A 272483-nucleotide genomic window follows, 5' to 3' on the forward strand; every position below is an offset into this window, starting at 1 on the left:
CTGAAGAGCAGTGAAGCAACATGCGTGCAACATTCTCCGAGGCTGCAAGTTAAAGTAGTGGACACATGCTTATCAGCAACTCACAAAGCACAAGGAAAAAACTTATCAAGAGTTGTTGTTAGCCTCGGGTTGTTAGCGCCTGCGTTTAGTTTTCCTGTTTTTGTCCTCTGTGTGGTTCTGTGCTGTTTTCCATCTTAGAGAAAGAAGCCAATAACTTGAAATGTGTTAAAGAAGAAGCATGGCGAATGGCAACGATAGCAACATGCTAACAGCCATGAAATCACTAGCAAAGCTGTGTCCTAGGTTGACTGGATACGTTTCCTAAGATGGAAACATTATGTAGAAGGGAAAACAGTGCAACCCACGGGACATGAAAAAACACGCTGGCATAACGCGCTGCATGCTATGGGACATTACAGGATACTGAATTTTTCCCCCTTGTCCCTTAAACCTTTCCTCCTGTACGCAAGAATGATCCCACACTACGGGCAGCATGAGCCAAGAATAGCCTAAAGTGCTAATGAAAACAGTGCATTTCGGGACTGAGTTTCTTGCAAAGACCACTGCAGAAAAATTTGTGACAGGACTATGGAAGCACTCTAGTATTATAAATTAGCCGCGGTCAATGCGATATTCTCGTCACGTTATCTAAGTATTTTCACTAGCGCGTTATCGCGCCACAACTTTGTTTCCGCGACACAAAGAAACAGACAACCCGACACCAGCACTGTCAGTAGGGAGCGGCCGAAGCAGCCAAATACGGAGCGTGTAGTACTTACCCCGCCATGCAGGTGCAGTGAGCAGTCTCAACATTCCCGTCATCTTTGACAACACACCACGCTTCGTAAGACTTCGTAAGCGTTTGGCTTGCGTCCACAGTGGCCGCAACGAGAACCACACCGCCGCCACGCTCGCCTGCTCTGAACGACTTCAGCCGCTTCACCTTTCCACTTAGGAATGCGTTGTAAGCTGCACTCATTTTGTGGCTTTTAAACTGTTCCTTTGTGTAGAAACAGACTCCTTCAACGAGGTATACGAAAATGTCTGTCACTGTGACAGGTGGAAGGTTGCGCGAACCTGACGTGAACGCGAACCGCGCGGCATCGTCGAGTGGGTCGGGAAGCTCTTCGCCCTTGAACGTCAGTTTCTCTCGATATCGGTTCTGTGTCTGCGTGTCAAGCTTCTTAAAATACTCACTCGACATCACGGTACACCAAACTGCTGCAGCGTCGCGCACGGAAGAAAATAACAGAGCCGCACGTTGCATCAAGCAGCTAGTCGCGCTGCGAAGGCATGCCGGAAGTACTTGTGCCGGAAGTTTACTCGGGGAAGCCAATCAGCGCCAAGCGCGGTTTGTTTACAAACATTGAAACTGTCTATATCATATTGAGGAATTAGACATTTTACAATAAAATATGCCTGTTGTACTTTAAGCTGCTTTTCTATTTTATTGCCTCGTGGGAGCGAAAAAAGCATGCATGCAGCATATATGCGAATATCCGAGAAAGATACGGGAACGGACGTCCGAAATGGACGTCCATTGGCCAGACAAACATGTCCCTTTGGACACCCATCGGACGGCCGACGGACGTCCATCGGCCATCCGAAACGGATGGCCATTGGCCGTCCGATGGATGTCGGTGGTTGCTTGGGAAACGATTAATCGCTATGTATAAGCAACATTAACTGAAGCAGCAGGTTCGTCGAGACAGCGTAAACAAACTAACAGTATCGCCGTCGCTGCGCCAAGAACGCCAAGCAGGCTTTGTTGAAACATATTGTTTTGCGCGAAGTATTTTTTTTTTGCGGCGCCGCCATTAATCTAACGAAAACTAAAGCACTGGTCTCGTCCATTTTCAGCATGAAAAACAAAACATTGCTTACTATATCGTCGCTATCACCGCGCGGTTGTGAATAATGCACTTTTCATTGTTTCATGGTATCGCCTGATATTTCATCGAAGTACACCTTGTGCCGCCAATTTGCCAGAGCCTCGCTAATTAACTGCCGTCAAAAATTGAAATGGCATCTAAATCGTACATTGATGGTTGACACACATTGTCCAGAAATCGCCAGCTGCGAACACACAACAAATATGGTTGGTTTGTTTAGTTTATGGGGTTTAACATCTCGAAGCGACCAGGACTATGACACACCGTTGTGGAGAGCTCCGGAGATTTCCACCACCTAGGTTTCTTTAACGTGCCTCTAGAAATAACTAATCAATCTGTGCATAAAGCTTTATATGGACGTTTACATTACCAACAAAAATAAAAAAGAAGAGGCGCGCACGGACATCGATCCGCACACGAACACGCGCCCATACGCTTTCATGCACGAGTACTGAAGATAGATGTATCTGCTGCCAGCTGGCTAGATACTTATCTTACTGTGAGGGTAGCTTTTGCAAAAATTCCGCAAGTAAAACGGATACTGCATTGGAAGGTAAAAACATGTTGCGACCAGGCGCACCATGCTCACGTTGAGTATTTCCTACGCTTCTTTCACGGCTAAACGAAAATAAATTGAAACCAATGAACTAGTGTATCAGCACAAGAAGGTGTTCCTTGAGGCACGAATTTTTGCCGGTCGGTTCTGTGAAGCCGGCAAATGCAGATCACTTTTTTCGTTCAGGCACAGAGAACACACCTTTCCTAACTCAGGCCCGGTGCCGCACCCAAAAGCACAACATAATCTCTCACGTGTACACTGCGAGAAACAATCGACAAAAGAGGAACTCCAGCACAAGATACGTATTCCGCGCGCGCGCTTGGAATGTATATGGCGACGTGAGGTCACGTGACACGCATCAGCCAGTAGACGAGCCGGCGGCGCGCGGAAAACGAATGCGGTACTCTGAAATTTTTCAGTGACTCTAGCCGTGCCTACCGACCCCCGCCACCTGACGACTCGACTTGGCAGCCCATCTCTCACAGCTGGTATGACATCACAGTGACGTCATCACATCCGCGGCGCGCTGTGCCTACCGACCGCCGCCACCCGACGACCCGACTTGGTAGCCCATCTCTCGCAGCTGGTATGACGTCACAGCCATCTGAGGTCATTAAAGGTGTACCGACCATGGCTATGCGAAGGGCTGAAAATCGTAGTATTATTGCTTTCGCAATGAAACAGACAAATGTGAAAACAGAAAAGTTCGTTTTTTTTTCGCCGTGCCGACCGTCATCACCAACCAGTGCCACAGGACTCAAGAAATATCAGCGAAGCACCGTGAAGAGCGGTTCCGCCGACTTCGCCGAGCAGACCTCAACACGAATGTCACTCATTATAAAGTGCGCAATGACTCATCTCAGGACAACATAGACCAGGCAATGAAGGATATATCAACAGAACATTTGTATCTTGATGACGAAGTGCCGTTTGGGAACAGTAAAAGCAGAAAAATGCATGAGCAAAATCCAACAAACAAATAAAGAAGCTAAGGGCTAGTAAAATAATATGAAACAATTAGGGAACCTTTCAGCTCTGTTGTTAATAGTATGACGTGTGTTTCACACACATAGAAAATACTTTTCGAAGTTTTAAATGTGTTTCTTTTTCAAAGTTTTTATATAGCAATACTTACCACAAGCAAACATTGCATTTATATTGTAAGGAGTTTTACAGCATTAAGTAATGTTTCGTTTTTCTTCAATTATTTCAAATGAATATCAATTACCGAATAAAATTTCTTAGCATCACCAGAAAGTCACTTAGCTGAGAATTTTTCCAAACCTTTGAACTTCCTTTTTTCATATTTTCATTTCTTTAATTAAACAATTGCAATGATTTCATCAACTCGTTATTTCCTATCACACACCAATCAATTGTCAATCACTAGAACCAAATTACCATGGTATGAATTTGTTTGCACAGCCACGGCCGCTCAATGGAGGCCCACCATTGAGCGGCCGTGGCACAGCCCTCGATTATTTCCTACACACAGTGCTGACTGCTACTATGTCAAATGCTTTTCGGCACCAAACGTGCTGTGTATGTTGTCACTTAAAAATTCTTAAAGGAGTATAGACACCAATTTTCGAAGCATGGGAAGAGATGCGATTGCTTCCCCAGATATACAGAGATGCTAGCCATGCAATCCCAACCTCTTTCGCTGCCGCGAAGATATTTTAATTTGATTTTAAACACAAGCCAGGCAAAGGACCCGTTTTTCAAAATCCATCAACAGCGACATCATTGTGCCGAAAACGTGATCAAACGTAAACAGCCTGACGTCATCAAACAACCGTGACGTCGAGTTGCCAGAGCAAAGAACAGTGACGGCACTAACATCCTGTCTGTTTGATTTGTGCTCGCTCGTGGAGGTACACGCTGCTGCTCGCTTTCCGCACGAGTGCCTCTCAAGCGTTTGAAGCTAAACATGGCTCATAACTGTGTTGTAGACTTCTGCCAGAGTAAAACAGGCGAAGCGATTGTCTTGTACGGCTTTCCCTGCGATGAAGCGCAACGCGAAGCTTGGGTAGACTTTGTTCGCACGTCCGGACGCGCAGATTGGATTCCGAGGAAGGGGAGTAGAATTTGCTCGCTTCACTTTAATGGTGCAGTTCGGCATGACAACTAAACAGTCGCACTTGAAGCCTGACACCGTGTCCAGCATTCTGTACACCACCAGCGCTGAAGTCGACACAAGACCGCCGAAATGTGCGAAACATCAGGTTTGTAGGTCGATCAGCAATTTTCATGCAGCGTGTATGCGGTGTTTGACCACTAATTGGCACAAAAACGCAGGTGAACGTCGACTCGTACAGCAGTACTTCCAGCTTGCAAGTTGACGACTGCAACTTTGTGTCAGAGTTGGCAAGTGCTGGGGCCGAATTACGGGACTCGCTCTATGTTGTTGTTGTTGTTGTTGTTGAAAACTTTTATTGTCCAACAGAGAAGGACCACACCGCCTGGGCCGCTCTGTCTCACCCCCCTGTAAGGGGGAGGGGACTTAGCGGCCCAGCCGCACGGGATGGTCGCATTAGATGCTGGCCGGTTTGGTTTCGCCGGCGGCCTCTGCTGCCAGTTGGACGGCGGTGAGTTGGAGCTCAGGGTCTGAGCTTCGCAATAAGGTTTCCCAGGCTTCCCTACTGCTAATGTTTTGCGCCCTGCCTGGGGAGTAAGCGCACTCCCAAATTATATGGTCGAGGGTTCCTCTCGCCCCACACCTTTTACATTTATCGTCCTCGCAGTCCGATCGGATATGTTTATTTAGTACTGGGTTTGGGTATACTCCAGTCTGCAGGCGTCTCCACGCCATTGCCTGACCTCTATTTAACGCCTTGTTTGGTGGAGGGAAACGCCTCCGGCATTGCCTGTAGTGTTCTGTAATGTCTTGATACGAGATTAATCGCCCTTCTCTATTATGTTCTGCCTGAGCCGAGCCATCCTGTACAGCTCGGAGGTAGAGATATCGAGCTGCACTGTGGGCCGCCTCGTTACCGCTGACAGATTCGTGCGCCGGGGTCCAGATGATGTTGATCGTCCTATCAATCACTCCTTGTGTTAAAATTTTGGTGGTGAGGGGGTTTACCCTCCCCCTACTGAAATTTTGGATTGCAGTTTTACTGTCGCTAATAATATATCTAGCTTTGGTGCCAACGCAAGCGATCGCTATCGCAGCTTCCTCCGCTATCTCGGTTTCTTTCCCTAGTATGGTAGCCGCCGTGATGAGGGTGCCTCCCCCATCTACCGCCGCTATGGTCATGTTTCGACTGCGTCTGTTTCCTGCCGCATCTACGTAGGCAACTTCATTTGGGGGTTTGCTCCGATATATTGTTTCTATCGCTTCCGCCCTTTTCTGTCGCCTTTCCCTATTAAACTCAGGGTGCATGTTTTTGGGTAGGGGAGGGATTCTTAGGTGCGCCCTGATTTTCCTGTCAATGTCAACCCTTTCCTTTTGCCCCCTGTCTGTGGCTATTCCAAGGTTACTTAGCGTAGCTCTTCCCACTCGCGTCGTGCTGAGTCTTTCAAGTTGCGAGGTTTTAACCGCTTCCGTGATTTCTGAAATCGTATTGTGCAGTCCTAGGGCCAGTAGCTGCTCCGTCGATGTACATGTTGGGAGGACTAGGGCCTTTTTAACGCATTTTCTGATGAGCGCGTCTATCTTTCTCCTCTCATCTGCCCTTAGGTTCAGATATGGCGTGGCGTAGCCCACTCTGCTAATGATGAAGGCTTGTACCAATCTCAGGAGGTTTTTTTCCTTGAGGCCGCCTCCGTTACGTGAGACCCTCCTGATGAGGTTTAATGTCTGGGTCGCGTGGTTTTCTAACTTTTTAATGGTGATCGTGTTCCTTCCGTGTGTTTGTAAGTGGAGTCTCAATATTCGTATTGTCTCTACTTTTGGTATCTCCCTTCCTTCCACGTACACCTGTGGGTCAGAGGGAGGTTTATTCCTGAGTGCCTTGTCATTATACACGAAGATTTCTGATTTTTCAGGCGCACATTTAAGTCCTCTGTCCGCCGCGTACTTAGAGATGACATCTGCTGCCGCCTGCAGCGTTTCATTGATCTCTGCGTCGCTCCCTCTGTTGATCCAGAGATTGACGTCGTCCGCGTACAGGCTGTAATTTAAGTTGTAATTCCCAATTTTCCGCAATTCCTTCGGGAGCCCTCTCATGGCCATGTTGAAAAGGGTGGGTGACAGTACCGATCCTTGAGGTGTCCCCCTGTTGCCTAGCCTGATCACCCCAGATTGTATTTCCTGGAAAGTTATAACCGCCGTGCGGTCCGTTAAGAAATTTCTGACATAGCGATAAGTTTTTAGCCCTATTCCTGCCTGCTGGAGCCCTTTCAAGATGGCTTCGTGCTTGACGTTGTCGAAGGCCCTTTTTAGGTCCAGTCCCATAATGACTTTCGCATCTTTGGTTCTGGAATTAATTATGTCTTGCTGCAGCCGCAGCATGACGTCCTGTGTGCTCAGATGGGGCCTGAAGCCATACATCTCGTCTGGCCATTTCTCTTTTTCCTCCATATAATTTGAAATTCTGGTCTGAATGATGTGTTCCATTAACTTTCCTACACATGACGTGAGCGATATAGGCCGGAGATTTTCCAGTTTCGGTTGCTTCCCGGGTTTTGGGATCAGGATCACGGTAGCCTCTTTCCACAGCGGTGGGATCTCCCCTTTTTCCCAGCATTTCTGCATGTAGCTGGTAAGGGCCTCTATCGAGTTGTCATCTAAATTCCTGAGCATCTTATTCGTGACTCCATCTGGCCCTGGAGCTGACTTGGTTTTGAGTTTCGCTATCTCCGCCCTTACTTCAGCTCTCGTGATGGGCGCATCTAACTTCTCATTTGGAATTCCCTGGTAGTCGGGTAGCTCTCTAATTTCGGTGTCCCCTATGTATGTCTCGACGAGTTTCTTCATGAATATGTCATCGTCCTGCTCTTCGCATGCGTGTCTAACCTTAGCCACTTTGACTCGTGCTTGTGTTTTGGACGTTTCAGGGTCTATTAAATGTCTTAGGATATTCCACGTCTGCGGGAGGTTCATATTCCTTTCCATGTCGCCACATTTGTTAGTCCAATTTTGTTCACATAGTTTAAAGGCGTAATCTTCTATTTCTTTGTTATGACGCGCCAGTCTTCTGAGATTTTTGTTGTTTCTGCCTTGCCTTTTAAGTCGACGTTCCATGCCCTGTTTGGCCTCCCACATGTGTAGGAGTCGGGCATCCGCTATTTCCGGAGCTTTTTCCCCTTCTAGCGTCTTAGTTGTTTTCCTGGTGTCTTTCTTTACCGCTTCGCACCAGTCCTCTATATTTCCTATCTCTGTTAGATCTCTGTTCCCTCTAATCTCTCTAAATCGGTCCCAGTCTGTGATTTTCGTCCGGAAGCACTTTTTTCCTTTGACTTTACTCCTGATTTCAACCGTGGTTTCCACTATTGAGTGGTCGCTCCCCAGGTTGAGTTCCGTATTTAGCCATTGCGTTGTTTCTACGTTTTTAATCAGGGTCAGGTCCGGTGAGGTATCGGCTGTAACGCTGTTCCCCGCCCGCGTGGGGTGTAATGGGTCAGTCAGCAATGTTATCCCCAGGTTATGCGTGTCCTCCCACAACTGTCTCCCCTTTGCGTCTTCCTTAGTGTACCCCCACTCCGGATGATGGGCGTTAAAGTCCCACGCTATAATTAGCGGCTGGTTCCCTGCTATCTTAAGTGCCTTGTTCATTATCGCCCTGAAGCGGACCTTCCGTTGTCTCGGTGGGCTGTAGATATTGAGTAGGAAAGTGTTTGATTCCTCCTTTTTTCCTGTTAGAATTTCTACAAAGACGTGTTCTATGACGTTGTCTTGTAATTCGTGTTGGATTGTTGCTATGTTTCTCTGCACCAGTGTTGTAACTCTCGATTTGTCCCCTTTCCCACTGTGGAAGGCGCGATACCCTTGCAATTTGGCCGGGCCGCCGGTCTCCTGCAATGCTATAGCAAGGGGGGCTGATTCGCGGATCGACAGCGTGCTCTGCAATACCGGTCGCTTGCGTCGATACCCGCGACAGTTCCACTGCCAAATTTGGATGTTATTGGGCGGTCTGTCCATTATTCAACTTTGTTTTGTTCTCCTCAAGTATAGTCACTCTCGCATTTAGGTTGGCGGTTTCCCCCTTTAATTGCTGGAGCGCCTCCGTCATGAGGTGAAAGTGATTTTGCATCTGTATCTGCATATGTTGAATCTGCTTGGCTAAGTCCTCAAGCTTACTGTCTCTTTCCTTAGCGAAATTCTTAAGACTTCTGTCCAGTTTCACATTTACTTTCTCTAGCTTTTCATCCACTGTTAGGTCTGAGCTGTTATCCTCCCTAACTTTGCGTTTAGATGGGGGTGGAGAGGTATCCTCGACCAGCATATTATTCTCCGCTCCCTTGTTGTCGACTTGAGCTGTAAGATGTTGGCCTTCGATTTTGTTGGGCGCCCCTATTTCAGATCCGCCTGCTTTTGTTTGAGATTTAGTCGCCACTGTATTGCGCTCTGTTTTTAAATTTTGTATTTCCTCCTTTAAACTAAGGATCGTTGCATTCATGCTCTTAATAATGCTTGTTAATTTTTCTATTTCCTCGTCTTTTTTGTCCTTCTTAATATTTCGGCCCTGGGTAACCTTGCCTGCGAAGCTCACGCCTTTGCTCTCACCATTCTCGGTTGTTGGTTCGTCTCGGTCTCGACTGGGGGTCGTGGCTCTCGAGCTTGACAGTCCCCTGGATTGGCTCCTCCGCCTGGAAGAGCTTCGTCCCCTGGAGGCTGTCCGCTGCTCCTCTCCTAGTCTAGGGAAAGAGCTCGTCCTGGGCTTGTACCCTTCCTTCTCCCCTTCTTGTCTGGCTCTAGGGCGGCTTTGGTGTTCTTGGGTTTTTGCGATTTGGTTGGTTGCTCCCTCCGATTCCGCTTCTTCGGCGAGACGTCAACGCGTGGCGAAAATAGGAATCAACAAATGATCACCAGGGTGCCGCCCCAAGCCGCTTATTTTCATGGCAAGAAATTTATGTGCACGTCAAGGGGCCGTATACTACTTTTTTACATATATACGCAGTGAATAAAATATATAATGTTTGTGTTTTTCAGGAAACAGTATTCAAAGTTTAATTATATCAAATAAAGAAAGGAACAATTACACTTAGTTAAATGTTAAACTTTTTTATTGGTAACGTTTGTCGCCGTAAAGGCGCGCTTGCAGAGGTAAACAATAAACATGGCGGCCTCCTAGAAAACAGCTGATTCCACGGCTCTGAATGCAAGGTTCTGTGAGGTTGTCCTAAGTGCGCGGAAAATTGTGATCAAAGCCAGTGAAGTTCACGGACCGGAAAATCGATGAAGACAACCTGCTGAGGTAAGTTTTGTGTTATCTGCCAGCGTTTACATGGATGTAAAAAGTCTACGGGTGATATGCGCCAAGTACATTATTGTGGTTCCGTTTCTTTTTTAGGAGATACGAGATGGGACCACGAGACACGGTTATTTGGAAAAAATGAACTATCATGGCTGCATGAACGTCCAACACAGAAGTCATTCATTTAAGAACGAGCAAACACGGACGGTTGAGCGCGTTCTACCAACCGTACTAGTTATCGTTCGTTCTTATCCTGCGGCGCAAGTTCCTTCAGCGCTGCGCCTGCATACGTAACCGTAAAATAACTACTCTTTGCTGTTGCTATTTCGTTTTGAAAGACAAATCGTACGTTATGGCTCCTGCTTTTCCAGTCGCAACCCTAGCTGTAGCACGCCAATGGCTGTTTGATGTTGCTACGTCATCGAAACCGCAACAAGAAACTATGCACCCTTTTTTCGCCGCTAGTTGCTGCCTGAAAGTTTTGACGCGTTACTCGAAATGGCGCCGAAACGAAGGATGTCACGCGAGGAGGAGCTGCTGCTAGTATAGTTCATATAAACTATGCACCCTTTTTTCGCCGCTAGTTGCTGCCTGAAAGTTTTGACGCGTTACTCGAAATGGCGCCGAAACGAAGGATGTCACGCGAGGAGGAGCTGCTGCTAGTATAGTTCATAGAAACTCATCCTCTGCTAGCACGCAGCTCCGTGGACCTGGCAAATTCGTACACGGCCGTGGAAAAGCATGCGCTATGGAAGGAGCTGGCGGCTCTTTTAAACAATGAGGGCCCGGTCGTAAAGACCGCCGACGGTTGGCGGCATTTATGGCACGTGCTGTGCTGCCGCAAGCGGGCGGAAGCAGCCCGCATAAAGCAAGAGTGCCGGTAAGTCCGTGAACATCAGTTTGTAAAATGTCATTTCAACGTGCCTCGCCGCATTCTCTTGCAGCGAAACCGGAGGTGGCGAGCTTGGCGGACTGGGAGGCCGCGTTCTCAACCTAATTGGCACGGCAAGTGCTACTGGAGTCGGGCCTCCACTGTTCGCATGTACGGTAAAGGTCTATTCACACTTGCGACTAGATGAGGACGCGCGACTACCAGTCGCGCGACCAGAGGAGAGGAGCTCGCCACTACCGATGTTCACACTTGCGACAGTCGCCTTCTCGTTCCGAACGAGTTAGGAGAGCTGCTGGGCGATGACAGCAAACGTCGGTAGCAGCCGCTTGCCAGACGCTTCAGCTTTTTCAGGCGAGCCGGTGCGCATGCCACACTCTCGTGTTTCCAGGAGAACGCCGATGATGAATAGACGGTGTCAATATAAAATGTTGCGCCTGCGTGAAAAACCCATTTCTCAAAAGTTCATGGTACTTACCGGATAGTCTGAATATCTTTCCAATCTCCTCCCAGGCCATATATCCCTTCTCCCTGCCTTTGAATTCCGGGTGCCGTTTGTTGAAAATGTAGGGGTATCTTTAATCGCATTGCGAAGGTGCTCAATCGAGTACTCCGGGACCTCGCTGATTGGTGAAATGGTTTGCGACTAGTAGTCGCGCGACTGGAAATTCCAGCAGTGCCCGATCGGCCCGCGACAGTCGCTTTTCGACCGATGCGACCATTTGCGACTGTCGCTTTTCGACCAAAACGGTCGCGCGACCGCTGCTAGTCGTAAGTGTGAATGGGCCTTAAGTGTCCGTCGTGGTTTGACGCATACTTTGCTTGCATGAGCATACAGGCAGTTGTGTGCGAACGTGTGGCGTTATGGTTTTTTTAACAGGCGTACCAGCCCGCCGCCAGCCGCCGCCAGCAGCCGAGGGTGTCTTCGGGGGAAAGGCCGGGGACGAGTGGAGGCAGCAGGGTGTCCGTAGGAGACAGGGCGGGGACGAGTGGCAGCGTGGGCAGCAGGTGGGAGAACTCTTTCAATGTATGATTTGTATACGTTACGACTTGTGCACTCTGCTTATCTCACCCTAACTTTGACAGTATGTCTTTTGCTGCTACAAATTACGTCTTTATTGCACCCCAGTGCGAGTACTTCGAAGGGTGCGGCGCAGCCTGTGGAAGCCTGCGCAGAGGAAGAGGATCTGCCTGGCCCTACAGCTTTGAGTTGGCCTGGCATTACGCATACTCCACACTACACTTTGTTGTAAATGCATGAGGAGTAATAGTATTTGTAGCACTAGCAGTAAAAGTGCGGTGATAATGCATCATTATAACTGTCTGTCTCTGGCATTGTCACACTATACAATGAGGTTGTGATGGGCCATAACAATCTGTCGAATGTTGATATGAAATATGCTGCAACAGCATTGCCTATTGGCCACCAATTATGCCTTCTGTTGCTGGTGTTCAGTGCATTCGCATCAGCAGTAACGTAAGAAATTGCTCCACATTCCACTGCATAGAGCATTGCATCATGAGGACATTTCTTTCTCCAACAGACACACCGCAGTACTCGCCTCACCCATCACCACAGCCTTCTCCTGCAGCAGAACCCTCGCCGCAGCCTTCCCCGCAGTCCTTGCCGCAGCCCAGGAGGAGGCGCAACTGGCTTGACAGCGGCGAGGATTTGATGCGGCAGGCGCTGCTCGAAACTCGGCGTCTGGCGGATTTGGTCGAGGCTCGGAATGCCCCAGATGCTGCATTCCAGCACGTGCTAGAGGGGTGTATTCACAGTACCGACCACATTTTGGGAAGTAGAAACCATTACTTTGAACATAATGTACCAGCACTTATTTTTGAATTCCTCTACTTCTTGGAAATTGGTTGTGACAACTCGGCTTATAGCACTGGCATGAGTAATCTACAACCATATCCTGTCCAAGATGCCTGAATACCTAACATTTCACACAAAAAACTATGGGTAGTTATTCAACAGTATAAATTTCTAATTGGAGCTTTTTTTATGTGCAGACCATGCGGAATCTGATGGCTGCTGTGCAAGCATCCGGGGCACAACAAGAACTGCTAGTGCAAACTGTTGTTATGCTAACTCTAATTTTAAGAAATCAAATTCAACCTCCAGTATATTTTTAGGTTCATGTTTTTATCTTTGTTTTCTTCTGGTGCAGACACAGCATGCAGTCTTTTTGTTTTTCAGTTAAATTTTATTTACCTCTGCTATGTGCAGACGCAGCATATAGTTTTTCACAATCACTTATTGTTAGCTCTGCCAGGCGCAGACGCAGCATGCAGTTTTCTCACAGTTACTTATATTTAAAGCTCTGCAATGTGCAGACACAGCATATAGTCACTCGCATTTATTTATTGTTAGCTCTGCTGTGTGCAGATGCAGCATAGTGTTTTACAATTATTTATTAGCTTTGCCAGGTGCAGACGCATACTTTATGGTTTTTGTTTTCCTTGTCAATTCAGCTGTGTCAGGAGGGCAAGATTTTTGGAGAATATTTTTTTCCTAACTTCTTTTACATTATTGGTTTTCAAGGACTGCAGAAATTTGAGAAACTCTCATTTTTCTAATACTTCAAATTTTCACGCGCACTGCAGTTGCAAGGTACCGCCTTATGTGAAAGACAGCTTGACTTAAGCTTGTTTTAACCAAGTTGTATGAACGTACTTGTGTGGCCGAGCAGTACCATGTTTGACTGACCAAGAGCCTCGGAAGGTTTCATTCCAATCTCAAAAGGGGCTGCTCGAGTTGACAGCTCCTTTCTACATGTGATGAATGCAGCACGCAATCAGGCTGCAATATTGCGCTTAGAACTGCTAGACCACCTGATACTGTTCATCCCTCAGACATAGCCATGTTGGCGTCATCTGTGATATTCATGTACTAGTGACATGGTTTTCTAGTTTTGTAATATCCATGCACAGCAATGTTCAATGAAATACTTTATACATTCCACTGCCTATGTAACTAATTTCAGTGCAGTTATGTGCAAAACTGAGGCTTCTATATGTGCATACCATTATGAACATCTTAATTTACTAGCATTCAAGCTTTCAGTCAAAAATGCGAGTGTTTTTGTGTAATCTCTGCATAGACGGCTTTCTATTCTGTTGGTATTTATGGCACTCAGGGTTAAGCTGTTCCTGCTAAAAATTTTAAGTCAGAGTTTGTTGCAGAACTTTCCAGGGCATATGCTACTATGTTTTATTTCCTTGGTGTGTTTTGCATTACGAACAGTGGTATAAAATGCTACGGCCAAATCAGTTTATTTTTGCACAAATAAAGTAGGTGCAAAAAAAATGTTTTCGTGTTGCTTGCAATCACACACATACACACACAGTGACCACACACAATTGTAAACATGAACAGGCTAGTCGACACCAGGAATGGCGAAGGACAGTGTACGGGAATGCATTCAACTTGCTGGATGAGCTGTTGCAGCACCTATTTCGACTTGAGAAGGACAAAGTGCAATGACGGAGCGGCAAACTTGGTGACGAACTGAGAGGCATACTGGAGAACACCATTTTCTATGAAGAGGCAACTGCTAAGTGCATTTCATTCCTTGCTACCGCTGGCTTTCAAGCACACATAGGAAAATTATAATTTGAATACTAGGACGCAGCTGCTCTGTGCCAAGCGCACATCACACAGGTCTTCACACACCAACACTAGGGATGTCCTCCACTGCTGTGACACAGTGGTTAGGGCGCTCCACTGCTGTACGAAAGATGCGTGGCTGAATCCTGGCTATGACAGCTGCTTTTCCATTGAGATGAAAACCAAGGCGTCCAGGTACTGTGCGATGTCAGTGCTTGTCAAAGAACCCTCAGGTGGTATGTAGCTCACTGCCGTTGACGTCACTGTTGCCGCTGAAGCTGCCGTCGCACCATCCGTAGGTGTGCCTGCCTCTGTGGACGCATTGTGCCAAGAGGCCAATGATGTCCCGTATGGCTCTACCACGCAGGTAAGTCATTCGAGACCCTGTCCCTGTCAGGTACCCGGCAGGCAGAGGTGGCCCGTTGCTGTCACCTTCAGCATCGTCTACATCGTCGGCAGCTGCGGACTCCCTCAGGCAGATATTGTGCAATGCAGCACATGCTCCAATGATAAAAACCGCTCTCTCCGGTTTGTAGTGGAGAGCCCGGTACCTCTGAAGGCACCGGAAGCGGCTTTTGAGAACGCCAATGTAGCATTCGACGACACTTCGCATTGAAGCATGTGCTGCGTTGTACTGCCCCTCTGCTGAGTGAGGTGCAGGATGTCCCGGCACTGGTGTCAGGAGCCAAGGCTCTAAGGGGTATCCACTGTCTCCTGCACAGACAAAATATGACATGCAGTTAAGGATGTTGTTTGTTGTCATATATCTTTCAGTTATTTAGTATATTGTAACATCTAGCCCGACTCATCTTGAAGCTATATGAGTCACTGCGCAGCACTGTGGCTTAATATATGCACGGCCGGTCTCGAGGGAGAGCGCGCGCTCTTTCTAACGGCCTTCTCAATCGCCGCGGGAACAATGGGAACTTTTCTCCTTGAGTTACGCTCTTCGCCGCCGCAAGGGGCGCGACCTTCTCACTGTTCGCTCTGCGCCTGCTTCAGGGGCAGCGGGGGCTTTCGCCTGGTTTCGCGCTGTCGCTCGCGGGTTTCGTGATCAGTACAGCCCCGAAATGAAAGGACACAAAAGGTAGATGCTGCAGCGGCATGTCGTCATTTACTACACATATGAACGGAGTCTTTATTATATTTACACTGTCGCTTAGCAAACGTTCGACAAGCATATGACATACATTGCGGCATATGGTAGCTACTGTTGTCCATTTTAGTCCGAATTTTCCCCAAGGTTGTACAAGAATCGGAATAAAAAAAAAACAACTAAATGAGCAGTGAAGCTTCTTGAAGGCTAACATGACAGCAACTCGTCTGCAACAGCAAAACCGTCTTTCAGCACTTGATGCGAAACCATCCATGTAACACCGAAGATGAAAATAATTTCATAAAAATGTAATGTAAATTGCAAAATGCTTGCATGATATAAAGTATTAGTATAACAGTCAAAGTAAATGCTGTAGGGTTGAGTGTTAAATGTTATTACAATTAATATATTAGCCAATGTGTTGTATTATAAGCATTATTTTAATTTTGCAAATAAACCTTGTTTTACTGAAATTTTTCATGATATTAGGCTTATTATGAAAACAATCAAAAATGGTTTGATATTCATGACACCACTTGGGCTGGAAGTGGTAAACAGAGGCCAATAAATGATGAAGGTGATTGCAGTGACTTACGAATGAGTCCACCTGCTATATCGAAAGTATGCAAGAAACTTCTAAAGCGTTAGAGAAGGACATTCTCACTGAAGACACATTTCAAGCCGTATATAGCGACCCATTGAAGCTCTCTTCGGGACAGTAAGACTAATGTGCGGAAGGGAACGACATTCTAGATGCGAGGTATATAACAGCTAGCGGCACTTGACTACATTGTCAAGACGGACGTTTCATCTGAGAGCAAAATCAAGGCACCTTGCGTCGATGCCAAAAAAAAAAGTCATTTCTGCTGTGCAGCAATCAGTAACCAAGGAATTGAAGGAAGTGATGGCATCTCCTGGCATCCCATTTCCCACAGTCACATATTCCGGTTTAGCTTACATCGGTTGATATATTGTTAAGTTAATCCACTTTGGGTGTGACGCTTGCGCTGTTCTTCTTGAAACTAGCGAAAGAAGCAGCCCCATGTACTCAGTTTCAGCTCAGTCGTGTCCGACTCCTCGTGACCCTATGGACCATGTCACGCCATGCTTTCTGGTCTCTCACTATCTTCCTAACATCACATAACTTCATCTGCAGTGCCTCGAGGATGCCATCTAACCATCGCGTTCGCTGCCTACCCCTTCTCCGGCGACCCTCAACCTTTCCCAACATCAAATCTTTCTCCAGCAACTCCTCTCTTCTCATCAGATGACCAAAGTAGCTGAGCTTTAACTTAGAATTTGACCCTCCAATGAGCAGTCAGGGTTTATGGTCGACAATATCGACTGAATTGATCTTCTGGCAGTCCAAAAAACTCTTAAGAGTTCCTGAATTTCCTGGAGGCCATTGGCGGCGATGAACTGCAGCCAAAGCGTTGCAAGGCAATTCTGCTAAACTCGCTCAGGGTTGAAGGCCAGCGAATATTCTACAGCATCCTTGCACAAGGAGCAGACGCGACTGCGGACGCCAAGGCCGAGGACAAGGTGGCTGTGGACGCTAAGGCTGAGGAAAAGATGGACGAGTTCAAGGACGCGCTTGCTGCTCTAGATATGCATTTTGCGAGCGCTACGAATGATTTGATGGAGCGGCGCCGGTTTCGCCAAAGACGACAACTAGCTGATGAGACATTTCAAGCATTTACAAACAGTCTTCGGGACCGTGCGTCTACTTGCAATTTTGGCAGTGCTACCGATAGCATGATTCAAGACCAATTACTGGAAGGCACTTCGTCACGAACAACTCGTGAACGCATGCTTTATGAAGGGTTTTTGCATACTGCGCTTGCGTGGTCCCGTGTCATGCGTCTGGTCTGAATCAGACACCACATATTGGCTTCAGTAAGGGAGTGAAGGTCATCTTCAATTACAAAAGAAGCCGAGAGGTCTGCCTGGTTGATTTCCTTGTACAAAGGCAGGCACCGGTCAAATTCTGTGGACTCCGAAAACTCAATGTTCAGTGGTTCTCTCTGCGCAGAGCTCATGCTTGCTCAGACGTTGACAAGGATGCGTGATGCACTTGTGCTTAATTAATATTCCATACGGCTAAAAATTTTAGCACCGACGGCGTGACAATCATAGCTCCCGCGTCAAGCTCGAATGTAAACGGCTACAACACCGCTGCAGCCGCCCGCCGCCCGACCCCATGTACTAGTGCCCACAAAATAAAGTGGAGCGCAAGTTTGGGGAAAAAGCGGTCTCCTTCGTCCGGGCTGGTGATAAAGCGAACACCAAATGTGTTAAGCTGAACATCCGGGTGACCCACACGTATCCAAGCTATACACATGCGCATCCGCTTGCAGGGCGCGCCATGAAATGAAATTTTGGTCGTATGTCTGCTCAGTTTTATTTTGGGGGCACTAGTACACTCTTCTACGCGAACAATATTCTAGTGGACTGCATTATCCGAAACCAGAGCTTGTTGCCCTGTTAGACAAGCTTTGTTTTTTTTATATAGCTTATATAAAGCTGCCGTACACCTACTACACACAAAGACTTCGAAGTACTTAAGATCCTGATTCAATCAGCACTTGAGAATTCAACACTGAGCTGCCCGAAAGAAATTTACAACAGCCATGCTATTAGGTCCGCTTCTTTGATATCTGAAATTATACCAAGAAAGTGACGGAGAAGAACGAGAGACCAATTAACTCCTTTTTTGCACAAGCCGCGCAGACAGATTTTGAGACTGAATTTTCTAAATGCAGGTACCATTTTGATGAATTGATGAATATGTAGTGTAATTTGTAGCTTTGAAGGACAATTTTTTATTGTTTGCTGCTCTTTTCAATTCTGCTAAACTGTTTATGCCCATTTCCTTGATTAAAAGTAGTCGCGAGACTGCATATACATCTTTTGTCTTTCAACATTTGTTTTGAACGAAGCTAGAACAGCTCACTCCACTAGACAAATAAAATTTTAACTATATGGGTAAATTTTTGTTTTTTACTCTTAATCTAAGACGCGCCATGAATTTTCGCCAGTGCCTCTTTTGATCTAAACGGAAACGGTAGCGGTTGACAGAATCTCCACCAGCAGTTCACCATGCACTCACGTCAGGTCGCGCTACACCCGCTTACAACATTCAAAGGCACATTGCATAGCCTGGTAAATTTATTTTTGCACAAAACTTAGGGACAAAAAATGTTGAAGTGTACCCAAAGCTTCATTCGACCGTGCGCGGCCGCACTGACGAAGACGCGCGCGCGCGTGAGCGGATTGTTGACTGTATATTATTCCTCGTATACGATAAATGCTCGATGATGATTACGGTCTTTCTATAAACCATAAGGGGCGAAATTTCAGGACCTGCCGGTTGCAACTGATGCGGGCAAAGCTGAGCGAGCGCGCATTTCCCTTGCACGTGAACGGCTCTAGCGGAGAAGCAGCAGTGGGGCGATGTAGGCTACTCACGACCATAGTGTTCATGGCGTAGAAGCCCTTGCGGCTCCAAAATGCTGCCCGATTTCCAGCGTCACCCTTCGGCGCCTTAATTGCAATCAGCGTGCCGTCCACGCAGCCGACGACGCCGGGTATGCTGCCTCGTTGAAAGGTCGATTTGGCCACCGCCTTTTCCTCCGGGTGCGCTGGGAACTGCACCCACCCTTTCTGCGCGCCGACTTTGCAGATGGCTTCGGAAACACGGCGCACGCATTTGCTTACTGTAGGCTGTGCGAGGCCGACGGTCTGCTCGTTCCCTACGCACACTTGAAAACCCCCGGAAGCAAAAAAACGGAGCGTGCACAACACTTGCCGCTGCACTGACAATGTGTTCGCCCGCTCGCCTCGCAGTTCGTCCGCTAGTTCACCGCACAGCCACTCCACTGTGTCCTTCTCAAGTCGAAATAGCCGCCGGAAAAGCTCGTCCGGCAAGTTGAACGCATCCACGTACACTGTCCTTCGTCGTTGCTGGCGCCGACGTTGCTGCCTCCGCCTCGACCACCAATACATCACGGCCACCGCCGCCATTTTCGCTCTATAACGTCGCTCCAAAACGTTTTGGACCGTCTCATCGTGCTCTACAAAAATAGTCTAAAACCTCGGGCATAATTAGCTGCGCGACGTCAACGGTTTTTTTGGCCTACGCGACGCAACTTTTCAAGATGGCGACGGTGACCAATAGGAGCGGGCGTTTTAGAGCGCTTCGTAATACGGCCCCTGGTATGTCATTCGCTTTCACGCGAGCATTGGCGGCCCCCTTCTACGCATTCAGTATAAGCTATATCGCGATAGCGCTTGCCTGGGCGCTCGCGCGGTGTAACACATCACAACAGTAGCTGCGCGCGGATTTTGTTGAAGTTGGCATGCATTTCTAGTGACCTGCAGTGTTTACAGCGGTATAAAGAGGCGTCGTAAAAGAATAAAAAAAAAAAGAAAAAGCCCCGCCTTATGACGTGATTGTGTTTTACACACATGAACGTTTTTGTAATTCACCGTACTTTTTAGCGTCAGCAAGCGCGGGTTTTTGCAATCTGAGCAATTTGACACCTTTGTACGCATTTTGTACCTTATTTATTGAACCTAAATTTGTATAAGGCAGCTCATGGAGTCACAATGCCAGGCAGATGTCTGTCACGTCACCTCACGCGAAGAGCTGAACATGAGTGTTTTTTTCCATATATGATGGTAAGGGGCAATTATGACCTGTGTTAAAAAAGGATACTAACAAGGTGACATGCAGTATGTGTGTGGACTGTAGTGAAATTTGCATTTCGTGTCGCGTGATCAGAGGGTAACTGTTAACCTGAATTCAAAGAGCTTGGGAGCAGATTTTTTTTAATGGTTGCATATGTGTTGATATTGCCTTACTATGCAGGCACGACTACACAATGCCCAAGCAGCTCTGTGTCAAAAAGAAAGCATAGCGGCACAAGTTCAGGCACAAGTGGCCATGAAGTGAACTCAAGCAGAGATTAAACCTAGGACGAGATCCTTTGGAACGCAGACTGACAACTCAAGGAATGAAGTTGGTGTGTATGCATTCACTACCTATATTCTGATATAAAGCGTGCAGTCTTGTGCTCAGTTGCATAGTTCCTTAGCAAGCTAAGTCATCTGAGGAAGTGAATTTTGATCACATAGGTGCTCATGCGATGCTTTTACACAATGTCAGATAGAACTTGATGCTGACGACTTTTTGCCATTCACAAATGGAGACAGACTGTGCTCCACGCCTCTAGTCTCGGAGCCTTCACTTGATTTTGTTGATGACCCTAATGACAAATCATACCGGCCTTCACTGGACAACACAGCAGCGTAAGTGCTGGGGTTGCTTACCCTGAACTACCTGCCATGGCAGTAGTAACCTTTTCTGCAAGTGGAGCAGAGATGATGCTGCAACTTGATTCTGCAAATTGAGATAGGAAATTATTTGCCTGCACTACACATATCATATTGTAGCCTTTATGAGATCATGCCCACAACTTCACTGTCACAAACCCCCGCCTTTACGGTCAAAAGAGGTGCGGGATCCCCTTTACGATTACCCGTCGTTCCCCTATGAGGGTTGTGAACACATTTAAAAGTTAGGCCGGTCAACCCGTAAAGCACGTGTGTCGGTGTGTGATTGAGGAATAAGTACAAATAGGTCACTTTCTTTTACAAACAATTGAAGGTTTATAAATAGCAGACCAAAATTACACTGATAATAATAGAGTACAATGAAAGAGAATACAACGCCACGACAAGATATTGATAAAGACGAAGAAATAAATGATAAGAGAAAAAAAAAATAACCCGACAATGAACAAAACACTGTGATAAAAAATATGAAGACTATAAAGATAATAAAGCAGGTATTTCAGATATTATAAGTATGAGCAAAAGTTACATAAGAACACAGCGTAAAATACTACTAAGTCAGGTCAAAAGTTAACAAAGCGAAAATAATGTTCGATTGAACAACAGTCCGTGGCGAATGAAATTCTCACGTCTTTCTTGTTTGCTGAGGCGTCGAAGGCTGTGTTGCTCGGTAGCGACACCCCGTACTTTCAGGGACGACTTCTCGCTAAGTGTATGGAGAATCCCTTGTACGATTTGGTGCTGGGAAATGTGGAAGGTGCTAGGACAGCAGACGACCCCGATCCGAACTGGCACAAGACAACAGAAAGCGAGACTACGAAGTCCACTGCAGTAAAAGTTGAAGAGCTAGCGCCTGACACCGAGAGCCCCGCACCCATTTCGGATGCCGCTAAAGCTTGTCCGGTAGTGACTAGAGCGCAGGCGTGCAAGGATAAAACGCTGAAAAAGCTTAAAGTCCTGCAAGGCCTCCCTAGTGTATGCCGCGAAGAGTTGGTTCAAGAGCAAGAGAATGACGCGACCCTACGCTCGTGTTTCGATCGCGTAGGCCCGCCGCAAGCGAAGAAAGGAAAGGGTAGCCACCAGTTTTTCATTGCTAACGGCGTCCTTCAAAGGAAATACGTCGCCGAGTCGGGCGGGGAGTACACTCAAGTTGTTGTGCCCTAAAAGTACAGATCAGCTATTCTCAAGCTGGCACATGATGGGTTGATGGGAGGCCACCAAGGCGCGAAGAAAACCCTACTGAAGCTTCAGACATAATTCTTCTGGCCAGCAATGCAGGCTGACGCTAAGCGGTTCGTTGCCTCTTGCAATCTGTGCCAACGCACAACTCCGAAGGGTCACACCACACGAGCGCCTTTGGTTCGAGTGCCCGTCATTGAGACACCGTTTCAGAGGGTGGCGATCGACATCGTTGGTCCACTCAACCCGAAGTCCGCTCAAGGCAATCGGTACATCCTGACCATGGTGGACTATGCCACTCGGTACCCTGATGCAGTCGCACTTCCTAGCGTCGAGACCGAAAGGGTAGCCGAAGCACTTGTTGAAATGTTTTCCCGTGTAGGAGTGCCCAGAGAGGTCCTCAGTGACAGGGGCACGAATTTTACGTCCGAAGTAATGAAGGAGGTTAGCCGTCTGTTGTCAGTAAAACAGCTGCATACCTCTCCCTACCACCCGGTAGCGAACGGCCTAGTCGAACAGTTTAACGGCACGCTTAAACAAATGCTCAAGCGCATGTGTCAAGAGAGACCAACCGATTGGGATTGCTACCTGGCTCCACTTTTGTTTGCATACAGGGAAGTGCCCCAAGAAAGCCTCGGCTTTTCCCCATTCGAACTGTTATATGGGCGAAATGTGCGTGGACCCCTGGCTGTACTTAGAGAGCTTTGGACGAATGCAACCATCCCTAACGAGTTGCGAACGACGTACGAGTATGTGCTTGCTCTACGGGACAGACTGGAAAATACCTGTAAACTTGCCCACGAAGAGCTAGAGCGCGCAGGAGAGCGTTACAGCCGCTACTACAACATCAAGAGTTGCAAACGCTCACTCAAACCGGGAGAGAAGGTTCATATTCTTCTTCCCACAGAGCACAATAAGCTGCTCATGCAATGGAAGGGTCCCTTTTCGGTCATCAGCCGCAGGGGCGATGTCGACTATGAAGTGGATTTGGGCCATGCCACAAAAATATTCCACACCAATATGCTGAAGAGATACCAGCAAAGACGACACCATTGTTGCAGCTGTCGGTGCAGTAATATCGGCAGAAGAAGACACAGACGCTGGAGAGATTGAGCTTCCTAAGCCCTCCCAGACACAGTCTATCGGGGATGTACACATTTCCGAGAGATTGAGCCACGTACAGCAGAATGAAGCCAAGAAACTTCAGCAACAGTATGAGGGTATATTTTCGGACCTTCCGGGAAAGACCACGCTAATCGAGTGCCAACTGAAGTTACAGAGTGACCGGCCGATAAATGTAAAACAATATCCGCTACCGTACGCTTTGAGACAGGCAATTGCATCAGAAGTGGACGACTTGCTCCGATTAGACATCATTGAGCCATCGGAGTCGCCCTACAATTCCCCTGTGATCGCCGTACGCAAGCCCGACGGGACGCATCGGCTATGCATTGACTTTCGGAAGTTAAACGAAGTCATCGCAGACGACGCCGAGCCCTTACCACGTGCGGACGACCTTATCGCCTCGGTAGGCCGCAAGAAATTCTTTTCCAAGCTGGACTTATCCAAGGGATATTGGCAAGTACCGTTGTCACCCGATTCAAAGGCGATGACTGCTTTCACGGTTGGCACGGGGCGCTTTCAATTCCGATATATGCCCTTCGGTATTAAGACGGCACCAGCCATTTTTACGAAGCTGATGCGGAACATCTTGACCGATATTCCCGACGTGGCGTACTACTTCGACGATGTTCTCATTGCCAGTGCGACATGGGAACATCATCTCCAAACATTGTACGAGGTCTTTGCTCGAATTGAAGCGGCTGGTCTCACCATCAAACCGCTGAAATGCGAGATCGGAATGGAAACCGTCGCATTCCTGGGCCACCAAATTGCGTCCGGAGAATTGTCACCCCTCACCAAGACCCTACAGAAGACACACGTGCTTCACGGGTTGACCGGCCTAACTTTTAAATGTGTTCACAACCCTCATAGGGGAACGACGGGTAATCGTAAAGGGGATCCCGCACCTCTTTTGACCGTAAAGGCGGGGGTTTGTGACATTCACACTGTCTTATTTTCACTTGTATAGATCATGGTTCCACATCATCTTGTGTCATAACTTCAGTTGCAGACTTGCATGTGTTATAACTAGTTCTTTCGTCGTCCTTTCTGTTTTTGTTTATACAAGAATTTATTCCAGTTAGTGAAAAGCCAATTTAAGAAACAAACATTTTCGTAGAACAAGCACTGCAGTCATCCATCTTGTAGCAGAAACATTGTTGCATCAAGCATGATGGCACCCCAACCATAATAAATTAACTGTCAGCAGAGAATGAGCCTGAGAGAGGAAAAGTTATCCAATAGTGAACTGAAAAAGCACATTGGCTTACAGGTCAATGCATGAAGCCTGTCTGAACAGGAAATTCATTGTATATGAGGGATGCCTCCTGGAGTTGTTCAGGTTCTGGAGCATGTGTCATCTTCCTGCTGAACCTATGTTGGAGGTAAGCAAGCTTTCATAGCGAAATTCATGCCCAGCTGTGCTTTCATTACTTGTCATTCCTGGCTGTACAAAAAGCATAGTGAGTGTAAGTCCGGAGAAGTAGGAAGCTACTGTTGTGGGACGCTGTGCCCGCCTAGAGATAGACACAGAAGAACGGAGGACACCAGGCAAACACCACTTGCCCCGGCGCTCTTCTTTTGTTCTCTAACCCTCGCGCTAGTGCCGCGCGCTCGTCTCGCGCCTCTTCTTTTTCTGGCGCAGCGCTCCTCGGCGCGCGCCGTAACGTCTTTCCACCGGGAGGAGGGGGGGGAGGGTGAAAGTGTAGGTGAGCTGCTGCAGGCGCTCCACTTATGGGGCGGCATTTCGTGGGGAAGGCAATGAGGCAGCAGGCAACGACAATAGTGGTGATGACCCGGTATCTAAATCGGAGTCAATGCTGGCACCATTGACATATCGCTTCATGTTTGACACATGCTCCGGAATATGTGGTGCACACCGCATGGTCGATGCTCGGGGAGGTCTTCGAGGCGGTATGTCACGGGGCCGAGCCGTTCAACGACACGGTAAGGGCCGCGGTATCGGGGCATGAGCTTCGTGGCACGGCCAGTCGCGCGGATGGTGCGGCGAACGAGGACCAAGTCACTGGACCGGTAGGAGGGATGTGGTGGTGCTGCCGCATTGGCCACTTGCACACGCGCATGAGCCGTAAAGGCCCAACTCCAAACACACACGCGTCATGCGCTGCCGCGCGCCGACGTCGCACGCGTCAGCCAAACTCAGTCTGCGCATGCGGGCGGGCCCTAACGCGAGCAACGCGAGCGACGACACTCCGATCTGTCCTTGCCAGATATTTGGCGCGCGCGACGCACGCGTCGTTTCCGGCGCGCAGGCGTCATGACCGGCGTAGACCAATCGGACAACGCACTGGTAGTTCCACATCCGGAATGAGGCTTCGAGCGGCCTGAATGCACATACTGCTTTTTTCCTCGTCAACTAGGAAACAGCGCGATGGAGATCTTGTGGGCTAAAGAAGCTGATAATGAGTTGTTAATTGCAGAGATGGAAAGGAGGCCATCATTGTGGCTGGCGAGCCACCGGCTGCATAAAAACAAATCGGTGAAATGAGCTGTTGTTGTGTTGGGTTTTTTGGCGCATAAGCAACTAAGGCTATCATGCGCCACGAGCAAGGTGAAAGTTTAGTTTTGCAAGAAATGGGAAAATGAGTGTGTTAAAAACTAATCTGTTTCAGTTTCTCTTAGTGAAGTATGTTTCATTTTTTCCTACAGTTTGCGTAAAACATTTGCTTCCCTTATGAAACTGAAAACACAAGATAAATCAACAAGTCCATCACCATCTAAAATCAGTTTAGGGTGAAAAGGAATGTTTTCTTTGGACTTGCGCATGTGAATAAAATGTGGTTAATAGTTAGTTTCTCTCCGCATTTTTCGCATCGTGGTTTCTCTTCTTTTTTCAACAAAAAATTGTGTGTCAGGTGTGTGTGTCCAATGCGGAGACGGCATAGGATCACTTCTATAAAACGCTCCTGATGCCGGCACGACATCCATTCTCCCAAAATGGGCTTTACTAAGTGTAGTTTATTTCCCACTTCACTGTCCCAGGCAGACTGCCATTGTTCTTTTAATTTGAGATGTACAAGTTTCGTACAGTCTTTGTAAGGTATGCTTATACTCTTTATTTGCTAGTCGCGGGCTTCAGCAGCACATGTGTCTGCTCTGTCATTGCCTTTAATGCCCACGTGACTCGGGACCCAGCAGACTTTTACGTTGTATCCTCGAGCTATGGCTGTTGTTATATTGTGTATTATGTTTCCGAGTAAAGGAGCGGCTGCATTTCTGGAATTTAGAGCTGTGAGAACACTTAGGGAGTCTGTAAATATAATGCTGTTTATAACATTCTCTTTTAATATTTTCTTTACGGCAACAGAAATGGCATAGGATTCAGCAGTGAAAATAGATGCACAGTGTGGAAGTCTTATGATTTCCACAGAATCTCCTTGCACAACTGCACTTCCAGTGTACACAGCAGTTTTAGATCCATTGGTATAAAAGTCTGTGAAGTTTTTGTACTTTTCCTGCAAATTTAGGAATTCCTGAATAATGTGCTCTTGTGGGGTTTTAGTTTTTGGAAACTGTGCGAGAGTGAGGTCACAGATTTCAGGAAGACTGTACCATGGAGGTAGAGGGCTGTTGTTTTGTGCGACATCAGGCAAGGTGTCCAGGATCTGCAGCTCACTGCACATGCACTGCACTGCACTCAAAAGAGCTCTCTGGGAAGAAATACTGGGAGTAATTCTTCCGGGAGCACCACGAGTAGGTAAGCCAACCTGACATTTATGACATGCATGTGCATAAAGAATAATTTGTCACTGTGTTTCAATCACGCAGAAGGAATAAACTTCCTCCAGAGGCGGTGGAAGTCGCTCCGCGATAAATTTTGCCGAATCCTAAGGGCAGAAAAAAGACTCCAAGAAAAGTGGCGCCGGCACAGAAGACACAGAGGCCAGCGAATTCGAAGTTGCGTGGCCTTACTACACGCAACTTTTGTTCCTGCGAGACACGATGGAGTGTAGGCCGTAAGTGTAGCTTTTTTTTTTCTTTGCTACGATTGAAAACTTTTGATCAAAATGAAAACGTGTAGTGCCGTGCTTTCGTCGGTCACGTCTATGCTGGCGAAAAATTATGGGCGAGTTGGCAGCGAGTATTATAAAGAAATGAGCAGACTTGTCTTGGACGTTGGGGCGATATGCGTCGCAGTGAATGAAGTGAAATTAAAGCTAGTTGCTGTGCTTAGGTGTGGGAGAGGCTGATTCGTCATTTCCAGTCTCAGTTCTGCTCCCCTTTTGTAAAAAGTTACATTAGCTTCACCTCAATGCATTACGCCAATTATTTTTTTTGAACGGTACATTATAGCCGTGTTTTATGTACTTTTCGCAGCGTAATATGTTCAAACGGTTCCCTTCACTGCACTGCATGCAGCTGTGCAGTAAAATGCAAATTCAGCACTGTGGGAAAGCCAACTTCTGTAGCAGGTTTATTGGCACTGCACTCCTTCTGTAATTTTGGTAACTATGATCGTCCTTTTGAGCATAAGAATTATGCATGAAACACAGTGACCAATTTTAAAATTTCATTGCTTGAACTGCAGGCGACTGCTTCAGCTCTGTACACAAGCACGTATGCATATACATCCCAGTTCGACGCGATCGACTGTATTACCCCTTTTGATGACACTAGCAGTGTATCGTTCAAAAAGGATATTGTAACCAGCATAGGCAACTGGCGAAGGCACTTCACTATAATTCAATTAGTAACATGTCGCCTGTTCCCATTAATCGCAGAATTGGATTTGCTTTTTTCAATCTGCCCCTTGCAAGCGCATTACCGCTGCATGCTCTTCTGACGCATTTCCCCCATGCAATACTCTAAACCTATGATAAACTGCTGCCGTATACAAGCGGCCTAAGCTCTGTCATTTGCCACTAAAAAAAAAGTGACTTTTCTCAAAAAGGGTCCTTTAGTTAATGTTGCTGCTTGGTTCATGCACACTCATTAAGCACCCATTAGAAAACCAATGAAACACTTCTCATTTGTGTGGCTAGTTTCAGCATTCTATATCGCCTGGGAGTAAGAAAGCCTTGATATCTTTCGTGCTTTCTTATTCAATGCTGTGAGTATTTTCGGTCTTCATGCCCCAAAAATGGTATACGTGCTCAATAACTTGCATGATTGTTTTTTCTGTTTTTAATTCCGTTTATTTTCATTAGCATATATCATTGTCATCTGTCGCTTGCGCTTCTCAAACTGTACGGGTAACAAGGTCCTCATCAGGCAGAGACCACCTGGCTTTAGCTTGGTTATCCAAGACCACTGTCTGAAATAATGCTCGAAATAAAAAAAAAATTGCACACACACTTTTTAAAGAAAGCACGGCTTGCTTTTTGTGTGCTAGACTGCCTGCTGCTGCATGGAGATCTGCGTTTCCAACTGCATTAGAAAACTTAGGTGCAGTTCCGGGCCTGGTCTGAAGGTAGCTTTCATACCTATACAGCACATAAAATGAAAGCAGGGTGAATGAACAATTTATTAACTGCTTAGGAGTAGTTAGTTATATGGAGTTTTATGGCGCATAAGCAACTGTGGCTATCATGCGCCAACCGCAAGGTTAGACGATCAAGTGGCTACAGTAATGATGCTCAGATTTGGTTTAAAACATTGGCTTCCTTTAAAAATCCGTAAATAAGTGAAAAATCAACAAGTGCTTCTTGGCCTAAAAGCAATGCAGGATGAAATGGGATGTGTTCTTTGTAAAATACAGTAAAATATTTTTTCCTGTGCTCCTCGAGTTGTGAGCATGAGATTAAAATATGATTTACTGTTAGCTCATGTCCACACACTTCACATACAGGTTTGCCTTTTTTCGTTGGTAGGAAGTTATGTGTTATGTGTGTATGGCCTATGCGCAGACGACATAAAATTACCTCAATGAAACGTTTCTGATGTTCACGATTGCCATTCTCCTAATATGGGCTTTATGGAGTTCTCTGCTTCGTTTTCCCAATCAGCCTGCCATTTAGCTCGTAATTTCGTACGTACTAACTTCATTCCGTCTCTGTGTGGCATGTTGATTTGCTTTATTTGTAAATTTTTCGCACTTGCTGCGCATATATCTGCTCGTTCATTACCCTTTATCCCAACATGACTGGGTACCCAGCAGAATTTGATAGTATGTTTTCTTCTTGTGATATTTACTATGTTGTGTATAATGTTTCCTATCAGTGGTTGAACAGCATTTTTGGAGTTTATTGCACTGATGACGCTTAATGAATCTGTGTATATGATGCTGTTTTTGATGTTCTTATCCAATATTTTCTCCACAGCAACACAGACAGCGTAGCATTCGGCTGTAAAAACTGATGCAGACTGGGGTAGTCGTGTTATTTTCTCTGTGTTATTTTGTACTATTGCACTGCCAACATAGTCTTTAGTTTTTGAGCCGTCTGTAAAAAAAGCAATGCAATTTTTATATTTTTTTTTTATTGCAAGGTATTCTTGTGATATATGCTCATGTGGTGTGCGTGTTTTTTGAAACTGCGTTAGTGTGAGGTCGAAAACTGCTGGGAGGGTGTACCATGGTGGGAGTGGTTTATTTCTTGGGACAATACTTGGCAATTCACTAATGTCTAAATCTTGGCACATTTGTTCGAAGCGCATGAGAAGCGGCTTAATCAACCGGGGCTTGTTGTTGAAGACTGTCCTAGAGGGACATTCCGTGACTACTGAATGACATAGATGTTTTGGTTGAGAACGAAGTTTCAGGATGTATGCACATGTTAGGGCGCATCGTCTGTCCTTTAATGCAGGTTCATCTGTTTCTACATAGAGGCTGGTTATTGGGGATGTTCTGCACGCGCCAACTGCTAACCGTAATCCAAGATTGTGTATTGGGTCTAGTCATTTTAAATAGGATGTCCTAGCTGAACCATATACTATACAACCGTAACCTAACTTAGAGCGCACCACGGAGCGGTAGATTTGCAGAAGGCATGCTCGGTCGGACCCTCACCGTTTTCGCGACAGCACCTTTAGGACGTTAAGTGATTGGGCTGCTTTCTTTTTCAGATTGTTTATATGGGGAAGAAACGAAAGTTTCTTGTCGAATGTGATACCCAAAAATTTGTTCATGTTTCACTGGTAGTATTGTTTGGTTGAGGTATAACGTGGGATAATTCTGTAAGCCTCGTCTCAATGAAAACACAACGGCCACTGTCTTTTGAGGAGAGAACTTAAATCCATTGCTGTCTGCCCAGGTAGCTAGTTTATTTAGTGTCAGTTGTAGTTGTCTCTCACAGGTGGATATGTTGGAGGAAGTGCATGCTACTTGCAGGTCATCTACGTAGACGGAGTACATTATGGACTTTGGGATTATTGCAGATAACGAGTTCATTTTCACTATAAAGAGAGTTGTGCTTAGAATACACCACTGCGGCACGCCGTTTTCTTGTGCAAAAGTCGTGGAGAATACTGTGCCTAAACGGACTTGAAATGTACGGTTCGTCAGGAAGTCATTCAGGCAGCTCAGCATCCTGCCACGGATACCTAGATCTGCTAGGTCGCGGAGGATACCGAACCTCCACGTGGTGTCGTAGGCCTTCTCCAGGTCGAAGAAGACCCCCACACAGTGCTGCCTGTGGCTGAACGCCTCCCGGATTGTGTTCTCGAGGCGGACAAGGTGATCGGTTGTTGATGATGCCTTTTTGAAGCCGCATTGATGTATATCGAGAAGATGCCGGGATTCAAGAAAAAAGGTTAGTCTGATGTTTACGATGCTTTCAAGATTTCGCAATGCAGCTGGTTAGGGCTATTGGTCTGTAACTGCTAGGACATGTGGGGGGCTTGCCTGATTTCAAAAAGGTACTATTATGGCTTTTTTCCAAGCTTCTGGTATCTTGCCAGTCGTCCATATTTTATTAAAAAAATTCAGCAATGCTTCTACAGCGGCTTGTGAGAGATGGGCGAGCATTTGATAGTGTACATTGTCAAGTCCCGGTGCTGATTTTTTGCCAGAAGATAAGACTGTTTAATTCATGTATTGTTATAAGTGCATTGTAGTCGTCATTTACACCTGTCCGAAGGGGAAGCTTTTGCTTTTCTGCTGTTGTTTTATGCTTTTGAAATGTGCGAGTGTAGTTAGATGAGCTTGACACATTGGCAAAGTGTTCGGCTAAAATGTTCGCTTGTTCTTCTAATGTTGTTTGTGTTCCGGGTGGTGTCAGCATAGCATATGTATAAGGGGTGAAATCTCCTGTAAATGTTTGGACCTGTTCCCACATTTTTTTGGAGGGCAACGAGCTGTTTATCGAGGACACATATTTTTGCCACGAAGTTTTCTCCGCGTTTCTCCAGACATACCGCGCTCTGGCTTTCTTGTAGTTAATCAGGTTCTCATGCGTCGGATATCTGCAGAGGATGCCCCATGCTTTGTTTTGTTTTTTTGGCTAATTTGCATGCCTCCGTCCACCATACTTTGTGTTTTTTTCTTGCGTGTTGTGACGTTTGTGGAATGGATAATAGTGCTGCTGAAATTATGCACGCGATAAACCTTTCATTTATTTCTTCTACGCTCAAATCTTCAAAATATACTTTTTCTAGCGCAGCGTTAGTTCTAAAAACCGACCAATCGGCGAGGTGGAGTTTCCAGCGCCGTGGCCTCGATGGGATGATGGGTGTGGATGATGATAACTTTAAAACTGTCGGTAAGTGATCGCTTCCCAGAGGGTCATTTAAAACATCCCAATTAAAATCATTAAAAAGTGATGGAGATGTGAAGGCTAAATCAATGCAGCTCATTTTTCCAGAGCTGGGGCAACAATACGTCGGCTTCCCGGTGTTTAAAAGGCATATATTATTTGAAAGTATAAAGTCTTCTAAGATCTGTCCTCTGGTATCAGTATGGTCACTCCCCTAGTAGTGGGAGTGCCCATTTAAATCCCCAACAATCAAGAATGGTTCTGTCAACTGCTCAGTCAAGTCTTCTAATTCATGTAGTGTAATTGAGAGTTGTGGTGGTATATAGAGGGAACATATTGTTATCGTTTTGTGGCTTATGATGGTTAGGGCCACTGCTTCAAGGTTTGTTTTGAGTGGTATTTGTCTGGCAGGGACATCAGGTTGTATTATTATGGCAACACCTCCTGAGAGCCTACCAGCATGTGTTCGATCTTTTCGGAAAGTTTTGAACTTTTTAAAGATATTTGTGTGCTGAGGCCCAAGGTTTTTTTCTTGGACACACAGCTGTGGGCGTCATGGTTGTGAGGATATCTGTAATGTCTGCGTAATTTCTCAATAAACCTCTACAATTCCACTGTACTATGTAAGCCATTATATGTTGGGGATTAAGAAAAGTTACTTTACTTCAGGATGGGTTATACGTGGTTTTCCCTTTTTTTCAAGTGAGTGCCTCCTCCCCTGCAGCCCAGAAGTGCCCCGCCGGGGTGGTGCAGTGGTAAGACGACCGACTACTGTGCCGGAGTTCCCGGGATCGAATCCCGGCCTCGGCGGCTGCGTTTCGATGGAGGCGAAACGAAGAGGCGTCCGTGTGCTGTGCGATGTCAGAGCACGTTAAAGATCCCCAGGTGGTCGAAATTACTCCGTAGCCCTCCACTACGGCTCCCCTTTCTCTCTATCCACTTTCACTCCCACCTTCATCCCTTCCCTTACGGCGCGGTTCAGGTGTCCACAGAGCAAGTGTGACAGATACTGCGCCTTTCCCTTCCTATGAACCAACCAACCTTAAGTCCATCGCCTCACTCGAGGCGCTGGAGGTCCGTGGTCAAGGCACGGACGACCGATTCTTAGGTCTCCCCCTGGTAGGGGAAACCTTGCGGGCTCCCGACTCCATGGTCGGCAAGCCCTCTTTTGAAACTGGCAGAGCAACCTTTGCTGCTTCTGCCTGGGGCGAGCAGGATGGCCCTGCCTCAGGTTCCGAAGACACCTTGGCAGACGCCTGATTGCGGTGTAGTGCCTCGCCCTTGGACGCTACAACCGCATAGTCTGGTTTTCCAGTGAATAGAAAAAGATTAGTTTGTGCAAGTCGTTTTCTGGCCTCTGTAAATGAAATGTTCTCTTTTGTTTTGATAGTGATGATCTCTTTTTCTTTCTTCCAACTTGGGCATGATCTAGAATAGGCAGGATGATCCCCCTCGCAGTTCACGCATTGTGGCGATGAGGCATCACAGTTTTCAGACTGGTGTTGTTTCGAAGCACATTTTGCACATGTTTTGCGACTGCGACAACTTTGTGATCCGTGGCCGTATCGTTGGCAGTTAAAACATCTTCAGGGGTTCGGTATATAATGTCGGACTTCAACTTTCAGGTATCCTACTTCGATCTTTTCTGGCAGTACGCTTGAGCTGAATGTGAGAATGAGATGTTTAGTAGGTATCTCTTTATCATCTCTTCGGATTGTTATCCTGTGCACATTTACAACATTTTGTTCTGCAAGATCTTCTAGCATTTCTTGCTCGCTTATGTGGAGGAAGTCATTATCGGAGATTACACCACGCACGGTGTTCAAAGATCTATGGGCGGTGATGGTCACATTGACATCCCCAATGCAGTGGAGGTTTGGAAGCTTTGCATACTGTGTTTCGTCGTTTAATTCAAGCAGTAGGTCTCCGTTTGCTATTTTCGTGACTTTGCATTTCGGACCAAGGACAGCTGAGAAACATTTTGACACTAGAAATGGGGACAAAGTTCGGGCCGGCTTTCCTTCAACTTCGGAGTGCACGACGTGATATTTGGGGAAGCTTTTCTTAGGTTTTTGCAGGAATTCTGCAATTTCTTCGGTGCGCCTTTTTTTGTTTAGGCGATCAGTTTTTACAGTAGAAGAAGCCATGTAATATGTGTGTTGTTCGGCCAAGGTGCCAGCCGCCCACCATGGAGCCCAACAAGGGGGCAGGACAGGAACTTGCAACCAAGTCCAGTCCATGCCAGCTGTACACCCCAGCTATAACCAAATATGGCGGTACTCAGGGTGGTACGCCACACAAGGTTAACCCTAGCCGCCTGGAAAAAGAAAAACCAAGAAGAGAGGAGAGGACAGTTGTAGGAAAGGAGACAGGAAAGTGAAAGATGGAGGGGAGGACAGGAAACTGCTTAGGAGTACTTCATTTTTAAGAGGAAGGCACAAAACTACTGTAGGGGATAAGGGGGAAAGGCTGGTACAGCAATCACCTGCTACGGCACATTCGAAACACACGACTAGTGTTCACTGTCCAATAATGTGTGGAACACTGAAACTTAGCATTTAACATCTGCAAGTGCTTTTCGACATGTCGGCAAGACTCGACATTTGAATCTATGAAGTCGAAATAGGCAAACACTTTAGGTCAGACTAGGTGTTCAGTTATGAAGCACACCAGCAATCATTCCGTTTGCTGCTAGTCTGTTTCATGTTGTTGCTAAGGTAAGTCTGTGTTAGTTATCTTACATGCTTTGGTCATTTGCCTTTTAAGAACTTGACAAAAGATAAAGCGCACAGGAAGACACTCAAGAGAAGAAGACACAGGACACGCGCTAACTCTCATCCGATTTATTTGCAGCAATAGCAGCAAATATATGCTGAAAAGGAGTCATGCGCAGGACATATCAATAACATAAAGACAAAGTCAAAACAAGGAATATTACAAAGCACGATCATGAAAACTGATCTCTGCCTTCCGGAGCCGCACCGACGTAACGCTGACACACCTATCTCCCCTTTTCCCGATATGAAATGCCTCCAATAGCTCACACGCTGTCTTATCGCGGCCTCTGCCCAGAACCTTAATGTCATCCAGTCGCGGCTCGCATGCAGTGCAGTTCACGCAGTGTGCTGCCAAATTTGTCCCTCCACTCCTTAAAGCCCGCAATGTGTCAGCGATATGTCGGTGCAGCTCTGGAAGGCAGAGATCAGTTTTCTTGATCGTGTTTTGTAATATTCCTTGCTTTGACTTTGTCTTTATGTTACTGATATGTACTGCACGACTGCTTTTCAGCATATATTTGCTGCTATTGCTGCAAATAAATCAGATGAGAGTTAGCGCTTGTCCTGTGTCTTCTTCTCTTGAGTGTATCTTCCTGTGCACTTTATCTTTAGTCAAGTTGCAATGCGCCATCTATTCCAACTTCAAGTTTTGTTAAACTGTCTTCTAAGAGATGAGTGTGAAGTCGGAAAGACATTGAACTTACGTAAAAAGGAATCAGATGGGAGGTTTTGTATTTCAGAAAGAGAAAACTGCAATTATCAAATATGAAAGGGGTTTGACCAATGCCCAAAAATGACGTTATCACTGCTCCCAAAAGTGCTCTGAAATGCTCGAGTCTGCTTTCACCCCTGCCCATTTTATTGAAATGCATGTGCTGTTGCTACTGTCCCTGTTGATAGGTGATGTTTCGATGCAGTTTTCCTGAGCCCCACCACACCTGCATATTTTATACCACTTTTACTCACAAATGCATGTGGCAGTATATCTGAGAGAAACAGTGCACTAGACTCTGTACAAATGCATGTGTGATCATCTTTGACCACAAGATTAGGAAAGGCTACCCTGCAGGCATCATGTCAGTGCTTCTGAAAGAGATACAAATAATGATGTGCCATATGAGAGTACCTCAACAATGCTAACAATGTGACTTCAAGATCCAACCTCATAATATGTATATTTTTTCTCATTACATAAAGGCGCCAACTCGGCATAACTCGGCCGTTGAGCAAGGCCACATCAATGTGGCAGGGCCAAGCGGGCTGCAGCCCCATGTGCTGCACGTCGACATCGACTGCGGTGTAGATTTCGACGAATTGCCGGCGTCATTTGAAGTTATTCTGGAGGCTCCTCCATCATTGGCTGAGACTCTTCTGTCGGAAACACAGACTTCAGCCGAGCCGCAGGTATCTGCAGCATCGCAGGTGTCGGCCGGAGCAGCTGGAAAAAGAAAAAAAAAAGACGCAGAGGCAAATGATCTGCTACTTGATCAGGTCGGGCGGCTGACGGTTGTGCTGACTACCCCCCCCCCCCCCCACACACACACAAGACCACATAGACTTGTTCGCAATGTCTCTAGCAGGGACGATGCGACAAGTGCCGCCGGAGCGCCAAGTGAGCCTACGAATTAGGCTGCTCCAAGTACTCGAAGAGTTTATTGTGTGATTAAAAATCTATGTTCTTCTATATCACTTGTTTCACTCTAAAATACCTTAAACATGGCATGAAATTAAATCATAATTTTCTAAGCATTACCTATCCACACCAAGTGTTCATTTGGTTGTAACGTCTTCACATCTTTTTGTGAAGGTATTGAACAGGGTTTCAGTCATTTAGCTGAGCACATTTTGTAAGATTGCTACCGGTGAGCTTACAAAAGTACTGATGACTGCTTTCAGACACCCACAAATGCTGATTGGAAGAAGACTGCTGAAGGTTTCAGCATGAAATGGCAATTTCCCAACTGCTTAGGGGCAGTCGACGGCAAACATGTTGCAATTTTCTGCCTTCCCAATTCCGGAAGCACATACTTCAATTACAAGGTAAAGTTTGTTACCTGAGATGGGCTCTGCTCAGATAGGGATTGCATAAAAATTTTTTCCACGCCCCTTTCATTGTAAATAGAGATCAATGAGCAAGCACAAGATTGTGACAGATGTTTGAAGATGCACGCTTCCCAGAGTTTTGCACTTGCTCGGATAACAATTGAGAAGAGCGTATTGCCGGGCTAGTTGGTGATCCATTGGGTAGCGCTTGTCACACGTCTTATGTGTTCTTCTTTGTCCTTTGTGTTTTTTTGCGCAATTTTTTACCCAATCGGATAACAATTTGTCCAGTCTCTGACACAAAGGGACACTAATCAATGCCATGTCTGTGTGTACGTACTTGCATCTTTGCTGTGCGTATGCAAGGTCCTCTGAATTCAAGGATGACAGATGACTACCTCACAGCTACCACACGAACCATTTCTGCACAACACCTTGTTCCAGATATTGCTTCCCTTGTTGCTGACAAGCATTGTTAAACCACAAGCCAGCAGAATGCTTAGAACTTGGCCTGCATAGTGTCACTAATCCATCTCAGTGCAATTACTGCACGCTAGGCATGCCCTGATGCGAAACCGCAAGGTTGTGGATGCAAGGTTATAGGTTTATCATGTTCACATACAGATGTACTCCCTTAAAGAAATACTCCAAGTACTAATATTTGTGTGAATATGTGTTGTGTCTCACTTCTGATTGGCCTGCCAGATAGGGACGTCATAGTATACGTGTCTGGTGCAGGTGATTCAAACAGCGTTATTTAGCCACCTTGGCCTTCGACCTTTCACTGCGCCATTTTCAGTGCAAAAGCACTACTTCAGACCGTCAAAGCTAACCTAACATGTTCTGGCTCACACCTGCTGTGCTCGGGTGGAAAAAAAGGCAGAGCAGATTAGAACCCTTGAATTTCTCGTGGGGAAGTGAGTACAGAAAGTCACAGCTATCGCTGCAGCCAACCACCCCGTGTGCAGGCTACAATATACTCTCACGCTGTGAATTGCACATTACTGTCTCCATCAACTTTTATCTGTGTGCAAAAGCTTTCAGACATCCTACACCAATTAACATTAAACTCTACTACGTTTAGAAGGACTGCATTAATTTTTCCATTGCAGGTGTTTTATATGAAGCTGTCTTATCAGCACAGAAATAATGTGGGAAAATCAGAATATTAACATGCAATAAAAAGAAGCACCAAAAGAAAGGAACCCTTTACTAAGCATAGTGGAAGAAAGTGCCAGCAAGCCGGGTAGTGCCAGCAAGCCGAAGTCGTCCTTAATTATACCACAACAGAACCACGGGCGAGCCGAACTCTGCGTGGGCCGGGTTGGCTTAGCTGGATTTCCAGTCTCGGTGTCGCCCTGTGGCAGTCCCTGGTTTGTGCGACCAAGCGTGCCTCAGAATGTCTGCATTACCTCGCAACGAAGTGGGCACGTCGAGTCAAGCCGATCGACGTCACTATCGTGACTGTAGCGTCCACCGTAACATCTGAATTAAGGACGACTGTTATATAGTACAAACAGGACGATGTATTAACAAAACAAGAGACTACTGGAACACCAGAACAACTTGGAAAGTGGCAAGAACAAAACATTTCTGGTTTCACATTGCCAATCATGTGAAACAATGAAGGAGAAGTGAACTCCTATGTTTGACCAGGTTAGGATTTTGTATAGCCAAAAAGAAAAGATGACGATAGAGATGGTTGAATCATATTTTCTTTCAACGGACAATAAGTGTGTCAGCAAGACTTCTCTTGCTCTTTCAAGCAGAGGTGTCTTTTTTGAGTGACGTTTTGTGCAGCAGGTGAACCCAGGGGTTGTTTCATGTGATTGTTTCGCTTTCGTCAGTTTGTTTTTATCTAAGCATGCTATGCTTGACTGATTAGTAACTGGAAGTGAATGATTTTGTCATTGCTGCTGCTGTAGTTAACAGTGTGCTCAAAAGAACTGGCAGTGAAAGCAGCTGTAAAGTAGTGCGCACTATATTTTTTTTGGTATTGATTTAAAAGAGATGGCCATTGAAATACACAGTTAAGAACTCAGACGAAAAAGTTGAAGACATTGCGATTTCAAATATGTATGTTATAACCTTATAGGGATGTGCTGATGTTGAGACTTAGTTATTAATTACTTATTTATTTCCTTCTTTAGCCTGACCAAATGAAGTGAAATTGCCAAACACACCACGATGTCAGGGCACTCTGCAACTACTAGCCCTAAAATTCACCATGTGAAACTGCAGGAATGACACTAAATGTTAATGTTACTTATTCAAAGTGGCACTAACTGTACCCTTGTCACAGGAAGATTACATTGATCTAAATGTCTCCGAAATTGTTTTCTTCCACTTCCTGTTATCAAGCATCATTTTAATAATATTTTTGAAATCAGAGCAGTGCTAGTCATAGCGTGTGCATTTGAAGGAGCCACAGGCTTGCATTGGTTCATTACTGCAAGCTTTTTTTAATTTTCAGGTGTCTAGCTCAATGGCCGTCATCACAACATGTGAGGAGGGTCACTGCTGTATTTGGTTCAGCCAGCCAAGGCAAAAAAACTTTCCATGCGGAAATGTTGCGATTGCCGCAGCAATTCTGTTTGCAGGGTGCAGCCCTACTCAGGTCCTCCATTTGTTCAACCATGCTGGAGTGGTTTGCTTTAGCAGGCGAACATATGACTGCATACAGAGCCGCCTCTTATTTCCAGCAGTGCAGAAGGTGTGTAGATTTTGTGAGCTGAACTGTGGTGAACTTTTGCATGCACTGCTCAGAAAACGTGTATTTCTGACCAAACAAAAGGCAGAAACAGAAAATTTTCATTTCTATTGCAAGCATGTCACAAAGCATATGGTGTTGTTTTGTTACCCAAGGTGAGGCAAGAGGAGCGGGAGGCATTGTTCGACACACTGAAAGTGAGAAGCAATGGGCAAAACTTGTTGGGGACAGCCGAGCAGACTCCCCAGGCTATAGTGCTAAATATGGCACATATTCTTTGCTCGAAACATCTGACAATAAAATCATTGATGTCCAACTTGTGGAGGTGACAGCAAACTCTCCTAAGTACCTAACCATTAGTCATACCCATTGTTTTTCTTACATTTTAAGATAACTCATCACCTTTACTGGTGTGTGTTCAGCCTAGCAGGCACGTAAGCAAATAAATGTAGAGAAATGAGAGGCTCATTATGGAATGCACACTAAGGGAGGCAACAGCCACTCATGCTTTGATTAATTTGAATTTGCTGTGTGAAGTAATCATACAAAGAATTGATGAAAGTATGAGAAAGAACAGCCAGCAGTATGATTGAAAAATCACGTGTATTGCATTTATTATTTTAGGAAATGTGGTGTAAGTATGGCATATACATGCTAGTATGTTTGTGGCCTATGTTTCTAGTAACATCTGGAATCAGGCTAGTAATGATGATGATGATTGATTTTATTGGCACAAGGGCGAATCAAGCCAAAGAGCGCCAGACTCAAGGTTAACGGTGTACTCAAGTTTATATAATGGAATAGTTGTGATTTTTCATGAAGGAATAAAAAACAGTGGTGTATAGGGCCTAAAAATGTATTCGCTCTGTAAAATTGCTAAAACAATGGTGTATAGGGCCTAAAATTCATTTGCGATATATAATGGATGTGCAATGTATAAGTAGATGTTTTAAAGGATCTCATCCATCCTCTCAAGGAGGAGCGGGCTGAGACCCACGTCGATAAGAAATTTTATGTAAAAAGCCTACTTGTGATAAAAATTTAAGCACCTGTTTTAAAGGAAAGATTGGGTTGTCGCCAATAAAAATGGATGGGTGTGCAGGTATTTGATAAGTGAACAAGGAGGGAAAATGACGTCTTCTTTCTTGTTCCAGTTGTACACATATGATTAAAACATGAATGACAGTGAGCCGATCACCACATCTCGAGCAGTGCGGTGCAGGAGAGTTGGTTAAAAGATATGTATGGGTTATGTATGTGTGACCAATTCTCAGCCTGCACAGGGCTACTTCTTTAAATCTGTCTTGTTTTTCTGTGGTGTATCTGCCTATCCTTGGCTTTATTGTGTGTAGTTTATTTTCTGTTGCTGTGTCCCATTCCTCTTGCCATTGTTGCCGAATCATGCTTTTTATGTGTGGTTTGAGGTCATGATAAGTTATCTTATCAATGTCTGTGTCATTTCGAAGGGCAGCTGAAGCAGCAAGCCTATCAGCTGCCTCGTTACCCGGTATACAGCGGTGGCCTGGCACCCAACAGTGTAATTTTAATTTCTAGTTTATGGGCAAACATAAGGGTGTTATAAAGAGAGTTCAGGACTGGGTTCTTATTATGCCATTTCCAAAAGGATAGGGACGTTAAAACACTGAGGGAGTCTGTGTAGATGATCGACGTCTGTATTTTATTTTCTATAATGTGTCTCACAGCTAAAAGGATACCATGGCATTCAGCGGTAAATATACTAGTATGTCTGTTCAGGGTTTTTGACTGTGAAAACTGTGGTCCATGTGCTGCACAGGAGACTTGAGCAGACATCACAAGTGTACTTCTCCTGAAGTGACATGAAGTGCTGCTGTATGGCAATAGGGGATGCATGTTTGCGCACTTCAAGAAACGACAGGTCACAATTAACAGTGTGCATTTCCCAAGGAGGAATTAAGTTTTTTATGGTAGTTGTATGAAGACTGGTAACTGGAACGTCCAGATGTTCAATATGAGTGGCAACTCTGATTGGGTATGGTGGTGTCAGAGATAGTTTTCTTGAGACAAGTGCAGTGCTAGTTTTGTCAAGCAGGAGCCGGCGACATGGATGATCTAGTTCGCATAGAACCTTCATAGCATAAATAACACAAGTAAATTCTCTTCGTTGCAGTGACCATCGGTTCGCCTCGACATAAAGGCTAGCAATTGGGCTAGTTCGAAAAGCACCCGTGGCGAGGCGAAGGCCGAGGTGGTGCACGGGATCAAGCAATTTTAGAGCAGAGGATGATGCGAACCCATAGACCATCGAGCCATAGTCAATGTGTGATAGAACTACACTATTCAGAAGGCTCAGAAGGCAGTCGCGGTCTGTGCCCCATGAAAGGTGAGAGAGGATTTTTAGCAGATTCATTGCTTTGAGACACTTCAGTCGCAACTGTTTTATGTGGGCATTGAAGGAAAGTTTTTCATCAACAACTACGCCAAGAAATTTATGTTCCTTTGTAAGGGCTAGGCTCTGACCATTTAATGTAATGTTGGGGTCGGGTCTGACGCCACGCTGCTTAGAGAAAAGTACACAAACACTTTTTTCAGAGTTAAATTTAAACCCATTGTCATCGGCCCACCTGGACAATTTGTTAACACCTAGCTGAATCTGTCTTTCACAGATGGCCAAGTTGCAAGATTTGAAGCTTATTTGGATGTCGTCAACATATACAGAGCAAGAAATGGTTTTTGGCAACACACTTTTTAAAGAGTTCATTTTGACTAAGAAAAGTGTGCAACTGAGAACACCACCTTGAGAGACACCATTTTCCTGTATCTACTGCTTTGAGTATGCATTGCCAACAAAAACTTTGAAGGATCGTTCAGACAAGTAACTTCGTATTGTATTCAACATGTTCCCTGTGATACCAAGAAAGGAGAGGTCGCGGATGATACAATAGCGCCAAGTGGTATCATATGCTTTTTCAAGATAGAAAAAGACAGATAAACAATGTTGTTTGTGTGCAAAAGCATCCCTTGCATATGACTCAAATGCAATGAGCTGATCAGCTGTTGACCGCCCAGCTCTAAAACCAGCTTGGTTTTGATGAAGAAGACCATTGTATTCAAGGAAATGTAGAAGGCGGTGATTACCATTTTTTCAAAAAGCTTGCATAAGCAGCTGGTTAGAGCAATAGGCCGATAACTGGCAGCAAGAGTGGGTTCTTTTCCGGGTTTTAATATCGGGATAATGATCGCTTCCTTCCATGCTTTAGGAAGGCGTCCTGTGGCCCATATTTTATTATACAGGCAGAGTAGGGTGTCAAGCGTGTCCGTATGCAGGTGTTTGAGCATTCCATATGTGATCCTGTCAGGACCTGGTGCTGTGTTCCCACATGTGCCAAGTGCAATCTTCAGCTCCTCTATGGTGAAAGGGCTATTGTACCCTCCTGTGCACGGTCTTTTATTACATATAGGCTTCCTCTCCTCAGTAACCTTGTGCCGCAAAAACGAATCTGTATAGTGCGCTGAGCTGAATACATATTCGAAGTGTTGCCCTAGTGTGTTTGCTTGGTGTTTAAAAGAGTCACCACTGGTGCTGACAAGGGGCGTTGGGATTGTGCTATATCCTTTGAGTGCTGTTATTCTGTTGTATACTTTGTGAGCATCAGAATAAGAGTTCACAGAAGGAATGATGACCAGCTTTCTCACTTGGAGATGCGTCGAACACGTTTGCCATTTGCCTTTGCACGCTTAAATCCTATTAGGTTTTCAGCCGTGGGGTATCGGCATAACTTCGAACCATGCCTTGTTTTGTATTTCACGGGCAGTCTTACATTCTGCATTCCACCACGGCCTTCGTTTGTTTCGTGGCTTACTTGATGTTTGTGGGATGTGTTTTTCTGCAGCATCTATAATGTGCAGCGTGATCAAGAGTTGAGATTCGTCAACGCCTAAGGCAGTAACTGATGAACAGGGCAGAGCTGAGTGTTCCCTGAAAATATCCCAGTTGGCCGCATATTCTTTAAATTTCCTGGGACTAGACGCATTTACATTTTTATTGTCTGTGTACTTCACAGAGATGGGAAAATGGTCACTTCCATATAGATTGTCAATAACAATCCACTCTGTAGCTGCCAAGAGCATCGGAGAGCCAATGGCTAAATCAATGGCTGTGTACGTTTTATGAGCTGAGCTGTAGTATGTTGGCTGTTTTGAGCTGAGTAAACATGATCCTGAGGACAACAAAAACTTTTCAATTAGTGCACCTCGGAAGTCCGTTCTTGTACATCCCCATAATGGGTGGTGGGCATTAAAGTCTCCGACCAGCAGCCATGGTTCTGGGAGTTGGTCAATCAACTTTTCAAAATTTTTGTTGCATAGTCTATGATCTGACGGAATACACAGTGAACATACCGTTGTTATTTTACCGAATATTAAGGCTTGTATTGCCACTGCCTCTGTTAAGCGAGATGTTTCGACAAGGGATTGACTTTTGTGTTACAATGGCAACGCCACCTGAGTACTGCCTTGCCTATCTTTCCTGAATACGCGATACTTCTTGAGAAAACTTGTGTCTGTTGGTTTCAGATGCGTTCCTTGCAGACAAACTATGTTTGGTTGGTGTTCGGCGAGGATTTCATATACGTCATCCAGATTTTTTAGAAGTCCTCTACAGTTCCAATAAATGATGCTCTCAGTAGCCATTTTGGTAGGCGTGGAAAGAATAAAGAGTAGGGTCAAGACTCGCCGCCCTTATCAGGGGGCTTAACTGGTGTAAGTTTTTTTGATTTGAGGCGGTCTAGCAGGCCCCGCCTCTCATTGGCAGACTCCCTAGGCGCCGCTGACGCTGCGGAGTCCATGCTCGCCTCCATCGCCTCTGGTGAAGGCATGGAGGCAGGAGGTGTTTCAAGAGGAACCAAGTCCCTCTCAGATGTCTTTGGTGTCCCGGACGTCTGGGGGAAGTGACCTCCGGGATTGCAGATTGGTACAGCCGGTGGCTGCTTAGTGAGGAGCCGTGGTGGGAGCACGTCAGCAGCATTGCACTGCGTGCCCACCGTTACTAGACGCGGCCTGGCCCCTCTGCGGGCTGCGTCAGCATAGGGAGCAGAGGAAAGCATTCTGTGCTTTTTTCGCGCCTCTCCGTATGTTATCTTCTCAGTTACCTTTATATTGATTACTTCCTTTTCGGCCTGAAAGGCTGCACAGGACCATGAGTATGCAAGGTGGGTACCCTCACAGTTCACACATTTGTTGTCAGTTGCATTTATCGGTTGCATGGTCATGTGTGCTGCATTTTGCACGTCTGGCTACCATGCCCGTACCGCTGACACTTGAAGCACCTGCGCGGGCTTAGTATGTACGGGCTAACTTTGCATCGGATGAATTCCACATTGATAAATTCAGGAAGTGTGCTCCGGTTGAAGGTGAGAACAATATGTTTCGTTTTTATTTCTTCATTCTTTCGCCTGATTGTTATTCTTCATACTGCTGTTACACCTTGGTTCTGTAGGCCCTCGAGGAGATCTGATTCTGTTTCATTTAGGAGGCCTCGCTCAGAAACCACTCCCTGGCAGCTGTTAAGACTGCAGTGGGGCGATACTTGAACGTCAAGGTAAGCAAATGCTTTTGTTGTGAGGAGGTTGTCAGACTGACTTTTGTCTGATACCTCTATTAGCAGGTCACCAGATCCTAGCTTTTCGCTTTATAGTTTGCCCCAATGATGGCCTTCAGAGAGTTGGCAATCAGAAAGACTGACAGTTCATTTACTGGTTTAGATTCGGTCATAGAGTGCAAGACAAATTTTGGAAAGTTCTCAGTTGATGTCGTGATTTTTTGCGTCACTTCGGTGCAACTTCTTTTCAGGGGTCGATCAGGTTTTTTTAAAGGTAGTTTTTCCATGCAGGGGGTCCTAATATATGTCGCCTCTGGTTCACCCTTATACGCAGAGGAAGGTCCCGGAGCCCCTCGCCTGGTGGACAGGCGAGGAGCCCATCGGCCGAGGCTTGACCATGGCCTCAACCGTCACCGTTCAAGGTTTCTTCCCTCCAACTCTCAATCTATCGCCACGGTACGGATTACAGTTTCGGTATGGGGGCTCAGGGTCTATGGTGGCACCAAGCACCAACACCAAGTTTACACAAGGTGCCCCTGCGGGTGTAGTAGTATGGAAGGAAACGTCAGTGTTAAAAAAATGTACAGCATACCATGCTTCACGAGTAAAAGTTTGTTTTTTCATGGTGGCTTTCAAAGCAGATAATAAAAAATTGTCTGCCACGAATTATTTGCCGAAAAATTTGTTTTCTGGTGGGCTAGCTGCCACAGCAGTATGTTTATTGGAACAGGAATCATTTTGTACTAGTCTTGACTAAGTTTTCTTTCCAGCAGTCTAGCTCATTATTTAAATATACAATTTCTTACAGTCTACTGAAGTCACTTGCAGTGGCAACATGGAGTTGGAGGGCCTAAAGAGGGCCTTGACCTCTTTGGATAGCCATGACATTACAATCAATGAAATAGTAACAGAACGTCATCCTCAGGTACGAAAGTACCTTCGGACCAACCGTGCAAAGACGACTCATCTCTTTGATATGTGGCACGTGAGCAAAGGTAAGTTGGAGAAGAATGCACTTAACACAAAGACAACATGCTTTGTCACACTTTCACTGATACCCATGTTCTCTTTCCAGGGCTGAGGAAAAAGCTTCTTGCCACCTCAAATTCCGCAGATTGTGAACTGATTGGGCTGTGGACCAAGTCCATAATCAATCGCCATTATTTTGCGGCTAGTGCTGGTGCTGGCAGTGCAGACCTGGCTGTCCATGTGTGGCTGAGTCTGCTGAACCACGTGCAGAATAAGCACCATGGCCACGGTGGCCTTTATGACAGGTGCCAGCATGGCCAACTGCAACCACGAAAGTGTTTTTATCCAGGTGCTCTAAGTATATCATCATTGAATTTAGAATTATATTGAACAGCTAAATTGCTTGTTATAAATTAAATAGATGCCTAGTTATGTGTTGGATACCACTCAGTTATGAAAACAGACATTTGTGTGTTGTGTTGGGTTTAGTGGTGCATAAGCAACTTAGGCTATCATGTGCCAATTTCATGGTTAAGAGTGTTGTATTTATGTAATTTAATCTTACATTCTGTTTAGGACGTTTGCTTCTATTAAAAACCTGAAAACACAGGGCAAATCAACAAGCGCATTTTCACCTAAAAGCAAAGCTGGATGAAGAGGAATGTGTTGTTTGTAAAACTGTGTAAAATGTTTTTTCCTCAGTTGTTCAAGTTGTCTGCATGAGATTAAAATGTGGATGACTGTTAGCTCGTGTCCGCATGAATCACACAGGGGCTTATCCTGTTTAGTTAAAATGAAACTATGTGTTAAATGTGTGTGTCCTATGCGAAGACGGCATAGAGCCACTTCTTTGGAACGTTCAAGATGGGTGCTCGATTTCCACTCTTCTATTACAGGCTTTATGAGGTGTAGCTTGTTATTTGTTTCAGTGTTCCAAGTGGACTGCCATTTTTGTATCAGTCTACTCTGTACCAATTTCATGCAGTCTTGAGATGGTATCTGCACTTGTTTTATTTTCTTGTCTCGAGCTTTGGCAGCGCACATATCTGCTTTTTCATTACCTCGGATTCCTACATGACTGGGTACCCAGCAAATTTTTATGCTTCGTCCTTCATCTGTAAGTGTTGCTATGCTGTGTATGATGTTTCCAAGTATTGGTATAACTGCATTTCTTGTGTGAAGGGCTGTGACTACACTTAGGGAATCTGTGTAAATAATACTTCTCCTGAGGTTTTCTTTCATTATTTTCTCTATGGCAACAGAGACAGCATAGCATTCAGCAGTAAAGATGGACGCGCACTGTGGAAGTCTCATTATTTCCTCCCATTCGCCTTGAACAACTGCGCTTCCGACATAATGATCTGTTTTCGAGCCATCCGTGTAAAAGTCTGTAAAGTTACTGTATTTTTCTTTCAGCTGAAGGAATTCTTGTATGAAGTGCTCTTGTGGGGTTATTGTTTTTTGGAACTGTGTAAGAGAGAGGTCGCAAACTTCAGGGACCAGGTACCAAGGAGGCAGAGGGTTAGGTCTTTTGGCAATGCTAGGTAAACAATCCGGTAGCTCAACCTCTTGACACATTTGCTCAAATCTTAGGAGCAGTGGTCTCACTGCATTGGGTTTGTTGGTGAATAGTGTTCTAGAAGGGCATTTAGTTACTAGAGAATAGCAGATATGCTTTGGCAGAGATCTGATTTTAAATATATAGGCACATGTAAGTGAAGTTCTTCTGATTTCAAGGAGGTTCATTTGTTTCCACAAGCAGACTGGATATAGGAGAAGTTCGGTATGCTCCACATGAGAGTCGAAGTCCTGTGTTATGTACCGGGTCTAGTTTTTTTAAATATGATGGTCTAGCTGACCCATACACTATGCAGCCATAGTCTAAGGTGGAGCGTACGACAGATCTGTAAATGTGTTTAAGGCACGTCCTGTCAGCGCCCCAGTGTTTACGGGAAAGAACTTTTAGTATGTGTTGTGTTGTGTTGGGTTTAGTGGCGCATAAGCAACTTAGGCTATCATGCGCCAATTTCATGGTTAAGGGTGTTGTATTTATGTAATTTAATCTTACATTCTGTTTAGGACGTTTGCTTCTATTAAAAACCTGAAAACACAGGGCAAATCAACAAGCGCATTTTCACCTAAAAGCAAAGCTGGATGAAGAGGAATGTGTTGTTTGTAAAACTGTGTAAAATGTTTTTTCCTCAGTTGTTCAAGTTGTCTGCATGAGATTAAAATGTGGATGACTGTTAGCTCGTGTCCGCATGAATCACACAGGGGCTTATCCTGTTTAGTTAAAATGAAACTATGTGTTAAATGTGTGTGTCCTATGCGAAGACGGCATAGAGCCACTTCTTTGGAACGTTCAAGATGGGTGCTCGATTTCCACTCTTCTATTACAGGCTTTATGAGGTGTAGCTTGTTATTTGTTTCAGTGTTCCAAGTGGACTGCCATTTTTGTATCAGTCTACTCTGTACCAATTTCATGCAGTCTTGAGATGGTATCTGCACTTGTTTTATTTTCTTGTCTCGAGCTTTGGCAGCGCACATATCTGCTTTTTCATTACCTTGGATTCCTACATGACTGGGTACCCAGCAAATTTTTATGCTTCGTCCTTCATCTGTAAGTGTTGCTATGCTGTGTATGATGTTTCCAAGTATTGGTATAACTGCATTTCTTGTGTGAAGGGCTGTGACTACACTTAGGGAATCTGTGTAAATAATACTTCTCCTGAGGTTTTCTTTCATTATTTTCTCTATGGCAACAGAGACAGCATAGCATTCAGCAGTAAAGATGGACGCGCACTGTGGAAGTCTCATTATTTCCTCCCATTCGCCTTGAACAACTGCGCTTCCGACATAATGATCTGTTTTCGAGCCATCCGTGTAAAAGTCTGTGAAGTTACTGTATTTTTCTTTCAGCTGAAGGAATTCTTGTATGAAGTGCTCTTGTGGGGTTATTGTTTTTTGGAACTGTGTAAGAGAGAGGTCGCAAACTTCAGGGACCAGGTACCAAGGAGGCAGAGGGTTAGGTCTTTTGGCAATGCTAGGTAAACAATCCGGTAGCTCAACCTCTTGACACATTTGCTCAAATCTTAGGAGCAGTGGTCTCACTGCATTGGGTTTGTTGGTGAATAGTGTTCTAGAAGGGCATTTAGTTACTAGAGAATAGCAGATATGCTTTGGCAGAGATCTGATTTTAAATATATAGGCACATGTAAGTGAAGTTCTTCTGATTTCAAGAGGAGGTTCATTTGTTTCCACAAGCAGACTGGATATAGGAGAAGTTCGGTATGCTCCACATGAGAGTCGAAGTCCTGTGTTATGTACCGGGTCTAGTTTTTTTAAATATGATGGTCTAGCTGACCCATACACTATGCAGCCATAGTCTAAGGTGGAGCGTACGACAGATCTGCAAATGTGTTTAAGGCATGTCCTGTCAGCGCCCCAGTGTTTACGGGAAAGAACTTTTAGTATGTTTAGAGATTTGGAAGCCTTTTTCTTCAGGACATTTATATGAGGAAGAAAGGTGAGTTTTTTGTCAAAAGTTACGCCTAGAAATTTGTGTTCGTTTTTCACCGGTAATTTCGTTTTGTTCAGGTGTAGTGTAGGATCTGTTTGTAAGCCTCGTTTGAGAGAGAATAGGAGAGCCACTGTTTTTTGAGGAGAAAACTGAAATCCGTTTGTGTCTGCCCATGCTGCTAGTTTATTTATGGTCAACTGCACCTGTCTTTCACATGTAGATACGTTAGAGGATGTGTATGCAATCTGTAGATCGTCAACATAAGCTGAATACATTACGGATTTCGGGATAACTGTGCTTATGGAATTCATTTTTACTATAAAGAGAGTTGTGCTTAAGACGCATCCCTGTGGTACGCCATTCTCCTGTACAAAGTTCTTTGAAAAAGTTGAGCCCAAACGCACACGGAATGAGCGATTTGACAAGAAGTCCTTTAGACAGTTTAACATCCTACCACGTATGCCTAAATATGCTAGGTCACGGAGGATGCCAAACCTCCATGTAGTATCATACGCCTTTTCCATATCAAAGAAGACGGCAAGGCAGTGCTGTTTGTGAATAAATGCTTCACGAACAGTGTTTTCAAGGCGGACTAGATGGTCCGTGGTAGAACATGCTGTTTTGAACCCACATTGGTGTATGTCTAGAAGTTCTTGGGAATGAAGGACAAAGGCTAATCTGGTATTAAGAACACTTTCAAAAGACTTTGCTAGGCAACTTGTGAGAGCTATGGGTCTATAACTGCTGGGGGCCGTTGGTGGCTTTCCTGGTTTCAGGAAAGGCACAATAATAGCTTTTTTCCAGGCCTCAGGAATACTCCCGGATACCCATACTTTGTTGAAAAATTTCAGAAGTGCTTCTAATGCAGGTGTAGAAAGATGTGCTAGCATCTGATAGTGAATTTGATCTGGGCCAGGTGCAGTCTTCTTGCCGGCAGATAGAACAGTGTTTATTTCTTGTAGTGTTATTAACTTGTTATATGTTTCATTAGTACTTCCACTTGTTGGCAGTTTTTGTTTTTCGGCCTTGTTTTTGTATGTTATAAAAGATTTTGGGTAGTGTAGTGAGCTTGAAATTGCAGAAAAATGATCGCCTAGAATATCTGCCTGTTCCTGTAAGTTTGTTTGGGTGCCAGGAGATGTTAGAAAGGGGACTGTGTACGGGGAGAAGTTGCCATCCAGTTTGTGAACAAGCTCCCACATTTTTTTTGATGTGATTGAGCTATTTATTGATGATATGTATTTTTGCCAAGAAGCCTTCTCAGCGTTTCGGCGGATGTACCGTGCCCTAGCTTTCGCCTGTTTGAATTTTACGAGGTTTTCGTTTGTAGGGTACCTGCGAAAGGTTCCCCAAGCTTTGTTTTGTTTCTTCTTTGCATCTCTGCACTCCTGAGAATACCAGACTTTGCGATTTTTCAGTACCACTCCTGAAGACTGTGGTATAGCTACAAGTGCTGCGTCAATGATGCAGGCCGTAAATTTTTCATTTATCTCGTCAACACTGAGTTTTTCGGAAAAGACCTTTTCCAGGCTGGCTTCAGACTGGAATAGAGCCCAGTTCGCAAGGTGCAGCTTCCACCGCTTGGGTTTGTTTAGAGTGATGGAGGGTGAGGGTGTTAGGCTGATAATGACAGGCAAATGATCACTTCCTAGAGGATTGTCAAAGACGTCCCATTTAAAATCAGTAAAAATTGATGGGGAGCTAAATGATAAATCTAAAATGCTCATTTTCCCCGTGCTTGGGGAGCAGTATGTATGCTTTCCTGTATTTAGCAGGCAGACATCATTGTATAATATAAAATCCTCTAATATACGACCTCTAGTGTCTGTCTGATCGCTTCTCCAAAAAGTGGAGTGCGCATTAAAATCTCCAACAACCAGATATGGTTCTGGCAGTTGTTCTAAAAGCTCTTCCAGATCATGAAGGGTTACAGTTAGGTGCGGTTGGAGATACAGTGAGCATATAGTTATTGTTTTATAATGAATGATAGAAACAGCAACAGCTTCGAACTTGGTTTTGAGGCTAATTTCACGTGTTGCTACTCCATTCTGCACTACAATAGCGACACCTCCAGATAACCTATTTGCTTCTTTTCGGTCGCAGCGAAAAACGTTGTGTCCTTTTAAAATGTTTTGGTGTGGTCCTAAGTTAGTTTCCTGTAGGCAAAGGGCTACAGGAGAAAATGAATGTAAAATGTCTTTTATATCGTTGTAGTTGTTTATGAGACCTCGGCAGTTCCAGTGTATGAGGAACGCCATTTTTTTTTTTTTTTGGAATGTACCTGAATTTAGGTTTCAGGTTTTTCTGGTCCTGTTATACGAGGTTTTTCTCTCCGTTTTCTTTCTAGAGAGTTATGCCGCCGCTGCAGCGTGGACGAGGAAGGGGTTGTGTCCATTGCCTCAGGGGCTTTGGACGTTTGGGGAGAGTTAGGAGTGTTGGTTGCAGGCTTCCCTTCTGGGGGAGAAGCCTTTTGGGCTGTTGGCTCTGGGGCCAGTGTGCCCTGTTTCTGCGATGGCAGGGCAGCTTTCGCTGCTTCTGCCTGGGGCAAGGATGGCCCTGCCTGAGGCTTACCCTCGGTGGAGACCAAATCCTGTTGTGGTGTGCTGCCCCCATGCTCCACCACATTGGAATAGTTCGGTTTGGCTGTGAACAAAAAAGTGCCCTGTTTAACAAGATATCGCTGTCGTGCCTCTTTAAACGTTATGTTTTCCTTGACTTTTATGGTAATGATGTCTTTCTCCTTCTTCCAAGAAGGACATGACCGTGAGTACGCGGCGTGTTCACCTGCACAGTTTGCGCAGTGTGGCGCAGCTTCACACTCGTCAGATTTGTGTTCATTTGAGGCACATTTTGCACATGTTTGTCGGCCACGGCAGCTCTGGGAGCCATGACCGAATCTTTGGCAGTTGAAACAACGTCTAGGGTTTGGAATGTAGGGCCGGATGTCTACTTTGATGTAACCGACTTCAATGGATTCAGGGAGTTTGCTGGAGTTGAAAGTCAGAACTATGTGCTTTGTTGGTATTTCTTGGTTGTTCTTCCGGATTTTGATCCTGTGTACACCGATCACATTTTGCTCAGAAAGACCTTCAAGAAGTTCTTCTTCGGTAAGTGACAGGAAGTCATTCTCTGATATCACGCCTTGGACTGTGTTCAAGGATCTGTGAGCACTGACCGTTATTGGGATATCCCCAAATGTTGTAAGTTGCTGAAGGTTGCTGTACTGGAGTTTGCTTTGCAGCTCAAGCAGGAGATCCCCGCTAGCCAGTTTACTAACTTTGTATCCTGGGCCTAGTATGGTTGTGAGAGACCTAGATACTGCAAAGGGGGATATTAGCCGAGCTTGTTTGGCAGGGCTTTCACTGTGGATCACATGATATTTAGGGAAAGTGTCATGCTTTGCTGAAAAGAACTGGGCTGATACATCGGTCCGCCTTTTCTTGGAAAGGCGATCAGTTTGTTTGGAGGAAGAAGCCATAAATAATGTATGATGTTCGGCCGCGGCGCCAGCCACCCACCATGGAGCCCAACGAGGGGACGGGGCAGGAATTGGCAGGCAAGTCCTGTCCACGTCAGCTGTACACCGTAACTATAACCTAATATGGCGTAACTCAGGGTAGTCAGCCACACAAGGTTAACCCTCGCCACCTGGAAGTAAGGAAAAACCGGAAGAGAGTAGAGGACAGGAGAGTTGTAGGATAGAAGATAGGAACGTGAAAGATGAAGGGGAGGATAGGAAAAGGCGACTGCCGATTTCCCCCGGGTGGGTCAGCCCGAAGGTGCCGTCTATGGGAAGCGTGGGCCAAAGTGGTGTGTTGCCTCCACCGAGGGGCCTTAAGGGTCCAAACACTCGGCATCGGCTCAACCACCAGGATCCCCTTTTCCCCAGACACGACGATGCCACGCACGGCTAAGCGTGGGTGCTCGGGGTCCGTGGTGTCGCACAAAACACACAAACACCTGCTTTAACAGGTGCCCCCTGCGGGGGAAAACAGACATTTAGCTTGCTTTTTGTGGTAATGCAAGCTTCCTGGCAGTTTCTGGCAGTTTCTTGGTACTCAGATCTGTCTTGTTCTTATTGCATGTATTGTTTCAGACTAAGATGGATTCAACAAACTTTGCCGCCTCTTGAACTGCAAGCGTCTCTTGAATGACATTCGGCAGTTGTCACCCCACTAGCAAACATTTGGTGTGGAAGATTCAATCACTAATCTTTGAATTTGTTAGTGATAGATTTAACATTCAGAAAGTTTAACAAGGCCGAGAGAAAAGATTGTTGTTGTTGTGGTGTTGGGTTTTATGGCGCATAGGCAACTAAGGCTATCATGCGCCAAGAGCAAGGTTAATGTATGTTTTGGTTGCAAAAGAGGAAATGGATATGTTAAATCTATAGTTTGTTTAAAAAGTTTCCTTCTTCTAGGAAACTGAGAACAGATGCTAGGTTTACAAGTGCTCTTTCTCCTAAAAGCAAGGTGGGATGGAATGGGATGGTATGATTGTAAAATATAGTAAAATGTTTTCTCCATAGTGCCTCAAGTTTTGAGCATGTAATTAGAATATGGTTTACAGTGAGTATCGCGTCGCATTCTTCACAGGTCGGTTTGTTATGTTTCATTAGCAGAAAGTTATGTGTAAGATGTGTATGTCCAATACGAAGACGGCACACTATCACTTCCATAAAACGTTGTTGATGTGTGCTCGATTTCCATTCTCCTAGTACAGGCTTTATGAGGCGAACCTTGAAATATAGACTAATTTCAAACATTATTACTTGTCATGGTGTTGGTCTTAATATGCATTGAGCATTTCTTATATTTTATCTGAGCAAAAGTGTACCCTTTCAATCATAAATGAACCTATGAAGAGGCATACCACTCAGTTATAAAAACAGACATTTAGCTTGTTTTTTGTGGTAATGCAAGCTTCCTGGCAGTTTCTTGGTACTCAGATCTATCTTGTTCTTATTGCATGTATTGTTTCAGACTAAGATGCATTCAACAAACTTTGCTGCCTCTTGAACTGCAAGCGTCTCCTGAATGACATTCGGCAGTTGTCACCCCACCAGCAAACATTTGGTGTGGAATCGTTTCATGCAGTCATCAACCGGTTTGCACCAAAGGCGTATGTATGCCTTTTCATATCATGGAATGCAAGCAAGGTGGGTCTGCTCAATCAAGGTCCAGCTGCCTTTTAAGCCTTGGCTAACATGAATTCTTTCTAATTATTACAGTTCCAAATGTGGCTTCATGATGTCTAGCAAAAGAATGCTCTCTGCACTATTTCCAACCTGCCACACCAATTAGCAGTGCTAAGAAAGTGGGCCACATATGTCCCCTTAATGCAGTAGGCACTCTGAAAAAGTTGGACAAAAATAACTGCTGGCTCTCTTAAAGGGAAAAGCATTTATTGCAGTGAAATGAAAGAGGCTGTCCTGTAACCAATAGTTTTCTTAGTGTTTAAACCATTAGTTTCCTTTTTGAAAAATGTTTTGTTTCTTTCTGCATCTTGTCTTTGTCACCTGTAACACTCACGGTTGGTGTATGCTGCAAGTTCAGCTTCCTTACACATCACTTTATTTTTCAGGCAAGTGTTTAGTATTATTAGGTTCTGTTAGTGCCATATTGATGGGGAGGGTCTAACGCAGTTCTCAGCCATGAATGTGTTGGGAACCTCTTGAACAAAATGAGGCCGCCCCCTCATGTCATTCAAGAGGTGCAGAGTGCTGCTACAGTTCCACGAGCAGGCTGCGGAATTCCGATTGAGCCAAAGCTAAACAAACCTGTAGAAAGCCCTAAGAAATTTAATTTTACTGTGAATCGGATGCCTCTGTTTACAGTGCATCGTGATTTCTACCCTGCACTTTATGGTCTGCATGAGTTGCTTTAATGCAGTTTTCATTGTGCATGTTGTCAGGTTTGGGTGTTGTGGCTCCATCAAGCAACCTTGCCAAAATGGCCTTAGCAGTGTCATAGTTCTAAGAAGCTTGTGCCTAAAAACTTAGCTGATGACAATTTTCATGCCACAGCAATAACAATAAAACAAGCAGCTTGCTCAAAATAACAGGATGAAAAATATGCATGTTTTTGCTTATATTTTCTTCCTTTTGTTTTTTTTACTCTCAATGTTACCATTTCATTTGTAATTATATATTGTTGCCCTGTCTCCGCTTGGAACTTAGACAACGGTGCATTATATGACACATTATAGGACTACCACCGGCAACAGTCACTCGGTGACAAGAAGTGGAGAGCAGCGATGGCAGCGGAGGTATCCAAAAGCGAGGAAAGGGGAGGTCACTGTGTGCCCCATTACAGAAGCACCTACTTATGGTTTGTAGAGTATTTCTTCTCAGTTTGCCATGCTTGAATAAGATAACGTTTTTATAAAAGTATTACATATTACACTTCTTTTCATTGTACACATTACTGTGCACTAGCAGAAAATTGGAAAATTAGCAGATAGTGAGTACAATTGTTTTGTCTACTGGGCCTGAGACTGAAGGATTAAATCGCGTTGAAGACAGCTGCACTTCAAAAAAAAAATTAAAATGCCTCTCTGCTGTGCAATATCAGTTCAGTGCGCATTAAATGCACCAGATTATTTTTTTGTGATTGAAAAATAATCTGAAGCCTTCCTCAATGGCATCACTCATGGTCTATATATAGCCTCAACACAACCCGAAGCAGTTGGTGAGAGCTATGGGCCTGTAGCTACCGGGGGAGGTTGGTGGTTTTCCGGCTTTCAGGAAAGGCACAATAAGAGCCTTTTTCCAGGCTTCTGGCATTTTGCCATTTACCCATATCTTGTTGAACTTTAAAAGTGCGTGCACTGAGGAATCATAGATGTGCAAGCATTTTGAAGTGTATTTCATCCTTGCCAGGTGCAGTCTGTGCCAGCATCTAAGACTTTCTGTAACTCCTGAAGTGTGATTAATCTATTGTATGGTTCATTTTTACCTCTCTCTGTTGGAAACCTTTGTTTTTCAGCTGTGCTTTTGTACCTTAAAAAAGATTCTGGGTAGTTAGATTTTTACCTCTTTCTGTTGGAAGCCTTTGTTTTTCAGCTGTGCTTTTGTACCTTAAAAAAGATTCTGGGTAGTTAGAACAGGAAATATTGTAGGAGTGCTCGCCTAGTATATCCGCCTGTTCTTCTATACTTGATACTCCCGGAGGTGTTAAAACCGGAATTGTGAAGGGAGATTAAGTACCATTTAGTTTGTGTACCTGTTCCCACATTTTTTTTTGGATGTGATTGAGCTATTTACAGAGGATATGTAGTTCTTCCAGGATGTTTTTTCCGCTCTCTGCTCACGTGTCATGCGTGACGACAGAAGGCCTGCCTGTGGTGTGAGGCAGGAAAAACAAATTGTGGAGTGCCGCACGGGGGCTGTGTATGAGATCCCGTTTACTTGCAGGAAGGCTTACATAGGCCAGACAGGCAAATGTGTTAACGACTGTGCGGCTCCACACTTGCGCTCCTGTCCACAAGGGCACTAGGCTCCCCTGAGCACTGTGCTCGGTGCAGTGGGTGTGAAGCGCGGCTGAACGAGATACGGATTCTGGGCAGAAGCATTGATAAAAAGCACGCGAACTGCTTGAAGCATTTCATATAAGAGGGGGGAGGGGTGCTAGTGACAGGTCTGTCGCTCTGTTGGGGGCAGAAATGCGATTTCTTGAGCAGTTTCAGTGAAGGGGGCATGTTTGGTTGGTCTGCACATGTGTGGTCATTGCTATATATTGTAGGTCTTTCGTGTGCGTGTTTTTAGCGCTAAGAATGCCGTCTGAAGATAAAACCATTTAGCCCGTCTACAAGTTCTTTTAGATCAATTCCTTCCACATATCAATCCATCATGCAATGTGTTGTACAGGTTGGATTAGTTGTCAACCCCAAGCAGTGTTGGCTCTGTGCAAGTCCTGATGGGCTCTTCGAAACAAGTGAGGGCATCCTGCTGGAAATAAAGTGTTCATACACAAGAAAAGACGAAAACATCATTGATAATGAAGTTTGCCAGAGCTTTGTGAAGTATCTCAAGTTCGAAGCAGGCCATCTGAAGTTGTGCCACAGCCATCAATAACTCCTGTCAGGTACAGGTGGCCATGTGTCACCAATACTACAGAATGCATTTTTGTGTACAGTAGGAAGCAAAGTGTAACAGTTGTCGTGGAAAGAGATGAAACCTTCCTTTCAAAATGCATTCCTAAACTGGAAGACTTACTGTTGCTTCTTCATTGAAGACATTGTACAGTGAGCCAATGCTCACACAAGATGTCTTGCTCAATATGTGCTCAGTGGATGCCGCTTTGCAACCATGTTCCTCTTGCATACAGCACACATATCCTACCACTAGGGCCTTTCCAAATGCAAGTGCTGTACAAGCTTCGACAACAATTCCGGAATTACACTGTTCCGAGCGTGAGCATGGCTCTGTTAAGAAAATTTATAACGTGCTCGTCAAAAATCTATGCAATGGTTAGATCGTTGCAATGGATTGTATTGAATCGTGTAGATATATTTCAGGGCCGCAGGGTCGATCTTGACGTCTTCACAATCTCCCATTTGGTACAAATCTTCCAAGCGTCTCAAGCAAAGTGTCGTAAAATATTTAACTTGGTTTTAAATTGTAGTGTATATTAAAGTTAAATTAGAAAACAAAATTCAACCTTTCTGTAACTGAATCGTTTCGCTTCAGTGTAAAATCACTATGGAAATGAACTCATGGCGGCCCCGAGCTTGAGCACAAGCTGTGGTATTGTTCTACAGGGTCGACTTCTCATGTGCACATTATCGTCTCATACTACCCGGTGGCATTAAATAGCCGTAGTAGTGCATCGGGAAGCTCATTCTGATCCTGTGTCACGAATAAGAGTTAAGTTTGGTAGCTGTATTCCTTCGTGTCTGCTTCGGCATTGTAGCGGGTCAGACAAGATGAACGATAAACCATCTTCATCAACGCTAGAACGTCACAGCTGGTGTCATCACAGCAGCCAGCACCCACGAGGCACGCCCAGAGTAGCAGACATCTTGAAAGTTAAGATTTAATCTGGGAAAGTGACTGCCAGTTATGGCGCAAGTATTTTCTTGGGAATTCTCGGAGGATGCTTGTAAACAGCTTATCCAAGTTTTTGAAAACAGCATGCATGATTGCCTGTCTGCTTTGCTTTAGGTGTCTTCAGGACAATGAACACCTGTCGCATACATCTAGGGATGAATGTGCGCAAAGTTCCCTTTCGGACAGCAAGTGTAGAAGTGAAGAGGTGTGTAGCGGCAAACTTGGCCAAAGTTCAGGCTTCAATTACTGTAACTCTAAACAAGTTTCTTAGGTGATTTAACCTGCAATGACATTTCCTTGTTCTTTTGCTCTATTTACGCCAGGTGTCCCAAGAAGAGCAAGCATTCACTGTACACGTTAGCAAAGATCCACAAATTTCGAACATGAGCTGTGACAGTGACTACCAATGCCATCTTAAGTATCAGCAAGGCAATAAAAAGGACACGGCTCGGGGAGTCGTCATTCGTTGCGCAGTGGAGCGCGGTGCATCATTGTCCGTTTCTTGAAGCCTAGCCATTGACGGCGACCGCCGAGCCGGTCTGCCTCTCGGCATTGCTCGGTCCACCAACTCATAACAGAAGCATCTAGTTTTGTTCATTTCATTTCGACGGAGGGCCGTAAAGAAAAAACAATTTCTTTTGAGCATGCCCTTACGTAACATAGCTAACATTCTGATTGGTTTGGTTTTGTTTTAGAACAAAATGTCACTTGCCTTGCATAGTTGTGAACATGATTTGCAATGCCCTGAAAGGACAAAGTTCAAAGCTCATGCTGAATTTTTGCCCCTGCTATATTTGAAGGTAATATATTATTTTTAAAATAAAATACTGTATAGCAGTGAAGCTATCACTTTTGCAGGACTCGTACACTGAAAACAAGACACTCGATGAAAATGAGTGTACACCAAGGCAAGAAGAACATACGACAACCTGGGAAGACCCTTTGTATGCTTATTTGAAGAGGTAATCCAGGATCATGCTGTTTATCAAGGGAGAATTGCTGCTAATGGCACTCAAGTTTTCCATAAGAAGCAACCTGAGCTTTACAGGCTTTTCAAACCTTATCAAAATGTTAAACTGTACTTTCAGTCGACCAATTTTGCCTGAGTCGCGCTACATGATTAGTTTGGCATTGAAAGATGCAAACAGTAGCATGACTTTTCATTTTTACTGCGTACATTGATTTTATTAGATTGGCCTTCTGGAGAGTAAACTTTTGAGATATGCCCTCAGTTACAAAATATTTTGAAGTCCGGAGACTTCTTAGATTTAACGCAGCCCCTTCTGCCGACAGACGCTCTCACGGACATACAGAAACTTTGTTGAGGCTACTGCTGACTGTGGCCATAGAGTGAGCATGACATGCAACACTGATGGTGCTCCAGTGTTTTCCTCATCATCGACTGCCATCTAGACTACCGAACTGTGAATGAACTTCCTCCCACAGTTCGAATGAAGGTTGTATTGGCAGCATTGTGGTTTGGGAAGTCAAAACCAAGAAGATATATTGCAGAATATTTTCATTCAGCAGATCAATGATTTGTCAGTGCAGGGGTTCAAATTACTACATAAGGGGGTGTCACACATGCTTTATAAGCATAAGGGAATACTGCAGTTTATTGGCTATTAAAGATGTGGAAGAAGTCCTTGAAACTGGGAGTAGTTAGAGGTGTTAAAACTGCATCACCTTTAATCGACATTGACCATTTTGACCTAGTTGAGGGTTTGTTCCAGACTATATGCATTAAGTGCTCCTGGGAGTTGGATGTCAGTTTCTAGGATGCCAGGTTGTTGAAGGTACGAAGGAAGAGTTCTACATTGGAAACAAGCTAGCAGAGGTAGACAAAAATTTCTGAGAATGAGGCCACCTAAGGATGTTGGGATATTGGCAAGGTGTATGAAAGAAAGTTTTGGAAAGCGAAGGAACTAGAGTTGGATTCTCTACTACAGCATGCCTGTCTTGGAGGACTTATTGGGTGCCCGTTACCTTGGCCACTTTTGGTTGAATCTGTGCATGTGATGTTACAGAAGATGCTTATCTGACATTTATGTACTAGTGCTAGAATTTTCATGGTCAAGGCAGAACGGAAGTAGCATGACCTACAATGCCCATCAATTGGGTCATCTTGTGAAGAGCGCGCATCCGTGGGGGCTTTTATGGGCCCATTCTGCATTTCCTTTTGAATCTGGACATGGGTATCTTAAAGCTTGTACAAATGCAGCTAAAAGCATTCCTCAACAAATTTGTCGAGCTATGGCATTGCAAACTGCAGTGCCCAAACTCAGTGACCTCACAGACAATACACAGGTCATGCAGTACTGTACCTCATTGGATAACCATACACACAAGAAAGAGGCTGTAGCAGTTTGTGGAGGGAGTGCAGCTTATGGTAGGATAGAGATGATTATCCATGATGGCTGAGTCTTCCTTATCTTGACGCTGCTAAAATGCTTGTCAGAGATTTATTTGCTAAGAACTCGACAAAACCATTTTTATCAGGTATCAGAGGATCAGCAATATGCACATGTTACTTCGGTTTCTCAATTTCCAAATTTTTGCACATTCATAGCACCTCGGAAAAAGTTTGTTATGGCTGTCCCTAGTGCTCTCTAAAGTATTGAAAGACAAGACTAGATGTCGTTTCTTTCAGAGTGCCTCTATCCTATCACGCAAAGTACCAGTTGATTTAATGAGGTGTTTAGATATTGGTTCATTTCACTTCATCTTACATGTGCTGAGCTTTCGAGCCCCATGGTCAGAAACCCATTCTGCCATAGTCATCAGCACATTCAAAGCTCGTGAAAAGAGCAATTTTTGTACATTGTTTTTAATAATGCAGCACAAAGCTTCCAAAGTAGGTCACCAAACGCAGGCTGTTACCCTTCGGAAGTTGTGGTTTATGTGGCAAAAAAACTGCAGAAAAAGTTGACAGCAGTGAGTGCAAAAAATGACCAAAAGAAAAGAAAGGTTGCTATCTTGCCACAATAGAGGCAAAATAAGTTTGGCAACCGCGAACGCCATGCTGATCTCGCGCTGGCCGCCATATTTTGATCGCTTCATCCGTCAGCTTCGCTCCATGTCCGTTCATCAGTGATCGCCATTCTCTCCGCACTTGTCATACTGAAAACTAGTTGCTGTGCTTGGACCGACCTTTCCATGTCAAGAGAAGACACTGCCTCGTCGAGAAACCTCTCCACTGTACCTGGAGGTTTCGTCAGCGACGCCTAGATGCGTATTTTTACAGCCGAGGCGTGGCCCACCGGCCAGGCATGCTGAGCGCAGTTACAAACTGCTCTGCAAGTCGTGCACGGACCCCTCGATAATATGCGTAGCGTCATCCCTATCACGGTACAGTATCCAAAGCTTTATTATGTGGAGAACTTTTGCTTCTTTTTCTGTGCGCCGCTGCTATTTACTTGGAAGCCTGAGAGACTCCATGTTTGCTTGGTTTGCGCATCACCGTCGCTTCGGAGAAGCGAAACTTTGCATGTCTGTTGGCTTTCCGGGCCAGTTTGACGCTCTTTGACTGCCCGTGTTAAACTAGAATGTGTTCAAAGGTGTCCAATGGCTCAAAATGGAAAGGCAATGTTTGCTGATGGTGAGCATTGGTGTATAAAAATGTAAAATAATAAATAAAATAAAATTTTACGAATACAGCCAGTTGTACCAGTATCAGTAATGTGAGTTGACTGTTCAAAATTGTTTTATCGAGCGCGCAAGCAGGTTTACTTGAAGGCACAGAATAAAAACCTCAGCTGCACGCTCTGGACACAAACCGGATTTCATATGCATCATCACGCTATAACACTTTTCGAAACGGGCTGGACGTGAGGATATTACGGCACACTAGTGTGACGGCCTCTTTTCCTGTTTTACAAGATGCTGTGGGTTTGGCAGCTGTTTTTGCAACGTGAAACACGCACCTCGGGCACCCTAGACAACCGTTTTGCTTTCTGCACCAAGCACTACCACTTCATATGACGGTGAAAAGTAGCTTAAGTAATCATGCCCTTGTCATAAGTTGTTTTCGGGTTGGGTTTTTTGGTGCATAAGCAACTAAGGCTATCATGCGCCATGAGCAAGGTGGAAATCGTTTTGCAAAAAAAGGGAAAAACGAGTTAAAAACCAATTTTTTTAAAAAGGCCTCTTCTTTTAGAAAACCTGGGTTCTGTTAGATTCTATGGCACTTAAGCTGAAAACACCATGATGTGCCAAGCACAAGGTTTCAGTTTGTTAGTGAAGTGTGTTTCATTTTTTCTACAGTTTGTGTGAAGCATTCGCTTCCCTAATAAAACTGAAAACACGAGATAAATCAATAAGTTCATCATATTCTAAAATCAGTTTTGGGTGAAAAGGAATGCGTTCTGTTTAAAATCTGGCAAAATATTTTTTCCTTATCCTTTCAAGACTTGTGCATGTGGTTAATAGTTTGTTTCCGCATTTTTCGCAGAGGTTTCTCTTCTTTTCCTAACAGAAAATTGTGTCAGGTGCATGTGTCCAATGCGGAGACGGCATAAGGTTACTTCTATGAAACGCTCTCGATGCCGGCACGACTTCCATTATCCCAAAATCGGCTTTACTACGTGTAGTTCGTTTCCCACTTCACTGTCCCAGGCAAGTGATGCTGGGATACGGCAGAGCACTCCTCTCCACAAGGCCATCGATAACTAATCAGCAAGACTTCCAAAAGTAGTCAAGATTTCTGACCAGCCAGAGCTCAACATTGTAGAAAATGGAGGATACACGTGTCGAAAACGCTGCCCATAGGGGGGCACCTAAAGAGCGCAGGAAGAAGTAACGAGAACACGAACGGCTTCCAAGAATTGGTCCGCACTTCGAACGCGCAAGCGAAACCTGAGCCAAAGCGGCAGATGGCCCACTCTGCCCCGCGAAGACCAGCATGCCGAAGCCACAGCAGATAGCTCTCTCCCTCTCCCCCTTTCATGTTTCTCTCCTCTCCAGTGCTATCCGACTCTTGTAAAATAAATCTAGTCTCGTAACCGTTACCAAACGTGTGTGTGTCATTCTTTTGAGGCTCCTGCGTGCGCGGCCCTGCCGCCCGAACGAGTAATGCGCAGAAAAGGAGAATCGTGGCGCGACCTTGCTAGCATCGCTCCGTGGTGCTCGCTGTACAGTGAGACTAACCTAACAAAGAAAAACTAGGAACTCTACAAACGTTCCACCAGTCATTGATGATGCTTTTCCCCTGGCGGAAAACCTTATGAAGCCGTTCGGCGGAAACTGCTTATCACAGCACCAAAGAATCTTCAACTACAGGTGTTAAATTTCATTTCAAGAAGTTCTTGTCGTTAATTTGTCCTCTGGTGAAATGCTGACACTTTCACCTATTACTCTGCACTGGTTTCTAGGGACTGTGAAGGTGTAACTGAATGCCACCTGTGTTTAGATTATCCAGCGCCCGCCGCATTGTCGAAAATGTCTTCGGGATTTTGTCAAACCCCTTCCGGTTTATACATACCGTAATGCAAGCGGAGCCAGAGAGCATCTCTGTATGTTGGAGCCGCATGTGTGCTCCGCAACTTTTTGGCTGATGAGCCCGTACAGCCAGCCGAAGCAGCTCCCGAGAGAAGAGTGGACACTTTCCTGTGCAGCCATCCTGAGGCCGATCTAGGGCTATGGCATGTTCTGTACGTGATCTTTGCAGTTATTTCAGTGGTCAAGTAGTGCCATGGCGTACGCTGACCGAGTAGCAGAAGAGACTGCACGGAGATTTTCCGATATGGCAACTGGGGTGACATATCCGCTTAACTGTACACTGACTAGCTATTATTTTCATGGTTTATTTACAATGTGTGTCTTTTATGCTTTTGTTACTTAAATATGCATTGTTTCATGTAAGTGTTCTGCTTTCTTCTCTTTTTTGTTTGATTTTTTCTTAGAGACACTGTAGTGAGGGCTACAGGAATTTAGATCACCCGGGGTTCTTTAAGTTGCACTGACATTAACCGCACAGAACAGACTTGTGTCCCCCGGTGAAGATGAGCAATGTTCTCATGTATTTGCTCTTTTTACCTAGCCATTTTACCGCTGAGAGCGTCGAGAACTACAAAGCTTTGGAGGCGTACAAATACTTTCAGTCAGGTAAGTGGACAGTATCAGCCTATGTGTCTTCTCGCTGGTAAACAACACAGCACGCAGGCCACGCCAGAGCGGGATGCCTTCAGCTTCCGAGCAGCGGTGGTAACGAACACATCGCGTGTTGTGCAATACAAAGGTATGTTAAAAAAATGTATAGGGTTTTAGCGTAGTAAGAAATGAGCAGGACGTGCGAAGGCTTTTGCGAACAGATTGAAGTTGTTGGAAGTGACGACGTGCAGTGGCAGTCCATACGCCAGCCGGTCAGTCTGTACTCGCTTCCCAAGAGAAATAGTGGGTTGAAATCTGCTCCGACAGTTTTTTTTTTATTAATATGAAAGCTCTACAAATGACATGCACGCGTTAAAGTTTTGCTAGGCTCTGAACCTCAGGATGTGTTTTTGCACTAAAACAGAGTGTGTTTGAAATTATATGGGAGCCTGGCACGGTAGTTTTCGTTCTATAGGTGCACACCTTGTAGGCACTAAACTCTGCTGGCCAAGCTGTTATCAAATATTTCCTTATCTGATGTAGGTTATCGAGCTCCTTAAATGCTGGATATTTTAAGCATTTTATTGTCTCTTCCTCACTGGGCCTTTGAACAGGAAACGTTGGGGTTACAAGCATATTTCTTAATGTTCGGGTGTTCACTGTCCTCTGTCCACAGGACTGGTCCGAAAATGTTGGCTGTGGAGGCCAGGTGGCGTCAAAATAAGTTTTCTGCGGGTTGAGGTCATGCCTTCGCAAAGTGTGGCTGCAAAAGGCCACGGTACATGAATGTTTGTTGATGACACATCAGGACACATACTGGCAGGCCACTGCCAGTGCAAAGCTGGGTGAGTTGACTTCTTCCACTAAGTCCTTCATGTCCGAGTGACCATAGAATGCATTGATAGGCAGGCTAGGAGAAGTGTGTAGCCATGTTGCTGCACTACTGTTCACACTTGAGGCAGCAGCTCGTGAGAATGCAGATGTGTTGCGCACCACACAGCCATGTGCTTGGCGTGCAGCTGTGTCCAAAAAAATCTATAACCATTTAATATTGACATGAGATTTTTTTGCATTGGGTAACGGCTGCACGAAATTATTATTGCACCTAATTGTGTTATATTCTAGGCTGCCATGGTCCCGATTGACAAGCTCAACTTGGGAAAGCTAGGCAAGCCACAGAACCTTGCTGTGGAAGCCAGCCACACTTCTATAAGTATAACGCCATAAAAGTATAACGCCAGAAATATTTGAGCGCTTAAAAAAGGCAAGCTCGAGGGTGGTAGAAGCATTCCAAAAATGGATCCATGGTGTGCAGCATTGCACAAGCCAGTTCCAGACAGCCCTGGGCTTGCAGCCCTCTACAGCGATGTGGCAAAGACCTCTAGTTCCACTGCCTCAACTGTTCCGCAGGCACTTTTGCCAAATGCCAGGATCATGCTGGAGCATCTGTGGCTCTGCTACCCAGTGCGTGCAATGCTACGTGATCCATGTGCCAGTCTGATATTATCAGCTGCCATCTGGAAGATCTGCAGGCACCTTTGCCAATGCTAGGACCATGTACCTCTGCTATCCAGTGCGTCCAATGCTGCACTATGCATGCACAAGTCTCATATTGTGTCCCGTTTGCATGTCACATACTGGGGCTTTGACTTCAAAGCGACAGGAAGGCTACCCACACACTACTTCGACTAAAGGCCACGTCTCAGCAAATCGCACGGATGATGAAGTGCGTCACCAGAAATAAGAAAGGGATGAAGGAAGAGGACACCACACGCCTAGTGCGAGCACTGGTCATTACTCGCCTTGCGTACGGCCTCCCGTACCAGTCTCTCCTTCGCGTGGAACAAGAACAGGCTGACGTCATCATTCGAACAGCTTACAACAGGCCCTCGGTCTCCCGCTATCTACTAGCACAGACAAACTCCTTGCACTAGGCCTAATCAACACCTTTTTCGAAATTCAAGAAGCCACCCTCATCTCACAGAAAGAACGCCTCTTCACTACCCGTGCGGGCAGATATATACTGCAGCGCATAGGCAGCCCGGCGGACGTCACCAGGATAAATGACACCACGGACATCCCAAAGGCAATCCGTGACCGCCTACACGTGGCCCCCCTCCCCAAGAACATGCAGGGCGGCATTCATGACGGCAGGCGACAGGCTCGAATTGACAGCTTGCGACGAAGCCTTCGGCTCACTAAAAACGTCATTTATACAGACGCCTCCACGTACCTGCAATCCAGACACGCAATAGCCGTCATCACCAACGCCACGCACCAGGAACTTAACAGCATCAGTATCCAGCATGTCAAACCGGTAATCGCAGAGGCGGCGGCAATTGCCTTGGCCATCACTCACGCGGACTTTACACACCGGAGCACTACAATAGTTACCGGCTCACAAGAAGCCTGTCGCCTTTTCCTCGCCGGCCGCATTTCGTTCCGCATTGCACACCTTCTACCATCAGCAAAACCAACAAGCAATCACCCTAAGCACAGAATAACCTGGACTTCGGGGCACGCGGGATTAGAGGGAAATGAAGTAGCTGGCAGGTTAGCTCGAGGACACACCAACCGAGCGACCGGGACTTGCTCATTCTCCCCCATAACTCCCACGTATGGTGAAAGGCTCGCTACATTGCGACTGCAGCGGAGACAATTCCCTCCATCACATCGCCTACTTAATGCCGAGGAGGCTAGAGACTGGCGTCGCCTCCAGACCAACACGTACACTAACCTACATCACCTGCACCTCATATTCCCGACCAAGTATTTAGACTCGTGTCCGTGGTGTGACGACACCCCTACTACTTACCACGTGGGGTGTAAGGGACACAGACCCCCCGCACATCACAACACACATCTCTGAGGACGAGTGGGAGAACAATCTGCTCAGCTCCGACCTGGCGGTTCAGCGAGAACTGATTCGCCACGCCGGCACCACGGCAACCTTCCTTGGCATCCTGTACAGAGGAAGCCACCCATGATTTACTCATCTCATTTTCTGCACCTCAATAAAAAGTTTTTCAATCAATAAATCCCATTTGCATTTTCGCTGTCTTATAAAAAAAGTTACTGCGCAGGGCAGAGCAGCGACTCTGTGTAGCAGATGTACGTCCACGCATTTACCAGGGGGTGCAGTACCACGTTTCTTTCTACAGCCAGTGTTGGTACAGCAGAATAATTTGCGTTGTGTTGTTTTATGGCACATAAGCAACTCAGGCTATCATGCGCCAAGCACAAGGTATATTATTTTCTTGAGAGGAGTGAAGTGTTCAGATATCATAGCTTGTTAGAAAAATGTTTCTTCGAAGAAACTAAATATACAACTCAGGCTATCATGCGCCAAGCACAAGGTATATTGTTTTGTTGAGAGGAATGAAGTGTTCAGATATCATAGCTTGTTAGAAAAATGTTTCTTCGAAGAAACTAAATATACATGAAATGTCTACAATTGCATTTTCTCCTAGCAGAAGTGATGGATGGAATGTTATCTGTTCGGAGTAAAATTGAGTCAAATGCTTCTTTTGTTGCTTTTCGAGTTTTTTACATGAAATTGTCAGTCTGTCTAGTCTTCACATATCGGTTCATCTTTCTTGAAATGAAACTATGAGGTGACACAATATTACCTCCATGAAGTGTTTCTGGTGACTGCATGACTTCCATTCAACTGGCTTCATGACGTGCAGTTATTTCATTTCTCCATGAGGCTTGCCATTTTTCTCCGAGTTTTCTTTGTATGAATTTCAAAACATCTTTGCGTGGTACATTTATTTTTCCCATTTTTGCTTTTCAGGCAGCTGCTGCACATTCATCAGCTGTCTCGTTATCTAGGATTCCGGCATGGCTAGGCACCCGGCAGAATTTAATTTTGTAACCTCGTGTTTTGGCTGTTATGCAATGTATTATTTTTCCCACTAAGGGTTTCGTTGCATTTTTAGTGTAATGCTGTGATTAAGCTAAGGGAGTCAGTGTAGATTATACTCTTTTCAATATTGCATTTTGTTGTTTTTTCTACAGCTATGAATATGGCTTAACTTTCCGCAATGAACACTGATGCACAATTGGGCTACATAACCGTTTTCTGGCGATTGTTTTCTATGACACCACTACCAACATATGAGGTCGTTTTGGAACCGTCGATATAAAATGTGTTGTGGTCGTTATATTTTTCCTCTAAGGTCAGGAGTTCTTGTAATGTGTTCGTGTGCAGTTCGCTGTTTGTCAAATTGTTGAAGTAAGGTCACATACCAGAGGGAAATTTAATTTGCACTCTTTCAAAAAGGGGAAAGAAGGAGGGAGGGGGCACACACCTCATCTTTCCCGAAATGGCACAAAAGAAGGCACCCCTTTTCTCCCTCTGCTTTATGCTGGCAGACATCCTGCAGCTCGCAATCTTCATCAGTTAACGATCCATGGTGAGTGGATAGCATCGAATCAAAGATTTTAATAAGCATTGTGCAGGCAAACCCGATATTATATGGCTTGACTCACTTCGGCAAGGAGTTGGGCATCGACAGTAAGTGCACTTTTTTGTCCTCCTATTCTTGCTTCTCTGTGATACATAACATTCACAATGCCTTGGGTCCAGATGCAAACCGGTATCCATTACACATGCATTTTCTTGAATAATGTGGCATAAATGTATGGAAAGGGACAAAAACGCAAACAGGTGGTTTGAAGTACACATCTCCTTTGCATGCCATGCTGCATTCCCACTAAGCTTTTACGCCCGCACCTATAATTTACGCCATGCTAGCAACTGTAGCAACCACAGAGAACCGCGCATCTCTCCGAATCACCGTGCGCCATGGAGGATGAAGGGAATAAAAGTATTCTAATGGGCTGCTCGATAGTGTCGTATTTCCCTCTCCCCTCGCCGGGCGCAGGAGCGCACGCTAGGCATCGCAAACGCGACGCTCATTGGCCAACAAAGGACAAAGGGGCAAGATGCGCCGAGATTGGCAGGAACCGGCTAGCGACGAGGAGAGACGACAGCAAGACGCAAGGTAAATACATCTTGCCCTTCGACTATCAGGTTCTATCTAAACGGATAGGGTCAGCAAGATCATCACCAGCATTTTTGGGAAGACCCAACAAATATCCCGGGCAAAAGTCCTGTTTTGTGTTGTGTCGTATTTCGCATTACCACTTTGTGGCCATGAGAACGGCTGCCCGTGGTGTGCGATCGCGGGAGCTCAGTTTGATGCCTAGACCTCAGATGAGACTCGATGGCCTAGTAAGAACCCCCACAACTGGTGCCCACCATGGGGCCCGAACCCACAACCCTAAGAGTCTCATGCTCTACCGATGAGCCAGGAGGGCGCCGAGCAGCTACAACCGTATGTAAAGCACGGCGGTGTGGTCGGATCAGCTCCAGGTGGTGGCAGACCTCACCCTGGATCGGGTGCCATGGGTCTTCGGCGGCCGCACAGTGCGGAAGAGCCTGGTGGAGCGCCCGAATTTGGGGATGGGCTCCGATCTGGGAGAGCCTAATGTGGCACATGAGGCGTGTCGGTGGTCCATGAGACAGTCCACACGCCGTCGGCCATCCACCGGGACGCCTCGGGCTGCTGCGGCACGAGGCAGGAGATGGAGGCAGTCCTTATCCTTCGGCTGACCAGAACCCCTCACTTCCTTCCATTTGTGGTGCCCTATTGTGTCAATGCATGAAATCTTGCCAACGTTTGTGTGGCTTGGGACACGGGGTACCAGTACACTACCAGTCAACCTCACTTCAATTGCCATGCTTTCTTTTTTGGCCACTAATTCAGAGGAATTCTGCTGGAAGTCGAGGTATCTAAGGGATAATTTTTGTATGTATGAAAGCAGTGTGCAGTGCTCCTCTTCCAGTTTGGATCCTGCATTAGGTGTACAGATGGCAGAGAGCAACGGAGGTAAATGTGCTATTTACTACTACCAAGTAGAAGCATTGTCACAGCATATGCTCACTTTCCCCTTGTACTGTTATCGCAGTTTGAATGTTTGTGATTTGCTGCAGTTATCTTCAAAGAACTGTTGCTGCAGGAGAACCTTGTTGCTCGGCGCTGATCCCAGAAAGAGCAGAGGAGGAACCAGAAAATGGGTACCTCATGATCTCTCAGTGGAGGCCATCATTGAGGATGACAGCACTGCAAAGGCCAACTTGGAACACAGTAGGAATAAGTCATTGTCCTCTTCGTGAAGTGTAAGATTTCATTATGCTTATACAAATATTTGCCTCTATGTAGAGCTACAAAACAGTAATATGTTATGCTCAAGTTGCTGACATTCTAGTGGAAATCAAGAAGAAATGGGCATGGGCAGGACATGTAGTGCGAAGAGAGGATAAACGATGGTCGTTTAGGGTAACAAACTGGATTCCAAGGGAAGGAAAGTGTAGCAGGGGGCGGCAGAAAGTTAGGTAGGCAGATGAGGTTAAGTTTGCAGGGGTCAAGTGGATACAGCTAGCACAGAACCGGGTTAATTGGAGAAATATGGGAGAGGCCTTCACACTGCAGTGGGTATAGTCAGGCTGATGATGATGCTGATGAATATGTTATGCAGTTGTACTGCCATAGAAATGCAAACACAAGAAAAACTAAGCAGAATGTTTGCATAAGGCTGTGGTACTATCCATTTAACAACCAAAACGTCATTATTCTTACCCAAATATTCTTGTTTTCCCATCTCAGGAACCCAAATATGTGACTCAACAGGACCCTGTGCGACCTGTAGGGGGTCCCTCTCGCTGCTCATAACAACATGGAGACGACCGGAATCAGCGAGGAAACTGCTGTGCAACATATGATTCAGAGGAAGAGAAAGCGTGCAGAGTCTAGCCACGCTGAAGTTCTTGCGATATGTGCAAAACAAATGTTGCAGGAAACCTCTCAGAAGTGTACGCGGTGGCATTTGTCAGACCTTAGTCGCTTGAAGAATATGTTGCAGGCAGGCCACCTTTTCAAAACTGTTCCTAAAAGGCATCACATTGCCTGTTTGGTTCGGTTCTTTTCGGACATTGTTAACCACCAGTCAAAACCGAATGAAACGCTTCACAAGTGACAGGCAGCAAAAGTTGCGCGTGTTCGGGATTGGAGTGTCCAGCCTGGCCCTGCCCGTCCACTATGCCCTGCCGGACTTTGCCCGAGAACCGCGAAGTCAATGTCCACCTCTTATCTCGAACAGTGAAGAGAAAGTTAGGTTGATTCTTTCTCTTCCGCATCTCTTCAAGAGGTGTTCGTCAATTTGGCGGGCGACGTGTAGTTCACACACACGAGAGATGAACTTGCAGTGACAAGATGAAACTTCACTTTATGCAGCAAAAACACGAGGTACGGAAAACTTCTTTGCACAAGACAGGAAGGAGACTACACTTGAATCAGACTGACCGCCGGATTTACTCTGCTTGACTCCGTGGAGTATACGAACCCTCCTCCTTGCAGGAGCCATTACATTTCATGAAGCGCACTCCGTGTTTCCTCCACGAAGTTTTCGACAATCTTTCCTCGACTCGAAATTCATCAAGGCCGCCAAACCGACATCTGGGCACTAGAGTATGACATAATTTCTGCCTCATAAACACTATGCAACTGTGCAGTATAAACACGTGATCGGCTAGCATAATCGTTAATAGTGAGCAAGCTTTTAAACACAGAAGTGTATTCTTGTTCTTTTTTCCACAAGGGTAACTGTGGGACAACTGAAGCCAGTCAGCGAGCCGGCCAGAGTTGCTCAGCTAGATCGGCTGCAGTGTATCCCTGCACGTTTGGATCACCACAAGCTGATTTTGTTCTATCCAGTGGGCTGGACTAGGCACGTAAACTTCTTTTTCCTGCTGTGAAGCGCGTGCTAAATGCAACACGCAGGACAGCATAAACGAGTTGGCCGCAGACGGCAGGTCCTGTGTTGTATTCAGCCCGGAAGAGAGGGATGTACTCATGGGGTTCGTTCGGAAATATGAGCACATTATAGTGTGCCGAAAGACCAACAGTGTCTCCCTGGATGCGAAAACTAAGGCCTGAGAGAAACTGTGCTGAATATGTAGCACCCAAAGAAGCGCGATCGCTTGGGAAAAGGCGACGCTGTTGTCGTGACTCACGCGCGGGCTGGTTCCGCTGCTGTTGTGCTGCTCTGTGCTGTTGCCCTGTTGACCCGAGGTCTCTGCTGCCCTTGTGTCTCAGTGTGTGAGGACGTGACATTGAAGGAGGTGCTGGGTAACATTGCTCTGAAGCAGAAAAAACCCTCTTGAGCTCTTCTCACACGACTGCGGATGATACTGCAAATATTGGCGATGCCAAAACCCCCTAGGCTAGGCGAGGTAAGGCTCGATACGTTCGGGAAGCTGTTGCTCAATCGCTGATAGTGGGTGTTACTTGTGGCCAATGCCCGCTCAATAGTAGTAGTTTTGGTGACAAAACTCGCTACTGTAGTCAGTGGATTTCTTATAAGTCCACCAAAAATCTCATTTTGTACGCCTCGCATCAATGCGCATACCTTTTTCTCTTCTGTAGTCCTAGTGTCAACACAAGAGCTTAAGTGCAGAATGTCCTGAACGAAACTTCTCACGCTCTCCGCTGGGCCCTGAATACAAGTTTGCAGTAGCTCCTCTGCATGTTGTCGTCGGTATTGGTTCACGAACATCTGTAACAGTTCGCTCTTGCACGTCTCCCAAGATGTCAACGAAGATTCGGGGTTCTCGAACCAGTACTTCGCCGGTGGCTCCAGCAAGAAGTAAATGTTCTGCAGGCATTGATCCGGTGTCCACCCATTGCGGCGAGCAACTCGTTTATTGGTTCACCCAGTCTTCAATGTCATCCAGGCCATCACCACGGAAAGGGGAGACAGTCCTTGGTAGACTATCGGTGTCGCAGTCGCATTGTCGGGCTGTTGCCACTGGGAGGCCATGGTGACGTTAGCCCGAGACATGTTTCGCTCGGCAAGGAGTCCAAATTCCGGCATGGCAAGCACTGATCTCAGGTGCAGCTGCGAACTCCAAGAAAATCCTGCGGCCAGGACTTAATACTGGGCTCGAATTTCGTGTTGGGGTGCACTGCATGAAAATCCTCACCCAGCACCTCCACCAATGTCACGTCCTGACACACAGGGACACAACGGCACCACAGACCTCGGGTCAACAGGGCAAAGGCACAGTGCAGTACGACAGCAGCGGAACCAGCCTGCGCGAGTCATGGCAACAGCGTCGTCTTTTCCCAAGTGATCGCGCTTCTTCGGGCGCTACAATATACAGTAAACTCTCGTTACTACGAACGTCACATTAACGATTTTTTCAAATTTACGAATATTTAAAAAATTCCAGCCAAAACGCCTGTATTTCCTATGTAAATATATTTCACTACTACGAATTTCAGTATTCCGAATATTTCAAAATTACGTACGTAATTTATTTGCTCTCTCATAGAAACGCACCTCGTTATTACGAACTTTCTCAAAATTAAATTTCTCAAAAACTTTCTTTGGGACTGCAAACGAGACATCGGCCATTTTGTTTTGTTGTGTTTGAATAGTGACGCGGACGAGGCCTCGCTAGCTGCCACGTTTTTGTGCGAGCTTCTCGAAGACGCGGAGTAGCTTTTACGTGGTGTTAAGTCAAAGTGCTTGACTATGAGTTCTGCTGGCGCCAGAGTTAAAAAAGGGCGACGAGTTTTTGTTAAAGGAAAAGGTCGAAATTCTTCACTAACTGGACGCCGGCAAAAAGCAGGTCAACGTATGCAAGTAGCGCGGCATTGCGTCATCAACCGTCGCGACCATTTTGAAGGATCGGAAGAAGATCACCAAGCTTCATCGTCAGTCCCATCTTGATCCCGCAAGGAAACATTTGGGACGGGAATTATGAAAAAGTGGACGAAGCTGTCCTCACTTGGTTCAAGGAGGCAAGGCTTCAGAACATTCCGGTGACTGGCCCGGTGCTTCAGGAAAAAGCTCGTCCATTTATGCCTTTGCCTTCGAAATCACTGGATTTGAAGCAAGTTCCGGCTGGCTGTTTCGTTTTCACCAACAATCTGGAATTACATGGCAAGTGATTTCCGGCGAGGAAGCAGCTGCACAAAGACTGCGCGATCTGGCGCGACGACTGCTTTTGAGGAGATCGCGGAGTCTTACTCCGAGGAGGACATTTTTAACGCCGACGAAACGGCCTGTTTCTACCAGCTTCTGCCCGATAAAACAATGAACTTCAAAGGCGAAAAGTACAGGGGCGGGAGATATCCCATGTCCGGGTGTCCGTCTTGTTTTGCTGGAACGGACTGGGCACAAAAAAACTGAAGCCCCTAGTCATAGGGAAGTACGCCAGTCCTCGCTGCCTGAAGAATGTCACATCCTTGCCATGTGAGTACAGGGCGAATAAGCGAGCTTGGTTGACGCGAGAGGTGTTTTCAGATTGGCTTATCAAACTGGACGACCAGATGAGGAGGGATGGCAAGAAAATACTTTTGATCGTGGACAATTGTTCCGCACACATCGTCAACGTGCGCCTGACAAATGTGCGCTTGGAGTTCTTGCCCCCCAACAACACTGCATTGCTCCAACCCTTAGATCAAGGGATTATTAAAAGTGCGAAGGGAGAATTTCGCAAGCACTTGGTGCAGCGGCTGCTTATTAATATTTGGCTCGAGCATCCGACTACAGTTAACACTCGCCAAGCCGCAGAAATGCTCACTGGAGCGTGGTGGAATCTTAAGGTGTCAACTATTCAAAACTGCTGGCGGAAAGCAGGGCTAGTCAAATCGGCACGCGCAGAAGACTGCGAAGAAAGTGATGACCTGCTAGACGATAGCAGTGCCTTGTGGAACGAGGTCACCGAGAAGCTGTCCGTCAACCGATTGGTAACGTTCGAAGACTATGTGGAGTGTGACAGCGAAGCTTTGACATCAGCCGAGCTCACAGTAGACGACATCATCACCAGCATACGCGAAAATGATGATGAAGAAGACCTGGACGACGACACAGAATCGTCGCGTACGGACGAACCTGTATCCACTTCAGATGTATTGGCCTCAATCGGCAAGCTTCGCGCTTTCATCGCACGCTGCAACGAAGTGCCCGAAGCTGTCCACAAGAAAGTCGACGACGTCGAAGCGTTTGTCCTGGGAAGCATGTGCCATAGTCGCCAGAAGAGATTACCGATTTCTTTAAATAAACAAGCAAGAAAACTGCTCATTGTGTTATTGTTTGATGATTGCCTGGGCCGCCACGCGAGAACCCTTTTTAAAGGTATGAAAGATTTCTGTGGCGCATTTATTACCTTTGATTTCCGATTATTTGTTTATTACGATATTTCAATATAACGACCTATTTTTGAGGGTCCCGCGAAGTTCGTTGTATCGAGATTTCACTGTAATAGCTGAACATAACACCTCGCACAGTCAAGGAACTAAAAGAGAGGTGGGACAACGAAAAGGCCCGCTGGAAGTCAAGACAAGACCTCTATACAACAGGTAATATATTTTCAATCACGTTCATTGCCTATATGCATAAAAGAATATGTAAAAAAATAAAACGGTATTAAATGAAGGAAGAAAGGTTGACTGTTCTAATAATGTTCAAGAAAGAATGATGAAGTCCCTGTGTCCAAGAAATGTTGTTTGTCGCAAGGCCCACTACTCTCAGGTGCCGAATTCTTGTTGGCTTCAGTGCAGGACAAACCTGCAACAAATGGTCAATAGCTGCCTCATTTTTTTGTAGGTTGTAGACAGGACACCCTGTGCATGGATATGATTATCAGTACCGAGACCATATGTTTTGATATGTTAAAGTACAACTACAAGCAAAAGTTCATTTATATGTGTAAATGCTCTAACAATCTCTCAGTACTTGACTGAAACATGTGGATTCAAACCTGGGCCGCGGCGGCCGCTTTTCGATACAGGCGAAAACGAAGGCACTCGTTCGATGTAGGTGCATGTTGAAGAGCCGTTGGTGGTCAGAATATCCAGAGCCCTACACCACGGTGTTTCGCATAGCCCAAATCGCCTAGTGACTTTAAATACTGTGAAAAAGACTTATTGCAGGTGCAGCATTTTTAGGCTCTTATGCTAAAGGTTACCATGAGTGAACGGTTATGACTGATATACTGCTTTTCTGTAAAAAAAAAAATTCAGGACGCTAGCTATCATCGGAGTAACGTCGGTTCACATATGACACATTATTATGAAAACAAAGGTGGCGTTGGTGCCGGTTGAGGCAGTGGTGCCACTGGATTGGATGTGAACAGGGGTCGCTACTGAGGCACAGAGGCGCCGTCGGCCACAAGTTGAACTACAGGCACACAGATGATGTTGGTTGGCGTCTTGGGAAAGCCCTGCTGGCCACACTGATCTTCACTGGCACAGATGACTAAGGCTCAGAAAATGCGGAGCAGGTCAAAAATGGTGCTACGCTTCCAGTGTAGTACTTATCATGGACAGTGCAGTAGACACAGGATGGCTGTTCGCTTTACAAGTCGCTGTTTCCAGGGGCATGAGCTGCTTCGAGCTACTGCACTTATGTGCACACTTGTATGGAAGCTTGGTGCATGCCTTATAAGTTACCGATGACATATTTTTACGACGGCTGAATGGCATCGCTTCACTCCAATACAAATGGTTATTGTGTGTGTTGTGCCGAGTTTTATGGCACAAAGGCGACTCAGGCCATCATGCCCCAAGAGCAAAGTTTGAAAAAACAGTTAGAAACTTTACAGATGGTTTAAAAGTTTTGCTTATTTAAGGAATGAAAGAATGTGGGAAATATCAATGAGTGACTTTTCTCCTATTAGTAAGCATGGGTGCAGTGGGGTGTGCTTTTTATAAATTAGTAGGAAGTGTTTCTGCCTTAGTTGTTCAAGTTTTGTACATGTAATTAAAATGTGGTTAGTGGTGACAACTTCACCGCAGAGTTCGCATGTAGGTACATCTCGTTTTGTGAGTATGGAAGTTGTGTGTTAAATGAGTGTGACTGATTCGGAGGCGATACAAATGGGATGGAAGAAACACAGGCACCACTTGCATTGCAGCTAAGGGTGCCTGACCATTGCACGGACGCACCTGAGGATGCCTGGCTGACAGGACACTGTCGCCTCCCTGGATAGACTGGAATGACGAGAGCTGTCATCCACAAGTTTCTGCTGGGCATTGACTCAGTTCCCTCAACTGGATCATCCCCAAGGAGGTCATCTTCAATGGCATCTACCGCTGATTGCCCTAAGCAACTGTGCCTTGTATTCAAGACCTGGTACACCTGCCTTGCAGCCACATGTTCCCAAGAATCCACACACACTTTCGAAGTGGCAAGAACTCGATCAGTATCGGCTGCTGCCTTTTCCACCACCTCAATGTGGTCCCTCTTGAGCTCAAGCCTCAAAACGTCTTTCACAGAAACAACAGGCTGCTTCACAGAGGGCAGAGCTATGCAATCCTCCTCTGCACCAGGTTTCAGATAGGACGCATTTTTCTCCGAGGGATCTGCTGCTGGTTCTCCTTGGTCCCCACACTGTTCCCAGAAAACAGATCACCCATCAATAACCACTGGAGTTCTGGGCCGCAGGCAGCTCTGAAGCTGGAAATGGATCCTTCTCCCTGAAATCCAAACGCCAGCGTCGAAGCGCCATAGCGGGTTTGTCCCGGTTGTAGGTCCAAGGGATGCGACAGGCAGGACATTTATTAGAGCCACGATGAAGACGAATGTAGCTAGCTGCCAATTTGAACGATCACTGGTGTCGTACAAATGGCATGCCACAGCAGCCACAAAATGGCTAGCGTGTCTTCCGCCGCCTACTGCAGGCATCCCCATGACTGCTTGGCCTCCTCAGACACTGAAGGTGATGTCAGTGCTTCTGGCAATGCTGGCTCTGCTACTGGTGACGTCAGTAAGGCTGGTACAGATGATGCCGACAATGCTCTCTTAGCTGATGCCCGGGTTACTCGACTAGTCCGCCGCTTACCCTCGTTTGTAACTACACTGTAATAAATAACTACTCTCTCTGCAAAGCTAGTTCTGATATGCTTCCACAATGCACTTATTATTACAGTACATTTACCAGATATCAATACAAATATGGCCTTGCTATTCGTCATGAGGTTGTAACTGTTACGTAGTTGTATTCCAATGCACCAGCTCAATACCAAATAGCAACGCAGCAGTTGATAATCTATTTTTGCAAATTGATTTCAGTATATGGGCACTGTATATGTCAGCTTTGGCAATTGCTCGGTTTCTGCCATCCCATTCATCGCTTCGGAGAAAACATAACCGCCTGATATTCATTCAGGAGAAACATGTACGAAAAGAGTGCAGAGCTCCTCCTCCAGTTTGGACCCAGCGTTACGTGTGGAGATGGCTGAGAGCAAAGGAGGTAAATGTGCTATTTGCTAACGCCAAATACATATGGTTATATTCCTTTTGTACTGTTATTGAGGTCTGAATGTTTGTTCAATTGCTGCAGGTATCTTCCAAGGAACTGTTGTTGCAGGAGAACCTTGGTGCTCGGTCCTGATCCCAGAAAGAGCAGAGGAGGAACTAGAAAATGGGCTACCTCATGACCACTCAGAGGAGGCCACCATTGAGGATGACAGCGCTGGACACGCCAACTTGGAAAACAGTAAGGATGAGTCACCATTGACCTCTTGGTTAAGTATAAGAATTGCTCGTGCTTATCCAAATATTTTCCTCTATGTAGAACTACAAAACAGCAATATGTTGCACAGTTGTACTGCCATAGTACAGCGTCTTGCGACGTGCCACGGTATCCCACAGAGATGATGGAAGGATCTCCCGTGCCGGCTTTAAGGGGGGACACGGGTCTTTGGGAGCAAAAATGACAAAATAATTGAGTTTCTAAAAAGGGCATTTTCGGATTCTGCAGCTATTATTCTCCAAGTTCACAAATTTTCTTCTAAAATCAGTATTTTTGGCGCAATATTGACTTTTGATCATTGCGCGCGATTAATATGCACAAGAGCAGACGACAAAACGGCACATTTTCTGTTTGGCGGTACCGCCGTTCCGAGGCACCGCTTTCGGCCATGTTGGGCTCGTTTGAAAGCACGATCTTTGGGCTTCAATTTTCCGCCACTGCTGCTTGCCTTCTCTAATGGCCACCAAGAAAACGAACCACAAAGAAAATGAAAATATGGGGTGTGATTCACTGCTGCGTGCACGTGACTGTAATCGAGCTATTTGATTGGCGGACTCCGTCATGCGTCGTCTGCTGGGCCCGCTGGCGACTGATGAAGATTGCTATTTTGTCGAAGAGCCAGCGCTGGCGTGCAACGATGCCTCTCACGAAGTTTCACTTGCGCCACAAATTTGGCAAAAAGAAAGAGTGCTTGTGGTGTCAACTTGCGAAAAAGTCCAGCATCAGCCGAAAGCCCCGAGGATGTCTAGGAGCCAGCGGCCACTGAAGTAGGAGATCGGCGGCGTCGACACACAGCCAGCACAGCCGCATCTGCCACGACACGACGATGATGCAGCCTTCAGACGTCGTCGAAAATGAAAGAAAAGCGGAAGGAATGCTACAGGAGTTGGAATCAACCGCAGCAACAAAGAGAAAAGCAGACATCATCGGCAACTGCGACGCCCGTCCCTTTGACGGTACGGACAACAGGTGCGTAGAAGATACATTCAGTATTGTGTGTTCGGAGACCTTTAACGAACTGATGTCCGCAGTGCTGTGCAAAATGTGCGGTGGGGACGTGCGGATGTCAAAAAGAGATCGTGAGTACGGTCTAGCCGTAAAACTCTCTTTTGTGTGCGAGAATTGCGGAGATTTCGTCGGCGTGGAGCTCGCCGTGCGTGCAAGGCAACCAAAGGATAAACCCGTTTGCCGTGAACGTTCGTGCTGCACGCACGATGCAAAGTACAGGAAATCGGCAAACTGCGCTGAATGATGTGTTTGCAGCGATGAACATATCGCACCGTGGCCTGCACACGAAAACATGGCAAGGCTACGTGAAACGCAAGCTGACGCCGGCAGCGACGCGCGCAGCCGAGGAAGTTTGCAAGGAGAGCGCTAATTCAGTTCGGCAGCTCTACCGCGAACTGAACCTGGACAACCCCGAGAACATTTGCGTATCATTCGATAGTTCTTGGATAACGCGTGGTCATTCATCGCGCATCGGTGTTGGCGCCGTAATCGAGCTCTTCACTGGACTCGTGCTGGACTACGTTGTGCTCAGCAACTTCTGTGCCGGGTGCGAGCGTAGGCCTAAAGACCCATCCTATGAGGCATGGAAAGAGAGCCATTTGTGCCAGAAGAACACGGACAAAAAGTCCGGTGAAATGGAAGTGCAGGCTGGGCTTGTTCTGTTTGAAAGATCGTGCGAAAAACATGGCCTCAGGTACGCTACTTTACTTTCAGATGGCGATAGTCGCACATTTCTGGCATTGCAAGAAGCAGATGTGTATGGCTATGTAAAGATTGAGAAAGACTGCATAAACCATGTGCAGAAGCGAATGGGCATGGCCCTGCGCAATGCAATTGCCAAGCACAAAGACAATGCACAGGAGAGTCTTAGTGGAAAAGGCAAACTAACGGGCGACCTTGTCACTAAGTTGACATCATAATACAGCTGGGCTTTGAAGTCCCATACTGGAGATGTTGGGGCCATGCACAAGGCTGTGATGGCTACCTACCATCACATAACTTCAAACGACAGCATGGCAAACCACACTCTGTGCCCAACAGGCCCAAACTCGTGGTGCCACTAAAATGCTGCTGCAGCCAAGGGAGAACCAGCTCCCAAGCACAAGTATAATTTGCCACCCCATGTGCGCCAAGCAGTTCTGCCCATCTGTGAACGCTTGGCAGACCCAAAGCTGCTGGAGCGGTGCCTCCGTGGAAAAACACAAAATAATAATGAGTGCTTACACTCTCTCATATGGTCATTCGCTCCCAAGGAGCGCCATGCTTCACTGTTTTCTGTTCAGGCAGCCGTTGCAGAGGCTCTGGCCCGCTTCAATGCAGGAAATCAGAAGACATCAGCACTTATACTGAGACAGCTCAGTATAAACCCAGGCCTGCATAGTATCAAGAGGATGGCTGAGAAGGACAGGTGCCGAACAGCCGAGTCGGTACGGAAGCGTGCTGCTGCTGAAAGCATGCATGAGACCCTCAGGAAGCGGCATTCCACTCGAGCTAAGCAATTGGACTACATGCCTGGTGCCTATTAACTCTCAAGGAGTCTAAACATGCCCACATCTTGTGGCCATTTCAAATAAAATGCACCTCATCTGTTTTTCCTCATTTTCTAAAAATGCAAATTTTCGACTCTTGGCTGTTTTGGTTCAATATCTTTGCTTCTACGACAGCTAGAGATGTACTATTTTTTTGCTAAAGGAAGCTGGAAGGTGCACACAGTGCAATGATCAAAACAGAATTCTCTAATTGAGCTTCAGAAATTTTTTATTTTGCTATGTTCATTGGTGCATGACAGGCACGAATTGAACACTGATGTTCAAAGTGCTGTAATATTGCTAATAAGGGTAAAATTGAAAAACTGCTTTGATCATTGCACTCTTTGGTCATTGTACTAAGCTCCCATGCATTAAAAATTATTTTTCAACATGCCAGTTTTACTGCATCGAGGCACTAATTAATCACTAATTAATATCATATATCTTTGGTACTAATTGACTAAAAAAAAACAACTTGCATATTTGAAATGTGTATAAAAAAACTGAACAAGTTTCTGCTGTTTCACAAGGATTGGACTTCAAGTAAATAAAATAGTTTTAAGACCAGTGTCCCCCCTTAAGTTACACTGCGGGGTTGGTGAGGAAGTTCCACGGATGTACGCATACGTGTGAAGACCAACACCGGGAGCTTGATGCTGTTGGAGAATCGCTTTATGGAAGACGTCGTCGAATGCCTTAGCAACATCGAGGCCGACGACGACATTCCCGTCTAGTGTACGTCTCATGACTACCTGATAATGGAGAAGCATAATGTCTGGGGCCGCTAAGTGAGGGCGGAAGCCGAACATTGTGGCTGGTAGAAGATGGTTGTCTTCAAGGTATCGCGATAGTCTGGTTTGGATAACGTGTTCCATCAGCTTCCTAACGCAGGACGTGAGAGAGATGGGACGGAGATTGACCAAGGATGGTGGTTTGCCCTTTGTTTTTTTTGGCATAGTTGACCCAGTGTTGCTTCTGTATTAAGCGTTATACTGTGGGCATTATGTTACAGCTTCTTGTTTCTGTCATTGTTTTGGGCATACATAGGAAAAGTATCACTGACTTTTGCAAATATGTTTGTAAATACATATATATTTTAGAGTTTAGGATGTCACTAGCAGGGCTTTATCTCTTCAGTGATGTTTTGTGTCATGCAGTTTAGCCAGCTCATGGTGCGCTTTGTTTTTTTTTTTTTGTCATAGTTAACCCAGTGTTGCTCCTGTATTAAGCAGTTATACTGTCGGCATTATATTACAGCTTCTAGTTTCTGTCACTGTTTTGGGCATACATAGGAAAAGTATCACCGTTTTTTGCAAACATGTTTGTAAATACATATATATTTTAAATTACAGTTTAGGATGTCACTAGCAGGGTTTTATCTCTTCAGTGATGTTTTGTGTCATGCAGTTTAGCCATCTCATGGTGCCCTTGGCACAGCTCAGCCACAGTATGTCAGAAGGAAGGCAATGCACATTGACTTGTGCAAGAGTTGAGCAACATGTGAAAGTGGGTGACTGCTTTTTAATAGACAGTGCCTTTGTCATTGTTGAGATCTGTGAAGAGAATGTTAAGGTTGGCATCTTGCCAAATATCAGAGATTACTTCATTACACCGATCGAAAGCTCACAGCTACACATAAGGCATAGAGCTCTTGGTCAAGAAGCCAAGATGTGGCCTCTCTCATACATGAAGCTCCCAAAAGATGCAAGAATTGTAATGCGGACATAAAGGAGAGCACAGCTGGAGCACAATTACACCATTGTACATTTCCGCCTTGCAAAAGGCATCCAGCAAGCAACTGGGCAAGGACCTTCACCCCAGAACATTGGGCTGCATGCCAACACAGATGACCTGCCTATGCATAAAAGCAGCCAGACTGTTTTGTGGCCAATACTCTGCTGCATAATAAACCTTAAGAGCTCTGCACCATTTATTGTCATTGTGAAAATCTGGTGCAGGAAAATCACCTCGAATAGAGAAATTTCTCGACCCGTTTCTAGAAGTGTACAGTTTGAGCAGCAGTGGTTTAATTCTGAAAAGGACTTCTGTCACTGCGACATTAACAGCTGTGATCTGCGATGCCCCAGCAAGGAGCTTTGTAAAGGCAATTACAGGACACGGAGGCTACCATGCCTATGAAAGGTGCAGCCAAAAGGGCCACTATGTGGAGAACAGGCTGAGAATTCCAGACCTCCATACACCATAGCGAAGTGATGCCCCATTTTGTTCGCAGGAAGATAAGCAGCACCACACTAGTGTTTTCCCTTTCACTAAGTTGGACATTGACATGGTGGCATGTTCTCCTACACAATACATGCACCTTGTCTGTCTGGGGTTAATGAGGTGGCTGCTAAGAAATTGGGTCTTCCAAGGGCACGCTGCCCAATTGAGCAGAAATGAGCGGAAGGAGCTGAACAACAGGTTGCGAGAAACGACTAAAGCTTTCCCAAGTTTCTTCCAGCGAAACACCAGAGGAACAAAGGCCTGTTCTAAAATCTGTCATGCCCAAGAAAAGTATGAACCTTTCCTACAGCTGCATGTGGCTTTGCAAAAACTTGCTGCACCTGACTATGATGTTTTTCTGAACAGCTTAGCCCAGGACCTGCTGAGGTATTCTGTTCAGCAGCCTGGTACGGTTTGTAGAATGAAGCAGCTGGTGAACAACGTACACAGTTTGATGAACAAACATTATGGTGAACGGACTTATGGTGAACAAACTTATTTGAGATAGCTCATTCAGAAAAATGACTCAAAGAATAATGTGTTCAACATAATGGGCTTTGCAGCTCTGCACAGCTCGAAAGTGCAATCTTTTTTTTTCGCAGCCTAAAGTATCACTGACTTTGGCAAACATGTTTGTAAATACATATATATTTTAAATTAGAGTTTAGGGTGTCACTAGCAGGGCTTTATCTCTTCAGTGATGTTTTGTGTCATGCAGTTTAGTGGCATAGTTGACCCAGTGTTGCTTCTGTATTAAGCGTTATACTTTCGGCATTATGTTACAGCTTCTTGTTTCTGTCATTGTTTTGGGCATACATAGGAAAAGAATCACTGACTTTTGCAAATATGTTTGTAAATACATATATATTTTAGAGTTTAGGATGTCACTAGCAGGGCTTTATCTCTTCAGTGATGTTTTGTGTCATGCAGTTTAGCCATCCCATGGTGCGCTTTCCTTTCTTTTTTTTGTCATAGTTAACCTAGTGTTGCTTTTGTATTAAGCAGTTATACGGTCGGCATACATAGGAAAAGTATCACCGTTTTCTGCAAGCATGTTTGTAAATACATATATATCTTAAATTACAGTTTAGGATGTCATTAGCAGGGCTTTATCTCTTCAGTGATGTCTTGTGTCATGCAGTTTAGCCATCTCATGGTGCCCTTGGCACAGCTCAGCCACAGTATGTCAGAAGGAAGGCAATGCATATTGACTTGTGCAAGAGTTGAGATACATGTGAAAGTGGGTGACTGCTTTTTACTGGACAGTGCCTTTGTCATTGTAGAGATCTGTGAAGAGAATGTCAAGGTTGGCATCTTGCCAAATATCAGAGATTACATCACTATGCCGATCGAAAGCTCACAGCTACACATAGGGCATAGAGCTCTTGGTCAAGAAGCCAAGATGTGGCCTCTCTCATACATGCAGCTCCCAAAAGATGCAAGAACCGTGATGCGGACATAAAGGAGAGCACAGCTGGAGCACAATGACACCTTTGTACATTTCTGCCTTGTAAAAGGCGTCCAGCAAGCAACTGGGCAAGGACCTGCACCCCAGAGCATTGGGCTGCATGCCAACACAGATGACCTGCCTATGCATAAGAGCAGCCAGACTGTTTTGTGGCCAATACTCTGCTGCATAACAAACCTTAAGAACTCTGCACCATTTATTGTCAGTGTTTACTCTGGTGCAGGAAAATCACCTCGAATGGAGCAATTTCTCGACCCATTTCTAGAAGCGTACAGTTTGAGCAGCAGTGGTTTAATTCTGAAAGGGACTTCTGTCACTGTGACATTAACAGCTGTGATCTGCGATGCCCCTGCAAGGAGCTTTGTAAAGGCAATTACAGGACACGGAGGCTACCATGCCTATGAAAGGTGCAGCCAAAAGGGCCACTATGTGGAGAACAGGCGAACATTTCCAGACCTCCATGCACCGTAGCGAAGTGATGCCCCATTTTGTTCGCAGGAAGATAAGCGGCACAACACTGGTGTTTTCCCTTTCACTAAGTTGGACATTGACATGGTGGCATGTTCTCCTACACAATACATGCACCTTGTCTGTCTGGGGTTAATGAGGTGGCTGCTAAGAAATTGGGTCTTCCAAGGGCACGCTGCCAATTGAGCAGAGATGAGCGGAATGAGCTGAACAATAGGTTGCGAGAAACGGCTAAAGCTTTCCCAAGTTTCTTCCAGCGAAACACCAGAGGAACAAAGGCCTGTTCTCAAATCTGTCATGCCCAAGAAAAGTATGAACCTTTCCTACAGCTGCATGTGGCTTTGCAAAAACTTGCTGCACCTGACTATAATGTTTTTCTGAACAGCTTTGCCCAGGACCTCCTGAGGTATTCTGTTCAGAAGCCTGGTGTGGTTTATAGAATGCAGCAGCTGGTGAACAACGTACACAGTTTGATGAACAAACATTATGGTGAACGAACTTATGGTGAACAAACTTATTTGAGCCAGCTCATTCAGAAAAATGACTCAAAGAATAATGTGTTCAACATAATGGGCTTTGCAGCTGCGCACAGCTCGAAAGTGCAATCTTTTTTTTTTCGAAGCCTAAAGTATCACTAACTTTCGCAAACATGTTTGCAAATACATATATATTTTAAATTAGAGTTTAGGATGTCACTAGCAGGGCTTTATCTCTTCAGTGATGTTTTGTGTCATGCAGTTTAGCCATCTCATGGTGCCCTTTGTTTTTTTTGGCATAGTAGACCCAGTGTTGCTTCTGTATTAAGCGTTATACTGTGGGCATTATGTTACAGCTTCTTGTTTCTGTCATTGTTTTGGGCATACATAGGAAAAGTATCACTGACTTTTGCAAATATGTTTGTAAATACATATATATTTTAGAGTTTAGGATGTCACTAGCAGGGCTTTATCTCTTCAGTGATGTTTTGTGTCATGCAGTTTAGCCAGCTCATGGTGCGCTTTGTTTTTTTTTTTTGTCATAGTTAACCCAGTGTTGCTCCTGTATTAAGCAGTTATACTGTCGGCATTATGTTACAGCTTCTAGTTTCTGTCATTGTTTTGGGCATACATAGGAAAAGTATCACCGTTTTTTGCAAACATGTTTGTAAATACATATATATTTTAAATTACAGTTTAGGATGTCACTAGCAGGGTTTTATCTCTTCAGTGATGTTTTGTGTCATGCAGTTTAGCCATCTCATGGTGCCCTTGGCACAGCTCAGCCACAGTATGTCAGAAGGAAGGCAATGCACATTGACTTGTGCAAGAGTTGAGCAACATGTGAAAGTGGGTGACTGCTTTTTAATAGACAGTGCCTTTGTCATTGTTGAGATCTGTGAAGAGAATGTTAAGGTTGGCATCTTGCCAAATATCAGAGATTACTTCATTACACCGATCGAAGGCTCACAGCTACACATAGGGCATAGAGCTCTTGGTCAAGAAGCCAAGATGTGGCCTCTCATACATGCAGCTCCCAAAAGATGCAAGAACCGTGATGCGGACATAAACGAGAGCACAGCTGGAGCACAATGACACCTTTGTACATTTCTGCCTTGTAAAAGGCATCCAGCAAGCAACTGGGCAAGGACCTGCGCCCCAGAACATTTGGCTGTATGCCAACATAGATGACCTGCCTTTGCATAAAAGCAGCAAGACAGTTTTGTGGCCAATACTTTGCTGCATAAAAAACCTTAAGAACTCTGCACCATTTATGGTCAGTGTTTACTCTGGTGCAGGGAAATCACCTTGAATGGAGCAATTTCTCGCCCCATTTCTAGAGGTGTACAGTTTGAGCAGCAGTGATTTAATTCTGAAAGGGACTTCTGTCACTGTGACATTGACAGCTGTGATCTGAGATGCCCCAGCAAGAAGCTTTGTAAAGGCAGTTACAGGACACGAAGGCTACCATGCCTACGAAAGGCGCAGCCAAAAGGGCCACTATGTGGAGAACAGGCTATCATTTCCAGACCTCCATGCACCGTAGCGAAGTGATGCCCCATTTCGCTCGCAGAAAGGTAAGCGGCGCCACACTAGTGTTATCCATTTCACTAAGTTGGACACTGCCATGGCGGCACGTTCACCTACAGAATACATGCACCTTGTCTGAGGTGGCTGCTAAGAAATTGGGTCTTCCAAGGACACGTGCCCGATTGAGCAGAGATGAGCGGAATGAGCTGAACAACAGGTTGCGAGAAACGGCTAAAGCTTTTCCCAGTTTCTTCCAGCGAAACACCAGAGAAACAAAGGAACTGGACCATTGAAAGCAACCGATTTTGGAGCATTTCTGCTCTTCCTAGGGCCTGTTCTCAAATCTGTCATGCCCAAGAAAAGTATGAACATTTCCTACAGCTGATGTGGCTTTGCAAAAACTTGCTGCACCTGACTATCATGTTTTTCTGAACAGCTTTACCCAAGACCTGCGGAGGCATTCTGTTCAGTAGCCTTGTGTGGTTTATGGAATGAAGCAGCTGGTGTACAACGTACGCAGTTTGGTGCACTTGGCAGAGCAATGTCTTGAGCGTGGGCCTGTAGACTAATTCAGTGCCAATCCTTTTGAAACTTATCTAGGAATGGTTAGAAAGATGCCCAGAACTACCAACAAGCCACTAGCACAGCTCAGCCGCAGGATGACGAAAGCAAGGCAGTGCACACAGACTTGTGCAAGAGGTGAGCAATATATGAAAGTGGGTGACTGCTTTTTAATAAGCAATTGTGCCACTTTCATTGTTGAGATGTGAGAAGAGAATTTCAAGGCTGCCATCTTGCCAAATGTCAGAGATCAAGAGGGAACAGCGTGGCACGCTTCCATGTCTTTCGCCTTCATCGAAATGCTGCTGTGAATCAGACTTCCAGCCTCATATTCAGATGCAGGCTACAGTTATTGGTGCCAAGGACAGCAGCTTGTAGATCATTATTTTTTACAACCTCGCATAGAAAAGCTTGGATTTTGAAGATAACAGCTCTTTTCAGAGCCACTCAAACTTGCTGGCAGGGCTGCAGTTGCACCTTCGAACAACCCATTTCCACCAGAATTTCTCCATCTACTTATTGAACACACATACAGAATAAAACAATGAGGGATTGAGAACAGAAGGCTGTATTAATGTGAGTTGATGTTTTGGGTGAGAAAAATTGGTATATGCAGCATAACTGCAGCAAGTGAAGATGAATTAATGTTGCGAGCGCTGTTTTCCTTTTATAAACCCGCAATGCGCAGGGGTGCGAACTTCTGCTGTGTTGTGGGGTACGCTAACACCACAAAGAAAAAGCTCGATGTTTCGTTTCATGCATTCTTGTCCGAGCTAAAGTCCGAGGAACTTGATCTGCTTGGCCCATTTCACTTCCGAATGCTTTAAAAACAGCATGCGCCTAAAGGAAATGTTTGGGCTTGTGAAGCCAGGCAACAGGAGGCATCTAAATCCTGATGCCGTGTATACTGCATTCTCTAACAACAAGCCAGCTAAACCTCCTATATATCAAGGAGCTGCAGTAAAAAAAGAAATGTAGAAGTCCCCATATTATGTTTTAGTTCTTACTTGATTGAGGGCGCAAAAAAATTCCCTCTTTTAAACTTGCTACTTTGTACCGAGTGTCTACAACTGTAAATCCGAATGGTTTCAGTGCATGAGTAGCGCGCAAACGAAGTCACCATTGCTGTTGCTAGTGGTGTGTCTGGCATATACGTGAATTTTTTGCGTCAAGTAACTTAAAAGCATATACAACAGTGCATGCCTTGTATGTAAACGTGCGTATTTATACTTGCACGATACGGCATGGAATAAAATACTGATTTGGTAGTGGTACGCTTAGCAACTTCTGTGGGGCACCAGTGCATACGGTGAGCACTTTGCGCGAGTTGGATGCCCGCCAGTGGCCCACACGCCTGGCGCGTTGGCACCAATCAGCACCCAGCAGACCTAGTAGCAGATTGCGTTATGCTATAAACTCCCAACTATCGGCGCATAAGCGAAACAGGTGACTTTATCGATAAAGTTCACAGACATTTCGGACAGTCCAATTATCCAGACCATTTTCCAGTTTCTGCAGGGCCTGAAAAAATGGCTTGCGAATAAATTTAGTAATAAAATGGTAGTCAACTGGATTGCTGATCAGAATCAAAATGAAGAGGCTGGTTAACCTAAACTGTACAAGAGTACAGGGGATGTTTATCCACTGCTTCCTTCAGAAGCGATGCTAAACAAGGGCTCTAAAATGAAGCACCAATCTCTGAAGCTGGCATCCACAGCATGAAAGCTCTAGGCACTCTGCGAGCGCACCCGTTGTTGGGTGACCGGTCTAGAAGCTTTGCACCAGGATGTCGCATTGATGAGCATTCATTAGCTGTTAAAGCACTAATAACAAATTGTAATCATCAAAAGGTAAATATCACCAATGAGTTACAATTGCCAAGCCTGATGCTGCTGCACGCACCAGAAAGGTGAGTTACTCTCTGCAGTAGAACTTATTGAAAATCTCAACACTAGAGACAGCAGCTGTCAGCACAAGTGGACCATCAATGCATGCGAGATATTCAAACAACAAGAAAGGGGCACAGGTGACACTCAGAACATGAGTCTTCCATAGATGGGAAAGCTGTGTAGCTCCAAATCCAAGACAAAATGGCTGACCTGACAATGTACGATTTCAGACATCTACTGAAGGAAAATCTGTGATCTGCATATTAAGCCACAAAGTCATGTTCCGTACAGTCCCTGTGATGTGGAATAAAGCCTAAAAGGATCATAAATGTGGCAATCCAGCAAGGAGTTGTGAACAGTGTTGCAAAATACCATGGTGAGAGCTGTTAGCCACATTAGCATTCGCACACTGCATACCCATGGGAGTATAATTAGCATTAGGGACCTTCAGAGCAACTATTTGAGAATCCCATGGGAGTATAATTAGCATTAGGGACCTCCAGAGCAACTATTTGAGAATCAGAAAATCAATTACATGCTTCCAGGGGAAGCAGTATCAAGAGATCAGCTTTGAGGTCATCACTGTGCCAATATGAGGAGATACAAGCCTACTTTGCCCCTACGAAACGAGCAGCTGAGCTGGGGCTAACCGAGGCTAATCAGCAACTGATTGATCTCTATAGTGGCTTCAGAATTTGGTGATCCACAAGGCAATGGCAATGTCACGGAAGTACAAATTCTAGCTCTAGCTAATGATGCCTCTCACCGTGCATTTGTGCTGCCAGTGAAAGGACGCAGAGGATACAGAAGTTGTACAAAGTGTACAACAGAGGGCAGGTTTGTTCATGGCAGAATTTGTCATCTGACTGAGCACCAAAACGGCTTTCGTCACGACAGTCGCCTGGAGGATAATGTGTTAGTCCTAAGTCAATGCATCAAAATTTCTCGAAAAGAGGCTCAGGGATTGGGCAGCTGTTTTATAGATGTTGCGAAGGCATACGGCAGTGTACCACACGAGCTGTTGATGCAGCAACTGGAGTCCTTGGGGACAGCCCCGCCTGGATCAGCCTGGTCTGTCGACTGCACGCCAACTGTACAGTGGTGGGCACTATGTGTGGCATCAACTCACAGGCAGTGACGGTAAGGACAGGGTTGAGACAAGTAGGCCCGTTATCCCTTCTTACATGTTTTATGTTGCACGGGTGGAGCACTGCCTTTTGGACACTCAGGTTTCACACTTCAACTACATCTGTGACGGTGTGAGAGTGCTGACCTTGCAGCCTTGTACCTGCCGACAACATTGTAGATCTACTTGCTTTGGCACCACTTTCTGCAATAGTTCTGGCAAGATACAAGGAAGCGCAAAAGAGAGTGGACTTGCAGCAAAAATGAATATGTGCGATTCTGCCTGTCAGTGCATGTAATTGGACTATGTGGCTGTGTTTTCTTGACATCAGTGAACAAGTTTGAGATACTGTTTTCTGTTGTAACATTGTGCATGCGCGGTTTCGAAGAGATAAGTGCCAAATATGGCCTGCATGTCCAGGCTGCAATGGAGCTTAATAGAGATGGACAGCGACGATGACGATGTGCACGTGACTGTAACTCGCACACTTTCTAGAGAACAGCAAATGCGTGTCCTATTCTACTGCAAGAGTGACAAGGTACTACAGCCAAAATTTCAAGACATTTCCACCCTTCATGGGGAAAGTTTTCAAGACCTGTGCGCAGAGTTTAAAGCGTCAGCTTTTTCTCATGTGCAATGTGAGAAAGGCCACAAATCTCTGTACATAAGACTTGTCTCACAGCGTTGGCCTACCTTAGTTCTCAGAACTCAATGTATTCTGTTTTGGACAGGTTTGGCATGACAGACTCATCAGTGAATGCATGCGTGCTATCTGCATTCCATCAGCGAGGAAGATATTCGCTTGGCTTCTTAGCCAAAAGTGGCGAAAAAGAACCACTCAGTACAGTGGCATGCACTGATGGTTCCCACATAAAAATTTTGAGGCCAGATGACTCGACACACTCATACTATGTATAACAGAAATAAATGGAATTATATAATTCTGCAAGGCATTTGTGACTATCGAAACAATTTCTCGATGTTTTCATCGGACTTCCGAGATCTGTGCATGATACTCATGTTTAAGGGAAAGCCGATTTTATAGAAATATAATGTGTCTCTCTCTTCTACATCGTGTTGTGGAGTTATAGCCATCCCATGGACTGCTTTCCCAGCTAAATGTTGAAACCTTAGAGGATTAATTACGTATGGAAATGGCATTTGGTCTGCAGTAATTTACTGTATCAAGCCTGCTTCATTCGATTAGAAGTCTGACATTGGCATCGTCATTCTACTGGCAATTAAGAAGAAAAAATGGACATGGGCAGGACATGTTGTTCGAAGAGAGGATAACCGATGGTCGCTGAGGGTAACAAACTGGATTCCAAGGGAAGGAAAGCGTAGCAGGGGCGGCAGAAAGTTAGGTGGGCGGATGAGATTAAGAAGTTCGCAGGGGTCAAGTGGATGCAGCTAGCACAGAACCGGGTTAAGTGGAGATATATGGGAGAGGCCTTTGCCCTGCAGTGGGTATAATCAGGCTGATCATGATGATGATTGGCGTCTGCGGCAAAGCTGAAGCAAGACAAGCTGTCGTCACTGCTGTGAGACTGGTGGCACAAGTAAAACGCTCACGACAGCATCACAAAACAGCAGTTTCATGCATGTTATCAGCGTTTGCGAATGCGCTCCTATCTAACCAGACCATTATTGCCCACTTGCAGTGACTGCTATTTGGGACGCTTTTATCGGAGCCCATCACTGCCCCAGCTATTTAGCTCGTTGCCGGCAGCCATCAAATCTAGGTACCACCCCATCAAGTTCTTTTTTTCTGTGCCTGTATGGCCTCGCCGGACCACTCCAAACCATTAAACGACGTTCCCGAGGAAATGAACTTGCAGGTTCCACAAACCTCCGCTGCCACATCAATGCTATAGACTCCTATGGGCTATGCGGCCAGCGCCAGCATGCCGCCTAGGGTGCTGTTCCTGCCGTGCACCAGTCCCTTCTTTCCGCTCGCTAATCTTGAGGAACATAACGACACTGAAGGCATGTGTGAGAATGCTTTTCTACACCCTCGCTTCATTTCTGCCGCACCAAATGCACTGAAACGAGCGCAAGGCTCCTTCCCGGTCACGACCGACCAGCCATAAACTACTCGCAACATGTTCAACTATCCCCAGACGACCGGTGCGAATTAAGCGCTGCCCAGTCTTGTTATTTCTAAGATAAAAGGGGGCATCTGGAAAAATTAGCTATCAGCTGCAACAGCATAAGTGCACGAAAGACGTGGCAACACAGACCGACAGGGCCCCACAAATACCAACACACCATCATCCTTCGTCCTAAGTAACCATGCCGCTTCATGGATGAAGACTTTGTAAGGATAGACATATATTATGGTGAGGCTACCAAAAACAAAATATAAAATAATATGCCTCTGCCTGCGCCATGTATGGATAGACAGTCATAATATGTCACATTTTGGCTCATCTCAGTCTCTCTGAGGAAGATTGATTACTGGAGTTTTCAGTCCGCTATAAGCCAGAGTGACCAGCTCGATGTCGTCGCGGTGGATCCCGAGGTGCAAAATGCACTTCTCGCTATATTCCCTGCCAATCAATGGGAAGGACATGCCGCTTCAAGCTTATGAAACTGCTGGTCATAATCAAATAAGAGGAATTATTAAAGTGCTAGTGATATGACTACTGAGGTACTAATGAGCTCTTCGCATTGTCACAAATGCAAAATCCTGCAGGCATGCCCACTTGGTAACAAATGCACTGCTATGTTCATTTTTAAACGCAACAGCCTACCCTAAAAATTTGGAATGCAATTTTTACGGTCCGTGTTTTCCCGTATCGTCCGCGATGTGCGGTTTGTGATGTCACAAGATTGGGCATCTCGAGAAGCATGCCCCAACGAGGGGGCAGCAAGATGCTCCACTTGAGGCTTGTGGAGACACGAGCACACACCATGCCCTAATGCAGTCCCGAAATCACAGGGACATATGGTAGTGACTTAAAGTCATGTGCCAAATCTTCTTTCCCATGCAGATGAAAGCTCTACCTCCAGCTGAACACCATAGCTGGCTTTGAAGTAATCAACCTTCACATTATGAAGTATGATTTCATTAATAAACCGAACTTTCAACAGTAGCATAGCCACAGAGTAGAAGAGGAATGCCATTCACCTTGCAAACAGATCCCGAAACATATTTCTTGCTTCATGTCAGAACTATATTGCTTTCGTATTGTGCCTCGTATTTTGCTTCATGTCAGAACTATATTGCTTTCGTATTGTACCTCGTATTTCTTGCTTCATGTCAGAACTATACTGCTTTCGTATTGTGCCTCGTAGGCAGGAATACAGTCGAGCTCACTTATAACGGCCCCACTTAAGGGGAGACCCGGCTCTTTGAGGCCGAAGAAACACCAAAAATTCGGGTTTCTGAACTATTTTACTTTGAAATCTGGAGGTTCTGAAGAACTCATTCCTGAAATTATAATTATAGTCCTCTGACTATTATTTATTGCATTATGAGATTTTAAGGTCAGTAATATGACAATTTTCGCTCATAAAAAAGCTTCAAGACTAGACGAATTCAAACTCGCGCCCCGCACCAACGGCGCAGCGCAATGCGGCTATCTTGGTATCGTTTGAAAGCTGCTCCTAACGATAAACAGCACTCTGCCTGTTAACTGTGGAACTAGACCGCTGAAAAAATACTAAAATTTCGCACGCCACTGGTGTCCATGCATCATGTGGGATAGATCCTGCTTTCCGATTGGACGCCAGAAGCATCGTCTGCTACACAAAGGAGTGTCATTCACCACCTTGCATTTCACCAGATTTCGACCACATTTCTCCGTTGCGATAACTGGTAGAAAATGAAAATTTCGAACGGCGCACACTTTCGGCAAAAAAGAAGAGGGCGGCTTGGGCGTGTGAGGAGCCATCGAAACCACCAGCAGCAGCAGTGGGGACCACCTCAGCGAGGCAGTGCAGTGCGTCTACAGAAGGACTGGTGGCATGCGCAGCAGCGACGCCCATCGCGGTGCCACAAACAGCGCGTCGATACACCACTTCTTTCCGATGCAAAAAAAGCAGCAATCGATCTTCAAGCACAAGAATAACAGCGAAGGCTTTCTTTAATGTCTGCGACCGCAAACGCCTTCTGGTGGACTTTGTAGAAATAAACATAAACACTAGCCAAAATGTTTCGAAAAAAAAAAAAAAGGAAAACACGACGTTTCGGGGCCATACGGGTCCCTTGATCACATAGAGCTCTGCATGGAAAGACGACTGCTTAAATACTTCGACGAAAAGCTAGAAGACGGGACACCATTCACCGTTCCAAGCCTCATAGCCGTGAACGAACTCCTCCAGCATGCGGAGTGTAAAGAGTGCTAAAGAGTGCCTGTGATGCTTTCGAAGACGGACCGGGAGTATGGAATAGTGGTCAAGCACGTTCGAACCTGCGATTCTTGCGGTGAATTCAATGCGCAATGGAGCTCACCGAGAAGGAGGGAATGAGATCTGCAACAAGTGAATGTGCTCACTACAAGTGCCGTGATGAGCACAGGGAACGGGCAGAGAATTTTGAATGACATTTTTCATCAGCTGAACATCACAAGGCGTAGTATGCACCCAATATTCTTTCGGAAATACGTGAAAAAGAAACTGAACCCTGCCGTGTATGTGATCGGCGAGTACGCCCATGCTGTGAAATCGGTGTACAGCAACTTAAACTATGGAAACCCAAACAAAGAAAATTGTGGTTTCTTATGATGGAACACGGCTGACAAGGGGCCGCTTCTCGCACATTTGTGTAGGTACAGTAACTGAGCTGTTCACCGGGTATGTGCTCGATTTAGTGGTGCTTTCCAACTTTTGTTTGGGATGCCAGCTGGGCCCGAAAGCAGATGACCCTCAGTATCAGCAGTGGCGAGATGGTCACCAGTGCCAAAAAAACAAACAAAATGGCAGCGGCCAGAAAAGCAAAATATTACCGGCATTGTTTGCGTCTGTTTCCAGTAGCTCTTGAGTCGCGAAGCAAAAGAAAAAGTCCAGAAAATTGAATGAGAAGGATTTCAAATGTCCAAAATTTTGGTCAGTGTTACACATTGACTTTGGAGTGCGTGGCGGAGCCATGGCAAGGTCCGGAATTTCACTAATTCGACTTGTAAACTGTGCACACAGCTTCATTTTCAAAATGTTTGGCTTATTTAGTGTTTGAGGCCAGCTATTTTTACGAACCTAGGTTACCTATTGTCGGGTGCAACTCAAGAATGCCACAAAAATACCATTCAAAGGAGGCCCTCAATCAGCGGTGTAGAGCCCAAGTGCTTCCATAGCTTAAAATCTCAGCTGAATGGCAGATGTGCAATCAAAGGGGATTAACCGCAACATCACAAGGATCGATCATTACCATTAACAAGATCTTTTATCTTTGAGGGGTGCTTGTCAATATGTTCTAGAGCTGCATTTGGCTGCAGTTTGCTACAAAGCCAATTGTAGCTCATATGGTGCGGGGAGGGCAATAATTTTTTCCGGAGACAAAATATTAAGTAGTGATGAGTGATGAATTGATGGAAAACTTTGTGGACTGATTTCAAAGGATTTGGCTTGCTTGCTTTGTACAATGTAAGGAAAGTCCTGTTGCAGCAGTGAACAAACTTATTTGAGCCAGCTCAATCAGAAAAATGATTCAAAGTATAATGTGTTGAACACAATGGGCTATGACACCGTGCAAAGCTTGAACATGCAGTATCTTTTTTTTTCTTATTCTGGCAGGATGATCTTCAACATGGCGTGGAAATGCCAACATAATCCACTTGACAAAACATCACGCCGCAACATTGCATGCCCAGCAAGCTGGATATTAAAATTTAAAAAGTGGACAGCCACACGAAAAAGAATGACCCATTATTGTGCAGAGAAACACCTCTACAGTCTGTTGTAGAAGTGTCACATCACAATCACAGCCACAATCAGCTCCCTCTATTTGACTTCAACCAAGCAAAGAAACTAGGACTGTTCTTGAAGGATATTCTGATGAAGGAATGAGAACTGCTAAAGCAATAACCCATTCCGAGAACATTATTGCTGGAAAGCCAAATGAGCCTTACATGGTGCAACACCTGGCTGAAGCACTGACGTTTCCTGTGTAGTCCTTATCAAGGACAGTGAAGTAGCAACAGGATTGTTGTTCGCTTTACAAGCCGCTGTTTACAAGGACATGAGCTACTTCAAGCCACTGGACTTCTGTGCAGACTTGTATGGAAGCTTGGTGCATTCCTCATATATGACATCCTTTCACGCCAGCTGGATGGCATCTCTTCACTCTAATGTAAATGGGATAGAACACAGGCACCGCTTGCATTGCAGCTTGGGTCCTTGTCCCATTGCACTGGCGCACCTGAGGGTGCATGGCTGATAGGACACTGTCGCCTGCCTGGATCGAGTGGAATGAGGAGAGCTGCCATCCACAAGTTTCTGTTGGGCCAATGGCTCAGTTCTCTCGTTGAATATAACTGGATCATCAAGGAGGTCACCTTCTGTGGCAGCCACCGATTGCCCTGAACCACTGTGCCTTATCTTCAAAACCTGGTACAGCTGCCTTGCAGCCGCAAGTTCTCAAGAATCCGCACACACTTTCGGAGTGGCAAGAACTCGATCAGTATCGGTTGCTGCCTCTTTCACCACCTCAGCATGGTCCCTCCCAAGCTCTGGCCTCAAAATGTCTTTCACAAAAACAACAGGCTGCTCCACAAAGGGCAGAACTATGCAATCCTCTTTCCACCAGGTTTCAGATGAGACGAATTTTTCTCTGAGGTATCTGCTGCTGGTTCTCCTTGGTATCCCCACACTGTTCTCAGGTAACACAAGTGATCCATCATCACTGGAGTCCTGAGCCGCAGACAGCTCTGAAGCTGGAAATGGATCCTTCTCTCTGAAATCCAAATGCTGGCGTCGAAGCACTCACATTGACAACTGCTTCCACCGAGCTGGCACCCATGCCATGGAACCGGAGTCCGATTTTGTTGTCAGTATTATCGGTAGCATGGCGTTCTCCACCGTGCAAGCACTAAGGCTTAGCACAGTGTGTGTATGAAATAGGCTTGCATTTTTGTGCGGCAGACTAATAGAAAAGTAGTATTTCATATCACGCCAAGAATGTATTCACCAGTAAACTGCTATTCACTTTCCTCATTTATATACTTTGCTGTTCCAGAAGTACTCAAATGAATACACATTTTATTGTTTTCCTTATAACCTCGTTATATTCTGAACTAACAGCGGTTATGGAAATCAACTGTTTATTTGTGGAATGCTTCTGCAATCAAAATCAATAGCTTGTATGAAGCTATTGCCTTCTAGTAATTTCTCAAGGATAATGCGTTTGTCCTAAGTCAATACATCAAAATCACTCTAAAGCCTGGTTCACATGCAAGCGAAAACGCTAGCGATTTCTGCCGCGGCGACGCAAAAACCTGTTTGAGTTGTCGCGGTGGCTCGAGCGACGTAGTTCCAACTCGTTAGAAATTTTTTGCTCTTGTCGCTGCCACTCGCCGCTCAGTTCGCTCAATCGCTTGCATGTGAACCAGCCTTAAAGAAGACTCGGGGATTATGCTGCTGTTTTATGGATGCCGCAAAGCTGCATGACAGTGTACTTCATGAGCCGCTGATGCATCAACTGGAGCCCTTAGGGATGGCATCCACCTGGATCAGCCTGGTCTGTCGCCTATATGCCAAATGCACAGTGGTAGGTACAATGTGTGGCATCAACTCACAGGCAGAGACGGTAAGGACAGGGTTGAGACAATACCAGTTATTCCATCTTTTGTACATGCTTTATGTCATGCAGGTGGAGTGCCAGCTTTTGGACTCTCAGGTTTCACACAAAACTACATCCGCGACGGCATGAAAAAGTGCTGGATCTTCCCATGCCTTATATTTGCCGACAATATAGTAGATCTACTTGATTTGGCTGCATATTCTGCGCTAGCTGTGCACGTTTGCTGCTAAAATGAATATGTGCTGTACACACCTTGTCGTCAGCCTGCGTGCGATTGTGCCTGTCAGCATGCGTAGTTGGAGTATGTGGCAGTTTCTTTGTCCTCAGTGAACTAGTTTGCGATACTTTTTCCTGTCGTAAAATATATCCACGATGCCGAAGAGAACGGCATAAGCGCCGAATATGACCCTGCATTTCCAGGCTGCAGTGGAGCTGAAAGAGACATACAGCAACGACAACTATGTGTACGTACCTGTAGCTCTCGCACTTTCTAGAGATCAGAGAAATCATGTGCCATTCTACTGCGAGAGATGTGACAAGGTGCTACAGCCAAAAATTCTAAGACATTCCCAGCTTTCATGGGGAAATCTTTGAAGACGTGCGCGCAGTTTAAACCGTCAACTTTCTATTATGTGATATGTGAGAAAGGCCACAAATCTCTGTACACAAGACGTGTCTCACTGCGTTGGCCTACCTTGGTTCTCAGAACTCAATGTATTCTATTTTGGACAGGTTTGGCATGACAGACTCATCAGTGAATGCGTGCGTGCTATCTGCCTTCCATCAGCGTAGAAGATATTCACATGGCTTCTTAGCTAGAAGTGACGATAAAGGACCACTTAGTACAGTGGCATGCACGGATGGCTCCCACATAGAAATTTTGAGGCCAGATGAGCCGACACACTCATACTAGGTATAACAGAAATAAATGGAATTATATAATTCTGCAAGGAATTTGTGATTATCGAAACAATTTCTTGATGTTCTCATTGGACTTCCTGGATCTGTGCATGCTACTCATGTTTAGAGGGAAAGCCCATTTTATAGAAGTATAATGTGTGTCTCTTCTACATCGTGTTGTGGAATTATATCCATCCCATGGAATGCTTTCCCAGATAAATGTTGAATTATTAGAGGATTAATTACGCACGGAAATGGCATTTGGTCTGCAGTAATTTACTGTATCAAGCTAGCTTGATTCGATTAGAAGTCTGACATTCGCATCGTCTGCGGCAAAGCTGAAGCAAGACAAGCTGTCGTCACTGCTGTGAGGATGGTGGCACAAGTAAAATGCTTAGGACAGCATCACAAAGCAGCAGTTTCACGCTTGTTATCAGTGTTTGCAAATGCGCTTCTACCTAACCAAAACATTATTGCCCACTTGCAGTGACTGCTATCTGGGACGCTTTTATCTGAGCCCGTCACGGCCCCAGATAATGCTCGTTGTTAGCAGCCATGAAATCTAGGTAGCACCCCATCAAAGTTCTTTTGTTCTGTGCCTGTATGGCCTCGCCGGACCACTCCAAACCACCAAACGACGTTCCCGAGGAAATCGACCTGCAGGTTCCACAAACCTCCGCTGCCACATCAACTCCGTAGACTCCTATGGACAATGCGGCCAGCGCTAGCATGCCGCCTACGGTGCTGTTCCTGCCGTGCACCAATCCCTTCTTTCTGCTCGCTGATCTCGAGGAACACAACGACACTGAAGGCAGGTGTGAGAATGCTTTTCTAGACCCTTGCTTCATTCCTACCACACCAAATGGACTGAAACGAGCGCGAGGCTCCTTCCCGGTGACGACCGACCAGCCATACACTACCCGCAACACGTTCAACTACCCCCAGACAACCGGTGCGAATCAAGCGCTGCCTAGTCTCATTATTTCTAAGATAAAAGGGGGCGTCTGGAAAAAATTATTTATCAGCTTCAAAAGCATAAATGCACGAAAGACGTGGCAACGCAGACTGACAGGGCCCCGCGCAAATACCAACGCACCATCATCCTTTGTCCTAAGTAACCATGCCGCATCATGGATGACCACTTTGTATGGATAGACAGTCATAACGCGTCGCAATTCGGCTCATCTCAGTCTCTCTGGAGTTTTCAGTCCGCTATATGCCATAGCGATCAGCTCGCTGTGGACGCGGTGGATCCCTAGGTGCAAAATGCACTTCTCGCTATAGTCCCTGCCAATCAATAGGAAGGACATGCCGCGTCAAGCTTATGAAACCGCTGAGCATAATCAAATGAGAGGAATTATTCAAGTGCTAGTGATATGACCTCTGAGGAACTAATGAGCTCTTTGCATTGTCACAAATGCAAAATCCTGCAGGCGTGCCCACTTGGTAACAAATGCTCTGCTATGTTCATTTTTAAACGCAACAGCCTACCCTAAAAATTCGGAATGCAATTTTTACGGTCCGTGTTTTCCCATATCGTCCGCGAGTTGCGGTTAGTGATGTCCCAAGATTGGGCATCTCAAGAAGCAATGCCCCAACGTGGGGGCAGCAAGATGCTCCACTTGTGGCTTGTGGAGACATGAGCACCCACCATGCCCTAATGCAGAATCAAAATGACAGGGACATGTGGCAGTGGCTTAAAGCCGTATGCCAAATCTTCTTCCCCACGTAGCTGAAAGCTCTACCTCCAGCTGAACACAGTAGCTGGCTTTGCAGTAATCAACATTCACATTATGAAGTATCAATTTCATTAATAAACAGAACTTTCAACAGTAGCATAGCCACAGAGCAGAAGAAGAATGTCATTTACCTTGCAAACAGAGCCCGAAACATGTTTCTTGCTTCATGTCAGAACTATATTGCTTTGGTATTGTGCCTCGTAGGCACGAATACAGTCGAGCCTACTTACAGCGGCCCCACTTAACCCATTGGCTTCCGTGGCCGGCGATATGCCGGCCGGGAGAGACGTAGCCAATGTTGCTCTGACCAGCGATTCGCCGGCCGCTGGGAAAAATGTTTTTGGCAATGTTTCACAGATGGAAGCACAAACAATTTTTTAACATTTCCTTCATAAATTTGCCACCAGATGGATATAGTTGTCCACAATCCGAGGGCGTTGGCATTTTTCTAGGCGGCAAAAAGCTTGCTGTCCCGTCTTGCGATCAACATGGCCTCCCACAGAGGTCGCAGTTTGACTGAAGCGGAGATATTTGAACTTGTGTTCGACAGTGATGCGGAAAGTGATGCCTGCGAAGATGAATACGTTCCGCTAGATGATGGAGATTCCAATTCTGGCACTGACAGTGTTTTGATGAGGATATGTGTTCAGAAGAAGCTGTGTTGAACTCGTCACTGCCATCCGCCAAGGCGTGAAAACTAGAAGAATGGGAGTGGGAAGAAAATGACAGAAACGAACCCGTTGCCAAGCTTCCGTTCACCGGCCAACCAGGCATCAAGAGATCCATACAACTTCAAGTAGGTGAAACTCCCACTGCTTTGGGAATGTTCGACGCTCTCCTCGGAGATGACATTTGGAACATGATCGCCTTGCAGACAAACGCGTTTGCTTGTGAAAGGCAGCTTTTGCAACCTGATCCCGCTTTACAGGAAACGACTGCCGATGAAATGAAGGCCTATTTTGCCATGTGTCTATTGATGAGTCAGGTGAAAAAGAGCACTCTACATTCCTACTGGTCAGCAAGGCGTGTTATAAGTACGGCGTTCTTTGCTACAGTTATGCCGAGACAGCGTTTTTGGGCATTATCGCGCTATCTTCATTTCTGTGATAACACCCTGCCTCTAAATGACGATAAGCTGTGGAAGATACGGCCTGCGCTCGATTACATTCTAAAGTCTATCGGCACAGCGTATAACCTAGAAGAGAACCTCACAGTGGACGAAAGCCTGATGAAGTTTCGTGGTCGGTTGTCATATGTGTAATTCAACCCCTCAAAATGTGCAAGATTTGGCTCAAATTTTATGAACTCTGTGAATCGTCAAGCGGATACTGCTTCAAATTTGCCGTCTACACGGGAAAAAGTGAAAAAACACCTGCTACCACTTAGTTATGCAGTAAAGCAGTTGTCATTGACCTCGTCGATAAGCATCTTTCTGATGGCCACACGGTCTACATGGATAATTGGTACTCTTCACCAGTGCTGTTTCGTCACCTGAAAGAAGCTGGGTCGAATGCTATAGGCACAGTTCGTATCCACCGGAAGAATATGCCCACAGAATTCAAAGTGCAAATTGCAGAAAGGTGAATGCAAAGCTGTTTTTTCACGAGGGATCATGGCCCTTACATGGCAAGATAAGAAGCAGGTAACAATGCTTTCAACGTGGCACAATGAAGCTGCTGTTACTGACACAGGAAAGAAGTGCCGAAAGGATACCTTGCCTATTTTGAAGCCGAAGGTTGTACTCGACTACAACCGTGGTATGGGAGAAGTGGACCGCGAAGACCAGCAACTGGCTTCGTTTTCAATTATAAGGAGGTACGCAAAAGGGTACAAAAAAAATCTTTTTTTACATCATGGACATTGCTGTTTACAACAGCTACGTCTTGTGGATGAAGTCAACTGGCAATCGGATCCACTACACCGACTGGAAAGTGAATCTGGCAGAGGAGATGTTTGAAGCAGCCGTTCTTCCGCAGTACCGTGGTCGAAGAAACCCACCTGCTGCTGCTACGCCAATGCAACTACAAGCCTCAGAGTGGGCTCATTTCCCTCGACAGATACCACCCAACAAGATAAAGCAGAACCCTTCGAGCCTGTGCATAGTTTGCAAGGTACACGGCAAAAAATCTGAGAGCCGCTGGGAGTGTGAAAGATGTGAAGTTGCACTTCCCATGTCTTTATGTCTTAAGGCATTCCATACACGAAAGTCATATTGAGCATTCTTGTGCAGTGATTAATTGAGAAGACAATAAAACAAACTGTGTCTTTCTACGACGTGTTTAGCAAACTTTATTGCAAATTTTGTGGAGCGCCGCATGCGTTCACGCGGCGCGAAAATTTCGACAAGTCCCAGGCAGGAACGGCCACGGAAGGCGCGGAAGCCAATGGGTTAAGGGGAGACCCAGCTCTTTGAGGCCAAAGAATCACCAAAAATTAGGTTTTCTGAACTATTTTATTCTCAAATTTGATGGTTCTGAAGAACCCACTCCTCAAGTATTATAGTCCTCTGACTAGTATTTATTGCATTATTAGATTTTAAGATCAGTAATATGACAATTTTCGCTCATAAAAAAGCTCGAAATTAGATGAATCCAACCTCGCGCCCGGCGGCAATGGCGCAGCGCAATGCCGCCATCTTAGTATCGTTCGAAAGCTGCTCCTAGCTAAATTCCCACTCCTAGCGGGAACCAGCACTCTGCCTGTTAACTGTGGAACTAGACCGCTGCAAAAAAATACTAAAATATCGCACGCCAATGGTGTTCTTGCATCACGTGGGACGAATAATGCTTTCCGATTGGACGCCAGAAGCATCGTCTGCTACACAAAGGAGTGTCATTCACCACCTTGCATTTCACCAGATTTCGACCACATTTCTCCGTCGCGATAACTGGTAGAAAATGGAAATTTCGAACGGCGCACACTTTCGGCAAAAAAGAAGACGGCGGCTTGGGCGTGTGAGGAGCCATCGAAACCACCAGCAGCAGCAGCGGGGACCACCTCGGCGAGGCAGTGCAGTGCGTCTACAAAAGGACTGGTGGCATGCGCAGCAGCGACGCCCATCGCGGTGCCACAAACAACGCGTCGATACACCACTTCTTTCCGATGCAGAAAAAGCAGCAATCAATCTCCAAGCACAAGAATAACAGCGAAGGCTTTCTTTTATGTCTGCGACCCGCCGCAAACGCCTTCTGGTGGACTTCGTAGAAATAAAAATAAACACTCGCCAAAATGTTTTGAAAAAAAAAAAAGGAATACACGATGTTTCGGGGCCGTACGGGTCCCTTGATCACATAGAGCTCTGCATGGAAAGACGACTGCTTAAATACTTCGACGAAAAGCTGGGAGACGGGACACCATTCACCGTTCCAAGCCTCATAGCCATGAACGAACTCCTTCCAGCATGCGGAGTGTAAAGAGTGCAGTCCCCCTGTGATGCTTTCAAAGACGGACCGAGAGTATGGAATAGCTGTCAAGCACGTTCGAACCTGCAATTCTTGCGGTGAACTCAATGTGCAATGGAGCTCGCCGAGAGAAGGGGGGAATGAGATCTGCAACCCTTTGAAAGTGAATGTGCTCATCACTCATGCCATGATGAGCACAGGGAACGGGCAGACAGTTCTAAATCACATTTTTTCTTCGCTGAACATTACACAGTGTAGTTTGCACCCAAAAATCTTTCAGAAATACGTGAAAAAGAAACTGGACCCTGCCATGCATGTGATGAGCGAGTACGCCCATGCCGTGAAAATCTGTGTACAGCAACTTAAACTTTGGAAACCCAAGCAATACTGCGATTTCTTACGATGGAACGTGGCTGACAAGGGGCCACTTCTCGCACATCTGTGTAGGTACAGTAACTGAGCTGTTCACAGAGTATGTGCTCGATTTTGTGGTACTTTCCAACTTTTGTTTGGGATGCCAACTGGGCCCGAAAGTAGATGACCCACAGTATCAGCAGTGGCGAGATGGTCACCAGTGCAAAAAAAGAAATTTAAAAAATGGCAACGGCCATAAAAGCAAAATGGCACCGGCGTTGTTCGCGCGCATTTTCGGTAGCTCTTGAGTCGCGAAGAGAAAGAAAAAGTCCGGAAAATCACTTGACTCTAGAGTGCGTGGCGGTGCCATGGAAAGGTCCAGATTTTCAGGCATGTCTGGAAAATTGGGCATCCGAAATATTGTTCGGAGACTGAATATGGTTTTATGCCAGTCAAAAAAGAAGACTGCATAAATCACGTACAGAAGTGAATGGGGAGTGCCTTGCGGAACCTTGTACAAAAGAACAAAGCAGAGCACGGTGAAAACTTGAGTGGTAAAGGTCAACTCACCTTAGACCTTATAACCAAACTGAGCAGTTATTAAGGCTGGGCTTTAAAACCAAATGCAGGGGGTGTTGAAAAATGCATCAAGAAGCCATGGCCACACATTACCGTCTGACACTGACAGACAAGCTCCTGGATTATGGCCTGTGCCCGCACGGCACCAACTCTTGGTGCAATGCTGCCATTGCAAGGGGAAAGCAGCCAGCCAAACACCGGTACAACCTGCCCGACTTCGTCAGCCAGGCACTGCTACCAGTGTACAAACGCCTTGCTGACAAGGATCTACTCAGCAGATGCCAGCGAGGGCAGACACAGAATGCGAATGAGGCATTGCATTCAGTGATTTGGTAGCCGATTCCCAAGACGAAGCATGCCTCGTTCACTTCTGCTGAAGCAGCTGTCGCTGAAGAAGTCATGCGATTTAATTCTGACACACAAGAGGCGGCATCACAAATTCTTCAAGGGCTCCAAATGAAGCCAAACCACATAACCAGACAGAGCACGGGAGAAGGACTTTCGCCGAGTTAGAGACTCGGAGCGGAAATCGCAGCCTAGGCCTGCTTTCTTTCTGCTAACAGTGGCGCCATCAAGTAAAAGAAGATGCAGATTACTTGCCAGGGGCATTCTAAAACTGCAGTCTGCTTTTTTTTTTACATAATCCTGCACGAAGAATGCAATAAAAATATTGTATTTTGTTTTTGCATGTTTCTCAGCTTGGCTATATTCTTTGCATAGCAACCTAATGACAGGCCTATCTCTGCCTCTGCTCATCAGATTTTGATCACTTTTGTGTCATTTAGTAACTAAACAGCTGATAATTGCAATAGGTGTTTCAGATAGTGTCCAGGAGTACACACTAATTCAAGCTTGCAGTTCTTCAACCCTAATTTTGGATCACCCTAATTTTTTAATCACAAGAGCCAGAAGCATGCTGTTACTCTTGTTGCACTCCTTGATGCTTCTACAATCAAGAGCTATGCAGATAATGGGTATCCATGCAGCAGTTTTCTCCAAAACCCTGTCAAAAACAAATCTCATAAAAAACTGCATATGACTGAAAAAACATTGTTTTTTTTTTTTTTTTGTAAAAGCTAACTTCATATTTCAGATCAGCATGCTGAAATACAAGTGACTACTAATTTTCACCTTGCTAGCTTCAATATTCAAAATTCTTTCTTAAAGACCCATGTCCCCTTTTAAACCTACTACCGTAATGAAAAACTGAAAAGGCACAACCATTACTGCGGTCAATCTAAGCGAAGAGAACAGATAGGAATTATGTGAGGAACAGCTGTAGGGAAAGAAAATGCTTCCGAAACAAGATGCACTGTGTTGTCTCTCGCTGCCTCCTTGTGGACTGAGTCGACTTGTAAAGTGTGCACACAGCTTCATTTTCAAAATGCTTGGATTATTTAGTGTTTGAAGCCAGCCATTCCTCAAGAGCTTAGGTTACCTATTGTCGAATAAAATTCAAGAATGCCACTAAAATGCCATTCAAAGGAGGCCCTCAATAAGTGGCGTAGAGCGCGAGTGCTTCGATAGCTTAAAATCGCAGCTGAATGGCACATGTGCAATCAAATGAGATTAACCGCAACATCACAAGGATTGGTCATTACCAATAACAAGGGCTTTCTTCTTTGAGCGGTGCCTGTCAATATGTTCTTGAGCTATACTTGGCTGCAGTTTGCTACAAAGCCAATTGTGGCTTAGATGGTGCGGGTAGGGCATTATTTTTTTCCGAGATAAAATATTAAGTAACGATGAGTGATGAATTGATCAGAAACTTTGTGAACTGATATCAAAAGATATGGCTTGCTTGCTTTGTACAATGTAAGGCAAGTCCTGTTGCAGCAGTGAACAAGCTTATTTGAGCCTGCTCATTCAGAAAAATGATTCAAAGAATAATGTTCAACATAATAGGGCTATGAAACCATGCACACCTCGAACGTGCAATCTTTTTTTTCGAATTCTGGCAGGATGATCTTCAACATGGTCTGGAAATGCCAACATAACCCATGTGACACAACATCACGCTGCAACATTTCGTGCCCGGCGCAGCAGGATTCTAAAATTTAAAAAATGGACAGCCACACGAAAAACAATTATAGTGCACAGAAACACCCCCACAGTCTGTTGTAGAGGTGTCATATCACAATCACAGCCACAATCAGCTTGACTTCTTCAACCAAGCAAAGAAACAAGGACTGTTCTTGAAGGATATTTTGATGAAGGAATGAGAACTGCTGAAGCCATAAGCCATCTCGAGAACATTCTTGTTGGAAAGCCAAATGAGCCTTACATGGTGCAACACCTGGCTGAAGCACTGACACTTCCTGTGTAGTACTTATCATGGACAGTGAAGGAGCAACAGGATTGATTGCTGTTCGCTTTACAAATCGCTATTTCCAAGGGCATGAGCTGTTTTGAGCTGCTGGACTTCTTTGCAGACTTGTATGGAAGCTTGGTGCATGCCTTACATATTGCACATCCTTTTACGATGGCTGGATGGCTTCTGTTCATTCTGATACAAATGGGATGGAAGAAACACAGGCACTGCTTGTATTGCAGCTTGGGTGAATATCCCATTGCACGGGCCCACCTGAGGGTGCATGGCTGATAGGACACTGTCGCCTGCGTGGATCGACTTGAATAAGAACAGCTGCCATCCACAAGTTTCTGTTGGGCTAATGGCTCAGTTCTCTCATTTATTATAACTGGATCACTAAGGAGGTCATCTTCTGTGGCAGCTACCGCCGCAGCCACTGTGCCTTATCTTCAAGACCTTGTACAGCTGCCTTGCAGCCGCATGTTCCGAAGAATCTGCACACACATTCGGAATGGCAAGAATTCGATCAGTATCGGCTGCTGCCTTTTCCCCCACCTCAACGTGGTCCCTCCCGAGCGCCAGCCTCAAAACATCTTTCACAAAAACAGCAGGCTGCCTCAGAGAGGAGACAGGCAACCCTCCTCTCCACCAGGTTTCATATAGGACGCATCTTTCTCCGAGGGATCTGCTGATGGTTCTCCTTGGTCCCCACACTGTTCCCAGATAACATGTGACCCATCATCACTACAGTTCTGGGCCGCAGGCAGCTCTGAAGCTGGAAATGGATCCTTCTCCCTAAAATCCAAACGCCGGCGTCGAAGCACCATAGTGGGTTTGTCCCTGGTGTAGGTCCAAGGGATGCGACAAGCAGGACATTTATTGGAGCCACGATAAAGACAAATGTAGCTAGCTGCAAATTTGAGCGATCACTGATGTCGTACAAGTGGCACGTCACAGCCGCCATGAAATGGCTTGCGTGCCTTCCGCCGCCTGATGCAGGCATCCCCACAGGACCGCATGGCCTCCTCAGACACTGAAGGTGATGTCAGTGCTTCTGGCAATGCTGGTCCTGTTACTGGTGAGCGACGCTGCAGATTGATGCCGACAATGCTCCCTTTGCTGATGCCCGGGTTACTCGACCAGCCCGCTGCTTGCCCTCGTTTGTAATTACACTGTAACAGATGACTACTCTTCCCGCAAAGCTAGTTCCGATATGCTTCGACAATGCATCAGCCACATATCTATATAAATGTGGCCTCGCTACTCGTCATGACGTTGTAATTGTTACATAGTTGCATTGCAATGGACCAGCTCAATACCTAACAGCAATGCAGCAGTCGATAACCTATTTCTGCAAATTGATTGCAGCGAATGGGCACTGTATACGTCAGCTTTGGTAATTGCTCGGTTTAAGCCAGCCCATTCACAGCTTAAGAGATAACATAATCACCTGATATACATTCAAGAGAGACATGTATGAAAGCAGTGTGCAGCGCTCTTTTTCAAGTATGGATCCTGCATTACGTTGGCCAAGAGCAAAGGCGGTAAATGTGCTATTTGTTACCGCCAAGTAGCATTCTCCCAGCATATGTTCACTTTCCCTTTGTACTGTTATTCAGGTTTGAAAGTTTGTGCAATTGCTGCAGGTATCCTCCAAGCAATTGTTGCTGCAGGAGAACCTTGGTGCTCGGTCCTGACCCCAGAAAGAGCAGAGGAGGAACTAGAAAATGGGCTACCCTATGACCTCTCAGTGGAGGCCATCATTGAGGATGACAGCACTGCACACGCCAACTTGAACAACAGTAGGATTGAGTCACCATTGCCCTCTTGGTCAAGTGTAAGAAGATTTGCTTGTGCTTATCCAAATATTTTCATCTATGTAGAGCTACAAACCAGTAATAAGTGATGCAGTTGTACTGCCATAGGCATGCAAACACGAGAAAAACTAAGCAGAACATTTGCATTATGTTCACGATAACAAAACAACCGTTCAAACCCTCCCGTCAGTGTAAATGTGTTAGTTGAAGGCTGAGCTTCTGTTCATTTCCCAACTCAAAAGTCATCATACTTGCCCAAATATTCTTATCGATTCCCAAGTGAGGAACCCAAATACATTAATGTGACTTTCAACAGGACCCTGTGCAATCTGCAGCTGGTCCCTTTGGCTGCTCACAGCAACCTGGAGACAGGACCGGATTCAGCAAGAAAACTGTTGTGCAACATACGATTCAGAGGAAGAGAAAACGTACAAAGTAGTCCAGCCAAGTTGAAGTTTTTGTGACCCTAAAGCTGAAGCTGATGCAAAACATATACAGTTTGTTGCACATAGCAGAGCAATGTCATGAGTATGGGCCTGCAGATAAATTCAGTGCCATTCCTTTTGAAAGTTACCTAGGAAAGGTTAGAAAGATGCTCAGAATTACCAACAAGCCACTGGCATAGCTCAGCCACAGGATGTCGGAAGGAAGGCAATGCACATAGAATTGTGCAAGAGTTGAGCAACATGTGAAAGTGGGTGACTCCTTTTTAATAGACAGTGCCTTTGTCTTTGCTGAGATGTGTAAAGAGAATGTCAAGGTTGGCATCTTGCCAAATATCAGAGATTACTTCATTACACCGATCGAAAGCTCACAGCTACACATAAGGCATAGAGCTCTTGGTCAAGAAGCCAAGATGTGGCCTCTCTCATACATGAAGCTCCCAAAAGATGCAAGAATTGTAATGCGGACATAAAGGAGAGCACAGCTGGAGCACAATTACACCATTGTACATTTCCGCCTTGCAAAAGGCATCCAGCAAGCAACTGGGCAAGGACCTTCACCCCAGAACATTGGGCTGCATGCCAACACAGATGACCTGCCTATGCATAAAAGCAGCCAGACTGTTTTGTGGCCAATACTCTGCTGCATAATAAACCTTAAGAACTCTGCACCATTTATTGTCATTGTGAAAATCTGGTGCAGGAAAATCACCTCGAATAGAGAAATTTCTCGACCCATTTCTAGAAGTGTACAGTTTGAGCAGCAGTGGTTTAATTCTGAAAAGGACTTCTGTCACTGCGACATTAACAGCTGTGATCTGCGATGCCCCAGCAAGGAGGTTTGTAAAGGCAATTACAGGACACGGAGGCTACCATGCCTATGAAAGGTGCAGCCAAAAGGGCCACTATGTGGAGAACAGGCTGAGAATTCCAGACCTCCATACACCATAGCGAAGTGATGCCCCATTTTGTTCGCAGGAAGATAAGCAGCACCACACCGGTGTTTTCCCTTTCACTAAGTTGGACATTGACATGGTGGCATGTTCTCCTACACAATACATGCACCTTGTCTGTCTGGGGTTAATGAGGTGGCTGCTAAGAAATTGGGTCTTCCAAGGGCACGCTGCCCAATTGAGCAGAAATGAGCGGAAGGAGCTGAACAACAGGTTGCGAGAAACGACTACAGCTTTCCCAAGTTTCTTCCAGCGAAACACCAGAGGAACAAAGGCCTGTTCTAAAATCTGTCATGCCCAAGAAAAGTATGAACCTTTCCTACAGCTGCATGTGGCTTTGCAAAAACTTGCTGCACCTGACTATGATGTTTTTTCTGAACAGCTTTGCCCAGGACCTGCTGAGGTATTCTGTTCAGCAGCCTGGTGTAGTTTATAGAATGAAGAAACTGGTGAACAACGTACACAGTTTGATGAACAAACATTATGGTGAACGAGCTTATGGTGAACAAACTTATTTGAGCCAGCTCATTCAGAAAAATGATTCAAAGAATAATGTGTTCAACATAATGGGCTATGCAGCTGTGCACAGCTCGAAAGCGGAATCTTTTTTTTTTCGAAGTCTAAAGTGTCACTGACTTTCGCAAACATGTTTGTAAATACATACATATTTTAAATTAGAGTTTAGGATGTCACTAGCAGGGCTTTATCGCTTCAGTGATGTTTTGTGTCATGCAGTTTAGCCATCTCATGGTGCCCTTTGTTTTGTTTTTTTTTGTCATAGTTAACCCAGTGTTGCTTCTGTATTAAGCAGTTATACTGTCGGCAATATGTTACAGCTTCTTGTTTCTGTCATTGTTTTGGGCATACATAGGAAAAGTATCGCTGACTTTTGCAAACATGTTTGTAAATACATATATATTTCAAATTAGAGTTTAGGATGTCACTAGCAGGGCTTTATCTCTTCAGTGATGTTTTGTGTCATGCAGTTTAGCCATCTCATGGTGCCCTTCGTTTTTTTTTTTGTCATAGTTAAGCCAGTGTTGCTTCTGTATTAAGCAGTTACACTGTCGGCATTATGTTACAGCTTCTAGTTTCTGTCATTGTTTTGGGCATACATAGGAAAAGTATCACCGTTTTTTGCAAACATGTTTGTAAATACATATATATTTTAAATTAGAGCTTAGGATGTCACTAGCAGGGCTTTATCTCTTCAGTGATGTTTTGTGTCATGCAGTTTAGCCATCTCATGGTGCCCTTTTTTTTTTGTCATAGTTAACCCAGTGTTGCTTCTGTATTAAGCAGTTATACTGTCGGCATTATGTTACAGCTTCTTGTTTCTGTCATTGTTTTGGCATACATAGGAAAAGTATCACTGACTTTTGCAAACATGTTTGTAAATACATATATATTTTAAATTAGAACTTAGGATGTCACTAGCAGGGCTTTATCTGTTCAGTGATGTTTTGTGTCATGCAGTTTAGCCATCTCATGGTGCCCTTTGTTTTTTTTTTTTTTGTCATAGTTAACCCAGTGTTGCTTCTGTATTAAGCAGTTATACTGTCGGCAATATGTTACAGCTTCTTGTTTCTGTCATTGTTTTGGGCATACATAGGAAAAGTATCGCTGACTTTTGCAAACATGTTTGTAAATACATATATATTTTAAATTAGAGCTTAGGATGTCACTAGCAGGGCTTTATCTCTTCAGTGATGTTTTGTGTCATGCAGTTTAGCCATCTCATGGTGCCCTTTGTTTTTTGCCATAGTTAACCCAGTGTTGCTTCTGTATTAAGCAGTTATACTGTCGGCATTATGTTACAGCTTCTTGTTTCTGTCATTGTTTTGGCATACATAGGAAAAGTATCACTGACTTTTGCAAACATGTTTGTAAATACATATATATTTTAAATTAGAGCTTAGGATGTCACTAGCAGGGCTTTATCTGTTCAGTGATGTTTTGTGTCATGCAGTTTAGCCATCTCATGGTGCCCTTTGTTTTGTTTTTTTTTGTCATAGTTAACCCAGTGTTGCTTCTGTATTAAGCAGTTATACTGTCGGCAATATGTTACAGCTTCTTGTTTCTGTCATTGTTTTGGGCATACATAGGAAAAGTATCGCTGACTTTTGCAAACATGTTTGTAAATACATATATATTTTAAATTAGAGCTTAGGATGTCACTAGCAGGGCTTTATCTCTTCAGTGATGTTTTGTGTCATGCAGTTTAGCCATCTCATGGTGCCCTTTGTTTTTTGTCATAGTTAACCCAGTGTTGCTTCTGTATTAAGCAGTTATACTGTCGGCATTATGTTACAGCTTCTTGTTTCTGTCATTGTTTTGGCATACATAGGAAAAGTATCACTGACTTTTGCAAACATGTTTGTAAATACATATATATTTTAAATTAGAGCTTAGGATGTCACTAGCAGGGCTTTATCTCTTCAGTGATGTTTTGTGTCATGCAGTTTAGCCATCTCATGGTGCCCTTTGTTTTTTGTCATAGTTAACCCAGTGTTGCTTCTGTATTAAGCAGTTACACTGTCGGCATTATGTTACAGCTTCTTGTTTCTGTCATTGTTTTGGGCATACATAGGAAAAGTATCGCTGACTTTTGCAAACATGTTTGTAAATACATATATATTTTAAATTAGAGCTTAGGATGTCACTAGCAGGGCTTTATCTCTTCAGTGATGTTTTGTGTCATGCAGTTTAGCCATCTCATGGTGCCCTTTGTTTTTTGTCATAGTTAACCCAGTGTTGCTTCTGTATTAAGCAGTTATACTGTCGGCATTATGTTACAGCTTCTTGTTTCTGTCATTGTTTTGGCATACATAGGAAAAGTATCACTGACTTTTGCAAACATGTTTGTAAATACATATATATTTTAAATTAGAGCTTAGGATGTCACTAGCAGGGCTTTATCTGTTCAGTGATGTTTTGTGTCATGCAGTTTAGCCATCTCATGGTGCCCTTTGTTTTGTTTTTTTTTTGTCATAGTTAACCCAGTGTTGCTTCTGTATTAAGCAGTTATACTGTCGGCAATATGTTACAGCTTCTTGTTTCTGTCATTGTTTTGGGCATACATAGGAAAAGTATCGCTGACTTTTGCAAACATGTTTGTAAATACATATATATTTTAAATTAGAGCTTAGGATGTCACTAGCAGGGCTTTATCTCTTCAGTGATGTTTTGTGTCATGCAGTTTAGCCATCTCATGGTGCCCTTTGTTTTTTGTCATAGTTAACCCAGTGTTGCTTCTGTATTAAGCAGTTATACTGTCGGCATTATGTTACAGCTTCTTGTTTCTGTCATTGTTTTGGCATACATAGGAAAAGTATCACTGACTTTTGCAAACATGTTTGTAAATACATATATATTTTAAATTAGAGCTTAGGATGTCACTAGCAGGGCTTTATCTGTTCAGTGATGTTTTGTGTCATGCAGTTTAGCCATCTCATGGTGCCCTTTGTTTTGTTTTTTTTTGTCATAGTTAACCCAGTGTTGCTTCTGTATTAAGCAGTTATACTGTCGGCAATATGTTACAGCTTCTTGTTTCTGTCATTGTTTTGGGCATACATAGGAAAAGTATCGCTGACTTTTGCAAACATGTTTGTAAATACATATATATTTTAAATTAGAGCTTAGGATGTCACTAGCAGGGCTTTATCTCTTCAGTGATGTTTTGTGTCATGCAGTTTAGCCATCTCATGGTGCCCTTTTTTTTTTGTCATAGTTAACCCAGTGTTGCTTCTGTATTAAGCAGTTATACTGTCGGCATTATGTTACAGCTTCTTGTTTCTGTCATTGTTTTGGCATACATAGGAAAAGTGTCACTGACTTTTGCAAACATGTTTGTAAATACATATATATTTTAAATTAGAGCTTAGGATGTCACTAGCAGGGCTTTATCTCTTCAGTGATGTTTTGTGTCATGCAGTTTAGCCATCTCATGGTGCCCTTTTTTTTTTGTCATAGTTAACCCAGTGTTGCTTCTGTATTAAGCAGTTATACTGTCGGCATTATGTTACAGCTTCTAGTTTCTGTCATTGTTTTGGGCATACATAGGAAAAGTATCACCGTTTTTTGCAAACATGTTTGTAAATACATATATATTTTAAATTAGAGCTTAGGATGTCACTAGCAGGGCTTTATCTCTTCAGTGATGTTTTGTGTCATGCAGTTTAGCCATCTCATGGTGCCCTTTTTTTTTTGTCATAGTTAACCCAGTGTTGCTTCTGTATTAAGCAGTTATACTGTCGGCATTATGTTACAGCTTCTTGTTTCTGTCATTGTTTTGGGCATACATAGGAAAAGTATCACTGACTTTTGCAAACATGTTTGTAAATACATATATATTTTAAATTAGAGTTTAGGATGTCACTAGCAGGGCTTTAGGGGGCTTTAGGGGTGCAGCGGTGGCGTAGCGGTAGAACATCCGCCTCGCATGCAAGAAGACCGGGGCTCAAATCCCGGTGCCGCGCAATTCTCCACCGGATTAAAAAAAAAAAAAGTCCGCGTGTCGATGGAATTGCATAAACAGGTTTGGGGTGCGACCTGACGCCGGTGAACACCTCCGGCAACGCACTCCCTCACCAGAACAGGAGTTGGCCACCCTAGTGCAGTAATTGGCCCCAACCTCTCATGATAAGCTTCACAAAACCCCGGCCCTCAGTCACCAGCGACTGCGGAACAACTGACCACGGCGGCGGTCAGACCTGTGACGCAGCAGGGGGTGCTAAGAATGGCTGGCTCCGCTGGACAGGCCGCCATTGGAAACTGACACTGGGAACATTTAACGCTAGAACCCTAGCTAGTGAAGCTAGTTTAGCAGTGCTGTTAGAGGAACTAGAGGGTATGAAATGGGATGTCATAGGGCTTAGTGAGGTTAGGAGGATGAATGAGGCATATAATGTACTGAAGGATGGGCATGTACTGTGTTATCGAGGTTTACCAGAGAGGCGACAACTAGGAGTAGGTTTCCTTGTCTATAAGTATATAGCGGGTAATATAGATGAATTCTATAGTATTAACGAGAGGGTGGCAGGCATCGTAATTAGGCTTAATAAGCGGTATAAACTGAAGGTTGTACAGGCCTATGCACCTACATGTAGTTATGATGACCAGGCAGTTGAAAGCTACTACGAAGATGTAGAATGGGCAATGCGAAAAGTAAAGATGCGGTATACTGTACTGATGGGCGACTTCTATGCCAAGGTAAGGAAAAAGCAGGCAGGAGACAAGGCAGTAGGTGACTATGGCATTGGCTCTAGGAATAGCAGTGGGGAGTTACCAGTTGAGTTTGCAGAACGCAATAACTTACGAATCATGAATACCTTCTTCAGCAAACGGAAGAAGCGGAAATGGACATGGAAAAGTCCCAACGGGGAAACTAAAAATGAAATAGACTTCATAATGTGTTCAACCCCTGCCATTATGGAAGATGTAGAGGTAATCGGGAAAGTGCGATGCAGTGACCACAGGATGGTGAGGTGCCGAATTAGCCTAAATCTGAAGAAGGAACGCAACAGATTAGTAAGAAAGAAACCCATCAACGAATCAGCGGTGAGGGGGAGGGCAGAAGAGTTCAGGATCTCGCTACAGAATAGGTATTCAGCTCTAACCGAGGATGGCGACACTACCCTAGAAGCAAGGAACAATAATTTCAGAGATATCATTACTGAGTGCGCGGTAGAAGCAGGAGGTAGGATAGTTAGAGAGGATACCGGTAAGCTGTCTAAGGAGACGAAAGATTTAATTAAGAAACGCCAGAGTATGAAAGCTTCCAATCCATCAGACCAGATCGAATTGGCCCGACATATCAAAGCTAATCAATAAGTGCAAGGTGGCCGATATAAGAAAGTATAACATGGAGAAAAGTGAGCATGCTGTAAAGAATGGGGAAGCCTTAAAGCGGTAAAGAAGAAATTGGGCATAGGCAAAAACCAGATGTATGCGATAAGAGACAAGGCGGGCAACATTATCACGAATATGGACAAGATAGTCAAAGTAAGTACAGTGGCTAGAATTGGGAAGTGTGATGAGCGGCATGCAGCGCCTACGGGGCGCGTTGAAGCCTTCGGAGAGGAGCCGCGAGGGGGCGTGCGCTGTCGCTTATACGTTAACCGATCCGAGTCGCGCCGGCTTTTTTGCAAGCCGTCCGCCGCTGACCGCTGTCAGAAGTCGCGCTTGTTTCTTTCTGTGTTACAGCAACAGAGAAGTCTGTATGCGTACTCATGCCTCGTAAACAGAGTCATTGTTTTGTGCCAGGATGTACTACAGGCTACAAGTCGTGTAAAAAGAAACTGTCTTTGTTCGGGGTTCCGAAGGACCAGGCTGTGTTGGCGCAGTAGCGGCGAGCAATTCCACGTGCTGACAAGGAACTCGAAGAAAACTCCGCCGTGTGCGAGCTACACTTCGACGAGAGGTATATATCCCGCCACTTTGAACACACCGTGAACGGTGAAATTGTCCGGATTGACAGGGGTAGGCCTCTCTTGCTACCGGGAGCTGTGCCTACACAGTTTCCTAATCTCCCGCATTGCCTGTCAAAGAAGTTGCCTACAAGCAGGAAACGCCCAGCGAGGACTCCACTTTCAGCTCCACCTAGCAAGAAGAGTGCAGGAGACGAGCTTTCAGCAGTGAGTGTTGAGACCGAAAGCCTCTCCAGCTCAGTTTTATTTGAGGACTTGGCCCTGCCGTCAGCTGCATGGGGAAAGCATACGTTAAGTGTTTCACCTCTGACTGTGGCTTACAGCGTGTGTCGGACTGCAGTGGATAAGCGCATCTTGTTTGCAGAAAAGTTAGTTTTGTTTTCACGACAAGGGGACAGTGTGACGCATGACGTTTTTGTCAAAGGAGTGCAGCAAAAGAATGTAGCGTGTGACGACCCTGCATCGCTCCTCGAAAGAGTGGACGCTATGAGCATTTGTCCGGGTGCAGGCACTATACACGAATTTCCATTCGCGCTTGGCAATAAGAAGATTGTTCTTTCAGATACGGCCATATCGAGCCAGAAATGCCAGGGCATCACCACTGAAGGCAAATCATGCATTCAGTGCAAGCATTTACGGAAAGCTCTTCTTAACCAAAGATCAAGGAAACGGTGCAGTCCGACTGGAGTAGCCCGAACTTCAAAGCGTAGAAGAGCACAAGCCCAAGCCACCCGTCGATTAAAAATCAAGGTAGCACTTTGCACTCAAACTATTGAGAAGCTGAAGAGCCAAAGTGCAGAACTCGAAGAGGGCGTCCTCGCAGACCGGTTGAAAACGCTTCCACCAAAGCAAAGACTTGCTGTTATGCAATGTTATCAAGCCGCTCGCCGCAAGTCAACAAAAGGCATGCACTACAACCAGGACTGGTTGCTAGAACATCATAATGAGAATGAAAAGCCCGAGGCTCTATGAGCATATCAGGCGGGAAGGCATACTCATTCTCCCAAGCAGAAGCTGCTTAAAGGTCCACATGCGCAAGTACAGAAGTGGGTTCGGATTTAACCCTGCTATAATCATGGGGATCGCAAAGAGAACTAAATCTATGGATGCATTCAAGTGTCACGGTGGCCTCATCGTGGACGAAATGAAGCTGACAGAATGCTTGAACGGTTGTAGAGGAGGGAAAGTGGAAGGTCTGGTCGACTTGGGAAAATTCACTTTGGAAAACGACAGACATCTTCTCTGCGATCACGGTCTCGTTATTATGTTTCAGCCTGTCACTGGTTCCTGGCACCAAATACTAGGAGTCTTTGCTTCCCGGGACAACGTAAAGGCTCCGCTTTTGTCAAAAATTTTGATAGAAGCGGTTTTACTTGCTGAAAAGGCTGGGTTGAAGGTGGATTATATCACGGCGGATGGAGCATCATGGAACCGTTCAATGTGGCGTCTTTTTGGGATTTCCGGCTCCTCGACGTTCATCAAGCCATCTACACCACACCCTGTTGACGCAGCAAGACGCCTCTTCTTCATTTCCGATTTTCCGCATTTGGTAAAATGCGTTCGAAACGGCCTTCTCAAAGCAAGGTATAAAACACCTGAAGGTTCCGTATATATTGAACATATCAGAGCAGCACACAATGAGGATAAGTGTGCGCTTACTCTCAAAGTGATGCCAAAAATCACTGCTGCTCACGTGAACCCAAACAACTTTGAGAAGATGAAAGTGAACTTTGCTTTTCATCTTTTCAGTCCACAAGTGCTTCGTGGCCTGTTCTTCTACCAGAAGCAAATTAAGGAGCAATGGGGTGATCCCGCACCAACGGAAGCCTTTGTTTTGCTGATGTGGAAGCTTATAAAGGCCATGACAGCACGCATACCATCTGAAGGATTAAAACCTGACTCTACAGCTGAGAAGCACATCAAGGATGTACTAAACTATTTAAACAGGTGGGAGGTTCATGCAAAAACTTCACCAGCAGGATTCCTTTCAGCAAGCACTTCCGAGGGGCTAAGAGTCCCCCTTCAAGGCACACTTGATCTAATAAGGTATCTTCATGAGAAACTTGGCTTTAAGTACCTGCTGACGTGCCGACTGAGCCAAGACTGCCTAGAGAAATTGTTTGGAATAATAAGACAATTTTCTGGCTGCAACGACCATCCCACTGCTGCGCAGTTCTTGCTCACCGTGAACTGTCTAAGTTTTTACGATTTGATTAAAGCGCCGAGCAGCGGAAACTGTGAAGGGGGAGATCTGAAGTTTCTCCTTAGTAGTGAAGATCCTAATCAAGAACTGGACGCATTGCTGCAAGGTGGGAAGATTGAAAAAGCTTCTGAGATTGTAAAGAAGTCCTTAAAGCGTTCTGACCATGAGTACCCTGAGAAGATGAGCGACTCACGGCTGGTATTTTTCATGGCAGGGTATGTTGCCCGCAAGACAATTCTAAAAACTGGGTGCAAGGAATACAGTGATAAGCTGCTTGTTTCCGCTGACGACGCCAATGAACAGCTGGCCATGTTCACCAAGTTCTGTGACAATGGGGGCCTCATTTACCCTTCGGAAGAGCTATTGGCATTTGTCGATGCCCTCGAGACCACTTTTACAATGTGGTTCAGTTATAACGAGCTCCGCAGTGACAGCTTCGACGAGCTCGTTTCCTGCCTCCAAAACAACAATGTCACACTGGGCTGTGCACAACACGGCCCCAGCCTCAGCAACCAGATCAAAAAGTTCTTTCTAGTCACTCGTCTGCACTTTTACACGAAAGCCCTCAACAAGGAGAGAGTGTCTTCTCGTGAAAAGAAAAAGCACTTGAAGCTTAGGCACGTCACTTAGCGAGCATCGAAGCCTGAAAATTGTATTGTGTACCGTTTGTGAGAAACTTTTCAAAGTTAACTTGCATTTCTGAAAAGCGCTCAATAAATAAAATGCTTACTTCAGAGAAACCACCGAAGAATTTTCTGTTTTGCGTTCAGTAACGCGTGAGCGGGAGAAAATCGGGCAAAGCAAGCTTCTGCCAACCTTCAAAGCGCGCTCAGTTCGGTTAACTTGGCACCTTGGAATTGCCAGTGGGTTAGCGTGATTACTCTATTGCTGTTTCCCGCCATGTTCCAAAGAAAATATCTGTTACGACGCATTCTTTTTGTGTTATCGCGTTTTGGACTGCGCATGCAGGGCTGGCGGCTGCGGCTGCTGGAGCTGACGTGTGAACGACCGTCAGCGCCATCTGGTGGTTTCCTCTTAAGGTGCCACGCGCGAACGGGCGCGGTCGTCACTCTTCCCAATTCTAGCCACTGTAGTCAAAGTAGCCGAGGAGTTCTATACAGATCTCTACAGTAGCCAAAGTAGTCAGGACCGTAATGAGATTGGCGGTAGGGAAAAACAGTCAGACGTTCCACCAGTGACGAAGGACGAGGTCAAGAAAGCACTAGAAACTATGAAAAGGGGGAAATCAGCTGGAGAGGATCAGATAACTACAGATTTGCTGAAGGACGGGAAGGATATCGTGCTAGAAAAACTGGCCACCCTGTATACCAACGTTAATAGAACTAAGATCAGTTGCCAAACTGAGAGCTGTTTCGCGGCGTTGCCACCGCTGACTGCTTTGAGTGGCGCTGCAGTTCTACCAGGCTCTCGTCGGCCCGAACGTGGGTTGAACACGTGCAGTGCGGGCAGCATGAGTACAGTGCGTTCCCAACTCGGCTGCTGCAGTGATCGTTTTTTGTGCTACCTGTGCTAGCATGCAAAGGTGAAGGGGCTACAGTAACCATACCGACATGCTGCGTGCCAGGCTGTGCGAGTGGTTACAAGAGCGACAACACTGAAAAACAGCGAGGTGTTTTTTCTCGACTCCGCGTGACGCGGATCTCCGTGCGGCATGGGGCTGCGCGATTCCACGTGTTGACAGGAAACTTTCTGACAAATCACGTGTGTGCGATCTTCATTTCTATGATGAAGACATACTGAAGACGTGCAGTCATATCATTAATGGCAAGAAAGCATCTGGAGGGGCATAAAAACAAGAACCTTTCCAAATCCAGCTGCCCTTAGCCAGTGGTACACTCGGAGCAATTCTCAAATAGATGCAAACTATGTCAGAATAAGGCGCATCTGGTACATATGGTACATATGGGGCTGAAACGTGGAGGGTAACCAAGAGAGTTCTACTTAAGTTGAGGACAACCCAGAAGGCTATGGAACGAAAAATGGTAGGCGTAACATTAAGAGATAGGAAGCGTGCAGAGTGGGTCAGAGAAATAACTCAAGTTACCGACATTCTAGTGGAAATTAATAAGAAGAAATGGATGTGGGCAGGACATGTAGTGCGAAGAGAGGATAAGCGATGGTCGCTTAGGGTAACAAACTGGATTCCAAGAGAAGGAAAGCGTAGCAGGGGGCGGCAGAAAGTTAGGTGGGCGGATGAGATTAATAAGTTCGCAGGGGTCAAGTGGAAGCAGCTATCACAGAACCGGGCTAAGGCCACCGCCCTGCAGTGGGTATAGTCAAGCTGATGATGTTGATGATGATGATGGCAGGATGATTTTCAACATGTGGAAATGGTAACATAACACACGTGACAAAACATCACTCCGCAACATTTCATGCCTGGCAAAGCTGAATAATAACATTAAAAAAGTGGACAGCCACACAAAAAAGAATGACCCATTATTGCACACAGAAACACCTCTACAGTCTGTTGTAGAGGTGTCACATCACAATCACGGCCACAATCAGCTGCCTCTGACTTCTTTGACCAAGCAAAGAAACTAGGACAGTTTTGAAGGATATTTTGATGAAGCAATGAGAACTGCTGAAGACATAAGCCATCACGAGAACATTCTTGCTGGAAAGCCAAATGAGCCTTACATGGTGCAACACCTGGCTGAAGCACATTTCCTGTGTAGTGATTATCATGGAGAGTGAAGTGGCAACAGGATTGCTGTTCGCTTTACAAGTCTCTGTTTCCAAGGGCATAAGCTGCTTCAAGCCACTGCACTTCTATGGACACTTGTATGGAAGCTTGGTGCATGCCTTAGATATGACACGTCCTTTCACGATGGCTGGGTGGCTTTTCTTCACTCCTATGCAAATGGCATGGAAGAAACACAGGCACCGCTTGCATTGCACGGGCGCACCTGAGGGTGCATGGCTAATAGGACACTGTCGTCTCCCTGGATCGACTAGAATGAGGAGAGCTGCCATCCGCAAGTTTCTGTTGGGCCAATGGCTCAGATCCCTTGTTCAATATAGCTGGATCACCAAGGAGGTCATTTTCTGTGGCAGCTACCGCCGCAGCACAGTAGCTTATCTTCAAGACCTGGTAGCTGCCCTGCAGCCGCATGTTTCCAGGAATCCCCACACACTTTCACAGTGGCAAGAACACAATCAGTATCAGTTGCTGCTTTTTTCCCTACCCGAGCGTGGTCCCTCCAGAGCTCCGGCCTCAAAACGTCTTTCACAACAAGAACAGGCTACTTTACAGAGGGCAGAGCTATGCAATCCTCCTCTCCACCAGGTTTCAGACAGGATGCATTTTTCTCTGAGGTACCTGCTGCTGGTTCTCCTTGGTCCCCACACTGTCCCCAGCAAATAGGTAACCCATCGTAACTGGATTTCTGGGCCGCAGACAGCTCTGAAGCTGGAAATGGATCCATCTCTCTGAAATCCAAATGCCGGCGTCGAAGCGCCATAGTAGATTTGACCCGGGTGTAGGTGTGTGGGATGCCACGAGCAGGACATTTATTGAAGCCACGATTAGGACGATGGTAGCTAGCTGCAACGTTGGAACCAATTTCCCCAATGTGAGACCAAGGTTAGTGCAATGTTGATGTGTTGGCTTTTATGCCTAAGAAAAACTTGTCATCACGTTTCTCTACCATGGGATAAATTTACGAGTGGAAAGCTAACTGCAGATTCTTTAATTCCAGCATGGCTGACCTGATGAAGTGACACGAAGCCAATAAAGCCCCTACATGACCAAGTGACCAAGATAAGCAAGGCGTGAATAGTGTGACTTTGTGGCTGCAGGCAGTCGATCACTGCTTTTTGCCTCCAATAAAACCGACACAATTCGATTTATGCTTTTGCCTACAATAAACCGACACATTACTCGATTGCCGTTTTCGCTTTCGCCGCGCCCTCGCATGCACAGAAGCAGTAAGCGAGGTTGTTTTAGCATCTTCATTTCTCGATTTGCCATATCTCCGTCGTGCGAGCCAGTGAAAGTGTACCCTCCGTGAGCGTTACTTTAGGATGGCTGACCGCGCGGGACCTTCGACTGCGGACTGGAGCGATAGCTCTTCCGACTGAATATGAGCAGAGCTCGAATTCGGACTCTGACAGCAACTCATCCGACTAAGAGGTGAGTTCAGCATCAGCAGATTCTGATGCTGAAACGGTCGGGCCGTTATCCCAGAAGTGTGCGCAGCAAGCAGAATCTATGTGGAAGAAAGGCAATTTCTCACCGATGTTGTTTCCTTTCGACTCATCACATTCTGGATCGTCCGCGAGCACAACTCTTCCACCGGATGCGCAAGAAGCTGATTATTTCAAGCTTTTTTTGATCAGGCAATCGTTTCACGGATCGTGAGCGAAACTAACCGGTTTACACGAGTGAAGACAGGTGAACGAGTTTCGCGCATGTCGTGGCTGAAAGCTCGGATGGATCCCCACAGATGTGGCAGAAATGTACTGTTTTCTTTTTTGCTTGTTCTGCTGATGGGATTGATCAGAAAGAATTCCTTTCAAGACTACTGGAGCACGAATCCTATGTTGCGTACACCATTTTTTCTTACAATTTTTTCGTTGAACCGCTTCCTGCTCCTCCTACGGCTCCTGCATTTGAGCGACTCCACAGATGTCGCAGAGTGGCTCAGGACGGTGCGGCCATTTATGGAAGCAATTCAGAGCAAGCTTTGTAGTTTACTGATTTCCCACCAAGACCTGTGTATAGATCAGTCTATAATGCCATGAAAAGGGTGGCTGTCATTAGGCAATACATTCGTTCCAAGAGGCACTGCTTTGGAGTCAAGTTGTTTGTTCTTTGCAATGTCGAAACCGGCTACATACTGAAATTTGTTGTGTATACTGGAGCCACAACTAACTTAACCATGGTAAAAAATTTGGGATTTTCTTGCTCTGTCATTCTGGAGCTCCTTGAAGACTACTACCTTGAAAAAGGACATTCACTTTTTGTAGATAATTGGTATACTATTTGTCCAGCATTGTTCATTTTCCTTCAACATAAAAAAACCAAGGCATGCGGAAATGTTCGAACCAGCAGGAAAACGCTTCCAAATGTCACAAAAAATATGAAAAAAGGGGAAGTTGACTCCCAGGTGCGGACACAGGAGCAGAAGACATGGAGGCGAAACCAACGCTGGAATTGTGTCACTCGTGCAAGCAGGATATCCACCTTGAGAGCTTTAATGACAACAGCGTTGGTAGTCGCCTGCTGATCAAGGCACATGCAGGTACTATGCAGACGCTTCCGTTTAGCAAGCGCTTTGATCCTTAAGTCAAATGCATTCTGTGTAGAGCATGTGCTACAGGGGAGGAGATAGAACATATCGTTCAGTGCTACAGAAAGTTGCTGATGCTACCGCAGGCAAGAGGCACGTTTCTGGAGACGCTTGGATTCTCTCCACACGAGGACGGGCAACAAACAAGCTCAGCAGTGCCGACAGTGCCGAAGCACCGCTTGACGTAGTTGTAGCCACTGGTTCGATACTAACCTTTAATTTTTTTTTATCTCCGCTACTCCTTCCCCCGTGCACTGCTTATGAGTGTGAGTGTACGTGTCACATTTACCGGCTAGGGTTTCATTTTATTTCTTGACTCCCACCTGATTCAAAGAGACAACCACATCGTCATAATCATCGATGTGCTTCCCAGAGCGGGCCATAGAGAACCACCATCTTGACACAACTGTACTTGAGCACCTTGAGATTGCATTGGCGAAGAAGCTGCCTCTTGCACTTCACGTGCATAGGATTTGTGTACAAGCTGTTGAGGCGTTCGTTTCAGGCACATTATTCAATTAGAATGGCCTCTCAAGTAAGAGATCAGCCTTCTGCGAGAACTGTGTATTCCATGCATGTTTTTTCACACGTAGATCGGTCAATGAGCTAGACAGACAGAAGGCAACAGAGTTTGTTTGGGTGGGTGCCACTTATTTTTCATCAAGGCACATAGCTATGAGCACATAGTATCATTCCATACGAGCGCACGCGATCCAAAGGATGCAAAAGTGCAATAGCACGGTTCACAAGCTCGCCATCTCATCTCTCGTTCGAAGAGCTAGAGTAATTTAAAATAGAGGAGGCTATGACCATATGAACTGTGTACTAGATTTGAACTTGTGACATTTAAGCCCCGTTCAACTCCAGCTGGCTAAATAAATACAAACATCTTATCAAGGACATTAGGGCCGTTGGCAAGGATAAAGTTGCAAACATATGCACCAAACTTGCATAAACGACCTATATTTAAGCATCACAAAACTTTAGTTCACTTTGAAAGCCAAGTAGCCAATGAAAACTAGCATTGTTCGAAAAGTGTACAAGCAAACCCTGACCCCTTCCCAATAGCCCAGCATCTATCGCATGCCCAAACGAAGCGAAAAAAACATGGGCAGGCCTCTAAAAGGGGACATGAAAGAAGGCAACGCCTAAAGATAACTTAATGGTCCAATGTGGCAGCTGTGACAGCTGGTACTATTAGAGGACTCCCTATTTGCCTCCCCAGAGGAAGCAAACGGTAATGCCTTCATATGCAATTTTTGCCCATAAATTAAAGCAGCCCATAAGCAGCCCATTTCAATCAGACCCAAACAAACAAGTAGCTACTTGTCAGGACAGCAAACAAACTGCAGTTGACCTCAACAATGCCACCTGACAGTAGCTCTCGATGACTCATATGCTCACCGCTTGAAAGAGCACCTATATGAAAAAGTAAACGACATGAGACGCCACATCACCACCATGTGAAAAGCAACTCTGCAAGAAACACTCCTCCGAGCAAGATACATCCCGACCGCAAGCTCCACAAACACAAGATTACAACTAGTAATCAATGTAGGTGTCGTCAATGTCATCAATGGCACAGACGCTGAACAGTCAGTGCAGCATCTCAAACACAAACTGACATCCAGGAGCCCAAATGCACCACAACATCAATATGTCATCAGTGCCACACCATACCAGAGCTACAGTCACGTGGCCATCAAGTAAAAGAAGTCTTTCTGAATATGGAACCATCAAAACACCACAATATGTGCTTCGCTCCGTCTCAATGTAAATTCCTAGCCACAACGGAAGAGACCTTGCCAAGGACAGCCCAAGGACAGCTTCAATGACATCCGCTACACAGAATCAGCAGAACAGCACCCAACTAGCCCAACAATTAACCCCTATCAAGAGAGGAAAATTGACAGCACATAACCACAGCACAAAACCGAAGACTTTTAATGGGTACAGACCAGCGAGCAGTGAAGGCAGTGCTGGAAGCACTGCCACAAGTTGAACTACAAGGAACATATATGGTATTGGTTGGGCTCTTAGGAAAGGCACTGCTGGCCGTACTGAGCTTCATTGCAGCAGATGACGAAGGCCCCGAAAATGCAGAGCAGGTTAAAAATGGCGCAACCCATGGCTTAAGCACTGACGCTTCCTGTGTAGTACTTATCATGGACAGTGAAGTAGCAACAGGATCACTGTTCGCTTTATAAGTTGCTGTTTCTAAGGGCATGAGCTCCTTCAAGCTACTGCACTTCTGTGCACACTTGTATGGAACTTTGTGCACGCCTAACATGACACATCCGTTCCCGCCGGCTGGATAGCTTCTCTTCACTCTGATGCAAATGAGATGGAAGAAACACAGGCAACCAATCACTTGCATTGCAGCTCAGGTACCTGTCCCATTGCACGGCCACACCTGAGGGTGCATGGCTGATGGGACACTGTCGCCTGCCTGAATCGACTAGAATGAGGAGAGCTGCCATCCACAAGTTTCTGTCTGACCAATGGCTCAGCTCCCTCGTTTAATATAACTGGATCACCAAGGAGGTCATCTTCTGTGGCAGCTACCACCGATTGGCCTCAGCCACTGTGCCTTGTCTTAGAGACCTCGTACAGCTGCCTTGCAGCCGCATGATCCCAAGAATCCACACACACTTTCGAAGTGGCAAGAACTCGATCAGTATTGGCTGCTGCCTTTTCCCCCACCTCAACGTGGTCCGTCCCGAGCTCCGGCCTCAAAACGTCTTTCACAAAAACAACAGGCTGCCTCACAGAGGGCAGAGCTATGCAATGCTCCTCTCCACCAGGTTTCAGACAGGATGCATTTTTCTCTGAGGGATCTGCTGCTGGTTCTCCTTGGTCCCCCCACTGTTCCCAGCTAACAGGTGACCCATCATCACTGGAGGTCTTGGCCGCAGATAGCTCTGAAGCTGTAAATGGATCCTTCTCTCTGAAATCCAAATGCCGGCGTCTAAGCGCCATAGCGGGTTTGTCCCGGGTTTAGCTCCGTGGGATGCCATGAGCAGGACATTTACCGTATAAACTCCTGTAAGGGTTGCACCCCCGTTTTTGAGTAGATAAAACTGCTAAAATATATACTAGAATTTATTCGTGTAGGAGTCGCACCCCCCTTTTTCAAAGCGCATGCCAAATGGGCCCGCACTCGCCGGGTCGTGTTTACGCGGCAGTCCGAAATGTGGCACGCATCGGAACAGCGGCTGCACGCCATCCGCTTTCTCTCTTTTTTTATTTTGTTAAGCGTCAGCCCCAGCGATGCCTCGTCAGGCGTCGTCTCGTATTCCTCATGTTTATCTTGCCCCTTTGGAGGTTGCTTGGTGGCTCAAGCCTACGCAGACGCTGGCTGGTCTACTTGCGTGTGTGCATAGCCATCCTACCTGGCCAGGATGGGCAAGTACTTGAACAGTTATACAGCAGCGTTTAATCTAAAAGTCGCAGACTATGCCCTGGATGACAGTAAGCGTGCAGCAGCTAGGCACTTTGACGTCGACGAGAAAAATGTGCCACGCTGGTGCAACCAGACAGATTAGTCGGCGAGCACTTCCGGCAGCGTAATTCCGTCTGCTCAACAGTAGGGTCCCGCAACTTCTTTCTCGTCACTGGCTGCGTCTGAGCGGGTTAAACGGCGATTGTTAATGAGAGGTGTGTCTGAACTACACCGTGGTTTGAACGCAACCTAAAGGTAACATACACTCACTAAAGGCAGGAAATGATTACGTTGAAAATTATTAAATAGTGTAAGCGTTGGCATTGTGTTGTCTTGCGGCTGTGTTCACGGCAGGTTTTGTGACTATTAAGAATTAAAAACATCATATGATGCAACTTAAAGGGGAACACCCTCCAGAAAGATATTAGTAGCTTATCTTAATATTGCAATTTAAAAACAAATTTGGGAAAAAATTTACAAATGCGGGATTCGAATATATATTTTATTCGCTAAGTGCTCAGGTAAGTAATGTTAATCCACTGCGTCACTAAGGCAACGAGTATGGCAGGCTTTAAAAATGCTCTTAATAATGTTTACAATATTTCCGCTATCTGTCGCCAGGTGACGCTGCTCAGAGGAACCTACCGTTGAGAGAACGGAATCACGCCTTCCGGCACTAGATGCGCCTTCCGGGGTAAGCCCTGCAAATTCCCGGACCTTGAAGTTGATCTCGCAAGCTATGTTTCGAAGCTGCGAAACAACAGGTATGCTCTGTCGACCAACATGCTGTGGTTCAAGGCACTAGAGCTGGCATGTGCAAAGAGTATACCTCGCAAAGATTTTAAGGCAAGTGCTGGTTGGACTCGAAGGTTTATGATGCGAACAATTTGTCCATTTGGCGAAGGACAACAATGAAAATAACTCTTCAGGTTCCCATAAGTATTCAATGCAACAACAGTTTTGTTGTGTGTTCTATGTCCTAGCATCCTGCCCATTTAAACCTTCTGCCGTAATGACAAACTGTAAAGGCGAAACTATTACTGCAGCGAACCTAAGAGAAGAGAACAGACAGGAATTATGTGTGGAAGCAGCTGTAGGGAAAAAAACATGCTTCCGAAACAAAATGCACAGTGTTCTCTCTCACTGCCTCCCTGTGGACTGAGTCGACTTGTAAGGTGTGCCCTGCTTCGTTTTCAAAATGTTTATTTAGTGTTTGACGCCAGCTATCCTTTATGACCCTAGGTTACCTATTGTTGGGTGCAACTCAAGAATGCCACAAAACTGCCATTCAAAGGAGGTCCTCAATCAGCGGTGTAGAGCGCAAGCGCTTCCATAGCTTAAAATCGCAGATGAATGGCAGATGTGCAATCAAAGGGGATTAACCACAACATCACAAGAATCGGTCATTACCATTGACAAGGGCTTTCTTCTTCGAGGGGTGCTTGTCAATATGTTCTTGAGCTGTATTTGGCTGCAGTTTGCTACAAAGCCAATTGTGGCTTAGAGGGTGCGGGGAGAGCAATATTTTTTTTTCGAGACAAAATATTAAGTAGTGATGAGTGATGAATTGACGTGAAACTTTGTGAACTGATATCAAAGGATATGGCTTGCTTGATTTGTACAACGTAAGGCAAGTCCTGTTGCGGCAGTGAACAAGCTTATTTGAGCCACCATGCACATTTCGAACGTGCAATATTGTTTTTTTCTTATTCTGGCAGGATGACCTTCAACATGGTGTGGAAATTCCATAATTCACGTGACAAAACATCAGGCTGCAACAATTCTTGCCCGGCGAAGCTGCATATTAAAATTTAAAAAGTGGACAGCCACACGAAAAAGAATGACCCATTATTGTGTAGAAAAAGCCCTCTAGTCTGTTTATAATATTTTGATGAAGGAATGAGAACTGCTGAAGCCATAAGCCGCCCCGAGAACATTCTTGCTGGAAAGCCAAATGAGCCTTACATTACTGGCAAATGCAACAGTGAAAGCACCACCCAGGAATGTGTACAGGTGGCACCAAGAATGTCAAGGCAGAAAATATTGCCCACAAGGCAACCAGTCTTTAAAGCTGCAAGAAAACAAGTCCAAGTACACAGCCGAGAGTAAGCAGGATTATTTGACAAACCCGAGTATCACTCTGAAATTTTCATGCTTTTTCCTGCCAACAGTCTTAATGAGTGTTCACATCGTCACATATCAAATTTGTAGCCACTGAACACAGTATCAGAAAGGGGTAGGACTTTTGCTTTCCACCTGATCTGTTTTCTGGGGGGTAGGTGGGGAGTATTCTTTTCTATGGAAACATTTGCAGTTTCTATCAGTAAAATATATTGACACGTGCATTAGAGGAACTGTTACAATATATACCACCCATAACATAAAATATCAGTAAAATATATATTCCACCTAAGCCCATTGTGGCTTAGGTGATGTGGGCAGGGCAATATTATTTATGCTTTTTTTATTGCTGACACAAAATTTATGCGGCTAGTTACATGTGGTGCCATCAATTAAATTTCTTGAAAATTTGTTCACAATTCAAAATGATGCAGGCCTAGAAAACCTTCTATGGTGATTGACTCTAAGCATTAAGAGCGTCCACTTGGCAGAAAATTGCTTGTACGATAAAACTGCTTGTCCTATAAGTCAAGCCCTGACTGGGATAAAGTGTCTAATTCACAAGTGAGTTCATCATGCACTCTTTGTGTTCTAGTTTCAGCTTCTTTACAACAAAACAGCAAATGAGATGAAGAAAACAAAAGAAAAACTCCGCTGTTTCAAGCATAAAGCCTTTGTAAACAGGGCAAATACCTTTCTCCATCATAAACATGACTGGGTGCTCCTTTACTCTGCAGACACAACTAGGACGCACGACATAAACAACTAACTATTCCGAGGCGTTTTTTTGTTCTCGTGATTTTCTCATTTTTGGGTCAGATTCGTCGGGTGATAGCCTGTTAAAATGGGTACGGCCACATCGCCATCACCTATTAAAATCCTGAATGACATTCTGCTATGCTGCACAAAGGCATACAATGCCTGGCGGACTTCATCATTACAACATGGGAGAGATACTTTGAGGAACGGCTGTTAAGGCATGCATACAATCAAGATGCCTCTCACCATGTTGAATTCCAGCACATGTTGCAGAAGCTGCCTAGTAATTTTGCCCAGTCCATCGTCCAGCTGAATGGCACTTTGCAGTGTGCCATGGCATTCTGGCACAAGGTGTTGTGGAGTGGATGCCGACATTGGCACCTGCAGCTGCTGTGGCAGAAAGCCTTCACTGGCTCTTTCCCGAATGGCCTGGAGATGACTCCTGAAGACCACCGACAGCTTGGGCACCTCGCACTGGGAGACTGCTGCCCGCAGATCAAATTTTTCCTTCCCATTCTGTTGGCTAGCAATGTGCATGCGACTCTAGAAGCTTGCATACCCACATGCACACACACTCCTTAGGATTCAGTCGTGACCTATCAAATTATACAGAAGACCAACCAGCACAGACATAGTGACCTCGAAGGTAGCATGACTGACTCTGAATGCAAGGGTCATGAACGGTCAGGTTTCCCTCACCCTCCCATCGGAAATGAGAACCACGAGACACGGCAGCTCCTGCCAAATCAGCCATGTCATGTGGTCATATGACATCGCAAAACACTATGACCAGTCACTTTCCAACAGCATCAGCTGACAGAGCCACAAGGACGACTTTCTGCTCGCATTGCCTATACTGGATTTTCTGGACAACAGAGCCTTTAAAGCTATCGCAGCAAAAAATAAAATAACAAAAGCCACTGCAGTTTTCGCAGAAAATGCGACCATGACGAGTAGTTGAAAGGTGGCCAAAAGGCATACATTCACACTCCATTTTTGTTCATGAATTCCACACGACAATGCCAAATATTCGGCTGAAAAAAATGTTCCTTACTGGGAAGATAGCGACATGAGAACTTGTTTGATGCTCCATACAGAAATGAGTACAGGACATGCAATCGATATGTCACAAACTTTGAGATGACAAGGTTCATTCATAAACTTTAGTGACTGTGCTCAGCTAAGGCTAGGACAGGAATTAGTGATATTAAAATGAAGAATATACAAACCAAATGTGTGAAGTGCATTTTCTCTGGTTCCAGGCAAATGTTGTTACCCCGCACTATCCAGCAAGGCTGATAGTCATTCCAAAGTTCCCTAAGAACAGGAAGAATATTACAGAGCTGTTCAGACATCCTCAAAGAGTAATCAGGGAAATGGCCGGCAGGCAAACTTCACTTACGCAAGGTAAATAAAAATTCACCTCAGGACACAAATAAGATGGAAAATTTGCCTCATATGAGGAATGTCTAATCAGCTACCAAGTGAAGCTCTACTTAGGGCGGAAGAGTTTGACTGTTATGTTAAACCTGCCTTCCCTGCTGACATATGGGACCCTGTCCTTATCACTTGGCATTGATATTAAAAAGCAAGTGGCCCTCACAATATTCCTAATCGTTTGCTTACAAGCTGTGCATCATGGGTGAGCAAACACCTCAGGTTTGCCTATGAGAAATCTCTAGAAACTAGTGAATCGCCGTGCATTTTGAAAATAAATGAAATATTCCTATTCCTAAATCTGGCAGTTTTGATAACCCTTCTAGTAACTGTAACTCCATTTCAATAAATTCTGCACCTTGCAAAATTCTTGTGCATGTTATTCTGAAACATATCACAACTTGCGTGGGGAAGAACAATGTGTTTTAGAAAACAGAATTCTGCAAAGTTTTGTCAACTGCAAAGCAACTAGTTGACATTACCATCCCCTCACCAGGTGACAATTATTTACTTATTTATGCGTATACCCAAATTGCCCATAGGACATTAGTGTAGGGGGATTACAAACAGCACACTATACATAATATGGAAAAGTCAAGGACAAAAAGAAAAAAAAAAAAAAACCCAAAAACAATTAATCAAAATAATGTGACTAATATACAATGAAATTCACAATGAATACGGTGAAAACTGACAGAAAACAGACTTCATGCAGGGCTGAAGAAAACAAGGCAGATGGAACGCTGACTACACTCTCAGGAATATGAAAGGGAAAAATGAATGGGCAAAGGGATTTGTGCGGCAAGTAATCTTTCAAACTTTTTTGGGATCCTCAGTTCTAAGGAAATATAGTGTGGGGCCCTCAGGTAACCACTTTTGTCTTTTCCAGTGTCACCAATATATACACCGTGGAAAAATTTCACTCGAGAATTGTTTCCTTGGTACAGGGGCTGCTACCAGAGCTCAGTTTTAATGCTTGTTTTTCTGGAGGCAAAGTTATAATTAGCTTGTGCACATGTGGGTCCCAGAGTGGGCAGGCATATTCTAGAACAGGGTGTATATTAGTGAGACAGAACATTCCTTGAGCATCAGGGGAGCAGTTTTAAAGTTTCATTTAAAGAAATTACAGTGCTAGCTTTGTTAGCCAAGTAGTCTATATGCTTGCTCCATGAACACTCATACGACAAGTATATGCTTAAATACTCGAAATTACCAACATTTTTAATGAAGTCGCCATTAATATGGTAATGGGAGGGGAAGGGCAAACATACATAAATGTTTCACAAACTAGAGACACGTACTATTAGGCTGTGGGAATGTGGCGCAATGGCTACTAACTTATAATCAGCTCCAGTTGTTGAATATGAATGGCAATGTTCACATATGTGGAAGTAGCGTATGGTGTGCCGCAAGGCATAATACTACCTCCTTTCCTTTTTCCCATCTATATAAACAGCGCAGACAACATCGACTATACAGTCCGTATGTTCACACACGGCTATCATTTACAAAGAAGTTATTAGTGACCACAAAAGTTCATCCTTAACAACTACATGACTAGTGCATGTTTTCGAATGCTGCCAATACTGGCAGACGACACTTAACTCAATAAAGTCACCAACGAAATTGGCCATTAAAAACAAAATGGATGAACATAAGCATTTAAGAAATCTATGTTCATAGGACTTGAAGTGAAATTTCCTTTGACTAATCACTACATTGGCCGAATATAGAGCGTTTAGTAAAAGGCTATCAGGTTCATTTGCAACGAGTACTCCTGCTGTGATCACCGCAAAACTTTTTTAGCAAAGGCTAGTCTTCCAAAAATGCGAAATCAGGCCCAATTATAGCGGCTGAAGGTTCTTCTCCCCCTTTTAAACAATGCATTCGAGACCGACAAAAATAAGTACTTCGCATTTTCTACCTTAGTAACAAAAACAAAGCATACTCTTGAGAACAGAGATCTCACAGCGACGCACCTCACTTTAGCACATGCGTATGCGTATGCTTGCTACAAGTGCATGATGACATTCTCGACAAAGGTATAACAATAAAGCTCCCGCGCGGGCGCCGTAACGTCATTTTTCTTTTGGTCGGTGCGGTGCAGATAATTTTACGGCAACGCACATAGCTGAACACGTGCGATCATTGCGTGGCGCGCGCACGTGTACTTACGTCAGACGCAAAAGTACGGTGGCAGCAAAAGTATAGTGGCAAAAGTGCGGGTAGCAAGGTTGACAAGATCGCTCACCTTTCTGCTGGGGACCTCGCGTTCGACGAGCTAGAATCACTTAAAATAGAAGAGGCTATGATCATATGAACCGCGTTCTAGACTTGAACATGAAACGTTTGAACCACATGGTTTGAACCATTATTTTGAACCATGGAGGATTTTGAACCCCGTTCGACTCGGCTACAGTGGCTGGCTAAATGCCAACATCTCAGTAGCGCCGTTCGAGAGGAAAAGGTAGCAAACTTTTTCGACAACCACAAAACTGTAGATTTTGCAAATTTTAGTCAAAAAAATAAATTTTGGTTTCAGCTACCTTTTGTGCCTCTTTATGCTTTCTGCCTACCAATAAATAGCTTCAATGCGCTTTGAGGCTTTGAGCCCTTGCCACTGAGTAGCTTGGGCCAAGGCTTGGATGTAGGGGGCCACAGGGCACCGCCAAGTTCGGTATCTCGCCAGCTGGATGCACGGATTAAAAATAAAAAAAAGTGGCACGCACTTTCTGAGGAGAATTAAGAAAATTTGCGGCAGCAGTTTAAGTGTTTAATTATGTGCTACATGCGTACATGACGTAATGGGTGCCGCCTGCAGACAGCGAACGCATTTCCAGTGGACCGAAGTTCCGCGCGCCGGGTGATTTTCTGTGCGGGTAGGTTTCTTTCTATTCTGCCTACCGAAAGTTGACATGAGACCGGTGTCTATCAAGACTTGGTTTTAGACCAATCGGCCCAGGTAAGCAAGGCTTTTATTATACCCTCGTCTTATGCGGAACAACGCGCATTTAGTTGTAAATTCCGCGCTGCAGGGGAAGGTTTCTGCCAGGACCGTAAACTTGCGTCTTCCGCGTGTTATACGTGACCTAGCGATCAGAGTATTATATACAGTGATTGAAAACGTGAAAACCGCTAATTGATCTTGATACTGAAGCGACTGGAAATCCAAGCTTCACTTACACATTGACGGAATTGGTGCTGGAAATTGCACCAGAGACCAGCATGTGCCTAGGTAGGATTTTGGTGAGTTGCTATTTCTCTCACGATAGCATGGAATGGCGACACTTCATTGGATCAGACCTAAAGCGCTGCCATGCCCATTCCACGACCTCCTCTAAGTTTATAGAGGAATATACCTTGGAGGAGGTCGTGGCCCATTCATGCATGTGCTGTCTGCAGTGACTTAGCAGGAGTAGAAGGTAAGGGCAGAGCGAGCTTTTAGAAAGCAGGTTGTCACGTAATCACGAGAAGTGGACTCGGGAGGGGAAGCATGGTCACTGTAGTTGTATTTTTGTATTGAATAGACTAAACATGCTACTAGAACCTAATGGTTGATATACACGGATACATCCTTTCAAGTGCCATGCGAGCTTATTTGTTCAGCGAAGATGGAGAAAGAACATGCTTATAGGTAATTGGTTTGGTTTGTGGGGTTTAGCGTCTCGAAGCGACTCAGGCTACGAGAGACGCCGTAGTGGAGGACTCTGGAAATTTCGACCACGTGGGGTTCTTTAACGTGCACTGACATCGCACAGCACACGGGCGCCTTGCTTTTCGCCTCCATCGAAAAGCGGCCGCCGGGGCCGGGATTCGATCCCGCATCCTTGGGAACAGTAGTCGAGCTCCGTAACCACTTAGCCACCCCGGTGGGGTGCTTAGGTAATTGACTCGGGATCGTAGACATGTGCCGCATAACATGAAATTGAGTGCATGTTGTGTTCAAGGATGGCAGGAAGCATGTCAAAATGTAAGACTGCAGTGGCAAACTAAATTAAATTTCAAGAAATTAAAGAACAGCCCATGCTGTTGCTATGCGAGCATGCACATGCCACAGCTTTTCATTTAAATCTTGATTTTCACGAAAAATAAGTATGTGTGTGATCCCTGTGAAGCTGTTTTAGTGGTAAACCATGTATTAATTTTGTGCAGAGGGCTTGAGCACTTTAGAAAATGGAGTACCGCTCTGTTTTTGTAAAAAAAAAAAAAAAAAAAATTATTTTATGCCCATTCATTCCCCTTGTTGTAGAGATACTTGAAAGGCCGTGTGTAGTTTATAGATTTTTGGAAATAAGTGCTAAGTTTTGGAAATAAGTACTAAGTTCTTGCATATCATCACCACTGAGCACGGTCACAGATGAATAGATATTGTGAATCATTTCATTGTTACTAATGGACTTCACTGGTTCTGCGGTCAGTCATCTTTGTTTCAAAGTCATTTGCAACTCCACTACAAAGCAGCCGATTTCTGTGCACTGAATAAGGCACTGCACAACTTTCAGGCAAAACCCCTGACATCCAGATTGTTTGGCAACCATTTAGAATTAATCATTTTGTTTCCGTGGCAATAATCTTTTATATGCTAGCAGTAGGACAGTAACTTAGAATGACGTAAGATTGTCTGGATTTCATTATCACAATACTAAGGAAGTGCAGCTCAAAATACCAACTGCTGTTCATTAGGGAGCATTTTTTTCTGCCTACTACTGCTATGCTGAAAGAACATTAATGTTATTAGGTGTAATTCCTCTTTCCGGCATACTTCCTCTTTCTGACGTGTTCCAGTTGAAGCATTTGAAGAAGCAGATTTTCACTACCCTTCATTATGCTGGTGGCTTTCGGTTTGCCTTGGTCGCATTAGCCATGTGAACGCGTCATCGATGTCTTGGAGTTGGCTGTTCAAAGGACAACAAGAAGGGACAGGGTTTGAAGGAGAGGGGTAAACAGTTGAGGATCCATACCACATATTTACGAGAGTATGCAAGAGTTATGTAAGAAGGACAAGAAAGTCGGAAGACACATCACTCATTCTGTGTAGCTGCTTAAATGCAGTTCGGAATCCCCAGTTTCCTAACTGAAAAAATGCAATTAAATAGTTTAATGTCATATCAATGGAGAGCATGTGATCACTTGGGGGCCTGACACCTTGCTAGAGGTGTTCCCTAAGCTCCCAGGGAGCTTTTTCGGTGACAAAGGTCACCCCCTGCTGCTGCCGATGGAGACTTCTTGCTTCTCATTGGTGGTAGAGCTTGTGTGCTGGGCAAAGTAATCCAAGTATTAGCCAATTGTTAGCCAACGTCAACCAGTAGCACCATCCCTAGGAGTTCAACAACTTGACAGGCACGCTTCATGTGAAAAAGGATTTTTGCTTTCATTACTCAGTTCAGGAAAGAGGGAAGCTTTGCTTGCACCATGTAAGCCGAGTTTTGTCTTCGGTATTTTAGGCGTAATTCTTCTTAGGTTTGATGAATATTTTTATTTGTTTATATTTGGGTAGGTATGTGTTGTTTCTTTTTATTTATTTTTTTTGTGTACATATTTTGTTTTCTAATGTGTACTTTCCTTCCTGGATTTGAGAAGTTGATGTGAGTGCTTGTTATGTCCCTTTTCCCTCAGTTGTCCGTGTTTCTGCGCCATTGTAAGCCATGTATTCCTACAAACTTGCCCATATATCTGTGTTGAAGCATTTCACGGCATCTGTCTCCGCCGTGTTGGTACTGACGGTAGGTGGGCCCCCTCCTCTCGCAGGCAATGGGGAGACTGCTCTCCTGCCGTTTACGTGTCTGCACGGCATGATTAGTCACGAGTGGTTAAGCCCTTTGGTTCACCCACTGATGATTAATGTTGATAGCTTGTTTCTCAACTATAAAATGCAAAAACTCTAGTGCTGTCATTGCTTCATCAGTGTATCAGGTGCCACTAGCCTGACGACGCTTCCTGATGAGTTTCTGCTGTCAAATCACGGAAAGCCCGTGTGAATATCAGTTGAGCCTCCAATCGTAACAGCTGTCTGCTGCCACGAATGTGAAGGGGTTGATGCTGATTACTACACCACGAATATACATCAGTCCCGGTCTTTCTTGTGGGCATATCAGCCCAGATGAACTACTGCAGTGTGCAATGGTCGCTAACGGAACATTAGAGATCAGATCTGTGCTGTCTTTCCCACTAATAATGTAGCACACGCCCAACCTCCAACGAAATTGCTAGTGTTAGGGTGAGAAGCGCAAAGGCTGTATATTTGGAATCCCCACACAGTCCTCACTTTGACTTGTTCATTGATCGTATACACTAGAGCCTAACACTGAATGACTTTATATGCAGACAATATATATCATTAACGGTGTTTTCCATGAAATGTTTAGTAAACCAACTGCAGGGTTTAGATAAATGTTATCTGAATTGCCTTAGTGGCTTGGCTTGCATGTTTTGCCTTGGGATATTTGTGTGTGCAATAAGCTAAATTTTGCACATACTTGAAAAGGGCTTTATTGTTCCTTACATGCTATCCTCTCTGAGATGTGAGAGCTCCTTTATATTTGGTAGTGTTTTCCCTTACTCATTCTAAATTTATCTGTACATTTCTGTTGCGTCTTCCTGCAACTGTTGCTTTTCGTATCTCGTGCAACACTGCGTGACCTGTTGATCGCTGTTTCCTTCCGGTGACATTTCTTCTCATTTCTGAAACTCTGTGCTGTCTTTGGTAGGTTTCACCCTTTGACCAGCTTCCTTTGATTAGATGTGATGCGACTTGTGGCATTGTGCAAGCAAAGATCGCACTTTAACAGATAACAAGGGAATGGTTTGGCGACATTAATTACTAACTTTCCTGATGTCTTTTTCTTCCTTGCTGCAGTAGTTGCAGCTTATTACTGTTGACACATTTTGTTGTCTGTTTTTTGCGTAACGTTGCTCTTGCCCTGCAGGCTGAGAGCAGTTGACCTGCCATGATGTCCCTCGATCATGATTGCCAGGCCGTAAACAGTGCACCCTCCTCCATTCCCCCTGGAGACACCCATATGTATGACCTACAGGCCGTAAACAGTGCACCCTCCTCCATTCCCCCTGGAGACACCCATATGTATGACCTACTTCGAGTAAGGCATCTTCAGACTGGCAGCCGGACTTGCACCAAACCGAGTATGTTCACAGAGTTTCCTTTGGTATCAGGTCTTCGCTTTTATTCTTAAAGAACGAAAGAAGGGATACACCCACAGCAACGGGACAGGTGTGTTGTACGCTAAGCTCATGTTTGCAGGTTCATACCTATACTCCATTTTATACATAGTAGTTAGCCGCCAAAGGTATGGAAGTAGTATACACAGAAAAAAAAAGAAAAAGAAATTTATCGCTCTGCTTCGTGTCGCAGCTCAGTGATACCAAACGAGGCCATATTTGTTCGTTTTGTGACGGGCCAAGGTTTGACTCTCAGCTTAGCTTTGTTTTTTTCTTTTTTTTAAAGCTGCTTTTTTTTTTTTTTTTTTCTTTCAAGAATTGCCGGGTCGAAAGCTGAAATGCGAAACTGGAATGACTGCTTTGAAAAACATAGGAGTGTTTTTTGTTTAAGGTACAGATTTGGCATTCGCCATACAACGATGTGGGTTGGATGGCGTGAGGTGTGTAGCTGTCATACTTCACACTATGAAAACTGGATATTCTCACTTTGCTAGGTCTTTTTTTGTGACATTTTATTCCATCAGAAACAGCTTCTTTCAAGAACCCCGCAGATATCTGAGCTCTCATGCCAAACATCTTGCCCGAAACCTTCAGGAATTTCACGCCGAGGTTTCTCAGGGAAACGCTCCCTAATGCTAACGCAGACATTGACAATCGCCCACTTGCAGTCTTTCAAAATTTTGTAGACTTCAGCTTGGAACAAAGAGGAGCAGGAGTTGTTCTTGAAGTCGCGAGGGGCAAAAGAAAACAATCGAATAGGAGACAGCGACGCCATTTGCTATTTTTATTCTCGGCACACTACATTATGAAGCAGACAAGGAGCACAAACAGGCGCCTCTGCTTCGGCTGTGTTGACTGCTATAAAACTGAGTACAACTTCAATGATGACATTTTGAGGAAACAAAATAAAAAACATAGGATTAGGCAGACTTTGATGCGTTTTAAATATTGAAATAAAAGTGCGACAGTATTGGGGTTGGCCTTTCAATTGAATAAAAATTCGAAAAACATTGAATATTTTTGAAGTTCATGAATGCAGGAAAATAAGCTCCTTGGAGCAGCAGGCCAAGGCCTTGCATAAGCTTTGAAGCTTACGCATAGCATCACCACTCTGGATGTCAGCACACGTTGGGCTTTCGATGCCTCCTCAGTTCACCATGTCTCTGATGAGCACATGTGATGGGGTGCAGCTCAGGTGGGAAAGTGAACATGCCCCAGCGATAAATTTGCCGCCCTGCGTCCGCCGCGTAGGAGGCCCCGAGGATAAGTTGGCCACAGAAGTACCGTATTTACCCGCATAATGCTCACACTTTTTTTCGCGGAAAATTGATGCTAAGTTGGGGGGTGCGGTAATTGTGCGGGAAAAATTTTCGAGCAAATGTTTTGGAGCGCTAAAAGCAAACTTAAATAGGTGTGAATCATGATTCTTAGGCGAACTGTTGTAAATATAACCAAAACATTATTTTCAAGCAGGACTTACCCTTGTTATAAAAGTACAGGGTCACCAAAAGCACAAATTGCTAAAGCACTTTATTTGCCGCACGCAGCCTTATCATCACATCCCGTGTTTCGTCGTATAATGCTCACAGCGACCATACAGTTCTACTCTTGATCAGAGACTTGACCCCAGTCCGTGTCGACTCTGCAGTATCCGTTTCCAGTAGCATACTACGCAGAACTTGTTGACGCCGAAGTGCCTGCTGGTGGCGCAGTTGCTATGCTGTAGCGCATACTCGAAATTCGTACCGCCTCATCGCGATGTGGCACCAAGAGCCCAGTAGACGGTGGAACAAAGCAAGTAACACGGATGGAACGAAGAAACAATGACAACGAGACGCGGAGACATCACCTCGCAAAATGGTGACAACTACGAGCATCATGGAGGTAAAAAAAAAAAAGAGCATAACCTATGACGATGATAATCTACTCGAGCATACTATCGTCGCGGTAGCACGTGCACAAAACAAGGCCAGCTAGGTTCAGTAGCGCTCCAAAGATTGCGCTTGTTACTACTAACAGACGACTATCGCGGTGGTAATATTGGTGGTGTGATGATTACGCGAGAAAAAAAAATCCACTTTTTGATGCCCAGTGCTGGGGGTGCGAGCATTATGCGAGTAAATACGGTAGTACCAGTGTGCCTGACGCAAGCACTCACTCAGTGTTGGCTTTCATAACCACAGCTTCACTGGAAAGCTGCTTCGAAGCTGGTGCCCTTCGATGGGTGATGTCAGACAGGAGGGAAGTTCCAGTTATTTCAGTTGCCATGATGACAAGCCCAGCACTGCAGAGTGTTGGGATGCAGGTGCATGATGTTCACTTTGGTTTTGTCATCCAATCAACTATATAAACAATTCATCATCCTCTGAATGACGTGGTGCGGGAATGGAACTTTGCACGAGTTGGTGGCATTCTGGGCATGTGGCTGCAACCACAACACCAGGTAGATGACACACTGCTGCATATGTAGTGGTGCATCACGTAGCCTCACGTGGAGTTATCAAACTCCCACGAAACATCTGTACTGCTTTGACGCTGAATTAGAGCAGTTTGGAAATTCGTGAAGGTAGCTGCTACTGTCCAAATTTGATTAATAACTGGAGGCAGAGTAGGTAGAATCGATCAGTCAAAAATATGGTACCCTTTGATCCGCTGTATTCTTCGCTCCACGTGTATCCTGAGTGAAGCAGTCCCTTTCATTTCTTGCACCTGGCCTTTTGAGAATGTTCCACCTCTTAGAAATGGGGGGTATGTTTAGTTTCTCTTGTTTTCCAAGAGATCCTCAATAAAAATCTCTTGTCTGCCATCACACTATCATTCTCTTCAAAGTCCAGCTCTAGAAAGCCACTCCTTACGACACAGTCCCTGTCTGAAGTGGACACTGTGAACAGCTCAAAAGCAAATGTTGCAAGTCCATTAGGAGAAACGCCTATCAGACCTTTAAGGTATGTCATCACCTTTTTGAAAATTTTTTTAAATTTTGACCTTTAAATTTTTATTTCACACTGACCTTATAAAGCATCGTTTTATATGATATTCAAAAGCAAAAAAAAGTTTCAAAAATTATGCTAGAATTTGTTATTGACAAAAAATGGTCCAAACATGGCTGTTACGCAAACATTCATAACTAGCCAATGGAGTGCAGAAATTCTAAACTTTTTGGCACAGAGTTAGCCAAATAACCAGGCTGTGCAACTAACTAGGATCTTTGCCATCCGATAATTGGGAATCATGTTATACAAAAAATTCCAAATGTGTCATTTTTGTTTGCATTCCTTGGCATAAAACATGATTACATCAAAACTTACCATTCGATTTCATTCATCCTAGTTCATTGCACAGGTTAGTAATAGAAAAACGAGCGTGCAAAGTTTCATTGAAAAATGTTCCTTCAGTTCAAAGTTACAACTGTTTGCACAAGAAAGTGCAAGAAATCAAGTTTTGTGAAAAACACTATTAAAGTTTTTCAATCCTTGTAGAAACAAGATCACCAAGCGCAAGAAAGTTAGAATCCACCAGGTTCATAGCTAAGGTCCTCCTTAGCTGCCACGAGCTCTCTTTTGGCTTTTGTTGCTGCCCGTCTTTTCTCGCGGAGATGTTTCACCTCACCCGTTGATTGACGCTGGGCTTTCTTCACACGGTACTTGTCACTGGTGCAACATGCTGCGAGAGTGTGGTGGCCAGGTTCGATGCCTGCTTCCCTCAAAATATCTGCTGTACTTCTGTTACCATCATTGAAGTGGCACACAGCATCATATAAACCAAAAAGTAGGATGGGCAGGCTCACGTGGACGTCTTCGGGAACCCGTTGCCAAATCATACCGTTGAAACTCGTTGGCATTTTGGGTTTTTCCATGGAGGCACTTCTTTAAGAGATCATCCTTACAAAGGTCAGCATACACCGGCTTCACTTTGTTGAGTACCTCATTGGAAAGGCCTCCCTTGTACTTGTAGGGTCCACCACCAAGTGCGTTCTTTCGGTTAAACCCACACCAACTCTCAGTGCCAAGAGGGCACAGACCATGCCTTGGTGTTCCATCTGTTGAACTACAGTGAAACAGGCTCGCTAATGCAGCTTGCTTCATGGCTTGCAGGTCTCCCACATTCGCTCTGATGGCAATACCATAATAGTTCTGCAGCCGGTCGATGAGGACATCCGTTAACTTTCCTTTGCCTCCAAGCCCAGGAACACTTTTTTTTCAACTTTCGTAGTCGACATCCTACACGCTTCTGTACGTGCTCAATGCACTCCAGTTTGCGCACGCTATTTGCGCCAAATATGTCCTTCATAGCCGCGTGGCTCTTGGAGTCGCCATCTCCATAGAAGTCTACATATTTTAAACCACGACTTCTTTCTGACCGCTCGAACATACGATAGAGCCCTACTGCCTCCATACCACCAGCACTACCGGTGTAGTTTGCTTGACACTGGGTATGATTTGCCTTCCACTCCAGATATTCAATGCTTGAGGGATTCAACTTGCTCTTCGAACAGCATGCCCTACATTTACTTGACATGCCTTCTATGTCAATAACTTTCCCAGTATCAATGGATATCAAGGACACACAGCCATTCAATGATGAATGTCCACGCCTTTGCCATGTGCCATCACCTGACACACCACACTCAGTACTTTGCACAACACAACGCAATTCAGCAGCGGCATTCATCATTGAGTTAGATGCAACAGCCTCTGCCACTTTACAGAGCTTAGCAGATGTCTTTTGGTAGGCACAATGCCAAGGCGGCGGTGGCATGTTCATCACTTTTGTCAGCGTTACAGCTCCAGAATATCCCTTGCCCAGCTGACGCATTGCGTAGACAAGACGCAGGTTGTTCTCGATAGCACTTCCAGCCTTTTTCGACGATTGAAATGAATATGCATATCCGCACGCGCCACACAGAACAGCATATGCACATGATATTCCAAGCCGCAAGCATTCTTCCAATGTGAGCGACGTCTTGTTGCATTCCGGGCAGGCCAGTTTTGCAAAAACAGATGATAGGATCTCCATATCTATAATCCTATTACCTTGCAGTAGAGGTTCTTGCAGCGGCACTTCACAATTGTTCTCTAAGTTCCCAAGCTTTGCAGCACTCGCCGATACATTCACGTCCGCATGGTCTTCGGTCGGAGCATTCTTTGTGTGTCGATTGCCAAGAAACTTCCGTTTCAATCGCCTTTTTGCCCTGAACTTTGCCATGCCTTCTTATAAAAACGTCCAGCCTATGTTATTACTGTTGCTACTAAAAATTATGACTATAAAAAGGATGAATCCAGCAGCAATCAAAGCGGTTGCACAAAGCACACGCAAAGTAAACAACAGAGACGTTAGTAGCGTCATGCACCCCCCTTGCGGAAATTTAAAGAAATATTAAAAAAAAAAGCCTTACAAATTGCCTTTAAAAATCTTTTACATATGAGACTGAAACATAACAGAAAAGTTTCAATATGTGCCGTAGATTATCGTTGAGTTATCAGTTTCTGTTACCAAACCACATCAGTTTCGGTTTCGGAACTGTTCATCATCTGTTGGAAAGTTAGCTATAACTTTTGAACTAAATAAGATACGAACATGATTCTTGCTGCAAAACATTCTTGAATGTTTGGGGACTCTCTAAATCTAAAAAAAGAAAAAATGTCGTTTTTACAAAAAAATGCCTTTTCAAAGGTGGTGACATACCTTAAATGTTTTTGAGGGCTTGTATGAGGAGCAGGTGCTTGACTGAAGTGAGAGATATGACGGCACTTCACAACGGATCTCACTAGCATCCAAGATTACCCTTGTTGATGCATAATCCCCAACAAATACAATTGGCATGTAGTCATATACCACTTTCCTAGCTGCCCACAATGGCAAAGTGCAAAGGAGATGTTCTTTCTTTTTCTACATTGAGCTGTTGAGTCACGCTATCTTTTTCTGATCGTAGCTCTTGAATTTCAGCCCTTGCTGATAGCAGCTGCTCTCTCAGATGGCTACATTCATTACGAAGTTCCTTGTCTTGCCTTTCAATTACAACGACCAGGCTTTTAACTTTTTCATGGTGCGCATGATCTGCACCAGCATGCTCAGACATATCTTCAGTCTGTACCGCCATGTTGCCATCACTAGAATCAAGTGGGTGTCTGTTGTGCTGCATTCGGCGTTAAATCGTGCACCGGCAGCAGTTTATTCTGCGACTTGGCGACCTGCCTGGCTGGCAGGGCTGCACGCTGCTTCAGGGGCTTCGGGGGCTTCCGCTGCTTGCACTGTTTGGCGAAGTTAAACACTGAAGGTACTGCTGTGTCTCTGAGGATGTTGTGACTACTAGTCACTGCAGGAATGTAGTCACACACTCGAAAGTGTTTCGGGCATACTTTCATATACTCAGACACTTAAAATTCGGGCCTTCATCTCTCTTGATCACGATGATCCACTTCTTGTAAAGTGCGATATCCTTAGGGAAACGGTGATAAGACACCTATAAAAAAAAGCACAAACAACTTTTACTTAACCTAAATCTTGAGATATCATGATGACCTATAGACCCTTTAGCTACAGTGAATAACAACGAAATGGTTAGAAGCTGCTTTGATTCCAGTCACCACATAAAACTTGCCTATTTTGAAAAAGTCGGGGAGCCACTGTGAACATCTATGTATTGATGCTAACATGGACACGCACTCCCGGCCGATGGCAGAGTCTCTGGTGACTGCGGCGCGAGTGATATCAACTCGCCATTGATATAAAGCCATGAGCAGACTTGTCTAAAGCCCTGTAGTTCCCAACAAAGTTAAATCATAGCATAGCTGCAGTGTTAAAGGCACTGTGTTTGTGCCTTTCTTGCCTGTCTCTATATGGCCTCGTTCGAGCAGAGCCCGAGCTTTAAAACTAGTAGCCTTTGCTTCTCAGTGGACCGCTTGAACGCTATAAACAAGCCTGCTCACGCCGCTTAGGCAATATTCGTTGCACGATTTCTAATGTTGTCTGCACCTGTGCAGAATGTACACAAATGAATGTAAACTTATTTCCGCGTGTTACCAGCTTTCGCAACGGAATAATGCTGGAAGTACTTAGCGCGATTGCGGGCACACTGCAGTTCGAAGCAGCCCACAACCTTCAACGCAACAGGGTGCAGAAATAATCGAGCGCTAGCATTTGGTTCCATGTACGGCTCAATGCAGCTGTTTCTACAGCCAGAGGTGCTGCTACAGCTAATCAGTGGAGCGCTCGAACGCTCTAGACAAGCCTGCATATTCATGTCTCTTAGGCAAGATTTGTTGCACGATTATTTTCGATCATGTCCACACTTGTGCAGAACATACACAAATAAACGTAAGCTTTTATTTACTCGTGTTACCAGCTTTCGCCAAAGAAGATTGCTGTGCGTATGAAGTTCATTCGCGGCCACATTGCGTATTGAAGCCGCCCACAATCTTCGACGCGACTGGGTGCAGAAATAATCGCTAGTGTTTGGTTTTGCGTGCGGCACCAAGTAGCCATTTCTACAGCTAAGCCCTACTAAGCTGCTTGCTGCATCAAGCCTGAGAACTATCGCGGCACCGTGGGAAACTGACGAGACGGACGTATTCTGTCTGTGCGATAACCAAGTGCCGAGGAGCTTATCAAACGGCACAGTCATTCATTTTCGCTACAAACACCGGTTAAAATAAAACTAGCCTAGTTTACACATCTTGGCTCATGCGCCAAGAACAAGTGTGGTAGCTCTTCAGATGCGGCCATTTCATAACAGAGCAACAAACGCAACATCGAGCAGCACATACCTTTTTTTCCATCGGTATCGGTGATTCCTCGCTGTTTACATAGTGGAAGGCAGCAGTGCGATGGCATCGTCAAGCGAGCAGAGAGAATTAAAAATGGTGTAGAACACGAATACAAGCCACACAAGCTGCATGCCGTACCAAGGTACACTGCGTCGACGGCGACTGCTGGCTTCATTCCTTGACCCACCAAACATGGCTGACATAGTTACTTTCGTTCTCACTAGATGACGCTACCTATTTTGCATATCTCCTATTGGTAGTAGTTCAGCACTTCCAGCATCTTGGTCCTGTTACCACCTGTGCCTTCTGCTGCCTTGGTGGTCTCTTCCACAGGTGCATGCAGTTCGTAGCAAGATACTTGGTTAGCTTGCCTGCTTGTTTAGAGTTTGTGATAAAATGCTCCCCAACCATAAAAAAAATGTAGCTAAGATCATTATGTTGTTGCAGCTGCCCACAAATGGCAGTATCTGACATATTTTTACCCCTCCCCTCTGAAATGTATATGTATATATACCCTGAGGGCGAAATAAATGGATAGTCACAGATGAACCTAAACTACCAGTGACTTGCCATTTGATAAGGGGCAGACAGTCATAGGAGACTATGGGGATAACTTTGGAAACACACTGCTCCCAGCTGCCAAAAGAACAGCCACTACCAGAAGGGCTACGGGGAGCAAAATGTGAATTCTGGCACAGCTATGTCTAGGTTCAGTCGAAGCCTCCTGCGTAAACCTCTATGATACATTGCTTTCATGTTCAAGCACGCAGTCGCACCTATGTCCATTGGCTACGAGCCTGCATTCATGTTTAGAGGAACGTGGAAAAAATGTTCCACATGCAACAGCTTTCAAGCCATTTCTTGTATGGTGCATGATGATGATATTGATGTTGGATTACTGGCCATATTCTTTAAAGCAGGTAGGCACCTTCATGAGATGTCGAGCTGGAGTAATATGGAAAAAGGAAACACTGACGAAAGTCGCATACACACATACACTAAGGTATTTGTCACAACGGTAGCCCTCACTCCACTAGGCCATATGGTAGCGGGGCTGGCTGCTAGAAATGCAGACGTTACTCAGATAGAGGAGAGTGATCACATGAGCAGCGACACACACCAAATTCATATACAGTCACCGACAGATTTTTCGGATCCTCAAGGGCCGAAAAAGCGTCAGGAAAGCCATCCAGGCAGTCCGGAAAAACTAATTTATTTATAATTACGGCAGTCGTATAGGGGATTTTGTTAGGGTGGGATACCGGTATGATTCGTAGTAGTATAGGCAACAAGAAAACAATATAACAAGGATACAAAGCTCATTAAAAAGAAGAAACTGAAACGAAATAAATTATGGCAAACAGTAACATTGTAATGTTAGTACAAACATCACAGATTGAGGTGTGAGTAAAACAGTCTCATTGTCTAGCTTATTCCGTTGAGTAATACAGTTGACCCTCAATATAACGAACCTCAGTGTAATGAAATTTGCGATGTAGTGCATTTCTTTGATTTTTCGATTTCTGTCCTATTGAAAATCATGTATTTTTTCTCGATTTAATGAAGTCATTTTATACCGCACTTTCAATTTAACGAAGTCCTCGCTCATTGCATACTGGTGCCAGCAGTCACCTTTACAATTAGATGAGAGCCAAGAGTGTAGCTGAGAAAGAATAAATTTTGTATTTGCACTTTTACGTGTCAATCTTGCTGGCAATCTGGAATCTGCGAGTGAAACAAAATGATGATGATAGGGCCGAACTGCCGCATCATCTGTCGTGTGCATACAAATCCCGTGGTGCAGAAGTTTCAGAATGTGCCATGCCATTCATCAAAGAAAACATGCGCGCAACAGCGATCATGACGCCGGCTTTTAGCACCATTCACTTCAAAAGGCGGTTGCTGTTATCACATGTTTTTAGCAATTTTTAGCAGAACAGCATGCGCACCTTATCCCTTGAACACCGACTTTCTATTTCTTGAGATATTTTGAAATTTTCATAGTATACTCACAGTACAAACATTTGAAGAACTACTAAGTTTCATGGAGCTGGGCTCATTGGTTCTCAAATTAGATGAGTATAGTATAACCTCACTATAACAGACCTTGAAAGTGAAGATTTTGGTGTGTTGTAAAAAAAGTATGTAGTAGTAAGTGTAATACTGTTACAAGAGACTTTTGTGTAAACACTAAATAGGTCTGTTATAACTAGAGTGAATTACAAGTCACAAACATAGTCAAATAATGGAAGAAGCCTTCTGAAAGAAGCTTTTCAGCTTTGACTGCACTGTACGGTGAACAGCTTCGGACACTATGTGTATCTCCATAATTACAGGGCTGTTCACTTCATCTGCTACCATACTATATTGCTTAAAATAGTTCTTTAGGCGTTGGATTTATTCCAAGGCTTGAAAAGTTATTTTCTCAGCTTCAACCACTCTGCTACCTTCCTCCTCTTCCTCTTCTATGTCTTGACCTGCAGTAGGCACTCTGCGGACTTGAGCTACAATTTCTTGATCTGTCAACTGTTCTGTGTTGACAGCTGTGTGTAATATGCTTCGGTATATGAATATATACTTTATTGGATGGACAGTAGCAGTGGCTATTCATAATTTGTTTTTAAAAACGGAGTAATGGAGGATTTGTTCGCATATGCAGTGCATAAAATAAATGAAATAAAAATTTTGCATAAAATAAAAATTAGGAGATTGTTCCAAGTGAGCAAAAGAATATGAAATGGTGCTGACACTGAGTACTAGGATATTTAAATAAGTACAAAAAATGTAAGCACAATTAACTTCCACACTGTTACAGCAGTACAGAAAAGACCATGTATCTTGCACATAGCCTCTGTACCAGACATTCCAAACTTAGAGCAGAGGCATTGAGCGGAGAGAGGGGAGGAGCACTACCTATTGTTGTTTGCAGCAACATGCATTCCAATGCTTCGACCACCGCATTTTTGTGAGCTTTGAACTTTTTCCAAAAGCAGATGATTTTTTTTTTCTCACAAGAATTGAGATCCTGGTTTTCAAAAATATAGTAAGGAATGTGTCTGAAATGCAGTGGCATTTGGAGAAGCAATTATCTAAATGCAGTGAACTTTGAATGGTGCTGTGAAGCTTGGATAAAGAGACCGTGTTTGCTATCAGGCGATCCTCATTTAAGCGCACATAAATTTCAGCAGTCTCGATCAAATGCAAGACAGCTGGTGATGCAACAGTTAGTGCCGGCTTATTCTTGTTGTAGCACTTCAGCATTGTGAGCTCGTTGCCCTCTGAGCTTCTAATAGCTTCATGACAAGCTTGCCAGGAGTTTGTCTTTTCCACTTGTGCGACTATATAGCCGGTAAGGTACTCCAGAGATTCATGCTCCGAATTTTCAATATCGAGAAGGTCAGACGGGTGAATAACATACATTTTGCTTTCATCCGGCTTGCTCTTAGCCATGCCAGTTAAGAGAAAGCAGTCTTCTTCGGCGAAGCTTCCGTCCCTACTTGGCCGCAGAAACTGGGCCATCGTAGCAGCACGAAGCGTGCACTTAAATTCAAGTACACGGGGCACAGGGTTTTTGCATCTGAGTGTTGAGAAAAGGTTCTTTAAGGCATCTTGCCCAAACCTGCTCAAAAGCAGGAACTTGAAGTCATACTTTTCCAAAAACAGTGCCTGCAAAAGCAACACGGATTTTGTCGCTAGTATCACACCGGCTTGCACTGGCTTCCAAAGAGCTCTTTTCTCATCTCCAGTAGAAATTTTCTCAAAAAGTATGATCGTTTCTTCAAAAAACTGAATAGCCTTTCCATACTCAACATCATCAAAATGGCTCAAAGCCAGTTTTGTTGTTCTAGAAATCATGCAGTCATTAATGCTGACTTGTCTAGAGTTCCATTATCTACAAACAAGCATAACGCAGCAGCAGTATCGCTGTTGATTAGGCTGAACGCAGGCCCCACTTTCATTTTATCGTATAATGGTCGGGGCCAACTGAAGAAGGCTTGAGGTAGGGTGCTAGCTTTAGCTCCGCATTGCTGTCGATCTCAACTAGCTTCTTGATGGGCTCGGTGGATACTTCTTTTCCCGGAATGTTGTGTTTCTTCACTACTTCTTCTGGCACATATATCATCTGGTCCTTGGTTAAGTGGCTCCTCTGGTTCTTAAGGAGATGAGGAAAGTCAGCCATGAAGAAAAGCTGCCTGGATTCATCACATGGATGTGGACAACACGTTTTCGGTTTGTTGTTTTTGCCTACAACTATACCAAACAGTTTCCACACAGCTTGGTTCCGCCTCCCATGTCTGTCACTACGACGTCTACTTTCAGGGAAATTGCCTCACAAGCTTTCATAATGAGAATGATTATATACTTAACTGTTTTGACATGGAATGAGTTATCAGTTAAATGATAAGCAACCGTTTGCTTCCAGTGAGTTGTTATGCCACCAACCATAAATACCAGTCCCTGAGTGGCCAAATAGTCAGGTGGCAGTGTTCCATCGGCAAGAAGAATAGTTGGGGCTCCAAGCACTGTGCCTGAAGATGGATTGTACACCGAGCCTGATGTAAGCTACATCTCGTCAAGCATTAAAGTAGCGTGCCGTTCTTCAGGTGACATGAGGCTGACCTGTGCAGAGGAAAGGTTTAGTTGGTGGATTACTAACAGTGCTGCTGTATTAACAATGTAAGTGAATGCTCATGGACATCTACCTATGTACTTACCTTTAGTGTTAGAGACTCCATGATGTCCTGCAGCAAACCTGGTGCAAACTTGTACCCTTCCAAGTGATGGTGTAGGGTTCGTTCTGTTGGGCAGAGGTTGTCCAAGCTCTCTGACCGCATCATAACCACGTGCTCCACAGGAAAGTCTCACTTTCAGAGCCGTTAGAATGGTTTTTTTGGTCCATCCAGTTCCCTTCATAGTTGCCATCTTCAGGCATTTAACTTGATATTCGTTTAAATACTTCTTCAGGCTTGCGACAAGGTGCTTATTCGCATTTAGTGCCTGCATCCACTGCTTCTGGGCCAGTCAAAGCTTCCTTTGCGTTGCCTGTAGTTCAGTTTCAAGCTGCGCTATCTTCTTCTTTAGAGCTGCTTGTATCAATTGGGCTGCAACAGCAAACAGGAATTTTATTCAGATGAGTTATAAATATCCTTTTAAGCAAAGCATTGTTGGCAGCAAATGAATGGCATGAAAAAAGGGGATCAACAGAAAAACATATTGTGCAAACACACATATTTATTAATAATGCATGTTTCCTCGCCTCGATTATTTTCATGCAGTTCATTTCTTATGCACCAATATTCTGTAGATCACCACTATTAACATGTTTTGCTTCTTGCAGAAGACTGGAGTTGCAGCATAAAAACTTGCCATTTAAATGAAGGTTGTGCCAGCTTGCATAGTTAAGTGCAGAAGAAGCATTCGATGGTGTCACACCATGAAAAGCAAAAAAAAAAAAAAAAAAAAAAATTCACTCTCCAACTTTCGTACCTTCCAGCTGGAATGTGGCGGCCATCTCCGTGTCTGGTTGCATGTCAGGAATGTCTGTGTGGAGTAGATGAAAACATAACAACCCACCATGTAGAGAGGCATTAATATCTCACATGGGGAAAATACACACACAAGGTGCTACATGCTTTGGCACACGCAAAATATTTGCCTCGGTGCGTGGGCTATAAACACAGCTTCAATGAGGCATAGACGCAAGTTTGCGGCATAGATTAGAACAAAATAACTATTGACAAGTACAGAATATAAAACTTACTTATCTCTCGGCTGTCTGTACATGTGGTGTCTGCATGTAAATACATGGACAGCATGAAGGCACAAAATACAGGCAGGCGGAAAAACAAGAGTGCATAGACGGGAGAAGTTTGCCATTTTCAGTGCCCACTGGCTGAGATTTGACGTCCATCTGCATGTTTTTCTTGGCTATGGGACATCTGTGCAGGACGCATCACAAATGATAACCGTAGCAGAGTTTTCATTGTTGTTATCAATTTGGCTTGAAGGCTGGAAATCTCATTCAAAAATATTGGTCGTAATGAAAACCATGTACTTACCAGTGCTGCCCACTCCTGTTCTTTTAGGGGGTGGCTTTCGTGGCTTAACAGCTGGCCTGTGCAAAAGAATGCTTGGCGTCGCAAATGGTCTCAGCTTTTTTTCACCAGCGTTTTTCAGAATAATTGGCTCGAATTGGTCTTCCGTGAAGTGGTCCTGTAACAGAGATGGCAAGGGCTTATTGGATGTGTTGTGAAGCACAGATAAAAATCTGGAGAAAAACACAGGAGGCAGGAAAATGTAAAAGTGGCACTTATTGCTGCCTAAATTTATGAATTTCATTTAAGCAGCCAAGCACTGGGCACTAGTGTGTCAGACTACGTTACTTACCCATAGTATATATTCTGTCTTCATCGTCTTCTCCTCCTTCGCTCCTGCACTGTTCACTTCGTCGTCGCCTAGCACATTACACTCGGCCACGACTGTGCTCGTCCTTCAATGGAGCACCACCATATCGCTGACATCGCATCTGCTGCACATGGCGTTTTTCTTTTTTCGGGCTGTCCTCCTGCGTAGCCATGATGGTATTCGCACCAATAATATTTGCCTATTGTCTGGTTCAGCGACTGGCGCGTTGCTCTCTGTGTGGGACTCATTGCGGGAACCTTGTGAAGTAGCCGCAGTGGTGACAAAAATTAAAGCTTTGCCGCAATACCTGTTGCTGCTGCCACCGTTTTCATCGGAAGCATCGTGCCGTGCACAGCTTGTCTGAATATGCCGGTCGGTGTGGGCTCGTTCCTTCCCAGCGAACTCGAGACATTTCTGCGCGCTCTTCACATCGAGCACACTGAAATTGGCCGCAGTGAAGCCTTTTTCTCCTGAAATTACTTCGTATTCAACTTCCTTCCCTTTCTGGATGCGGCGAAGTTTACGGTAGTGCTGTAACGCGATGCGGTGGACAAAAATGTCCTCGCCAGTGCCGGTGCGGTTGATGAAGCCGTAGCCGCCAATCACGTTAAACCACTTCACTGTTCCTCTCAACCGCTCTAGGGAAACATAGCCTTTCTTCAGGTGATGTACTGCTTCCTGTTGGTGTTGCATGGGGTTAGCCTCACCTTCAGGATGCTCGTCCATGGGCGGGCTAGGGACGGTACGGCACGAGCGGAGCTGCACTTCGCCGTTTTCAGAGCCACGTCCCCGGACATGAGGTAGTCTGCGTTCAAGATGAGGTCAGCAGACAAGTCCACAAACACCGGGACGCCCACCAGGACCTTGCTGCCAGCCTCAGTCCGGATGCAGCTATCGACTGCACTGACGGGAACTGCGCTTCCCCCCAAGCCTTGCAGGAGGAGACGAGGTCCATTGACTCATCGAGCCTGGTGCATGACTTTGAAGCAATGCCGTTCGCTGAGCGCCGGTGTCAACCAGTGCAGTCAACTCGCCGATGCCATCAACATGAACCGGCAGGAAGGGAAGAGGGTGGTTCTGGAATTGTATGCGTGGGCGGGCAGCATGAGGACAATCCTTGTACATGTGGCCATGTTGTCCGCACGAAAAGCAACCGCAGCGTTGCTGTGGTGCTGCGGCAGACGTGCCAGCGGCAGCAAGGGTGCCACGACGACAGGAGGTGTCATGCAATGCAAGGAGGCCGCTCGGTAGACAAAGATTGAGAGGCTGTCAGTGTCCAGTGTGGACATAATTGATGCGTGGGTGGCATCGTGAAGCCCGTCGACAATGTACTGTTTGGCTGCAGATGCGGGCCACTCGATGTTGCAGGCCTGAAGAAGGCGCACCTTATCATAAATGTAAAGTGCGACATCTTCATCTGGAGCCTGGCGCCGTGCTCTCATCGTCGTGAGTTTGGTGTCGTGCGCACTGGCCAGGGGTGTAAACATGGCAAGAAGGGCGGAGGTCCAGGCCGTCCAAGTGATGTAGCGGCAGCCTTCGTACTGGTGCCAGGCGCGGGCGGTACCACGGAGATGGTCCTCCGCAACGGTGAGCGTCATGGCTGGAGACCAGGCGGAATGCCGGGCAGCAGCGTCGACCACTTGAATCCACGCCTCGGTGTCGTCAGAAAATCCACGGACCTCCGGAAGTTGTACCGGCGGTACTGTGTATCCAGAGGACAGCGAAGCGCGGCCAAGCACTGCAGTAAGAGAAGCAGATAACTCCCGGACGGTAGAGAGGGCTTCGGGAATAAGGGCTAAGGCCGAATCTGCCGAGGAGGCACGGACGCCGGTTCTTGGGTGGAATAGGGGTCCTAGGCACCGAGTGAGCCGGCCGTGTGACTGCCTGGCAGCTTCGAAGGAGGAGCGGCGGGTCGTGGAGGTCCGGGTCAGGCCCGACGTTCGTCGACTGTGCCATTCTAAAGGAGAAGCAGAGACACGGCCGTTCTTTCGAATGCCCTGCTTTATTCTGTCTTCATCATCTTCTCCTCCTTCGCTCCTGCACTGTTCACTTCGTCGTCGCCTAGTACATTACAATATATATATTTTTTACCTACCCTGTCCTTTCTCTCTATCGCTCATTTCTTTGACTTTGTCTACCGCTTCCTCACTATCCCTTTATTTCCGCCGCCCCATTTCTGGTGCTTGAGATATCAGATAGCAGATACTAGGGCTGGCAAACACCTTTTCCTTCCTTTTGAATATATATTAAAATAACCACATACAGTGAAACTTCAGTTGAACAAACTTCGAGGGACCCCGGGAAAAACTTTGTTGAAGTGAAAGTTCACTCAACTGAAATAAGTATGTTGGAGCTTGTTATCTTGCGCTAAAGGAAGAACAGGGTGTTCGAATGATATCAACCCTTTTATTTCCAAGTTGATATTCACTACTTAGGTCCTTGTGAAGAATGCAGTAATCTTTTTCTGCACTTGTCCACTTGAGACTGCAGCGGTTGTGAACTGGGCCACTATTTTCTTCACGCCACGTGCTTCAATTTTCTTCAATTTTTCTTCACACCACGTGCTTGCAGCAGCGGTGTCCGCGCTCCTTGCTTCACCGGAGACTTGCTTCCAACCGATTCCGTAGCGCGCCCGAAAGCGATGCAGCCATCCACTGCTTGCTTCAAAGCCGGTAACACTAAAAAGCGCCGCGAATTCCACGGCCTTCTCTTGTATCATGGGTCCAGAAACTGGAATGTTCCTGGATCTTAAATCCTTGAGCCATGTGGCGACAGCGTCATCGACTTTGCTAAAATACCCAGCGCACAGTCGTTTGCGCGCGGGACCGAGCTGCGCTCTTTCCGATGCGGCCGCAATCGCTTGGCGCTGGCTCTTGATGGTAGACAGCGATGATGCTGGAATTTCAAAAGCTTTCGTAACGTCGACTTGACGCTTCCCGGAGTCCAGTCGACGTAAAACTTCTTGTTTTTCGTCAAGAGACAAGCGTTTTCTTTTGGCACTCATTATTAGTACGAAGCACGCGCAGCCTATTCACAGTAGGGCTAGTAGAGCTGAGGCTGTAGCTACGGCTATGGCTTTGGCTGCTAATAGCTGTGGAGCCATCAAAATGTGCAAAGCCAGCTATGGCTTGTGCTGGCTACGAGCCTATCTAGGTAGCCTATTTTGTTAAAGCATGGCCGCGCCGTTCTCGGAATAAAAATATGCAGTAAAAAGGGGCGTGTTATACTCGTTGAAGCGATCAGTGTGACCTTTGAGACGTACGTGGCGCCGCGGAATACGTTCGTAAAACTGAAATGCGCACTGCACTGAATTTCGTTAAACTGAAGGGCGTTTGCATTGGGTTCAATGACGATTTGGAGGGGGATTTGAAAAAAGTTCGTACAACTGAATAGTTCGTTGAAGCGGTATTTTACTGTGCTACTACTACTTAACTCGCATAGTCATGCCGTTGGCGAAGGGTCAAAGTCTTTCCTTCCGATTCTATGCAGCCACACTTTTCTTCTGGTCAGGTTCTGTTTCCCGCGAGGGATGCAAAATAGCTTCTTGCCGTCCTCCGTCCCGTTTCGGCACCCAACCGCACAACAACAAGCATTTCAGTCCTTCCGGAACGAGATTACCAAAACACTGTGCATGTGCTGATATCACTCAGAGTTAAAGAGGGAAAAATGAAATGAATTCGATGAAAATGAAAAGGTTGCGGCACGTAAGCAGGCAGGCGAAGCAGCGACAGCCGTCCGCTTTGTCCTGGCGCGCGGGAACTTTCATGGCGGCATAGGGTCACGTGTCACGGATGAGCCAATCGCTGGCGTCGTTGGCTGGATCAAAGCCTTTCCATACTTTAAAATTGTTGAGGAAGTTTACTCCATATGACTTGCTTTTTTCTGGTCAGTGTTTCATGGGGTGGTAAGAATGTTCTTCTTATTGCTTTGTAATGTGCAGTGAGTTCGTGGTATGATATTACTGGCTCACTGAAGGGTTCCGGTTCCTGATTTTGCACCACCTCTCGGCCAGATAATTTTCGAGCTATTGGTAGGCAGCCTCATTTCTCGTATCCCCCGCATGAGCTGGGGTCTTTATTAGTTCGATGTCTCTAAAGAGAGGAGATTCTCTTCTCTTACTTCAGTGAGTAGGTGTGAGGCGGGATTAGAAACTCTACCGCTATCAAAGTTATTGATCACCAACTTAGAGTAGCTTACTATAGGTCTGTTCGATTCAGAACTGGTTCTCTGCACCAATTCTGAAAAAGTTCCGCTGGTGCCGGCGTGGTGCAATTCCAGTTTTTTGGTGCAGGTGCAGCGCGTCAGCAGCGCCACATGTCACTGGTGCGGAGATTTTCAATCGAGCACGTGCACGCACAGGCCTTGTCGTCTGCTAGCCGCTTCTCGTGGCTTGGCTATAGCGTGGCTAGCGTGGCCGCGTGGCGCGATTACCTCGGCGTTGTCGGTCTGTCATTGTGTGTGGTGTTGTGGTACGTTGCGTCTGTTTTTCGTGCCTCGTGAAGTCATGGACATGGACGACGACATCGCCGAATCCGTTTTTATGGAATTTTTGGAGTCGTCCGACAGCGAAGATGAGGAAGCCGACGCGGTGCTTCGTTTTGCAGCGACACAGTTAGTTTGGACGGACCGCAACCCCCAACTACTACGAAAACGTAGTAGCTAGGTATTTCAACTTCGAATTCAAGAGGCTGTTCAGGCTGTCGCGACAAACGTTTGAAGAACTGTCAGCACGCTTCAAAGCATCTGTGTACTTTCCGACACCTCGAAGAGGGCGCCCACAAATCCCTGCCGAGAAGACGTGCCTTATTGCCCTCAGCTACCTGGGCACGCAGAACAGTATGTACAGGATCGCCGACACATTCGATGTGTCTGAGTCGTCGGTTTCTCTGTGTTTGAAAAGAATTCTGGACTTCCTCTTTGAGATCAGTGAGGACGTTATCGTGTGGCCCACGGAGCAATAACGAGAGAAAATAAAACAGGGATTTCTCTAGAGAAGCAACGGCAAGGAGCCAAGAAACACGATTGGGTGCATTGACGGCAGCCACTTTGAAATTCAAAGACCCAGCGAGTCGGCGAGGTCATATTACAACAGGAAGAAATACCCTTCCCTAATTATCCAGGGTATCTGTGATGATTAGAGTCGTTTTCTCGACGTATTTGTTGGGTTCCCCGGATCAGCGCATGACGCACGTGTGCTAAAGAAGAGCACCTTTTTTAGCAACGCCGAGCAGAAGTGCGGTGCCGATTACATTCTAGGAGATTTGGCCTACCCACTCCTGCCTTGGCTGATGGCACCATACAAAGACAACGGAGGCTCGTTTCCGAATTACAAAGAGCAGTTCAACCGCAGGCACAGCCAGCAACGCGTGGCTATCGAACATGCATTCGGCCTTCTTGAGCAAAGATTCCGAACGCTGTATTTTGTGGATGCGGAGACCATTAATAGGTCATGTTTAATTATCCTGGGGGCATGTGTGCTGCACAATCTGTGCTGCCAAAAGCGGGACATTCTAGACGATTCCACTGACCGTTCCAGACATGATGACATGGAAGAGACTGAAGACACAAGTGAACCTCAAAGCAATGCAGCCATCCGTGCAGCATGCGAGCAGCGAAGGAAGTCAATCGCAGAAAATCAGTGCTAAGTTCAGACCGAGTATGTGAATCTGAACGGCTGGATTTGTTGCTTGTCAAAAATTTCTTATTGTGCCATGAAGATACATTGTTATCAATAAGCATCCATTTTCTGTTGTGTATGCCAATTTATGTCATTGTCCTTCATAAGTGTGTGATATTTTCAGTGCCAAACAGTTTGCTTTTTTCTTCTTGGAAGAAGGCTGTAGAGCAGGAAACGAAACAGAAGCACACACAAACACAAGCAGCATTGTCCTTGTGTTTGTGTGTGCTTCTTCTGTTTTGTTTCCTGCTCTGCTGCCTTCTTCCAAGATGTGTGACGAACTAGCTCAACGTTCAACTCTATTATTGTTCAAACAGTATCTGACAAGTTCTTTTCTTGCAGTATATGTAGCATATAATCAGTTATATTTCTGTATTGTGATAGTTCCTTTTCTACAATGCATTAGCATTCTGTTAAGTTCAGTAATCCACATTTCAGTTAGAGAACAAATATTGTGTGTTCTCATATTCTGTATTTGCAGTGTATTTTCGATGCTTTTTGTAATATAGCTTGAAGTGCTGCTGTTTTTTTTTATTCCATGCTCAAAACCAACCCTTGTTCATGTTGTAGAACCATTTGTATCTTTTTTCCACATTTATATGCTCCCAGCCAAGACGCAAAATAAAAGTGCTAAATGATGCTGTACACATTTTGCATACCTGTCACACTGCTACTCCGGACTGTGGTCCCCGTCAGCCATTTACACTGGCTGTCATTATTCTGCATGCACAGTGGGTAATGCAAAGTTCAAGTTCAACGGGTAGAATCAGTTTTATTCCTAGACTCATATGCGGCTACAAATCTTTCTAGGAGTTCCATCTTCCGCTCATGTCGGCCAGCCCTCTTTCTATCAAGCTCATCGAGCTTTTCCAGCAGTGTGCCTACTGGTGTCTTTTCACTTTTTTTTTGCGGCCCGCTTGGCTCTCAGCTGCAGACGGAGGCAGCGCCTCGGTTTCCAGGGGCTCATTTTCTTGTGATCTGGAAAAAAAAAATTTGCAATACTCAACCCATGATTTTTGGTACTTATTAATGTCCATTACAGCTTACAAATGCAACACACATGACAAACTATGCAACTTGCATATTTCAAAATACTGGAACATTTTCAATTAGCTTTACACCAAATGCTTATAAGGACATATAATTGTATTTTTCAGTTCTGAGCATATCTATGTTAAAGATTAGGCCATAGACATTTGAAAATAGTGCTTTTGCGTGCCTGCCTACCACAAGACATCTGACAATACCATGTTTGCGACTATTGTGGTCACAAAATACAACTCACGGCTCTTCGCAGTCTTCTTGAGCAATCCTTCGCCCAGGGGCATATAGCACTGTTGGGGAGACATGGTGCTCTTTCTCAAGCACTTCTGCAAGCATGAAGCTGCCAATTATGCTAGTTTATGTATTGTGTGCCTTCTGAAGTTGTGCAACTCAGAACACCTATGAAAACATACAAAATGGAACAGCAGCTCCTTTATGTAAATTGGCTTAATAATGCTTGAGTAAACAGAGCTAGACACAGTGACGGTACCTAAATCTATGATAAGGTATGAACGAGAAAAGTGATATGTGACAAATTTAGGGTTTCTGAAAGGTCAATATCAAATAAGAAAAAATAACTGCTGCATATGCCCCATTTTAAGACCAAATGAAGAAAGCAAGAATGTCCCCAGTTGTTAAGTTTAAACATTAGAATTCTCAATTTCTTCAGAGCTACACTACAACACGCCAAGCATGCATGTTTAAAATAGTTTGCGATAGCAGAATGCAGCCTCAAAACGAGTACAGCCAAACTGAAAAACAAAGTACCAGGAAAACGTCGATAGTAGCTCTCATTCAGGCTAGCGCTTATTTTTGCATTTCTGAAGAGCGTGAATGAGGTAAAAAAAGAAAAAACGAACTTACTCTTCGAACTCGCACTTCGCCGACCCCCGCCCAGACTTCTCGTTGTTGCCCTTCGCTCTCTTGTATCCTCGCTCAAGCGACTTCCATTTATTCTGTATTTGCAGAACAGTCAGCTGGCAGCCAAATTCTTTGTTGAGGGCCTCTTTCAAATGCTCCCACAGCTCTTTCCTGAACCTACGAAAGAAAACACACTGTTATACATGCGCATACAAATTGAGCGTTATTTTATCGTACCTAAACCCTTGGTTCAGCTCTTTGTACGTTGAGATTAGAAAAAGAGCCCTCCGGCAGCTCCACAAAGGCTCTTTGCTGCCTTGCGCTTGTCTCTGCAGTAGGGCTGGACGGGCTAGAAAGCTGCGAACCTGCAGCATTTGCTTGCGTACTTATCGCAGGGTGCGAATCGCCCTCCTCGCTGTCTGGTCTCACACAGACAGTTGTTACGCCATCTGAAAAACAAAAAAGAAAGAAAAAAAGTTCATGTGATCTCACGCATGCACATGGGCACCCGGTCACAACTAGGCTTTGCTGATACAGTAAAACAAAAATTACCTGCTGTAGAGTAAATTTCTCCCCCGTTTTGGCACAGAATGACGCCGGAGGTTCCGTCGACCACGGGGAAAACTTCCAGCAGTTTGCCATTGATGTTAACGAACATTTCGTCGGCTGTGCCCGTCGTCTGCTTGCGTCGTCACACACGTGCACCACTTTCCCGCACCTCCGACTCTGAGGGTGCCGTGGTTCCTTGCACTAAAGCGGCACCACGACAGCACCAAAATAAATTGCGGACGGTGGTGCAGGGGGTGCTGTGAATCGCACGCTTTGGTGCAGCGCACCGTGAACCGGTTCCGGCGGTGCAGAGAACCACGGCTGAATCGAACGCAGCTTATGGTAGTTGCATTAGTAAAGGCGGTAGCCGCAGTGATGGCAGCCTCCTCCGCGATTAGCGCTCTGGTTTATGGAAACAGTTTCCATCTAACCAGTCTGGCTGGGTTAATACAGGGGTGTGTAACTCCACATATTGAATATTTATTAGGGTCTTCCGCGTCATCTGCGGCATTGATGTATAGAGAAGTGCACCTTGTGAAAGGCGCTCATATATAGGCATAGGAAGCGGTGGCTTTGTGGTAGAGCATCCGCCTCGCATTCGGAAGGTACCGGGTTCGATCCCTGGTGCCGCCGGGTACCCACCGGTTATAAAGTGGGTACAAGCTATCCCCCGGCCTGGTGCTCGGCTCTTCTGGGGTGAAATGCTTGGGAAAAGGGCCACATAATGGGCTGTTGCCGCGCAAGGCGGACTTATTGTTGTCCGATGGCGGAACGAATCACTGCCACATCGGCGCAACTATTTTGGCTTTTTTTGCCTAAATAGTTGCGCCGATGTGGCAGTGATCAGTTCCGCCATCGGACAACAATAAGCCCGCCTCGCGCGGCAAAAGCCCAGTATGTGGCCCTTTTCCCAAGCATTTCACCCCAGAAGAGCCGAGCACCAGGCCGGGGGAAAGCTTGTACCCATTGAAAAACCGGTGGGTAACCGGCGGCACCAGGGATCGAACCCGGCACCTCCCGAATTCGAGGCGGATGCTCATATATAGGCATCATAGCCTCAGCAGCATAGCCTGGGAGATTGTACTTGTGCTTTGGCTGCGCTGCTTCTTTTGCCTTAGCAGCCTTGTGACGACACCACAAGTCGGCACCCTCAGGGCAAAATTCATGGTGAGGCTCCTTGTCTGTTGAAGGGACGTAGTGGTATGATGCTATCACAGCACACTGCATTGCAGCCATATCCTTACAATTGTTTTTATTTATTCAATACTGGATGCCTTTGCGGCCCAAGCAGGAGGGGCATACAAGTGACATCAGTGTACAGAATGAAGATAGCAAGTTTTGCTGGGCCCAGCCATAATATTCTGTGAGCTTGTCAATGAGGGCCTTTGACAGCCTGCCTTCCTTCCTAATGGCTCGTCACTTTTCTGTACAAGATTGTGTAGTGCAGTCTCCATTCAGGGCGGAGAAGGTGGCACTGTCACCGTCGGACACAAGTGTTGTGTAGTGCGGGTTGTGTTTGGTCACAGAACGCCCAAAGAGAGTTAGTGCTGCCTCCACCTCCATCCTTCCAGACTTGGCATCGGTGTTTTTTTGGCACACATGATGCTCATACCAACTTGCGTATTCCAAGTCACCTGGTTTTAGTCCTATCTGACAACCAAGGCACTGTTTAGATTAAACTAGTGCATCCAGGAGGAGGCCGGTAAGGTATTCAATGACTGCCCTAACTCCAATGTGGGACGAGTGCTCTGCTTGTGCCAGGCCCCATCATAAATGGGTCCATGTTTGTACACCTCCTTTACTGCATTAGCTGATTCAGCGTAGAACTTTTCCACCGACTGGGCCTCTGGGTCCCTGATGGTGAAGACCTCTGTGAGGCTTGTTCATAGCAGTCCAAAAGTCATAGAGAGCTATTTGGCCCTTTCTATTTGCTTCATTGCCTTTGTGGCTCACATCACATCAAATGCCATCCCTTCATTCAGGCATGCAGCGTTCCAGGCACTTGAAATAATACCACAATGCGGGCACATCAAGTGAAGTTTAGTTGCCAGTCCAAGTTCGGTGCCTCCTTGACCTGTCAGCTCAGTCGCGAGGCAATTTTTCATGTTTGAAAGCAGGGCGCCTAGGGCATCCATCTGCATGAGGCATAATCTAACACCTTCGGTTGTAACGGTGGCAGGTCCGGGATCTAGTGTCATCGCTTGAAACTTGTGCTGCGTCGCTGGCACTGTGACGCGGAGGTCTACGGATGTTGACTCCGTAAAAAAAATGCCTTTTGAAATTTGCCCTCAGGATACTGCTCTCCCATGTGTCTAACCACATTATATAAATGGAATGCAGAGTGTCAGTGTCATGGCTGCTGTATTTTATACCTTCGGCTGAGTGCATCGAAGAGGTCATTGAAGGTGAGTGAACTTTACTGTCCATTTCACATTCCCTAGTCCAAGGACACTACGCTTGGAATAATACTCAAGTCCATCCGCGACACACCTGCTGAAGAGATGCATTGTGAGCTATATCCGCATCCTCTCTGAAGTAGTCGGGTTCAGGGGAAAGTGCGAAAGCTTGGGGCATGCTCAGGCACCTTGGGTCCTTGGAGAAAAAAAAAACAGCTCACGAGCGCAGGACAAATCAAGGCAGCGATGCATTTCGATAAGATTGCATGTGATAGGCCTTGGGTGAGCAAGCTAAATGAAATGAGAAGCACAAACAGAAGGCTGTGGCTGGAAGTGGCTCTGGCTATTCTTGGCTATTCTTGACATGTGCTGCATTTTATTTTTGCACCCCACCTGGCGGCAGTAACTAAAACGCTCTGGATTTCTTGCACCGCACAGTAGATGGCACTGCCCAACTTCCTGATATCCTTGGTGCGGCTTTTGCTCAAGTAGTTCTTACAGAGCAGACAAGATGATCTGTAGCAACCATTACCTGCCCAAGATCACTGTTAGTGTTAACCTGGCCTGTATTAAACCTGTTCCATCTGTTCTGTTCACAGAGGGCTAGGAAACGTGGGCCCAGCGCACACTTTGGGCTCAAAAACAACGCGTCTTCATAATAAGTTACACCTGCTTCAGTTCAAAGTTCCATTGGCTGTTATCTGGGTGCGAGGCTTCCGAACTGGTGGCCCAACAACGGGTGCGCTCGTAGAGTGCCTGAGAGTCTCGACACTCTGGATACCAGCCACAATCTGGATTGGGGGCCATCTTGCCCTGTCCTTGTAGTGTCCTTGTTTGGTGTAAGTTTTGGAAGAATGGGACAAACATGCTGGTATTCTCGTCACTTCACATCAATTGTCCTTTTCACTCTGGGCAATAATCCAGTCAGGTGCCAGCTTCCTTACCCAAAGTTTCAAGTAAAATTTACTGATGCGGCAGTTCAGTTGGGGGCACTGTCTTTGATGTCTCCCAGTGCTATAAAAAGGTGTACTCTGAAGCATTGAGGCCCTGGGATTAAACTTCAGAGATTCAACTTGAATAATGTCACCACTACAGAGGAAGCAACCTGCAGCTAACATTCACATGCCTTAAATACTCCTGCATAGTTGACGGGTGCAAACCAGAAAACATACTAACTTGGCTATACAAACGTGTGGCAGTTGGCAAGTATGGTTGCCATCTTGTACATTTGAGGCACATTTTGAAGTAGCAGCTTTTGATTCTTCTTGTAATCTAAGAATGCAAACAGATTGGTAGTTTTCCCAAACCCCAACTCAACAGCTTGACGAACAGTGCTCATGGCACTGTTAACAGCTGTTGTTATTGGCTGAGTGCAGCACCTGCATATGGCTGCATAAGGAGGGGACGCTGGGTCCCCATAGATCGTGAAGATGCTTGGACCAGATCCAACAACTTTTCATAGAGCCCACTGTTACGCAGGATGCCTGCAAAATACAAAAGTACTGAGTAATCACAGTGTTTGAACAACAAATGTGAGAAATGTTAAAACGAAGAGCACAGATTTGATTTTTATTGTTCGAGCTCGAAATATACCACAAGAAAAAATATTCTGCTAGGATATTTGTTTCCTGTCACCAACTAGTTTGTGTAGTGTTATTCAACTAGTTTGGTAGCTGTGTTGGGCTTAATCCATTCCATCAAACAGTTTTCACTTGTGATCTCGCTCCAGAAAACTAGAATATTCTCGGATGAAGAAGAGTAGTCTTTCACGCACCTCCAGCTGAAACTTTTGACTACATGCCAGATATCGAAGGTATAAGAAGGTTAAAAAGTTGTTTAATGATTACTGAGATGCAGGCTTTGCGACAGAAGCCACACATGACTTTTGGCACTTCATCTTGTCACTGTAAATGGTTCAACTAGTGTTGGTAGCTGTGTTGGCTGCTATCTAGGGCTTAAGCTATTCTGGCAAACAGATTTCACTTGTGATTTTGCTCCAGAAAACTAGAATGTCCTCGGATGAAGCAGTGCTGTCTCTCATGCGAAGGTATGAGAAGGATGTACAGTGGAACCTCGATTATACGACTTTGAAGGGACCACGCAAAACCGTTGTATAATCGAAAAATGTCAACAATTATTTTTAAAATGTCAACACTCGAGCATTTGTTTGGAGGAACTGTGTGCAACCTTTTATTCTCACCTTTAAAAGAAATCCGTTATTTTTTTCTGGACATTTGCCCAGCCACGACGCATTAGTTTTCAAGATTTGCGACATCTGACGGCAGATCGCCGTCTTCGTCGTGAGCGCAAACAAACCGCCAAATGTTGTCGACGCTGCGCAACACATCTGCGTAGGTTGGAACAGACACGCTGGCTTCTGTGGAGCCGTCCGCGCCCTCCTCGTCGGAGGTACCTGCAGCATCAGCACACACACTGTCGACGATTTCATTCAGCGACTCTGCGCTACACACAGCGACATCGTCGTCGGCACCAACATAATCAGCAAAGGTCACTGGCAGCTGTAGAGCGCCAAACTCGGGCTCTTCATCGACCGACACGGCAGCTTCAATGGTAGAGGAGGCATCACATCTCTTAAAGTGCCGAAAGGAATTCGCGATCATGTCTGAGGAGATTGCGTCCCAAGCACTAGCTATGTAGTGCATAGCATTCAGGACAGATAGCTTCCTGTCTGCATGGCCCCGTTCCATGCCCGCCAGCCGGCGCTGCACCAAAAACTTGCGGTACGTCTGCTTCACACATTTGATGATTCCGGCATCAAGTGGCTGCAGCTGGCTGGTGCAATTTGGCGGCAAGAACATTACTTCTACATTCCACAACTGCGCAGTGTCCAATGGATGGCACGACTCATTGTCCAGCACAAGAAGAATTTCCCTGTTCCTGGCGCCCATCCTTGAATTGAGCTGCTGCAGAAATGAAGAGAATATAGCAGAAGTCATCCAAGCCTTTCGGTTGAAATTGTATTGGCACAGCAGCCTCTTCAAAATCTTGAAGCACCGCGGCTTCTCAAATTTTCTAATTACAAGGGGAGCGAGTTTTTCCGAACCGTCTTCATTGCCGCAGAACAGCACGGTGAGGCGCTCTTTCCTCTGCTTGCCGCCGTGGCAGCTCTCTCCTTTAAATGTCAATGTCTGCACGGGCTGCAGGTTACAGAAAATCCCGTTTCGTCCACGTTAAATACGTCGGACGGCTTGTGCCTTCATATCGATTCCGGCATCGATGCAGTCCACTCTGCAACGGTGGAGGGGCTGACAGAAGCGCTTTCTCCACAGCAGCGGCTGTAAACAATCCCATTACGTTTCTTAAAACGTTCTAACCAGCCATTCGACGCGTTGAAATCATCCATGTTGAAGCGCAACGCAACTGCCAACGCCTTTTCTTTCAAGATTGCGCCATCCACGGCAATCCCGGAACTGCGTGCCTGGCGCAGTCACTCCACGAGGGCGTTCTCCATGGCAACAAACTTTCCGGCCTTCGCAGCTTTTTTCTTGAGGCCGAACTTGCTTGCGTTGTGCAGAATGGTGTCCTTCTTGGCAAGGATGGTTTTCAAAGACGACTTGGGAATATTGAGATCACGGGCAGTGCCGGCTTTCGTAGCTCCCTTCCGCTTCTCGGCTTCGTCTATTATTCGAAGTTTTTCTTCCAAGTTTAGGAGCTTTCGACTCCGCAACATCGTGAGCCACGCCAAATATACCACGCAGACCAAGGAAAACACGTTACCGGAACACTGTGCAGCACAACAAAAGAGAAGCAGCGGCCCACGCCGGATAAAGCAAGCGATGGCGCATTCAGTGCATATGTCAGTTTCGTACCTGATAATAAAGTCTGTTTCGCATTTAATTTTAACTATTTGTAATATAATTTACTAAGGCGGTGATAAATGTCCTTGCATGATACATTTTTGACATCACAGATTTTATCCCACTTTTTTTCGTAGCTGAAATGCAGTAGTACAACATTCTTGCCGCCAGAGGTCTTGCCCTGGAAAAAAAACAAAACAAATTGGGCACGGTGCCGCTGTGGTTGACGGAAGCCGCCTCAGGCCGTCTTTCCGAGCACCTTTGCTTCCTTTGGGAGATTACATACTTCCCATTCATTATCAGCCGGCTACAATGTGCCTACGGAACAGCCTGCGTCTGCTTAGCTTTTTTTTCTTTCTGCGCTGTACCAGGGCCGTCGTACGAAGTGAGGTCGGCATAAAATTGCGTCGTATAATCGAGGATTTTAATACATTGTCTCTATGGGAGTTTTGCCAGGACCAAACCGATTCGGCGTAAAATGCGGGTCATCGCATAACAGAGGGACGTATAATCGAGGTTCCACTGTATAATTATAACTGTAATGCATGCTTTAAGATAGAATCTGTCTTTACCCATGTCGAGATTGACACTCAGGTACTTGTCAGTTTTGTCGGTTTATTCTAATCCAAAGAGTTGGCAGAGCTTCCTACTCCATTCTCCCAGCCAGGTGCCTTGCGATTTTCCAAAATTTAGCTCGGCTCCGGAAAACTAACAGAAGCGGCTTGCCAACCGAATCACCTCCCCCATTTATTGCTGAGATGTGCAAATGAAGGCTGCTTCGTCCGCGTATGTGAAGACGCGCAGTTCTTGGCTGCTGAGTTCTAAACCTTTGATGGTTTTAGATGCAAATACTATGCGACACAGGGGCTCCAGATACAAGGTGAAAAGAATAGGCGATATTGGACACCCATGTCATATAGATTTATTCACTTGTATCAGCGTGCTTGGTATACTGTTAAGGACGATTGAAGTACTGATATCAGTGTAACAAATTTTGAGCCATCGCCCACTTCGCTTTGCTGATAGAGAGAAAATAGGAAAGCTCGGTCTGCCTGATTAAACGCCTTCCTCAAATCAATCTGGAGGACAGCTAAAGGAAGGAGCTCTATCTCCGCTGCCTCGAGGACAGTCCTCATGCGATTTAAGTTAATGTTTATAGGGTGCTCTTTGAAGCCACATGTGGGGTGATCTCCCACCATTGTGTGTAGGGCGATTCCGAGTCTACGAACAACAGTTCTAGCCAGAATTTTATAATCCAGGGAAAGAAGACTGATTGGCCTGAAATCAGCTACTTCTTAAGAATTAAGACAAAACTGCTGCACCACAGTTGAGGGAGTGTTTGTTTTCTTATATCCTAGAAAACCTGCTGGTATCAGGCCAAGCTCATTCCTAAAGCATTGGTAAAATTTTGTTTTTATGTCGTCCAGTCCGCATGATTTGCTCTTAGGAAGCTTTGGGATTACGCGCTCTATTTCATCGGCTGCCAGTGAGGAGTTTGTTGCCTCCCTAATCGCCTGAGGAACTTTGGGTAGTTCGCTCAGGACTTTGGATGGCATGGGATCCAACGGTTTACCGGCCCGGTAAAGGCTCGGATAGTATTCATTGAATGCCTGCACCACCTCACCATGCCCTCGTGCAGCGTTTCCGCTGTGAGCGACCTTCCGTATTAACCTGTGCAGCATGCTCCCATTCGAAGGTGCAAGAGTTGATGGCTGCTGCAGCGTTTCCGCTGTGAGGGATCTCCCATATATTGACCCGCGCAGCATGCTCCCATCCGAAGGTGCAAAGGAGTTGATGGCTGCACTTCATACTGTACTCTTTGCTCCCGACTGCAGATGAGTATGCCCCGATAACGTCATTTCAGTTCAGTTTGTAGTTCCTCTTTCACCTTCCGAATGTCCTCACAAAATTTCCGAGCATCTCTTCGTTGGCCTCGACAAAGCCCTGAAGGGTGGGTGTGAGGTGCCAAAGTTTAGCTTTAGCAAACGCGACAATTTTCTTTTCAATCTCTGGGGCAATGCTTCTGACTTGTCTTGAACAACTCCTACTCCACTGCATTAACCATCCAGACTTAAGCCTATCCTAGCAATAAAAAATCCAATAGAAAAGCAATAGCCTATAAGATTATTGGCATTGGTTTCATAGGCTGTAGGTCATATGGGTATCCTAGCCTATTTTACAGGTCTGCTGGAGGGTTGGTTTTATAGGTCTCGTTGCTTATTGATTGTATAGGTTATGGTTTTATCGATCCTATGGCAGGCCTGTAATGCCAGTATGCCCATAGCTGTTAATAATTTCATTGACATGCAAAAACATTAGGCTTCCTACTGGTCTTGTAGGCCCTGTGGAATATTGGTCTTATCAAGTACCTGCGTGTGTTTACCTCTCCAGACACCTGAAGGGAGAGCTCAGTCATGTTTCATTTTCTGGGGATGAGTTACACAGCAGGTGCATGTATACACATTTTAATCTATAATGACAGCAGTAACGCATACTGGCACATAATCCAAACTTTGATTGTATCCAGGTAGCCCTCAATTCCAAGATTGCGGACTTCGGCCCGATGATGTACCCTCCAATTTTAAGGCACCTGAAAGAAATGAAAATTCGCATTACAGTTTGTCAAAATAAGCAATTTCTAGAGCGCGACACCACTATGACTTCAATAAAGTGGGGCAAGTGCGTACTGGCAACCATCATTGCGCACGTGTTCATGTGGAGGCAGTTAGGGGAAGCATGACGCTGCCATTGAACTCCGAGGAAGCTGCTGAACCAACGTCTTGTCTTGGGCCTCCCCACAGGTCCTGCCACTTGAACACAGTGCGCACGACATTCAAAAACAGAATAATGCTACAAAGTTCTATCAATACTTTCAAGGAATCATCCTGACAACTTTCAAACTTGGAACTGCATCATATCACACCGCGCGATTCAAAATTCCTTTTTGGCATGCAGGCAATGGCCATCTTCAACGCAAAGCCACATCATACAAAGTATAAACCTCAGTGCGAAGTGATGCACACTTACCTGATAAAAGCTGAACATGCACTGAAATGTTGATATCCTCGAGAAGTACTGCGAAAAAATGCTGAGAACTTGTAAACACAGGGCACCAAAGTGACCAAACTGCCACGGCCCTATACGCAGCCCGATCACGCCGATGCCTCTGCGGAGCTGCGCATGTACGCCCTGAGGAGAGGTGGAAGGGAATATGGGAGAGGTCAGCACGAGGACAATCATAGGTGGACATTTTTCTTTCTTGTTCACTTAAAAGATCAGGAGTAAGGGAGAAAGGAAACATACCTCTCCGCTGCAAAGCATCCAGGAGGAAAGAAAGCATTGCCGGCACCATGTGACCATGCCGGCAGCCGTTCGAGCTGTACTCGTCGCGTGCTCGGCGTCGACTCTTTTCGCTTCAGTGGGTGCAGTTGCTTGGATGCGCTCCTCACACATCCATTCAACCTACTTCTCTGCACATGGCGGTGAATGTGACTCAGCTGGACGCCGACAGAACCGCGCTTTCCCCTCTTCATTCAGTGATCCAGTCGCAACAGCAGCTTCGCACGTCTTGCGGCACCAACCGTACATAGTTTTTTGTGACCATGCAGAATTAAGTGACAGTATTTTTTTATTGCGGCGTTCTCAGTTATTGCGGTTAATATTGTATGTTACGGCAACGTTCAATAAAGGGGATGAATGCATGAGGTTTGGGGATCCATGTCTGAGATGGAAAGGAAGCAATGAAAAAGTCCTAAAATCTTCAACTGATCTTGCGTGTAAGGCCCATTAACAAAGGCATACTGGTGTATCAGACCCATGAACCAATATGTACTGGTTTACAAGACAAGTATGTACCAGCCTATAAGATGTATGGCTTCTGTACTGGTTTGATAGTTTTCTTATACAACCCGCTGAGGAACCTATGAAACCAATGCTAGCGCCTATACAGTCGACCGATTTTTCGGACCCTCTAGGGAATGCAAAAACGTCCGAAAATTCAGGCAGCCCGAAAAAAAAGACACCTATGGGGCCAATGCACTGCAGTGTTTTCATCACCTTTGCAACCTATTGCAGGGTGGGAGCAGTGGCATTGCACCCTTTTACACCCTTTGAAAAAAAAATCAATGTGGATAACCTGCATATATTGCATTCCCTAATTAAGAATTACTTTTGGCACTACACATTCTTTAATGCTTCTCCTATGTGCACATTTGCAATCAAGCTTAATGGTATACCTGGTAACCACCTGTAATGCCAAACGAGCATGTAAAGACATGCCGTTATTTAGACATCTCGAATGGCCCATACCAGTATGATTGTGTTCTAAAATTCACAGAGCATGTTATGAAAAAAATGTCAACTTCACACACAGAAGGAAACTGGAAGTCTTATTCGGCATAGAAGGGTCAGGGTTCGGGCTAGTGGGTGCTCGAGTGCTAGTGGGTAGTTGGGGTCAGGGTGGGCGCTTGTGTTCTGTGCCTTCTTTGATGTGTGCTATGGAACCTCATTTATTTTACAATACTGCTGCTCCCAACTGAGAGCCACAGTTGCTGCACCACAGTTGAGGGAGTTTTTGTTTTCTTATATCCTAGAAAACCTGCTAGTATCGGGCCAAGCTCATTCCTAAATCATTGGTAAAATTTGGTTTTTATGCCGTCCAGTCCGCGTGATTTGCTCTTAGGAAGCTTTGGGATTACGCGCTCTATTTCATCGGCTGCCAGTGAGGAGTTTGTTGCCTCCCTAATCTCCTGAGGAACTTTGGTTAGTTCGCTCAGGACTTCGAATGGCATGGGATCCAACGGTTTACTGGCCCAGTAAAGGCTTCCCCCCAATCAAACAAGGGTGGAGGAGGTATCTCTGAAATGGCTGAGAGTCGGAGTGGCCCTTACACCCGCCGTTCGACACCAGTGGCAAAGTCCTACTATTCCAGTTCCCGACAAACGCCCACACTGCGAAGAACCTGTTGCGACACCACTGTCCGGCATCTAATATGGACATGCCCAAGAACTTCGCATATACACAAGACCATTTTACAAAAAGCTGGACTTTCATCGACTAATGGCTCTCATTTCCACTTATAGATAACAAACAACATTTATGCACGCAGTTTATGTGACTTCTTGCACATGGCTGCACTCCACACATTTCTGTGACTCTACCACCACCTTTAATGCTGTGTGGCAAACTCAGCGCCATAAATAAATAAATAACTGAGCGCCTAGCAGACGGGCAAAAACATACATGTTATGTAAGTAAATATATAAAAAATGAAGGAAGCTAAACAGTTCCAACAAATGCAGACAACAAAGTACACAATTTTTGTGAAAAACAGAACCGAACAATGTGCACAGCAGCATGGTGACATTTTTTCAAAAAACAACAATACTTTTAGTAGCATGCAACAATAATCTGAGCACACAATATTAGTCCTACGCTTTGTCACTGTCAGCGCGTGGACTTGCGCAAGATTCCACCTTGTGCGATGAAATAAAGCGCCGTGCAGCGCATCTTGGCTTCGACACGCAGATGCCCTAAAAGAGGTGCTCTATAAAGCAGCACAACTTATCAGACCCCTTGTCATATGCAAGAATTAAAAGCCAAAATTCCCCCATGATGGCAACACTGCCCTCAGTAGAATCGATAACTCGAAGAAGCTTCCGCTGTTCAACGAAAAGAAAAAGCTCTTCTGCTTCTTCGATGCTGGGGCCAGTGTATCCGATGCACGGCGTGGCAGGCTTTTCTTCCTGTTCCTTGATAAAATTGCTAAAGAAGTGCATAAGAGAGCAGCTATATAAATATGCACTGCGCATGTCAAAAGGCAAATTCAACATATTTTTCTACTCTATAATTAGGCTACACCAATGCCTCTTAAGTGTACAGCAGTGTGCTGAAAAAAGGCCCCATCGGAAACCACTGGTGGTTAAGCACAATTAACAATGTGGAGTATATTGTCATGGTTCAGGAGGCACAAAGTTGGCAATCCTTGATCAAATCATAAATGATAGCACGTAAGATGAACCTATTTTGACTCGTGCAGCATGCTCATTACCTCATTTTTGCGCACGCCGGTGTAAAGCCGGAACGGCACACGACTGTGCTCGAGGGGAATTCGGATTCGTGCAGGCCATTCGACCTCTTCTTCGTACATTGGAATGAGGGGCGTGTCTGGTATGGTGTGAAGAGGTTATCGCGGGCCCTCACCTCGGACTGGATGACAGGGGGTCGCCTGACCAGAAGTGCTCCTCCTCCACAGCCACACGAGATAGGGAGCTGCCTGGTATATCTCGTAACTGTAGTCGTCTGTCTCCCACTTGGGGATGGTCCTGGCATTGAAAGCAAACCTTGCAAAGGGGGTCATTGTCGTCCACAACTGGGGAACCGCCTGGGTTGTCTGCCATGGCTGCGGATGTGCGCCTTGGCCAAAAAGGCCAGGGAAATCACAGAGAAGAACTAGACAGCAGGCCTAGGCTCCGAAGAAAATATCGCAGGTGGGCCAGCCACCGGAAAGAGGAGATAAAGGACTGGGAGACAGAAAAGTATCGTATCCTCACGCTCCTGTGGCTCGGAGAAAAACTGGGAAAGAGCCCGGAGAAGAAGGGGGGGTCTTCCCTCATTATCTCTTCACAGGTAATGAGGGAATGGTATTTTGCTTGGTATTTTTAGCACAACCCATGTACATTGTTCATAACAAATTTCGAGTGCAAAAGTGTAATGGTATATTTTTACAAATTATTTACGGACACCAAGTTTTTCCACTAGTCGGGAAAATTCAAAGTACCGTCACATGATAGAACATTCTTTGTTCCAAATGGTGATAATAAAACAAATTGCTTTTGACAATTCAACAAAAAGCCACAAACTTCCTTGTTTTAGAACCTTGAGTGGATTGAGTACATAATATGATGCTTGGCATGGAATGAGCAAGCAATTCAATTCTCAGAAACATCTGCTCACTTACCTGTTCTGGGGCTGCCAAGATTTCTTGGCACAGCTGATGGAACTTTCCACTGTGGCAGGATGCTTTCACCTTCCTCATTTTCTAAGGCACATCCTGATATGCAGGCATCTTAAGAGAAGTCGAAAACGGGGATAAAAGAAGTATATCAGTTTTCAGGAAAAGTGCAGTGTCCGAGTGACCATTTTTCTCATCGATCGATTTTGCTGGAGTTTTTTAGTGTTTTGTACAATGATTTCATCAACTTAGTCTGATGTATAATGTCCATTTTTCTTCATCTTAATTTCTTGCCCATGGTTTGTTTGATATTCTGCATATTCAAGAGTTCAATGGATTTGGACCATGCATTGCAGTGACGAAATGCTGTTACAAATTCCGTCGTAGTTGTTTGGCTGACATGTATGTGAGTGTTTACAAGTGATTTTGACCTTACCTGAGATGCACTCCACCAAAAGGTTCTCATCAAGTGAATTGGATCAAATTACCACTTAATAAGCCACATTCAGAATGTGTATATACTTTTAATGTTCAGAGAATGACAATGATGCGTAAAAATGTGTACATGCATAGTATACACATGAGGTGTGTCAAGTCTGTTAGAGGCCCCTCAGTGGATAAATTGCAGATCTACAACAAAAAAACTGAGAACATAAGTTAGTATACAGAACAGTGCATGAATAACAGAATGAACCATGATACAGTGTTCACAGTAGAGTAATATTACTATGAAACCAGAAAATGTGTTGTCACAAGAAAATCATTCTTTCTCTGGTAATAAGGGTACAAATGCAAGCAGCACAGAAATGCAGTACAATGCCTATGAGATACTAATTTTTTCAGCATACTCTACAATTTCAGTCAGTGTTAAAACACTCCAGGTGGGCAAAATTACTGCACACAGCATGAAGGGCTTTATGGCTTTAAATACATCAAACAGGCATGATAAACAATCTCCAGGTAACCTAAATTCATATAATGCCTTCCACTGAGGAATTCCTCATAACACGTTATGTCATTTGAAAAGGCATCAGACAGCACATTTTGCTATTTTTTACATAACATATTTCATGTACCATGCATTAAAACAAGTAATATTCAAACCAAAATGGCCTAATCTTAAAATGCACAATGATATGTAGTAATTGCTCTGCATTAACAGTAAAACAGCAAAGGTATAGGCAATCTTCTCTTTATACATCAAGTCGCCAAGGGGCTACATGTTGAACATGTTGATGCCATTCATTGAAAATACTGTGCAATGATCCTGTCCCTGGTTCTAAAACCACTCGTATCTATCAGTGGCAGTACGGGCAGCGGTGGGGCTCCTACAGAGGCAGGATCAGGCAGAGTATAGTCACGAGTGGCATCATACTGAGCAGCAGGTGGGACAGGGTCCTTGAGAATGCGGCTGAGGTTGTGAAGTGCCGCACATGTCGTTATGACAATGGGCACTGTGGACGCTTTAATCTGAAGGGTCATGTCGAGGCACGGAAACCGTCGCTTCCACACCCCGAACGTTCTTTCAGTGGTGCAGCGAGTCCTTGTCTGTGATTTATTGTATCTGCAGAAAATAAAGTTTTTTTTGCATGAGTGCTGCATTTGTGAACATTGCAGCGTCTGCTTACTTGTGCTGCAGGCTTCCTGATGGCACATCATCTCTCAGAGGTGTCATCAAGTAGGGCGTACATGCGTAGCCCATGTCACCAAGTAGGAAACCGGGAATGATTCCTTGCTCATATTGGACCATGGCTCGACTATTATCAAAAATGCGGCTATCATGAACCGAACCAGGTCCTCGCAGCTTTTCAGAGGAGTGGTGAGGGTCAGCACCGCTGGTGGCAATGTCGATGTTGTGTGGAAACCAGGTCCAGGAATTGGAGGTTGGACCCCGTGATTGCCTGCAAGAATAATAAATTAGGCGTAGTAAAACGGACGATCTGCATTGCTGCAAGTAATGTTCTTGGCATTTGAAAGTAAATATTGTTTGACAGATCAATAATTGCACTGACTACTGTCAACATACATTTGCTCATCGCACAAAATTATTGCAACAATTAAATATACATCTGTCTCACTTTCATTTTTTTTATACCTATGTTGACAATATAACTGAACAGCCTATCATATTGTTTAAGGGACGTGGTATGCATGTAAGGTCAGGATTACAACAATTGTAGTTTGACGAACGAAAACAACGATATTATTGCGAAGAAACAGGCCAGGGAATTGTAAATCCTGGCTCTGCCTTAAAGAATTATGTTTGAGTAGGACACAAAAGGACTACTAGGGTATATAGTTTTCTTGTGCTTTGAAGCAAATTAACAGATTTGAGTATCTGATTACTAGTAACATTTCTGTTTGCTTCCTATGTTATGGGCATCGGCAGTTACTGCAGAAAGTTGGGAAAGGGACTGATTTATCTTATTTCCGTAAATACACCGAAAAAAAGATGCTCTTAAGAGATCAGAAGAATTTTAAAGCAAACACTACAATCATTGCAATCAAACTACATTGGTTGCCTTCCGACTAGTTATTGCTCGGTAGATAGCCGATGCTTCTCCTAAAAATAAAATGCAAAAATATGAATGCGCCTCTACTCTTCCAGAGCTAGGTGCCACTTCACTTGCGCGCTCCAGAACCAATCGAAGAAAAGCTTTCGAAATGTAATGCTCGCAGCCATCGCCGCAACCAACCTCTAATCTCGATGTTTAAAACTGTGCAGCACTACACCAGTTTGTTATTGCTTTCCTTATCTACTTCTTTAAAAATTCTTGTGTTTCTCGATCAGCAGCACGCACCGCATTTTTCTCGTATTCATTGAAGGTGTATGCTTTTGCTCGCCGCTTGTTTTGACCCAAGCTGATTGCAAAGCTGGCTTCTCCAAGAGGCTTGCACTATATTCTGAAACCATTTTATTATGTTCCACGCAATGTATTCAAGGTCCTTGGCTCACATTTTGCGGAATAGCAAATTTTCCGCGGCGCAGACGTACCTGAACGTTGATGGAGATGTATCCTCTCCTACAGCGGAAAACTTCTGTGTCCGCACCTCCTGGGCTGGGTATGTGCGTGCAATCGATGCAGCCGGTAATGGCAGGAAAGTTCACTATTTCATAAAAGTCTCGCATCACAGCCGGCGCATCGCCGGCGCTTGGGATGTTGACGAGCGCCGGGAACAACGCCGCGGCTATCATACTTGAAATTCGCGCAATAATGCGCGGCACAGTAGTCTGTGAAACATTTACCAGGTCACTGGTCACAACCTGGAAAATGCCCATGCCATAGAATGCCACAAACAGCTGAAGCAGCGACGGCACAGGATGTCTACGTACATCAGTGTTGGCATGCAGTGAAAGCCTTGCAAGCAGTTCCACAACAGCCTGCTTGGAGAAGCGGTACCGGCCTAAGAATTCGGCGTCATTATAAATCTCCATCGGATTCTGACAATCCCTCAGCACAGGCCTAGGTGCACGAGCGTACTTGTAAGCTCTATCCTCGGCGATCTCAGCCACGCGAGCACAGAAATTCACGAAGTCTGCAAGGCTGCGGTATAAGTCGGCCATTTTGAATGTGAAAAAGCTGCACTTAAGCTAGATAGGGAGCTACTTTTGGAAAGTGGTTGATAAGTGCGCTTTTAAGTGCGGTGTAAGTGCAAGTGTGTTCATGAAACGCGTTAAGTGCCGATGAGTCACTTAAGTTGTAAGTTTAGTTTAAGTTGCGTTCTTGAATACGGCGGTTAATGCCTTACTTTAAGTGAAAAGACAGCCTCATTCTATGCCACATGGCAATTCTTCGAATGAAAAGAAATAGGGCATGAAAACTATAACATGTGGGCATTTTGTTACCGAAAGGGTGCCAGACAGATATAGCAAAACAGCTGTTATGCCTATTGTGCCTTGAGCCTATATAGTTGTGCAAATGTACGGTCATAAGCACAAGTGAGCCAGCGGCAGAGCTTGAGAAAACTTCATGCCAACTTTGCCTAACAGCTATCCGAGATCTAGTGGCAGTGCCCCATTTGAACCACATTCACGTGTCACTGTCGTAGTTCCTTACACTGTCTCCAGATGGCATTTCAATGCAGTTTTCTCTAAGTCTCCTCCATTTTTTTAAAGGTAGTGACAACTACACGTGCGCCCTCTCGAGGAGTCCATGGGGCAGCGCTAGCAGACGACGCGCCCCACTCTTTCGTGCATACCGCGCACTCGTGAAGCCGTGCTCGGTGCACACATAAACTGTTTAATTCAACAGATCTGTGTCCTATCCTGCTCAAAAAACATCAAAAGACAGGAATAATAACTTAGACATGCGTGTGCAACATAAACATAAAAAAAAACGCGTGCATTAAACGAGCCAGCTCATTCTTCTGAACCGTTTACCTCAGTACATCGGTTAGGAAGCTGTTGATTAATTATGCATTGAAATTAGTAGCGAACTTAAAGTAGAAACAATATCTCACTAAACATATTGAGCTCGGTTCCTTACTAAAAAAAATTAGTAGACTGCGAGTTTTCTGAACTTTTGGGAACGTCGTTGCGCATAGAGCTCTAATGCAATATGGGCATCATTGCGTTTGTAACCGTTCGGGTATACTTTGTTTTACACACTTTTTTGGCTTGAATTTATTTCATCTACACAGTATTTCAATAACCTTATTTTGGAGAAAACATCAGTTCCTCTGCACCTGTGCATTGCCAATGCATGTGTATCTTCTAGCAACTACAAAAAACGAATCGGGTATGATGCGATACAAACCTCACGGATGATGTTTTCTCACTTTTCTATTCCTTATTTGCTTTATATTGTTTCCCTTATAGCCTACCGGGCAATAATATCACTAGTAATCTTGGATGCCGCCTCTTGAAGCTTGATGAGTCCCTGTGCGCGTTCAGTGTTTGCATTCGGTGCAATGCAGCGAGACTCCTTTGTTAAAAGAATAACTCAGTAGCGTTTCACACACACGGGTGTTTTTACACATTTTTGTTTTGTTGTTTCTTTTTACTTTATGCACCAAGATTTAGCATAGGCAAATATTAACTTTCCATTTCGATCATTTTGACACATTTGCACCCTCCTCTTTTTCCAATGTTTCATTTTCTATTTATATCAGTTAACTTATCAATTGTTCTGTATAAATTATCATAATAAGCATTATCAAGCTTTTGCTTTTCATTCTGAGCATTTTGACACCATTGATTCCACGCTGTTTTGCAGTTTTGATCTGTTCGGGGAAAATAAGGGGGCGCAAAACGGCAGTGAGTTTTCGCTAGACATCCACAGTACAATTAATGGCTACATAGTCATAGTGTCCTTGATATTTTGCTGATGAAATAGCATATGCCCAAACAAAGGCCATCCCGGGCAAGCGAACGGCTTTTAAGGCAGACAGAAATCGCTTCTCATAGTCGGGTGTTTTCTCCGGCCATGAAAATCTTACGCCCGATACTATGAAGCCATAGCTTCCTTCTGTTGCTATTATCATCATGACGAGGAACTGATTTATAAATAAATCAGTTCCTCGTCATGACGATAATAGCAACAGAAGGAAGCTATGGAAAATGACTTTTTCGCATCGTTTTACACGGTTTTGGCAGCCGAAAGCACAGCAGCCCTGTGCAGCCGCATGTCACGCGTGCGCTTGAAAATTTGAGTTGTGTACCCGGGTTCGAACCCGACCTCGGCGGCTGCGTTTTGATGGAGGCGAAACGAAGAGGCGTCCGTGTTCTGTGCGATGTCAGCGCACGTTAAAAATCCCCAGGTGGTCGAAATTACTCCGTAGCCCTCCACTACGGCTCCTCTTTATCTCTTTCCACTTTCACTCCCACCTTACTCCTTTCCCTTATGGTGCGGTTGAGGTGTCCACAGAAAACAAGTGAGACAGTTACTGCGCCTTTCCTTTCCTATAAAAAAAAATCAAGATAAAAATGTAATTCTTGCGTTAGCTTAAGCATGAAGAACAGCATATACACTCGTAAAAATGCAATAGAGGTGTGTGAAGTACTTTTTGCCCAACTAATCGTCCAATGTCGTGCTGACAAGCGCAGATCGCAGTGGATTTTAGCGGCGCAGTGAGCACCGCTGTACCCTTTGGGCGGAGCTTGGCGGCAAAGAGGTCACGTGCAGCCAACCGGCCTATCGGAGGGAGGGGTGGCTGGATCAAGACCTGTCGCTACCTTTAAAAAATAGAGGAGCCTTAGTTTTCTCTGGGTGTCACTGCCCGAGTGTTGTATACCACTTTGGATCATGACTGTACCTTGAGGAGGGTATGCAATATAAAAATACCTAAATAAAACAATGTTTACTCACTAAAGAAGACTGCTTGGAGGGGAAGAGCATCAAATCTCTTTTCCCTTTCAGCCGTGAATAGAAAATTGTTCGGCCACCTGGTTTCTCCCTTCAAGAGTAAGGTCTGCACCGAAGGCCTTCAGTTCCTTAACTGAGACGAAAGGCTCAAAAACAACACGCTCACAATTTCTCGGTCACTTGATTTCTCGGACCCCATTATGCCAGAAAGCAGCTCCGAAATTTCCGCTTGTGTGTGCCTTATTGAAAAATTGGAGAGGAAGTGTCTTTGGAAACCTGCAGACAAAAAGACCAGTTACAGTGCTATCAAAAAGTGCAGCAAGCAACAAAAACTCGCCAGCATAACCGAGGCATAAGAAAAATGGCATTAACTTAAAAACAATGAGCACTACTACACTTGCTGTTACTAAATTAACAATAAAAATTAGTCTTCATTATAGGTCACGCCTGGTCCGTTGTGTGGAGGTTCTACTTAGTTAATAGCTATTGAGTTTTATGGCGCAAAAGTGACTAAGGCCCCAGGCAGCACACCGGCGATGGGCCGCCAGCGGTCCAATATTGGGAAATAATGGTGTTTCATTAGCGCGCACATCAAGCGAATATATATGCCCGTGAATTCCATTGGTCATCCATTCACCAGCCATTAATGGCTTCCAAGCTTAATGGCAGCCAGCCGCATTTCATGGCTGCCCAATATTTCCCGTCCAAGCTTCCCCATGATTGTCACCACAAGGATACAATCATGCTCACTGGCAGTCCAATATTTCCTGCCCAATCTTGCCAACTGGTTGTTCACCACATGTATGCATTTCTTGTATTTCTTATCCAAGATTGCCCACTGGCTGTATAACACAAGTATCTAGCGACACTCACTGGCTACACAATATTTCACATCCACAATTGCCCGCTGGTTGTTCACCGTACGCATCCAGCCACACTCATTGGATGTCCGATATTTTAAGCCGAGCTTTCCCACTAGTCGTTCATCATGGCATTAAGCCACGCTCATTGGCCTAACAATATTTCCCACCCAAGCTCAACCACTGGTTTTGCATCATAGGTTTTCAGCCTTTTAACTGGTTGTCAATACCTCCAAACCAGGATTGTTCACTGGTTTACCGTAAGAGTGGGACACCTTATTTAAGTATTTCTTTCTCTGGGTTTTTAATTAATATTTGCAATCAGTTATTGGCATTGCCGTGGTAATGTTTGCCAAATATTTAAATTTTGAAAGGAAATTGCTAGGAGCAATATTCTGTTTAACATGTAGCAGATGTGGCCACAGAGTGGGGCAGTATGCAATTTGTATGCTCGATTTAAGTCCGGTTGCCCTCTGGGCTTGGGTCCCTTGTCGCTTCCGCTGGTGCTGGTCCAGAGGGGAGGGCAGGAGCTGCACTTGGATGAGGTGCGGATGCAATTGATGCCAGCAACTCTGCCATACGCCTTTTGCGGCCACTTCCCCTGTCGCAAGCTCCGGGCAGCCATTTGGCAATGTAGGCCTGCGCACCCTTGATATCAATATTTTGCTTTTCGCAGGTAGCATCTGCACATACAAATCAGAATAAGGCACCATTATTTTTAAAATTATTATGACCTGTAGCGGTACATCTACTACACATGCGCCAAGGATTAGAAATAAGCCATCACCTGTAGCCACTTTGCAGTGCTTGGTCAGTATTGAAGCTCTCTTGCTTTTCTTCCCGTCTATGTTGAACTTCAGCTGCACAGCAAGGCCCATGACTGATTTCATAACAAGGGCCGCCACTTCTGGCAGCGTACGGCCCCCAAGCTGGACCAACCTCCGACGCTGAAACGCGGCAAATAATGGGGAATTGCAATTTGAAAATCACAAAAACAAAAGTCTGGTTGAAATGACGGTCATGCGATTGACTGTTGTAGCCCTTAAAAGGCATGCGACACTTTTAAGGGAGGACAAAGTACTCAGGACTGTAAACTAGATATTCGAAAAATACTCACACAGTGTAGTCCTGAATGAACACAGCAGCTGTGTCAGTGCCGGTCAAGACTTGAAGAGGCAAGAAAAGCTATCAGTGATGAAAGCAGAATTTTACTTTTTGGAGCAGTAGAAATTCCAGTTTGGAGCAGCGATTAGTGTTTTCGGAGCAGTAAAAATGCCATTTTGGAGCAGCCATTAGTGTTTTTGGAGCAGAAAAAAAATGCCAGTTTGGAGCAACCATTGTTTTTTGAGCGGATGGCAAAGAAATTACACACAATGCCTCCCGACTTAAAACTGAAAAGCACACTTAAGCAAGAACACTGATAATTACAGTAATTTATTATGAAAATACTGCACATTTCACACATACAACAATCAACATGAATATCAAATGAACTATTATGAGTGTGGCTGGTTATAGAATGGTGCTAAAATAGTTAAATATTTAAAGCACCAGTTCTTGTGGCAGAAATATGATGAAAGCCAATGAAGGTGAGCATCACAATGTGGACTAGAAGTAATCATGGTAGCATATCACACTTGTCACACAAGAAGTAGAAGTTCACAATCAATTCAAGATCGAAGTAGTCCGTCACTCAACACATGATTTCACATTAGTCTGCCGATTAAGCTCTACGAACCCGCACTTTTCCTTTTGAAGCTTCAAGCTTGCACAGAGCATCCGCAAGCCTTTCCTGTCCTTTCTTGAGTAGTTCTTGGCCACTTTCAGTGTCATGAAAAGCTTTTGCCTTCATTCCTTTTGCAGTCAATGCTTCTGCATTGCAAAGCATCCTTTTTGCTGATTGAATCTCCATTTGCAGATCTTGCTTTGGACATCCTTCTGTTGAATTGCGGCCATGGTCAAGTTTGCTTTTTTTGACAGCTGGCTCACACTCAGCGGTCAGTCTTTCTTGGTAGCGTTTATAGGACTGTTTCACAGCACTGAGCATGTCACGTTTTACTGTAATTGCAGAAATGTTCTTGTCATACCTTTTAGTAAATGACTGTATAGCACGCAATCCATCGATGCTTTCAATGGACAGCTTGCTGCGCTCCTGTAGGATCCGGCGATTTTCGCTGAAACCCCTCTCTACATCGGCATTACCATGTGAAAGGGAAAGCAGGGCTTTTACAAGTTTTCCTACCAAAGGGTATTTAATGCAGCCATTTTTGTTTTGTAGGCTAAAGACACTTTGCCATGTGCTGTCAAGTCGTTCACTTGGATCAATGCACAGTGCTTCAGATGAAATCAATGCAAATTCATCCATCAGAGCCGAGACTTCTTTGGGTGCAATCACCTCAGGAACTTGCTGGGCCAAGTTTCGAAACGCCACAGCTGAACTTTCTTCTTGTATGCTGCTTAGGTATTCTTTAAGATCTTTTAGAACGCCATTGTCAAAGGGCAAACTTGAAAGTAGGTAACCCGCAGACTTAATATAGAAAACTGCGAGCCCCCAGCCTAAATAATTTTTTTTTCTTCTGCTGACCAGTCAGTGATGGAGCCCTCTGTATCCACACCAATCTCAACAACTTCCTTCCAGTTTCCTGGACACTCAACGCCAAGAGATTTCAGCTCTTCCCCTGTCAGGTCACGGTACACATCACTCCGCACGAAACGGCTCAGAACTTTCTTGGTCAGCTGCGCCATTTCTTTGTACAGAATGTGGAGTAGAGGTTCAGAGCGCTGGAAAAGTTTCAAGAATCCAGCAAAAAGATCTGCGACATTCCTCAGAAAAACTGCCTTTGGGAAGAGGTCTTTCCTGCTGAGACTTTGTCGGAGGCGCTTGTACATCGTCCAGAAGAGTGAGCCGTTTGCTGCACATCTAATAGCATGGACTTAAGTGCTGGATGCTGCTCAATAAAGCGCTCAAGGGCAGGGCCTTGGGTGAGCCAACGTGAATTTACGTGTAGAAGAAAGACGCTTTCTGGCAGACCAAGACACTTTTGGTGTGTTTTAAGCACAGCGCTTTGGACAGCAGAATTTTTCATGTAGTAGTACACATCTAACAAAGTCGATTCCACATCGTTGACAAAAGCATCAATTCCTTTTGCAGAACCGTTGTGAACTTTGTGTAAGCTACACTCTCCTATGTTCAGCAGTGCAGGATTTACATCTTGCTTTTAAGCTTTCTTTTCAGGCTCTTCATAACGTTAGGGCCATCACTGTAGAAGCTCAACATATTCCTTTGAGGAAGGTCTTGGATGGCTTCCTTCACATGTGCAAGTAAAACATCTGAGGTTGCACGCCCTAAGTGAAATGAACACAAGTGCTCCACCACAACCTGCTTGCAAACTTCAGAAAAGTACCTAACTACAATGTCAAGCTGTTGGAACCGTTGTTCTGGAAGAGGAGTCTCGTCTATTTGGATGGTGTAGTACACACCTGCCTTGTTAAGTTCATCAACAACTGCTCTTTTAAAATATGGCCCAAGGCCGTCAGATACTATGTACGAGACTTTTTTTCTTCCACACTGAAATTCTTTTGCAACCTTGGAATCTGGAAACATCAGAGGGAAGAGTGACGTTGCAGTGTCTCCCCACGAATACGGTATTCCAGAAACAGCCACACCAAGAACAAAGTAAGTCTCTGCCAATGTGACACGATCTGCTTCAGATATATCCGGTCTTGCAAGAAGGCATGATGTCAACAGAGCTTGTGCAGCAGCAGGCTTCTTCAATACTCCCAGTTCATTCCTGTGTTGCTTGCAAGCTTCAACATGGTGCTTATTAGAAGCGTGCCGCTTCACAGCGTTTACACCATGCTGTGTGCAGTTTATAACCTTGTTACAGATAATGCAAGTGGCCTCCTCCTCTTTCAGTCCTGGTCTGCACCACACAGCGATAGAGTCGCCGTTGACATCCTCTTCATTTAACGCCCGAGCATTGAACTTGCTTTTTCGCCCTGAAATAAATTACAAAAAAAAAAATTTGATTACAGGCAACTACTGGCTCGACTTGCGAAATACACATATAGGCTCATTTCACGTCAAATCAAATATGCGACAAAACCTTTAAACTGATGCCTTAAGTCACTATTTTCGCCAACCTGCTACTTAACTACGCGATCCGCCAGCGCCAATTTGGTCTCGTTTGAAAGCACGCGCTTTCTTTTCCGATCGCGAGCAACACGCCAACATGAAAAAATGAGACAGAAATTACATGCAACGTGCGATTCTATTGGGATATAAACCAAGTGACCAAAACGGTTGTTTTCGATCGGCTTTAAATAGAGGCGTGCGCTTGCCACCTTTTTCTTGGGCTTTGCAGTTGCAGAAGCGTGCTAACCCTAACGTCGCCGTGCGGTTCGCCGTGCCCGCTGGTGTGAAAAAGACACGTTATTTCGGTCCGAAATCGAAAACGAGTCGGGTCAGAGAGGGTGCTCGTTATGCTAACCCTGCTGCCAACACCGCGTTGCCACCGTATGTGATCGACAACCAGCAGCGAAGTACCGAGGCTTCGACATTGCGCGACTACGACGTCGCGTCCGTGGACGCTTCCGCGCGCACAGTGCAGACTCCAGACGGATAATGATAAACACCGATGCCGTGAATGAGTCATGTTAGCGAGAACGCACTCGGGAAAAGATGACGCTAGTTTGCAAACATTTCAGTCACAATGTTAACTCATTTGCGACAAGAACGTTTAAATGCGGTGTCGCTCTTACGAAACTGTACATAAATCCCCGCAAGGGCACCTTGTGTAAACAAGGTGTTGGTGCTTGGTGCCACCACGGACCCTGAGCCCCCATACCGAAGCTGTAATCCGTACCGTGGCGATAGGTTGAGAGGTGAAGGGAAGAAACCTTGAACGGTGGCGGTCGAGGCCATGGTCAAGCCTCGGCCGATGGGCTCCTCGCCTGTCCACCAGGCGAGGGGCTCCGGGACCTTCCTCTGCGTATAAGGGTGAACCAGAGGCGACATATATTAGGACCCCTTAAAACAATCCATACTGCATGGAAAAACTACCTTTAAAAAAACCTGATCGACCCCCGAAAAGGAGTCGCACCGAAGTGACGCAAAAAATCAGTACACCAACTGAGAACTTCCCAAAATTTCTTGTCTTGCACTCTGTAACCGAATCTCAACCAGTAAATGAACTGTCAGTCTTTCTGATTGCCAACACTCTGAAGGCCATCATTGGGGCAAACTACAAAGCGAAAAAACTAGGATCTGGTGACCTGCTAATAGAGGTATTAGACAAAAGTCAATCTGACAACCTTCTCATAACAAAAACGTTTGCTCACCTTGACGTTCAGGTATCACCCCACCGCAGTCTTAACAGCTGCCAGGGAGTTGTCTCTGAGCGAGACCTCCTAAACGAAACAGAATCAGATCTCCTTGAGGGCCTACAGAACCAAGGTGTAACAGCAGTACGAAGAATAACAATCAGGCGAAAGAACGAAGAAATAAAAACGAAACATATTGTTCTCACCTTCAACCAGAGCACACTTCCTGAATTTGTCAATGTGGAATTTATCCGATGCAAAGTTAGCCCGTACATACCAAGCCCCCGCAGGTGCTTCAAGTGTCAGCGGTACGGGCATGGTAGCCAGACGTGTCGAGGACGCCTTACCTGTGCAAAATGCAGCGCGCATGACCATGCAACCGATAAATGCAGTGCAACTGACTACAAATGTGTGAACTGTGAGGGCTCCCACCCTGCGTACTCACGGTCCTGTGCAGCCTTTCAGGCCGAAAAAGAAGTAATCAATATACAGATAACTGAGAAGATAACATACGGAGAGGCCCGAAAAAAGCACAGAATGCTTTCCTCAGCTCCCTATGCTAACGCAGCCCGCAGAGGGGCCAGGCCGCGTCTAGTAACGGTGGGCACGCAGTGCAATGCTGCTGACGTGCTCCCACCACGGCTCCTCACTAAGCAGCCACCGGCTGCACCAATCTTTGCTATCCCGGAGGTCACTTTCCCCCAGACGTCCGGGACACCAAAGACATCTGAGAGGGACTTTGTTCCTCTTGAAAAACCTCCTGCCTCCATGCCTTCACCAGAGGCGATGGAGGTGAGCACGGACTCCGCAGCGTCAGCGGCGCCTAGGGAGTCCGCCAATGAGAGGCGGGGCCTGCTGGACCGTCTCAAATCAAAAAAACATACACCAGTTAAGCCCCCTGATAAGGGCGGCGAGTCCTAACCCTACTCTATATTCCTTCCAGACCTACCAAAATGGCTACCGAGAGTATCATTTATTGGAACTGTCGAGGACTCCTAAAAAATCTGGATGACGTATATGAAATCCTCGCCGAACACCAACCAAACATAGTTTGTCTGCAAGAAACGCATCTGAAACCAACAGACACAAGTTTTCTCAAACAGTATCATATATTCAGGAAAGATAGGCAAGGCAGTACTCACCCCTCCGGTGGCGTTGCCATTATAACACAAAAGTCAATCGCTTGTCGAAACATCTCGATTAACACAGACTTAGAGGCAGTGGCAATACAAGCCTTAATATTCGGTAAAATAACAACGGTATGTTCGCTGTATATTCCGCCAGATCACAGGCTATGCAACAAAAATTTTGAAAAGCTAATTGACCAACTCCCAGAACCATGGCTGCTGGTCGGAGACTTTAATGCCCACCACCCATTATGGGGATGTACAAAAACGGACTTCCGAGGTGCACTAATTGAAAAGTTCTTGTTGTCCTCAGGATCATGTTTACTCAACTCAAAACAGCCAACATACTACAGCTCAGCTCATAATACGTACACAGCCATTGACTTAGCCATTGGCTCTCCGATGCTCTTGGCAGCTACAGAGTGGGTTGTTATTGACAATCTATATGGAAGCGACCATTTTCCAATCTCTGTGAAGTACACAGGCAATAAAAACGTAAATGCATCTAGTCCCAGGAAATTTAAAGAATATGTGGCCAACTGGGAGATGTTCAGGGAACACTCAGCTCTGCCCTGTTCATCAGTCACTGGCTTAGGCGTTGACGAATCTCAACTCTTGATCACGCTGCACATTATAGATGCTGCAGAAAAACACATTCCACAAACATCAAGTAAGCCACGAAACAAACGAAGGCCGTGGTGGAATGCAGAATGTAAAACTGCCCGTGAAACACAAAACAAGGCATGGTCGAAGTTACGCCGATACCCCACGGCTGAAAACCTAATAGAATTTAAGCGCGCAAAGGCAAATGGCAAACGTGTTCGACGCATCTCCAAGCGAGAAAGCTGGTCATCATTCCTTTCTTCTGTGAACTCTTATTCTGATTCTCACAAAGTATACAACAGAATAAGAGCACTCAAAGGAAATAACACTCTCCCAACACCCCTTGTCAGCACTAGTGGTGACTCTCTTGAACACCAAGCAGACACACTAGGGCAACACTTCGAATATGTATTCAGCTCAGCGCACTATACAGACTCTTTTTTGCAGCACAAGGTAACTGAGGAGAGGAAGGCTATATGTGATAAAAGACCGTGCACAGGAGGGTACAATAGCCCTTTCACCATGCAGGAGCTGGAGATTGCACTTGGCACATGTGGGAACTCGGCACCAGGTCCTGACAGGGTCACATATGGAATGCTCAAACACCTGCATACGGGCACGCTTGAAACCCTACTTTGCCTGTATAATAAAATATGGTCCACAGGACGCTTTCCTAAAGCATGGAAGGAAGCGGTCATTATCCCGATATTAAAACCCGGAAAAGAACCCACTCTTGCTGCCAGTTATCGGCCTATTGCTCTAACCAGCTGCTTATGCAAGCTTTTTGAAAAAATGGTAAATCGCCGCCTCCTACATTTCCTTGAATACAATGGTCTTCTTAATCCAAACCAAGCTGGTTTTAGAGCTGGGCGGTCAACAGCTGATCAGCTCATTGCATTCGAGTCTTATGCAAGGGATGCTTTTGTACATAAACAGCATTGTTTATCTGTCTTTTTCGATCTCGAAAAAGCATATGATACCACTTGGCGCTATGGTATCATCCGCGACCTCTTCTCTCTTGGCATCACAGGGAACATGTTGAATACAATTCGAAGTTACTTGTCTGAGCGGGCCTTCAAAGTTCGTGTTGGCAATGCATACTCAAAGCAGTACATACAGGAAAATGGTGTCCCTCAAGGTGGTGTTCTCAGTTGCACACTTTTCATAGTCAAAATGAACTCTTTAAAAAGTGTGTTGCCAAAAACCATTTCTTGCTCTGTATATGTTGATGACATCCAGATAAGCTTCAAATCTTGCAACTTGGCCATCTGCGAAAGACAGATTCAGCTAGGTGTTAACAAACTGTCCAGGTGGGCTGATGACAATGGGTTTAAATTTAACTCTGAAAAAAGTGTTTGTGTACTTTTCTCTAAGCAGCGTGGCGTCAGACCTGACCCCAACATTACACTGAATGGTCAGAGCCTTGCCTTTAAAAAGGAACATAAATTTCTTGGCATAGTTGTTGACGAAAAACTCTCCTTCATTGCCCACATAAAACAGTTGCGACTGAAGTGTCTCAAAGCAATGAATCTGCTAAAAATTCTCTCTCACCGGTCATGGGGTACAGATCGCGACTGCCTTCTGAGCCTTCTGAATAGTGTAGTTCTATCACGCATAGACTATGGCTCGATGGTCTATGGGTCAGCATCATCCTCTGCACTAAAATTACTCGATCCCGTGCACCACCTCGGCCTTCGCCTCGCTACGGGCGCTTTTCGAACTAGCCCAATTGCTAGCCTTTATGTCGAGGCGAACCGATGGTCACTGCAACGAAGGAGAGAATTTACTTGTGTAACTTATGCTATGAAGGTACTATGCCAACTGAACCATCCATGTCGCCGCCTCCTGCTTGACAAAACTAGCACAGCACTCTTCTCAAGAAAACCATCTCTAACACCGCCATATCCAGTCAGAGTTGCCACGCATATTGAACAACTGGACATTCCGATTAACAGCCTTCATACAACTTCACCAAAAGACCTAATTGCCCCTTGGGAAATGCATGCTGTTAATTGTGACCTGTCGTTCCTTGAAGTGGGCAAACATGCATCCCCTTTTGCCATACAGCGACACTTCATGCTACTTCAGGCGAAGTACACTTGTGATGAATATTACACCGATGCTTCGAAGTCTGCTCAAGTGTCCTGTGCAGCACATGGACCACACTTTTCACTTTCAAAAACACTGAACAGACATACAAGTATATTTACCGCTGAATGCCATGGAATCCTGCTAGCTGTGAGACACATTATAGAAAAGAAAATACAGACATCGATCATCTACACAGACTCCCTCAGTGTTTTAATGTCCCTATCCTTTCGAAAGTGGCACAATAAGAACCCAGTCCTGAATTCCCTTTATAACTCCCTTATGTCTGCCCATAAACTAGAACTTAATATTACACTGTGTTGGGTGCCAGGCCACCGCTGTATACCAGGAAACGAGGCAGCAGATAGGCTTGCTGCAACAGCTGCCCTTCGAAACACTACAGACACTGACTACATATCATATCAGGATCTCAAGCCTCACATCAAAAACACGATCAGACAACAATGGCAAGAGGAGTGGGACATGGCAACGGAGAATAAACTACACACAATAAAACCAAGGATAGGCAGATACACTACAGAAAAACAAAACAGATTCAAAGAAGTAGCTCTGTGCAGGATGAGAATAGGTCACACATACACAACACATTCATACCTTTTAACAAACTCTCCTGCACCACGTTGTTCGAGATGCGGTTGCCGGCTCACAGTACTCCATATTTTAATTGAATGTCCAAGACTGGAACAGCATAGGAGACGTCACTTCCCTGAATTATACACGAAACAAATACCGCCACATCCATCCATCTTTCTTGGCGACCATCCAATGTTTCCTTTAGAAAGACTTTTTAAATATTTATTAAAAGTAGGCTTTTTATACGGAGTCATTTATCAACATGGGCGTCAGCCCATTTCTTTTAATCAAATGGCTTTCTTTTAAAGAAATTGTTGCTGAGGCAACTTATTCTTTTAACACTTACATCTCACCCTTTCAGTTTTACTCAGACCACTAAACACCTTAACTCAATGTTTTTAGGCCCTATACACCACTGCTTTTAGACTACACACTCCGGGAAAACTTTTAGGCCCTATACACCATCATATTTAAGTACTTCATTAAACACCTCACCTCGGACATTTTATCAAATTCAGTGGTGACTTCACCTTGTGTTTTGGCGCTCTTTGGCCAAAGATGCCCTTGCGCCATAAAAAATCAGTCCATCAACTGTACATAAATCATCCTGAAAGATTGTCGAACCTTACCTGATATCTTTGAAAGCGCCATGGGTAAAGAAACGAAGGCGCGAAGGGCAGCCCACAAAGAACGTGACAAGAAGTTTGTCTACGTGCGCCTTGTCAGGCGCTGGCGTTGTAAACACCTCACACCTCGGCGGGAGCGGCTTGACCCGGCTGCGGCCAAGGCTACAACGCTACAAAGGCTTCACTAGATTTTCAATAATGATGATATTAGACATGTTTTCGGTTTCTCTGGGACCAACTGGCTCGTCACACGCTTGATGTTTTTCGCCTACATTTCTGCAGCGCCGCTTCGGCGCAGTTACCAACGAAAATGCCTGTTTGGCGCAACATGTAGCAGCATTTTTATTTTGGTGCAGTTTGGCGTAATTGGCGCAGCACTTCCATCACTGCAGCTATAAAACTCAAAGGAGTTGTCATGTCAGCACTGTTGGACTAAAAGAGAAAAGTATAATCCAGATAGTGAAGAAAAAAAGTTGGAAAACCTTTAGATCACTGTTTTGTGACGTTTTTTTTTTAATTGAAATGCCATTCTTTTCATTTTTTCAAGGAAACTTTCTTCGGTGAAGTATGAAAACAAGCAACCTTATTCAGCAGGCTCTGGCAATATGTTTAGAGCTGGAAAGTGTTTATCAAGAATTAATAATGCAGCAGGTGGCATGCTAACACACTTTTCATCAGTTTTCCCGTATCTCAAAGGCTAACACTTGGTTCGATTTATATAAATTTTTGCCCCTTCACAAAATGACCAACACTGACATAGCAGATAACTTCATATTCTGGTTGCACTATATGTAGAAACTCCAGTCGCTAGTCACCATTATGTGTTCATTGTTCTTTTTCAGACTTTTCATGTGCACTTATTTAAGAACACCATATTAAAGCCATTATAGTTCCTTTTGCACATCAAGTGAATAAAGTAGCAAGACACGGCACTATAATTGTTAGCACCAGTAAGTAGTTCTGCTTCAGATACGTACAATGACAAAATGCACATAAACAGCTGCAAAACTAATGCACTTCTCAATACATTTACAATCAGAAAGTTTATAATGAAGATAGATTACCAAGGCAGCAGCAACAGCATTATCCTGCAAGGCTACCTCAGCTGCTTTGAATTCTTCAATAGTTTCGGCAGGCAGCCTCGGTAGCTCGAGGGGCTCTATGTAGTTGAAACAGGTGTAAGAATGAAAAACTCCACTAGCTGCACCTCAAAAGCAACATCTGGCTTCTTGCTTACGGCGAAAGGTACAGTTCAAGAGGCTCAAAGATATTGACTTCACTTCATCTAGGATGAGAAAGCGAAAGCTGGACAATTTGGTCAACAACAGCAGTTTACCCAAGACAGAAGTGAAGAAACGGATGGATATTCCACTGCCAACCGAAGAAGAACTTGGAGACCTCTACAGCGCTTTCCAAAGCACCAGTGTTGCACCCGCAATATTTGCAGTGCTGCCGCAATATTGTGAGAGCTTCCAGGAGCCGGTCAAAACACATCCTTCTCACTTGAGAAAATTGTGCCACGAGGATAATTTGGCTGAGTCTTGAAGCGCTTATAGAAAAGGCCAACAACTTTATGTCCTTATTCTCAGTTCAAGAGGAAATAGTGACGAGAGTTGAGGGTGCAACAAGAGGCCAGAGCAACTCGCAATATTGGTTTCTTTACTGGGCTGGCATAGTGACAGCTTCAGTGATGAAGTGTGTGCCGCCCAAGTGTTAACAGCCCCAGCTTCCCAAGCAGCACACCAACATTGGACCGACGATGTTTCAATACTGGAAAACACTGGCATCAATATTGGACCAACGCAGGCTTTTCGGAAAATTACTACTTTTTCCGACATTGGACCATCATTCATACCAATATTGTACCAACCAACATGGGCTTACTGTTGGATTTCCATTCATTGTCCAAGTAGGACAACCTTTGCAATTCATTGGAAATCCTATGGTTGGAAAACTAGTGGCTTAACCTTCATAGGCACATCATTGGTTTTTCATTCATGCCCCATCATAAACCAATGGCTTATCCTACATGGGCACATCATTGTATTTTCCATTCTTGCCCCATCATAAACCACTAGCTTATTTTACATTGGCATATCACTGGTTTTCCCATTTATGTCCCATATACAACAGCCATGCAAGGAATTTCCAGCAGTAGTAATGCATGCAGCCACTCATCCTATTGGTTGTACCTTTGGATTTTGCTATTTATTGCTAAAGAGCAAACACAGTCATTCAAAATGCAGAAAAATGTTTATTTTCTTTCAATACAATTGCACTTGCTTGCCTGCTGGCACAACATTTAGATGAGGTCTAGGGGAGGGAGGGTGCTTGAGAGTGAGTGGAAGGGGGCATGGGGGAGGGTGCTTGGTCAAGGATGGGAGGAGCCACCACGGGGAAGGGTGCTTGGGCAAGGATGGGAGGGGCACCACAGGGGAGGCTGCTTGGGCAAGGATGGAAGGGGCCACAGGGGAGGGCTGTGTGCTAGGGGTGGAGGGCATGCACGAGCCCACAGTGCAGGGGGTGCCCCTGCACTGGCATCTGCATGTGGTGCCACTGTGGTAGGAGGGGTGAAGGCATCTGTAAATCGCCTTTTCCTACCACCCCCCCCCCCCCCCCTATCACAGGAAGCTGGCAGCCACCTGCGAATAAAGCCCTGTGCATCGCTGGCATCCACCCCCAGCTTCTCCGAAATGGCATCTGCAGAAAATAAGTGGAGTAATGAACAATTTTCAATAACACTCCACAAGCATAAAAATAATGCACATTAGTTAATGAAAAGTATAATGGGCAAATAAACGGGTTTGGCCATTCAGAAGTAACATCGGCTATGAGGGTGCCGTATATATACTAATTTAAATCCCCTGGAGCCTTTTAATGTACAGTCGACGACCGATTTTTCGGACTCAATGGACCACAAAAATGTCGGAAAAAACAAATGTGCACCAAAAAAGCTCAATTTATTGCCTATTATTCACTTTGAGGCCGGAAAAAGTCATGAATGCTTTTCTGCACCACGCTCCACTTCCGTGCTAATAGATCCACCTGAATTTCGCTTGCATCAGCTCATCTTGCGTCGGCTGCGCTGCTGCAGGTGAGTCATCATCATCCTCGCTCTCAGACTCCACAAGCACTTGGCGAATAATTCCTGTATCTATGAGCCCAGACCACAGTTCCATGGTGGTCCATGTCTCTGAACTTTGAAAACGAGACAGCCGATGGAATTTCGACACCAGCAATGCGAAGGTCGTGAATGAACTGCTCACTGCCTGACAACTGCTCGACGACGCTCTCCTCGTACAAGGCAGCCGACTCGTCATTCAGCACAAACCCCGCGTCGCGGAAGCAATTGCACAGCGTTGTGGGTGCTATAGACTTCCACGCATCGGCGAGGGTACTAAGTGCTCCAAGCAAATCGACAGTAGGTTTTCCCACTGTCGAGGCACACAAACACTGAATCACAACACCCACTCCGTTGAGTGCCTTCTAACTGTCGCGTTGCACGAAAAAAAAAAAAATCTTATAAAATCCGGAAACAGAACTGAAGCCAATTCAATAAAATGCGAGCCACAGTAGCGACAGAACGTAGTTCTCACATCAGCATGACCACGGCTAGGCCTACACGGCAAACACACAGAGGAACAGGCCCCAGTAGAAGCGATCACGCTAAAAGAAAAAAAAAAGCACTCCGGCAGCGACGTTGTCCCGGAAACGAAAGCTGCTAGGCAAATATTATAGCCTCGATCCAGCGTGTTTAGCTAAGTAGCGGCACCATGAGCGGCACGCAATGCCGGCACCGGTTTCGAGGCTATCGAAGGAAAAAGTAAAGAAACAAGATGGCAGCGACACCGCTCAAAATGTGTGGCAGTTGGCCCGGCTGACGCTTGGAATGTCCGAAAAATCGAATAGCCCTCCTTAGAGTGTCCGAAATTTTGAACAGCGTAATACATTGACTTTATAAGGTATGTCCTGGGGCCGGGAAAAAATCCGAATAATCAAGCATGTCCGAAAAATCGGTCGTCGACTGTATACTGATGATGCAGACAACACTGTTTTCTTTGCATTTAACCTCCGTTATTATAATTTCAACACAACTAAACAAAAATTGCTGAAGAAGCCTCTTTAAATAAGAGTGCTGGCCTCTCATTATGGTCAAACCACCTTGCACTTGCTAAATGGCATCACAGGTGGCCGGTTAATAAAAGACATGCGACCTCTAATTCATAACAGGAAGACACCACTCTTTCGAGGGGCATGTTCAACTTCGAATTATGACATAAAACGATACAGCTCCAGAAATGTGGCATTAAAATAAAATTATGGAAACAACATATAAACCTTTTATAATCAGCAATATGGCAGATGATTACAATATTCTTCAATAAGAAATTTTAGCACAGCTCTTCAAATAATTAGGTTTTGTGATATGCCAGATAGTATAGCTAGTCTTCATTTCCCACATATCATTCATGCTTCAATTCACTCCTTTCCCAGTTCTTCACTGTTATAATGGATGCCTTGTTGTTGTGGCTGTAGGAAGAAGGAAAACAAAATGCATGGGCCTGCTACTGGCTTGTAGTTGAGCCACCTCCGCTGCCTCATGCAGAGGCAGCGGAGGTGGCTCAAAGCTGCTTAATCAAACTGCATCAGATTGAATTTTTTGTGAGCAACATTATTAATAGTCACTGAAATCAGTTTCAAAACACAACACTCCGGCAGCCTGTTTGGAGATGGTCTGGAGCAATATTGCATTTTGGAGCAGATGGAGCACGGAAAGCAGTTTGGAGCAAATGGAGCAGCATTTCCATACCTGCGGTAGTCAACCTGCAGCTTCTTTTCACTGCACCACTCTCAGGTTCCACGTTATTCTGCACTCATAGTTTTCCCCTTTCACGGTAGCCACCTTCTGGTTTTAAATTCCTAGGCTATCACTATACCCACATCCACTAAACAACCTGCCGTCTCTCACCCTCTCTTCTATTATGGGGAGATAGCGAAATCTCCACTTTACCACCTGCTAGCTAATGCAGGGGTACTTCATTCTGCTACTACCCACCACGGTAGGTGGCCAGCTACATCGATAATGTCTGAAACAGGCACCTATAAAAGCTGCATTTAAAAAGTGTGGCTGCTCCATGCATCACACAGCCATGCAATTTTGCTGCCACTAGAAATTATAGCTGAGATAAGAAGTGGAAGTACTGACTCCTCTCGACCGCTCTAAAAAAAGACTAACTTGGCTGTCGCAAAGTAGCTTGCCAGTGTTGACAAAGAAACTGTGTATGGTTTTGGAACAGCATGGTGTGTTTAGCATGGCAGCATTTTCCTGAAAACCAATCACCACTTATAAGCTACAGTTTTGTGGTGTGCCAGTAGTTTTACTATTAACGTGCTCCTTTCCACCTCTGTGTCACAATATAGCAAACAAGGCTTCGTAGCTAAACAAAGCACCAAGAAAGTTTTTGTTAATGTTTCAAATTTAAATGGCAAGAGCAAAATAAAAAATATACCTGTTGCCACTCTGCATAGCCTCATCGAAATGAAGGCCTTCTTCCCTTTACGCTTCCCACTCCCATGATGCTTGTCATGATGTTGCTGGCCACTTCCTTTAGGGATCTGCCTCCCAGGCGCATCAGCTGCTTCCGCTGAAAGCAAATACACAATTAAACAATTGCTACTGGGGCATGAAACACTAATCACTACTTTATTAAAATTACATGCTGTCCAAAAAGTAATAATGCGATTACAGGTTTAAAACGACATGAATACCCGAAAATTTACCAGTTCTGCAATGTTCTCCGTCATTAATGCGTTATGCAGAGCTTTGTCCCTGGCCATAAAGAGCATTTTGCTTTGCTTTCCAAATGTTACAATGTAGCTCTACTGTCCTAAAATGAACCTCACGAATCCGGCACATACATTAACTAAAAATGATTGATTAACCCGTGAACCTGCCCTTAATTCTTTCGTTACCGCAAGAAAATGGCAGTCTTTCACGGGACTCTGAAGATATTCTTTTGCCAGCACAAATAATACTGCAGCACGCGTTGTAGCAGACAAAATTGCACAGAACGAAATGCTCTTTCCAAGAACATAAGTACAAAGCAAAAATTTATTACGGAACACACAAAAAATCGGAGATTGTAATTTTTGCGGAGAGTTGATAAAAGCAAGATAGAAAAGGCATGATATCTACAGATGTATTGTTAATAAAAAAAAATTTAGAATATACATGACCCAGGAACACTATAGAAAAATAAGCTATCTGTACCAACGTTACTAGACTAGCTTCAGTTGTCAAACTCTCCGCGCGCGCCATTGTCGGCGCTGTCTCCATTCCTTTGCACGCCACCAGATGGCGGTGCTGCTCCATCCAGCTCCACAGCAGACGCCCCGCCGCAGCCTAGAGCTCGTGCGGACTTGTAGCTTGCGCGCGTTTCACGCTCGCTGGCGTTATCCCTTGATGAATTTCTGATACCATGCAAAAGCGATATCCATCTACAGCAGGTTGGGACGCTTCCCCGCTGCTTTTTTTTTTTTAAGAATGCATCCCCGCTGCTGCTCCAGGAACCTAGCATAGAAATTCATGCGTATCGCTCAATAAATTTTAATGATGCGCGCACAGTTCCTGAAATTGCAAGGAGCACCCGACAAGACTGAGAATATTCTCTGACATCGTTAAAGCTCTCTTAGTCAAATCACCATTTATGCTTTAGGGTTCTGGTCTCGCGTGCCCTTGCGACAGAAGCAGGTTTCCAGCGGTCGTTCGCTTGTTTACGGCGATTCCAGTTCAGAGCGAATGGAGAGCTGAGAAGTCGCAGGACGATTTCTGCGTGTTGTGCCTTTGCTTAATCACGTTGATGTGGGCAGTTATGAACCAGCCAGTAAAAAATTTATCGCCGCAAAAATAACAGCATAACTTTGTTGTGAAGCAATGAATGTTTTATTAAACAAAAATGAAGTAAAAGAAACAACTGTATGCCTCACATATGTAACCAAGACCAAAATTATCGCGAGACATAATCTAGGCCAAATGATCTGATCTCATGAGGAAACCATTCGCACCTACAGCAGCTTGGCACGTTTCCTCGCTGCCTTCACTTCAATGCTGGCTCCCCGCCGTTGCTCCAGGAACCTAGCATAGAAATGCATGCGCGTGGCTAAATAAAATTGAATGATGCGCGCTCTGAGTTCCTGATAGTGCAAAGAGCACCCAACACGACAGAGCGTATTCTCTGACAGTTCCTCTAGGATGGCCCAGAACAAGTCACCAAACACCTTGTTTGACCTTGTTTGCCGCTCTATGATACATTCAGTTCCTGACAACATACACGTTAGAGCTCCAGATGGGTTCTTTAAAGCACCGGGCACAAAGGACCTAAGTTCGGTGAGAATGGCTGCATGTGGAACGGGTGCAGCATCTGATGCAGCTTCCAAAGTCGCAAGACAATCAGTGCAGCCTGTCATCTTGGAAGCCTTCTTAACAACGTAGCCACCAAGATAGTGGAGAACGGCTGTAGATGCAGAAGGGTGGCTGCCGCTGCGTTGGAGTGAGTCACAGTCTCCCTGCTCTTGCAGGTCAATCTGGTTGATAATTGCGGCCAGCTTCCGCTGACGATCGTCTTTTTGGGACAGAGCCTTCAACTTCCTTCTGCTTAGGCTCTCCTCCAGTCACAAGCACTGGATCTGCATCACCGGAACAGTTGCCTTTCAATGCCATTTTTAATGGCGTGTACAGGCTTAGAAGCCTGAAGATCTGCACAAAATGTGTAATTGTAGGGTGGTCTTCGTCCCCACCGAAGCTTCTCACCACGCCAAAGAAGCGCTACAAAAAAGAAAGGGGAGGTGTATCTTTTAACAGAGTAGCCAAAAAGTAATTTCCAAACAAAGAAGTATAATAAGGGTTACCTCTAGCGGGTCCTGGTTAAGCTTCGCAGTCAACACGTATCTGACGCCCTTGTCATGTAGCAAAGTTATAATGTCGAGGACCGACATTAGTGTCACCCGATGTGATACGGTCGTCATTTGGGAGGCAAACAGCTTTGTGTTATTGTTAACACTCTCCTTCTCTGTTGAATTCAGCATGTTGAGGAAGTCAATGATCACCTGGATTGCAAAGTGAAATGGCATGTTGCATGTCTGCTTCAAGTAGTAAGAAACCCTGAGTACGTAAGAACATTTTCGCACCTTGATTTGTGGCAAATTCTTGCGTATTCCTTTGGCTGGGTACTTCGCATTGAAAGCATCAAAGAGATCATTCATCCGCCTTGTGAAGTTCTCCGTGCCTTCAAAGCCAGGCTTTCGTTGCTCCCGGTAGAACTTCAAGCCCACAGCGACACTTCTGCTGAATAGCTGAAAATAGTGTTCGATATCAATTAAATGTTTCAGCTAAAGCCCATAATCGGAGTAGACAGTCTACATTGAAGGCATATGCTTTGCTGTTTCCGTGCCAAGAGTGCAACTTCACAAAACGATACAAAGCAGAAGGTACACTATTGTCATACCTGTGTTGCAAGCCGGACGTTCATCTTCTCAAGCTTCTTTGGATTGACATGAGATGCTGTCAGCCTTGGAACGACCTTCAGCTGTTCTTCCTCCTCAGTGTCATGAATCTTCCTGTAGTGCTTAAAGTCCACCAAGTCAGAACCAGCCTACAAAAGATTTACCAAAAAGCAAGAATTTAGGTTAGAAAACATCGTGACTGTCGCAGGTGCTAGAAATTTTTGAGAAGGGGGACGGACATTACCTTTCCATACGTGTGGGTCAAGAGATGATTCCTCACACATTTTACAATGTGTGGCACATCACACAAGAAGTGAAGAGAACGTCCCTCTTCAAGTGTCGGGTGCGGAATCTTGTTGACCGGCTGAGACAGCTTGCCTGACACACCAACGTGAGTCCACATTGACTTGTTGTTTCCTGCACCATCACTCACGACAGCTATGATGGTAGCACCATAGCGCTCAAGTTTCAGCACGGACTCCATAACTATTTTGGCCAGTTCAAAGCTGGCTACTGGCTGCACCCACCCGTGAAAGAGGGGCACGAACATAATCACTAGGGCATGGTCAGCCGCAACTTGCTCTCCTGAATGACCTCCAAAGTAGACAAATCCATCAAACTTCAACGTTGATTTGTTGAAATCGACCGACTCCCGCAGCTTGATCTCATCCAATACAAGGGTGCCACACCACTCCACAGGACGTACATCTTTGAAAAAGGCCTTGATGGACTCAAGTGAAACCTCATTGTACCCATACTCACAAGGTACACCAGAAAGAATCTGGTTTAGGCGGCTGGTCGTTGGAAGGGGAAGCAGCTTCGTGTTTCGCAGAAGGTTGTAAGCTTTTGGGCTTGCGATGCGAAGTAGGAGGCAGTTCATAACCCACATTCTTGTGTATCGGACACCTCAAGGACTCTTTGCCTTCACCTGCTTCAGTGATGTCTGAAAGGCAAGTTGTTGCACTGGTGGTAGAGAGCTCAGTGCCTTCTCGATCGCAACTGATTTTTGGCTTGCAAGCTGCTTCTTTAGGTTTTCAACCTCAGCCATAAAAGAAACTCTAGCAGATGCAGCTCGTATAGCTTTCTTGTGAAGGTTTTTTATCTTTTTCTGTTTTTGCAACGCCTTTGTTTGCTTATGAAGCATATGCATTTTCTGCTGTTTCATTTTTTTTTGCACGGCTTGCACATCGCTTCAGAAGAGAGCACCTTGCACCTGCATGCAAAGCTCGTACCATTCACTGCTTCTATCCCGTGACAGACATTGAGCTCGTCAACTCTGTTTATTAGCACGGCTAGGTCATTCAATGTGCGGATGCTTACGTTCTTGAAGGCCGTGACCACACGGCCGAGAGCACTTGCAGTGGCTGTATTTTCAGTACCCACCGCAACGCATTTCTCGATTTGCGGGAGCCTTTTTTGCGTTTTCAAAGTGAAGAAGACCACATATTGGCCAGTGTTGTCCTCGAGAGTAAGCGTCCGCCACAAATGCGGTAGCCGGATGCCTTCCATGTCGCTTAAAGTAACTTCCTTGAACGCTTCCAGACCGGAACATGGGTTACAAGCGATTTGCTCTTGTGCGTTTTCACATTGACCCGCACTTGAAGGTGAAAGGGTGACACCTACTGCTTGTTCAGTGTTGTGTTCTCTTGATTTGCGTTTCTTTTCCGGCGGCTTCGACAGGTAGGAAGGGAGGTTCGGGAACACTTTCGGCACCGCGCCCTCATCAAGCGTCCATGTGCCTCGTGGTACCTCAACTGTCTGCCCGTTGATAATGTGCACATAATTCTTTAGGATGTCTTGCTCATGAAAGTGCAAATCACAAACCTTGGATTTTGCAGAAAGTTTCCGGTCCGCCCGAGGAATCGCTCTGTCCCACGCCGAGCGAAGCGTACCATTGCTGGGAGCACAAAAGAAATGACGCGCCGAACTGTTGACATCGTTCCGGTAGCCGCTCGTGCAGCCAGGAACGCAGCACGTCGGCATCGCCTGCTGTCGGTAATACACAGAGCGAAGGCTAACGCTTCACAAATGGCATGCGGGTTGAAACGCGCCATCAAATTGCACCCACAGAACAAGACAACTCTGCACCGCGTCCCGTACTTCCCGCCAGTCCGCGGAGACGGCTACCGACGAAGTGAAGCTGTGTGCGACTGCAGCGCCACGAACTCGCCGGCGAGTGGCGGTTCCGCGCGGCGCCGCGGAGTTTGACAACTGAAGCTAGTCTACTATTGTTGATCTGTACAGCGCCGTTCTTCGCCTACATAAAAAAAAAACGAAACGGAAACAGCCTTTTCTCGTGCGATGCAGTGAAGCAGTTCCTGGTTTTTGTAGGCACCAAACCAACACAGTTGCAAACTGGCTGTAAGGGCCGGGTATACATGTTGGACACGTGGGAGACCTTCAGGAATGCGTTTTTGTAAAATAAAACCACTCAGACTCAGTCAAAGCTGACTAGTGAATAGCCGACGCCATTTCCGAGTAATTATATAGACCCAATACTATACTATATGATCAAGCCGACAATGTCATTCTATATTTGAATTAGTGCAAATCTTTTGATCATAAAAATTTGATGTTAATGCTACATTGATGTTAATGCACAAGTGGTAGGGATATTTTTTTTAGCGCGGCCGCCATGCCCTTTTTCGCAACACAGACATTATTTCTCAAAAAGGTCCATCAAAAATCAAAACGTTGCCAGAGCAGGAAAAATTTAGCTGGTTCTACAAGTGCAGTGCCTAAACTAAAGGGTGGCGCTAGATACACAAGAAACGATTCCAACATGTTGAAATCGGCAATTTAAAGCATCAATCACCAGCAATCGATTTGAATAGGTGTGGTAACGAAAGAGATAACTTATAGCCGCTGATGCAACACATTGCCAAATGTCCAGCTTCACCAGGCTTTGAATGTTAAGATTATATAATTACCAGCGCAGTAGCAACAGTGTCGTTCTTTACAGCAGCTTCTGCTGCCTCCAGTTCTGCCAATGTGTAGGCTGGCAACTCGGGGTTGGTCGCAGTTGCCACAGCCTCTGGTGATGGGGCAGCCTGAGCTATAGCTGCTTCCAGGCTAGCAAGCCTTCCGAGCACTGCTTCCTAGTGCTGCAGCACTCGGTGTTCACTATCACGCTGCTGTTGTCTAATCTCATACAGCATGCTAAGCACCTTCAGCTGGGTCTCTGAAATGCCAAAATGTTCAGTGAGGGTAGGATTACTAAATGCTTAAGGCACCAGTGTGTAATGAGCATATGCAGCAACACTGTACTCTGTATTAGACCTTAAGAAAATAACTATGTCAGGAAATGGTATCTTTAAAGTGACCTTTGTTATTTTATCTATTCATTGATCACTTGAAAATTCATCATTGCCCTTTCACATACAGAAAAATTTGAGCCACAAATGATGACAGAACTGACCCATATTTAAGTGCATGATACATCAAATCACATCTCCCATAATCAGGCTTGTACTATGCATGTTATATGTAATCATTCTATTTCTCCCTAAGAATGCATTGTCATTTACTTTTGCATATCATTTGCAACAGTAAGGCATCGGGCTCTATTAGAGCTAGATTAGAACTAAAACATGTTTCAGGGGTGCAACAGATCAAGTAGGATTTAGAGCTGTGAAACCCATATCCTAGGAAAAAACTGCATTTTGGAGCACAATTTCAAATTTTTGATCCTTTTAAGGAGGAAAAAACCTAACTTTCAGCACAAAATAAATGATGTGAATATTGAACTGCCTCAATGCGACCCGCAAAAAAGTGACTCAATTTAATCATTTCCCCAAGTATGCGCTAAAACTTTCACCTACGCAGATGAGCGCCTTGCAATCATGGAATGTAATGCAAACCAAACAAAAATACCTAAAAAAAAAGCTTGCCTATCTGGCGTCGAAGTACCAGCTTTCCGCTTCGCCCTCCTCTGTAGATATGATTCATAAAGCCCTTGTCTGCCATTCCATAAGCTCTATTCATTTAGTTGTGTCAATGACATTTCGATGTCTACTGAGCTGTTGTACCTCAAATGATGAGCTGTTTCTCACGCTATATTGCTCCATCGAGACTATAGTAAAAAAATAAGTAAAATTTTTTTTTTTTTTTACTTATTCGTGGGCGCTTTGAACAGATCTTGCATTCATTACATGCCATCCTGCTCCAACAAGTTGTCGAGCGGCTGGCTACCACCTGTTACCCTGTCAGAACTTAATTCTGTGGCAGAGGACTTGAAAGTACCGTTAAAGAGGCAATAAGAATAAAAAAACGAAAGAAAATTAGCATTCAAGTCGGGATGAGGCAGGACGTTCTTTCAAGGACAAAGAAAATTAGGCATGCTACAATTCTGACATGTAACAGAGGGGAAGACATGCATGTGTACCAGAAACTGTAGATTGCTTGTTGTGCCATGCTGTAGGAGAGTTTCCATCCTCATAGCTGTGTCACTGTCTCAGCGACCGCGTGCCATCTGCCATCCTTTCCTTTATCGCAGAGAAAAGTGGCAACCGCCTCGCCAGAAAACAGCTAAAGCTCTTCAAAAGCCGTCTGTGTAATACAAGTGCCTGCGGCATTTTCAGGCGCCGGTAATTGCGTTCTCAAGTTTTCAGGCTTGTCTTTTTTTTTAAGGCTTTTTTCTCTTCTTCGACTCCAGCTTCATTCCTATTCTTCCACCCTCATTCCATCCTTCTTGGCCACTCAATTCCGCGCAGCTTTTTTTTTTTTCTCGGCCACCCTAGCTTAGGGCGGTCGAGCTGGCCTTTGTGAAGCTGTACCACACTTGGGAGGAGGAGCGTTCGCCACAATATTTTTTTTGTATTTTTCTACATTTTTCCGTGTTTTTTAAGCCCCCCACCCCCTTCGTTTTTTGCTCAGCCTTTTCCAACTGCACGCGCTTCTCATGTCTTCCATTTCGAGTGTTTACAGCCTATAAATAAACGCCCAGCGGGTGGCCAAGGCTCGTGTCCCTGTCTCTCCGTCTTGTGTCGTGTGGCTCTCGCATTGTTTACGCTTTGCTACGTCGCTCGAGCTGGCTGAAACTGCCACATTTCACTGTGCAGGCCGCCTTTTTCAAGCGCGCAACCTGCCCAGGTGGCCGCGAGGCTCACTACGAAAATGTTCCGGCGCTCACTTGTAGCGCTGCCTGTTCGCCACGAGTGCTGCCCCCTGGGTTTCTGCACAGTGCCTATAGTGACCCTCATCACATTACTGGTACCAGTGACATAGTTCCTACATAGTGTTTTGAAACCGAAAACCTGCTGTCCCGAATTCTTCCAACAAGAAGTAATTTGGGCCATAATCATAATGTTGTCAGAAGAAAAATTATTTGTCAATAACTCATACACAATTAACAAATGTCACACAAAAAGAATGTGCAGAAAGTAGATTCACGATGTAGACTACATTGAGCATTATGTGGTCCTAGAGCAGTAGTCTGAGTAGTCCCAGAGCAGTAGTTTGCAATCATTAGTCCAGTCATAGGTTGCAATTAGGCCACAGGAAACAACAGCAATCTTCAGAACAAACTACAAGGCACTAACAAATGTCAAACGCTAGGGAGGGCCCACCGCAAACTGCACAGTACAAATACTGAAAGAGCAAAGCTACGAAAGCACCGATAAATTTTTTCACTACATAGGATCATACCACTGCTTTTGCAAAATATTTGAACCGGATTTTTGTATAAAAGGTAATTTCATTGAAACTTTTGAGTTTCGAAATGAACTGCACCTTTACTCCTTCAAGGCTGTTCACAAAGAAGTAAAATTGTGAAATGTCTTACGATCTTCAGTGGCAGTTGTGTCAGACCTGGCCGCAGGCTCCTCTGCCGGCTCCTGGTTCTCAGCATCTCCATCGCCGCTTAGGATATGCTCCGGAGAAGCTGGAGCTTAATGCAAGCATATAGCTCCTGCAAAACACAAGTAGTTCTCAGCTACTAGAATGTGTGCACCCAAATGTTTGAAAAGCAGGTATTTCGATTTTTGGAGCTTCTCCTCAGCAGATGATATTCAGCGCGTGTGTGATCCCCTGGTCGCTGACTTTATGGTCCATCACATAGGATATGAAAAAGGCTGCCACTTGTGTCCTCTCATCAGCGACTGGCAAAGTACTTTGTTGAGCTCTACAGTCAGCTTCCTAAAATAAATGAGATATTTCACAAATAATAATTGGGGGAAAATGTTAGTTTCCGTTAAATTTTTCCACAGTGCACTTATGCATAAGTGCTGAATAGCAGAGTCTAATTCATACAATGACAGGTGTATTTTACTGGCAACCAGTGTGATATGGTTCTTCAGTGATAAATTCTCATTTTTTTTACTGTTGTTAGGGTCAACATAAAGGGGAGCATGTACTGAACACGCAAGCCAGAAAGGTTACCTGCCCAAAATGCTTAACATTTCCACTTCATGTGAAGCTTTTGGTGTCAAGATGGAATTATCCCTTATTATATGCACATAATAAACTCAATTTTGAGCTACAGTACTGTATACTGGAAGTTTTATCCTTCTAATTTGTATCCTATATGACAAACATTCAGCATTTCTGAAATAAAGAAACATGTTTACTTTAGAACTTCATTCCTCTTCAGAACCTGAGCTGTCTGCATCATGTGGCACAGCAGAGTAAGGTGCTGGCACTTATTCCTGCTTTGATAAAAATGTTTAGTCCTGACGACAAAATCTTGGCTCACTCAATAGGAACTTAGCCCAGCTTTCCTTTTTAAAATTATTGAAGCTTAAAATGTTTATATCATGGTCAGCTGCGTTAACAGCGCCAGCAAAAGTGCCACTTCCAGAATGGCCAAGAACAACGCAGCCATAGGAGACAGTTCACGTGGGTTTTGCGGGACCCATCAAGGGCTGGATGTCCTTCCTTGTCATCTCATTCAGCAAATGACATGAAGTACGACAAATGGCGAGCATTCAGTCAAAGCACCTAATTAGGTAATGCAGAAACTTTTTTGCAACATTTGGTGTGCCATGAAAAATAGTTACTGACAATGGACCGTCTTTTGTGTTAGCGGAAACAGGACACTTTTTCAAATGAAACGGAGTGAAACATGTCACAAGCACCCCATATCATCCTGCCACAATCGGTCGCAAGTAGAACGAATGGTTTTTGAATTGAAGCAGGCGCTTATAAAAGGTAAATGCAGCCCTGTCACTTGTCGACTGTCACAATTTCTTCTGAGGCAGCACACAACTGTACATAACGGCACAAAGCGAACACCCACCATGATGTTGTTTGCCGCGAAATTCTGTCCGCATTGACATACATTATTCCGACAAACTCCCAGCTAACAGAGGAGGAAAAGGATGATGGTCTATTCGTAAAAACCAAATAGTTTACGTTAAGAACCTCGCAGGCGAACCGTCGTGGATGAAAGCAAGTCATGAAATAGGTCAGTCTTCAGTCCTGGCTCGTCAGCACGGACAAAGGCGTCATGCGAAGACACAGAAATCACATTCGGACTACAAGGCTGCAAGCAGCTTCTGACAACACTTCCACAGCTGAGTTGCCGAGCAATCATTTCCAGTCTAGGCTGCTCCCGCTATTTTTCGAAGACAGCTAGACCGGCGATCAGCAAGAGGCACTCACGACAGGTGCCTCAGACGGCTATGGTACAGCTGAGCAACTCCCATCTGGTGATATTCTACAAGGACCACTACAGAGGCTACCGAGATGCCTCTGTCCCCCTTCATGTTTGGAAGGAGTGGAGAAAGATGCATAGTGTTCTTTTCCAAAGGCGATTGAGTCGATAGCCTTCGAGATTTTCAGTTGTGGTCAAACTCAAAGGAGTTGTGCCGCTGCTACTTGGCAAAATTCGAAGGCTATTGAAATAGTTCTGGTGTTTGGCGCCAAACATTTGTGACGTCACTATCGTTGCTTTTGGTTTTGCCTAAAGAACTAAAATCTGTCTATAAATGCAAAATAACTGTTATCTTTTTTTTTAGTAACTGCAGGTGTTTACTTGTTATTCAAGGACAACTTTGTTTTTGAAAGCTAAACATTTTGACAGATTTGCCTTTCTGGTTGGGTTCATATCTAAGTTAAACTTAAAAGTTTTGCCAACCAACACTCTTTTTATTTTACAAAACCCGACTTTTTGGAGCCGGCCCGGCTTCTTCTTCCAGGGTGTATGACGTGGGGCTGCATGCAGCTATACGTGAAGGAACTTCGTTTTTTTTTTCTTAACACGTCGACGTTCATATGGCTGTGCTTTTCATTGTGTTTGCTTTTCTTGGCAGCACATGTTACAGTGGTAGAGAGTACATAAATGTGCCTTAAAAAAGAGCGATGCTATTTTAAAATCATTACAGGTATAATATTTTACCATGTAAATTAAAGATATAAAATAATAAGGCTTGTTCACATTTTTGTACCGTAAACGCGCTGTGCACGTGTGTACGTGATGCTCCTTGGGTCAACGCTAGCGACCTTGTGCGACGTTCGAAGGCCTTTGAGATCTCGATAGAGTTCTGGGCTGTTCCGTTCACCCTTCATGACCTTTGAAGACGCCCATATGGCAGCTTTCGAACGCCTTCGAGTCGATAGACAGTTGGTTCGAGGGCCTTAGAAATGCCCGTGTGACAGCATTATTAGACACGGGATAAGCAAAATACACCCTCAAGCCTTATTTGTCTAGCCAAAAGTAACCAAGGGACATTAAATGTTCCTTTTTGTAAGTCCAGCAAGCTAGAATATGGGAGCATTAAAGGCCCTCTTCACCAGAACATTCAGCCTTTGTCAGCTTTGGGAGCAGAAATTAATTAAGAGCATATCTCTGGACCGCGGTAGTTGGCAGGTGACCTGGCACTGGTTGGTCGGCGGGTTGTGTGACGTCACGTGACCACAACACTGAGTTAGCAGGAGCTGCGAGTAGCTCATTGGGAAGGTGAGATATGAGAATCAACCTACAATATTGACCCTTGGATCTTGATAAAGAACTGCTAACCCTACGCAACGTAGGCATATTTGTAGGGATTGGTTAAAAGTGAGCTTTATATCTGTGCCTGGGTGGAGAGGCACAAAAGGGAATAGTGGATTAAGTAAATAGCAAAGTGCATGTAGATGAACGACTGCTAGGGGAGCGAACAGATGGGAACCTTAACACTGCCGTGGCATACTCTTATATGGACCATGAAAAGCTATTTACTAGACTAGAAAACATGCATGAACAGTCAGTATTTTATCAGACATCTCTACAAAACCTTTTAAGCTAGCTTCACTAACATAAGATATCGGTGTTCAAAAAGGACTCCTTTTGTTCCCTCTCAACAGCACAGCACAATCACACCCCATCCCACTAGCGTCATTTGAGGGTATCTCATGAGCAGACGCACCCAGAAAGCTCAGTTCATAACAACGGGAATGGGGTGCACAGGAAGGTGTCGCCCCAACCAGTTGTGAGCAGTCGCCGAGAGTACTTTTTAAAAATTACTTGTAAAGTAGAAGTTAAACCATTCGAGCGAAGGCGTGGGGAATAGATGAGCTTCTCTATACAGCAGGTATTTCTTGCTGTTTCTTCTGCCTTCGCTCGTACAGAGTGGTGTTGGTGACCACCGCTCAGTCCGTGGCTCAGCGACACATTGCGGTGCGGAGATGAGAACTTCCCTTCTCAGACTGTACACATTTATTTACACGTTTTACAACTGATATGCACTTACATCGTCAGATGCGACATCAAACATGGAGGGTTAACTACAGATGGGTGAACGATCGGAGGTCAGTGGCTAGCAGAATCAGGCCTTGGCCTTCTTCTACACTTTAGGCCGGAGTCCCTTGAGACCTCCGTCAGCCTAGCCTCCCTCCTCTAACAACCGGTCTGCCCTCGACTCTCATCCAGACCCAACTGTCCTCTCAGTCCAACTGCTCAACGCTCCCTTCCTTAGCGTTACTGAATTCGAATTTAGTCTGTTGACCAATCAACGACTGGTCACTCTGTGGCCAATAACATGCAGTGTTTCAAAATGAGCTGGCCAATCACTGTGCCACATATACTCCTCTCCTACGCGTGTCAAGTAAAACAACCCACGCACTCTGCAGCGAGTGGTTGCGCATGCAAACACACATCTGCAATTTACACTCTCCCGAGGTCTTCCCTCAGTTCACGCAAGAGACGCCAAGCAGTCGCAAAGACAAACGGCATTGACGGTTACACTGCACGGTCCGCCGCGTTTCGGGATTTATGGCCTCCGCTTCATCTGCACTCAAACCGAGAGAAATAGCAGTTAGCGCCGAACCCACAACACTGCGCTTACGCAGTGCTTTCGAACTGCACTGTTTTGCCTCCCTCGCTGCACGGTCGATGCGCAACTTTTCCGAGAGTCTGGATGGACAGAACTGGCAGCGTCGCCTGCTACCATGTGTTCTGGCATCACTTCCTAAAAGCGGCCGCCTGCGCGACCGTCATAAATCAGCCAGCGTCAAGCTCCCCCTGACCTTGGTCGCCCCTTCGGAATCTTTCCCGCAACAGTGTACCCGCGATGAACACTTAGTTTCTGGGCGTAGCCCGCAAACTTAACTGTACACAGTCCATGCAGACCTTTTAAATTTGACTTGAATGCTCACAAAGATCACCTCTATGGATTTTTACATTAGAATACTATCATAAATATTATTTCACGGCGTCTTAAAGGTGGAGCTTAAGTGACTCCCATAACTTTTGTTTGTTGGGCTGGTTGGAACCAATTCCTTGCGATAAAAATTATAGAAAATGACAGTCTGGACAAATGAATTATACAGCACAACACTTGCCCTGTGCACTTTTTCTCTACGCTCAAAGTTCTAAACTGGGTTCTGCGGGTTCCCTGCAATGCCATTTGGGATTCCTCGAACACCTAAATTCATGCATGTTTAAAACTTCTTTCCTTTGCCCATATTATTTTAGAAGCAATCCCATTAATTCTGTGTTAAGACTTTTGCGGTTCAGACAGTCACTATTAAAGGGGGCGCAACTTTTAATTTTTGAACATGAATGGTTTGTTGTATTTAATCATGCGTCAAATTATAATTCCTCAAAGTTGAGAACATTTCGTTCCGTAGACTTCCTTAGAATAAATTTTTTCGCTTCGTTTGAAAACAGCTTGCTGGTCTGGCAACCACTGATTGCTAACTTCATAAGAGTATTTCTGCCCCATGTCATCTGGGCAATTCTGCCCCAAAGCAGCCGAATGCTACATTAGAAATTTATCATGCATGGCGTGCACCTAGGTGAAGGTGAAGTTTTTCATTACTCAGATTACAACCGGATAAGACACTAAGAATAGAGAAGCGACCGCATAGCGGCGACTGCAAGCTAGAAATTTCGTTAACCCAGTATTGGCCTTTCACATATTACCAGAGAAACACGAAAATGATCTTTGTAAAGCATGTGGGGAGAGGGGTATGCTCGACCACATTACATGGGAGTGCATCGACTCCCCTGGAGTCGCGGAAAATATTAGTAGCAGAGAGAGCTGGGAAGCCCTGCTGATGAGCGAAGATCCAGCTCAGCAGCAACAAGCCGTCCGCCTGGGGCCCGAGGCTGCAAAGAGACAAAATCTTTGCTAGCATTTAGTTGCGGAGGCTCCAACCCCCATCCCCTAGGCCTGCGTGCCGGGGGTGGGGAGTAATTGGCTTTTATTTAAGGTGGACAATAAAAGTTGTCATCTATCCATCCATTGCTTGTGGCACTCTGGCCGCAATCAAGCGGCGCTCCATGACAGCTCCACGGTACAGCTCTGCAGATGCTCCCCTGTCCTGAGCTGTGGTCCATTTACTTTTCCTGCCGACAGTACAGGCCACGCCGCTTATAATGCACGTTTAAGCATTTAAATCTTTTAGACTGAAGCAAGGCTGTAGTTTAAAAAAAATTCTGCACCTGTGTGAACAACATGAGAACATCTGAAAAGCATAAAAATTTGGCACCTGGTGGCTGCGGCGGAGAGTGCTTGTAGTCGGCATAGCAGTGTTGCTGTTCACATTAGCTTTGGGACTGAAAGTTGACTGAGCACATAATTCTCAGCAAATATCTCTGACAGTTTCTGAATTTTTCTATTTATGAAAAGGTCTGAAAAGCATAAAAATTTGGCATCTGGTGGCTGTGGCAGAGGCAGTGCTTGCAGTCCGCACAGCAGTGTTGCTATTCACACTAGCTGACGCCTGGCTTGGGACTGAAAGTTGAATGAGCGTATAAGATTGTTTCATGTTAAGCAAATATATCTTACAGTTTCTAAATTTCTCTATCGTAATTTAGTTTCATGCAACTTGCCTTCCCAAGATTTGCTTTTTCCTTTTACTGAAAGCTCTTTGCTTCTGAAATATACACAGTATCCACTGGTGCCATTTTATTTTCCCCCTCATTAAGAGGGCATCTAAAGGGAACGACAACTGACTTGTAAAGGGACACTGAAGGGAAATGGTGAGTTATATTAGACATATAGGCTGGCATACCATGATAGCAAATGTTATTTTTATCGAAAACTGCTTTTATAGCAAAGATAATTTCATAAAAGCAAAGACCCGTAGTGCCATCACAGGTTGATTCCCCATAGCAGTCATGGGTGGCATAATTATTACAGCTCTCAAGAAACACTATTTCACCAACTCAGCAGGCAAATGCCGTGGAAATATGAGTGCAGTAGACCAGCGAGTGTAGTCAAAACACAACGCTTGCACTTCTGCACCTCGTTCTACATAAAGCCCCTCAATAAACTAAAAGTACTGCCATCTTGTGAAGATTGCTGCCTGCCTCCTTTCCTGCACCTTCCCTCGGCATTCAACTCTCCCATTGGCCGAATGCCGTCGTGTTTTTGCTGCCTTTTCGTGTGCTTGTAAGGCTTCTACCTCCTCTCCCACGGTGCCCTCAATGCATGCATGGCACACTCTAGCTTCACATTTCACTACGTTCCGCAACTCTTTCGTGCTCTTTCTAGCGCAGCTCCTCGTTCGCTATGTCGTGCCACATGTGAAAGCGATGGCAAGGGGCCATTCAATATGCCATCCGCATGTTGAGATGTGGAGCAGAGAATGGCTTGGCTGCATAGAATTGGCTGCGCTGACTTCAGCAATCGAAATGATTTAAAAAAAAAAGACTCGATCATCCTTTGCTCATCCTAAACAGCCTAAGCCAAGGAAGCCACCTGCCATGCATGAGACTGGTTCCTTGCGGAAACACAGCTGCCGCAGCCGGGATCTTCTTACTGTCACGCCTGGCAGACTACTGGTGCCGCGAGTTCCTGAAGCTCACAAAAAAGTGCCTAGCATAGCGTAATGTGCTCTGACATGTGGCAAATGAGGGAGTGGAACCTCGATAGAAGAGCATTTCAATGTGGCGGTCTAGATCACGCTTCCGCAGCTTTACCGGCAGCTGTAGGATAACTGCGAAAAGTCTGCTGGCGGGCGTTTCACTTTCACGGCCTAGTTAAAACCCTTTCAGGGCCAAATTTTCAAATCACAACAAGAAATTTTTTCAGACTGTTTTTTTATTACAAACTCAAGGAAAAATAAAGAAAGAAATCCTAACTTGACCTCTTGGCTGATATCGGGCAATTACCATTATGATTCCCCCAGGAGTCATTGGTCAATTAGGGTCATCCTGTACCGCCTCTAGCTGTTGTGGAATTCCACAAAGCAGTTTTTGGTGTTGCTGAGGCAGAGCCTTATGTTACATTTTCTACACTTCCAATTTGTGTATGAAGAAACACAGAGCTTGCAGCGTTGCTTTACGTCTTCAAACTGTGGCCAGTGAGCCACCTGGTCGTACCTTGTGTCAGCTGATGGGCGTGGGTTAGCTGGTCGACCACATTTTTTCATGGGTGCGCTTGGACTTGTTGCAGGCCTGACCCTTTTTCTTTTTGAAACCTTTTCTGACTTCCGCGGCGCATCAGAGACATCCAAGACGAAATCAAACGTCAGCTGCTTTGAAATCTGAAGCTGATTTGCGTGCCTCCTGTAGAGAAGCCACGAGTTCACTGCTATGAGGTTGAGGAAGTGCAAGAACATTTTTTTATACCACTTGTTGAACCTTGTTGGGATCCTGTAGTACTTGATCAGTTGGTCTGCCAGGTCGACACCTCCCATTGTTTCATTGTACGTTTTCACGATTGCTGGCCGACCGACCAACACGTGTTTTTTGTCTGAAGCACTCCACCGTTTCACCTCATCTGTTGGCTCAACTCCCACATATGATGATGCGAGCTGAACAGATTTATTGTCAAGCCATCGCAGAGCTACTATGTCCTCTGTGCTTTCCACTCGGTGATCAAAAGCACCTCTTCCTTCCTTACGAAGGTCCTTCTCGCTCTTCAGTGCACAGCCTCTCATGTGATTGCTGCGAATTGTACCGCACGAGTATACTCCTTTTTTCTTGAGTGCCTCGATTAGCTCAATTGAGCAGAACCAGTTGTCGAAGGTTACCTTGAAGTTCTGGTGATTTGGGAGGCCTTCGCATAGTGTCATGACAACATTCCCTGAGAAGCCTAAATTGTAGTCTTGGCTTTTGCTGAGCGTGTACGCACCAGCGTACACTGCAAACTGGTGCACGATCCCCGAAATTCCAGCCCGAACAAAAATTTTGAAGCCCCATTTGTGAGGTTTGCTCTTCATGTACTGGCGCAAGCTTGACCTTCCCTTGAATGGAGCAATTTGCTCATCCACGCTCTGTGCTTCCTCAGGGGGAACTGCCAAGCATTTTTCCTGGAGAGCATCCAAAAATGGGCGCAACTTGAAAAGAATGTCAAAATTGGGATCGTCTCTTGGCAACATCTGCGTGTTGTCGGCGACGTGAAAATATCGTCTCAAAAGTTTGAATCTGTTTCTGGACATGGTCTCAGAAACAGGAGAGAACTGGAGCTTTTCTGACCAATACAGATGGTATTGGGGAAATGGGATCAGCCCCATTAGAAAAAGCATACCTACATATTGCTCCATCTCATCGCCGTCGGTATTGATAGATTTGCCACTTTTCTGGACAGAGTACAAATTTGTCTGCTCTGCCAAGTTGTCAAACATTTGACGATCAAAGAACTGTCTGAAGTATTGAAACGGAGTCATTACATCAAGTGGTGCATCGGGAACAGAACCTTTCCACTGAACGTCAATATCCGGCATGGACGTTTTTTGCCACACAAACGTCCTCTTCACTTGCTTTTTTGTGGCAGCCTTTTTTCCCTTTGCTGACTGGCTTGCTTTACCGTGACGATTGGTTGACGGAGCATCGGTTTTATTTTTGCTGCTCTCGTCTTCACTTTCTGAGCTTTCGCTTTCAAAGTCGGATTCCGACGAATCAGAAACGTCATGCGGTGACAGCTCACCAAGTTCGAATTCCGAAGGGTGGGAATCATCATCCTCGTCATCTGTAGTGTCGGCAGCGAAGATGTCTACGATGTTACGCCCTCGGAACTTCGAAAGGTGCCTTGGTTGCGACCGTCCATAAAAGGTGACTGGGTCCACCATTGTGAGCCAATGACTCCTGCAGGAATCAAAACGTTCGAGAGCTTTCACGGAGCCGTTCATTTCTTTGAGCGGGCAAAAAGTGAGTGCGAGCGTAAATAAAGGCATGAAGAACGTGACAAATTTTTTCGAAAGCTCAGAAATATCTCTTACCCTCGGAATAGATGCACGAAATTCTTGCAAACATCCACTTGAGCAGCCTTGGTGGTCACGTGATGGGATATATTAATAATGGCAAGGTTTCACCAAAACATGGCACTTCAGTTTATTTAACAAAATTTAATATTAAAATTATAAATCACCATTTCTACAGCAGTGCAGTGCTCAATCCTACAATATGAGTAACTTTTTATTTGCACTACAACTCGACACAGTTCAATCAGCTGTCAGTCAAAAATTTGTTTAAATTAAAAAGGAGACACCACTTTAGACAGAATAACATCCCCAAAAATATTTTCTTGACTAAAACAAAAAATTCATAAGTAATACTTGCTGAGCGAAACCCTAAATTTTAATGAAACAGGCTACGAGATAAAAAGTATTTTGCAGTGAACACCTTAGTATGAAATTTCGTCCAAATACATAGCACAATACACTTTTCTGTAATTTAGCATTTTGTTCCGTGATATTATTCAGTTCAAATTTAGTTCGATAGAAGCAACTCAGGCTATGACAGACATAATGGAAGGCCCCGAAAATTTTGACCATATGTAGTTTTTTAAGTAGGTAGTTTTTTCACCTTGTTTGAAAAGTGGAAGTCGGGGTTGAGAGTTTATCCTGCTTCCCCGGATTAGTTGAGAGCCCTACACTGTAAAAACAAAAACACTTTATGAGGTGTGTTCGCGTGTCTATAACTAACACCCTCACTCCCTCTAAAAAAAGTGGCTTCAGAGTGCCAGTACACCCTCAAAGATGGTGATTCGGTTGTCATAACGCCCTTCTATGGCTGCAATGCACTGGGGTGTTTTCATCACCTTTACAACCTACTTCAGGGTGGGAGCAGTGGCATTGCACCCTTTGAAAAAATATCATTATGGATAACCTGCATATACTGCATTCCCTAATTAGGAATCACTTTTGCCACTACACATTCCTTAATGCTTTTATTATGTGAACATTTGCAATCAAGCTTAATGGTATACCTGGTAACCACCTGCAACGCCAAATGAGCATGTAGAGATATGCCGTTATTTAGACATCTCTAATGGCCCATACAAGTATGATTGTTTTCTACAATTCACAGAGCATGTTATGAAAAAATGTCACAACTTCACACACAGAGGGAAACTGGAAGTCTTTTTTCGGCATAGAAGGGTCAGGGTTCGGGCTAGTGGGAGAGGCAAGGAGGGGGGGGGGGGGGGCAGGGGGGGTGCTTTTGTTCTGTGCCTTCTTTGATGCGTGCTATGGAACCTCATTTCTCATTTATTTAACAATACAGTTCCAGCAAAGGCAGACAACAAAGTATACAATTTTTATAAAGAACAGAACCGAACAATGTGCACAACACCATGGTGACATTTTTTAAAAAACAACAAAATTTTTACTATTATGGAACAATAATCATAGTACACAATATTAATCCTATACTTTGTCAGTGTCAAGCGTGCACTTGCGCAAAATTCGGCCTTGTGCGATGAAATCAAGCTCCGTGCAGCGCATCTTGGCTTGGACACGCAGACGCCCAAAAAGAGGCGCTCTACTTGTCAAGATTGAACAGCCAAACTCCACCCATTATTGCAACAATACCCTTAGTAGAGTTGACTCGAAGAAGCTTCTGCTGCTCAGTGAAGGGGAAATGCTCTTCAGCTTCTCTGATGCTGGTCCCAATATATCCGAAGCACGGCGTGCCACAATTTTCTTTCTGTTCCTTGATAAAATTGTGAAAGAAGTGCATAAGAGAGCAGCTGTATAAATAAGCACTGTGCATGTCAAAAAGCAAATTCAACATATTTTTTTACCGTATGATTAGGCTACAGCAATGCCCCTTTAGTGTACAGCAGTGTGCTGGAAAAGGACCCCATTGGAAACCACTGGTGGTTATCTCACAATAAACAATGCAGAGTATACTGTTATTGTTGGTTCTGGAGGCACAAAGCCGGCAGTCCTTGATGAAGTCATAAATGAGAGCACGTAAGATCAACCTATTTTGATTCATGCAGCATGCTGTTGCATGGTATTTTTAGATTATGCAAGCTATTTTCTCAAATAAAAATGGGTACACTCATCAAAAGCACCTGGGTTAGAGAACTTTCATGCTGTCCCACGAACTTTTCATTTCAGTTGAACTGGAATCTTTAACATGATAGTAAAAAATGTAAATAACTGATAGCTTGTTAGAAATCCAACTAGTATTTTTTCCTACTGCATACTTTTATCACTCTAACAGCATTCGCATGATTTCAACTGGAAACAATTGTTTCGTAAATGGTAACAAATTAAATTATTCTAAACTGGTAATGTAGGCCAAAAGGCAAAAATACTGCCTTGTATTTTTGTAAATTGAACTACCCTATTACAAAAACCAGCACATTCTAGTGCGTAACCAATTCTTTTTCACACATTTTTGTTGGGTATGCTGGTGGTTTGCGAGATTCAGCGATGCTGTGGTGCGAAGACAATAGTTGCACTTGTATGGTGGGAGAAAATACTGACATTTACTTTACAACTATGCAGATGCATTGCTGGTATCCCACAATACACTGAAAAAAGTGCTGAATGGATGCTGGGGTTGCACTGGTCCCAGTATCATTTTAGAAATAGGCAGAGAAATGGGGCAAATGAAATACAGTGTCCCAGTAAGCATTGTTTTCTTGCAACTCAATTTGCACTTGAATTCAAATTAAGGCAGTTTCTTTTTTCTAGCATTAATGGGAGAGCGCTTTTCATAACCACGATCGGGGCAGTTTTGATCCGCACATTACCCACTGGTGAGCAGCTCGCAACTGAAAAATGAAATTGAAGTTATAGGCTACCTTCAAAATTTGAAATGATTTGTTGACAGCACTGGAACTTGGTGTTTACTACTAGAATATTAACAGCTGGCTCAATTCAAGGCTTCACACAAGACCTACAGCATACTCTGCACTGGCTAAGTAGATACTGCAGAACCAAACAAAAAATGTGGAAAGAGCGTACTTAGCGATGGGGCACTACAAAAAAACTAAGTGCATGTAATATATAACACATAATGCGTTTCTGAACCTTTGCACTCCTTCTTGTGCTAAGTATGAACTAGCCGAGCCCTAGGTCATCGCAATGATTCCTGAAGTGTTTACATTTAAGTTTAAGTTACAAGGAAAAAATTCTCTCTGCTCTATGTGGCAGTTATGAAACTTCATCACACATTATTTGTTGAAAGTTTACACTGGAGCTTTGAGTTAAGTGACAATTACATTTGCAACAGCAGAGCATTACCAAACAGCAGAAGCTCCAAAAAATGTCGACACTGAAGCATGGCATGGTAAAACATTTTCCACGCATAACACATTGTATGCGTAGACATCCAGAACATCAGTGAACATGTGATGGCAGGGGTCTCTTACAAGTGCTTTTGATTGTACTGACAGTGCAAATAATCCTTTCACAGGCAAGAGCAGTTGTGATGAAAACCTGTGTATTATTTCTATTTGAATTATCAATCACTAATACATATTACAAGTTAGACTAAAAGCCATTTTAGAAACAAAAAAAATATGCACATAATGGTCGGTTCCAAGTAGGCTTCCTGAATACTCAAATGACAGAGAACTTACAAATAGTACAAACATAACATCCAGAGCACCCATCTGGTTCCCAATATTTGCCAAGAGTTGCAGAATGCGTACTGTCTGTACATCTGCAATAGAAATTAACAACACAACAATGGTGTACCTCCTTGCAGGTAGAAAGAGACAGCCGAGTTTTGAGGCTATAATTTAGTGTCTAATTTAGGGAGGCAAATAAACAAAATTGAAAACATGTAGAGGCACACAAACTGAATGCCAAACATCTTACACCAGAAATTAGCAAAGCTTGTGAAGATTTGAATTAGGTATCGCCTAATTCTCTACTACTAGTTGAACAGATTCGAAAAGGCTGCACTATTACAGTGGAGAACTATAGGTAATTTAAATTTAGCTAATGCAAAAACTGTTACATACGAAATGCACAGGATAGTCATGGTTTTATTATTCTTTCTGACGCTTATTCATGTTCTTAGAATATCTATAAGGCAATGCAAAATGGCAAAAAATATAGGCTATTAGCAAAAAACTGCCAACTAGATAGCACACGCAGCAAACAGAAGGAAACAGCTTAACACTTATGCTTCTTTCACCTTTCACTGATTCCCTCAGAACATACTTCGAGCACCCGGGCAATGTCCTTTTCTTTTGCACGAATGGTTTCTCTCAAAACCAAGCCAAGTGTCTTGTTAAGGCCAATTTCAACTGCCTCTTTGCTGTCCTTCTTGATCAGCATGTTGATGTCATGTAAGAACTGCAAGTTTGTGTGAATGGTAGCCGTATAGAACTCATTTTACTCAGTGCGTAACTGAATATTAAAAATCATTGTACAAAAGCTAAGGCAATTGATGCCTTTGTACATATCTGAAAACAAACTGGGATTAGCAAACAGCAAATGCAGATATTTACTGAGGTTAAAAAACTCCAGAAACCACCAGTATTTTTCCCCTCATCACCAGACTCGTCAAGCAATATAAAGGTAGGTCTCATATAAAAAAATAACTGAGCAAAAATGATCTTCCTGCCCTCAACTGGGCACATGGCTGAATGGCACTAATATATCTCTAAACTAAGGGTCCACGCTCAGCTTTAAAAAATAGCTAGCTTCGATTCTTAGAGACAATCTCTAATGACATGCATCCTTAGCATATGAAAATAATTTTTTTTTTGTGCCCTTTAAGTCAATAAACTACTTTCAACACATACATCACAAAGACCATTAGGATGGCTCTTGTGCAATGATCATCAAATGCAACTGCAAAAAATGATCCCCGTAAAATGAAAAATGCTCCCATTGTAATTAAAAACGCAAATCCTGAAGCAGGGAAAGTAACATAGGTTGACGATAGCGGCATATAGTTTACGCAGTTTGGAATAAACTATTATGCAACCAGGCCGGCTGACCGGCGCTCTTCGAGGATGAGAGCACGAGTGCAAAGGTGTGCCACGCTGACCGGCCGCCGAGAACAAAAAGTGTAAACAGAAGTGCTGCGTGGGCGATGCTCCCCGAACAGGACGGGAGGCAGTGACGCGCGCCTATGCACCGAGTAAAAACAAAAAAAAAAGAAGGGGAGGGGGTGGTCCGCGCTGTGCGCCGAGTGAAAGAAGGTAAGGAAGAATGAGGGTCTCAATCGACCATTTGCGGGAAAGCGAGCGCCACCTGCCGCACAAACGGCGAACCTCGGCCGATGCTTTTGGTTGGAAAACAAGTCTTGCTAGGCCATACTAGGCAGCGTGCAGCGGTTCTACCAGGCACACGCGCAGGCATCTGTTCTGGCTGTTTTTGTTATTTTCTCCTGAAAATTTACGCCCAGTGATGATAGAAGAAGATGATATTCCATTTCCGTTTTTAGAAACGGGGTGGAGTGAAGACTTTTGCCGCTGCAGGATAACAGACGATGATGTGTGGCGATACCTGCATGCTGCCACCTCAACAGTGCGCCAGGCACATCGCGGCTGGGCTTTCAAAGAAGAAGGCTATGTTAAGAGCCTAAAGCTAAATCTTAGAACAGCCGATCAGGACCTAGGTATGGTGAGGGCGGCGTGCGCACCGTCCATGAAGACCGGCGCATACGTGACATCAGCGTGGTTCGTCATATCCACAGGCCGCATCGTTGGAGCGCACTGCGATTGTGTTGCTGGGTGAGATATTTTGGCTATGTTTAAGTAATCTCTGTATTGTAAAATGCCGAATGAGAAAGCGAAAGTGTTAAAAAAAAGATGTGCTCCTGCTTGTGTCATATCTACCGCGTTTGCGAAATATACTAGATTTGAGCAAGTAGCTGCTTTGCTGGGGAAGATACATACTTTTGTATCTGCTCGAGTGCTACCTCTGAATCTCAGTAGCTGCTGAATTTTTTTTTTACTGTATTTCCTCCGCAAAGCACTACGCGAGTGCTGTAGACAAATGTGCTCCACTTTGTTCCGTAATATGCATTAACGTGTATGTTTACGATTTCATGGAAGGTTAGGATGTTGCACGAACAAGTGCGTCTTCAGATGAAGCGTACACGATGGTGATAAGTTAACGGCCTTCTCCACTGCTTCATCACAGTAGCGATACCACGGGCGGCTGTGGTTTCACCTACTATCGACGCATTTTAAGAGGCTGTTTCGTGCGGTCCGTCAGAAAATGCCGCGAGTGCGCGACTTGTAGCTGCTAATCGTGTCCGTGCCACTATCTGATACGTGAAATAGTATTGCAACTGCGGTGGCTCTTCATATGTTTACTCTCCGCCTTTCACCGACATATGTGCAGAAATCAAAAGTCAAATTGTTTTTCTAAATGGCTAGCCTGCGTCCTTTTGGCAGCAAGCGCAAAATCTAGCGCGACGCCTGCTTCGCGGAAGGCAGGATGTGAGCACGAGCGTCCAAGTTAATGGGAGCACCTCTTTTCTCGGTTTCTGATAGCTGCGGCTTCAGCAGCTATTTCTGGTCTGAAGCCTACAGCTCGTACTTACAAAAAAAAAAAAAATTCCGCCATGTGCTCAAAAAAATGTCGCTTTTGCGAGCGGCTTTTTTGGAGAAAATGTGCAATGATTACATCAACTTATCGCGATTTTTTTTTGTGTGTGAAAAAATGAATGACTTCGGTTACTTCTTTCTGCAGGCTGAGTGAAACCTGCCAACACGTTGCTGGGTTGTTGTTCAGTGCTGCCGAGAAAGCTGCCGACAGAGCTGCTGACAAAGCTGCTGAAGCACCATCAAGCACAGATGTGCTCTGCAAGTGGATAGTCCCTGCCAAAGGTATAGCACTTCTTCCACGCACTATTTCTCCTTGCAACTGTCTTGCTGAACACCAAAATACTAGTGTTTTATGTGCGCAGACTGCCACGTTTGCATGATGCACAAAAAGTATTCCTGAATAGAGTCTCGACACAGTACCATTTGCATGGCTGCTTAGCCAGTCAGTTTATTCGAAGTGTTACAGTGCAGAGTACAGTACACGGGCAAAATTCAGTTTCTTATGTAAACAATCAGACTAGTGGCTAACAAGCCGACTGTAAAACCAAAGTAACATGTTTTATTTTTGTTTCCAGCAAAAAAGCCTGCTGCAAGAAAGCCGTTGGGGGAAATAACATTTAAAAAATATACTATCAACAAACCTACACGTGAGAAGACGAAGCGCGTTTATGAGCCTTGTCCCAGCGCACCACTTCCCGAGGACATCACAAGTCTGAAGGAAAAGCTTTCAGCCTGTTGCCCGGACCTACAAGTTCTGCGATACCTGAGCCCAACAAGTACAACAGCCAAGGCCAAGCCATCATGCAACAAAGAAGGGCCTATACCAGACAGCGAAGACCTATGGGGTGACAATGCTGAAACTGTAATACAGGCATACATGCAGTCGCTCAAGCCACTCTCCCAAGATGAGCGGCATGAGTTATGCCAGCAAACGATTGGTCAAGCTGCAAATAAGAAGTGGTTTGCAGCCCGTGTGGGCCGGCTCACGGCCTCAATGTTTAAGAGGATATGCCGCTGCACCAAGCCAGAAAGCCTCCTGAAGGCACTGTTGTATCCCTGTAGCAGAGCTACATCTGAAGCCATTGTGTATGGCCGAAACCATGAAGCAGATGCTGTTGAAGCCTATGCGAGGCTTTTACGTGCTAGAGACTGCGCAGTAAATCTTCGTGAAACTGGCCTGCACATCCACCATGTGTACACTTTCTTGGCAGCTTCGCCCGACAGAATTATTGTGATCGACGAGGAAGAGGGCCTGCTGGAAGTAAAGTGCCCATTTTCAAAGAAAGGGCTCACAACTGAAGAAGCCTGCCAAGACAGAAACTTCTGCTGTAGGCTCAGCGAACAAGGCGCGTCACTTAAGACAGACCATGCGTACTATTATCAAGTACAAGGCCAAATGGCAATTACAGGCCATCGTTGGTGCGATTTTGTTATCTGGACTGAGGGGAGCAGGCCAGAAGATCCTGCACACCTTCACGTGGAAAGAATTCCCTTCGATGAAGAGTTTTGGACTGAAGAGATGCTGCCAGCTCTCCTTTATTTCATGAAGAGAGCCTTTATTCCAGAGTTGCTTACAAAGCGGGTGAAAAGGTTGGGCCAGCTGTATACATCCGGCTCGTATGTGTCGCACAGCAAACTGAAAAGAGGTTATTATGTGTGCAGACCTTCTGAAGGTCTCCGCGTCAAAATAAAGAAGCTGAAGTAAGGATTCTGACAACTTGTGTTCATTGTATTTTATCTGCAGGAGCTATTGTGTTAATTTGTTGTGTGCTGGTTGTGTGTAGCCCTGTACATCCAGCAAAGTACAGAGGGGAAAATAGCCCATTTCATGAGTTATCAAAACAGAAGCACCTACGGTATGTGGAGATGCATGTAGGCTATGCGTGATGATCTAGTGAAGGCCTCCAGAATAATTTACACAACATAGAGGTTCATAAACTTTATTCACTCTGCACGTGACTGTTATTCTTTTTGTGTGGTGTCATTGCAACCAATATTGTAAAACATATTGCTAATGTGAGATCACTGCAGCCGTCAAAGCACCGTTTTGTAAATTCTACGCTGACATACTAGTCAAGTGTAGTTGCCATTATATCTCTGAGAACTGTGAAATCAAACGACACTTTTGTCTAAGCTGTGTGGGCAATTACCCCACTTATTTGTTGTCTTGTCCAACTTGGAAGAAAGAAATAACTTTAGTACACACAAAGAACATTCAGGCCAGGGTAACAACAGCTGCTGTTGCTGGTACTTAACTGAGCTGTGGCCAAATTCCTTCAAATTTTGGAGTGCCCTCATTCAGCAAGCAAACAATGGCACATCTTCCTCAATCTGTTTGATTAAAGGCAGGGGGCGCTGGCAACGTCCCGCAAGCGCATGCGCAGAAGTTTTCCCGCAAATGGTCGATTTCACCTCCGAAGTGTGCGGATGTGTCCCTGCTCGCCTCCTGCGATATCGTTGCGCCTCGCTCCGTAGCGCCAGCTTCGCTGCCGCCGAGCACCTTCGCCTGCGCCCGCTACCGTCCGTAGCGGCCGGCGAGTTCCTTCTACTAGGAGGTCTTCCGAGCAGTAGGCCGCGTCAGCGGCCACCCGCTACCTCTCCTAGACGCCTAGATGGGTGGGCCGCTTCGGCGGCCGCGGCGCCCTACTCCTCGAAAAAGGATTTCCTCGGGGCCGCCGTCGTTTGCTGCGGCGCCCCTCCCCCCCCCCCCCCCCTTTACTTCATGGACAGCAGCCTGCAGAACCGCCCGCAGCTTCCTGCAGCCATAGTGTTCTATTCTCGGACCTGGGACACACCCTGGCCAACTCTCGCTGCACCCTGGTGACGCGAGAACCCTGCCTCCCCTATCGCCATGGACCACGTGTTGCTGTGGATCCTGGCGACCTACCCGCCGCACTGCTGCTGCTGCAGCAGTTCCCGGCGGCCTCCCCAGTTGCCGCCCGACCTCGTCGTCGCGGTGACTCCCTGCTGACATCTTTGTGATGCCGCAGTCCTCGCTGCGCTCGTGCTTCTTGCCAAGCCAGCACGCTTGCCACGCGCAAGCCACCCGCCGTCCTCGCAGCACCAGTGGTGTGCACCGAGGCGGCTCCACCTCGCCGCCATGGACCACGTGTTTCCGTGAATCCTGGTGCCCCCTCCTGCTGCTACCCGGATACTCCGGGACAGCTTCCTGTGGGCTCCCTGCTCGCGGGCCTCGGCGCGCTCTCTACCGACGGTCTCCTCAGCGCCACTCGCCGCGCTGCTGCCTTGGCAGCAGTCTATTGTGGTACCCTCCTGCTGCGGCGGTTGCCCCAATCGCCGTGGCGTCCTGCTGTCACCAGCCGTCCTTCCTGTGCCTCGCAGAGGCGCGGTACCAGGCTTCGCCTGGAACACCCATAAGCGCTGCTGCACCGGAGGCTGCACACCAGACTACCGACCTGCCGACGTTCACCGGGCTGTTTGCTTGGTGCGGGCCAAGACGATCTCCCCCCTCCCCACGTTCCACTTCCCCATCCCCCGAACACCAAGAGTGCCGCCGCGACATTAGGCCGGCATAACTCGTGTCCGGTCCCCCCCCCCCCCCCCCCCCCCGTGAATATCCCAAAGTTCCCAACAACAACAATAAGAATGAAGGAGGTTTCAGGTGAGCGAGCGCGAAGTGTAAGAGATAAGGGAGAAGGAGAGAGTTCAGTGTGCGAGTAGAATTAAGGTATGCCAACATAGACCTTGCCACACAAACGGAAACGGTAGAACAAAACCGAGTCGCATCATTGCGAACTGAGCGCAAGTATCAAGCTATCAAGAAACGAAAATTGTTTCATGAATCTCCTGCGCGTACAAGATGCTAGGAAACGCAGCACTCCCATTATTTCTGTTCAAGAAAGTTGAGACTGATGTTCTTGCGTGAAATTCCGTAATTCGCCGCGACATCTAACCACATGTGCGATATCATTTGGCAGCCAGGTGAAAACAAGCGCGTTTCCCGCTTTTTCATTTCAGCACATTCCGGAGCGTTCCGGCACAAAAAGACACAGAATCCAGCAATCCGGTAGGACTCTGTTCCCACACAGTGCACGGTGCGTAAGAATATGCTTACCTTTACAGGTGATTGCATCAACCGTGCAGTACACTGTCCGCCTTCGTATCACTGGCACCGAATCAACCAGTGCGATTTCAGCGCGAGTGGAATGTAGTCGGCGCATATACCTCTTAGTCACGCAGAAAAAAAAATTGTCTATGCCTTCTTTCGAACATCTCAAACACGACACAATGCAGCAGTCCTTCCACCTGAGCAAAGCACTAAGAAACCCACACACTCACCAACACGATAAATGCCCGTTTGCGTTAAACACCACATGTAGAAGGCACTTGACAAGAATACACACTTCTGTGACACACATGCATGCGAAACTCAACACATTTATCGAGGGTAAACAACTGAAGCACATTCAGTATTCGCCGCAATGTGATCGAAATGCACCCCACCATGCCATTGGCCATATTGTGAAATTTGAAAAGAGCGTGCGTAGCTACTGGTGGTGAAATTTTGTTTCAGTTTCATTGTTAAAAAGCAGTAGTGTGTAATTTTTATTTTAGCATTATTTTTGGCGCTTTATTTAGGTGTTGGGTTATATTAGCAGCGCCGCTTGTGTACAAAAGGCTACGAAGTTACGCAGCCGTTTCCCCCAGCATGTTAGGTGATATTGCTTGCCCGTAACACCCTAAGGCATATTCTCCAACCAAAGCACCCCTTTGGTATGCAAGAGGTGATTTGCATTGGCACAAACACCCAAGACTCGGCGTCTAATATATTTTGTTACCATGATTGTTATTAGCTTTTTAAATTATCGAAGTTAGGTCGTCAGTCTCAATGGGAAGTTTGAAGCTGCTAATAAGGGGATGCCATATCAGTTTTTAAAATGGAAAAAAAACACATTTTCTAAAGTTCTGCAGCGAGAAGAAATCCAAGGCTTTATTCCGTGCAAAACCGAAACTGAGCGCAGAAAAGCACAGGATGCTTAGAGCAGAGACAACATCTGAAGATGACAGGACGCAGAAGAAAGGGCGACAGATTCGAAGTGCTTCCTCTGCTGCGACTTCTCATGAACTTTTTCTCGCTCCCTCGCTTCTGGAAAGTGACTGGCTTTTTGTTTGTACCATGACGTGGTGCAATAGCGCTTGCAGGTTGAACTGAATGCCGTTGCCACTGCACACTGACGTCGTCAGTGGATGTTGTTTCTGCAAAGAGCTTCCTGCGCGTCTCGCGCTCAGTTTCGGTTTCGTAAGGAAAAAGTTTCAGATTTCCACGTGCTGGCAGGAGGCTAACAATGTTTCCTCATGGCGTAGTTTCAATCTGCTCATTCGCAGGCCTTCTCTTGTGGAGTGGTGCCATATATGCGAGAGAGTCCCCAGTGTTCTTGCCCCCGGGCATATTATCTACTTCATTTTTTTTTTCACTCGATCTACGATCACCATCTGAAGCCGCCGCTTTTTTCAAGGGCAGCTCTCAAGCTCGCTCATATTGTGATGTGCTGCGCGGGCTCGCCTGGAAGCAGACGGCCAAGTTTTCTTCTCCAGTATTCGAGGGCAGCGCCACGCGCGGCCAGCCGCTTTTTTTGCTTCAGCGCCCCCCATGGAAACGCGCCTCGCTCTTGCCACTACAAAGCCTTCTAGAACACTGTGTATCACTCCGCCATGTAGTTTGACCGCGGCTTTCGGTTTAGATTTCAGTTTCTGTTCAACTTTTGCAATGTTTTGTGGGAATAAATAAAACGACAATAAAAACGATACCTTTAATTTTTATACATGAACAAAATACGGTAAAACGATTTTACAAAACTATGTGATAGCACTGCGGGACAGAAAAGAGGATATTTTTTATTTATAAACTTCTTGTTTTGCTGGCACTCAACTAACTGCAGGAACTTACTTTCACCGAAGAAAAATATAGTCTGCGCAAATTATGCAGCACTCGCATGGTTGCATTGGCTTTTGGCTGCTGGTCGCAAGGTCGTGGATTCGATCCTGGGCTTGGCGGCAGTATTTATATCAAGGGTTAACACGAAAACATCCGTGTGCTGTGTGATGTCAGTGCACGTTAGAGTCCCAAGTGGTTGAAATACATCAGGTGCCCTTCACTGTGGCATCCCTCATAGCCTAGGTTGCTTCGGGAAGTTAAAACGCCGCGATCGAAACCAGATCAAGCAGTAGCTGTGAACGACCAAAATTTTCAGCAGTACTGCTGCCCTCATTCCAATTCCTCGACGCCACTTATGTCTCTGTCTTCGCTAGATGAGCTGGAATCTGAGTGCAGAGCAATTTATTAGGCTGTCCAGTTGGCTGTCAATTGCACCATCCCGTCCCCATGCCTCCTCCTCCAGCTTTATCACATGCGCAAAAGCCCGCGACCAATTTTTTCGGGATACACGGGACATGTCATCGTGTGCCAGTTTCTCCACAGTGGCCAAAGTGAACTTGGTGTTACTTGAAGCAACGTAGCCTTTTACTTGGTTCCACATCAGTTCGATTGGATTTAGCTCACAGTGATACGGGGGTAACCGTACTACTTCGTGGCCAGCGCACTTGGCCAGAAGATCAATGCGGCTTCCCGAAAACCTGTGCTTGTGTTGCTTAACTAAATCCAGGAGTTGCACCAATTGGTCATTCGAAAATTGTATGTTTTTTTTTCGTAAGCCAAGACTGAATGTCCGCTTTTCGGCTGCTCGTCGACGGCATTTTTTCCAGTTGGACGCTGTGATAAAAAGCATTTTCCATCACGATTACGCCATTGGGTAGAATACTGGGCAGAAATCGCTCAGTAAACCACTTCTGGAATCGGGTACCACCCATTTCTGAGTGGTAATCAGTAGCTCCTTTGGTTGCCCGAAGGATGAGCGCACCCTCGACAAATCCTCCTTCGCTTCCAGCATGCACAATGATGCGTCTGCCACCTTTGCCGCTTGGTGCGCGAAGGCCAGTAGTCAAGCCCTGCCAGAATGCTTCAGCTCGTGAATTCATGGCTGTGTCCATCCAAACCTTATCTTTCGTATGGTCAGCATTCACCCACGTCTCATCAATGTAGTAGATGGTACTGCAGAACAAAATTATAATCTCACATAAACTGTAGCCCAGAAGTTAAAAGCACGTACATATTACCATGATGACGTGTAATGTATTCCTGCACGCCTCGAATTTCGACGCAGGAAATTCTTAGCTATCAGTTGCATGCACAGCTCTCATGTCGGCGACTGAGGGATGGAGGAGGTGCCGCCGCTGGGAAAGAGGGGTCAACGTGATACTGTATGCGCACAGCAAGCAAATTTAACGCGATTAAAAGCTGAGCTGATCCAAAAAGTCACCTTTGTTTTATATACACAAAAGCATTTGTACGTACCGGTGCTGTTTCCGCATCTCCCGAATGGTTCAAATATACTTTCACCGCCATGTGATATCATCTCTTTCAAGTAGCGCAGAGTTCCGCTTGCGCTTTTGAAAAGCAAGCCCAATGTCATTGAGAATCCTGCGCATTGTACGCGTACTCACGTTCGCGTACACATTTATGACGTCGTTCCGGATCTTTGCAGCATTCGGCAGTTCGTTTCGTAAAAAATACTTATGAACTTTTCGCTGCAAAGCACCGACACTAAATGAGTCATACCGCTGCAGTCGCATCTTCTCAGTTTTCTTGGAAACACTTCCGGGCGTCCACTTCAGCCACTTTCATTTCGGCAATTGCAGAACGCTGTACAAAGCTTCTTTTTTGATGCGTGCGACGGTACGCTCACTCACTCTGGTCAGATCGCTTACTTTACGGTACGCACAAGCAGTCGTTAGTCCATGGTCACTACTCCTCACGCCTGCATAGACATTGCATATCATTTCCTTCGTTTGCTTCGACAGCCAGCGTCTCTTGAACTTCACTTCAATCTTGTCTGTGAAAACCCTTGTGGAGTGGACGAACCAGAACGACCCGAACAGGCGGCTGTCGCCATCTTGTCTGCAAAGTCGAGTCATCTCGAAAACCCGCGACAGACATCAGACAAGAAAACCCGGTGGAAACAAGAAAAGGGTTTTAGACATGACAGTGCATTTCAGGAAATTGGTTCCGTAATAAATATACAACGTAAATAACACGCTATGATTTCAATTTGTTTTTGCAGAAACTGCTCATGTAACTAGGGACTATATTCAGCTGCGTAGAAAGGTGGTGCGTTTCGGCTCCTTAGCTTTGGCTCCATTGCCAAGAAAAACTGTCCCTGAATATAGTAACGCATGTGTACCCATAAAATAGTTGAATCATTTGCCATGAAATACCTTCCAATTTTTAACAAATCAGCTCATGAAGAGAATAGTGAATACCAAATAACTACATCCTGCATTCAACACGGTTAGTCTGAATATAAATTCGGCATGTTTGATCTGTGGCCTGTACCTTCACAAGCCATCCTTACTGAAGTAAATTTTGCCCTTAGTCGACACTAAGCACTGATAATTTAGTTGTACTATTTCTTTTTTATATTATCGGCGGTTTTACTTGCAACAGTTGTGTGCGCTAATGGCAGGAAGCATATAATAATTACCATATTTACTCTAGTTAGTAATAATTAACTCGCTTTTTTTACTAGAAAAATGGATGCCAGTTAGGGGAAAGGGGCAATTATGCGGGGAAAAAAACTTGAGATACTTATTTTCATTTTTTTTGCTAAAATGGTCTATCTTTCAAACCATCACTCATCAATGAAAGAACGCGGGCAGCCGCGATCATGACGCCGACTTTAAGCCTCGTTCACTTCAAATAGCATTTGCTGCTATCACACGTTTCAGTTGTTTATGGCTGTGGTCAGTGCCCGCCCCAATCATGGTGCGGTAAAGAGAATGTAATAACCACTAGGCTTGCGCAACCAGACGAGCCGAGGAAGCTCACGCCGGCACTCTTGTCAAGGCCGCTGGCACTCAAGTTCTTGCCCCCCCCCCCCCCTATCGCTACAGGCTAGAGCTAATGTCAAAAAATGAACATGTGATGTTATCGCTGGGCAGCATCCTGGCGCGCTGCCAAGGAATGTGCTGTGGTATGCGACTGAGACGGTACGAAAAGGTGGGACATACTAACCGCTAAGAAATATTTTTTTTTAGATATATGTTCTTAGCAGCGAAACTGGCGGGTGGCTCATTATGTGAGTGGGGCAAATACTGGATTAAGAACAGTAGCGTTTGAGCCTTGCTGTCGAAAATTGGGTTCAGAAGCTTGTAATTTTGTTGTAAAACGCAGTTAAATATATATTGGGAAGCTCTGCGCAATTCTGTATTTAATATTTGTGTATGAAGTATGTTAGACGTAAAATACATAGAGCCTGAAGATAAAACTCACCCCTGATGTCCTTGGCTTAATTCTGCAGAGGTAGCTCAGTGTCCCTGCCGACGTAAATGGGGCTCATACCACTCATGCCTAGCAGCTCAGCAATTATGCAGCATAAATAAAGCAATTCGATTTGACACAATTAGAAACAGTCAGTCCATTTATTACCTTATCAACAACTGTTGCAACTTGAACACGCAATTACTTCCCTAAGTTTTCTATTTATAGACTTGGCAAATATGCACTCAGCATAAAAGCTAGCATAAGTTGCATTAAAACTGCATGGTCATTGTCACTGTTATGTTTTATTAACCCCTCACAGAGGTCTTGAATTATCTACGGATGAGCAAAAACTGGCGACACATAATCCCCGCCTTAGCGATAAGGTCATAATGCTATAATTATTGTATACAGTATTAATGGACCACATTTTTGCATTGCCTGCTTGCCATTCGTTACCAACTGCCTGTCCGGAAGTTGTCTCACAGGACCAATTTGGTCTAAATATTTACAACAGCATTTGCTTTTGGTAGCAACGCAACTCTGTATGTAATTAGTCATTCTCGAACTCCTCGCTTTCGAACTCTTAATTGCAGCATAAGTATACGGCTTTGAGACACGCCCCAGAGTGAAAAGTGAAAGCGCATTAGCAAGTAATTCAAGTTGCTGTCAGAGGAGACGGGGACCACTCATACCATGCAGTCTCATCACTTCAACGTTCAACTGAATCAGCATGCCAAACAGCATTTACTGTTTACTTCACCTTGCAGCCACACACATTCAGATTCTTCACAGGGCTCTCGAAGGATTCATTTGTGAGCTCTTGCGAGCACAGTGAAAACACCATTTGCGATACCCTTTGAAGATCAAGTGCTGCTGATGTTGATGAGGCTGCGGCTCGGTGTTCTTGTTCATGATCTCAGCTATTGCTTTGTGATATCCACTGCTGCAGTCAGTCGGATTTTCTGTACTGTTTTGTCTGGGCTTGCAAAGTTTGCTAGACGTCATCTTTCTGGCTTGCTAGAGACACAATCAAAGCAACTATGCCGGATAGATTTAGGAGCTATGAGAATGCAACATGCATTATTGACTGTTTTGGAATATTCATTGAGCGGCCAGATAACTTGCAGTGCAGAAACAAGACATACAGCCAGTATAAATCTCACAATACTGCAAATGTCCTACATTTAATCTCACCATGTAGCTTTCTAATGTTCGTTTCAAAGCCATATGGTGGGCGTGCAAGTGACCGCTTCATAGCACTAAAGATTGGATTCTTGAAGCTCTTGACACCAGGTGACACAATCCTCACTGATCGGGGCTTCACTATAAGGGATCTTCCTACAGGAGTGAAGCTGATGTCGCCTACCTTCTCTAAAGGTCGATTTCAGATAAGCGGCCCAGAGCTTGTCGAATCGCGCCGCATGACCAGGCTTCGTATTCATGTAGAGCGCTCAATTCGCAGGATGAAGTGCTTCAGGCTCCTCAAAGAACTTCCATCAAGCCTTTTTGCCAAAAAGCCACTGGTTGACGACATTCTAACAGTCATGGGTAGCCTTTGCAACCTCCAGCCACCCCTAATCAGATAACCATTTAAGAGCTATTTACAAATTCTGAATTTTCAACCCCCCCCCCCCCCCGAGGACCATATTAGCCTACTGAAAAAAATAATACATTGTGTTAACTGAACTACACACAGGAGTGTACAGGAATATATTAGTGTTATAAGGTGTTGGTGCAGGATACATACATACCTCGTGTTCTAATGTGTTGGTACAGAATACATACATGTGTTCGCAAACTGCATATGTATCCAAGGCATATTCTTCACGGGTATCATGCACCTTAAATGAGGCTTAATTCGGAGTATCTTCCTTGCCTTAGTCATGACTAGGAAGTCCTTTTGAGCAGTAAAGCAGACATGGAATCTTGGCAGGTCACCTCACAAGAAGCCAAGAAATAGCTGCAGTTTATTTAAAACCTGTGTCAAGGTTTAAGTGTCTTGACAGCCAATGTAGTACGTTGCCAGACGAGAATTAGCATGGAAAATGCTCTTTTTATACTTAAGCTGAAATGTGTTGAAATGTGATATTTATTTTCTAAAGATGCATGCTTGGCTCGGATGTGCATGCTTGGCTTTTTTGTGGATGTTCAGATTGCTGGTGTCATTGCCCTGGCTGTATTGCGACTGTTGGCAGTTGATTTCCAGTGTAATTAATATATCTTTAAACACAAAAGTGCCTATGTACTGTAATATGTCAGTGAATGCTAAAGATTCCCAGGTGGTGCAAATAAATCTGGAGCCTTTCACTACAGCGTCCTTTATAGCCTCATGAAAATTCTAAGCCATGAAGGAGACGGGAAAATGGTTATCCTCTCTTCGCCCTACATGTCCTGCCCATGCCCATTTCTTCTTAATTTCCACTAGAATGTCGGTAACGAGTTATTTCTCTGACCCCCCCGCAGGGGGCATCTGTTAAAGCAGATGTTTGCGTGTACTGTGCGACACCACGGACCCCGAGCACCCACGCTTAGCCGTGCGTGGCATCGCCGTGTCTGGGGAAAAGGGGATCCTGGTGGTTGAGCCGATGCCGAGTGTTTGGACCTTTAAGGCCCCTCGGCGGAGGCAACACACCACTTTGGCCCACGCTTCCCACAGACGGCACCTCCGGGCTGACCCACCCGGGGGAAATCGGCAGTCGCCTTTTCCTGTCCTCCCCTCCATCTTTCACTTTCCTATCCTCTCTCTTACAACTGTCCTGTCTTCTCTTACCTTCTTCGTTTCTTCCTACTTCCAGGCGGCGAGGGTTAACCTTGTGTGGCTAACCACCCTGCGTTATGTCATATTTGGTTATAGTCGGGGTGTACGGCTGGCGCGGGCAGGTCTGCTTTGCGAGTTCCTGTCCCGTCCCCTCGTTGGGCTCCATGGTGGGTGGCCGCCACCCCGGCTGAACAAAAACTTACTGCATGGCTTCTTCTTTGCTCTCCAATGATCGTTCCCGAAAAAGGGGACGGACCGATGAAACTGCAAACTTCTTTCTAAAGAATGCAAACAGATTCCCACGCTTCCACGTGGTGCACAGTGAAGACCCTCAAAAAACAGCTAGGCAAATATCTCCTTTTGTCGTGACCAAGACATTGACTGAAGCAATAGGCCAAGGATACAATGTCAAAAAACTTCCAAATGGCGACCTACTCTTGGAAATTATGTACCATCATCAAAATGAAAAACTTCCTACAGTAACCAGCTTTGGGGAATGCCCAGTTAATGTCACCAAACACCGCTCTCTAAACATGGTGAGGGGAGTCATTTCAGATGACGACCTAAAGTACCTAAGTGAAGAAGAACTCCTTGAAGGACTAAGAGAACAAAATGTCATCAATGTGTTCAGAATTAAAATCAGACGGGATAACAAAGAGATACCGACCAGGCACTTAGTCCTTACCTTCGAATCGAGCACACTGCCCGAGGCTGTGGAGGTAGGGTACACGAAGATAAAACTGAAACCGTACATACCTAACCCGCGTCGCTGTTTCAAATGCCAAAGGTATGGCCACGGCTCACAGACTTGCCGAGGCCAACTTACATGTGCGAAGTGTGCCTCCCACGAGCATCCCACTGAGAACTGTGAATCCGAAACGCATCTTTGCATCAACTGTGAGGGCAGCCACGCTGCTTACTCACGAACCTGTCCAACATGGAAACAAGAGAAAGATATCATCACACTAAAAGTCAAAGAAAACCTCACTTACAGGGAAGCACGTAAGAAACTCACGTCCACTCACACCCCAACTTATTCTGTTGTGACGCAAAAGGGGGCGGCGTCACAACAGTCTTTGGAACCTGCCCAGGTGACACACGGTGCACCTAAGGCAGGGACCTCTACGTCCCCGGTGGAAGTAGCTGGGGCTGCTCCACCACCCCCAAAGCAGGCTGCGCGGGCCTCTAGGTCAGCTGGCCCCAAGGTCTCTCCAGTAACGGCGAGATCTACCACAAATGTGTCTGTGCAGTCTGCACAATCGTCCAGCACGTCCGAGGACGCAATGGACACAACAAACGACGACCGTCCGGGGCCGTCAACATCTGACAGGCGACGGAGCTCCTTGGAGCGAACTAGAAAAGAAAAGGCCCGAATCACCGGGCCAGAAAAAACTTAGTCTCTCTACCTTCCTCATATAAAATGGCGTTCTTAGTTCATTGGAACTGTAGAGGACTTTTAAGAAACTACAGCGATATAAAAGACATTCTTGCTTCATTCTTACCCGCAGCACTGTGCGTTCAGGAAACCAATCTCGGTGCGCAGCATAAAAACATACTAAAAAAATATAAAGTTTTTCGCCGCGACCGAGAGCACGTTAGCAGGCTCTCGGGTGGTGTTGCTATCATTGTAAGAAATGATATTGCAGCTAGTGAATACAAACTTGACACTCAGTTTGAAGCAGTGGCAGCCACCTTGCTTACATTTAAAAGAATCACGGTGTGCTGCGTGTATGTTGAGCCACATCGAAAAATAGCTCTCAATGACTTAGAAAACCTTATAAATCAACTACCGGAACCTTATGTGGTAGTTGGCGATTTTAATGCACATTCTCCTTTCTGGGGAAGCGAAAAAATTGATGCGCGAGGCCTAATTATTGAAGATTTTATTCTATCTAACAACATTTGCTTACTAAACGCGGGTAAACCGACCTACTGCTCTCCGAGCACGGGAAAGATGAGTGTTTTAGACCTGTCATTTTGTTCACCTTCTCTCTTTAATGATTTTAAATGGGAAGTTTTAGAGAATCCATATGGGAGTGATCACCTACCAGTACTAATCCGCATGTCATCATCACCAAAAGTCACCCCAAGCAAACCGCGACGATGGAAGCTCCATTTAGCCGACTGGCCACTTTTCGAGTCCAAAGCCAATCTGGAAGAAGTTTTCTCAGAGGAGCTCACTGTAGATGAATTGAATGAAAGGTTTACTAATTGTATAATACGTGCAGCAAAACTAGCTATTCCACAGTCTTCGGGAGTTGTGCATAGCAGTAACAAAGCCTGGTACACGCAAGAATGCCGGGATGCAAAAAAGAAACAAAATAAGGCCTGGGGAACTTTCCGCAGGTACCCAACCCAAGGAAACCTTATAGCATTTAAAAAGGCAAGAGCAGAAGCACGATTTATTCGTCGAAAGGCTGAAAAAGAATCGTGGCAGAGGTATGTAACGTCAATAAATAGCTCAATGACGTCTAAGAAAATGTGGGAACAAGTTCGTAAACTCTGTGGAAACTTTTCCCCGTTTACAATTCCCATCCTCACAGCCCCTGGTGTTCAGACTAGCATAGAAGAACAGGCCAATATACTAGGCGAACATTTCGCACACGTTTCAAGTTCGTCACACTACACAGAAACATTCCTAAAATACAAAAACATAGCTGAGAAACAAAAACTCCCAACAAGTGGTGGCAGAAATGAATCATATAATAGTTTTATTACACTCCAAGAAGTAAAGAACGTCCTTGCTGCTGGAAAACAGACTGCGCCTGGTCCTGACGAAATTCATTACGAAATGCTGGCTCATTTATCCGAATCCTCTGTAGAGGCACTTGTGAAATTCTTTACCAAAATTTGGACTCTGGGTAAACTCCCGGAGGCTTGGAAACAAGCCGTTATTGTTCCGTTTCTGAAACCAGGAAAGCCGCCGACCTCAACGGGCAGTTACAGACCCATAGCTCTGACCAGCTGTTTAGCAAAATGTTTTGAAAGTGTTTTAAACATCCGACTAACTTTCATCTTAGAATCTCATAAACTTCTTAATGTTCATCAGTGTGGTTTTAAAAAAGGGTGTGCAACGACCGACCACTTAGTGCGTTTTGAAAATACTGTCAGGGAAGCGTTCATACATAAACAAAATTGCCTCGCCGTTTTCTTTGACATGGAAAAGGCATACAATACGACTTGGAGGTTCGGGATCCTACGCGATATAGCAGATTTGGGCATCCGAGGCCGGATGCTAAATGTTCTGAAGGACTTTCTATCAGGTCGTTCATTTCAAGTACGTCTCGGTACCACCTTCTCGAGAAACTTTATTCAAGAGAATGGGGTACCTCAGGGGTGCATTTTAAGTACAACTTTGTTTATTGTAAAAATGAATTCTATCAGCAAGGTAATCCCAAAATCCATTATGTTCTCGCTGTATGTCGACGACCTTCAAATAGCCTGCACATCCTCAAACATATCAATTTGTGAAAGACAAGTACAATTAACACTAAATAAACTAGACTCATGGGCTTTTAAAAATGGGTTCAAATTTTCCCCACAGAAAACCGTGGCAGTAATGTTCTCGCTGAAACGAGGTATACAGATCAATCCCAAGTTACACTTAAATGGGATTGAGTTGCCAGTAAAGAGCGAACATAAATTTTTGGGTGTAACGTTCGACAGAAAACTAACATTCCTGCCTCACATAAACATCCTAAAGAGGAAAGCCATAAAATCTCTAAACATACTGAAGGTTCTCTCTCGGAAACACTGGGGGTCTGATAGGGCGTGTCTTCTACATATATATCGATCTGTTGTGCGGTCTAGCTTGGACTACGGGTCCATAGTCTACGGGTCAGCTAGACCATCATACCTAAGGAAATTGGACCCGGTACATAACTTAGGTTTACGCCTTTCTTGTGGCGCTTACAGCACATCCCCTGTTGATAGTCTATATGCAGAGACGAACGAGCCTCCGCTGAAAGATAGAAGGGCTTCACTTACATGTGCTTATGTCCTTAGAATAAGGTCACAGAAAAAACACCTCTGCTATCCAATAGTCTCAACATGCCGCTCACGAGTAATTTTCACAAATAAACCACAAGCGACGAGGCCACTGATAATGCGTTTCGAAAACATTTGCAGTGAGTTAGAAATTCTGGACACCTTGCCCGACACTGCACCAAAAAACAGCCCCCTAACCCCATGGTACAAACTTCCAAATGTCTGCGATCTCACTCTAACACACTTCAACAAAAGCCAAACTCCTAAAGAGCATATAATACAAGAATTTCGCACAATAAAAGAAAAGTACAGTAATTATACAGAGTTTTATACAGATGGATCAAAAACTTCTACTTATGTTGGCTGTGCCGTAGTTGAAGAGAACTGGGAACAAATAATTAGGCTTCCTCAGTGCGCATCAATCTTTACAGCTGAATCCTATGCTATCCTGACAGCTGTAGAAAAAATAGTGAATGAAGGCATTGGGAACAGTGTCATCTACACCGATTCGTTGAGTGTACTGATGGCTTTAAATCACAGAAATGCTGCCATGCCTCTAATCGGTGACATAATACATAATGTAAAAATGATCACGACACAAGGACATAACATAGTGTTCTGTTGGGTCCCTAGTCACGTAGGCATTGACGGCAATGAAAGAGCAGACAAATGTGCTGCACTTGCCCACAACAAATTGATTCAGAAAGTAAACATACCACATAGTGATTGCTTGAAATTAATAAAACATAAACAGATGAATAAATGGCAGTCCAGATGGAACAACCAAGAAAATAATAAGTTGCGTCTCATAAAGCCTGTACTAGGAGAATGGCAATCGAGCACACATCAACAACGTTTTATGGAAGTGATAGTATGCCGTCTTCGTATTGGACATACACATCTAACACATAACTTTCTGCTAATGAAACATAACAAACCGACCTGTGAAGAATGCGACGAGATACTCACTGTAAACCACATTCTAATTACATGCTCAAAACTTGAGGCACTACGGAGAAAACATTTTACTATATTTTACAATCATACCATCCCATTCCATCCCACCTTGCTTTTAGGAGAAAGAGCACTTGTAAACCTAGCATCTGTTCTCAGTTTCCTAGAAGAAGGAAGCTTTTTAAATAAACTATAGATTAAACATATCCATTTCCTCTTTTGCAACCAGAACATACATTAACCTCGCTCTTGGCGCATGATAGCCTTAGTTGCTTATGCGCCATAAAACCCAACACAACACACAACACATTTCTCTGACCCATTCTGCATGCTTCCTATCTCTTAATGTTACCCCTACCATTTTTCGTTCCATAGCCCTCTGGGTTGTCCTCAACTTAAGTAGAACTCTCTTGGTTAGCCTCCACGTTTCAGCCCCATAGGTGAGCACAGGTAAGATGCAACTGTTGTATACTTTCCTCTTGAGCGATACCGGTAAGCTGCTAGTCATAATCTGCGAGTGCTTGCCAAATGCGCTCCATCCCAATCTTATTATTCTTGTTATTTCCTTTTCATAGTCCGGATCTGTGGTTACAACTTACTACCTGTCCTAAGTAGACATATTCGCCTACTACTTCCAGTACTTCGCTACCTAATGTAAACTGCTGTTCCTTCCCGAGGCTGTTGAACATTACCTTAGTCTTCTGCATATTGATTTTCAAGCCTACCTTTCTACTTTTCCTGTCTAGGTCATCAATCATCATTTGCAGTTCATCCCCCGAGTTGCTTAGCAAGGCAATGTCGTCAGCAAATCACAGATTACTGAGGTATTCTCCATATACCCTTATCCCTAACTGCTCCCATTCCAAGTCTGAATACTTCCTCTAAACAAACTGTGAATAGTACTGGGGAGATTGTGTCTCCTTGTCGGACGCGTTATTCGGAGGTCGTGGGTTCGGTTCCCACCATCGGCACGTTGTTTTTTCTTCTACTTTGTGTTTAATTATCTTTCCCCTAAACAGATTAGATTACTAATATCTGTGATTATCCAAGTAAACATTAAAAAAAAAAGACAAAGCTCCATCCCCAACGCTTTCCTTGGCCTCGCCGACTGTTGGCTTCTTTCCTTCATGTATTATAACGATCACCCTCATTTCCCCTTAATTGATCTGCTTGTACCTTTCTTTAAGGGAATTTTGTTACTTTATGCAGAACTATGGTTGCTGTGCAGCCACTATATATATCTTCCAGCATTTTCACGTACGGCTCGTCTACCCCCTGATTTCGCCATGCCTGTATCACCGCCGATGTTTCAACTGAGTCAAATGCTTTTTCGTAATCAATGAATGCTATGTATAAGGGCTGGTTATATTCCGAGCATTTTTCTATCACCTGATTGATGGTATGGATATGATCGATAGTAGAGTACCGTTTCCGAAAACCTGCTTGATCCTTTGCTTGATTGCAGCCTAAGGGTGTCCTGATTCTGTTAGCGATTACCTTAGTAACTACCTTATAGGTAACAGACAGTAGGCTGATTGGTCTGTAATTTTTAAGGTCCTTAGAGTCCCCTTTCTTATGAATGAGGATAATGTTTGCATTCTTCCATGATTCCGGTACCGTCGATGACACCAGACACTGCGTATACAGAGTGGCCAGTTTTTCTACCACGATATCCCCCCCCGTCCTTTAGCAAATCTGTAGTTATCTGATCCTCTCCTGCCGATTTCCCCCTTTTCACTGTTTCTAATGCTTTCTTGACCTCGTCCTTCGTCACTGGTGGAACGTCTGACTGTTTTTCCCTGCCGCTAATCTCGTTACAATCCTGACTATTTTGGCTACTGTAGAGATCTGTATAGAACACCTCGAGTACTTTGACTATCTTGTCCATATTCATAATGACGTTGCCCACCTTGTGCCTTATTGCATACATCTGGTTTTTGCCTGTGCCCAATTTCTTCTTTACCGCTTTAAGGCTTCCCCCGTTCTTTACAGCATGCTCAATTTTCTCCATGTTATACTTTCTTATATCGGGCACCTTGCGCTTATTGATTAGCTTTGATATCTCGGCCAATTCGATCTGGTCTGTTGGATTGGAAGCTTTCATACTCTGGCGTTTCTTAATCAAATCTTTCGTCTCCTTAGACAGCATACCGGTATGCGCTCTAACTATCCTACCGCCTACTTCTACCGCACACTCAGTAATGATATACAGTAATAATACAGGCTTTTAATTTTGTACCATTCATTTTGTACCAACAGTTGCATCTGACCTGTACTCACCTGTGGGGCTTAAACGTGAAGGCTAACCAAGAGGGTTCTACTTAAGTTAAGGACAACTCAGAGGGCTATGGAACAAAAAATGGTAGGGGTAACATTAAGAGATAGGAAGCTTGCAGAGTGGGTCAGAGAAATAACTTGTTACTGACCTTCTAGTGGAAATTAAGAAGAAATTGACATGGGCAAGACATGTAGTGCGAAAAGAAGATAACCGATGGTCGCTTAGGGTAACAAACTGGATTCCAAGGGAAGGAAAGCGTAGCAGGGGGCGGCAGAAAGTTAGGTGGGCGGATGAGGTTAAGAAGTTCGCAGGGGACAAGTGGATGCAGCTAGCACAGAACCGGTGTTGAAGTGGAGAAATATGGAAGAGGCCTTCACCCTGCAGTGGATGTAGTCAGGCTGATGATGATGATGATGATGATATGGACAATAGCAATGGTTTCTTCTTGTGGAAATTTTACAATAACAAAACTGTCCCCTTAAAAAAAAGCTTTTACAGAAAAAATTAGCACTATTTACAAAAAGAAGATCCATTCGCGCCTTCGTGTGTGTAATGGGAAAAACAACAAACTTATTCTGCCATGGAATTTATGCACTTCTCTGAACTGAAGCCAAGAGGCCATGATTGCAAGGCAGAAGGCTGGGAAGCAACATGAATTCCCAAGAGAGAAGAACAGCAAATTGTAGTGTACAATTCCTGTTGCTTCAAGAACTTTCGCCCAATGATGTGTGGTATGCCTGCTGTAGTATGAGCAAAGTATTCAATAGCCACTAGGCTTCCATCAATAAGCCTGCAGCAGCTGTCTTTCCAGTACGAAATAAAGTGCCTTCAGGGAGTACCACGGTACCACCTTCCTGAATTGTGGCCCTTGATATGGATATATAAGTGGGCCACACTGGTGTTCAGACCTAAATACAGGATGTGATCTTGCACCAGCAGCAATTCTGTAATCCACAAGACGTTTTTCAGCAAGCCGGTTTGACAGCCGTTCTAATGGAAACTGCGGCTTTCGCAAAAGCTTCTTGATAACGCTCATGTGGTTTTCAAGGGAAAGCACTCCATGAACCAAGTGGCCCAAGGCGCCGTGCGTCAGCAGCAAGATGGCAAAGAGCGTGGACATTATGAGACACATACTGTTTCCCATATATCGTAGCAAAGCTGCTAATAAAGTTCCTCAGCAAGTCATCAGCATAATCAAAATCACCTGCAGTTGCCTTTTCGGAGGCCAGGATGGTGACTGCCACAACAAGAAGTTTTCGTACATTTCAAGTGGAATTGTAAAAGATAATATCAAGGGGCCACCATACAGCAAGAAAAATCGGAACTTTGTTGCCTTTCATCGTTCTAGGTCGGACAAACCTTTCGTTTTTCTGTTGAAATCAGAAGGCACATACCGAGATAGCTCATTCAACTTGCATGAAAGCTGATTCAAAATGCCAGTTCCCTTCCTGACACGTATAGGGCCACGAACCCACAAGAGCAAAATTTTGCGCACGACTCCTAAACACACAAGATGCATATAGTCTAGTGGGATGTCCCGGACCATCTCTATTGGCAGCCTTTCAAGAACTGTGTCACCAGCATGATTCTCCTTCTGAAACTGTCCCCGAAAGGTGGTATTTAGTCCTGAGACTTATAGCTATATTTAAAAAACATACTCTGCCTTTCTTGTATGTGCCTTTTACGGTACATTTTGTGCAGCTCTAATACCCTTTGTGACTTTTGATGCTCAGAATGAAAGCCTTTGCTCGTGCATCACAGATCAGTGCATTAAGCCGGGCAGGGATAGCACGTCCACACAATCTGACGCCTGAAGTCAGAACCTCTTCTAACTCATCAACAAAATGACGAAGAAACTCATTTGCATCGTCAGCCTTGCTGTCGCCAAAGAAAACGCCAACTTCGAAAATGTTGTTATACTTCAGGTTTTTCACTTGGCCGAGAATAGGCCAGAATTGGCTCCTAGAGCTCTTTGCAATTGGAAGCCTGTCAATTTTGAAGTTTAGAATCAGCTCCTGAGGCAGGCTTCTTTCCCTCCCTACAACGTGACGGATGCCATCTATAAATGCCAAAATGGCAGTACTTTCCACCAGAGAGGTGCAAAATGCCGACTGATCTTCTCGGAGTCTCTAGACATGCCCTTGCAGACCTTGGAAAGGAAGAAAAAAATTACCGACGATTACGTTACTTCCCAATGCGAAATTTGAGCGCAGCAAATAAGCTGTTTCACCTTTTCGATAGACTGAGGCAAAGAAATCGAGCAACACATGTATGCGCTATCACAGAATTTTTTTTTTATTTTTCGCACGTATTCCTTTAGCAAAGACTCCCTTCTCAGCGGCGGCGATGAGCTTCTGCTTCAGCCTCGCTTACACCTGGTTGCTCTCGACGGTGGCGATGAGCCTCCGCTTCGGCGGTGCGAACGGCAGGGTCTTCTCGACGGCGGCGATGAGCTTCTGCTTCAGCCTCGCTTACTGCTCTGGATTCTGGCGGCGACGGCGCTGGGCCTCTGCTCTGGCAGCTCGTTTAGCAGCAGCAGCAGACGGAGGACTTCCACCGGTCGTCTCGCTCATGGCTCAGAAAGAACTGGCAGATAATTTCGCAGTGGCGAACGGCAGCGGCAATTTCGGCTCGGGCGGTGCACATATACAGATCCGCCGCCACCGATCTGGCTCTCTGATTGCCACCGCACAGGGGTTGCATTGGAGGAGGAGCGAAGAAAGGAATTAAGTTCGAGCCGGCGCTTTGACAACCGGAGACTCGCAGGAAGAGGGGGGAGGGGGGCGGCGTGTAGACCCAGCGGCAAATGATGGGGGCAGAAGCGCGCGCAGCAAGCGGACAACGCGATAAAGGGAGGAGGGAAGAGATAGCAGCGACTGACTGATGCTGCTGACGCCGATAGTGAGTCAACCCCAGCTGCGGAGTTGGTTTCAGGGACAACGCCGCCGATGCCGACGCAAACAATATGATACCCTCGCTTCCGCAGCGCCAAGAACCAGGTCTAGCCGTGGGAAGGTGGTCACGTATTCGTCGACGTGCCGGGGCCTACGTGAAATAACCGGCGCGTCGGCAACTGAAGAGCACCCTATCCGCCACACAGGAACAGGGGGGGGGGGGGGCACCCTCCCCTCCTCTTTCTGCATGGCGGCGACGGTGTTCTATGCAGTCACGTTATCTCGACTCTAGCGGCGTCAGCGGCATCCAGCGGTATCAGTCGGTCGCTGCGAGCGCTGGGGGGATGAAAGGGGGGCGGAGCTGGTTACGAGGCCGACGCCGACGCAAAACCCAGGAACGGACGCCAAAGAGCTGCGCTCTAAAACTATACCGGCACGATTTTTTAAAAAGTGCATTAGTGTCATTGGAGCGGCTAGTGCGGCGCAAGAGCGAGGTAATTTGTGAGAAATGAGAAATGAGCTTTAAGTAGAGCCGCAGATGCCATTCAAAACAAGAAAGCAAAAAATATACTTCGTGATCCGGAATAGATCCTTTCCAGTTTTTTTAGGATGAGTCCAAATGCTTTTCCCTATAGACATCCTCATGAAGTCTGTCATGGATCTAAGACGTTTGGACCATTCCAGGATATCCTGAGGACATTCTGTGTCGGGTACTGGAATGAAACCCCCAGGGAGCTACTGATTGATTTATAGGAAGGGAAAGGTGCGGTAACTGTCTCACTTGTTTTCTGTGGACACCTCAACCGCGCCGTAAGGGAAGGGAGGAAGGTGGGAGTGAAAGTGGACAGAGAGAAAGGAGCTGTAGTGGAGGGCTACAGAGTATTTTCTACCACCTGGGACCTTTAACGTGCGCTTGAGGATCGTGAACAGCAATCTCCGTGCTCCAATAGCGGACGCTCGATGTATGGATGCCACTCGATCGATATTAATTACTTTAGAAAAGGACCGGTTCCTAGCACAGTTCTTTATGGCGGGGGATTCCACAGGTGCACCCATTACAGAGGCCATATGGACGCTGGTATGAACTGCAGAAAGCCAGGCCTCAGGGCAGATGTGTGCACACTGCCACATACGAATAACTGCCCGAGGTGTGGGAAACCACATCCCGAGGAGGCTATCCCTTCCTGCACTCCGGAATGTATTTTATGCGAAGCACACATGACGGGTACGGGGAGATGCAAGGCTAAAGGGCGAAGACCTGCAACCAACCCTGCACCTCAACACCTCTCTCGTAAGGACAAGCCGCCCGTAGACGCTACTCGGAAGATAGCACTCAATGCCACTCGCTCCATATCGCTTCGCAAAGGAGAGCGCGCAAAGGATCCACAAAAGATGTCATGAGCCGACCGAGCAGCTGGTCATCTCCAAACAAACCCCGCCACCCCAGCCCCACCAGGAGGATTCACGCGACAAAGAACTCAGGTCCCTGCGGGAAGAGGTAAGCCGCCTTTCCTCCCTATACAGACACGTACCACACCAACCCTCCTCATCCACCCTCCCTTCCCAAGCCGTACCTCCCGCCCTTTCTCCAACATCCCCAGCCATGCAACCACCCCCCAAAAAGAAATATACATCAGAACCCCCCCCCCCATGGACACCAGTCCGGACCTGACGCTCAGTCGCCCCGGTGGCGTATTTGGGTTTGCTCGGTACGGTGGCTCCGCAAGGGACAAAACGACAGAAGAGACGAAGAAAGCGGGCTGTTCCGACTAGCATCTACCGCCTCCAGGAGCCGAGCAGCCTAGCGATTAGCGGCGCATGCTTTTTCAATGGGCGTCATGTTGGACGCGGCACTAGCTTTAGAAAGCCTATACTTCTACTACTACTGTTTACTACTACTACTACTACTACTACTATTATTATTATTATTAGTAGTAGTAGTAGTAGTAGTAGTATAGAGGAAGACTCGTTTCACTAAGTTGGCACTGAATTCTCTGTACGTAACGGCCAAATTAACTGGCTAAATATTATCTTCCCAGTTTTAATTATTAATGATAATAATAATTGGTTCACAGGAAGGGAAAGGCGCAGTATCTGTCACACTTGTGTCTGTGGACACCAAGGGATGAAGGTGTCCACAGACACAAGTGTGACAGGTACTGCGCCTTTCCCTTCCTGTGAAACAATTAATATTATTATAATTAATAATTAAAACTGGGAAGATAATATTTAGCCAGTTAATTTGGCCGTTACGTACAGAAAATTCAGTGCCAACTTAGTGAAACGAGTCTTCCTTTATACTACTACTACTAATAATAATAATAATAATAGTAGTAGTAGTAGTAGTAGTAGTAAACAGTAGTAGTAGAAGTATAGGCTTTCTCAAGCTAGTGCCGCGTCCAACATGACACCCATTGAAAAAGCATGCGCCGCTAATCGCTAGGCTGCTCGGCTCCTGGGGGCGGTAGATGCTAGTCGGAACAGCCCGTTTTCTTTGTCTCTTCTGTTGCTTTGTCCCTTGCGGAGCCACCGTACCGAGCAAACCTAAATACGCGCCCCGGTGGCATCATCTGGACAAGAACACATCACACACTGGAAAGCGATCACTACATCATTAACGTCTCGCTCCCCTTTAAACAATTCTGCCATACACACATCACCCACAAACTGCAGAACTGGGAAGCCATCCGTGCATTGCGGAAGAACGACACAAACACAACTATCACGGACATCGAAGGGTGGGTAGAATCACTTATGACCGATGTCCAACACAATGCTCGCCTGATTACAACCACACAGGACACCCCCACTCTAGATTCCCGCCTCGCCCACCTCTGGGAGGCGTACCACAGCTTCCTCGAGCATTGGAAGCTCAACAAGTTAAACAGAACGCTTAAAAAGCGACTGGCCGCACTGCAGACGCAGATACAACACGCAGGGGAGCTCTGCCGCTCTAATTGGAGGCACGCTTGTGACGGACTGGCCTGAAAACTGTCCACCAAGCAAGCTTGACAACTTCTGAGACATCTCATAGATCCAACACAGTCCAAATCCGCTACACAACACCGTGTTACACACCTCGTACACACACAACAGCGACCCGGACACTCATTGACACACTTCAGTGAACATACACCTCACCCGGGACATCCGACTCCATGCCCCCCTACTCAAGAAAACCTAACCCGGAATTAGACGCCGATATTTCGGAAACGGAGGTAAGAGCGGTCCTCTTGACGCTCCGCACAAATTCAGCACCGGGACTGGACAAAGTCTTCAATTCTATACTCCGCAACCTTGATGACAAATCAATCACACAGATTACAGACTACTTCAACAAATGCTGGGCGGAGGGCACCCTCCCCCAATCTTCGCGGCACGCCAAAGTAATATTTATACCAAAACGAACAAGCCTCTTAAACTAGAAAACCTGCGCCCATTATCACCTCGTGTCTCGGGAAACTTTTCGAGCACGTGGCACTTGCGAGATTGACACTTCATATGACGGACATCGACCTTTACCCACACAGCATGGTGGGATTCCGCCCCCCTCTCCGCTCAGGACGCCATGCGGCAGCTCACGCATGACATCTTCGACCCGGCTATTCCGGGCCACACAAAGGCAGCCCTGGCTTTAGATCTGTCCAAAGCTTTTGATCGCGTCGAACATCAGACGATCATGGTTGCCCTCTCTCCCCTGAACATAGGTGTATGGATGTACACTTACATCAAGGCTATTTTAACGGACTGCATGGCTGAGGTTCATTTTGTCCCCCTTACCTCCCCACCCTACACACTCAGGAGCGTCGGTACTCCGCAGGGGTCCGTCCTCTCTCCTTTCCTATTCAACGCCACCCTCATTCCCCTCGCCCGGAAACTGTCCATGATACCTCATCTTAGACATACCCTTTATGCGGACGACATCACACTATGGGCCACACACAGTAGTGATGGCGACATAGAGGGTACTTTACAAGGCGCCGCATCACTCACACAAGAACACGCCCAGAGCATCGGACTCTCATGCTCCCCAGAGAAGTCTGAGCCACTTATACTTCGCCTCACGACCCTCGGATGCCCCACCACACCGATTGTCATAGAAGTCGATGGCCGTCCCGTCCCAGAGGTGAATACGCTTCTGGTTCTGGGACTTCACATCCAGTACAATGGCAAAAACACCTTAACTCTCAAGAAACTAAAGCGGGTGACAGGCGCGATATCGCACTTCATCCGACGAGTTTTGGGCCATCACAGAGGCATGAAGGAGAACGACCTATGTCGGCTAATTCATGCCTTCATCCTCAGCCGTTTCTTATACACAGTCCCCTATCTCCGACTCAACAGGCAGGAAACGGACGCCTTGAACGTCATGTTGTGCACGGCGTTCAAGACGGCCCTACATCTCCCAATCAATACTTCCACAGAGCGCCTTCTGCAGCTTGGCCTCCACAACACAATTAGGAAGCTTGTGGAGGCCCATCGCCAAGCCCAGTACTTGCGTCTCACCAAGACCTCTGCCGGTCGCCATATCCTGAAGACTTTAGACATTCGCGTCCCAGCGAATGATCCTACCCTCCTTCCCATACCTCGCCCCCTCCAACAAGACCTTCTCATCAAGCCTCTCCGCTATAACGATCTTGAATCCCGGCTCAATTCTTACGCAACGTGCCTCCCAAAGCGGGACCCCACCCCAAATAGACGAAAGAAGCCCAAAGCACCGGAAGGACAAGACAATCCTATCCCTGCCGTAGCTCGTGACTCCCACCCACCCGTTTTGGCTTCTCCCCATATCGACTCTCATGATGGCATCTCCGAACCGTAACCTTACACTCTGGCAGTGGAACTGTCGGGGCTTTGGCCAGAAGCATCATGTGGTCCAGCAATTGCTGTCCTGCGCTACGGGACCTGACATCCTTGCCCTGCAGGAACCCTCCAACCCACTCACCCTCCCCGGCTATACTTCTATTCTGCCCACATCAGCCACACCCCCTCGCGTAGCGTTTCTAGTAGTAGCTCAATTACCACCATCTCCCATCCCCTAGCAATTCAAGATATTGATCACCTTTTAATTGAGCTTGTTCCGCTACACGCTCGAGCGAACAGCCTCTTCGTTCTGAATGTATATAGCCACCCTAAGTGCCTCAAAAGCAACTTCGAACGCCTCTTTACACTTGCGAAGCGCATAGCAAACAAGTGCCCCTTACTCGTCGTAGGAGACTTTAACGCCCCACATAGTTCCTAGGGTTACCCGCACGACACACCAAAAGGACGGCGGGTGTAGTTAGCCGCGCAACAAACCGGTCTCTCTCTGCTCACCGACCCTACCTTTCCTACGCGCACGGGAACCAGTGTCTGCAGAGACACTACACCAGACCTTACGTTCGCACATCGCCTCCCTCATGCCACATGGTGCAACACACAAGAGAATCTAGGTAGCGACCATTGCATCATCGAAATTCTCTTACACATTCAACTACCCCGCAGGCCTCCCAGAGGCTCCACTTTCACGAAGTGGGACTCTTTCCGATCACCTAGAGCAGCCCGCGCCTTCGCCCCCATCACGGACATCACTGAATGGTCCAAACAACTACAAAGTGATGTCCGATCCGTAACTCTTCCCCTACAAGAGGACTTCCCAAGCGACACAGTTGACTCCCACCTCCTACATTTATGGGAAGCTAAATCAGGCTTAGAACGACGCTGGCAAAAGCAGCGTTGGAACCGCGCACTTAGGCGCCGCCTCGCCCGTCTTAACAAAGAGATAGAGGCGCATGCAGCGACTATTTCACGACAAAACTGGGAATCACTATGCAACAAGCTAGATGGCAACATGAGTCTACCTCGGACCTGGAACCTCTTTCGACACTTAATAGACTCCACGCAGTCAAAGACTACCCAAAGACATAACCTCACCAAACTCATGCATTCTTCCGATACACCTCCACTGGAACTTCTCCAAAAACTTAGACATCAGTACTTCCCTACATACCCTCCTGTAACGTACCCCGATTATGCAGGCCCCCCTAACGACCTCCTCGACCAACCCATTACAGAAGCAGAGGTTCTGGCTGAACTCCAGAAACTTAACACATCCTCAGCCCCCGGTCCAGACAGGGTTCATAACAAGGCACTCCGGAATCTCGACGCTCAATCTGTTGCCGCCCTTATTGAATACTTTAACGAGTGCTGGCAAACGGGCACCCTCCCACCGCAATGGAAAGAGGCCAAAATCGTCTTCATACCCAAACATGGGAAACCTCTGCTCACCTCTAACCTGAGACCCATCTCCATCACTTCTGTTGGAAATCTCATGGAGCATGTACTCCAGACTAGGTTGTGCCAGTACCTAGAAGGCAACAATCTTATGCCCACTTGTATGTTTGAATTTCGTCCTGGGCTTTCCACACAGGACATCTTTCTACAGCTCAAACAGCACATTCTCGACTCCCAAACCTACGACACCAAAGCTATCCTAGGTGTGGACCTCACTGAGGCATTCGATAACGTTACGCACTCAGCTATTCTACAGAACCTTAGAACCCTGGGGAGTCGGCGCCAGGATGTACAACTACATCCGAGATTTCCTCAGCCACCGCACAGCCACATTTACCTTCGGCGACCACCGCCTCCCAAGCATCACGCTGGAAGCACGAGGTACGCCCCAGGCTGCCGTCCTCTCCCCTATTTTATTCAATATAGCACTTCTTCACCTACCCCAAAAACTAGCTCAAATCCTCGACATCCATTTCAGCCTCTACGCCGACATCACTGTCTGGACAAACCACGGCAGTGACGCCGAAATAGAAGAGCTACAATTGGCACTAACTACCATCGACACATACGTACGGGAGCGTGGCCTGACCTGCTCCCCTTCAAAATCAGAGCTCTTTCTCTACCGCCCCAAGCAACAGGACAACGTCAATCCTCCCATCTCCCTCACTCTAGGTACCCATTCCATCCCACTAGTATCCAAAATCCGAGTGCTAGGGCTAATGCTCCACTCCCATGGCGCGCACGGTGAAGTCATAAAGGCTCTCCAAGCACACGCTCAACAGGCCACCCGACTGATTCGCCGCATAGCGAACCGCCGGGCTGGCCTACGCGAGCGAAACACACTTCGCCTCACCCAGGCTTACATCATAAGCCGCACCGTATATGCCCTTCCATACCTACCCCTCCGACAGAAGGAGAGAGACCGGGTAAACGCGCTCCTGCGGAGTTGCACGAAGATGGCTCTACGCCTTCCCCCCAGCACATCCAACGATCGGCTTCTCAAATTCGGTGTCCACAACACCTTTGAGGAACTTACAGAAGCCACCTTTACGGCACAAATATACTGTCTATCGAACTCAGAGGCTGGCCGCGCTCTATTATCCAAATTAAACCTAAACCCAACTACACACACTACCAAGGGCGTCCCCCTTTCTTCTATCTTCCGCTCTAACCTCAATATACCCCCCTCCCCAAGAACATGCACCCTGAGCGAGATGGGAACCGCAGAATAACAAACAGTATAGCGAGGACCATGCGGTGGTCTATGTGGACGCAGCAGAATATACGTCAGGCCACCGTATGGCCCTGGCGCTAGCCAACAATCAAGCAAAACTTCTAACCTCCAGCTCAATCATCACCAATTCGGCCATAGAGGCAGAAGAGGCAGCCATCGCGCTTGCTCTGACCTCTACGTCTGCCAACATAATTATCTCTGACTCCAAATCTGCCATTCTCAACTATGCCAATGGCTACATATCTCGCACCGCTGCTCGCTTACTACGCTTCTGGCAACCCCGGCACCCTGTAACCCTTATCTGAACACCAGCACATGCCGGCCTCCCTGGCAACGAAGAGGCTCATTCTCTAGCCCGAGGTCTCACATTCCGGGCAGGAGGAGATGAGCCCCTTCTACAGGCCGTGGAGCGTCTGCTGTCCTTCCGCGATATTCTCTCATATTACCGGGACAAACGAAGAGAATACGCACCCCCAGCCCCGGCCCTTACCATAGCGCAGGCCGCACACTGGCGACGACTACAATCTCGCACTGCTCCATACCCCATACTACTACATGCCAGATACCCAGACCAATTTCCCCCCTCATGCAAACTTTGCGGCAAACCAGGAGATTTCCTACACACCCTCCTCACATGCCCCACCTTCCCTCATCCTCCATCACCGACCGTGGCGGAGTCTTACTGGGAAACTCTACTGACCAGCACTTCTGCTCAAGACCAGCGCCGGATCATCTCCAGTGCTATGAGAAGGATAGCGCTCCAAGGGCTATCCTTCGCTTTGTAAGGGTGCCCTCCTCACAGTGAGGGAGCACCCAAGTGCCATGTAGGGGGCTTCGCCCCCACTATTCATATCATTGGCGTTAAATGTTTTTACCTACCTACCTACCGAGCCCGAGCAGCGGCGCTCCACAAATACTACGGATCCGGAACGGACGCCGTATGGGTGGACGCCGCATGCACGAATGAGGGAGCGGTATTGGCCGTCACCAATTCCTTCCTGCAGCCTGTTGCTACTTTCCCCCTCCCCTCGGTCACCTCCTCGGAGGCAGCCCAGGAAGCAGCCATCGCCTACGCGCTTGCACGCACGGAAGCACGCTAGATAATTCCCGACTCGAAAACTGCAATACTAAATTTTGCGCATGGTAGAGTTCACATTTCTGCGTTCAGCATACTGAGCTCGCCCGCCACTAACCCACCCTCCTATGTGGAGTTGATATATGGGTGCCTGTGCACTCCGGGAATCCCGGTAACCAGGCCGCCAATGCGTTAGCCCGAGGTAGTGGGGCCGTGCGGGGGCCCAAGGGCATGTATGCCCCAAACTCCGGTGTTTAAGTTATTACCACCACCACCCTATCCGACCTATTCAGCTTCTTTGGGTTCCGGCCCATGCTGGCCACCCAGGCAACGAGGCGGCTCATTAGCTCGAGGTTTCGTCAGCCGAGCAGGAGCCGCCGACACCTAGGGAGACGCTCGACATCGTATGGTCGCTTACCGCGAGGTCACTATGCACTACCGTGAACAACGTCTTGCCTATCCTCTTCCACACAAGTCGCTCACTAAATTGCAGCAGGTAACGTGGCGCCAGCTACAATCCTGTGCCTACTCAGCCATTGTTTACCCGGGACTGTTCACGCCAGAATGCACCCTCTGTGGTGCTCCTAAAGCGGATTTTGCTCACATTCTTTATTCTTGCTCTGGGCATCTTCCACCAGCCGTATGGCAACTCACAGACCTCGAGCGTTGGGAGTCTGCGGGGTCCAGTTCTGACCCAGCTGCCCAACGGCAGCTGGTGGACTGGGTTTCGGAAGTCGCCAGGAAGCATCACCTACTGGCCACGACACGCATCCAAGAGGGATCCAATCATTAAGATGTTACAACTAAGGCTCACCTTATAAAGTTTGTCACCACCACCACCACCAGTCTACTGCCTCCTCTTGGGTTATCCTTTTGTGCGAGGCGGGGTAGCGTTTCTGCTGGCCTCTGTAATGATCGATTATATTTGATTACGTGGGGATAGCAGGGTCAAAGGTGCCCATAGTGCAGTGTTGAGTCGGCTCGGTAATGGAACCCATATTATTACGTGTTTTGTGTTTCTTATATGTCTTGTCGTTTGTAGGATACGATTGGCGATTCTGTCGATTCTGCCCCTTTTGTAGTTTCGGCACTCGTGTTTGGAGTCCGTCACTATAGTGAGGCTCCGTCCTGTTGTATCGCCGTGCGCTATTACCAGAGTGATCGTGGCTTTTTCAGCTGCCTCTATGCTTGTGTTGTTTATTTATTGCCGCGCTGCATATTTCTTCCCTTGCGTCGTTCCATGCGTTGCGTTAAGGCACGCTCACACTAGCGGGAAAACGCGCAACGCTGGATGTTCTCCGCGCACCGCTTCCCGCAGAAACCGTTTTTTTTTCCCGCGGGCTGACTTGTTTGACGTTCCGCGGAGCGATGGGGTCGGGAGCTATTTTTCCCGTCCCGCAGAACGGAGTAGCCAATCGGAGCGGAGCGCAGACCGTGACGTCAGTCCAAGTTCAATGACTCCCGGCGGCGGCTGTGCGGGCGACGGGAGCATCGCTGGTGTCGCTTGAGTAGCCCGCTCACTTGTGCACGAGAAAAGCGCGTGCTTTCCCTTCGCTCTTGTCACGTGACTACTCTTTCTCGCTCCGCTCGCCTTCGCCTCCTCTACATTCCACGACAAACGCAGCGGGAAAACGGGTGTAGTGTGAGCGTCCTTCCGAGGAGCTGCGACGCTGCGACGCCATGAACGTTGCGCCGCTGCGGGAAGTTTCCCGCTAGTGTGAGCCTGGCTTTACCATGGCGAACGTGCGCTGCGCATGACATCAGTGCTCTTGGCCGGCGCGGCCACGTCCCGACTCCGCTGCCGACGCAGCACTCTCTCTCTCGTCAAGCGGAGACGCCAAGATGCACATCGTAAAAAGCGGTGCACACCAACAGCAAGAAAGAATGAACGTAAGAAGGTGAAAACAGCATCAAAGACGCCCGAACAGAGAGAGGAACGGCTTGCCAAACGGTGATGCCAGACTGCCGAACGTAATAAGCACGTAATAATAACCTCGACCTATGGAAGAGGTCAGTCAACAGGAGCCAACACAAGAGGACATGAATGCACTTCATGTGATCGTCGTGTGACTCGTCACTCCATTCGAGTTTCCGAAAGTGCATCTGCGTTCCGGACATTTGAAGCAGACTTTGTGAGCAATCCGTTCGGACACATGTGTAGTGCATGCGAGAGAATGTAGTACCAAATGGACTTGACACCGGGGAGTAATTCATTGTATGCGACTTTGCGTTTGGATACTCCACCAAATCGAAATTCTGTATAGATAAAATTGAGATCGCTGTATGCTACATCACACATTATCGGGCAGTCTTCGTCTCTGTCAAATAAAATCAATAGAAAATGTGTGTAACTAATATCGCTCATTGCTGAACATAGACGACCGCAACAAACTCAGCCAGGAAAATGTACCTCTGCCTACGTATATCTGGGCATAGCCGATCTAAGCCACAGCCATTATTTTCCGACACGCGCTGCAGACATCTGCAAGTACTCGACGCCCACGGTTTTTCGGCCGAACAAGTTGTATAATATGTCGCTTGTAATAACAATAACATCTGCCTTGGAATGTGCTGAATGATGTGCTGAAGTCCTCTCGGTTAATGGCGCGCAGCCATGCACTCATAGCTCTGCATTTTCAGCGAGTTTGAACGCATTAACGTTTGGCCCCAGTTATTGGCTACATCCAGGCGCGCAGCATGTGTTCGGCGTATTCAGTATTTTGCAAGCGCAGGAGCGAACGTTTGTACCACTTGCAACACACGAGCGTAAACACTATTTGGAGACACAGAGCCAAATAAATATTTTAGGAAGCGCCTAAGACACGAGCGGCGGCGGTCATCGCGTGGGTGGCTGAGACTCGGACGATGGAAGTTAGATGGACTTCGGACTAGGCAGCAGCCGTCACACAACGGAGATCGAATTTTTATCCTTTGTTAACTGCCCCTAGCTCATGTGCCAGGGCCAACCCAAGTAGAGTCAATCACCTTTCGAACTCTACAAGCATCAGGCAACATCGCTCTTATGACTGATGACAAGTTTACGTTATCTACTATCTCACTATTGCAAGAGTAACGAAAAAAGGAGACAGCGCTACATTATTGCATAAATGTAACTACTTGCATAGTGTCTTCTTTTCTTTTTCTGCAACTTAGAGTGAGGAGAACAGCAACAACTACTACTACAATGATTAATAATGATTACAACTTCATTTGGATATCATAGCGCAGCCCACATCGTCTATACCCAGGTCTACTAAGTACGTTTAGAAGTATGCTGCTAGTAGATAGAAATAAACACATTTTCTTATCTTGGCAATATATCTGTGCAAATCACCTATAGCTGCATTATTTAGAGTAATGCGCGTAAATCAATGGACGAATGGTTCCTTCGAAAATGTTCCTACCAAGATAAGTTGGCAACGTTACATCAGTACGGCCGCCGCCGATTTGGTCATCGGCTTTTTTACATAGGGCCTTTTTTTTTTACCAGGTGAAATACATATCGCTATGGAGTCGAGATGAAAGACGTTCACCACACAAGCAAATGCGGCGAGGAGAGAAGAAGAAGACGAGGCCTGGCAGCTGTCGTTAGCTGAAGTGATGATTTGGGTGCGCATTGTCGTTGGCATGTGTGTTCTCTTCGCTTCCTGGTACGCGGTAGACAAGGCAAAGCGAGTCATTCTACCCCGGATTTCCCTGTTCTCTGGAGAGCTCAACGTTTCGTATATGTCGGTTGGTAACTCCTCGATTCAGCAGCTAAACGCGTCCAGCTTCACTCCCAACTCAACGGACAAACTAACGACTTTCCCGAACCCCGGGAAGGATTCTCCTGGGACCAGCGCGAGTGCCCTGAAGGCGAAAGCGAATGCTCATAGTCGTAATTCGACCAATGGAAGATGTGGCAATACAGTGGCCGGTAAGTGCATACTGATGTTCATTATTATACGGTTACTTGTTCATTATTGGCTGTGGATAGCATTATTGCATATAGATCTGCGTAACATAGCTTTCATCGCTCAGTTCATCAATATGCAGCCAGAATTGACTTCCTCCGACCAACGTCAGTGCCTTTTTCTGCCGTGTCTCCCGGCAATACATTACATTGGTAATATGCTTCGATGGCTGCGAAATGCAAAACGAAAACGCCTATGGGCTGTGCAACGTTGGTGCACGTTAAACAACCCCAGGGTGTTGAAATATCTCGAGCTCAGCACTACGGCGTCTCGCATAGTCTGAGCAGCTTTGCGACATTAAATCTCATAAGCCAAGCCTTCCCTAGAAGTCTGCGCTTGGGAGAAGCTCCGTAAACCCCGCTGTGCCCTCGATAGGCCAAATCTAGTCTCGAACACCCTCGCATCCTCTCATGTTCGTCTTAGTTCTCACTTTGAGCCTCGGCATCAGCAGCAGTTCTGAAAAAAAATTTAGACACTGGAGCGGAGCATTCTCTGCTCTCTAAAGCATAACCCAAACAAATTTCGCAAAAAGAACGTTTTTATTGCATTCTATCCCACTGTTCTGTAAGATGTTTTATGTACGTAGGTAGACCTGCGCAATGTCAACTTACATTATCCGGCCATCATACACTTCATTGCATGCGCGCATCAAAAGAGCGCGGGGATAGACATGGATAGACGGCTATCCTGCTTCACTGAAAGATATAACATTATCACTACCGCCCAATATGGCTTTCGTAAAAACAGGTCGACTGAGTTAGCTCTCCTTGCTCAGAAAGAGTTCATACTAAAAATTTTTGAATAAAAAAACATGGTACTTGGATTATTTTTAGATTTTTCAAAGACGTTTGACCTTGTTAATCACTCTGTGCTGCTTAAGAAATTGGATCACTACGGCATCAGAGGCATAGCTCATATACTGATTTCTTCATACTTGCGACATAGGTCTCAGTTTGTTAGTATTGCCGGTGAATGCTCCCAGTTGAAAGCGGTAGCTTCTGGCGTTCCGCAAGGGAGCATTTTGGGTCCATTTCTTTTTGTTCTTTATGTTAATGATATTGTCAACATCGACAGCACTGCTAAGTACATAATTTACGCAGATGACACTAGCCTGTTTTTTTTCGGGTACTTCAACAGCTGATCTTGCAAATCGAGCTAATAAAACCTTAAAAGAAATAAATACTTGGGCGGCTGATAATCACTTAAGGATTAACGTTAGCAAAACTGCAGCAGTCATGTTTCACCCACGTCATAAACATTTTGAACCTCCTCTAATTGAATTAAACACTACCGGAATAGAATTTGTGCAGTCTGTGAAAACTCTCGGCGTTTCAGTCAGTCAGTTCAGTCGTTCAGTCGTGTCCGACTCTTCGTGACCCTATTGACCATGTCACGCCACGCTTTCCGGTCTCTCACTATCTTCCTAACATCAGATAACTTCATCTGCAGTGCCTCGAGAATGCCATCTAACCATCGCGTTCGCTGCCTACCCCTTCTCCGGCGACCCTCAACCTTTCCCAACATCAAATCTTTCTCCAGCGACTCCTCTCTTCTCATCAGATGACCAAAGTAGCTGAGCTTTAACTTTAGAATTTGACCCTCCAATGAGCAGTCAGGGTTTATAGTCGACAATATTGACTTATTTGATCTTCTGGCAGTCCAAGGAACTCTCAAGAGTCTTCGCCAGCACCACAATTCAAACGCGTCCATTCTTCGGCGGTCAGCCTTTTTCACAGTCCAACTCTCGCATCCATACATCACAACTGGAAAGACCATAGCACGAGTTATCCGGATCTTGGTTGGCAGACTAATGTCTCTGCTCTTGACTAGGCGGTCAAGGCTAACCATTGCTCTCTTTCCCAGAAGCAGGCGTCTCCTAATTTCATGGCTGCAGTCTCCTTCCGAGGTAATCTTGGAGCCCAAGTAGAGAAAATCTGTCACAGCTTCCACTTCTTGTCCCTTGATGCTCCAGGACTTGATAGGGCAAGACGCCATGATCTTTGTCTTTTTAATGTTCAGTTTAAGCCCAAACTTCTCACTCTCTTCTTGTACGCGCATCAGAAGTCTCTTGAGTTCCGCTTGACTTTCTGCCATTAAAGTGGTATCATCCGCATATCTAAGGTTGTTGATACGTTTTCCAGCAATCTTCACTCCAGCTGAAGACTCGTCCAGACCGGCCTTCCTCATGATGCACTCTGCATATAGGTTAAATAGGCAGGGCGACAGTATGCAGCCTTGCCTCACTCCTTTCTCAATCGGAAACCAATCAGTAAGACCATGCCCAGTTCTGACTGTGGCCTCTTGCCCTTCATACAGGTTCCTGAGGAGACAGATGAGGTGAATTGGAACTCCCATCTCTTGGAGAGCTTGCCACAATCTGCTGTGATCTACGCAGTCAAACGCTTTCGCATAATCAATAAAAATCGCATAATCTTTTACTTTGCAGCAGATATGTCGTGGAATGATCATATTAATTACGTAGTTCAGAAAATTTCCAGAACAGTTGGTATCATGCGCCGAAATTGCGTTAATTTTCCTACGTCAGTTAACATGTTACTTTACCACTCTTTGTTCTCTTCCATAGCCAACTACGGATGTATGGTGTGGGCAACAGCTGAAAATATTAACAAACTCACTGTCTTACAAAAGCGCATTATACGCATTGCATGTAAAGTGCCGTATTTCTTCCACACTGCAAGCCTTTTCCATCAACACAACGTTAAACAAATGAAGTCCATGTATCACTATAGGCTGTGCTATAAATATAAACTCGCCATAATGAAAAAGGGTGACTTCTTACTTACACTTGCTGGGTTAGAGCAAAGCAGAGCTGTGTATGATACCCGCGCAGCAGAACCTTGGCATGTTAAGAAATGCCGCACAAACTATGGCAAACAAATGTTGCAGCATACCTTACCGACCCTTCTGAACCAGTTGTACTGCTCCGAAAATATAGATTTAACCAAAATTTCTTTGAAAGAATTGCCCCAAATGTTCATGGAGTTTTGTAGTGTACAAGTACAATGCACTGCGTACTAAAAAGTACGTCTCTTTCTTTGTACCGACGGTGTTTTTTCTTTTTTTTTCTCACATCTTGTTTGATGTATTGTACTCCGCCGCCGTCAATGCTGCTCTGTAAGAGGAAGCCAGGACCTGTCAAGCTGTCAATACAGCTTTTTCCCTGGCTGTCCTCGCAACACCAGTTGCGGAAATAAACCTTCAACCTTCAACCTTTATTTCCGGAAACCACTTAAAGGTGTGATGCGCAGCATGTACCGTCACACCAAGGTGCACAATGTTCTAAACAGGGAGTTAGTGGAAACAGGCGCTTATGCATGGCGCTCCATCGCTCTTTCAAAAGTGGAATATTCCAATGAGCGCAGAGAGACAGCAAGAAATCTGGGAGATATTTCATGACTGGATAATACTTCGTAACAAAAGAGTTCTTTCTCTTCCTTTACTGTCTCCAGAAACCGCACAGCATCGCGGTATCACGGAAAGGAGTGGCGATTCACTTCTGGTGTTTCCTTAAGTCTCTAACTGGCGTATTCGTCTATGGAGTTTAAAGTCTCATAGAATATCAGGCTGTAAGAGACGCAACAGACTCCAATTCACCAGCCTCCGATAAATGATATTCCCGCAAAGCCAACGGGTGTTGAAGTGCGGAATTTGGAAATAACTCATTTGTAGCAGATTTACTTTACTTAATTGTACTCAATTATCTTCAATACGCTAGCGTCGTTAGAGTCAATAAACAGAGGACGAGACTGTTAATTCACGAAACACAGACTTTTGGTACTTTTGTGATTATATTCTGCACAGTTTGGAAAAATGTTGCGAAAATCGAACAGCGTTGAAATTAAATATGGCGGCAGCGTCTTCAAGGAGCGCCCCAAAGGCAATCCCACAAAGAGAGAAGGCTGGCAACTACGTCACCTCACGATACTAAACAGTAACAGTCTCAGCTGATATTTCCAAAGCGATTAAGTCTCACACCAAGTAATAAAGCCCTAGTCATTTTGATTTAAAAGTTATACCCTTGTAACGTTCTTCACACAACTGACAACTAAATGCAAGTTTCTCTCGCACTGTATTAAAACCACGATGACGTCGTCATCCTGCAAACACGGTTAAATTCGACTCACCAAGTGAGAATCTTAGGAAGTCATAGGGCTAACGGTTCGGGATGTGAAGAAAAAGCTCAGTCTGTAGCAGGGGTTGTTGAACGACAGACAACTTTAGTGGGATTGTTCTGGTAATATTTGAGTTGCAATCAACCAATAGGGAACAGTTTGTAGAATAGTCATGTCCTCAGCAATACATCTGCAATGTTTCTCATGATGGAAGACAAAAAAGCTAGAAGTCTCAATGGCTTCAGGAAATACGTTAGAAAAACAACTTGAATCAGCGCAATGTGATCGGCTGTCTATTTTACTGTTTATTAAGCGATGTGAAATATGTACGTTTGTATAATCTTGTTTCAAATGCCATACCTTTGATGTAAGGTGATCAAGTGCACTGCCAGAAACTGCAGCTCATAAGGAAGAATTGCCGCTGCGAATTTGTATACCATTGATACACTGTAACAATAAATTGTCCTAAACATGCTTTTTACTTCTTTTTTTCGAAATCACTAATGCATTCGTGGCATGAACAGTGGCAAGTTAGAAAGTCAGAATTCTAAGCAACTAGCAACATGCCAGAAACAAGAAAAACGCCAGGCAAGATGACTACGTTCTTAGAACTCGTTACTCAATTAATAGGCTAGGCACTAAAGAACGCGAGTTGCCTATTAGGCTTGGCCAAGGCATATATGGGACCGCACTTCACAGCCAACTGGTGTTGGCAAAGTGCACGAAACGCGTCCTAGAAGTGAAAGAAATCTGAGCCACAAGTCTGGCTTCAACCGGCTGTAAGAAATGTGCGCTGCAGTCATATAAAGCCTCTGAATTTCAGCAGTGTTACTACATTCATTTCCTTCACTGTGGACCTTTTTACCACCTTGAAAGAATGACATGCCTTTTATAACCGTACATAGGTCCTGAAAGTTTTATATAGGCCGCCTGGTTTCGTCTTGTAAACTGCGGAAACTTTAAATTCCTGTTTGCGTCGCCTTCACACTCTACTCAAATGCTTATTTAGAGCTCAAGCAGCTCCATTATGATACTTGTAAGGTAACGACTGCGGTGGCGCTTCAGTAATTTGTAATAACTCCTGAGTTGCCAAGATCTTGCCTGCGACCAGTAAATCTCAGTTTTCAAAACTGACAGATTTCTGTGGACGGATATGTCTGGTAAAAAAAGAAGTGAACGTTCGCTAATTAATTTCATCTAACCGGAAGCAGTTACCTTCTAGAACTGCCACTGAGGGCGGTGAATTCAGTGGCTTATTTTCCTGTTTGAGCAAGCACCATGTAGTAAACAATAACGAAACTTTGCCGCACTGTCTACGCACACTATGGTTACTGCTCCAGCATAAATATACTATTTAGCAGATGTTTGAGGATGTTTTAAAGTACATGGAATTTAGGCTGTCTCACTTTTGTCGACTGATTTCGCCTAGGTTGATTTCACACCCTAAATCGTTTAACATAGCAGAACTATAGGCTCACTACGTGCAAGAAGCACTGACGGTTCCTGAAATTGCAGACGCATTTGAAATCTAGCAGTATAATATACAGACCCACGCACAGAAGGTTACGTATCGGTTCTGTATATATGAAATCAGTTTATTCTTAGGTAAATGCTGGTTGAAAGAGTTCTGAAGCAGGCAGCAAAGCGAACATCCATCGCTCCATCAGCCTCCTCATCTTCCAAGCCAGTCGCTTCTCTTTTTTTTCAACTCAATCGGTGCATAGCAGTGAGAATTCTCCCGGTTGTAGACGACGCTCGTCCACGAGCAAGTCAGGCAAGATGAAAAAAGCAGCGCTCGTGACTGTCCAGATCAGCTACTGTGCGGTAAAGACGTAGCGATTGTGGTATTAACATTGTAATGGCATAGTTGACGTCGCCGTTCCGACAGAAAACAGTGGAAGACCCAACTAGAACAAAACATGCTGATACAAGCCACGCTTACTCAACACATCGCCTTTGTCCTTCAAGCGAACAACAACCCTTGCACTTTATGTACAACAAAACTCAACACAACATACCGGAGCATTCATTGCGCTCCTGAAATGTATTCCCAAGTATAATGACATCATCCAAATAGCCGCAGCCGTCACATAACAGTTATAACGCCAATTTCGGCTCCGGCATGCAGTTTGTTCAAAACCCACCGCCGGACACCTACCGGTTAAAATTGGTAAAAGCGTCCCTCGTCCTGAAGCCCGGATTTCCACATGTTCATACCCTCGGTCGAAGCTACATAGCCCCTCGGCCCCCTTTGCTGGCCAAACCAAGTTTCAAAAGATTCCCAGCCTACAAAAATGGTTTCTCGCCACCTTTGGTCCTTATACTGGACCTTCGCAGCAAATGTCATCGTCAGTAAAAGTTCTCATGCAAAAAAGGTCACTGTGAGCTTCAACCATGGCGGATACGAATATAAAAACCTATTTCACTCTGATTGACAGGCGCCATCTACACTACAGTGGTCTGCAGTGTTCATCTAAAGAGCAAGGCCACAGAATATGGAGAGTTTCTATCTATACGACCAATGGGTAATAATTTAGAAAAAGTGAAAATCCTCCTTAGAAGCTTCTCGAATACCTGGAAATATAATCAGGAAACAGCTGAATGAGAGAAGCTATTTGCGCTTAGCAAAGAGATCCCACCTTCTGCGTGGGAGGTGTACTGACACTTCTTCCCTTCAGTAGATGTTGGGCTTGTATTGCGCTTCGGCATCGCACCGCGCGGCAGCGACCACAAAGCTGCAGCTCCAGCTTTTCTTAAGAGTTGTGTGCTTCCGAAATTTGGTTGCTAGTGGTACGCATTTGAAAATTCTTATGGTGTGTTGTTGGACGAAATCTTTATGAGTAGTTGCACGTAGCCCACTCTGTAAGCAGGTGTAACTACCTGTGACCATGGTAGATAAGAAGAACGATGTTCACTGAAGAAGGAGTATGGACCATGTATGGCTTTCGCAGTTCATCTCAGCGATGGTCTGGGTCTACACCGTCGTCGCCAAAAATATCTTCTCTTTGCTGGATGGTACGCAGTGGACAAAGCAAGGCCAGGCACCTGCCCCCGTACTCCCTTGTCCTTGAAACTGTTCAACGTCCTGAACATTTCGGACGCCAGCTTGTCGACTCCGGGGTCCAAAGCGTCCTGCCCTGCTCGCAACTCAAAGGACAAAATTCTGATGATCTCGGACTACGGAAAGGCTTCTCCTGAGACCAGCCGTAAAACAACCGATCCGGATGCAAAATCACGTAATAATGACGCAACCAATGCAAGCCACAGCTTAGCACTATCCCGTAAGTGTATCCTGTTCTTAGTTGTGTTAATAGAGAAAGGGATAGCACTACAGCGTTGTGAAAATAGGTTAAAACAACACCCTTTTCGCATATTGAACGCATAAGGTCGCATCTGAAACGCCCCTCATGAAAAGCCTAACTTATACTTGGCGCCAACTGTTCAGCCGAAAAATTTGTTTTACATTATCTTCCCTTCATATCTTCATAATAGTCGGTTGCCCTTCTGTGTGCGCAAATATTTTAATATGTCTAAGATTACTTATCAGTAATTGTTATTCAGTGACAATATATCGCCCGGCCGGTGTAAGTGACGAAAACATTTCTGCTCCACGCTACAGCAGGGACAGTCTGGTGGGGGATATCTGCGAGGCCCATCTCTCGTGCATGGGATGTAATAGACGTCCTAACACAAATGCTTCATAATCCAGCTACGTCCTCTGCCTGCTGCGATGGGCTTTCCACGCCCATTCCCCAACCCCACAATGACATACACTAAAGAATGAAAAGGAGGTAACTAAAAGTATTTTGGTGATTATTTCTAATAGGATCACGTATACAATGGGCTGTAACGGTGCTCTTCAGTCACTACTACCCGGCGCTCCCTGGTAGTTCTTCACGTGCACTGTCACAAAGATTACTTACTGACCGTCATAGAAAGAACGCAGTGCACCAGAAGCTAAAATGTTGCCATTATATCGTCTTGTTACAAAGCCAAAAAAAATATTATTTCAAATCGGCGTGTGGATACGACTAACCGTTTCCTACCATAAACGGAGCCTTAAATACTTGTGTCTTATATGAAAAGCCTGTCGTAGCTGCTTATCGTACCATAAGCATGTGTTATTTTGCGTGTCAGCTCTGGTTTGTGCCTGCTGGCACATCTCTAAGCTTGGCAATGTATGTGCACTTCTATTGCAGTTGTTATGGTTGCAACCTACGAATTTCCTTCTTTTTGTAATAACTATCTTCACTATCCCCCGACCGTAAGTGTACTTTATCATTTGCAGCCACCACATCCATCAGCAGACATACAATTCAAAATGTTTCAACGCGTGGTTCAGGGGATCAGCTCAACGAGTAGCTCAACGACTTGTAATGTGAAGTATGCTTAAATAGAGTGTACTGTCTTTTTAAAAGTTAAGAGCCCAGGGCGTGTTCTCCTGAGGCATGTAGTTTCGCACATTGAGCAGGTGTGGGAGTCCTTCTCTTTAGAGATGATATGGCAAAAGATATTGCTTTCAGAAGATTTGTAACTCTGCGGACGCATTACGAGTTACACTCCGTGGCGCGGACGCAAACCGGTCTATGTGCTCTAAACTATTTGACAGTGTGCATGCAACGTTTCCTCGGAGCCTACGTCTTAGGTTGGTTAAAGATGGTCGTTACGTATGGGCCAGAGCCGCTTCTACGCGCAAAGACGCAAAGCACTCGAATAACACACTTGGCCGATGCATTACTTCGAACATTTACCGCCTTCGTAAACCGGTCGCTTCTTTACAAGGTTCGATATTTTGAAAAACGGCAACTGGTTTTAGATTCATTTCAGTCCTGGGGATATGTTTGTGCATAGCCTCCTTTATAAAGGAGGCTATGGTTTGTGCTACGGCGAAACCAGGCGGAACGCAGAAGGCTTGAATTAGTTTGCTAATTCACTAAACACATTATTTCTCTTTTTACCTTTCATTCTAAAGGTGTAGAAAGGAAATATAGCGTCCTGCCCCGCTCGCAACTCAAAGGACAAACTTCCGATGATCTCGGACTACGGAAAGGCTTCTCCTGAGCCAGATATAGGTATCATAATGTCTAGGCACTTCACATATGACCGACTATTCTAACCTTGTGTTTGGCGCATGGGGCCGCAGTTGCTTGTGAGCCATAAAACTCCATATACGCGGCACCGAATACCATAACATAGGGGTATGCTGCATGTGCAGAACTATAGTCGCGAAAAAAGTTTCTCCCAATAACTATCTTAGGGGGCGTTGCAAATTTCACTGATATCAACCTTGTTTCATACAGTAATCCGTCAGCGTACGCGTCCGGCTTTGGTTGACCAGCCAATGGGCGCTCTTAGCCCGGACTGCGAGCGCAGTGACTACGCGCACTGGATGCCGACGCGGCCCTATCAGCGAAGCGGCTCTGAAGTGATACCAGCAGAATGGCGAAATCTCTTAGTGCAGCGATCTACATCAGAAGCACTGTGGCGATATGTGAAGCCACCTATCAGCTTGAAATTTGTGGCCCTTGTAATGCGCGCTAGAAAATTTTTATGAAATATTTTCCCCTTTGCTGTTTCTAGGACGGGCTCGAATTCTGTAAATAAAACGTACCATCTCAAAATGAAAATAAAAACTTATTTAACGTATTTGGCTAATTAGCAATTTATTTGGAGCAGTGTGTCTCACCTGATGTCCGCCGTAGCCCCCAATACAGCCCGAGGGCTAACATAAATCTAAAGCAATATACAAGAATGGAAGTTTGGGCAAGCCGGTATTGATTCATGACGCTCTCTTTCACACCGGTTAGCTTTGTCTTAAAATTTTAGACCTTCTATTTTTAGGTTTGTTGTAACAGACTATTGGGCACCATCACTTATGAGAAATTATGATTAAACCTGCTGTCATGCTTCTGCCCTGTGAGGATGATTGCTTAACGGAATCACCATTTGGGTTCGCAGGGCGTCTGTGGTCACACACGAAGGGCATCTGCGAGCGCCTTTGGGGAGCTGTAGATTTCGCAGTCGCCCACCAATGGACGAAAGCCAACAGTACAGCGCTGCAGCAAGTCGCTCGGTACTGGGGGCTGTGCCACGCAACGATATGCCTTGGGCTGCTAACATTGTTCTCAGTCGGCATTGCTTTGGCCAAGTAAGATGGCTGTCATCTTGGTATATTAGATTAACGAGTTAGTCCCTTAGACGTTTATGTGAAATTAGTTGTTACATTTGTTCTGCGCGCATTCGAAGTATTTAATTAAGATGTCGTGACTGATTCCTCGAAGCCGATGGGAAGAACAAAGTCATATAAGTGAAAAACTGGCTTTGATAAATCGCAAAGTTTTCACTGAAATCAGAAGATCATTTCTTCTTTTGAATATTGTGTATATGTATTGGTTGCACCTTGAGAAACATAGAAGATGACAAGAAACACTGCCTTGTAATTATCTTCTTTGTACCTGCGCGAAGATTCTTGCCTTATGATGAAGTACCAACATACGCAACCCTTCAGTTTGGTTTGAAAAATGAATTCGAGGTCAGGTTTTGTGTTTGTGTTAAACATTTGAAAAACAAAAAGCTAAAGCCGTATGGAGATTTCACAGAATAACATCCCCCGCGAAAGTCCAGAACTTATCAAACACTTTGAGCTTTCTGTAATTCGGATGCTAGGATAATTATTTCATGGCAAGTTGCCCTGCTTCGTCAGACTGTCCGACTCCATACAATCTGTTTTATGCGGCTAGCTTTCTGGAAACCACATAGATCGCGCGGTTCTTCTATTATCTACGTAAAATTTTGGTCTTCTCTGCATAAACCCACTACTCCAATCCATAAGGCCACCATTAAATAGGAGTGGTAGTCGGGAAAATTATCATACCTGGTACGAAAGTGGGAAAAATGCTTCACCATGTGACGAAACTTAACAGAGATGGCCATTGTGAGACGGATATCTCATCTGTTCATTTGTTTTTGCTGAGTCTCATCGAACAGCTTTTCTCTGATTCCTAAACTGTATTTTACACACGTTAAAGTTTTGCTGTTAGAATTTTTTCAAAGAAGAAAGCTGATCGCGCCCACCCTGGGCATCGGATTTTGCACGTGGTCACATTCGCATGCCCATGTTCCTTTTTGAGTACTTGGTGTGACAAGAGTTTAAGCCTCTTAAAAAGAAGCTTCGGGTCCAAGCAGCTATCTGTAAAGCGACTTCGGAGCAGGGCTCGGTGACAGGGATTTCTGTCAGTGGAATTGACGTCAAAACGCGGCAATTGTTGTTGTGAAAATTGATTAGAAATGAGTCATTAATCAAGCGTAATGACGAAAGTATCACTGCTGCGCAGCAAAGAATGGCTGAATGCTTTTTGTCGATTTTGCTCGCCGCATAACACACAAACTAGATCATATCCTTTTTCTATTGCAGGCAAAATCCAGATTTTAGATTTTCATAGAAACGCATATACCGGGATAAGTAACGCGACTTTAAATACGACACCTTCGACCTGGCTACCGCGGCTAATGTTCTCACTGAATGTCATTTCCTTATTAGATGCTACTACGGAGGCGTCAGCCGCAAGCAAGTCGTGAGAATGGTTGAACCTCCAAGCCGGAGCCGATCGCCGCCAGGTGTACTTATCGACCAGAGATCTTCACTGAGTATCTCCAAGGTCGCCCTGGGAAGACACCACGCACCTCAGCTCGATGACTACGGCGGGTTGCCCAGAAATGGTAACTCTATCTCTCTCTTTCTTTCTCTCTCTCTCTCTCTATCACTCTCTCTATCTCTCTCTATCACGAATACATTATCACTAATGTATTCGTGGCATATGAACAGTGGCAAGTTAGAAAGTCAGCATTCTAAGCAACTAGCAACCTGCCAGCAACAAGAAAAACGCCAGGCAAGATGACTACGTTCTTAGAACTCGCTACTCAAAGAATAGGCTAGGCACCGAAGAATGCAGGCTTCCTATTAGGCTTTGCCAAGGCCTATACGGGACCGCATTTCACAGCCCACTGCTGTGAACCCCCGGTGGTGGGCGAGGCAGCGGAGGCCTTGCCTCCGCTGCCTCATGCGGACAGAGGAGAAAATAGAGAAGAAAAAGAGGGAGAGAAAGACGTGCGCCGCAACAGCCGTCGTCCACCACCGAAGCGGTGGCGAGTGCAATGATGACCTACAACAGATAAAAATTCGCTTTTCGGCTAGCCCCCACCGCAAGCGGTGGCGACCTAGCTGTTCCAGCCCCATCAGGGCCAAGAGCAGCCACCCTCCTCCACCACCCCCGCAAGCGGCGTTGGCCACCCCGTCCCAGCTCCGTAGGGCTAGGAACAGCCACCCTTCACCACCTCTCAGTTGTGTTTTACGCTCACTCTTTAGCATTTCTCCGCTGAGTTTCTGATGTACCGTGTGCAGCACCAACGCCGAGGCTGTCCCATATGTCTCCAGTGCAGATTCCGCAGTTCTCTGAGAATATTTACTGTTCAGTGACCATTCACTTTAACACACATTTCCCCAACTTCCAAAGAGGTATAATTTGTCTCAAAATGGTGAAACTTTCACTAGCAGAAATTTGGCCTGGTTTTGACTAACTGTTCTGGTATGATGCGTTGTGGGGAAATGCACATTCCACGAATTTTGCTGTTCCGCGGGATGAGGTCAAGCGACATACGGAGCAATGGGAGACTGCTGTCCAGCGACCGCTGCGAAGACCAGCAAGGTCTGGTACAACGAGCTCAACGGGCCGCAGTGGGCAACCGACCATTGGGCAGAAGTGGACGAGGTCGACGAAGACACCTGTGGATGCAGCAAGGAGACACCTTGAAAACGCCCCAAAAACCACCAAAATATTATAGGGCTTAATAAAGTTTTTCCTTCCTTAGAACACACTGTCTTAAACCAGCTTTCACTAGCCATCCCACATAGTACATTTGATGGCAGGGGCCCCATGATATTTACCTACATTGTCACAACCTTGTCATATCTCTTTTTATAAAGACCTTTGGGTTCAAATCATTCAGTCACAACTACAACAATGCACGTTTTTTTTTACGAACTGGCTATGCTGTCACTGAGCCACTCCTTTTAACATCTGGTTGGTTGGTTTGTGTGGTTTAACGCCCTAAGGCGACTCAGGCCATAAGAGACGCCGTAGTGGAGGACTCCGGAAATTTTGACCACCTGGGGTTCTTTAACGTGCACTGACATCGCACAGCACACTGGCGCCTTGCTTTTCGCCTTTATCGAAAAGCGGCCGCCGAAGCTGGGATTTGATCCCGCATCCTTCGGGGCCTCGGCGGCCGCTTTGTACATGAAATGGAGAACAATAAACTGGACTCCCAAGGCTAAGAAAAACGCCGAGGAAAAACGCCAGATGGCCCGAGAAGAATCATCATCATCATCATCAGCCTGACTATACCCACTGCAGGGCGAAGGCCTCTCCCATATTTCTTCACTTAGCCCGATTCTGTGCTAGCTGCTAGCTGCCGAGAAGAATGGTGTTTCAGATATCTATAGATTTGTTCTTAGATATTGAATGCACGGGCACAGT

At 45.4% G+C, this 272483-nt stretch overlaps 2 protein-coding genes, 1 long non-coding RNA gene and 6 pseudogenes across 8 annotated transcripts in view; 4 read left to right on the forward strand and 5 right to left on the reverse strand.

Annotated features, from left to right (window-relative positions):
* Nucleotides 1-1378, reverse strand: part of LOC146188838 (uncharacterized) — a 2742-nt gene extending 1364 nt beyond the window's left edge. Inside the window, exons 1-2 of the mRNA XM_084605133.1 lie at nt 780-1378; nt 1-42 (exon numbers count right to left, since the gene is read on the reverse strand). The exon at nt 1-42 is cut by the window's left edge and continues 82 nt beyond it. Coding sequence (XP_084461259.1) covers nt 1-42; nt 780-1267 — 530 coding nt within the window. The 5' untranslated portion in view covers nt 1268-1378. The remainder of the gene's footprint in view (nt 43-779) is intronic.
* Nucleotides 1379-13922: 12544 nt separating this feature from the next.
* Nucleotides 13923-135765, reverse strand: LOC146188839 (uncharacterized). 6 transcript variants are annotated; one of them, XR_014707601.1, is made up of 4 exons: nt 135531-135761; nt 133072-133159; nt 132089-132324; nt 35062-35932 (listed from the first exon to the last, which is right to left on the reverse strand). It is a non-coding gene; the product is annotated as an uncharacterized LOC146188839 (long non-coding RNA). The 6 variants fall into 6 exon arrangements; XR_014707600.1 differs by having other exon boundaries at nt 132089-132327; XR_014707603.1 differs by having other exon boundaries at nt 35063-35932; nt 132089-132365; nt 135531-135764.
* Nucleotides 36080-55651, forward strand: LOC146188840 (uncharacterized; annotated as a pseudogene).
* On the forward strand, nt 58519-59992 carry LOC146188841 (uncharacterized; annotated as a pseudogene).
* Nucleotides 59995-60784, forward strand: LOC146188842 (uncharacterized; annotated as a pseudogene).
* An 8195-nt stretch (nt 135766-143960) lies between the features above and the next one.
* LOC146188843 (uncharacterized) lies at nt 143961-145660 on the reverse strand (annotated as a pseudogene).
* Nucleotides 145661-185644: 39984 nt separating this feature from the next.
* LOC146188844 (protein FAM200B-like) lies at nt 185645-187648 on the reverse strand (annotated as a pseudogene).
* Nucleotides 187649-222778: 35130 nt separating this feature from the next.
* On the forward strand, nt 222779-226414 carry LOC146188845 (uncharacterized). Its single transcript, XM_084603925.1, has 3 exons — nt 222779-223249; nt 224217-224353; nt 224647-226414. Exons 1-3 carry the CDS (start codon nt 222924-222926, stop codon nt 225774-225776), a joined length of 1593 nt encoding a protein of 530 aa, XP_084460051.1. The 5' UTR covers nt 222779-222923; the 3' UTR covers nt 225777-226414.
* An 18307-nt stretch (nt 226415-244721) lies between these two features.
* LOC146188846 (uncharacterized) lies at nt 244722-252591 on the reverse strand (annotated as a pseudogene).
* Between the last annotated feature and the right edge of the window lie 19892 nt (nt 252592-272483).

This window comes from Amblyomma maculatum, chromosome 5 (genome assembly GCF_055883805.1).
Source record: "Amblyomma maculatum isolate TAMU_Amacu chromosome 5, ASM5588380v1, whole genome shotgun sequence".
In the NCBI taxonomy this organism is placed as follows: domain Eukaryota; kingdom Metazoa; phylum Arthropoda; class Arachnida; order Ixodida; family Ixodidae; genus Amblyomma; species Amblyomma maculatum.

Excerpts from the sequence above, each read along its gene's own strand:
- LOC146188845 (XM_084603925.1), top strand. The coding sequence starts at position 222,924 with ATGATAGAAGAAGATGATATTCCATTTCCGTTTTTAGAAACGGGGTGG. Across the intron at positions 223,250-224,216 it reads CACTGCGATTGTGTTGCTGG|GCTGAGTGAAACCTGCCAAC; the intron begins GTGAGATATTTT and ends TTCTTTCTGCAG. Across the intron at positions 224,354-224,646 it reads GTGGATAGTCCCTGCCAAAG|CAAAAAAGCCTGCTGCAAGA; the intron begins GTATAGCACTTC and ends TTTTGTTTCCAG.